Source organism: Vulpes lagopus, chromosome 2 (assembly GCF_018345385.1).
Source record: "Vulpes lagopus strain Blue_001 chromosome 2, ASM1834538v1, whole genome shotgun sequence".
In the NCBI taxonomy this organism is placed as follows: Eukaryota; Metazoa; Chordata; class Mammalia; order Carnivora; family Canidae; genus Vulpes; species Vulpes lagopus.
Genome location: NC_054825.1, coordinates 13,697,959 through 13,963,572, shown reverse-complemented (window position 1 = coordinate 13,963,572; position 265,614 = coordinate 13,697,959). Strand labels below are relative to the sequence as shown.

The 265,614-nt window shown below is 42.5% G+C and overlaps 2 protein-coding genes and 1 long non-coding RNA gene across 9 annotated transcripts; 1 reads left to right on the top strand and 2 right to left on the bottom strand.

Moving 5' to 3' along the window:
- Positions 1-62,757: 62,757 nt before the first annotated feature.
- On the bottom strand, positions 62,758-94,044 carry LOC121484000. The gene is made up of 3 exons (XR_005985908.1): positions 93,851-94,044; positions 79,658-79,745; positions 62,758-63,621 (listed from the first exon to the last, which is right to left on the bottom strand). It is a non-coding gene; the product is annotated as an uncharacterized LOC121484000 (long non-coding RNA).
- On the top strand, positions 93,742-120,040 carry ENO4 (enolase 4). Of its 5 annotated transcripts, none has more exons than XM_041742557.1 (14): positions 93,742-94,016; positions 99,249-99,377; positions 100,118-100,308; positions 103,265-103,413; positions 105,263-105,429; positions 105,524-105,655; positions 107,214-107,267; positions 108,525-108,581; positions 110,664-110,831; positions 113,111-113,236; positions 114,507-114,702; positions 116,343-116,410; positions 116,943-117,060; positions 119,711-120,040. In XM_041742557.1, the coding sequence occupies exons 1-14, from the start codon at positions 93,852-93,854 to the stop codon at positions 119,872-119,874; spliced, it is 1,884 nt and encodes a 627-aa protein (XP_041598491.1). In that variant the 5' UTR covers positions 93,742-93,851; the 3' UTR covers positions 119,875-120,040. The 5 variants fall into 5 exon arrangements, with proteins under 5 accessions (XP_041598491.1, XP_041598494.1, XP_041598493.1 ...); XM_041742558.1 differs by having other exon boundaries at positions 94,013-94,267; XM_041742560.1 differs by lacking the exon at positions 99,249-99,377.
- Positions 120,041-123,613: 3,573 nt separating this feature from the next.
- On the bottom strand, positions 123,614-220,656 carry SHTN1 (shootin 1). 3 transcript variants are annotated; one of them, XM_041743464.1, is made up of 17 exons: positions 220,457-220,656; positions 206,432-206,484; positions 196,174-196,234; positions 189,654-189,748; positions 184,192-184,360; positions 182,098-182,195; positions 179,943-180,024; positions 176,257-176,351; positions 171,116-171,262; positions 167,998-168,151; positions 165,779-165,878; positions 160,185-160,267; positions 153,715-153,824; positions 150,457-150,510; positions 145,132-145,252; positions 140,801-140,993; positions 123,614-125,398 (listed from the first exon to the last, which is right to left on the bottom strand). In XM_041743464.1, exons 1-17 carry the CDS (start codon positions 220,512-220,514, stop codon positions 125,176-125,178), a joined length of 1,896 nt encoding a protein of 631 aa, XP_041599398.1. In that variant the 5' UTR covers positions 220,515-220,656; the 3' UTR covers positions 123,614-125,175. The 3 variants fall into 3 exon arrangements, with proteins under 3 accessions (XP_041599398.1, XP_041599399.1, XP_041599400.1); XM_041743465.1 differs by lacking the exon at positions 189,654-189,748 and having other exon boundaries at positions 220,457-220,601; XM_041743466.1 differs by lacking the exons at positions 140,801-140,993; positions 145,132-145,252 and having other exon boundaries at positions 125,244-125,398.
- Positions 220,657-265,614: the final 44,958 nt, after the last annotated feature.

Genomic DNA, 265,614 nt, shown 5'->3' with positions numbered 1-265,614 from the left:
TGCAGAGCTTCGGCGGCCAGTGATTCATCCTCCCTGTCCTCTGGCTCCGCGCCACGGGCACCTGTTCGCCACTGGCCGGGTGGCTTCTGGGCCCGCTGTGCAAGGAGGCGATGAGGGTGGTGATGAGACCCTAAGGACCCCCGTTACTGGGCCTTCCGTTATGCCTGGCCCTCTGCTAGGTGCTTAAGAGCCTTATCTCATTTGCTCCGCATAACTCTCAGAGCTGGGGACTGGTGGTCCCCATTTTGCAGAGAAGGAAACTGAGGTTTAAGGGATTTCAGGGATGATCCTTAGAACAGACATATTAAGTAAGCGACCAAGCTGGGATAACGACCAGCTACCCCTCACACCCTGAGATGGGCCACAGCTCTCAAAGGGTGCAGAATAGAGGCTTCATCCTACAACCAGCTTATGGAGGAGGGGGAACAGGGTGCTGCCGGGAGAGCCCAGAGACCAGCCTCCGCCCAGAGAGCGATGGTAGGGTGATGAGTTAAAAGGATAAACTGGCTCTCTGTCTGCCTGAATTAAAAATCCACAACACGCAGTCTCTGGCTGTGCATGAGACCATGAGCTAATATTTAATCTCTCTGAGCCTCAATATCCTCATCTGTAAAATTGGGTAGGTGAGAACCCACTTCCTAAGAATGAAGAAGGCTAGATGAGCTGATGCACGTAGCATGCACTGCTTGGGGGTCTGGCACGTGGTAAGCAGTCCAAAAAGTATTAGATATTATTAAGTCACAGGCACCTTTTTACAGTGGACAATGGCCAGTTGTTCAGGACAGTGGGCAATGACAGACACTCCCAGGGTACAGAACACTGTTTTTCTGAGTGCCCCCCTACCAGGACTACTTGCCTGCTGAGACAATACCCCACTATCTCAGAGGCAGACTCAAGACACGGCCCAGAGGCCAAGAGCACACGGCACCCAAATGCAGGCCAGAGAAAGGGTCTAGGCAGTCGCCCAAGTGACGAGACTAATCCTGCATCAACGCTCCTAGCTTGCCTTCCCAGGTCTGCTCCTGTATCCCTGCTGACGGAGGCTGGCCAGGCTGAGGCCACATGGAATGAGGCAAAGAGGACAAGGACAGCCACCAGCATGTGTCCACTGAGCACCAGGGTCACACAGACTTGTACCTAACCAGTGAGGCCGGAAAGAGTTTTTTTATCTACCACAGTTCTGATTAAGTCTTCATTCAAAACCATGCTGGGCACCTACAAGAAAATCCCTAACTCTTCAGCTTAACGTTCAACACCTTTGACAACATGTCTCATCTGGCATCTCTCTCCCGAGAAGTCTTTCTTCCACCAGCCTTCCTTGGGCATGGTTACAGTCTCTGTCTCCACGTTGGATGCCCTCTTTGCCTCCCTGGTCTACCTGCCCACCTCCAGGCATCCTTCAGGGCCCCAGTCGGAGGCCCCCACGCTACCTCCCAGTCTCCCATAGTAATCTACACACTCACACGTCTTTATTTTTCTCCTCCTTCTAACCCTGCTGCGTGGGCAGCTCAGCACTCAGAAGCCTCTTCTGTCTATCTGCAGACATGCCCACCTTCACATCCAGGGCCTGACCTTCCTCTGGGGCTGCAGACCTCCTGAGAGTCTCCCAGGGCAGCTCCCGGGCCCTTCCCATCCTGCCAAAGCCAGCTCATCCTCTGCCGCCCTCCCTCCTGACTGCAGGATCCCTGTAAAGGCAGCATTGCCCACAAGCCACCGAGCCACACACCAGGGCATCGGCTCTCACTCCTATTTGTGTCTGTCTGAATTTGGTCAATCTCCAAGGCAAGCGCTGTCCATCTGCCTGTGGACGATTCCTCCTCCACCTTCACTTGTCCACATTCCATCATGTCTCACTGCCTGTGTGTCTACAGGGCCACCTAGCTGGTCTCTCGTCCCTGTCCCAGCTGTCTGTCCATTTACTGTGAATCTGGTCTGCCCTGCCCACCCACCTCGCTGCTCCATCTCCCCTCACCCCTCATGACTTCTTTCAATCCCTCACACCCACCTCTGTCTCTTGTATGCCAGGATTCCAAATGCCTTAAAATGTGTTTGATGTTTGGACCACTTCGCCCTCATTCTGACACCAGCAGCCACCTGGAGAACTCGGAATGAACCTCTCCACTCCAGGAAGCTTTTCCTCCCCCGTCACCCCCATCCTGGCTTGTGTGCCCATCCTTAGTGTCCTCAAGGCACCCTGTCCCTCTCCATCAGGCTCCTGGCCCCCAGCATTAAGACATTGGCCTTGGCAGCCTGTCAGAACCAGCAGGAACTCCGCAGTCCCCACCTTCCTGCCACCTACGGTGGGAAGGCCTGAGGGCCATCTGCCCTCTCGCTGACACCCAGCTGCAGTGACATGAGGGCACGTGAGGACGATGGGGAATAACATGTGGGCCCTATGCTGCGGGCAGAGAGCAGAAGACAGTTTTGATTTTCAGGGAGCAGGAAGGGCAGTGCACACTCCGCCTGGGGTTTATCCTCAGGGCTTTACCAATTATCACACTAATTAGAAATCGCCCTGGTGAGCACACATTCAGCCAACCGGGGGCCTAGGTGGGCGACTGCATGCCTGGCCTCACCTACTTCTCATGGCAGTCCTCGCTGTTTTATGGCAGAGCAGATGGAAGCACACAAAGGTCGAGACACCTGTGCAGGCTTCCTCTGACCACAAACAGCATGGCCTGTCCCTGTCACTATAGAGGGAAGGGCTCCCACTATCCCTCCTTGATGCCCATAGTTTCCTCACCAATAGCAGCATAAGATCTCATCACTCCTCTGCTACCAGGTCCTATGTGAATTGGCCTCCTGATGCCTCTTGATTCTAGCTCCTTCCACTCTCCCATCCCTCACGCCCAAACACACATGCCATCCATGAGAACGTGCCAAATCTCACCCCACCTCAGGGCCTGTGCTATAGGTAGCCTGCCTGGGACACAGTCCCCAAGACATGCACAAGGCTCGCTCCCTCACTCACTTTGGGAAATGCCATCCCCCCCCCCCCCCCCCAGCTGGTTCTAAGACTGCTATCTCATCCCCACCGGAAAGTGAGCTCCATGAGAGTAGGATCTTGGACTATGCTGCTCACCTCTGTATCCCCAGGTCTAGAACTGTGCCCAGTGCATGGCAGGTGCCCAATAAATGCTTGACGGTGGTCGGACTGGTTCCATCAGTGAAACAGGAGCACAACAGGCTTCATCCAGCTGGGAGGACCAAGTCCACCGCGAGGACATCACACTGATTCCTGGCGGCTTGCATGGTCATTTCAGAGCACATCCATCCTCATGGGGAGGGGGTCACTCTGCAGCAAGTCCCCTGCAGCCCCCCTCCAATCTCCCCCTTCACAGTACTCCATGTGGACCCCCTTCAGCACAGTCCGTAGGATCTCTTCTCTACCTTCAGGACGAGAGAGACCCAGGCTGTGGTCTGTGGTGGTGGGCAGCGAGAACATCCCCACTTCCACTCATACCAACCTCAGTCCATCTCAGCTGGTCATTTGAGTCCCCAAAAGGGGCCCAGCCCAGAGCCAAGTCACCAACTTCCAGTACCCTCGTGCTGGTCACTCCAGCCACGTGGGGCTATCCTCACATCTCCAAAACACCAACACCTCCCTGGAAGCACATTCTCCACTCCTTTTCCCAGTAAATCTTTCTCCTCCTCTAGGTCACACCTTAGATGTCATTTCTTCCAGGAAACCACTTGGCCCTCCAAGACAGCATGAGGCCCCAACTCTGTCCTCTGAGCCTGACTCCCCATGCCCTGCTATCACACTGCTATCACAGCTCTAGGTCACTATTAGTATTAACCCATTGTATAGATGACAAATGGAGCCCCAGAAAGGTGCAGCTGAGAAGCTGCAGAGCTGAGACTGGGACTCAGGTCTTTGCAGTGTCAGGTGGTCCATCTCCCCCTCCAGCTGCCAGCTTCCCACAGTTGGCCATGTCCACAACTGTAGCCCCCAGACCATGGCACAGTGCCTGGAGCAGAGTTAAATCTAAAAAGGAAGAGCCCCTCAGCCTCAGGCCCTCACCTGACTCATTTTCTCTGAGCTCCTCTTCCCCCACCCACAGATACTCCCTACAACAGTCCCCTCCTTATCCTGCAGGCCCCACACAAAGATGGACCCTCTTCCCCTCCTGATGCATCTGCCACTGAGGCTGCTGATCCTGAGGATGCAGCAAGAGAGGACAGGGCAAGTGCAACACAAGCAAGTAGAGTGGAGAAGAGTGTGGGGTCACATGGAGTCAGACCAATGTCCAAATCTGGCTGAGTCATTCCCTGCCCTCGTCAAGTGACCCGAGGACACACCCGTCTGGGTCTATTTCTTCATTGTAGAAGAGGTTGATAATCATAGGCAGGATAAATATGCGAGATAATATATGTAAAACACTCAGCATAGGGTTGGGCTACATATGCCACAGTAAATAGGACTTATTATTTAATTTGCAAAATGGGACCACAAAAATGCCTATTCCTTGTGTATCATAAATTACAGAATGGATCTAGGCAAACAATTGGGGGGTAGGTAAAAGACACATGGAAGATATGGGGGTGAGTGGCTTTTTAAAAAAATGTTTATCCAAAGAAAGGTTTATTTTTTTTAAGATTTTATTTATTCATGAAAACCCAGAGAGAGAGGCAGAGACATAGGCAGAGGGAGAAGTAGGGAGCCCTCCCTCACAGGGAGTCCGATGTGGGACTTGATTCCTGAACCCAGGATAACACCCTGAGCCTAAGGCAGACACTCAACCACTGAGCCACCCAGGTGTCCCACAAAAAAAAGTTTTCTTTAATTTTGAGAAACACTGATACTAATCCAAATCTGAGCTTCTATGCAGGAAGCCTCCAATAAAAGCTGCTTTGGATCTTTATGACACGCCACCAGAATTTTATCTATAAAGTGAATATCATAAAAGTGCCTCCTTTATAACAGGATCAAGATTCAGATGAGCTAAGGCAACACGAAAGCTTAAGGGAGGGCCACCAGGGTGGTTCAGTCGGTTGATTTCGAGTCAGGTCAAGATCCTGGGATCAAGCCCTGCTTTGGCTCCATGCTGAGCAGGGAGTCTGCTTGAGGATTTCCCTCCCTCTCTGTCTCTGCTCCCCCCCCCCCCCCCACGCATGAGCACACGCATGCTCTCTCTCACTCTCTCTCTCTCAGATAATTAAATAAGTCTTAAAAAAAAAAAACTTAAGGGAAATCCCAGGCAATAGGTCAAATACATCTTAAAAATCCAAACTCAGAGCTCAATCGTGGTATCCAGTTTATACATCCTTTTCCCTTAGATTTCCACCCCATCTGGTGTGAATCAGCCTCTCCGTTAGCATTCCAAAACACACTTCACGTACACAACATGGGTTGCCACATGATTCTTCCCGGAGAAACATTCGACTTCCACAGGAAATTATTTCTCAAAATAGCACAATCACTCAGGCCTGCAATGTAAACTTGAGGAATGCCTGCTCAGGTAATGAAGGGTCATCCAAATATTTTTTTCCAAGTATTTCAAACAGCAGAGCAAACGTCTGTGGCCACTCTCACAGCAGTAGTCTCAGCTCTGGCTCTGCAAGCTCCTGGGGCTCCTAATGAGATGGGATGTTCTGGAAGCCACATATGAAGGAGGACAATGCAGAGTGAGATGAGAGATGGGGTCAGAGAAGGAAAACTGGAATGATCGGTGGCCAGGAGAGCTATCTATATTGCAAGAGCTGCAACTAACTGTAGATTGTTAGAGCCAGAAGGTTTCGTGTTACAGAGAAAAATTACTTCTTGCATCTTCTCGAGCTTGTAGCCCAGTGCCTGGCTCATAATAGGTGCTTGATACATGTTTCTTGAAGAAATGAATGAGTGGCCAAGCAAATAAATAATGGAGTGGCAACAGGGGCTCAAAGGAAGAGGCTAAATCTCTTGTTCAAAGCCATACAATTATGGTCAACCCCCTGCTTCTCAGCTCCGTTGGGCTCTCAGTGTCCCCCCTGCCAAAGGCCCAGCAGGAGGCTAACTGCATTTGATTGCTGATGACTGCCTGCCAGGGACACCGAGAAAGTACTCAGGGGCCCTTTCTAGCTCTGCGGAAATGAATACAGCGATGACTAGTGATGTCTGGCCTCTGCAGAGTGCAGGCTGAGGCATCCCTGTGATGCTGACCCCCAGGATCCCTTCCCTCCACCTTTCTAGAATTATATCCCAGGCAAAGAGAGCATTCTGCCCCAGGCAAAGATAAATCTGAGCAGATCCAGCCACCTGTAGTCTCAAATGCCTGGAAAAGTCCTTGAAAAAAAATCAAATCTCTCCTACCTTGGTGCTGCCTGGTTACCTGCCATCCTAGAGTGGCCTGTCTGGATGGTTCTACTCCACCACAGAACATCGGCACACCCCACATAGATGTGCGAGGCTATGCTGCACCCCCTGGTCTGCACCGTTGTGTGTCTTCCTCCTGGTGAAAGGTCCCTGGTCACAGCATTTGCATGGAGAATAGAGGAAGGCAGCACCGGGCTGAGGGAACGGTGATCTGTTGTTAGGTCACCAGGTTCCTGAGCTCAGGCTTGTGAGAGCTTGTCTCTGGGTCTCACCCATAAAGTGGAGAGGGACCATTAAGTCTTCGCTAAGAGCCCATGAAAAGATGTCCTTCACTTCTGAAAGCCATAGACTAAGGAAGAATGATTTGATAAGGACTTTAATCATGAGATCCATTCACTCCTTCCATAGATATGTACAAGGTTTTACTATGTACCAGGCACTATGTTCTAAGCTTGGAGGAAGCCAAACAGCCAAAACTTATATTCTTGGCCAGAAAGACTCTGCTTTTATTCTGGGGAAAGGGTAGCCACCGACCACCCCCACCATACAATTCCAAGCTTTCAGCACCCTAAAGCCCAGCTGAAGGCCCTTAGAACCCAGACTGAGAATCAAACTCCCAAGTCTCCATTGGTTAGCAACTAAACAAAATGGTGGCTTTCCTGTGGGTGCCCTTGGCAGAGGCGGCCAGGCCATGTCAGGAAGTGGGTTGTGAATGGTGGGGCAAGGGAAGGCTCTGGCGTCAGGCAGGGTGCCCCGGGCAAGTTAACCAGCGTCCTCAGAAAGCCTGCCTCTCTCTGGAGAGAGAACAATGAATGGACACAGTGCCCTAGAGTGCTCAGACAGTCCACTCAGAGCAGAGCTACCCACACGGCAGGTGGGCCTGGCACGAGCAGAGCCACTGCACCCAGGCTGCCAGCCCACCTGCACCTCCCCTAGGCCTGGCCCCAGAGGCCTGCCCATCCTCACTCCCTTTAGTGCAACATCCCACCTCCATTTGCTTGTGATGGATTTCCATCCTGGATGGTGCTCCAGGCCATCCGGGAACAAAGTAGAGGCATCTTGACCAAAGCGAGATGATGGGGGAGTGGGGGTTCTTCAAGGACTTTGGGATTCAGGAAAAAGAATAGAAATATCTTCAAAATTCTGTCTCCTCCCCTGTGACTTTGGCCTTTTTCCTCGCTAACAAATGCATGATGAGCGTCACTTCTCTCAAGGGCCACCACCATCACACTGGCACAGACCAGCCCCTTCATCTCTCCTCAGCTTTCCGGGCCCTCCAGCTACCATCTTGGGCCTCCTTCAGCTCATCCCAAGGGACACCTGGGAAGGTGGTCAAGATCGACTTCTCTGCTCATAATCTTCCAAAGATTCCCCACTAGAATTCGGATCAGCCCAAACTCGTTTCTAGGCCTACCAGGGCCTGCAGGATGGGGCCCTATCCACCTGCTGGCTATATCCCACTCACACACCCAGTCTCATCCCACCACTCCTGGGCCTCCAGTAACCCACATGACACATTTACAATTAGAACAAGGAACGCCTTCCTCAAGACACTTCTAACCACCGGAAACCAACATAATATCCTGACTTAGTCAAAATAACTCACCCATTTTATCTTCTAGAAAATGGAGGTGTAAAAAAAAAAAGGCAAAAAACCACATAGGTCCACGATGTCTAAGATATCCCCCCAGGATTGAACAGTTCACAACCTGAACAAGTGTACCCAGTAACTTGACACTACTCTGTCTCCTGTGATTCTTTAGCAGGTCCAGTTCTTCCTGCCTCATCGTTTGCTGACCTCCATCCTCACCTCTGCCCCTGCTTAATATCATCCAACTGAATCACCTTAAAAGTCAGCGCCCTGGGGAGGCCTTCTCTGGCCCCCTCTGAGCCTTTCCCCACTAGGCTGTGGCCTTTTTGTGGGCACTCGTAATAATGAACATATATTAAGTACTTGCTGTGTGCCAGACATTGCTCTGTTACTTCTATTGCCCTATTTGATCTTCACAGCAATGTAGAGGAAGGATCATTGTCCCCATTCTACAGACAAGGAGACTGAGGCCTTCCATAATTCCCCAAGGAGTAAGTGGCAGGGTCAGAATTTGTACCTGGGCAGTGTGATCCGAGGACAATGTCCCAGTCTATCTATCCTGCACGCCATGGAGAGCAGTGCAGGACTGTGTCCTGGCACCTAGCCTGGCACCTACCACGTAGCAAGGCCTCAAGAAATGTGTTGACTGAATGAAAAGTCACCCAATTAGAATGCAGAATTACAGTTTACAAAGCACCCTGACATCTCTTCTCTTGATTGACTCATAAAGTACTTGGAGAAGTGTCACTATTCCTGACTTTTTTAAGATAAGAACATTGGAGGCCCAGTGAGATTATAAGCAGCCTTGGCCTGAGGGCCCAACTCTAAGCAGCTGCTTTAAGCCATTTGTTTCTTTCAGATCTACTGTTTGGTTTAAAATTTTCATGTACATTCTGCATTCTATCCCATGATACATCTGCATCTGTATTTTGTTCTTGTTTTTGTTTTTTCACTCTCTCCCCTACGTTGTACCTCTCACCCTATGACTTATTCACTGCATCACTGGAAGCCCGGACCTCCCACAGGCCTTCCTCCCATTTTGCCCAAACCCTCATCGCCATTTGTATTTGTTTTCTAAGCAGAACTAACATCTTAGATATCTATTACTTGTCTTTGAAAAACCTATGTTGCTGTGGCAAGTTTCAAGCATCCACGAAAGTAGAAAGAATGATATAATGAATCCTTAGGTACCCAACATCCAAGCTAACCCAATTTTTAAAATCCAACTCATTAAGTGACGTGGGCCATCCCAGGAAGCCATCAGAGTAGCTGTCATTCACGCATTATGTGTAAATATGCACATCTAATTTCCATGGCCCTCCCTCTGAAGCACAAACGAATACTGGCCCATATTTCAGATGTGGACATTGAGGGTAGTAAGGTCGGGTCACTTGCCTGAAGCCTTAGAGCTAGAAGGAGCGGAGCCAGGAGTCACCTAGACTGGCCAACTTCACCATCTGGAGGTGAAATACTGCTCCGTAGACAGGCATAACCAAAGTTCAAGGCAGAACTTGACCAGCACCGGGCATGTAAAATTTATAAGGAAAATGCTCTGGGCCTCACCTGCACTCTGTCCCCTCCATCAGAAACCAAAGTCCTAAAGGACAGAGGGCCAGGAGCAAAAAGGTTAAGGTGCATGAGTTTGGGAGTCAGGTTAGCCTTGGGTTTGAATTCTAGCCCCATCCCTTCCTAGCTCTACAGTCTTGGGTGAGTTACGACCTTCTTGGCTTCACCTGTAAAAGAGGGTTGATAAAACCCCATATCCTAGAGCCTCTGGTGCATTCCATCAGATAAATGCCTCACCCACCTTCCTCAACAAAGGAAGCTTCCCATCAACGCTGGTCACTACAAGTGGTTATTACTCATAACCAGCTCTCAGTACTGAGCCCGGCCTTTAGGAAAGAGGGTGCGCTTTTCCTAGGAGACTACTTTTCTTAATCAGCCTCTCCTTGGAATGTCTGTAGATTTGGAGGAAGACAAACAAATTAAAAGTAAAACGCATCAGCCTTCCCTACTCAGTCAGTGGAGGGATGGGGGCCACGTGTGAGAAGGCCGATCTGGTGGTCCCGGCGGCAGGGACAAAGGCGCCCTGTTGTCCCCGGGCCCTGCGCTGGCACACTGGCACACATGTGATGTTGCAGGGCACACCCACGTGCCGCAGCGCTGGGGTGGCCAGCACAAGAGCTTCAGGCCAGGCTCATCCAGCCTCTCTCCAGGACCTCCTCCTAGGTTGATAAGAACCAGGAAGGCCCCAGGACACCTGGCACACGGTGTGCACTTTGCTAACGGTGGTGATCGCCGTGTCAGCAGTGGGACAAGCACCAGATCTGGCATCAGGAACCCCATCCCCAAGACCAGGCTCTGCTGTGCCCATGCTGTGTGGCCTCAGGCAGGTGACCAAACCTCTCAGATGCCCAGTCTCCTACAATGCAGGTACAAATCACACTTATTCCTCCTGCCTCACTCCACCTGTCACAGACCCGGATTGGAATCCTAGCTTTGCCACTTCTGAGTTTGTGGCATTAATTACCCTAAACCTTATTTGCCTCCTTTGCCAAATGGGACTCATCGCCACGGCCTCCTCCCAGCTCGGAGGTGTGACAATGGGTGTGTGTAGGATGCCTGGCTGAGGCACTGGCATGGAAGTGCTCAGTGGCAGAGGATGGGTGCCCCCTGGCTAAAAACGACAGTGACACTGACTTTAGCCACCAGCAACAGCAGCCCCCTTCTGCATTTGCTTATTTTATGCCAGACAATAAGCCAAGCACCTGGTCGGGGTAGGTCATTTCACCTTCCCAAGAGAGCAACCCAGGTGGGAGGCGGGAGGGAAGAGAAGGAGAGGCCTCCTCCCATAACTAGCCTGCACCTGCAGTCTGCGAGGGGAAAACGGAGAAAGACGTTGTCCTGAAAGCTCTGGTTTGCTCTGAGGGTGGAAGGTACTAAGGTCTGGGTCAGGGTGAGAGGGTCTCATTCATTTTACGTCTCCCAAAAAGTTGTGATTGTCTTAATTTTCTATTTTTTTCTGGTGTCCCGGTAAAGTTCTAAGGTTGGAGCAAGAGGAGAATTATTTTTAAATCAAAATATTGAACTTGGAAAAGTTAAATTTCTGGGTTTTTTTCCAGAAACAGTGCAAATTGAGAATAAGAAGGAAAATAGACGAGGGGCGCCTGGGTGACTCAGTTGGTTAAGCATCTGCCTTCGGCTCAGGTCATGTTCTCAGGGTCCTGGGATCGAGCCCTGTGTCCGGCTCCCCACTCTGCAGGAAGTCTGTCTCTCTGTCTGCCTCTCCCCACTGCTGTGCGCTCTCAGGCTCTCTATTTAATAAATAAATAAAATCCTTTTTGAAAAAAGAAGGAAAATAAATGAAGTAATAGGCTGCATAATAGGCGTGAGTGTGCACAAGTGTGTGTTTCTCAAAGTCCAGAGCTAAATACACAACGGTCACAAAAAATAGCTCCACAAAGAAAACAATTAAACAAGGACATGAAAAATTATCATTCTCGCCAATAATTTATATGTGTGTATATAATTAAACACTGAGAAAACATGGCATAAATTATAAAACAATGAAACGATAGTATCTAATAATGATGAGATTGTGTTAAAGCTTATCCATTCTTTTTTTTATAAAAAGATTTTATTTATTTATTCATGAGAGACACAGAGGGAGAAGCAGGCTCCCTGTAGGGAGCCCAATGTGGAACTCGATCCCAGGACCCCAGGATCACACCCTGCGCCAAAGGCAGGCACTGAACCACTAGACACCCAGGTGCCCCTAAAGCTTATCCTTTCATGCAGAAATACATAATACTGTCATAAACTAAGCTTCACACTTTGAGAAAAGCATATGTAACATTAAAAGCACTTTGATCAATTAATCCTTCTCTTAGAAATCGATTCTAGGTCACAAGAAAACAACTATTTTTATGCACATATGTTTCAGTGTTATTTCATGCAAAGAGTACAATTGAATAGAATTACAAATATAAATGAGAAGGCAGTACAGCAACATGAGAAGATGTCATAATATAATATTAAATTTTTGAAAAGCAGAAAAAGTCAATATACTAATGATTAACTGCTAAAATTACCCCTGCATGTGGATAGATCCTGACATGCAGAAAAATCAACAGTTGTGCTAAGACAGAGGGATAATGAGGGGCATTTGGTCCTTTCCAGATGCCTTTAATGACCTGTCATATTTTTCTATCCCCCTCTTTCTCCAAGCCCTGCCAGAGACTGCCCCCCACTTCCCTGGAAGGGCGGGGAGCTGCATCCTGCCTCTCAGTCGCTACTCCCACTCTGGCCATTTGATTTGGTTCCTAAATTGTGTTGCTGTTTCTTGACTCTGCAGCTCTCAAAACAAACCAGTGGTGTGCGTGTGAGATCAGAAGGCAAACAAGCTCCAGAAAACACAATCAACTCTGTGCGGGGGCCAAGGAATTTCACATTTGGACACGAAATGTCAGATCCCACAAAAGTCCTTCTCAGGTCCCACGAGTGAGCTCAGAACGTCTGCCCTTCCCCAAGCTTGCTTGGCAGGGCACCCGGGCACCCCCTGGGAACCTGCCAATGCAGGGTGGGGCTTACCCTACCCTGTCCCAAGGCCTGGGCCATCCTTCACCATGTCTTGGGTCACATGTTCCTTTAGGAATCTGATAAGCACTCACACTTTGCACACCATTTTGAGGGGTTCATAGGTTTACATGGTGGGAATTTGTTCATTCATTTACTTACTCATGCATTAAAACAAGCAAGTATGAAGGGCCTATTATGTATCAGGCCAGGAGGGTAAATACGAGGGTAGAAAAACATGGTTCCTACCCTAGATGAGAGAAAGCATAGTTTCTAGAGGTAGACAGAAAACAAGAAAATACACTTTAAAAAAACGATTTTATTTATTTATTTGAGAGAGAGCATAAGCAGGGGGAGTGGCAGAGGAAGAAGGAGAAGCAGGCTCCCCACTGAGTAGGGAGCTCAACTTGGGGCTCGATCCCAGGACCCCAGGATCATGACCTGAGCCAAAGGCAGATGCTTAACCGACTAAGCCACCCAGGCGCCCCATAAATACACTTTCTAATAAACTGTGGTTGGTCTGGTCTAGGTTTATGTTGTGCCAATATCAAAAGCTACTTTGAGGGATGCCTGGATGGCTCAGTGGTTGAGCATCTGCCTTGGACTCTGGCCGTGATCCCAGGGTTCTGGGATCGAGTTCCGCATCAGGCTTCCCACAGGGAGCCTGCTTCTCCCTCTGCCTGTGTCTCTGCCCCTCTCTCTCTCTCTCTCACTCTCTCTCTCTGTCTTTCATGAATTAATAAAATTTTTTTAAACATCTTTTTAAACAAAAGCTACTTTGTACTGAGCACGTATTAGATGCCAGGCATAGCTCTAGGCCCTCTCCATACAGTATACAGTTCATTATGGATTATTGTGGGTTATGTTTAATTCACTTACATTCCTAACAACCCTAGAAGGTATAGCATTATCCTGCTTACCGATTAGGAAACTGAGGCATGGGAAAATTTCAATAACTTTTTCAAGGCTGGTCAGCAATGAAGTTGGAGACCTGTGACCCCCATCAGAGTCAGGCTGGTAACCAGGCAGCCTCTGTCAAGATGTGGCTTGCTTATCCTGGGGCAGAGGGGCTTAACAGCAAAAGGAAGCGGGCCCACAGGATTCCTCAGGCTCTCCCCACGAACAGGCACCCATGGTGTTCTGAATTATGCCTGCACTCTCTGAGCTGGGCTAACTGCAGGAGTCTCCCTGGGAAAAGCAGAGCTCACGTGAGGTGACGCTCCAGGTTCTGACAGGATGGAGGATCAGGCCCCAGATGGAGAACTGCTCACCTGGGGCTTGCTGAGTGCACTTGTGTGGGCCTCCAGGCTACTTTCCCCAGGACACCTGACCTCCCTCTAAATACCCCTTCCCTTAAGGACGGACGACGGGCCATCCAGAGTTGGGCTCACCAAGTCCACACATACCAGATAGGATTGGACAAATACAAAGTCCCATTAAGAGACAGAATGTCTTTTTGGCTGAAGCCAGGGAGAAAGAAAGGCAGTATCTAGAGCTCACAGTTGAAAGCACAGGCCTGGGTTTGATTTCCTGCAGCATGGCCGTGGGCCCTTCTGGTTACCACAGTGTTTTCATCAGTAAAATGGGGATAAGAACTGTACCTACTGTATAGGAGCATTATAAACATTAAATGAGACAATACTTGTACATAGAACAAGTGGCTGGCACACAGTTGAGTGCCAATAAATGTCATGTACTATTGATTACAGACAGATCTATATTAACATATAAGATAAATGCAAATCATATCAATCTACTTCTCTATTTTTCTATTATAGCTACACATGCATTTAAAAGACTAGAAGGAGGGACACCTGGATGGCTCAGTGGTTGAGCGTCTACCTTCGGCTCAGGTTGTGATCCCCTGGTCCTGGGATCGAGTCCCGCATCGGGCTCCCCGCAGGGAGCCTGCGTCTCCCTCTACCTATGTCTCTGCCTCTCTATGTCTCTCATGAATAAATAAATAAAATCTTTTAAAAATGAAAGACTAGAAGGAAAGACATTAACATAGTGGTAATCCCTGTATAATAAGCTTATGAGTGATTTTTATTTTTTTTATTATATCACCTCCCCAAAATTTTCAACAGATAATGTTTTTCTTTCATAATCAGAATAAAATCAATATATGAATCTTTAAAACTGAATCAACAGAAGGGAGATAGGTGGGTTAAATAGAGGGGAGAGGTCAGAAAGGCATGTCTTAATGTCAGGTGCCTGACACCATTAGAGGAAGGGGGCACCTTGATTTCTAAACTTTGGTCTCCTTGGAAAGTTCTGAGTCATCCAAGTCAGCACCCAGGTTCCAACTTCTGAGAACATTGCTAACTCTGTCCACCTGCACCCCACATTTGGTCCCCTTCTCTACACGTGTCCAGGCCTCCTCACGGCAACGCCTCATGACTTCATCTGCCAGTTATGGCTCACTGACGTGCCAGCCCCAGGATAGCTGCTTTACTGGGTGGTCTTTTAGTTCAGACCTAGAGACAGCAGGTGACTTGCCCAGGACCACCCAGCCAGGAGGTGGCCTGGCTGGAATTCAAACGCACATCTTCTCACTTCATCTTCTCACTTCAAATCCATGGCTTATCTGTAGACTCGTGACTAGCTCATGACCCAGAGAAAACAAGGGTTACAAGGTATATGGAGAGGGGCCAGGGGATGGAGTTTCTGTTTTCTGATTAGAATTCTTGCATATGGATAATCTGGGTGTTAACTGTGTGTAATTATGCGTGTGTGTGCACACGTAATTATGTGTGCGTTAGAGACAAAGAGAGAGAGAATATATCTATAAAATGTTTTTCAAAGACTAAGAATAGGTAGCAACACATGGAGCTTGCTCAGGTTCTTCAAAGTATCAGAAAAACAGAATTGAAAGCGAAAAAAAGTATTAAGAGAATGGATTCAGATGTGTAGAAAATAGGGAAACTGGGCCCCATGGAATGCTTTAGGATCGAGGCTCGGCTGATTCTAAGTCCTTGTTCCTGACCACAGAATCCTGGAAGTTCAAGATCGGAGGAAATTTAGAGGTGACCCTGTTGAATCTTCTCTCCATGCAGAAAACCCATCTGCTGCTCCCACACCACCATCTTGTTTAAATGCCTCCCCTGGTGGGAACTCACCATTTGAAGATCCCACATCCCACCACCTCAGAGTGGTGTCAGCAAGCTCTTCCTCTCATAGGTGAAATGTCTTCCTCATTGCATCAACTTTTGGTCTTAGTTCTAACCTCTGGAGTAATAGGGAATCAACCTGCCCTTCTATCCCAGAGTTTCTGTATCAGAACAGGTGGGGAAAAAAACAAAACAAAACAAAACTACCCTTCCTTGACTCAATGACAAGCAATTTGGAGATGGCTCTGTCTCCACCTCTGCTCAGTTACACTGTGGCTTCATGACCTCAGAAGGGCAGCAAGATGGCCGGTGCACTTCCAAACATCCAATTTAGCCACTGGGTGTCCAGAGGGAAAAAATAGGTCTTCTTGTGGGTCTTTCTTCTTTCCCATCCAGCCTCTCCTCACTTCCCATTGGACAAAACTAGACCGCATGACCACTCTGCAGTCTGAACCAGTCCTGGGCCAGGACAGTGGGATTATCTTCACTGGCTTAAATGGAGTTGGGTTTACTCCCAAACTGGAGACAGTCTCCTTCCGTGCAAATGAGCAAAATTGTGCTCTTCCCAAAAGAGATAAGGTGGAAATAGATTTTGAGTCAACAATAGTGACTTTAACAGTATCCAGCACTCAGTTTGCAGAGTGGTGGACATTGCCTGAGGTGGACACCAGGATCTGTGCCTGCCCGAGATCCACTCCCCTTCTGCTGTGGCAGCACTTGATTTTGCTCCAAGGAGTTCCCTCTCTCTGAGAAGTCCTGGTTGATCAGCTACTTTAATTCTATGACCTGCCCTATATCCTTCTAGTACATTTTTTTATAGCTTCAATAGCCAGACCCAGTCTCTGTTGCTTGCAGCCAAAGAATTCTAACAAACCCATAAGATCTCAGCCCCAAAGGCACTGAGATCTCCAGGGTCCATTCTTCTGGGTTGGCAGCAGCCCAGGATCTGACTCTGGAATTTAGAACCTGGAATCTGGAGCGTCTGGATTAGAATCTGAGAATCTAAGCAATCCTCTGACTAGCTGTGTGATTTTGTGCAAGTCACTCAACATCTCTGGTCAGTCAGACCCTGACATCTCTTTGATCCTAGCAAGAATTGTCAAACAAAGAACAACAAAAACCAGAACAGCAAACACACACAATACACACATGCACAGAAACCCCATACATGAATGTGCCCATCCAAATCAAGAAATACTGCAGTCAGAAGTCCCAGTAATAATCTACAAATCACCATCTCTTTGCCCAGTTAATTACCAAATTTCAAATCACACCACCTCTCTTTTTCTCATTTGTAAAATGAGGATATTAATAGCATTGCATAAGGGCTTTTGGATGATAATGTAGAATAATATTTGTAAAAATACTTTCAGGATACCTGGGTGACTCAGTCAGTTAAGCATCTGCCTTTGGCTCATGTCACGTTCCCAGGGGCCTGGAATCAAGCCTCACCACCTCCTCCTCCTCCTCCTCCTCCTCCTCCTCCTCCTCCTCCTCCTCATGCTCCCTGCTCAGCGGGGAGTCTGCTTCTCCCTCTCCCTCTGCGCCTCTCCTTGCTCATGTTCCCTCTCTCCTCCCTCAAATAAATAAACAAAACCTTAAAAAATACTTTCTACTTTGTTTATTGCCACCACATGCAAGGAATCAATATTCCCAATATCTGCTGAAAACATTTGCTTATTTATAAGTAATAACTAAAAAAAATAGTAAAGTATAAGTATATATAGTCATCCTCTCCTCTCTCTGCCTCTAAAAAGAAACTTCTTGGGGTGCCTGTGTATCTTAGTTGGTTAAGTGGCTGCCTCTGGCTCAGATCATGATCCCAGGGTCCTGGGATTGAGCCTCTCATCAGGCTTCCCACTCAGAGGAGAGTCTGCTTCTCCTTCTACCCCTACCCTCAGTTTTGCTCACTCTCCCACCCTCTCAAATAAATAAAATCTTAAATAAATAAATTAAGTAAGTAAAATAAAACAAAAGGATACACCTTGGGGCATCTGGGTGGCACAGCCAGTTAAAAGACCAACTATTGATTTCAGCTCAGGTCATGATCTTGCAGTGGTGGGATCAGGTCCCGAGTCCAGCTCCACACTCAGCACAGAGTCTGCTTGAGATTCTCTCCCCCTCTCCTTCCCCGCTCACTCTCTCTCTCTCTCTTAAATAAATAAATAAATTAATTAATTAATTAATTAATTAATACATAAATAAATAAAATATTTTTTAAAAAATAAAAGCATGCTTCTCTGTGCATTTGAGTTTCTATGATATTAATGGAGAGAAAAGATGTAACAATGTGCACACACAACTGGAGAAGCCAGAGGCTAGCTGATACATGTGGAAAAGAGAATTCTAATTCTCACCAGAGTTGGCTTTTTTTCACCAGAGTTTTAAGACGAAGAAGAAAAGAGAAAAAGAAGACAGCTTTGATCTAAAAGTTGAAGGTGGAAGGGAAAAAAAGAACAGGCGCGAAGAAAGTTTGCAAATCTGAAAAGAGAGGAGAGATGTTGGGGGCGGCTGCCATGAATATGGAAAAATGAGAATGTGGGGAGGCAGGCAATAGCAAGAAAAAAGGGATTTTTTAAAGTTGTGCTGGATGCCATGAATGTCTCCCTTTGCACTTTCCGAGCAGACAGCAGGAAACTTTTAATTTGGTTTCAGTTATTTGGGGATGTTGCACTGATGTTTCTCTGACCACTGTGGCAGTCCGGTTTTTTACGGTACCTCAAATATCCGCTGAGCTCCTCATATACACCAGGCACTGCTCTAGGCTCTGAGTACACACGGCCCTTGCCCTTGCAGATCGTGTAGAAAGCACTTGGTTTGCCTCATTCTCCCATCCCAGTGGTGGCTGGACCCCACAGACATCCACAATCATTCCTCCCCAGCCCCTGGGCACTGTCTCCGATGGGGCCTTGGCCATGTCACTCTAGATTATTCTATCAGGTGATGTTCTTGCCTCTAGTCCCACCCTAACACCCAGTCCAGTTCTACACTCCTGTCAAAATGATTTTTTTCAAAATGTACATCATGATCATGGCTTGCTCCCATTTGAAACCTTCAACCTTGAATTCCTCCTCACCCTTTAAGATTTTTTATTTATTTGAAAGAGTGAGAGCAAGAGAGATCACAGAGGGAGAGGAAGAGGGAGAAGCAGACTCACCATTGAGCAGAGAGCCCAATGTAAGACTCGATCCCAGGACCCCAGGATCATGACCTGAGCAGAAGGCAGCCATTTAACCAACTGAGCCACCCAGACGCCCCCTCCCCTTCCTTACCCTTTATAGGATGAAGTCCTAATGCCCCAGCTCTCAGGAAAGAGCCTTGGGATCTGGGTCTGGCCTAACTCCTGACCCTCCTCCTCCCCCTAGCTGTATCTCACATGCCCACATTTTCACACTGCATGGAAAACTCACCGTGACCCTCTCTTCCACTTTTCCTCTTTCACACTCAGATGGACCTTCCTCTTCTTCCCTGGGACTCATTCACTTCACCCCCATATCACGCAAAGCTAACCCTTCACTCTCGAGGACATTTCTCTCTTTACACCCAGCAGTGATTTATGTTCACCTGCTCCTGTTATCCAGCTTCCACCACGTTGGGGAGAGCACTGCAACATGACCAGCTCTAGCGCAGCTCCAGGCACAGGGTAGATGCACCAAGAGGGTTTGTTGCTGATTGTGACAGAGATGATAAGGGATGGAAAAATACATCCTGCTGTTGGGAGAAGGTGGCACTACCAACTTGGTAATTCAACCTGAATTTATGCATGGTAGAAACTTGCTGCTTTTGAATGAATCTGTGTTTTCTATCTCATGGCACTTGTGGGCCAGAAGTCAGTGACTTTTTAGCTAATATCTTAAAATAAATTTTTTTCAAATGATACCCATGAAATAGGATTGTCTTCGAACAACAACAATAAAATAACAATCAAGATAAAGAAGAATATTAAAACTTGGGGGGCACACATTGCCCAGAGAGAACTACTGCTAACATTCTGACAGTAGTCTCTGTAGGCCTCCTTCTGATGATTCGTTACATCTATCTGTATAATGTCATATGATCAAGTCTTTCCATGCCCACAGGGTCCCAGCTTCCAAGAATCTGTGTGGGATTGGCCCCAGAAGGGTGGGGCCAGGGGACCTTCTATTTGAGGCTTTGGTCTGGTCAAAGACATAACTGGCCCCAATCCCAATGTGGGGCCATCTCCGGGCAGATACAAAAGGGTCATTTATCTTTTCCCTCATGTACAAAGTGTGCTCCAGACCGTGAGTTTTTCTGGGTTATGAGATTCAATTCAATTGAAAAAGATCATCTGAGGTTTCCTAAGAAAGTCATATTTAAAGATGGCATAGACTGAAGCTTTATTTTTGTCCCAAATAGTCATGAATTATGAAAGCCATTGGCTGGAGGAACAGCAGGCTTTTGTGGACAAAGAAAAAGCGTGGGTAAGATCTAGATGCTGATAGGACCACTGAAACATCTGAAAGGACCATTGAGTTATGGGAGGGGCCCAGCAATTAGCCTCTCCTGCTTCCTTGTATCCTCCAGCGGGATGTTCACACAGTGAAATCTGTGACTGGTGGTTATGAGTGAGTTAATGTTTGGATTTGCCCGATGCCAAGATTGAGTCTCAGAGGTCCTCTGTGATGGCTGTCCAAAAGTGGTGAGTTCCTCATAACCCACTTTGGGGAAAGTCCATCCATTGGTACCACCCTATGGTGGTCATAACTATATATGACTTTACAATTTGAGCCAGTAATTTTATATCTAGCAGTCTACCTACAAATGTGAAACAACAGTGCAAAAGTTGGGATTATCTGTAACTGCAAAATATTGGAAACGACACAAATGATTGATTATTCATGAACTAGATGAAATTCTATGGAGCCATAGGAATGAATGAAGAAATTCCCTAGGGATTAACACGGAGCAATTTCCAGGCTGTTTATTATTAAGTAAAACAAGTAAAATACAAAAGGCCATAAAATGTATCCCACATTTTGTGTAAGACAAAGTGAAATATATATACACACACACGTATAGCTTTGCAAAATGAAGCAAAAAATCAAACGCTAATAAAAATGCACAGGCATGGGGAAGGGGCCGGAAATAGTCATTTTGTACAAGTTTCAGTTTGGAGTTCTTCATATATCCCAAAATCAAATTAAGTGCAAAGGATTTTTTGAAAGCAAACCCTAAATTTGACATAAAGAGAAGCAAATAAACCTTACTCTGCATCCTATGAGTGGTAGGTATGATATAACTTAACAGAGAAAATCACTAATTCAAGTAATTTGGGGCATAGTACTAGGACCATATATCTTTAATATGACATCTCCTCACGGTAAAAAGAACCACAAAGGCATCTTGAACTTAATTTAGCAGGTTTGTTGCTGGTAGAGGTATTGATAGGCATAATTCTGAAACTATGTTTTTTTGTGTATTGAAGGGCAGAGCAAATGAGCAAATACTTGATGTTGTAGACCAGGGTTTGCCGTGGAGAGGAAGACACAAAACACAGAATAGGGGATAAAGAAGAAGAAATCTTATGTCACTGGATTTGAATGAGATAGATCAGTGTGTGCTCATGGTTTTGAAAATATAGAGTTCCTGGTTTCATTTGCAGAAAAAGGCCGAGAAGCAATGGTACTCTGGTAGCAATGAGCCACCTAGAGCTCAGATCTTGGTTTCTAAATACCCTTCCCCACTGAAAGGAATCTGGGCTTCTATTTTGCCTGGGACTTTCTTGGTTTAAAACCTGAAAGTCTGGCCTTCCCGGAGCTCCTGTGTCCTGGGGAGGCCAGCATGGTTGGTCATTCACCTGGGAGCAAAGGGGCTGCTGCTCTGGAGAGGAGCCAGAATGTGCTCCCAGGTAGACATCACCCCCTTCCAGAAAGCTCCACCAGGCACCTCTGCCCAGGCCCCAGCATCTGGACAGCCTGTGAGAAAAATGCCTTGTGCCCACAGACACCTTCAGACGAGGGCGCCCCCACCCCAAGGGCCCCTCACCGTGACTGTCTGGTCCTCTCTCAGAGGGATTCACAAAGAAGTATAAACTTCCCCTGGTGATCTTAAATGCCTAAAAATGGCATAACAAATTAACCCAGATTGTCATTTCCTCCCCTTGATTCAATCAGCCTGGCCGGGCCCAGGGGAATCCCCTTGTTTTAATCATGTTTCTCTTCAAATTCACTCTTGCTAGGAGCAAGGGATGCCATTCACGAATATTTGGTTCCAATTATCTCTCACCTCCTCCACCCTCATAATTTAATGAACAATTTTGTGGAGAGACTTCCTTTAAAGAACATGCCAGAGACTGAAGAAAAAGCTCACACTGGCACATGTGGGGCCCCCAGGGAAATGCTGGCTTTGCACCACAAGTCATCCCCAGAAAGTTCCAGCAGGCCGACAGACAGCCAACCCTGTCCCAGTGGGGAGTGGGGAGTGGGGAGCTGCAGTGCCCTCACTCTAGGGGGGCAGCTGATGGAGAGGACAGCTGCCCTGAGGTCTGCTCCCAACTCAAGTGTCTGAGGTGGGCTAGAGTCTAGGAGAGGAGAGCTGAGGTCCTGATTTGTCTGCCCCATACTGTCTCCTTCTCCCCTTTTTTTTTTTTTTAAGATTTTATTTATTTATTCATGAGAGACACAGAGAGAGAGGCAGAGACACAGGCAGAGGGAGAAGCAGGCTCCATGCAGGGAGCCCAATGCAGGACTCGATCCCAGGATTCCAGGATCATGCCCTGGACCAAAGATCAACCACTGAGCCACCCAGGCGCCCCTGTCTCCTTCTCTCCTGATCAACCTGGAGGGATAACTGCCCCAGGAGACCGGGCCCCAGAAGGAGGCAGGAGAGAGACCAGCAGAGGATGGGGCCTGGCACCGAGTGGCCACACTTCCAGGCTGGACGGGGCTGCGTGGAGAAGGGAGATGCACTGGCTTTGGTCCAGACCTCATATGTGAGACCTACCCTGCTTTGTTCCCTACCTCCATCAGTGATGGCACAGCGATGGCAGGTCCCCAAGACAGGACAGACCGGAGCAGGTACTGCCCCCCATACCACCCCAGACATCCCCCACCCCCGAGAGTTCTATCTGAGCCTTAGGCTCAGATCTGTCAATGAAGAGGCCCCTGTCCCTCTGGGTGCTCTTCCCTGCGGCTCGTCTCTCTTACCCTCTGTTGGTTCTGTTTCCTAATTGTACCTCCGTTCAATAGGGAGTGATGACGACCTCTTCGAATCCCTTGTACCCCCAATATTTCATGTGCGGGGCTACAGAAGCAGCCCGTGCAAACAGTTGGGAAATTCCTCTAAAAGTTACACCTAGAATTATCGACTGAACCAGCAATCCTGCTCCTCCGTATAGATCCAAAGGAACTAAAAACCCATCTTCATACAATAAGCGGCACACAAATGTTCACAGCAGCATCACTCACGGTAGGCCAAAGGCAGAAGCACCCCAAACTTCCTCAATGATGAATGGATGAATAAGATCTAGTTGATCCAGACAATGGAAAGAAATTCGGCAATAAAAGGGAAAAAGTTCTGACACATGCTACAGCATGGATGAACCCTGAAAACATTATGTACTAAGTGAAAGAAGCCAGGGGCGCCTGGGTGGGGGGCTCAGTTGGCTAAGTGTCTACGCCTTCAGCTCAGGTCATGATCTCAGGGTCCTGGGATCGAGTCCTGCACTGGGCTCCCTGCTCAGTGGGGAGTCTGCTTCTCCCACTCCTCCCCACTTATGCTCTCTGTTGCTATCTCTGTCTCTCTCTCTCAAATAATTAAATAAAATCAGAAAGAAAGAAGAAAGAAAGAAAGAAAGAAAGAAAGAAAGAAAGAAAGAAAGAAAGAAAGAAGAAAGAAAGAAAAGAAAGAAAGAAGAAAAGAAAGAAAGACAAAAGAAAGAAAGAAAGAAAGAAAGAAAGAAAGAAAGAAAGAAAGAAAGAAAGAAGCCAGACACCAAAGGACAATATTCTATGATTCCATTGATATGAAACATGAAATGTCCAGAGTAGGAAATTCTCCAGAGACAGGAGGCAGATTCACAGATGCCTGGGGGGCCGAGGAGGGGACAGGTGTTGACTGCTCATTGGTATGGGGTTTCTCTTTGGGGTGATGGAAATCTGAAATCAGTGGTGATGGTTGCACAGATAATGAATATACTAAAACCCACTGAATTGTACATTTTACCTAGGTGAATTTTATATTATGTTAATTATATCTTGACTATAAAAAAAAAAGCAGTCTGTTAAAGCCACCCTAACTTTGACCCCTACACAGCTCCCTATTCCTGGCAAGCTTGTTCTTTGACCCACCCCAAATACCTCTGCTGTTGGGGGAGATATTCAGGACAGATTTGGGGACGATGAGGGGGTGACATTCAGCACATCACACCAAGATGTATATTTTTTTATTTTTTTATTTTTTTAAAATTATTTATTTATTTATGATAGTCACAGAGAGAGAGAGAGAGAGAGGCAGAGACACAGGCAGAGGGAGAAGCAGGCTCCATGCGCCGGGAGCCCGATGTGGGATTCGATCCCGGGTCTCCAGGATTGCGCCCTGGGCCAAAGGCAGGCGCCAAACCGCTGCGCCACCCAGGGATCCCACACCAAGATGTATAAATCAGACATTCAACATCTCCATCCTTGGAAGTCCCTGACCTGGCCACCACCAGGTTTTCCTCTCATCACATCGGCTTCCTCTTCCTCCAGCCACCAGCCCTGCTGCTGGACCTGAAGGGCCTCATCTTCACAATCACAGAAGTTCAAGGTGTGGGGACACCTGGGTGGCTCAGCAGTTGAGCATCTGCCTTCAGCTCAGGGCCTGATCCAGCGGTCTGGGGTCAAGTCCTACACTGGGCTCCCCACTGGGAGCCTGTTTCTCCCTCTACCTGTGTGTCTGCCTCTCTCTCTGTTTCTCATGAATAAATAAATAAAATCTTCAAAATAAAGAAGGAAAAGAAGCCTAAGGTGTGGCCTCGGTGGTGGTCACTTCTTCAAGAAGGCCTTTCCTTCCTCCCTGCTACTGTGCTACCAGAAAGGAAGAGGCTTAGAGAAAGTCCGATTACCCAGCTACCAAGGGAGCAGCAGATGGAGGCTCCTACATGGACTTGTGTGGTCTCCCAGGGTGGAGGCCGGGCCTGGGGCAGCCAAAGCAGCAGCAGCTGGCCCTCGGGAACCATGTGCCCCCGGCTGTTCCTTTTCCCTGGAAGGAGCTGTCGGTAAGATCTGTCTCCCTCCCCACCGAATATGCTTGGCTCAGGGCAGTGGCATGATCAGTCTCCCCATCCAAGTCCAGGACTGAGAAGCTCTTCGTGGCTTCTAAACATGCTAATTAGGTTTAGACAATCGAGGTCAATAAATTAGAGCAAAACAGCTATTGATTCTATTATCAACCCTCCTGGAGATGCACAAAGCACCGGAGACAATAGCGAGAGAAACGAGCAAAATAGCTCAGAAGAGCATTGATTCTTGAGAGGTTCGGTTTTCTTAGTAAATGTTTAATTTTTTTTTTTTTTTTTTTAAGGAGCATGCATGACTCTGGGAGAAGACATCTAAAGGAGTGCAGCCCTTAGCTCCTGGGCTCAGGGTTCATTCTATCCCAAGTACCCTCCTGACAGCACCAGCTCTCCTGGGAGAAAGCTCCAGGGGCTACAGAGCCCTGAGGTCATTCAGGCCATGGGCCCAGAGAAGTGAGGAGCTCAGACCTCTGCTCAGACCTCCTCCGGATCGCGTTCAGAGAGAGAGAGCTGACCAAGCAGGGAGGGGCTGCTGCCCTATCAAGCGTGGCCTCAGTGCTAGGCACTCAGTATACTGGATCTCAGTCTGTCCTCAAAAGAGCCCAAGGAAAGACATGTGTTGTGAACCCATTGTGCGGATGAGGACACCAAGACCCAGAGAGGTTGGTGACTTGTCGCGGTTACACAGCTGCCAAAAAAAACAGAGCAAAGAACCCTGGCTCTGACATAATTATCCAGAGTTTGGCTTATGGGGACCGCTGTGCATCCAAAGCCAGTCTACAGATGAAAGGCTCCCTGCAGAACTGTCGACAGAGGCAGAAGGGGCAGCCATGGGAAGTCCCTGTCCTGTCCCGAAGCCACCCTCCTGTGCCTGGGACAGCCAGGTCTCCTGCGGACAGCACTTGGCCAGACCAATCAGATGCCTCCCTTGGGTCTGTGACTTTGTAAAGGATTCAGAATGACTTCACGGTAAATGTGATGGCTCAAAGCCAATGAGGCATAGGGGTAAGGAGCGGGGAGGCTGAGAAGGTGACTGAAGCCACCTAGGAGAAAGCAGGTGGCAGAGAGACGCCAGACCCCAACAGAGCCCACCCCAGAGGCCATGGCTAAAATGTCAGTGGGTCCCATTTTCCTAAAGGCTCCCCCAGCTGCCTGGTTGCCAAGAGGCTCTCCGCTCGGTGCTGCTCCTCGGTGCTCCCTAGGCATCTCACCACTCCCACCCAGCGGCCCTCCGTCCTTGAGAATAAGGAGCACTTCTCAGAGCACCAAACTTCTCTGAATTTGCTTAAAACATAAAAGCCTCAACCACCTAAAATAAGGATGTCTTCAGGTTGCTCACAAATCTCTCTGGAGGGGGAGATTTTTATTTTTATGTTTTATTTAAATTCAATTAGCCAACATATAGTACCTCATTAGTTTCAGATGTAGTGTTCAACAATTTATCAGTCGAGATTTTTATTTTTAAAGGAGAGAACTAGGGATGCCTGGGTGGCTCAGTGGTTGAGCATCTGCCTTGGGCTAAGGTCGTGATCCCAGGGTCCTGGGATCGAGTCCCACATGGGGCTCCCTGCATGAGGCCTGCTTCTCCCTCTGCCTATGTCTCTGTCTCTCTCTCTCTCTCTTTGTCTCTCATGAATGAATAAAATCTTTTTAAAAATTTAAAAATAAAAATGCTAAAGGTGAGAACTACCTCTTGTTGCCTTGGACTCTGTGTGTGCTGGGACGGGGGCAGCAGAGAGCAGGCTCTGGCTTTCTCAAGTGTGTTCAAGGGGCCTCAGTTTGCAGGCAGACGCTCCAGCTCCCAGCAATGGGGCTGCAGGCAGATTAAGCGCTGGCCCTGTGTGTGGAGATGCAGATAGCGTCTGTCCGGGTTGCGGACAACTTAAGCCCTGCCCCATTTCTATGATTTAAGGCCACTGATTTCCCCCCCTCCCCAGAGTGCCTGGTTGCCCCACTGACATTCTCTCAACAGAATCACATTCATAGAATAAAATGAGGAAGCTCACCCAGAGCTCCTGGTCTCAGCTCCCATCTGCAGGAGGGGAGGCCAAACAGCGGGAAGGGAAGGACGGAAGCCTTGACAGCCGTTTGGGACACAGGCCAAAACGGAAACCTAGGGGTGAGCCCAACAGTGACATCAGTGTCAAGCGTGGTGGGAGCAAAGCCTCCTCCAGGAGCTGAAATGAGAACTGAGATAGGAAAAGGGTTTTAAGCTGCCCAGAGTTCAGGGCAGAGGCCAGGTCTGAATCATTTCCTGGGCCTGGACAGAGGGGCTCCCCCCGAGGATGTTTCTGGAAAGAATGAATCTAAAGGGATGTAGGGAGAATGATGGTGGTTCTACTTTGGGCCGGCTGGCTGAGCATGTTTATGAGATGTCCAAAGGGAAGTGTCCAGACAAGTGCTCTGGGGACCATCAGCATGGGCGGGGGGACAGGGGAGGGACTCTGAGAAACCATTGAGGGGATGAGCCGGTGTACAGGAGGAGAGGGGAGGGTCTGGGACAGCCCAGAGCCCCAACATGTGAGTGGTGGTGGAAGAAGAGGCCCTCAGAGTGCACCCCACCCACTCGAGGGCCAGGTAACAGGACCATGCAACACAGGGGCAGCTCTGCTGGCCGAGACTCGGTGCTAGGCCTACAAGCAGGCATGTTGGGGGAGGGGTGGCATTTGTCTCAGCTCTTTTGCAGATGCTGGAACTGAGAAGCACAGAAGTTAAATGACAACCAGAAGGCAGATGAGCGGCTGGGGGCCCGCCAAGGACGGAATGCTCTTGTCTCCCCAGAATCCGGAAGCCCTAATCCCAGTTGGGATGGTGTGAGCCAGTGGGGCCCTTGGGAGGTGAGTAGGTCATGAGGGTGGAGTCCTCCTATGGGGTCAGGGCCCTTACACAAAGAGACAGGAGAGAGCTTGTTCCTCTCCTTGCTCCTATGCGAGGACATGATAAGAAGGAGGCCATGTGGGGTCATCTCCCCCAAACCTGACTATGCTAGAGCCCTGATCTCAGACTTCCAGCCTCCAGAACAGTGAGAAACAGATGTCTGTTGCTGAAGCCCCCAGACTGGGGTATCTCTGTGGTATCCCAGCTGACTGAGATGGGGCCAGAGGCCATCGAGAGCCCTGGCTAGATTAGGACAGTGACCAGGCCAATCCTCCCTCAGATACTTACAACCCCAGAAGCTTCTGTAAACTCCGTGAAGAATGAGCCAGCCTTCCTTGTGCCCTCCTTCCTTCTGCTCTCTTTCCTCTGCGGAGGAGCCAGATGTCCCAGCGAGGCAGCAGCAGGCCCACGTGAGCCCAGGCATTTCCCTCTCTCCCCGAGAGAGGCCCTGACTGAGCTCATTCAGGTGGGCAGCTGCAGGGCCACAAAAGCAGGCCCTGCATGCCAACAGCAAGCAGTGGTTTACCCCCAGAAATGTCAGCTCTGGTTGGGACTTCCAGGCAGCCCCAGCCCAGCAGGCAGGGAAAGTATGGGAGGCCCCGGAGTCCTGCCTGGGTCAGAGCCACCCCCGTCAGCTCCCAGAGGCTGGGACTGTGCCTTTGCTCCTGGCACCCAGGTCCCTATCCGAAGTCTACTTCACCCCCTGGTCTTTGCTTGTCCGCATCCACATTGTCTCTCAGCACCTCTGTGCCCCTTAGGAGGCACCATGAACTCTTGTGGCTTCTCCAGCAGCATCGCAGCTCTGGTGCATGTACACCTGGGAGCACCACCCTGGCTTCTTCTGCTTGGGCTCCTCCCTGCCCGGGCCTCTCCCTTGGCCCCAGGCTCTGGGTCCCTCTCAGAGTTTCCCCAGCTCTTGGCCACCTCGTCCTGCTGCTCTCTCATCACCTTCAAATCTCTCCCAGGCAGGGCGGAGCGCCTTCTCCTTCGCCTTCCTGTCTGCTGGCAACTTGGCTTCCCCAATGCTGAATTCTATTTATGGCTTATATAGTAAAGCTCTGTGATCAAAGTCGGTGGTGCTGACGCTTCCTACTTTAGGGGGAAGCTTTGGAATTTAAAAAACCTTTTTTATCTTTTAACAAAGCCTGGCTTTTGAGACCATTGTTTTGCCAAGGAGGCTAAACCAAATAAAAAGTCAAATTCGATTGTTGTAGCTGAGCAATGATTTTATTATTCTAGCAGAAGCCCATCCATTCTCTGAAGCACTCAAACCCACTGATTCAATGGGTGCCACGGAGCAGCAGGATTTAAAGGCAATTAAAAATACATCGGTTTTTTTTTTGTTTTTTTTTTTTTGTTTGTTTGTTTTTAGAATGTTATCTCTATTGGATGCTTAAAGCTAAAACTGGTACAACATGGACTTAATGTAATCTTATTAGTTAGAATTATAGACACTACTTAGGAATATATATATATATGTATTTTTTGTTTTTACAGAGACCTTTAAAAGTATGATGTGAGTATGACAGACTGGGCGCCGCAATGCGTCACATAAATTGCTTAATGACTACAGTAGGGACCTGGACCGGGTTCAAGAACGGGAGATATGGACAACTTGGACTCAATTCAAGTTTGCTTTTAATTTGATTTACTCCCAAAGCACCAAAGAAGCAATGCACAGTGTAGATCGAGCCAAGAAAGCCTCTGCGTGGACCGTGGCTCGGTGCGTCCCTCTGGGCTGCACCCAGACACCAGCCAGTCTGGAGTGCCAGGGACAGGGCCTCGACCTCAGACACACTCCCTGCACGTCAGCCTCATTGTCACCTGCTTGCTAAATATTTGCCGTGCAGCACTGGGCGCTGTCCCCACATTGGGGCCTGCACGCGGTCTCTTCCACTTACGCATCCCCTTCCCCCGGGAGCGCTCCACGGGCAGTGCAGGAATGGCCTGCCACGCTGGCAAGTGGCCAAAAGAATCCAAGTAGTAATAAAGGAAATCATTTAAAATAATGTATTTTAGGATAATGCTTGTCTTTCTTTTCCAAACCCCGCATTTCACGAACGTGAGGGGGTTAGAGTCACAGGGCGGCCACCCGCCCCTTCCACCTCCCTCCTTCCCCACCGAATCCCTCCATCCTCACACCGATTCCATGTGCAGCAGGAGGGCTGTGCACTCAGGAAGGTGCTGGTAAAGGTGCAACATGGTCCCTCCGTCCCTCGTGGCTGCTGCGCACAGCACCCATAGATCCCCGCCTGAGGTGTAAAACGCTCCTACCGGGACCCAGTGTAGGCTACCCACGTGGTGTCACTGAATGTGGGCAGAGCTGGGAAGGGACTTCCACGGCTATGGCCCATTTCCATCATATAAACATAGTAAACGTAAATAACCTCCAGCCCTGTGATGATAGTAAAGCCATTAGAAAGGGCTGCCTTGTCACCACCTTCGTTTTTTACAAAATTTATTCCATTGTAATATTCTTTGAATTTTCAATAACAGCTGTGTCTAACAACTGGCTCACAGAATTCCTGCAAATTTAACCTCCCAGGAGGTGCGACAGACCAGCTCCAAGATGTCACTGGGCACGTCCTGATGGTGGCCACGGCAGGTAGGAAACGGGAAAGGCATGTCCTGACACTAGACACAAGATGGTTCTTGATATATCCAAACAATACAGCCTTTAAATCAGCACCTGACTTAAAGATGGTTTTTATTTCCACAAACCTTGATTTCACGCAGGTCGGTTAATTCACCGAAGGACAAGTGGGCATTGACTCATCATGGTAAAACCTCAAGGTGGCGCTCTAACAGCAGGCCTAAAATGGTGCAGAGAAGCCAGCTCTTCAAAGGAGGCCCAATGCCCTCAAGAAACCAGTCAAAAGGAGCTGCCTCTGACTGAAGCTCTTTATTGTCCTGTCCATCTATGGACAAGAGGATTCTCCTTTCTTGCCCATGATGCCCGTAACCCAAGCCCGGCTTCATCCATGGGGGGTGAATGGCTTCATCCATGCAGGGTGTAACCCATCCTTGGGTCACAAAGGTGGTGAATGCTGATATAGGTCAATTCACCCTTTCCAAGTTAAGCAACAAAATATCCTTCCTAAAATTCTCAAACCAACAACCATCACTCCTGGTACATGGTTTCGAAGCCATCCCAAGGCCTTAAGCAGCTGTGGCTTCTCTTTGCAACATCGCGGATCATCAAGTCACGGATGATCGTCAGGGGAGCTTACGCACAGCTGCGGTAGTAACCTGCCAACACTGAAGGTCCAGCGCAACTTAGAGCTGAAGCCCATCTGGGCGCCCAAGAAGCAAACACAAGACTATGAGGCGGAAGAGATTAACTCCCACAGAAGAGCCCAGGCAAGCCAGGGCTTCAGGTGAGTCTGGAGGAAGGGACAAAATTCCCTGACATGGGAGGGATGGGGAGGGTGGGTGCCTCAGGCCCATGGCCCCCGCCCTCAGAGAGGATTACATTCTTGCTCCACCGAACTCAGGTGTGGGCATGTGACTCTCTGCACAGTGACTTGTGAGAGGAAGTGACCCTCAGGGCCAAGATGCCATGTTCTTGCTTCCCTTGCTGGGAGACTGGGAAGGTTCTAGCTGGAGGCTGCTCTGTCAGCCTCTGGCCCCAAGTGAAGACCGTCTGCACCCAGCCCATGACAGAATCAGGAAGTTGTCTGTTCCCAAAGCTTTGCTTAATCTGTCCTGATCGACACGTGGGCAGATGGGAGCGTAAGCAAAGCTCCAGAAGCTGGACGGTGCAGGGTATGTGTGGGGAAGAGCACAGAGCCCAGTGTGGCTGGGGAATATGGTGGTGTGTGCACGACCAGGGAAGAGGGGACAGCAAGGAGAGACGGGGCCGGGAAGGTGGGGTAGGGACAGACTCAGAAGGGCTCTGAGCCTTGTGTTCTCATAGCCCCCTACTTCCGTCTACATGCACCCACATGGGTGACTACAATGGCCAGAGGATGTGGATGATGCCAGCCCTCCCCGGAGGAGCTTAGAGTCTATTGACAGGAGGCGTGCCGTTAATTAGAGAAGGCCAGCAGCCGGCACAAGCTGTTTTAGCACGAACACATTCTCACCCAAGGGGTAGGGATCCATGTCATCTGAGTCATCTCCAGGGCCTGCCCAGCATGGGGCAGCTGGGAAGAGCAGGACTTCCTTGCACATCTGCAAACCACCATCACTTACTTGTGTCCTCCAGCCTCCACACACGGCGCTTGTCTGAGAACACAAGGCTTAGTGGCTTCCCTTGGGAAGGAGGGTCCTCGCTCCAGGGGCCCTTCCTTGATCTCCTGTGTCTCAGGGACCCTTTGGTCATCTGGGGAAACCTGTGGATCTCTCTTCGGAATCATGTCTTTAAATTCGTAAAATAAATCACACAGGAGACGCCTGAGTGGCTCAGGGGTTGAGCATGTGCCTTCGGCTCAGGGCATGATCCCGCTTCTCCCTCTGTGTCTCTGCCTCTCTCTCTCTCTGTGTCTCTCATGAATAAATAAAATCTTTAATAAATAAATAAACAAACAAATCACACAGGATTACCAAGTAACTGAATTATTTGCCAAGATTATCAAAATCCCTGTGACAGAGTAATATATGTGCTTCTTTGTTAACACATTAAATGTCAGAGATCTAGTAGAGATTTATTACAACTGTAATCATGAAGTAGATATTTCAAAATACCAAAAAAAAAAAAAATGATGTGAGGGAAGAGGATCTGTGATGTCTCTGAGGGACAGGCCGCAGGCCCTGCTAACACTGTTTGGTTTGTTGCCTACGTTTATAATCCAAGGAAATGCTAAATTTCACCTAGAGGTCAGGGAAAATAAGGAATATACAATTTTTTTTTCTGTCCCAAATTTACTGATCCCTTGACTCTGGCCCCATTAAGGGCTCCTGCTCTGGGCTCCCCCGTGTGGCTCACCCTCTCGCTACCCCATCAGTGCCTCAGTGTCCCTATCTAGTATTATTATCACAAATGCTGCTGAGTCGGCCCTGAGCGATTGCACACACACATGTGCAGGTGCTCTCCTGGCTCTTGACAGTTTACCCTTCCCGAGGAGAAGATGCTCGTCCTATGAAATGTCTCAATAAAGGCTGACAGAGGTGGTGGCAGCAGGAGCCAGGTGGCTGTGGGTCCAATGTGAGGCCAAGCAGACAGGCTTTCCTGCAGTCTGTGCCTTGTTCTCGTAAAGTCCCTTCCTCTGCCCATCCGTGGTGATTGAGTAATTGTTGCTAAAAGGATCGAATTCAATGCACTCAGCCTCTCTCCCATCTTTCTCTATCATGTCCTCCAGTTTTAAATCCACCTCTCAGCTGTCAGCCACCTGGAGAGCCCCAGGGGCTGCACTAGGCTCTGCCTCCCCAAGAGCCCCTTGGCCACCAGAGCTGGGCCTGCTCATGGGTCCTGAGGTCCTTGGGTCCAGCCATCAAATCCAACTCAAAACAGTAAGGATTCTGGGGCACTTGGGTGTCTCAGTCGGTTGAGCAACTGATTTAGCTCAGGTCATGATCTCAGGGTTGGGGGGATCGAGCCCAGCAAGGGGCTCTGTGCTTAGCGTGGAGTCAGCTTAAGATTTTCTTTCCCTCTCCCTCTTCCTCCCCCTCTGCCTCTCTCCTCACTTGCATTTGCACTCTCATTCTCTCTCTCTCTCATTAAAATAAATAAATAAAATATTTTAAAAAAACAGTAAGGATATCTTAAAACAAGGCTCAAAACATGCAAACCATAAAAGAATATTGATACACTACTATGTTAAAATTAGAACATAACAGTCATCAAAACACATCATAAAGATGAAAACCTCGGATCAGGAAATGATGTTTAATTATACCTGTAACTGACAAAGGACTGGTATCCAGGATGACAAAAAAAATGCCCACAAATCAATTTTAAAGAGACAATTCATAAAAAAAAAAAAAAAAATAGAGAAAACCAGTAACCAGGCATTTCACCGAAGAGGTCACACTAAGGGCAAAGAGACGTTTGCAGAGATGCTCAGGCTCAGCTGTTACAAGCAAAATGTGAAGTGAGGCCCTGGAAAGATGCAAACATTTAGAAATGTGATGACCCCCAGGGCAGGTGAAGATGAGGGTGAGCACTAGGCGCCCTTATGCACAACCCGCAAAGAAGGCAGGGATTGGCTCAACCACTGTGGGGCGAAATATGGCAATCTCTAAAAAGTTGGAGCTGTGGGAAGGCAGATACCAGCACTGTTCAGAACAGCCCAAATCCAGAAAAAAACAAGACGTCCTTTGGCTGGAGAATGAGTATGTGAATTGTGGTAGAGTCACTCAGTGAAATCATCTAGCTACGAACCAAGCAGAGAAAAATCAAGCAAAACTCAACATATTCAGGTAAGGCTCACATATATGCAGTCAACTATTGAAAAACAAAAACAAAAGCCAAAAAGGGGGCTAAGTCACGTAGCCTTCAGGCTGGTGGCTGCGTGGTGGCGGGAGGGGTGGGGTCGTGGAGGCCTACAAGGGGAGCATCGCGGCCATCAATAAGCTGCACTGTCAAATGTGCCAGCTGCTCCCACCCCAATCCATTCTGGCCCCCCCGCCAGGGTGCACCTTGAATAGGACAAATTAGAGCTTGTCATTCCCCAGATTAAAAGCTCCAGTGGTGTCCACAATATAATCTTAAAGGGGAAAAGAAAAAAGCAAGATATGGAATAATGGCATGCCAGCATTTGTGGTTTTTAAAGTTATATTATATGTAGATATATTTTTGCTTCTGTGACCATAAGCTCTCTCTGGAAAGACACCTAAGGACCTGTGTACAGTGGTGGCCTCTTGGGGAACCAGGCAGCTGAGGGGGGCAAAGACCGACCACATCTCCCCAATCCCATTTTCTCTTCCTGGGCACCCAGGAAGCACCCATTTCCCAGCTTCCTTGTGGTAACTCGGGGGCCATGGGAACTAGCTCCGGCTTGAAGTGATGCCCATCTCTTCCAAGCCAGGCCCCTCTGCAAGATCCTCTGCTCCCTCTTGCCCTCCCATAAAGCTGGAAGGGAAGCACTCTGGGATGGTGGAGCCACACAAGGAAAGGAGACGCATCCCAGATCACTGCTCGGAGTGGGGCCAGTCGGGGGAGCCCCTGACTATGTTGTGAACAAGACATGCCTGTAATACGTCACGTCATTGAGACTTGGGAGTGCTTATTGTGGTAGCTAACAGGAGCCACCCTGACTGGTATAGCCGTGAGGACTCAGCTCTTCACTGTCTACCCTTCACGTGTTTTGTAAGTTTAATAAGTGTTATAAAAGTGTTATAAAACTTAAAAGGGGTTAAGTTTTATAACACTTGCATGCATCACATATTCAGAAAATACAGTTGAAAAGAAAATAACCCTCCATGGGTGGCTCCCTACAAGGCCCCAGGTGACCTTCTTGCTGGCCACTCCTGGCTTATCCCCCAATGCATTCAGGTCCCTGTGCCCTGTTCCCATGGCCTCTGGTGCTTGTCAGCCGGTCTTCACCTGGCTGGCTCCTTGTCATTCAGAGGCAGTGTAGAGTCTCTGACGGGCTTCTGTGGTACATCACCTTATGTCCTTGTTCTGCACGTCACGCATGCCCTGATAGCTTTCTTGCTTCTTTTTTTTTTTAAGATTTTATTTATTTATTCACAAGAGACACAGAGAGAGGCAGAGACATAAGCAGAGGGAGAAGCAGGCCCCTGTGGGGAGCCTGATATGGGACTCGATCCCAGGACCCCAGGATCATGCCCTGAGCTGAAGGTAGATAGATGCTCAACCACTAAGCCACCCAGGTGTCCTATGATTCTTATTTCTTGACTGGTTTCTTGCCTTCTTCTTCCTCCTAGAGTATAGGCTTCATTACAGCAATAACGCCTTCTGTCTTGTTCACTTCTGTATGGACAAAACCTAGAGGGGTACCTAGACTCTGTAGGTGCTCAAGAAAGGTTTGTAAAATAGATGAGTGAGTGAGTGAATGAATGAATGAATGAATGAACATCTAACGGGTATGTCTGGGAAGTCAGGTTTGGCTTGTGGTTGATACGTAGGAGACTGCCCAGCACCCTGTTGGCGAGAATTGCCCCACTGCTCCCTCCACCCGGTCACCCTTGGAGTTATCAGGTCCTGGCAATAAGGCTGGTGCCTCATGTCCCAGCTGACTGGCTGAGGGGGGAGCCCCTGAGCGAGCTGGGCCAAGGCGCTCCTTCCTGGAGGCCTCTGAGTGGAGATGAGAAAAGCAACATCAACACGGGCGAACTCTCTCTGGGTGGACATGGGAGCACAAGCCTGCGAAGGGTGAGGGGGAAGGAGCAGCTCTCAGGGAGGCCAGAGAGGGGCCCGGGCAGGCTCCAGTCCTGCTGGCCCTGGGGCCTGCCTCAGTGCCCCCCGTGGATGCTGTGGGCCCTAATTACACGGCCTCCTTTGCTTACACTGACTGGCGATGACTTTCTGCTACTCATAACCAGGAGCACTGGCGAGTACAAGGCCCTGGATGCTGAGACATTTCCTGGCCTTAGGGAGAAGAGTCCTGAAAACCCTGACCGTGTGGCCTCTGCACTGGCTCTGGGGCTTGGTTTCCCTGGGTGAGCTGGCAGACTCTTTCCCCCTCCCACCTGACCCTCCCATCAATGCAAGACTCAAAGCCTGGGTAGGGGTCTGAGTGCCTTCTGGAACAAGGATAGGGTCCCTGCTGTGGCGTAACCAGGATGCAGGTGGCCCAGACCTGCCTGCAGAGGTGGCAGGTGCACGGAGCAGCTGTGAGTACTGGGCCGTCCAGGTGGCTGGAGACATGGCTCTGCCCCCCTCTGCCCTCTGCTCCAGGACTACTGCCCTTTACCTGATGCCTGCCGGCCTCCCTGCGTCTCCCTCTGAGGCTGCCCTTCAATGCAGGTGTCAGCAGGTGCTCACCCCCAACACTGCTCACTCCCCAGCCTAGGGGATGCATGGTCTGCCTATACCCTGCTCTCTCTCCCTCTCCTCCCCGCGATACACACACACACACACACACACACACACACACACACACACACGCAATGCCTGCCTGCCCACCAAGCACTGTCATCCCCTCCCTCCCTAGCCATGGTCCTAACCACCCTTCAGTGGAAGCCAGGTACAGGTGACCCAACCTTCCCCTGTCCTGCTGAGCCCTGCTGCCCTAACACCCCAGAATCAGCCCTTTCCTTCCCACGACCCTGCCTGGAGACCCTGCCCAGAGAGCGAATGCTCTAACAGCACATCCCTGCCCTGAAATCCATCGGCTCGGTCATGCAGCCTCTCCTATCTCTCCTGCCTCACCTCTTCCCTAAAACCCAGGCCCCAAGCTACTGGCAACTCCCTGAGGTGTCCACACCTTCCTGGCTGTTACGTCCTCGGCAGATGATGAGTTCCCTCACACCCTTTGGCCCCTGCCCATGGAGGCATCGCCAGCTCAGGTGCAGGAGCCACCCCCAGGGAGGCCCTGGCCACACTCCTCCTCAGTCTGTGCTCCACCTGAATTCACTGTCCCTCCACAGCACCATGGCACCCCCATCCCCACAGCCCCTGCCACACGGCATCAGGGTCGCCTGCCAACTGTGAGCTCTCTGAGGGAGGGGACTTCATGCTATGAATCCCTGACGCTCACCTCAGAGGTGGGCATCAGGGAAGCCCCCCCCCCCCAGGAAGACCTGGGTTATTCTATAGGTACAGCCAGGATTCTGGGGCAGAGGCTCCTAGCAGATCTCAGCAGGTGGGACACAAGGGCTAGGTCCAGGTGGGGCTCCAGGGAGAGTGCCCAAGGCCTGGGGTGCAGTGGGGGAGGCTGGCAGGGGCAGTTTTCTGAGTCTACCCTCAACCTGGGGCTCGCAGTCCCAGGAGGCCTGAGGATGAGCTCCAGAGGGTCTGTGATCACTTCAGTTGAGGCCAACGTGTGTGTACATTTTTCTGAACAGAAGATCCAGTGATTTTTTTTTTGGAACCTTAAAAGGTCTGTGATTCAAGAAAAGTCTAAATCACCATTCTCAAAGCAAAATGTTCATCTTCCTTTACATTTAAAGAAATGTACATTTAAAGCCATGAGATCTTTTCCATGTATCATAGTGGCTTTCATCCCTGCCTGCCCATTAGAATCTCCTGGGGAAATTTTTTTAAGTGCCGAGGCTGGTCCCTTTCCCCCTCCCACCCTCCCACCCCACCTGCCGACGCGCGTGCGCAAACACACACACACACACACACACACAGTCACATTCTGACTTAATCAGTCTGGGATATGGGGTATGGCCCAGGCACTGGCATTTGTAGAAAGCTCCCCAGGTGATTCTGACCTCGGTCAAGATTGAGAACCAGGGACCTGCCAAACTGACAAAGAGCCCTCATGCTGGAATTGTGTCATCTGGGGGGGGGTTCAAAACGTCTTTGGAGACCAATATGACAAGGAATACAAAAACTGCACCTACCTGCACCCTTGGACCAACCATCCCACTTCTGGGAACGTAGTCGAGGTGGAGTTCACACCTGCATTTACAGCTGGGCCTACAAATTAGTCACTGCCCTCTGTCCCCCAAGACACTGGAAGAGCTCAAAGATCCCTCGGTGCAGGTGGTTAAACCAACCTCGGTGCGTCCACACAACAGAATACTCGGAGGCCGGCTAAGGAAGTACCTGGGCAGGTGCTCTATGCACTGCTGTGGAGGGGTGTCCCCTGGCTAGGGAATGCAAACCAGGAGCCAAGTGGAGGGTGCGGCTTTTGAACACAACTGTGCACATCTGTATTCGCATATGCACCCAGAACCTCTGGGAGGAGACACTGCTAAAACCTCTTAGCTTTTATTGCCTTAGGGGAGAAAACTGTGAAGCTAGAACAGGAGGAGGGGAGACCTGCTTTTCATCAGCCTCTCCTTTTGTATTATTTGAATTTTTGTCATGAATATGCATTGCTTTTTTCAAAAAAAAAAAAAATTAAGGAGGTGAAAGAGAGGAGGAGGGAAGGGAAGACCAGGCAGCTACTTGGCACAGGGACTAAGACTTGAGGGACCGGGTCAGGATGTGGCTGGGTGGGTGGGGTGCTATCACAGCACCATGAGGTGGGGGGGGGTAGGGAGAGGATGGAGGGGGGGCACACCCTGTATCCCATCCCTTCCTCCATCTGGGGTCAGTCCTGGAGGCCGAAGCTGGCTGGGCCCAGAATGGATGGGTGGGTGCAGTGACCTGTCCTGAGAGGGGCAGGAGGCCTGGGGGGTGGGGGTGGGAGGCTTGGAGAGGGCAGGGCTGCAGAGCGATCCCTTCCTCGTGCCACCTCCACTCAAACCGGGTGAAGGAAAAAAAAAAATACGGGTCACAGCTCAAACTGGAAGCCACGGGACATACATCTCATCTCTGCTCTGGCCTCGCAGAGATGACATCCTGCAAAATTCCAGACCCTGGCGAGCCGCGGGGGGCGGCCCTGCGCACAGTGTCCTGCAAACACTGCCCTCTCGTGGTGCGCCCCGCGAACTGCGCTCAGGTCCACAATCGCGCGGCTTGGCTGCTGCTCGCCACTGGAGAAGGAAAAAAGTACAATTTAATGCTCGACTGGAAAGAAGGACTCAGTAAGAAAAGTACAGCTCCAAGCGCAAAATGTTTGCTGAGACCAACCAGCTCCCAATGAACTCGTCTCCAAGTATAAAATAGCTTGCTTTTTCCCAAAAAACCTTTTTTCAAATTCTAAATAATAATAATCATGAAGAGCACTAAAGAGAAGAAACACCTGTTACAACCACTAGGGTGTGACCAATAACTCCTGTTAGCTTGGTAGCGAGCATCCCTCCAGATCCTATAAATATATGCACACGGAGACAGACACAAATTTGCATCAATGGGACCGGCCAACACGTACTATTTTGCAGCCCGGTGTTTTTCTCTCCATAATGCATTGAGGAAAACTGCACAAGGAATACATGCTACATCGTCATATTTAATGTTTTTAAGTTGTAAAAAAAAAACTCGACTTGTGAAGATATACCCTCGAGTAACACAAATGGAACATATATTTAGGAAAATATCCATTAATAGCAGACTGATTGAGTCAATTATGGCATGTCCATACTATGCAGCTATTAACCTAATGTACTGATGTGGCTAAATGCCAAAATAAAATTACCCTGCAAGATATTTATAGAATTATCCTATTTTTGCTTAAGAAGAATCTGTACACGTTTATATATGTAAAGAATAAATATACATATGGATATGCCTATATCTGAGAAGAAAATGTTTCCTGAAGGGCATCCAAGAAGCCCTCTTGGGAAATGTGATTGGGAAGACCAAAGATAAGTGAAATTTTTGCCCTTCACTTTTCCCCTCGTGGATTGTATGATTTATTAAAATACTATCAGCTTGCAGATATTATTTTAAAGCCCAAATGGACCATGGCTTAACTGAATGCTCCTCTACTGATGAACATTCGGGTTGTCCACAGTTGTCCTACTGGGAACCACCTTGCACGTGGATCACCCCTTGTGCATTTGTCTGGCTATCTCTCTGGGTCAAGTCCCGGGTGTGGAATTGCCAGGTTAGTTTTTAAATGTGTGCTCTCCATGACGTTGACTCTTAAAACTTCACAGAGTGGATCTCACGTGACTGCTCTCCACCCCGTTGGGTTCTTGAAGTGCCTAATACCTGTTTCTAGGTGGGCAGGGCATGGCCCCTGTCACGCTTCAGATTTCGGGAGGCTCTACTTCACCAAACTATGGGTCGGGTTCACTGGATCATCCCTCTTGCTGTCTTGATTCCATTTGTCACTACACTCCCACGTCTGTTGCCTTTGCTCCTCTCAGCCTATTCTCCCCACAGCAGCCAGGGGGAGCCTTTCCCCTCCGACTCTGCTCATACCCTGCCAGTGGCTTCACTGCGCTCTGGAAATCAACCCAAGGTCCTTACCATGATCACCTTACCCTGCACCATATGGCCCTCATGACCTTCCCCACCTCACATCTTCCTCCTCTTCCTGGCCTCACTCTGCTCAAGCCATACTGGCAAGCTTGCCTGACATCCCAACCACATGCCAGCCCCAGGGCCTTTGCACTTGCCTTTGCACTTGCTGTCCCCTCTGCCTGGAATACTGGCCCTCAAATAGCTACAAGCCTCTTTAGCTCCCTTCATTCATGTCTCAGCTCAAATACTGCCTCCACGGAGAAGCCCTCCCAACCACCCTGCCTTCAAAGGCACCTCTCTCTCTCCTGACACGGTCTCTTTAGCCAGGTTTTTGTGGGGCTTTTGTTGTTGTTGTTGTTGTTTTGATTTTTGTTTTTGTTTTTGTTTTTGTTTTACCTCCTAGGCCTGAGGTTGTTATTAGATCTCTACATGGTCATTTGCCTTTGGTGTTCCTCCCTTACTAAGTTAGAAGCTCCATGAGAGCAGGAGGCTGTCCTGCTGGTGCCGTGCACCCAGCACCCAGGACAGCGCTTCACATGTGTAGCGCTCAATGAGGACGTGTTGCTTGAAAGAATGAGAAACTGGTAACACGGTGATGGCCAAAGCTTGACTAGCCTCAACACGCCATTTCTCTCAACTGCTCCAAATGAAGTCGGGTGTGTTTGAATCATCTTTTCCCATCTCAGGAGTGTTATCAGGAAAATCTGACAGAGCCTTTTAAATGCAACAATTTGGGAGAAAAATTGCAAATGGGTTATTATTCAGGGGGAAAAAAAATACCTTTCCTCCAAACCAGAGCAGCACATCTACCCCACGTACTTGCTCCTTTAGAGAAAAACAGAAAGGTTAATATCGCCCCGTCAGAGGAAAGGAGCCAATTAGCACAACCGCGATTCAGGAGAAGAATAGAGGTTAATTGCTTGGAGTCCACATGTCTCACATGCCTAATGCTATATCATTATTTTTTAGCTACATATTATTCATTTCATACACTTAAGTATTCCACCTTATTACTAATTAGTAATTCCTTATCCTTAAATTTTACCCAATTCAGGCTGTCATCATAGGGCCCTCCTCAGCCCCCGTTTCCCCCAAGATGTAACGAAATTGTGGAGAAAATGTTGGCACCTCCTATTCATCACCTCCCACCCAACCCCCACCAGCATTCCCTTGGCTCACCTTCCCTTCCCTGGGGACACACCTCTCCTCATCCCTGCCTGCCCATCTCCTGTCTCAGCGTACAGGCTTCACCCCTACCCGGTGCTCCTCCACAACCCCCACATCCCAGGCACTGCTCTAAGCCTATTAGTTGGGCAAAAGGTGCAAATTCTATCTGCTCCAGTGACCCCGTTCTTTTGAAAAGACCCACAACTTGGCACCTTGGACATGTTGACTCAACAGACCAGTATTCCCTGGGAATGTCATAATAATAGCTACAACAAAAATGATGATGGTTGTAAATACTTTTTGAGCATTTTTGTGTCTCAGGCACCATGCTGATGAGTTATACAGGCATGACTTCCATCCACATGAAGCTATGTACATCCGCGTCTATCAGTCATTTAAGCAAATGCATGAAGCAACCCCGACCCAGCTCCAGTTCTGCGACTACTCAGTGTGGAAAGCCCACGGGGATGTCATTTTCTTTCTATTTTTTTTCTTCTGTCACATGGATTGTTTGAGTCTGCTGCTCTCCTGATCACGGTCCTATCTCAAGAGGCTCCCATGTGCCTAGAAAATCGTCAGAGCACCCCTCTCCCTTAGACTGGCCTATTTGGGATTGAAACCATGCTCTCTTCCTATCTCCGTGTCATAGAGACATGGAGGAGAATAGCGCCGATGCAAAACGAGTCAGAATCCCAGTCCTAATTTGGACTTCCCGGATGGCAGAAAGTTTGCTGTAGGAAATGACACTGTTCTCAGGGTTGTTCCTGGAAGCAGAGCAGTGTGATGAGGCGTGTGATATAGATGTCTGTGTTTCTCCTCCTCTTCAGAGGTAAAGATGTCTCTGATCTGAGCTGAGAACCCATACTTCATTTTCTGGAACTAACATAGATTGTAAGTCATTATGTTTACTGAAAGACAAGCTTGGGGGCACCTGGGTGGCTCAGTGGTTGAGAATCTGCCTTTGGCTCATGTCATGATCCCAGGGTCCTCCCTCAGGGAGCCTGCTTCTCCCTCTACCTATGTCTTTGCCACTCTCTGTGTGTCTCTCATGAATAAATAAGATCTTTTTTAAAAAAAAAAAAAAGAATAAAATAAAATACAAGTTTGGGGATTTGTGAAAGAAACGATTATAAAGAAAAGCCAAACAGATTTGAAAAAGAACCATTCAGAATTTCTGGAACCAAATATTATAATAATTAAAACTAATACCTCCTGGATAAGAGAATCAGTAATTAGATCAGAAGAAGTTATCCATCCGGAATACAGATCCTAGGAAATGATCCTTCAAGAGACAAGAATTGGATATAAAAGGAAGTTAATAGGCCCAGAGTATAGAGTAAGAAGCTCTATAATGAAAAGGGAGACAATATAAGAGACAAGGGCTGAGAACTTTCCAGAACTGATGAAAGCTACCAGCTCCTAGATTCAAAAAGCCCAATAAATCCAAAGCAAGAAAAATGAAAAGAAATCCATGCCCTGACACATCATGATGAAACTGCTGAATACCAAAGACAATGGGAAGATTTTAAATGAAGTCAGAAAGAAAAGACAAAGCTTCCAATACAACAATAGACTCACAACTGACTTTTTTTTTTTTTTTTTTATGATTGTCACAGAGAGAGAGAGAGAGAGAGAGAGGCAGAGACGCAGGCAGAGGGAGAAGCAGGCTCCATGCACCGGGAGCCCAACGTGGGATTCGATCCCCGGTCTCCAGGATCACGCCCTGGGCCAAAGGCAGGCGCTAAACCGCTGCGCCACCCAGGGATCCCCACAACCGACTTCTTATCAGCAAGAATGGAAATTAGAAGACTGGAAGGATACATTCAATGTGCTGAGGGAAAAACAACTATCCACCTAGAATTCTGTGCCCTCTGAAAATATGTTTCAAGAACAAGGTGATCATTTTATTTGTACAAATAAGCTTATTTATATATTCCATGAACAAAGGCTACGTTTCCTTCCTCTTAAGCCCATCTCAAAAGGTGGAGAAACACAACTTGGGAGTTTGATAATCTTCTTTGAGCCCTAATAAGCTCTCATTCTATTTTTTATTTATTTATTTTTTATGATAGTCACAGAGAGAGAGAGAGAGAGAGAGAGAGAGGCAGAGACACAGGCAGAGGGAGAAGCAGGCTCCATTCACCGGGAGCCTGATGTGGGATTCGATCCCGGGTCTCCAGGATCGCGTCCTGGCCAAAGGCAGGCGCCAAACCGCTGCGCCACCCAGGGATCCCCCAACAAGGTGATATTTCAATTGACATTTTCAAACTAGGAAAAAAAAAAAAACCCTAGGATTTTCCACCAGCAAAACTCAGTAAAGGAAACTCTAAAGGATGAATTTCAGACAGTAGGGAAGTACTTCCAGTTTGAAGATCTAAGATGCAAGGAGGAATGAATCGCACAGAAATGTAAACAAACATCGCCTATAGAAAATAACAATGATAATGTCTTATGGAGTTAAAAACAGAGAGAACTAAAAGATACCACAGGAATAGCGTCCAAATCAGGACAGGAAGAATGAAATCAGTATTCTGAGATCCTTGTAGTATTTAGAGGGGAGGTAAGGGTATCTGTTATCTTTAGATTTTGATAAAGTTGGGCCATATTGTTAACTTCTAGGGTAACCACTAAACTGATGGGAAAAAAGTAGGTGACTCGCAACCTAATAGAGGGCAAAAATTAAGTAAAATAAATAAACAAATAAATCCAAAAGGTGACAAGAAAAGGAAAAGAAAAAGCATGAGATGAGATAGTAGACACTCATTCTAATTTATCAATGATTATAATAAATGTAAAGGGATCAAATGGTCTTGGTAAAAAAATAAAGATTTTCAGGCAAGATTTTTAAAAATCCAAGTATCTGCTGTTTATAAAAATCGCAACAAAAACTTGAGATGATAGAAAGCTGAGAAGTAAAAGAGTAGGAAAAGATAAACAAGGTGAGCAAATAGAACATTTACAAAAGTGACCATATATTAGACCATAAAGTGTGTCTTAATAAATGTCAAAGGATTGGAAACATACAAGTCATGTTCTGTGATCATAATTTGTAAACTGGAAATCAATAGTAAAATGATAATTATTTTTTAAATCCAGGTGTTTCGAATGAAGAAGCATACTTTTAAATTACCTTTTGGTTAAAGAAGAAATGATAATCAGAACTTAGAAGATATTTAGAAGTGAACAAAAAATAAAATACTCCAATCAAAATGTACAGGATATCGCTAGTGCAGGGGAGAGAAATTTTGGCCCTCAACTGCTTATATATATTTTTAAAATAAAAAAGAAGAAAGGCTGAAGATTCATGAGCAAAGCATCTGTCTTCGAAGCTGGATAAAGAAAAGCAATTAAATCCAAGCATTCTTAAAGCAGGTCCCTACGGACCACAGTTCACTCTCAAATCCAAAAATGTAAAATGGCTTTCTTCCACCCTGGAAGGTTCCCTTCCACTCCCCCCGCTGGAGGGGTCTCTCCCATTTCTAAGGCAGTATTTCACCAAACCTACCTGGCTGTCTGCTTGTGGTACAGAAGAGGGTTTTTGAAGATACCTGGGCAAATCGTTATTTCAATAGATTTTAAAAATAGTTTCCTCCAACTTAAGATAGGTAATGCAGTTTTCCATTTATAGTAGGAAAATCAGGTTTCTTATTAAAACTTACTTATTTAGTAAGAGGATGGAATTCAAAGGAAACTATTTTTACAATAATAATACTATATTCTTTGCCCAAAAACTCCTCATTCCTAAAATGGGAATAATAATAGTTCCTACAATACAGCACTGTTATGAGGATTAAATAAGTTATACCCAATATAAAACAATACTTCATGAGTTAACAAAACACTTGTAAAGCATCTGAACAGTACTTGGCATTTAATAAGAACTCAATAAATGCTAGTTACCATGATAACAACTATTATTGTTACTTGAGTGATTAAAATTTGAGAACCAGGGGCACCTGGGTGGCTCAGTTGGTTGAGCATCCAACTCTTGATCTCAGCTCAGGTCTTGACCTCAGGGTCATGAGTTCAAGCCCCACATTGGAGCCTACTTAAAAACAAAAACAAAAACATTTTGAGAAACAGCAATCCAACTTAAAGTTCCAAAAATAAACTTTGGACCAATGGCAAACCCTACAGGGCAAAAAGTACAAGTAGAGAAAAGGCTGGTCTTTGCAGTGCTCTCTGTCCCCTTCTGTACCCTCTTCTTCCCCACAGGGCTTGCTGCTCTGGGACCTTGGGCCCCACGCGGGTCCTGCCCCAGGATTTGGGCCTGCTCCTGCCTCACCATCCCCACCAAAATCAAGTTGGCCCCAAATGATGGCCTTCATACTACAGAGCCCCAGGTAGGGCTGACGGGATTTAGAATATCACCGCTTCCACGAAATCTTTGCTTAGAAGGGTGAAGGCCTTTAACACAGAAAGAGAAACCTCCAGCTGTGGCCTTCGCAGCATCCTCAGGGACGCACAGGACAGAGATTTGGGGGTGAGTCACCCAGTCTTGAGGCATCTCCTCCAGGGGGCACCTTCAGCCCAGCTGAGACCCTCTGCTTGGGGTAGAGAGCACAGTCCCAGAGCTGAGGGTAATTAGCTTTTATGACAACAGAATCATTTTCAAACTCTGACTCTATCATCTCCCTCCCTCTTCAAAGGCGAAGATTAGCAGAGCTGCCTGAGGGGTTGGCTTCTCCACTGCAATGATTTTTACTTTCCTTGTTCTTGCTCCTTGGGGCCTAGTTCTGAGGTCCTGGAAGGAAACCCCACAGAAGTGAGGCCTGGCAGCGCTACCTTTCCGCAGCCGCTAGGGGGAGCTCCAGCCTTCTCTTAGGAGCCTCAGGCCTGGCTGCTCAGTTGTCCCTTGTCCTTTGCAAAGCTGTGGCCTATGAGACACTAAAAACACACGTGGGATAGGTCTGTGTAAATCCTGTCCGCTTCTACTTCTTGGTTGGGGTGCAGGGCTGACAGCGCCTCGCTGAGGACTGCTTCTTCAGTTGGGCTCCTTAGGTGGTGAGCCACAGGCCTTGACCCCTGGGGGCTGAGTCTGTGTGGGGTATGGAAGGATCCAGAGGCCAGGAGTCCGGCGCCTGGCTTCCACAGGATCATTGGTCAAATGTGTGCTATGAAAGAACCATCTGTGGTTTGTGTAAGTGGTACGTGTGGCAGGGACATACACACGGCACCACGCAGCGGAGGGGAAAATCTGTTGGCTCCCTCTAAGGACAGGATGCTGGGAGACCCTTCCCAGAGGCCCAGATGGGACAGTTGGCTTTAGCCAGGAGCCCAGAGAGGAGAGAAGGACACTCTCAGCAGAGGGCACAGTTTGGGCAAAGATACAGAGGGTGGCTGCTTTGAGTAGTTTCCATGTTTCTGGAGCAAAAGATGGCAAAGGTAGGGGCCGGCTCATGCAGGGCCTTCTCACCCAGGCTGAAGAGTTTGGCTCTCATACTGTGGTGGTGGATCTTCCTGGGCTTTGGGCAGGGTAATGACGTGAGAGGGCCACTCCTCTGCAGGATGGAGGGCAGAGGGCTGGGGCGGGGAGGCGAAGAAAGAGGCAGGAACCCCGGGCAGGAGGCTACTGCACTCCCCTGGAAGTTCAGCTAAGATCATAGGGCCATGAGCGTGACCATGCTTCCCAGGGGGTGGGGCTGGGACTGGGACTGAAAGGGGGTTCCCGGGACCCTAGACTTTCCATTTTAAAACCGGGAAAGTCCCAGGCACACCCAGATAGGTTGGCCACCTCCACAGCCACCAGCCACTAACCAGCTATGTCTCTCCCTTAAGCTCTCATAACCTTATTTTTCTCACCTGTGATCACAGTCCAAAGCAGTGACTTTTATTTTATTTTATGTTTATTTATTTATTCATGATAGACACACACAGAGAGAGAGGCAGAGACACAGGCAGAGGGAGAAGCAGGCTCCATGCAGGGAGCCCGATGTGGGACTCCATCCCAGGTCTCCAGGATCAGGCCCTGGGCTGAAGACAGGCACCAAACCTCTGAGCCACCCAGGGATCCCCCAAAGCAGCGACTTTTAAATGAGTTTTAGTAACACAGCACCATCTTCAAACAAAATCTTATGCAGAACCTCAGTGTAGAAAACACACAAAGGCAAAGCCACTGAGGCCCGAGTGGGGGATGGGCATAGCGAGGGGGGTGGGGGACCAGCCTGCCCATTCCCTCCAAGCCCCGGACTCACCTCTGCAGACCACAGCACTTGACCGCTACTGACCTCCATGGCAGAGGGTCCTGCTCGGCTTTATGACCACATTCATTTGTTGACCTGAGAACCCAGCAGAACTGAAATCCATGCTTTGATTCCATCGCAGGTTACACTAAAATTTAATTTAAACCCATTCCAAAATTGGTCAACCTCTTTGAACTGGGATGAAATCCACATCATTTCCCCATTTGCAACAAACTCCAGTCCACCTATGAATTGACCTTGACCCAAACAGTCACTTCCTTGTGCTTTTGAGTTCCCGACAATACACTGCTGGGCCAGACCCAACCATGACCATTCTCTCCAGCCTGGGCCACTGGCAGGGAATGTGGCAGACAGGGCCAGTGGGCGGGATGCCCACTCACTGCTGGCATTGGCTGAGCCTCAGGCCCCCTTTGGGGACCTGACTCCCTGACTCTCCCTCCCATAGCCCAGAAAGGATCCCCACTTCTCACCCTGCCTTCTAACCCACCTTTACCTGCTTCCCCGCTTCAGCGTGTCCAGGATGTTACACTGTCCCTGGCTCCAAGGCACCCGCCACTCCTGGCCGTGGGCCTGATCAGGTTTGCCTTGACCCCCAGCTCCAGGCCACTGGGCATCTCTGATCCTTGACTGGCTGTCATTCCTGCTCATGGAGTCACAAGCACAGATCTTAGCACAGACTTCCTCTGGTGGCCTTCCAACCTGCTCTGGGCTATGCCCTGAAAACAGGGGCATCTGTCCCTCCATCTACTAGACACCATCTCTGACACCTACTTTGCGAACTGGACACTGATTTGGAAGCAGGATATGTGAATTCAGATTCTAGCTTCCCACATAGTGCTTTGGAGGACACATCAAGCCCTGCAGCTTTCAGAGAGCTCAGAATGTGCTGCCCTGCCCTCCAAAGGTGGCTCTGCTGGGCCCATGCCTGCTCGGCGATGATCTCTTTGCTGGTCTGTCCTCTAGACTGCGAACCGCACAAGGACAAGGACTGATCTGTTCCCTCTGCCTCCAAGAGCTGGACATGGAATAAGCGCTCAGCATCTGTTTCATGAGTGACTCATTGCTTTCCATTCAAAACGATTCAGTGAGCACTTATTACGGGCCGGGTACTGTTCCAGGAGCCTGAATACAGCAGTGAACAGAACGACAAAAATCTTTCCCTACAATGTTTTCTTGGAGGTGCCTGGTTGGCTCAGTTGGTGGAGCGTGCAACTCTTGATCTCAGGGTTGTGAGTTCAAGCCCCACGTAGGATATAGAGATTATTTAAAAATTAAAATTAAAAAAAATCTTTCCCTGCATAGCACATATGTATCTTATGGGCAGATGGATAAGTGGGTGGGTGATGGTTTTTTGTTACTGTGGTTTTGTTTGGTTTGTTGTTGTCCCCCCCCACCCCGCCCCAGGGTATCCATTAGGAAACCTGCTTCCTCCTACGCTAATTCCATCTTGCCTTCCTAATACCCACAATGGAAGAGATGAAATAGAAACCCACTTCTCCTGGAAAATGAAAGCAGGGAAGCTGATACCCGTGGGCGACTGGATTTGTGCTAATAGAAGGTTCCAGGGTAAAGCTACGATGGCACTGGCTCAGTACTAGCCAAGTTGGTTTTGAAGGGAACTCAAGCTTTATGTGGAGGCTCCAGCTCCCCTCATTCTCTCACCCCCAGCTCTGAGAGCTGATGACCCCCCACCCCAGGCCTGCTCCATCAAGGGGCAGCTGGCAGAGACTTAGCAGGTGTCCAGCTACAGGCCACCATCAAAAAAGCAATAGACTGGATGAGTTCCACAGTCCTCTCCAGCTCCTAAGATCCTGCTAGGTCCCCAGAGCAGGGGACCTGGCTTGGCATAAAACCCTGGTGCTCAGTCATGGGAGCTGAGACCACCTTTTAGTGTGTGCGTGTGGCGGGGGGGGGTTTCCCAGTACTGCCCAGCTTTGCAACTACCCCTCCTGCACATCCCGGTGCCCCAGAGAACTTCTCGTTCTGTCTTTTTCCCATGTGAATGCCAGCCAATACCAAGAAACTGAGAAGTGGCTTGCACCTCACCTCCAGGATTGATTTCCCGGCTGCAAAGGACAGGGTAATTCACAGGGGTCATTTACACGGTGCACGTACCTCGCCTCATGTACCAGGCCATCCTGGGCTAAGGGATGCCCATCATCTAACAGGTCACACATCTGCACCATCGCTTTCTCCATTCAAATAATAGCCCTCAGGAAGACCCCATATGAATGCACAAAGCAAGGGTACCATCAAAACACGTAGCCTTTAAAAAATTCTTGTTTCAACTGCAAAGGTAGGGACAGCAGGGGGTGTGACAGGGCAGAGGCACTTCAAAATCACATTTCCTTGCCCCGGGCCCCTGCCCACCTGCAATTTGCTCTGACTCTCTTTTTGTCTGTTTCAGAGAAATATGAATCACAGTTAAATTCTACCAAATAAACAAGTCATGTTTTAAAGTTCCATAAAACCTACAATTTTAGAAAAGCTTGATGTGGTTGACACTAAATTGATTTCAACACATCCTATTTCCGGTCTAATGCTGGGTTCCTTTCATCAAGAACAAATGCACTCATAATGGCTTGATTCTAAGTGAAAGGACTCAGTATAAACACATAGGAAGCACCGGCACTCACATTAATTTTCTTCCTTTTTTAAGTAAAATGAGATGGCGTGTTTTACTTCTCGAAGATTAATTTCCCATAAAGTTTTCACACACACTCATCTGTGGTTTGCAAGTCTGAATAATCAAGCTGCCAAGTGAAAACCCACTCTGGGGTTTGCATTTTAACGAGCAACAGAAAACGGATGCTTTCCGAGGTCAGGAGGTTGTCCTGGGTGTTAGAGCCCCTGTCCCAAGGGTACTCGAGGGAAGGCTGGAAAAAAAGCAGATTTCTAGCATCTGCTCGCCTCATGCTGCAAACTGACAGCCTGCTCGCACTGGATCTAGACTCAAATATTCCCACCGTCATAATAACTCAGAAGGATGCAACAACCACAAAAATAAATTACACAGAGCACAAAAGGTTTATTTCTTATAAACAAAATTAGTATGTATTAAGTTTAAAAGGTCGGTGGCAAAACTATACATGTGATAATGTCTATGGGACTGCTTATCAAAAGAAGAAAGAAGTGTGCGCACAAACCCAGGTGAAATCCAAATAAGATTTAGTTTTGTATCAGTGTCGGTGTCCTGGCTCTGATAATTCTGATTACGTAAAAGGCTATCTTTGGGGAAAGCTGGGTGAAGAATACACTGGTTATACCAATTTTGTGTCCAGCCAATGTTTGTACTACATTTGCAATTTTTGTGTCAATTTAAAATTATTTCAAAGTGAAAAATTCAAAGAAATGTGAGGGCCAGGTAGAGTAGAAAAAGGCACACTAGCTACATTGGTGAGGGTATAAACTAGCACAGCCCTTCAGGACAATAACCTGGCAATATCCACCACCATGTAAAGGGCACTAACCCGGCAATTCCACTTCTAGGGATCCAGCTTACAAACAAAACTACTTGTGCGCATGCATCTAGAATGCTCTTTGCAGCATTTTTGTAACAGAAACAAAATGGAAACACAGTAAATCGCCATGAGTAGGGAAACACTTAAGTGTGAAATGCCCATGCCATGGAATACTGTGCAATCATAAAAAGAATAGGGCGGCTCAGCATAAAGATGTCTGAGATGTGAGGCTAACTACAAAGTATAGTCACAAAATAATGTGGATACATACCTAAAATTTTATTTGTGTGTCCACACTTTATGTGGTTGTACAAGCATGAGAACTATCTGTAATGATGCACCCCAAATGGTTCATGGTGATTGCTTCGGGGATGAAAAGTTCTTTAGTAGGCACGATAAAAGGTCACTATCACTCTGTTCGAACTCATTACAGTGAGGATGTGTTGCTCTTAGAATTAGGACAACAACAATAGAAACACAAAAGAAGGGGCATGTGGGTGGCTCCGTTAGTTGGGCGTCGGACTCTTGATTTTGGCTCAGATCAAGATCTCAGGGTCATGAATCAAGCCCCATGTGGGACTGCATGCTCAGTGTGGGGTCTGCTTGAGATTCTCTCCCTCTCCCTCTGCCCCTCTTCCTGTTGTGTGCTCTTGTGCAAGCTCTTTCTTTCACTCTAAAAGAAATAAAATCTAAAAGAAAGAAAGAAAGAAAGAAAGAAAGAAAGAAAGAAAGAAAGAAAGAAAGAAAGAAAGAAAGAGAAAAGACAAAAGAAACAAAACGGAGGCAAAAAAGAATAAGGAAGGCCACTGGCAGAGTGCAAAGACCCGATTTGGGAGCCCAGGATGGGCTGACTCATAAAGCCACAAGAAGGCAGCTTAGCCCACGAAGGCCTGGGAGACGGGAGGCAGGCTCCTTCCATCACCAATTGCCGGCCCCTCCCTGTGAGAGAATCAAACATCCCGTCTGCAGCCACAGGATGTGCAGAACCTTCCCCTAGAGGAGTATCCCTCCCTGCTCCACTGTTAGATTTGAACATGTGACTTGCTCTAGCAATCAAATGTGAGCAGATGAGACACGCAGAGTTTGAGCAGAAGTTTTAAGAGCCATTGTGTGGTTCCACCAGCTGTGTTGCTCTTTCCTCTTCGTGTGTTCTTGACAGCGGCAGCTCCCTTAGTCTGGGCCCCAGAATGAAGACACATGGCGCAGAGCCACAGCCAACTGGCAACCACCACGTAACAGAAGGGTGAAGCCCTAGTGCAGCAAGCCACTGAGCCATGGGGATGTTTGTTATGCAGCTTTACCTCATCCTCATGAAAGCTAATACATGAGTAAAAAGCCCCCCCCCCAAAAAAAAGTATTTATTGAGGGCATATTGTGTGAAGAACCTAGACTCAAGCTAAGAGCGAAAGGATAAGTATAGAGAATGTGAGAAGTGTGCACACTGTAAAGGATCAGAATATGCCACCTCCCAATATGCCACGTGGGCATAAGAACCATTTTGAGCTAGAGGTAAATGAGAATCAAAAGATGCAGAACAACATCTTCCCAGAGTTTCTCTTATCTAAGTGCAGAAAATTCTGGAAAATGGGACTGCCATAAGTCTCCACTTCCCCTTATATTTACCTTCCCACAGCTTGCTGCCCTTGGAAATCTAATAACCTTTTCCTTTGTCTTGTCACTTCTTTACTAATTTATTATTCTTTGCTAAGAGGCTATATAAGTAGCCAGGTCTCACCACCGTTTTTCTCTGTCTTTTGTTGGTCGAATTTAACAGAGTCCCAGTCTGAGAATCTAAAAGGGTAGAAGGAAGAAAAAGTTCTTTCCTCCCCTACAAAGGCCGTACCTGGGGAGATGACACACATACAAACACACACCTACACCTGCTCGGAGCTCACAGAGCAGTGCAGTGTCGTGTGAAAGGCCTGGCAGTGAGGACAGAGGTGATGGGGGGAAGGAGGAAGATGGCACAAGCCGAGCATCACGTACCCCCTTCCATGTAGGTATCTAAGGCCCATAAGCACCCATGGAGCTGAATCGGGGCATTCTAATAAAACACCAAAACAATCACCAACAGTTTAATCACCCTTCCCTTTGAACCAAAGGCTCCAAGAAAATGCCCACCACTTAGGGATTCTGAACTTTTTGTTACGAGGATACGTATTCTCCATGGTGTGGAAGAGCCGTACTTGGATGATACATCCTGTGTCTCTTGGAAATGATCAGAGCGTGAACCGTATTTCCAGAAACCAGCTTTCTCTTCTGAACAAGGCACATCTTTGTGCAAAATGCATTCTCTTAAAGGAGACAAAGGGATGTGAACAAGATGAAGGGTATAAATACCAAGTTCCCTTCGCCTCCTCGTTTGCTGTGTTACCATGGTTCACTCATAATCTACTTCGTACAAATAGGCCACTTGTAATGATCTCCTTCCTCTATATCTGGACATTTCTGTTTAAGATCTTCACGCCCCCACACAGCCCTTTTGGAAAATGACACAAAGTCCCTTGGTAAAATATTGAAACCCATAAGCACATTGAGCAAAATGTGAAAGTCGCCCTTCACCGAGGCCCTCCACCCTTTCCCCTGCAACTGTCACACTGCCCTGCGTGTGCCTCCCCAGACAGGGATATTTGCATTTATAATTTATATGCAGCCTTTGTTTCCCTCCCTCCCTCCTTCCTTCTTTTCTTCCCCCCTCCCTTCAGCAATGGGAAGCATGCATTTTTCTTTTGGACCACTCACTATTCTTATTTTCTCCTCCTAGTCGTTTCTAGGACTGACTTCCTGGAATTTGAATTTATTCACTTGTCTGTTTGTTGTTTTTGGCTAATCTCGTAAAACATCCCACGTGTTGACTTCCGCCAGCAATATCAAGGGGGAAGAGGACTGAGGTGGTCTGCCAGGAAGTTATTTAAGTTATTTAAGCCAGCCTGGGGTGAAGGTGGCACCAGACTTTGTGATTTGAGGAGCTGGGCCTTGGGAGAGCAGAGCTCGGGGTATCCTGCAGGGCCAGTGTTTCCAGAAGGGGCTCGAGGGCCTCATCCTGCACTGGACCTGCCGTCTCGGTGTCTGTGGGATTCCCAGCCAACTGCGCATGGTCTCACTACCCTCACACCCCCGACACCTCTGCTTCCCAGTCCCCTCCTTGCACCCCAAGGCCCACCCACCCCTGCATGGACCATAGCAAGATCGCTCAGCTGAGGGCATCAGGCAAGTTTGTGGGAAAAAATGTTCCCGTGTGTTTCTATGCAACAAAATCAAGTGTATGTGTAGGTGTTCTGTGTTTTTACAAACTCTCCTCCTTGGTTGTTATAAGATTAAAACAATTTTCTCCCTCAGTAAATGCTTCCCTTCAAAACCACTGGAAGCACATAATTCACCAGCCCATTTGCGGCTTCTATTTTCTTGGAGCTGGGAGGAAATCATGATTGTGGGGCCTGTTTCCTTCTAAGAGGCCAAGGTTGAGCAAGTGATGGACAAGAAGAAGTAATGTTTCGATGACATCTCTGATCAATGTTTCATTTATTTTGAAGTTCAAAAAAGATAGGTGAGCATCATAAGTCCTTTGGGAAAGGCAGGGATAGCAGGTTTTGAGGTAAATTACTCTTTTATCCTCAGTAAATTTAATGGACACTTTCATTAAAACTACAGGGAATTCTAAGGTAGTTCTATTCCTATTTTAAAACTATAGCTGAGGATTTTTTTTAATCCCTGGATCATTTTTGCCGCTGAGACATCTAAACATTTCAGAGATGTGGCACATTTTATTTTCCTTCCCCATTTATGGGGAATTCACATGCACCAGAGAACACAGAAACGTTACTTTAAATCACAACGGATTTCAAGGAAAAACATACACAAAAGGAGAAAATTAAAAAGCCTGCCTGGCTGATGGGGGAGGGGGGGCGGTGAGGGCGGGGATACCAACTTTCGTTTGTCCTTAAAAAAATAAATTCACCTGCCACTGATCAGCAATGTCAGTTTGCTACCACGCTATTGAAAAAGCATTCCCGCTGGCTGTAAACTGCTCTATATACGTGACTGTTTACATAATTACACAGTGAAACATTGCAATCTTTTGGATTTAATACATGTTTTAACAAGCCCTTCAACTACAGTGTAGGCTTCTATAATCAAATCAAGCCTTTTCAATTAAAACACAATTAGAAAAGGTGTCATGGTATCACTGTTACCCTTGGCTGCATGAAAAGATTCAAGAATCGCCTGGCTGGAAACCCGAGCTAACCCAACATGCCTGAGCCGAAATGCCATTTCAGACTCCCAGGGAGGGCACCTGCGGGCCTTGGGTCCCGAGTGAGACACGCAGACCATCCTCCTTGGGCCATTCCTCTGTGTGGGACAGAAGGCTACCAATGAAAAGCCCCAGGGGCCTGGAAATGTTGAAGATATCTGTGGCTCTGAGCTTGACCCCAAGTGCCAACAAGCATGCCACGGACCAGAAGTGGTGGGTGCAGGGTTACCAGGGAGGTATCCACCTCACCCTGACATTAGCTTGTAGCACATGGGATTCTAGAGGTAGAAACTCTTTCCGACATTGCCTAATCTCACTGCTTCATTTTAGTGATGTAGAATAGGGGCTCACAGGGGATACATGATTTGACAAAGGCCACAATGTGTAGTTTAATCGTGCTCTGAAATGAGGTAAAATGTGCACCCCCTCTCTTGGCCCTAACCTCTGGTTAGAGCAGACATGCAAAGGAGCTCTAGTTCACCGAGCTCAGGGTGGCCTTCAGGAGAAATGGCTCAGTTCCTTCTCACAGCTCAGTAACAAAAAGTCAGACGTGGAAGGTTGGTGGAGTGGGTTGAATGGTGGCCTCCCTAAAAGACATGTCCATATCAAATCCCTCAATCTCATGAATGTTATATTTGGGAAAGGGGTCTTTGTAGGTATAATTCGGGATCCTGAGATAAAATCATCCTGGATTATCTAGGTAGGCCGTAAATTTGATGACAAGGGTCCTTACGAGAGGCATATAAAGGACACATATAGAGAAGATGCGATGAAGGTAGATGACATGGATGTGAGCCAAGGAACACCTAGGGCCATGAGAGCCAGAACAGGCAAGGAAGGATTCTTCCCTGGAGGCCACAGTGGACACTGCAGCCGTGCCTTTGCCTTGATTTTGAACTTCTGGCCACAGAACCATGAGAGAACAAACTTCTGTGGCTTTAAGCCACCCAGTCCATGGTATTGGTTACAGAAACCTACTACAGCCAGCAAAATGCAATGGCCCACTCAAGCTCTCTGCCCAGGGAGGCTGTTACAAACCGAATGTGTGTGTGCCCTGAAAGTCCCTATACTGAAACCCTATGCCCCAAGGTCATGGTGTTTGGAGGTGGGGCTTTTGGGAGGTAAGTAGGCTTGGATGAGGTCCTGAGGGTGGAGCACTCATGGTGGAATCGGTGCCCTTCTAAGAGGATGAAGAGACCAGAGCTGTCTCTCCCCACCACGTGAGGGCACAGAGAGAAGTCAGCAGTCTACCACCCGAAAGAGGACTCTCACCAGAGCCTGGCCATACTGGCACCCTGATTTCTGACTTCCAGCCTCCAGTGCCGTGAGAAATAAGTTTCTGTTGTTGGTAAACCGCTCAGTTTATGGTAGTATTTGTTATAGCCCAAGCTAAGACAGAGGCTGACCAAATAGATGACATCAAGGGCTCCTTTGGCTTCAGGCTGGCTTAGCCACTGCACAGACTGGGGGAGGGAGGGAGGGAAGAAGGGACGGAGCGGGGCAAGAGAGGTGAGATACTAATCTCAGGCTCCCCCCCATGGAGTCACTGTGAGCTGCCTGTGCCTCTCATCCCCATGGTCACAGCTCCTCTCAGGGCGGCCCTCCCCATGGAACCATCTGCTTCTAGGTCCACAACTGGCTCCTTCCCCTCACCCCTAGAGATGTAGAGGCTACACCAGCCCTGCAGTCACTAGCCGCAGTCCTATGTACAACTCTGCAAACAGTCCCTTTATCAAAATACCTTCATATTAATCAAGCTGAGCACGCCATGCATATGCTGCCAAGACCCCAAGTAACACGGTCTGTTGAAGCAGTGATACTTCCATGTCCTCGGGTGGCACATTTTCCCCCAGGAGGTCAGTGCATTGTCACCATCTCTCTATGACAGAGGGGTGGTGCCTGTGACCGTGCCACTCTGCCCAAGAGAGAAGTGAGGCTCACAGAGGTGAGCTGAATTTTCAACGGTTACAAGTCTGGAGCAGAGCGAGGATCCCCATGCAGCCCGTAAGCCCCACTTCTAGCTCTTTCCTATATTAAGTTGTAGTCTTGGGGCAGCAGATCTGTGATCCTCAGGCTGTGCCTCCTCGGTCACCGCTGTGGCAGACATCACTGATCAATCACGACACTCTTTCAGATTCACACCAGCCTTTGTCATGGGATCTTTCCCCTGCACAGCATTCTGGAAGGCCATAAGACCCATCAGCATTGGTGGGCCAGTGTGCCCTTCCTGCTACCATCTCACGGGTGCACCTCTGGCCTTGGGGAGCTGGGAAGGAGGGGAGCAGCCAGGAAAGTAAGTTTAGATGCAAGTGAGACCATGTAACCTCCCCCTCTGTTGATCACCCTTAGACACCTTCAGCAAAAACTCACATGACCGAGATCCTTTTGAGGTCTGATGTATGTGTTTTGGGATGTAACATGGTAGCAGGCTCATTTCCGAGCTAAGCACTGTCATGATCATATGAGCACCTTAGAGGCACTACCAAGTCCTTCGGTCAAGAGACCTGTGGGGCTTTCAAGCATTGCCCTACAGCTGCTTATTCCCAGAAGCTCTTTTTGCACCGTTCAACTGACCCATATCCAGTGGACATCCTGTTTCACAGAATAGTTTCTGCTGTAATTATGACAAGATTCACAATGACCCTGCCATCTTCCTTTATTCTTTTTTTTTTATGATTTTATTTATTCTTTCATGAGAGACACACAGAGAAAGAGAGAGAGAGGCAGAGACACAGGCAGAGGGAGAAGCAGGCTTCCTGCAGGGAGCCTGATGTGGGGATCCCTGGATCACGACCTGAACCAAAGGCAGACACTCAACTGCTGAGCCACCCAGGTGTCTCTATTCTTATTTTTTAATTTTTTTAGTTTACTTATTCCTGAGACACACACACACACACAGAGGCAGAGGGAGAAGCAGGCTCCCTGCGGGGAACCCCATGTGGAATCCAATCCCAGGACCAGGGGATTATGACCTGACCCAAAGGCAGATGCCCAACCACTGAGCCACCCAGGTGCCCCATCTTCCTTTATTCTAATCATGGTTTCAGAGTGCCTCCCTTGGAGGACAGATGGCTTTTCAAGTCCCGGTGGTCCTTGGCTTTCATAAGTTTGAGCAGCTCACTCTCTTGTGCCACATTTATTTAAGGGCCCCCTCCCACACCTTCCCTGTCCTGCTCAGACTTCCCTGCAGCCACTAAGGTGGTGCCACCCACCAGGCAGCAGTTGAGTGGGGCTCCCCCAGCGGGGAGGTGAGGCAAGTGAAGAGGGACAGTTAATCTGGGGAGGAAGAAAGCAGCACAAACCACCACCACTGGGGCTATTCCTAATTGTAGCTCTCTGCTAAGGGGGTTCCATGTGGCCCCTTCGCACAGAGGGAGCTCTGCAGCGAGGCACACCTGGATTCAAAGCCAGGCCTGCGCCTTTCTAGCTTGAGTTTGGTCAACTTTCTACATTTCTCTAAGGCTCTCAGTGTGCTTGTTTATAAAAATCGAGACAAAAATGGGCACTTGTGCTCTTAGGGTTAAGAGGAGGATTAGATGGAAGAGTCCAGTGAAGGGAACAGCCCACTGCCCGGCTCACTTCTTGTGAACCGACCACCCTGAGGAGGATGTTTCTAGCAGCTATGCGGGGAACTGCCTGCCAAAGGAAGTCTCTCTTCTGGGACCCGGGAGTCCTGGGTCACTCCCTGGCTGCACCCAGGCTGGAATGCTCTTTGCTCTCTGGCGCCTCCCCAGGCTGCCCCTGCCACTGCGTCTGCTCCCGAGGGGTCCCCTGGGCTTAAAGGAGCTCAGTAAGGAGCCCTGTGGGGACACCTGGGTGGCTCAGCAGTTGGGCACCTGCCCTCGGCTCAGGGCGTGATCCCGGGGTCCTGGGATCGAGTCCCGCATCAGGCTCCCCACAGGGAGCCTGCTTCTCCCTCTGCCTATGTCTCTGCCCCTCTCTGTGTGTGTCTCTTGTGAATAAATAACTAAAATCTTTTTTTAAATATATATTTTTTTTAAAAAAAGAGCAGTGTTGACACTCTCCCAGACTGATGCTTCTCTTGGGTGCAAACAGATGGGAGAACACGGAAAGGGGAGACCTTCAGAGCAGACAGCGGGACCCTTACAGTCTCATGGCACAGGGTCCCTGGGTAGGGATGCAGGTGGTGGGTGGAAGGCTGTGTGGACGAGAGAAGCAAGCAGGCCAAGACCCCCGGAGTGTGAACTCTGAGCCGCCAAGCTTAACAAACAAACCCTCCAGCCAGGTGAAGGCAGATCTCCAGGCCAGGAGGTGTGTCCTGAGCGTCACAAGGGGTTCCTTCTTTTGTTTTGTTGCCTCCCTGCCTTGGCCTCTCACTCCCCTTATTAATTGTGATTCTCTAGCTTTACCCTCCGAGGTGGAGATTAAATGCTGAGCTGGCGGGAAGCGCTCTCGAAACCTGCAAGCACTGCATTTGCAGGCCTTGCTCCCAGGGACCTGCTCGGCCCTCCGCCCGCCCAGGCCCAGGCACTTCCATTCATCTGACCTTTTGCCATCATAGACATTATCAGCCCCATCGGTAGGTGCTAATCCCTCCTGATTGGAAAAGGATTTTTCCCTTTCCTTGCCTTCCACCACCTCCCTCCCCTTTTATGCTTGAAGGTAAAGTTATGTTTCAAAATAATCTCTTGCATCTAAATATACTGTTTTTAGGGGCTCCTGGGTGGCTTGGTTCAGTTGAGCGTCTGCCTTTGGCTCAGGTCATGATCTCAGGGTCCTGGGATCGAGCCCCCTGTGTTGGGCTCCCGGCTCAGAGGGAAGTCTCTCTGTCCCTCTGCCACCCCCACCCCGGTACCCCCTGCCCTGCTCCTGCACTCGTGCTCTCTCTCTCTCAAATAAATAAATAATTCTTATAAAAGTAAATAAGCATACTCTTTTTGTAAGCATAGAACTTTCATTTTCATTTACTCGATTTGGAAAATTTAAAAACAAGTGCCTCAGAGGACCTGCAGATTGTCAAATTCAATGGTTTCCAAAGTGTAGCTCTGTGGCCAGCAGCATCCACACTACCTGGGAACTCATTAAAAAGGCAAATTTTCGGGGCACCTGGGTGGCTCAGTGGTTGAGTGTCTGTCTTCAGCTCAGGGCATGATCCCGGGGTCCTGGGATCGAGTTCCACATGAGGCTCCCCACAGGGATGAGGTGGTCAGGGAAGGCTTCCCGGAGGTCACGTTTGAGTTGGATCTAAAGGATGAGCAGGAGTTGGTGACATGAACAAGAGAAGGCAGAGGCCACGACTTATGCAAAAATGTTTTGGAGCAGAAAGCACTTGGCCTTTTCCAGAAACCCTGGTATGGCTACAGCTTGGTGAGTGAGGAGAGCGGCTGAAGCAGAGAGAGAGAAGGAGAGCCAGGCACACAGAAGAGTGAAAGAGAAGATAGAGAGGGGAGCTGAGGCTGCGTGGGCCTCTGATGGCCCCACCCAGGTCCCCTAAGACAGGCTTGGGCTCCTGACCCTCCGGCCACCTCTGAAGGGCTCCTTCTACCACCTGCAGTCCTGCTCTGCCTGCTAGAGGGGCCTCATGCTGGAATCACACAGTCTCTGCTTGGATCCTCCAGGTGTAGGAAACTCTCACCCTCCCTCATCTCTGAAACAAGGTAGCCTGTCCACATCTGGAAAGTTCTATCTGGCCTTTCATTATATGGAGTCCAATTCTGATTCCTCTTTCTTCAGGTACTGAAAGAAGTGGTCAGCTTGCCCTCCCCACCCCTTATCTCCTCTTTGTCCAGAGTCCAGACATCTTCACACCCATGATGAGGCTGTGTGGCAGCTCTGGGATCAAATCGCCTGCATGCCAGCCTGGCTCTGTCACCGAAGCATGACCCTCTGGGCCTCAGTTTACTCCTATGCAAACTAGGCTTAGTAGGAAGAACCCCTAAGGTGTAGGTTTGTTGTGACATTTAAGAGGCATAAAGCACATGAAGGGATTCAGAAGCATTCTGTGAGGGATAGCCACTATTAGGGCTCCTCTGGGGCCTGCTTTCCATTTGTAGGGCCGCCCTGCTGTCCCTCCCTAGATGGCATGATCCATGAGTGGCCACCGAGAAGATGGCACAATACATGAGTGGCCACCCAAATTGGCCACAATGCAATGGGCTTATTCCCTCCCAATCCAGCATCTGCCTTCCAGAATAAAAGCAGAGTCTGAGTAGTAGAGAGAAGGCTTATCGCTATAGTGATGGGAAAACCCTTAGGCCCTGCACCTGTGACATGAGCACACTGTATATTTGCTCCCAGCCTTAGTAAGAGGACAGGACGTTCACACTGTCAGGAGAATGGACACATCTAGAAGGGAGCAGCTTCTGCTTCTGGGTACAAGGGGGTGGCTGGCGGCAGACCACCTACCTCTCCCATGGGTAGCAGGATGGAAGCAGAGGTCCCTGATGATCCAGCTGCATGAAGGCATGAGAGCTGCGGAACCAGCTAGGACCGGAGAGCAGTGGTTCACACAGTCTGCTTTTGAACCCAAGTGTGTGTGTCCCTCTCCTATTTTTTTTATTAGCAGTTTCATCTTCTCTCAGGCTTTGGGGATTGCTGTGAACCCCGCAGTTGGGGAATGCACCATCCTGTCCCCATCTGGGTCACCTGTAAATGGCCAGAGGGGTGCATTTCCTCTGTCTCAGATCCAAAATGCAAAAATAAAACAAAAAAGCAAGCAAACAGTAACCCAGGGAAGGGATTTGGGAGGTGCTAACAAATCAAGCAGACTGTCCAAGGTGAGGTGGACAGGGGGAGGACTCACTCTGCCGTTCCCCCTCGCACTGCACACCCCGTGCGTCTGCCCCCAGGTGCCAGCTGCTGCCTCGAACCTTTCAGTCTGTTCTCCCTGCTGCTTGTCATCTCCTGGGGACGATGCTCAAAACCAGAAAGCTTGTCACTGGAAGGGCCGCATCCCTAAGCAGCGCATCTATCGGACAAAATAGCTACCTCGAAGGATTCGTGTTTCTGCTCTGGCTCTCTCCTCCCACACCCCCAAGACGAAGGAGTTGTGGCACTGATGGTAACACACATTTATTGAGCATTTACTGTGTACCAGACACTGAGCCCTTTACATGTATTAATCTCCTAAAGATCCTCTCTCGTATACATCTAGTGTCTTCATTTTATGAAAGAAGAAACAGAGCTCAGAGAATAGGTCACCTGCAGAGTTCGTGAGCGGCATATCCAAAACCCAAGTGCCATCTGACCGCATGGCCCTCGTGCTTAACACCATTGGGTTTACCCCGTCTTTAGTCGCCTGTGGCTCCAAGCATCTACTCTCTGAAACATCTGTAGGGTCTGGCCCCTGACAGAGGAATGAGTGACTGAGCTTACAAATCCCCCACATCAGTGGAAGAACGTTGGCCACCTGCCAGGCCAAAAGAGCCTCCAAATGAGGGTCTGATCCATGCCACTCTTTGACCTTTCTCAGGACCAAGCCTGACTTCACAGCCCCCGAGTCATTTCACTGAAGGAGCCAGTGGATGATGGGCTTTATGTTTCAGGTTCCTGACTTAGCATCACATGGCTGATGTGACATGACGCAACTGGAGGCCTTAAGGGGCGCCATCTTGCCGGCATGCGACAGCTCTGAAGTCTCATTCAGGTGGCCTGTGTGGCCGTGGGCTCTAGGAAAATCTGCTATTCACTGTTTTTTTATTTTTTTATTTTTATTTTTTTTTCACTTTTTTTTCCACTTTTTTAAATGGAGGTTTTCCTTCTTTTCAGGGTGACTGAAGTCTTTCTAATGAGAAATGCCAAGTTTAAGGTCACCTCAAATCCTCAACGGTTTTTTGGAACACGCCTTACGAGATTCCTTCTGAAGCTGAATGTTATAAAAGGCTCCCAACTACCCATTTGTTCAGCTATTTTACTGTGACTGAGTTTATTTTCCTAATGGGAAAGCAAACAGCAAACAGCAAACAGCAAGGGCTGTTTTAAAATCATTCCCAAATTGGTCAACGAGGGAGAAAAATTCAGCCACCTGAAAAAAAAGAAAAACAAAACAGAACTGAAGTATTATTTCAGCCATTCAAGTGATGACACGGATGTTTCACCTCTTTCCTCCCTTTTATCAACTATACTGTGGATAGTTGATGAGATCTACAGTTTGCCAGAACCATCTGGATTGCTAACTCTAACCTGTATTCTGGAGTTTGGCAGGATTAAATAATTATTGGAGGCTATTCCTTCTCTCACCCCCATCCAGATTTTTTTTTTTTCGACACCAAACAAATGGAGAAACCCTATCTGCCACTTGTGCCCAGGGATCTGGAATTGGAACTTCCACCGTCGATGGCTTATGATTTTCCTCAGTGCTCTAGAAGCTTCTGAGATCTAGTTTTTTCCTAACAGAGGCTTTGTCTGTAGTGAATGAACCCTGACTACAAAGCTGGCTTGCTTAAAACAATGGAGTTATAAAGACAATAGGAAAGAAGGTGCTGGCTCAGTGTGCTCAGCACGAACGCCCTACAGAGCCATCTGTGGTGATCTTAGCTGAGCCACTCCTGATGCTGTCAGGTTCAGGGACAGGTGCTCTCCTATTTACCCCTTCCACGGCTCTGGCAGAGGAAGTTCAGTGCAGGCTATGGCACCCACTATCTATACGTAATGATTCTGTTTAAAGTTTCCCTGTGCTCCGCCACTCGAGATACGCCAGGCTGCCAACAGAATGAAGAGAAGCAGAGAACTGAGACCATTGTTTGAGTATTTTAGGCTTGCTTCCCCTGTGTCCCTCCCCCCTCCAATACTTCCAAATGTGGGTCACTCAAGATAATCCGCAGAATATGAAGAGGGTATGAGATCATCTAACTGCTTTCCAAGCGGCAGTTGACAGCAACAGCATGGGTTCGGTGGCCTGGGTCAGGCACTGGGCAGCCCTCTGGATTTCACACAGCAGCCAATGAGGCACCGATCCCTGCTGACCCGACCTCCACGAGGACATTCATCCCCAGCTCCCTTGTCCCCTGCAGGGCCAGGTCCTCATGGCCTCCCACCTGGGCTGCTACATCAGCCCCATCTGGTCTCCATGCCCACTGCCCTCACCCCACCCCATCTCGCCCTTGCCACACGCTGCCACTGGGTTGCTCCAAGTAGGAACCAATCTGATCATATCGGTCCTCTCTGTAAGGGCGCGGATAGCTCTCCCTAAGCCACGGAATAAAGTCTAAACTGGTCGCCCCATCATCAGAGCTCCAGGCCGTAGCCTCTGAGCCTTACTGCCCCTCAGTCCCGTGAGCCCCACCACTCAGGGAAGCCCACGTCACCCACTCATCCTCTCCGTTCTGCTCGGCCACTCGATGCTGAGCAGAACCACAGTGACATTGGGAGGGGGGACACAGATGCATCTCCACACACCGCCCCCACCAAAGCGAGCGCCACAGCATGTCCCCAACAACACACGGATAGAATGGCCTGATGTCCCCGAGGGAAAATGTACCTGTCCGAGATGAGAAATGTTAGAACAAGGGATGTGGCCGTACGTGATTCACAAATTAGTTCCATACGATCGGTGGGTGTGAAGAGCAACATTTGTCTTGATGAGACAGAAATTTCAAACAAAGGAAAATAATGGACACCAAAAGGCGGACAGACATCCCCCCATCACACCCCAGTGAGCCCCCTGGAGTGGCAGTCTTGCCTGCTGGCCACCCCTCCTGGGGCGCTCCTTGCCCTGGTCTGTGAACACCATGCCAGCCCTCACTGCCCACGGGCTCTTGCTTCCTGTCTCTGGGCCTCTCTGGTGCTCACAGCTGACTGGGCACTTTGGTTCCATCCTCTCTAGGAAAGACCTGCAGAAAGGTAGGTAGTCCCTGACCTGGGACCCCCTGATTTTCTTCTTCCTCATGGAGAGCCCCATCTTGGGCAGCCCAGGCCCTGTCTCCTGGGACTCTATATTTTACCCACAGTGGTTATTTACTGGTTCCCAACTCACATTTTCCCAGCTTCCAAATCCTGCTTTTGCCAGCCTTTCTGCCCGCAATGCTCATAAACCACCCTGCAGCCCCCACACCCTCTTGCTATACAGCTCCACTTCTTAGATTTCCTGGATCCACCCACCCCCAACCCCAACAAACAGGAAAGAAGTGTCCCCATTATGCGTTACCTAGGATGGGTAGGAACTGTCTACAGAACAGTGACAATATGGGGATGTCATTGTATTAAGTAATCTGCGTACTGGAAATGTGCCTTATGAGGAGATCTGTGCGTGGTCATATGTGTTTAGGAATAATTTATATGTTTCTAATGGTAGAGATAGGCTGTATGAATCAGCTGTATTAGAATTAGACAAATATGTCTTAATCAGTAAAATACAGAAAAACCAAGGAAAAATAATACATTTTCTGCATTTTGACAAACATCTTGGTCAACAGGATACTTTTTGACATAGGAATATCAAAGAGAAAGGGACTCTTTTTTGCCATTTTAGGGACCACAATAGAGGTGGGAGGTGGATTTGGGGATTTATGCAGAAGACAGTCCCTGTGATCACCTGGGGGGACACAGGTGGCACTCAACCCATGCAGGGACTCAGGAGAGGCACCTGCCGTTATTTCTGCCGCTGGTGCAGCCACCAAGATTGTAAATACACGTCAGCCCTCAGTCCTCATCAGACATGACCCATCTGCACCAGTCAACATAGCAGACCACCCCCTCCTCCTAGAAATAACTCCTCCATTTGACTTTTAGGACATCTGATTTTCCTCTTCCATCCACGGTGCAGCAACTCGGACTTCTTCACTGGTGGGTTTCTCATCTCTGTGAGCTTTCATTGTGGGAGAGTGGCCTTTGGCAGCCATCTGCACCTCAGCAACTGATGACTCCTCTTGCCATTTGCTCAGACCAAAAGTTCCAGCATTGTTTTTGCCTTCCCTCTGTCAAACCCCACATCCAGTCACCAGAAATCCTGGGGCTCCCCCTCCAGCATCTGTCTGCATCTCACCACTGCCACCCCTGTCACCCTAAGCTGAATCAGCACTGTCTCTGTACCTTGCAATAGTTCCCTAACAGGCCCCTCTGCCTCTCCTCTGCCCGCCCCACTCCCCACCAAAGTGTACTCACAGCATGACCTCTGGGATCCTTCAAACATCTAAGTCAGATCATGTCACTCCTTCACTCAAAACCTTGGCTTCCCAGCTTAGAGGAGAAGCTGGCCATCCTGCAAGGCTCCACCTGGCCTCATCTCCCAGATGTGCGGCCTCTTTGCTGGACCTCCAACACACAGGCAACCCCTACCTCAGGACTTTTGCAGCTGCTGTTCCTCAGCCCAGGTTGCTCCTCACTCAGATATTCACATGATTTGGTCACATACCCTCCTCAGGTTGCTGCTTAAATGTCACCTTCTCAGTGAGGCCCCGTCTGGACTTCTTATTCTAAATTCTAACCCCATGTCCACCCCATCCTTCCCTCTCCCCCATTCAGCTTTAGTCTTTTTCTATATCATCTGACAGAGTTGTTAAGATTTGTGTATATACATGCATACACACAAACACGCACTAGAATGTAAGCTCCATAAGGACAAGAAGTTTTATGTTTTATTCACAGGTGTATCTTAACACCTAGAACAGCACTTGGTACATAATAGATGATAAATAACACTTTTTGACTGCTTTGTGGTTCCATTTTGATTCACCGGAATCACTTGATATCTTGACTGTGTGGGAAGAATCCCTGGGCCCCAGGGGATAGGATGGCAAGTCAGTCTACCATAGTACCCACTGTGGGCATCGCAGGGCTGGACTCACCTGTAAAGTTTCTCTGTGCCTCTCACATCTCAAGATCTTCAGAGCCTACCATGGGGCCTAAAACAACATGAGTCGATAGATGCTTTTTGAACTAATAAAATCCAGATAATTCAGGTCAAAGAGGAACCTGAATTAAAGGAGATAATATGATACCACAGATGTGGTTCAAACGATTCTTTTTCTTGTTCTGCTCATCCTCTGGTGGTTGCTGAGGCAACCACATCACTTGTATGTAGCAGTATATCACTTTGGGCACAGTAAGTTGAACACCTGAGTTTACCTGAGGATGTGGAGTTTCTGAGTAGCTTCCCACATTCACACTTGCTCCTGTCATTGTCAAATAGGAACCTCCTCCATTGTGAATGGAGGGGGCACAGAATAAGTCATCATAAGCCTTGGATTCTAGACTTCCCTCCACACTTACCAGCCTTATGCATGATTTTAACCCATGTGATCCTGTTTCTTCATCTGAAGTTAATTCTCTTATCATAAGAAAGTAACTGGCTAGTGAATTTGGTGCATCCAATTCAAAAATGACTTGTTAAAGGAGACTTATGGTTTACGAACAGATAGAAAGCAAGAATCACCAGGACCCACTGCAGGTTCAGAGAGAAAAAGCTCTGTCAGATAAATTGTTTCTTTCTTTGATAGGATTACTAGACTGGTAGAGATGAAATAGATCAAGGATTTAGGAATTGAATGGGGCATTTGATAAGTTCAATGGGGTTGCCATATGGATTGTATGTAAGGACTAATGAATTGGGTATGAAGACCACTGGGTGGCTTGGGGACTGGTTGGATACTGTTATTCAGGGGCTGAAATTCAATGATCTCAGAGAGAGGTTCTGAACTCAGGACCTCAAGCATCTGTTCTTGGCAAAGTCCTGCTGAACATGTTTAGCATTGGCTTGAACGAAAACCCTAAAGAGGATATGTCTATTACATTTGTGGATAGGCTGAAGGACAAGGGTCAGAATCAATATACAAACCAATCTCATAGACTATTAACAGTGGGTTGAATCCAAACTTATTAAATGGAAAAGCCAATGTGCTACCTTTAGCTTCTCAGGGCAACCAGTCCAGGTATAGAGTGTGGGAAGCACAGCACAGAAGCAGAAGACCTGAAAAAGTGTGATGGGTTTCTCTTGACATGAGTCAAAACGTGATGTTGTTGTGTAGACCACCCCACTCTATTCTATGTCATCCCCTCCCACAAAAAGCTATCTTTGTCTTTGGTTATATTCGTGGAATTGTATCCACAGGTGTGAGGTCCATCCCACTGTGCACACTCCAGTGGTTTTACATCTACAATACCATTAAAAATATAATAAAATTTTAGGAATAAACTCAACAGAAGTGTGAAACTTATACTCTGAAAACCAGAACACTATTAAAAGAAATTAAAGAAGACCTAAGTAAATGGGAAGACATCCTATGTACATGGATCGGAAGACTTACTATCGTTGGCATGGAAATACTCCCCAAATGGACCTACAGTTTAAGCACAATCTATGAAAATCTCAGCTGGCTTCTATGTAGAAATTGACAAGCTGATTATAAATTCATATGGAAATGCAAGAGATCCAGAATAGCCAAAACAATCTTGAGAAATGAGAACAAGGTTGGAAGACTCATACTCTGTAATTTCAAAACTAACTACAGAGCTTCAATAATTAAGACAGTTTGGTACATGATAAGGACAGACAGATCAATGGAGCATACTTAAAAGTTCAGAAATATACCCTTGCATTTATAATCAGTTGATTTTTGACAGGGATGCTAAGACAATTTAGTAGGAGAAAGGAATAGTATTTTTAATAAATGGTTCTGGGACAACTGGGTATCATACGAAAACAGTGAGCTGACCTCTTCATCACACTATATTCAAAACTGGATTCAAAATAGATGAAAGACCTAAATGTGAGAGCTAAAATGATGAGACTCTTATTAAAAGAAACAAAAGAAGAAAAAAAGGACATAATCTCTGTGACCTTAGACTAGGCAATGGTTTATTAGAAACGACACCAAAAGAACAAGCAAAAGGAAGGAAAAAATTAGATAAATTTGTCTTAATCAAAATTTAAAACTTCTGTGCTTCAAAGGACACTATCAAAGGAATGAAAAGACAATCCACAGGATGGGAGAAAATATTTGAAAATCATGTATCTGATGAGGGAGTATCTATATCTAAAGTATGTATCTAGAATATATGAATAACTTTTATAAGCAAATAATAAAAAGATACAGCTCAATTTAAAAATGGGCAAAAAATCTGAATAGACACTTCTTCAAAAAAGATACAGAAATGGCCAACAGGCCGACATCTATAGATGTTAGTGAAAAGCAAATCAAAACACAATGATATATCACTTCACACCCACAAGGATGACTATAATCAAAAAGACAGATAGTACCTCATGATCCAGCAATTGCACTACTAGATAATGACCCAAAGAATATAAAAATACTAATTCAAAGGGGCACATGCACCCCAATGTTTACTGCAGCATTACCTATAATAGCCAAATTATGGAACAGCCCAAGTGTCCACCTACTGATGAATGGATAAAGCAGATGTGATATACATATACAATGGAATATTACTCAGCCATAAAGAATGAAATCTTGCCATTTGCAATGACATGGATGGGGCTAGAGAGTAGTACGCTAAGTGACATTAAGTGAATCAGAGAATGACATATACCATATGATTTCACTCATATGTGGAATTTAATAAACAAAACAAATGAGCAAAGGGGGAAAAAGAGAGAGAGGGAAACCAAGAAACACACTCTAAGCTATAGAGAACAAACTGGTGATTACCAGATGGGAGGTGGGTGGGAAGGTTGAGTTAAATAAGTGATGGGTCGGGGTGCCTGGGTGCTCAGTTAAGCATCTGACTCCTGATTTTGGCTCATGTCATGATCTCAGTGTCATGAGATCGAGCCCCATGTCAGGCTCCCCACTGGGCAGGGAACTTGCTTAAAAGTCTCTCTCTCTCTCCCTCTCCCTCTCCCCCTCCCTGCCCCACTTTGCTCCCTCTCACTCTCTTTCTCTCTCTCTCTCAAAGATAAATAAATAAATAAGCAATGGGGATTAGGAGTGTACTTGTCAGATGAGCACCAGGTATTGCATAGAAGTGTTGAATCACTATTTTGTACCATAAAACTAATACGACACTGTATGTTAACTAACTAGAATTTGAATACAACTTTAAAAAAAAAACCCACAGATATTTGAACCCTCACACACTGCTGGTTGGAGTGTGAAATGGTGTAGGTATTTTGGAAAACAGTTTGGAGTTCCACAGAAAGTGAAGCACAGACTCACCACACAACCCAGCAATTCTGCTCCTAGGTTTATACTCAGGAGAAGTGAAAACACACATCCGCACAACAGCGTGCAGTGCACAGCATTATTCTAAGAGCCAGTAAGTGGAAATAATTGCCATGTCCATCATCTGACTAATGAATAAACACAGTGTGATATATCCACACCCTGGAGTATTATTCAGCAACAAAAAGAAGTGAAGTAGTGACACAGGCTTCCACAGGGACCAACCTTAAAAACACTGTGCCAGAATGGAAGAGGCAGTCACAGAAGATCACATCCTGTACAACTGCATTTACATGAAATATCCATAACAGGCAACTCTAGGGAGATGAAAAGCAATTAGTAGTTTCCAAGGGCTGGGAGTTAGGGGAGAAATGGAAAGTGAGTGCTAATGGGTATGGGATCTTCTTTTGGGGTGATGAAAACATTTGTAAAATTGATTCGTGATGGCTGCACAACCCCAAGATACACTAAGAGCCATTGGATTATAAGCTTTAAATGAGTGAAATGCATGGCATGTGAGTTATAGCTCAAAAATATTATTAGGAAGAAGAGGAGGTCAGCAATAAACCAGGCCTCAAAACAACAAAAGGCTGTAAAATCACATCCTAGGAGGAAAAGCTGAAAATACTAGCAGTAAAACAGAAAAACTCCAGGGAAGAAGCCATCTTCCCATATTTGAAAGGCTTGTACATGGAGAGGGAAGTAGATGACCATGTGGCCTTGAAGCAGACTCCGCTCCTCCGTCTGGACAGCTCACTCTCTGCCCACACCCCATAACTCCTATAGACTTTTCACAGCTCAGCTCAACTGTTACCACAGGGATACTCTTTGGGAATCCTTCCCCCAACTTTGCTGTGCGTTCTCCTAGATTCAGAGCACTCCATTTGTAATAACACATTTTTTAATTTAATCATTGGGTTATAGTCTGAGGATCTCACTAAATTACAAGCTCCATGAAGGGACCTGTTGGCTTCCATGTGCTGTTGCCTCCCTGGATCTTGCCACGGTTCCTGACATAGAAGAGGCAGTTAATAAGTATTGGTTGAATGAAAAGGTGAATAAGCCCTAACTGTTAGGAATTACAAACAGAGAGTGTAGGGAAGAACCTTCTGGAATCAGAGCTGCCAACAGGTCCAAAGAGCTGTGTTGAGTGCCCTCACACCTCCCGTTCAAGCATTTGGGGAACAAATGTGTTATCATTCCATGACTCCTTTGTGTCATGATTAAAGCACCAAAGAGATGGTCAGATGGAATTTCTTTCCTTTCTGTTTTAAAATCTCATAAATAGTCCATGTACTCCGGAAAAATCCTAAAAGGCAGGTAAGAAAAGGAAGTAAATCAAATCACCCATAATCTCCCTACAAGGGATGGCCACAGTTAGCACAACTGACCCTTGAACAACATAAGAGTTAGGGGTGCTGACCCCCAAAACTTGACTACTAATAGCCTACTGCTGATCAGAAGCCTTGGCAATAATATAAAGCCAATTAACACGTATCTTGTATACGTATTATAGACTGCATTCTTGCCAAAAAATAAGCTAGAGAAAATGTCACTAAGAAAATCATAAGGGAAAATACATTTACAGCACTGTCCTACATGTGCCAAGAATAAATCTGCATATAAGTAGACCTGCACAGTTCAAACCCAGGTGGTTCAAGGGTCAACTGTATATCCTTCTGGACATTGGCTGCATAGCATTTCATTATGTGGACAAATACTGCTTTCATTAGTATGGGATTATGTCAATCTTTGTACATTCCATAATGTTTAATCATAGCTCCTAGCTCAAATTTATTGGATATTTAATTAGCACCAGGCACTATGCTAAACATTTCATATGCATTCCTAAAACCCAATGAGGTGAATACTTACTATTATTCACATTTCATAGCAGAGATGGAAAAACTGGGGTTTAGAGAAATCACCTAACTTTGTCATGGCTATAGACCAGTGAATGGCAGAGCCAGATTCAGACACCAGTAATCTGACTCCAGACTCCAGGGAAGGTCTCACTGATGTTTGTTGAATGAATCACCGACTGGATGCATGAGTGAATGAGTGTGTGCTCAACTGCCCACACTGGGAAAAATTAAGCTTCTCTTAATCAGCTGGTTGATTCTTATCTGACAAATGCTCCAAATCTTATATCACTCATCTCTTCTTGGGTTACTCTATCTTAAGGCGAAAAATGGGGTCCACCTCCCACCAGCTATTGGAGAGACTCTTCCTCCAGGGAAGCCCCAATACCTTCTTGTATGAAGTCACCATGGAGCCACTGCGGGCAGAATACAGCCTGGGCCACTTCCAGCCACCTGCACCCCCCCCCCCAATAGGCGCTGAAGCCGATGGGCCCCTGCGGCCGCTGGGATGCTGCTGCGTCCATTCGTCCACTTCGAAGATGCGGTGCCACGTCCCGCTGGTACAGACGCTGCCAGCGCGGGTGCCACCGCCACCGCCAGTGCTGGTGCCACCGCCACTGTGCAAGTGCCACCAACACTGCCAGCGCCGGGCTCACCGCCTCTGCTGCTGTTGCCGCTGCGTCACTGGAACTACCATCCCATCAGCGCTGCAGGGGGTTGGAGGGGGCAGGCACGGGGGCCAGGAGCTTTCTGGAACTGTTGGCTCCATCCCCAGTCAGTCTGAGGCAGATGAGGGACAGACTGAGAGACAGGTCATCAAGGAGCCTTGAGAATTCCCCTCTCCTCCAAAGGCAGCTTTGCTAGGAAACGTCTGGGCATCTCCTGGGGGAGGACTTCTTCCCTCATGCAAACAGAATCCTAGAAAGCCCAACCCACTTTCCCCAGATGCCTCTAAAGACCAGGAGGGAGCAGGGCAGCCCAAGCTGGGACCTGCTTCCCAACCCTTCCCCTCCCACCTGCTTGAGGCTGACCATGCACCTTTGTCCCACTAACACTGAGGCTGACGGCCACCTTTGTGTCTCTCTCTTAAAATGCTGCAAGACCTCATGGTGTGCATTTGTGAGCTCAGCTTATGACCTGGCCCTATTTACCCTTCAGCCCTGTTTCTCAAATATACCATTTTTATTATTTGATCATATGTATATCTCCAAACCCTCTCGGAATAAAGCAGGAAGTTAGAAAAATGAAAGGAGATACGAGGAAGAGCATTGATAAGAATTTTTATACGCACATGTTGCAAAGGGAAGCTCATTTCTGACTTTGGTGTGTTTCATTAGGGATTTTCTTTTTTCCTGAAGATTTCAAACAAGCAGAAATTCTTGGCCAAATGACTTGGGAATTCCAGGTGAAAAGCAGGACTCTCTCAGGAAGCTTTCTGAACCTGAATTACAGAATTACAAACTGTTCGCTCCCTGCTTTTTGTAGGCACACATTTAGAATGCTGCTGGGCATGGCTGATCCTGGGCAATGTTGGCATTTAGGGGCCTCCACCTTCCCTGACCCTCCACGGTCTTCAGCCCAGAACTCCCTCCTTAGAGAGCACCCAGATTCGCACCCTACCCTAGGTCGGCCATAACCAGCAAATACACGTCAAGGCTTTACTGCTGTCTCTCCATGCTTCCCAGTAAGAAGAATCACAGAACTGCAAAGGGCCACCTACATAACCGACGGGACCCAGTATACAATGAAAATGCAGGAGCCCTCTTTCAAGTTATAGAGAATTTCATAACGGTAACATCCGAGCATTAAAACAAGCCCAGGGCCTGTGCGACTACAGGGGCACGGGTCCAAGCTGGCCCTTCCTACCCAAAGGAATGTAATGATACACCAAGGACACTCAGATGCATAGCTTAGAAAACTAGTTTATATATATCTGCAAAGCCCTATTTTTAATGGAAAAACACTAAAAATTGGAGATTTTTTTTTTAATTTTAAACTTCAGATACACCATTCCTGCAGAAGTGCTAGTTGATTCAGCTCTGTAATTAGGGCTCTTTTGGTTAAAAGCATGAGAGACTGTCTTAACTTTCACCCTGCTTCCCTCCAAGGCTTTATACCCTGAAAGCATTTTGTATATTAAGGCAGAAGCTTGCAGCAATTAACAAGATGCTGGATGCCATAGCAAGACTGGAAAGGGTCAGATCCCCATGGATCCAAGTGGTTCTCAAAGGATAGACAGGATCTGGCCAGGCTAGTAGAACGATTCCAGAAAGGGAGCAAAGGAGCAGAGAGAGAAGCAAAGGGCATGACTGGTCAGAGGCAGGAAGAGGGTCAACAGGACAACGAGGAGGGCCCACCCAGGGCCACTGAATTACTTTAGAAAGGCAGTAAGAACCTAACAGCTTGTAAAGTTTTAGAGTCTGATTTTAAAACCAGGTTTTCATGCTTATGGTGGGTAAAAATAAACATGACAAAAGGGCACTTGTATATAAATAATACGTGAACTTTTTTCCCTCTATAAGCAGGCAATAGTGTGAGCATAGAATCCATAAAAGAATTTTTTGCCCTTGAGCTGGCTATTACTGAATCTTCACCCAACTTGCCAGATCTCACATGTGCCTCTTAGCTCTAACAGAGTTTTGGGGTTTTGTGCCAAGGCTACTCTCTGTGCTGAGTCTTAGTATTGCCCTTTGCATAACACACAGCACCTTCCAGGAGGCTCTGAGCTCACCTGCAGCAGAGAATGAGACCCATGCTCCCCATTGCTAAAAATGCTTAGCATTTTAAAAATGAGAAGTCTTAATGGTGAAGAAAGGCGTTTGGACAATGTAGGACTCATCTCTACACCTGGGACAATGCATAGCGAAAAAAAAATCACAAAACGTTCTTTTACCTAGACATCCGCCTCCTCTGATAACCATCTGGCTTAAATATAATGACACCCAGGGCAGAACCTGGAGCGCTTCAAGGTCTGTCTTTAGGAGTACCCAGGCCAAGGGACATGCTGCCTCACCCGTGCTACAAGGTAACGAGGTTAACACAGACCATAAACTCACCATCCAAAGCCAGAGAGATCGGAATGCATCTTATTCCTCCCAACTGAGACTGATTCTCCTTCTCCTTGCCTCTCACTGTCTTTATATACACACACATGTCTGCTTAGTGAAGTATAAATACCTACATATACATATATGTATCTTGTGTATATAACTATATACTTATGTATGTAAACTATGTATGGTGTGTGCATTTATATGTGTATATAAAAGACATATATAGCGAAAATAAGAGAGGCAGGGAGAGAGAATCACACATACATACATATAAATATGTAGTACAATTCAATTCCCTTTAATTTCATTAAATTCAACCAACATTTAGAGTTTCTGCCATGTGCCGCCCTATAGAAGAGTGTCACCAACCCCCGTGAGCTCACCATCTAGAGGAGAGACAAACTAAACCCAAACAAAAGCTTGGCGGCTGGCGGCCTCTTACAATGGGGGGGGGGCAGCATAATTTGGTGGTTCTAGATCAGGCGTGGTTATTACATGTGCTTGAATCATGCCGACTGGACTCAGGACCCGCTCCACCACTTTCAAGTTGTGTGACCTTCAACATGCAACTTGAGCCACGGTGTCCTCATCAGTAGAATGAGCATCAATAACAGTGTCTTCTTCACAGGGCAGTGAGGAATTAACGATATAACCAGTGAAACCACTTAAACTGGCACACAGAAGGTATTCAATAAAAGGGAGCTTTTATTATTACAGTTTTTATTCTTACTGAGAAGAATGTGAGGTTGTGCAGGTGGGGTGCAAAAGAAAACAAGGTCGATCTAACTTGGGGGTGTCAGGAGAAGCTTCAGGGAGGAGGTGGTGTGAGGAATAGGTTTTGGTCAGGGGGGACAATAGGGAGAGAAGGCATTCCAAGGTGAAATAGGAGTTTGTTCAAAGACCCTGAGGCATGAAATATCCTGGAATATCCTGAGTACTGCTGGCAGATCAGCACAGCAGAGTAAGGGTTCAAAGTCAAAGAGAAGCCAGAATCAGATCTGGAAGGACCACCAGAAAGCCCCAAGCAATGGAATAATGAAATCAGATTTGCTTTCAGAAAGGTTTAGGTAATATCCAACTGAACGTGATTTCGCCATTGTGAGGACCAGCTATCACAAACACCACCGGAGTACATATGCACCACAAAACAGAGGACTTAACTGTCATTTATATGTTCTTTCCTCTGTTCACAAGTCTTCAAGGGTATTTTTTTGTTGCTTTGTTTCAGTTGTAGTAAATGATCGGTTTACTTTTTCCATGCTGGTTTCATTGCTGCAGAATATTTTACCACTAATATCTTACAGAATGATTTTTAAATACTCATCTTCCTAACCACAAGGAGGGTCTTCATTGACCACTTCTTAGCATTCGTTAAGATCCAGACAGTAAATCATTTGCCCTCAAAGCAGGCAGACAGCCATCACAGGTGGCGGTTTGGGTCTGGGAGATGGAGGTGGATGTGGGAGGCAGAGCCACGATCCAGGGTCAATACTGGAACTAGAAGCAAAATCATACCCACGGATAAGAGCAGTATGAATGAACCAGGAAGGTCACTTCCAAAGAAAAAGAAAAGAACATGTGCCATGGCACCGAAGGGAGAGACGAGAATGCAAAGTGGATCTTTTAAGCACATCCAGTGACCAAGGAGGTCCCTGGAGGGAAAAATTGGAGACGGGCAATTGAACCATCTGAATGTGTCTAGATTCATTTGCTCACATATCATTCATGAGGTCAGCCTATGAGTCAATTGTATTAATTCTCTTTGTTCACATATGTCCTGGGTATGGAGAGAACACCGTGATGCCGCAGGACTGCACATACTTTCCAACCATGAAGGACTCAGGGCAGCAGAAAGGGAATTCACTGCGAGCGGGCACCTGATATGTACCAGGTATTGTCCTAGATGTGCCTCTATATGCTGGCTCATTTAATCTCCATTCTACGCTGCTGATAAAAATCAACAGATGTGAACAGTCTATTTTCTGGCCCCATTTTCATTGTCATCTCATAGCCGAGATAACAGAGGTGGTAGGTGGGACAGAGAGCTGAAAACTGCAAATTTCAGACACCTAACACTTTATCTCCCTCCTCCTCCCCAAAACTAACCTCTTTGGGTCTGGTCTTAAGTTTTTCATAAAATGAACATTGCCTTTTCTCAATTCATTTTTCCCCTTTGAATTAGCAAGTGTGGCACCCAAATGCTGACACATTAAATCCTGCCAGTCCCTGTCAGACAGACCACTAACATGCTCAGCATGTGTGTGTGTGTGTGTGTGTGTGTGTGTGCCCAAGCATGGATGTGTCCAATTCAGGACAAACGGGGAGTGGTGTCACCCCCACAGGACCTACCAGTGTGTCAAATCCAAATTCTACACTCAGATGTCCTTTCAGTGCTATGGGAGGTGCTGGCTGCTGCAGCTTAAGTTGTTAAAAAAATAAATTAAAAAAATAACAAAAAATAAAATAGTTGTATCAAGCTCTCACGTGGCATTCCAGCTTAGCATGTATTTAGTGGTCAACTGAGAAACTCAAAGAGCATTGTGGGAATAATCAAAGTAAGTGTGAAAAAGAGCAGGATCTCTATCAATTGCTCTCTGTTTTTCAAACATTTCTCTCTTGAAAGATCAAATAAGCAATAACCTGTTTGTTGAACACCTACTATGTGACAGGTACTCTGTATCCAGTTGCACATCAGAGGATTTCTTCTTCATCACTGGCTGCCCTTTAAAACATTCAAAGCATTGATCAGGATGCTTTAGCTGTTTTCTTGTCAAGCAACTGTATTATTATGAGCGTCTTCAGAGGCTTAACTCTCTGATGGCTATGCAGAGTTTTCTGGGGCCTTTTTGGTCTGTTCTGTTTTCTTCCTACTGTTGTTTTTGTATGTGGTTTTTTTTTGTTTTGTTTTTTTTTTACTTAAAACTTTCCTTTTCCTACTTTCCGATTTTAGGGAGGGGAAAAAAAAAAAAAAAACCTCGCATCTGGGGCCTGAGACCACTTGAAATGTCTGGGCCGGGGATTGCTAATGACCTCCCAGAGATAACCCAAATTGCTGATTTAGCAAAGCCCATTCTTGACCTTGACACAAGACAAGACAGGCAAAGGGAGAGGACTTGCCAGGCAGCCGTGAAAGAAGACGGATCATGGAAGCGCTCAGATCTCCCCAGGCCCCCTCCCCCATTCAGCAAACACCTGGCTGAGTTGGAAAACATGACCGGTCCAACCTTCCTATTGGCACCAATTGAAGCTGTCAGCTCTCGGCTTGTCACCAGTTGCACTGGGAGGCCCCGGACAGCCACAAGAGCCCTAATTAGGCAGAAATGACACTTCTACAACTGACCTGCCAGGACCTTTGGCAAACCATTTAACATCATTAGTTAACATTTTTAAAAAGTGTGAATGTAAATGAACAGCCAGTGGCTTTCAATGGAGTTTGTCGGTGGCATCCCCCCCCCTCCATCCCCCGCCCCCCCCAGCTCACTCTTTCTCTTTTTACATGAATAGTCCACTTGTTTCCTCCAGAATTGGAGGGAGGCGCTGGGGAAGAAGGAAGAGGACTGGTCCTCTGCGGGGAGAGACATGTTAAAGCATAAACAAGCTTGGAGGATCAAGAGACCATCTCTTCCAGCCTCAGCATAGGCCTGAACAGGCACAAGCCCCCAGCAAGGCAGGGCAGGGAGGGGACAGGAGTGAGCTCAGCCAGGTCCCTCTCCTGGAGCTGGGCCTGTGAGTGTAGATGTCAACCATCGCCCATTCCGGGCTTCGAGGAGCTGGGAAACAATCTCATTTCCCCGACTCAAGGGTGCTTCTGAAATATTCTTTCTCTGGTACCTCTTCCCACTCACTCGTTCGCACTCGGAATAAGCAGATGTTCCTGCAATGATTTAGCAAATATCTTGTGTGTGCTTCAGTCTCACTGTACCTCGTCCTTCTCCAAAGGAATGAAATCTCAGGGTTGGGGGTGGGGGGGTGAGGACTTCCCCGATGCCAAGGTTGGTACTTACGCAAATCAGTTTGTTTCCTACCTGAGGCTGGTATTTCCCACCTGGAATCACACTTCATTTTGCTCTTTGCTGTACACCCACAGAGTCCGTACATGCCGACACTGTCCATCTGTAGGAGGGGAAAAGAGTTTCACTGTGAAAATGTCACTGTGTCCATCTGTTAATGCACTGCTCCAAAGTGTGTGTGTGTGTGTGTGTGTGTGTGTGTGTGTGTGTGTGTGCTGGGTAACAGCTGGAGGAGGCCTCACAGAGTAGAAGGGAAGCAAAGGCACAGGTGGGCAGCACACGGGCTGGGTTCCTGGAGGGCCTCTGCACTTACCACCTACTGGTTGTGTGGCCCTGGACAAGGGGGGTGGCCCTGGTGCTCTCATCTGTAAGACAGAGATAATGCCTCAGTACCTCCTGTGAGGAAAACAGAGTAGATGGAAATACCATGTGAACCGGCGAGCCCCACGTAAAAGTAAGGATTTCCAGACATTTTAGAGCTGCCAAAATTGAGGCGCTATACCAGGTCCCCAGCTTAGTGAGAATCTGCCGTCTTGCTCCTCAAGGCGAGCTGGACAAAGCCACTCCACCACCACCGGCACATCCCAGGTCCCCCCCCCCCTTCACCTCCACTCTGGCTCATTCTCCCAGGGGCTGTAAGTACCACAAAGGAAAGTGCAGGGGTGCAAGACGAATTCGTAAAACCCACGGTCATGGGAGCCCCTTGGCCTCTCTGCTGGATCCTCAGCAGTAGGAGAGGGGAAGCACGTTTGTCTACCTCTGCATTTCCAGGAGCCCCGAGCACAGCCGTGGGGACGATGCCCCACAAAGGTTTGCTGCGTCCAGATGCAGTGCAGGGGGGTGGGGGTGGTGGGGGGATGTGTGCTTTACGAAGGCAGCCCAGACCCCAAATCCGGAGAGCTGGGCTTGCCCCTGAATTAGAGAAACGAGCAAGAGCGAGGGCAGCCCGGGGCGGCTCAGGGGCTTAGCGCCACCTTCAGCCCGGGGCGTGATCCTGGAGACCTGGGTTCGAGTCCTGCGGCGGGCTCCCTGCGAGGAGCCTGCTTCTCCCTCTGCCTGTGTCTCTGCCTCTCTCTCTCTCTCTCTCTCTGTGTCTCATGAATAAATAAATATAATCTTTAAAAAAAAAAAAAAAAAGAAAGAAAAGAAACGAGTGAAACCAGGCCGAAGGCTGCATGGGGGTGGCGGAGGCCTGCTAGGGAGCCACGAGGCACACACACACACAGAGGGAGAGAGAGGGAGAGAGAAGCAAAAGCAAACAATCTTCGTTTGGGGCAGAAAGAGAGAGAAAATACCGGGAAACGTCCTTAATAACAGTAAATGGGAAAGGGAGAGAAGAGCTCCTCCGTGATGGAGTATTTAGTGCTTTTAAGCTAAATACCTCCGCATATTAAGCAAATAGGGAAAAGCCAGCTAGAAGGTGTCAGCAAATTGAACCGAACGGCGCTCGGAGCGCTCAGAAAGCCGATAGGAGGTGTCTGGGTTTGACCCCTTTCCCCATCACATGCCTGGTCGGCGCCCGCTTGTTTGGCGTTGCCTCTCCTCTCCAGCTGCGGAGCTTATTGAAAAGCTCTTGCTCCCCGCCTGGTTTTGGCACATTTTCTGCAGGTGCCTCCTACTGCGGCCACAATGGGCTGCGAGGGAGGTTCAGACCTGTCAACAGCTCCGGGGGCGGGGGCGGGGGCGGCGGCGGCGGCGGCGGCGGCGGCCGGGCCTCGGTCTTAAAGGGCCAGTGACACCGCGCGCCGCCGCCCCCCCCCCCCCCCCCCCCCCCGGAGCCCGCGGCGCCCGCACCTGCTAATGAGATGAATCCCTTCTCCCGCTCGCTCTTTCTCCCTCTAATGATTTCACTTGATCGCTTTCGCTCCTTCCTGGACAGGGAATCGCTCCGTTGAAAATATAAAGTAATTGCCTGGAAAACACTGCTCCGCCACCACCGCTCCCTTGCCTGGCTGAAAATGTCACAGCAATTGAAAAGCTCTTAGCCCCGGTTCCGGAGCGAGGTGGCTCAAGGGGACGGTCTTTGCAGAGGTCTCCGGGCGCCCGCGGGTCCCCCGAGAGCCGCAAGTCCTCCCGGGCGCCTAATTGATTTTGAGGACTGAGCCTTTTCCCTCCAGCAGCACGGTATGATTTTGTGGGCGACTGTGGACAATGAACCAAACTAAACTAAAAACTCCCTTCGAACCCTAGAATCAGATAGAGCTCGTCCAGAGGATAGACTTTATTTTTCTTTAATTGCCCTGCCATTCTTTTCTCAGAAGCCCCGGAATTCGGAGGGATGGCTACATGGGTCAAGTGTGATTTAGGAGAGCAGAGCGGCCTGGTTCCCATCATAGAAAAAGAAGGTATCTTTGTCTAGAAGGGAGTGGGGGCCTTGGTCCTGCAAAGTCGAATCGATGCTCTAATTGTCTAAGATGTGCTGATTTCTTTCTCCTTTTCGGGGCTGTCACTTGGCGGCAGCAGTGACACACTGTGGGAATGGGGACCACACACTTGAGTTTTCATAAATACTTTATTAGTCATCGCCACGCCAACGTGGGGAGTAAATTCACCTGGAGGAGAAAAAAAAAAAAAACACTTTGTCGTAGGCATGAACCTGCCAGCAAAATAAACAGTGGTTGGTGACGGTTTCATTTTCCTCTGACAGGTGAAAGCCTAAGTCTGCATCTGAATAAGAGAGAGAGACTTTTTTTTTTTTTTCTTTTTCAGTTTAATTGGTGAGAAGCACCACTTGCTAAATGAGATGCTGGCGTGTTACTAGTTCCGGGAACAAAGCTGCAGGTGAATCACCTTCCAGCCAGATGAACCATGAATATTTTTCGTAGCTGATGAAGTAAGGGCAGTGGACATGCTTATTACTGCACTTTATAAGGAGGCGAAAACATCTGCCTCCTTACTCCACAAACTGGAGTATAGAGAACCACAGCTACAAAAAGGCCACTGAAAATTATAAATCTGAAGAAAGCCATAGAACTTTTTACAGCTAACCCTCTGAGAGGCCATGGTACAAGTTCCACAACTGTAAACAGGGGCAGCACTTTTTCCTTGGAATTTAGGAATTTGGGACTGTAGATTTTTAAATCTTGTAATATTGTCAGAATATGCCTGACATTCAGTTGGGGCAATTACACATATTATACCAAAATAACCATGTATCATAAAGGGTATTCTTCCTTTATCCATAATGAAGAGAATTTTTAAAAATCTTTAAGTCCATTAAATAAATTGATTCCTGAATAGAAGAATTACGTTGACAGCTTTTCACCAGCAACTAAAGGTTTTTCTATTTGATTATATGAAGATGTGTGTGTGTGTCTGTGTGTGTGTGTGTAAAAGGAGGGCATGGAACTAAATGACCCAAAAGTCATGGCTGGCTCTATGATTTTTTTTTTTATCTATAAAGATGATTCCTACAATGGAAACAAATAAGCAGTAAATATGACCACAGAGCTATTTCTAACAGCTTTGCCTATTAGACAGGCGGTCAAGACAGAGTAAGAATGGGTTAAGTCCCTGCAGCCACAGCGAGGAGCCTGGATCCTCTAGGGCTAGAATCCCAAACCCCATTGCAAAAGATGGCCCAGGAGGCAGGAATGTGGGGAAGGTGGTGGCTGGCCTGCTGCTGGTGCTCAGGCTGCTGTCCTCCGCATGAACTCCCAGAGTGAGACTGGGTGGACGGTGTGAACACCGTTTCACCATATTTCTGGAGGGGGGAGAAAGAACATATGAAGGGGACAAAAACAGGTCAACAAAGCAGGCGGTCAGTGGAACCAGCGTCAAAGCTGACAGCAGCCCCAGGACTGGTTTCGCTTCTACATCCTCCTTTTTCATGTATCCGTACGTGATGTAAAAGGTCTGGATAGAATTCCAAAGTTCAGAGACAACAAAATGGGGATTCACATCTCATTGCTCACGTGGGTCCTTGCTGCACATTTGAAACCACCTGACTCCACAAGGTAGAAATTAATTAGCTTTGGGTTACGTGCATTTGACCTTCACACTAAATAGGGTTTGTCAAGATGTTGGGCATGTGTTTAAAAATAAAAGACTATATTTTAAAACGCTGCATCATGTCTGTGTCTGCACACCTGACTGATGATATGTTCACACGGCAATGAGAGTTATATCCCAAGGCTAAAATATGTTTGTTCTCTAGGGTAAAAGCTAACATTCTTCATAATCAGGTCCTGTATATTTACCTATGTAGTGAGAGCCACAGGTATTTCAGCCTGAGCCCTTTATTTGTTTAGTGTTTACACCTGCTACTGACATGCATCCACTGAAATGTTAAGATCCTTTATACTCAAATAAAAAGTTCACATCAAGCTGATGGACAATAGTACCTGTTGCGATGTTTGTATTCCAGCTGTAAGGTGCACTTCCTTCCCAGTTAGAAAATGATGTCAGTTTAAAATCTGCTTTATAGCTCCTGAATTAACATAGAACCACTGGCTAAGGGAAGAAAAAGATTTTGCTATCTCATTCCTCGGCAGAATGCACGGGCTCATCCTAAATCAACACTGCACCTACAGTGTTTGTGACGCCGCCAGACAACACCGAAGCTATGTGAGCACAGACTTCGCCCCCCACCCCCACGAGGAGCTTGGTTCTATTTTGTTTCTTACAATTTTCTTAGAATTACATGCTGCCAAGTTGCCTTGTCTTTCAACAGTCAGAATGCACTAAGTAGCTAAAGAAGCGTTACCATACGGTTTCTCTCCAGTTTGTGTGATGCAGGATCACAGCCCCTTTCTTCCAATCCAAGCCTTCCAGAGTCCAGCTTATTTTAAAATATCCAACTGAGACAGATGCCCTTGAGCAATCAACGCACGTAAGACCGACCCAAAGGACTAGTTGTAGACACCAACCATTAAAAACCTTACGTTTTTACCTACGTATCTTGTGAAAAATAGACGAGATAGGCTGGTGTGAGGTGTATATCCTGCAGTCTAAATTTGGAGAGTGAGGGGGAGTTGCTCATAACCACAGTAATCACAGGGGCTGATCCTGATGTGGCAGCTGAGCCTTCACCCCAGAGAGCAGAGATGCATGTATGTGACATTTTCTGATCCACCAGCCAGAGCCAAATTTTGTGCCAAGTAGCATCGCGTTTGTTTCTTAGCACTAGGGCTTGGAAAGAGTGTGAAAAGTTCAAGGCACACCCCTAGTGGGTTAGAACCAAACCCAGACAACATACACAAGGGAAGGTAAAAATGATTATTTTTAGTTAAAAAAAAAAAACACGTGGTGATTTCTTCTATTCTCATATAACAAATAATACTTGGACATAAAGTCTATTGCAAAAACAAATGAAAAGATCTTTAAATTTTCAATGCCTCATTTTGATTGCATTTCTTGCTTTTACAGATTTATAACTGTCTCAAGAAACCTATTTTCTTTCCAACAATAGCTGCTTTATAAGAAATATACAAAAAAAAATATTAACTGACCGTACATTTTTCCTGCTATGGCCTTAGTTAAGAATTCAGAATGCCTGGATTTTCAGGAAAGTAATAAATAATGATACAAGGGAAAATATACATCTTAAAGCTTATAAACTGATAGCCACACATTTTTAATTGATCCAAACATCATACTTTAAGAGTTGTTTTTGTTCTTATTCTACAAAACGTAGTCTTTGATTCTTGCCTTCTAAAAGACAGTCTTTGATGTTGTATCCTCAAAATCAACACAGGAGCCTAACTTTCCCCCCTTGTATACCATCAGCTTTGCTATCAAGAAAGAAGAAAGCAACTTGTTTAATGATGAGACCACCAAAGTTTAGGTCAGACCCACAAGTTAATAAAAGTTCCAACAACTGTTGGCATGGAAGAATTTTTACATCCAAAAGAAATCTGTTACTAGTGCTCTCAAACAGGAAGTCTACCTTTAATACTGTAGAAGTAGAAGACTCCTCTAGAAGGCACAGAGACTTCATGTTAACTGAGAGGCTCTTGCTGTGAAATTCTCTACCTTGTGAGTTCGTTACACGGTCCTCTCTACTTTCAAATTCCCATAGTGGTTCTAATGCTAGAGTGCAAATATTTGGCCATGAACTATGGGATAGAAGGTTACCTACAATGGTGCAGGGATATTTTAAATTACCCGGTTGTTCATAAATCAACTCAGATTTTTACAACAGTCTAACAGCAGCTGTTGTGCAAGGGCTCCTCCTCCTGGGAGTCTGGCCAGTTCTCACAAGGGCAGTGGCAGAGACTGGATCCTTGGTGACCCATGTTGCTTTCTTTGGCCGTATCTCTACACACACAAAAAGAAAAGAAGGCCAGGGCAGGCACCCAGATACTTCTATTCCAACCTCACTTTGCTTCAATTTTTTATTTCACATGAAAGTGCCTTCACACAGAATCATTCTCATACCCAGCACTCTTAATTCCTGAGCATGACTGTGTTAGATTCTCTCGTGCTTTCCTTTTCCTATCCCCAAACTGTAGCATTTAAAGATGGTTATGCTGACTGTAGCCCAAGAAGAAGACAGGCATCATTAAAAATATGTTAAAATTATTTCCACATTAGAAATAACATTTTAGCCTTTCATCCTGACCACATCTCTCCTTAAGTGTTAATGAAAACATTTTTCTGAGAAACTAATTCTGATCATTACTTCTTTAACTTCTACAATATCCACTTCAGGTTTTGAATGTACAATCACAAAATATAATAATGGTATTTAACTAAAAACAGGATCCACTGTCCCTTGTTAACATACAATGCTGTGTATTTTTTTTAATTACACAGAAGTTTAACACATTAGACTGGCATTAGAGATGCATTCACAAATGTCACCTTAAATAATTAAATAATTTTGGGCCCCAATGATAGTAACTTACATATAATTGTCACATATAAAAGTGATGCAATTAAATCAAATCAATACTGAGAAATTTGCCTAAAATGCTTTTGCTAAAAATTCCTGGGAATTTCCTCCCCAAAATTACTCCCCCCAAAGAAATAAGCCTCATCTACATCTATGACTACAATTTTTTTTAAATTACTCCCCCAAAAGAAATCATTCCCATCTGCATCTATGACTACAATTTTTTTTTAATTTTAAAATATTTTATTTCAAGGAATAAAAATTCTCAGATGTCTGAAGCAGGACCCAAAAAAAGGCAAATCAAGGAAGAAAAAGAAAACAAATATGACTCTACATTTTGTCAACAACAAATATCAAAGGTCAAGTCCTAAATTTTTGACAACTGAATTTTTTAAATCCCTCAAATAATATTTGATGTTTAACATGACCATAAGATTCATGACCAGGCCCATAGAAATCATCAGTTAGAAAGGCATAGAGTGTTTTGATTTCACTAATAAGAAATAGATAATTCCCCTTAAGCAGATTAACTTAAAGTACATTTTCAGGGAAGCTAAAATCCCCTTCAATCAAGTTCTTAAGTTTAATTACAAAAGTCAAATAATTTATTGGCTCTCATTCAAGCGCAACAACAAAATAGTTGGGCACACCACTCTCAGGGCCAGGAAACAAACCAGATCAATGTTTGCAGCAGTTACAGAGAAAACATTTTCAGCTATAACTTGATAAAACATCTAACTGGTCCTCTTAACTGAGATTTCTCCTCTTTTTCTTCTTTGCTGCCCCCTCTGTGGGAAAGATGTTTAACATTTTCTTCATTCACAATAAATGCAATAACGATATTTATTTTGCTACTTTTATATTAAGAGAAGAAGTACAAATTAGAAAGCCTGGCCTTTGTAGGATATTTCATATGTGTTCATATTGCTTTATTAACCCCATAATTATGTCACAGAAATCCTCTTAGGTTGTATCTACTTCTACAAAGTTAGAAAAGTATCTATTTTAAAATGGCAAAATAGCTTGCTTTAAAGAATTTCTTTTGCCTGATTTTCCCCCTTTCTTCTTAATGTCTAAACTCACTGGATAACTGCCCTACTTCCAGTTTCATTCTGCCTATATAGAAACTGTGTGTCTATATCCTGAAAAATGCCAATTAAACTGCCAGCAATAGCATCTCCCACAGTATCTTTTGGTCTTCAGTGTCAAAGCCCTCTGAACAAATGACCGGAAGGCTAGATCTAAAACAGCCTTTGACAGGATGCCAGCTTTGAGCACTCACATTACAACCACGGCTCCGGCTTTCTGCTTTCTTTGGGAAACAAGAGAGAAATAATGCATCAACTATATAATTTTGCACAAATGGTAAAGGTTAAAACAAAAGTGATAGATTACCAGGAGGTCTGATTATCTCAAAAGGTCACTAATACTGTTTTAAAAGGGGGGAGGGGCTCCCTTATCATTTAATTCAATTCAATTCCACCTGAATTTCTGTACAAAGCTAAATAAAGTTTTTAAGATAAATATTGCAAAACTCTAAAAATGTTATTTTCCTTCTCCTTAATTTTCTTTGGTAATAATGACATCATTTATTCTTTGTTAGACATAGTGGGAAGAAGTTTCCATGGATTTTCAAGTTTAATCCAATAGCAATACTATGAAATTGAAAGTATCAGTTGATGAACAAATGGGCTCAGAGAGGTTAAGTAACATGCACAAGGTCACACAGCTAGGAACTGGAAGAACCAGGGCTTGAACACATATGGTCTGGTTCCAAGGCCCAACATTTCCAGGCCTTCTTGACTCTGTCCACTATTAAAGCATTCCTGTGTGAAGCCTTACCCATTCTCTTTCTGACATGATCCTCAAAGAAATCTCTTAGCAGAATATTTGGCTGCATATTAATATCATATATTTTAAAAACACCTGTGTGAGCCCCACCCCTGAAGATTCCGATTTAATAGATCTGGGATAGGGCCCCAGTATCAATATATTTTTGATACTACAGCAGTGAATAGATAACCCTCCTTTTCATGGTGCTTAAATTCTAACGGTGCTCATATTCAACCAGAATCTAGTAGAATCCCCAAGTGATTCTAATGTGCAGCTTAGATTGAGAACCAGTGATCAAGAGATTAATACCATCTACCCAGGCTTCCTTCTCCAAGATCTCAGTGTGAGCAACTCAACTGGCTTCTCCAGGAAGGATGGCCAAGAGCCTAGCAATTGCTGACATGAGACAGATGGATCTGACTACAAGATTTTTAGGTTCAATCTCTACAAGATTGAGGTAGTGGAGCATGGCAGGGCAGGATGGGGAGTGGAAATGGGGTGTAAATGCATGAGCACTGGAGTCGTCTGGATCTGGGTTCAAATTCCATCTCCAGCATTTGCTAACTATGTCACTTCCTTCAGGCCAATTGCTTACCTTTTGTGGTTGCTTTACAGATTCAATGCTTTGCAGATATAAGAAAAACCCCAGGCAGACAAAAGTTCTCCATCAATGTAGTTGCTGCCCTGGTTTTTGTTGTTATTTCTAGCACAGGGGTAATGACTACTGCTGGGAGACATCGGTAATGAAAAAAATCAAATTATAAAAAACATTTTATTATTAGTCAAATCATTCCTACTCTCTTACTTAGTATTTAATTTACAGCTCTTTATATTGCAATTAGCTTGGCAATCCTATTTCTCATTCATGACAACGGGGCGAGGAGGGGTAACATTATTAATCCCATTTTCTAGATGGGGAAAAGGCAACATTTCCATCTATTCTATCTCCGGTTTCTATGATTCTATGATTAAAGGCACCTGCAATCATGTTCATTAGTTCCCTATGAAAAATGATATTCAACACAGATGGCAAATGCAGGCAAGAATTAACAAGCACTTGATAGCAACCCCAAAATTACATCTAAACAATCACTTCTGAACATTAAAGTCATGGCAAACAAGTTCCAATTTATATAAAGGTGTTGGAAAGGATTAACAGAAAATGAACAAATATATTTTTCTTTATCCTCATTCATTTAGGAAACGTCTGACATGGCTTAGAAATCCTTTTTGAAATGCAGACTGAAGAATGATTTCCTCCATGAAGGGCCTTCATTTAGCAGATTGGACTAGGCTAATATGTCCCGATGTTTTCTCTTGGGTCAGAGCTACAAAACAACTGAGGTCTAGGATGGACAGGCCTGGTTCTATGGTTCTCAGTGGAGGTTCCTGAGAAGCCCGCACACTGTGGGCAAGGGGCTCACCATGCCAAATGTTCACCAGACACACACCTGACACTGGAGAGAGGCTCGCCTATACGTGTATTCTTTCTTGTATGGATGGAGTTTACATGAATGAAATACAATTGCTCCAGACATACTACTGAATTTATCTTCACTGCTTATAACCACTATTGCATGGAAGGGGCGGTTTCCTCAATTTTTTGTTGTTAAAAAGGAATCTTCATATTCAAAAAGCTTAGGAAACACTGATTGATGAGATCTAGATTTTGGGGAAAGCTGGGACTCCAATCTGTCTTCTAATCCTCAAACACCCCTTGTCCTTCACCATACATCTCTTCCACTGCTGGCGCCCCACCCATGGGAAGCCAATAGTCATGTCTGTGTCCTCACTCTAAAGGAGGAGAGTATAGTCCCATCCTCCCTCCCGGGATATGTTCCAAAACTTTCCTTATCCCCTGAGACTTTCCTCTGATTTTCCTTCCTTTCTTTTCCTTCCCCCCTACTCACACCTGTTTATAGGTATAAAACCCCTGTTTATACTTTTAGGGTTAGCAGCACTCAAAGCCTTTCAAGCTCTGATGCTCTGTGAGCGCCCCTGGACATTCAGTCTCAATATGAAATGGAAGTACAGTCACTAAGGTACTAAAACAAGGAATGTGAGAAGTATGTATACAGTAGTCATGCACATGAATATATTTTACAGCTAAAACCCAGTGCTTCTAATAGCTATAGAAAATAAGAAAATTGAAATAGTCATGAAAAGTCATTTTATTTCATCTGGGTCTGTCAACACTAATAGGATGTTAATAAACCCCTAGCATACCAACTTTTCAAAATGCTTTCACGTCTCTTAATGCAGTTTATTGTCCTGAAGGCTCACCAGGATATAAGTGCTAGGATCAAGGGCCACGAGAACTTAAGTGCCGTAAAGGGAAGAAATGTTACCTATTTTATTCACAGCTGTTCTCAGTGCCCAGAGCAGTATCTGGCACATGGCAGACATTCAATAAATATTTTTCAATGGGCTGAATGACAGAAGTAAACAACGATGGTAGTTTTAGCTACTTATTTGGCCCACATGTAGTTTTATTTTTAAGAGAATGGGATGATTCTATAAGGAAACAACTGTGTTCTTAATGATTTTTGTCAGTCTTTAATTCTTCTTTAATCTCAATCTTTAATGTGACTTGATATTCTTCCTTCAAATATTTTAATGTCATTGTTCAAAGTCATACAAGTAGTACATTCATTTTAGGAAAATCAGATACTACTAATATATAAAAAGAAAATTAAGCTCCCAATGATCTCATTACCCTAGGACAACACAATTAATGTGCTTAAAGTATGTTGTTTCAGATTTTATTCTATGCGTATATACACATGCACATCTAACACAAAACTCTCTGCCTCAGACCTCATGAGCTGGACTCTTTTCTCTTTTCCCTAAGCTCTTTTTGCTTATTGCCTGTTATAGCACCTTACCCTCCTCCTATGTCCTAAATATATTCCTTTCTCAGTATTTAGGTCCTTGCTTCAAGATGACTATTTTTTTTTTCGCTTTTCCCTCCAGAGGATTCATCTATTTTTATTTCAACTTTAAGTTCCATGGATGGATGAATGAGTGATCTCTGAGATACCAGTGTTCCCCAAGTTCCACACATCTAAAACCAAATGCATCATGTTCCTTCCATCAAGACCTCATCACTTGTTCATCTACCCCATTTCTATCAAGTGTAAAAGAACACTACAAGCCATCCTCAATAGCATCATCTTTGGTCCCCCAACCCCACAACCACTCACTCACAATGACTGCCATTCTTCTTCCTATTAACTCTGTCATCCATCTCTTGTCATTGCTACCAGTGTTGTTCAGGCCCTTACATCGACATGATTTTCTACCTGGGTCTCCTGCTCTCTGTACAACTAAACACTCACCAAGCTTACTCACTGCTGCCTGCTAACTCTCTAAAACACCACTTCCATCTTGCATACCCTACTCTTCCATCCTGATGTCTCATTATTACTGAAAACAAATCTTTTGCTCCAGCCAGCCTGCTGTATTCATTATTCACTCAATTTGAAAACATTTCAAGTTAAGTATTTATTAAGCATTTATTATATATAAAATCCATTCATTCATTCAACGTATATTTACTGAGCAATGATTCTGTAAGGTAATCTACTGGGGACACAATGGTGGACAAGACAGACTACTTCTCTGTCCTCAAAGAACCTAGAAGCCAGTGGGTTATAGATGCGAGATTCCAAAATGTGGTGATCCCAGCCCAGGATACTTTCAACCTTCCATTAAAGGGTCAAATGAGTCAAGATATCTCTGAGGGCTAAGCTTTGTGGGGAAGGAGTTCAGAAAAAGGAAGTGGGGAAGGAGTTCAGAAAAAAGGAAGGGCTGAGTGAGGAGAGCTGGTGTGGAGCACGGTTTCTCTGCAGATGTGGGACTCAGCCAGGCATTGAAGGATGGGCATCTAAGGAGAGGGGGTGCCTTCCATCCACGGGGCTAGGAGGAAAGGCACCCAGCGCAATGGGCACAACAACAGCAACTGTACTGGCTTCTTTTGTATAAAGGTTCATTCAACACCTATGCAGCAGAGCACATGCTCTGTCTCCTGCCCACCCACGCTCTGAGCGTTTGTGAGGGTGACTCAGACTGTGGTCCTACCATGGAGAGATTTCCATTTAGCAAGGAGAATAAGGCAGGCCTGTGATGATCTGTCGCACCCCAGAAAGTGAGACGTTCCATTAGAGATTCAGAGACAACTCTGAGGGAGTCCAGAAAGAGGTACATGTCTGGGTTCCTATAACAGTATTTATTGAATCACATATTTTATACAGCTACATGCACCTAGCGAAAATACCTATCTGGCTTTAAATTGTTTTCTCATTCATTTTCTCATTTTATCCTAAGTGACTTGTGAAGCAGGCAGACTAGATTGGATTGCTTTCCGGATGAGCAAAACACAGCATAGATGTTTTAGGTGATCTGCGCAAGTCAGGAACACAAACAGGCAAGAGCAGCACGAGCACACCCTGTCCATCTCGGCCCATTCCTGCACAAGTATCTAGAGCAGAAGGCACAAGAAGCTCTATCGTTGCGCATGACACCTGGCAGGTGCAATGAAGCCATGGAGGCCGCGGGATTTAAAAGGGCAGAGAGGGACGCCTGGGTGGCTCAGTGGTTGAGCATCTGCCTTGGACTCAGGTCATGATCCTGCGGTCCTGGGACGGAGTCTCATAACAGACTCCCCACAGGGAGCCTGCTTCTCCCTCTGCCTCTTTCTGTGTGTCTCTCATGAATAAATAGGTAAAATCTTTAAAAGGGGGGGGGGGGGCAGAGACTGAAGCAGCCTCCCAGGATACAAGAGAAGGGATAGGACCCAATGACGTCTTATATTCCCACTTTTCCTTCCCAAGTCTTGCCTGTGTCATTCTCCACCCCTAGGCCTGTCCGAGCCACAACCACTTGGGGGCCACACTGGTTTTCCCTCCCACTGATCTCCTGGGGTGGGGGGGTTTGCGCGCAGCCGGTTCTCTCCTGCCCTCTGCAGGGTGCCCAGCCAGCACACCGCTAGGCTCAGGGCAGGCGGCTGATGCCTGGTACCTCCAGGGCCCAGGGAGGGGACATCCGCCCCCAGGCGTGGGCCGGCACGGGACGCCCTCGCCACCCCGAGGAGCGCACGGACCCTAAGCCACGAGGGAGTGGGAGGGGCGCGGGGAGGGCACGATGGCCCGGGGCGGGGGGGACCACGACGCGCCGCCCGAGGCTCGGGTCTCCCCCTGCAGGCAGGGGCTAACGCTCCCACGCTTCCGCAGAATGCATTTCCTGAGAGCGGGACCCCCATGGGGGAAATTGTGGGGGAAAGTGGTGAAAGACGAAGCCAGCAGAACAAGAGCGTCGGCGGGGGGGGGGGGGGGGCAAGGGAACCCGAGCCCCGGGCCCAGCCCCTCGGGGCGGGGAGGCAGGAGGGCGGGGGGGAGCAGAGCGCAGCTCCCGCTGCAGCCGGAGACCCGGCTGGAAACCTCGCGAGAGCTGGGGTCGGGGATCTCGTTGCGTTGCCTAGCGACGGGCAGGACGCTCGCAGGCCCCCAGGCTAACCCCCGCTGTAGCCTTAAATCTCCTACCATGGGAGAAGAAGGCGGCGGCCGTAGCTTTGGGACCGCTAGGGAGCTGCAGAAGCTGAAGCAGCAGGCGATGGAGTACTACCGGGAGAACGACGTCCCGCGCAGGCTGGAAGAGCTGCTCAACTCCACCTTCTACCTCCAGCCTGCCGACGTCTACGGGCACCTGGTAGGGACCTGGGACAAACACGCTTCCCTCCAGCCCCTCTCCCCCTCCCCCCGCCTCGCGCTGCGGCAGCGCCACGCGCCTGCGCCGCAGAGATGCGCACGCGCGCCGCCCCCGCGGGCTTCGGAGCTGAGCGGTGCGCGGAGCCGGGGCGGAAGGGATCCCGAGCGAGAAAGTGCAAGCGGCGGGAGGACAGGGGCGGTCTGGCTCGGGGCCGGGCAGGCTTCCTCGCCACCTCTGCGTCGGCCCGCCCGGTGGGTTGCCAGGTGTCTTTTAAACGCAGATCTTAACACCGCGTAGCTCAGCTGCCCGCCTGCTGCGGCCCCCGCTCGCCCGCGGAGGAGCGCCCTGGCGTTTGCTGCAGCTTGGCTCAGCCTTCCCCGGGGCCTCGTGCCCAGCCTGCGCTCCTTGCTTCCAAGTCCCACTTCCAAGCCTGCGCTCTCCTTGCAGTGCGCGCCCTTCTGCTCCTGGATGCCCAGCCCCACCCGACCAGCTGCACCCAAACTCCAAATCCCCGTCGGTCTTGCCCGCTTCGCCTGGACTGACTGCCCTCGAGTGTTCCTAAGTCCTTTCCTGCACACGATGAGCCCCTGCCTAGGCTTGCGAGCAACGTAGACAGCAGGGGCTTTTCCCTAACACCTGCCTGGTCCCCGTGCCCAGCGCAAGATCAGGTACCTAAACAGCCCTAAGCCCCGATGCTTGAGCAAGCCTGTTATTCCCTGATCCGTGAAGCACTAAGCCAGCGCCTTCCTTCTGGGAGGCAGCGCGGTTGGGACTGGTAGGAGCTCGCAGTCAGGTGAGGCAATATGACAGCAGAGTGTGTAAACGCAGTAAAGACGCGCAATGTGTGTTCAAGATTCAAAACCACGTGCTGTTGAGGTGGTGGATACGGAGGATGCTCCCTGAAGGTTTATTTTACTCAGTCGTGGCCTAGAAGTGAAAGCTGAAAGTTGGGGCGAAGTGAGGAGGGATGAGCTCGCAGTGCTATGTGATTTATGTCATTTTACCTTTTTTTTTTTAAGATTTTATTAATTTATTCATGAGAGACACACAGAGAGAGGGGGATAGAGACACAGGCGGAGGGAGAAGCAGGCTCCATGCAGGGAGCCCAACATGGGACCCATCCCGGGATCTCCAGGGTCAGGCCCTGGGCTGAAGGCAGGCACTAAACTGCTGAGCCACCCAGGCTGCCCTATATCATTTCGCTTAATTATTAGGACCACTGAGAGGTAAAGATTATGATTTTCATTTTACAAATAAGGAAACTGTGGCCCAGCGAATTTAGATGGTTTTCCCAAGGGACACAGTGAATGACAGTGACGAGTCAAACCAGGTCTGTGTCCCTAGTACCTAGCACATTGCATGGTACCTGGTGGACACTCAAGCACTTATTTGTGGCACAGAGGAATGAACACGACTCAATTCCATTCTCTTTCCACTGTCTCTTGCAGGAGGAATTCTTGAAAGTCAACTAGTCTAACTTCCTCGTTTCACAAAGACCACAAGCCCTTGTCTCGCAGCTACTTAGTGCAAAAGTTAAGACTGGAAACTTTCCTGGAAAGTGTGATGTCCTTTCCAGTCTACTAGGCAACCAGGACTTTGGTTTGTACAGCTCTCTGGGAGCTTATACCTTGGTTAGGGACAAAAGCCACTGATTCAGAAACTAACTGGAGTACTTACTGTTGATAAGGTGATAAATGATTGTGTGCTAGACTGATAGGCCTGTCAAGGAATTCAGGAATGAGAAAAGATCCTTGTAGGCTGTAGTGTCTGAGAAAGTTTTGGCTTGGACTTTGAAGGATGTTCAGGAATTGGACTGGCAAGGAGACAATGTCCTTTTCATTTTGTCGCTGCCCTGGTTTTGGCCATCCATATTTTCATCTGGCCTCTCCCTCTGTTGAGTCTAGCCCAAATCGTGCTGCTAGAGCAGCATTCCTAATCCTAAATCTGACCATCACTCATTTGCTCAGAAACCTCAGTTCCTCACTTCCCTCCCCTTGTCTTATCCTATTCCTCCACCCAACGTAGTGGCTCTGGGCTTCTCCCCCTGGTCTGCCTGGTGAAATACATATTCTCCACCATTCAGCTCAAATGCCGCTTCTCTACTTCTGTTACATACTAGAGGAATTAAGTAATGAGGAAGACCCTTGGGGGCAATTGCAATACTATTTAGTCCCTCATCACAGAGCTTAGTTGAAAGAGTTTGGGATTGGGAGTCAGCAGATCTGATTTGATTGTCATCCCTGCCACTTAGTAGCTATAGCAGACTATTATATTGATGTTCCCCCACTGTGACTATCTTATGTAAATCCCTCCCTCACTGGCTTGGAACTGGGCCTCGGGACTTGCTTTGATCAAGAGCACCTTGCCAAGCATGATGCAGACAAAGGCATGGTAAGTGCTGCCATATTGAGGCTTGTACTATTGGGACACTCCCTCCTGGAAGCCAGTCACCATGCTGCCAGGAAGTCCAATTACCCTACTGGAGAAAGAGATCAAGTAGAGAGGCTCTGGCATATGGAGTACCTCCAGGAAATCCTGTGAGAAAGACATGCCCAGCCAGCCCCAAGGATGTTCTAACCATCCTGGTTGAGACACATGAGTTAAATCATCCTGGATACTCTGGATCTGGTCATGCCTCCAGATCACTGAGTCTGAATAGGAGACCGCAGGCAAGACAAGCCAAAAGAATAACCCAGATAAGCCCATACATTCTACATGATTGTAGAATCATGAGTGAGTAAATGTCTCCAGTCACTAAATTTTGGGGTAGTCTGTTACTAAGTAGTGAATAATGAAAACATTGGTTATTTTACTTTGTACAATTTTTCTGGAACTCAGTTTGCTTATCTGTGGGATGGAGATAATAGGATTTACCTTACAGAGTTGTTTTGAGAGTTTTACGACACGATGTATACAAAGATCCCTGGGATGTGTCTGACACCTATTAGTTTATACATGATTTAATTTATGGAATCCTAAAGGCAGGCACTGTAGTGTGTGATACAGTGACAAATAAGACAGACCCTCTGCAAGGCACATATTAAACACTTAAAAATGTTAGCTCCTTTCTCCGCCTAACATAATATTGTACATTGTGGATCCATATTGCTAGTTGCATCAAATTCACTATAATGCACAACATGTAAGCTAGATAATATTTTTCTCTCCTGACTCTATCTAAATTCATTGAGGCACTTACTCTGTAACATACAAACCATCATCCTTAAAATATATGGATGGTTTGGGGTGCCTGGGTGGCTCAGTGGTTGAGCTTCTGACTTTTGGTTTCAGGGTCATGATCTCAGGGTGCTGGCGTAGAGCCCTGTCTGGGGGGGGCTCCACGCTCAGCAGGGAGTCTGCTTCCCTTCTCCCTCTGCCTCTCCTGCTGCCCACACTCTAAAATAAATAAATGAAATCTTTAAATATATATACTTAATATATATGCATAGATGGATGGCTTGAAAATTGACTTTTGCTTTAGTTGTTCTGGGGCAACACCTGTGAGCTGACACGTTGCTGATGGGTAGTAGGTGACCTGTTATGTATGTTGAGGTCATTGGATTTTGAACTGATAGATCAGAGGCCTGGTCTGCAACGAATGCAAATAAAGAACCAAATACAGTCTGGTGATAAAGAGGTCGAGGAGGGTGTGCCTTCATCCCCCCCTCCCAGTTCCTGCTCCCCTGTGTGGAACACCATCTTGTATCTTTTTACTCAGGTTTTTTGAGTGGCTTTCTGCCTCCACTTCATTCTCTTCCGTCCCTTTCTTAGATCACTTCCAAATGGCTTCTGCTTTCCCACATCAATGAAACTGCTATTACTAAGGTTCTGACAACCCTCTTTGAAAATGTTCTGTATGTGAACCTCTGGCGAGTAAATACGGCCTCTGCAGAAGCCTTCACCATTTAAATATCAGATGCCTTGTGGGGAAGAAAAAAACTGGACCCCAGAAGGTTTCCGAAGTTTGCTTCACAGCGTTCTAGAGACCAGCTGACTTTTGTATCTTGAATAGTAGGATGGATTAAGGCCTCCTAAAAAGTGACAAGGGGTCTCTAAGAAATGTATGTGATAACCTTCCAAAATATGTCATGTTTGATGGACAGTTTCCTTCCAAGTAGGAGTCTCTTCAGAGAAACTAAGTAATAATTTGCAAACAACTATGCTCCTCCTTTGGGTAGCTGGAATCATCTAAATAAAACAAAGGTATTTGTTTCAGGGTAAGTTAATATGGCTAAGCCTCTAATCCTGAGTTTTTGTTGTTTTTTTTCTCCTCCCTTAAATTCACATGTACTACATTTTTCACTCTGAGGCACCATCACCAAAACAGAAATGGAAGACAGCATGGCAGATGGAAGATTATCTGCTTCTGGAATAGCCAGAGTTAGTGTGGGCCTCATATTCCTGATAAAAATAGGGAGTATAACCACATTCCTCATGCTAATTTTTCTTCCTAAAATGCTATGAATTTGAAGGTATGTCCTTCTCCCTTTCTCTCATCAACGGATAGCGATTAGCATGAATTCTGGAGTCAACCTGCCTAGATGCGAATCACAGCTCAGCCGGTTATTTTGCAATCTTGGGCAAAGGATTCAATTTCTCTATACTCAGTTTCCTCATTTGTAGAGTAGAGATTTTAAAAATAACACTGATTCCATAGGGTTGTTACAAGGTATAAATAATGTGGGTAAAGCACTTAAAACAGTGGCCAATACAATCATCTGTTCTTTAAAAAAAAAAAAACAAAAAACCTGTATGTGTTTTAGATGCTTTTAAGTTTTATATTTTGTTAGATACTGTTCTGTAAAATGGAGACATTGATTTGACTTCTCAAATTATATTGTGGGTTTTTGTCATTTAACACTGATTTTAAAGTAACTCTATGAGAATAAAAGAATTTTTTTAAAAAACAAAGTTTGTTCAAATACTGTTTCATTTTGCTTGTAAATAAAGTCATGTTTTATAATTATAATAAAAAAATGTATGTGAGCTTTTGCTGAGAGTTCAAGAGAAAACAAATTGCTCTGTGTACTAGAGACCCTGCCATCAGGTTAATCCAAATCTCAGCAGCGTGTGAAGGCAGGGCAGTTCCCACCAAGCTGCTGCTAGCCTAGCTGCACCACCCCCCACCCCCTGCAGGAGGACACTCAGGAGAAGTTTAGTAGAAGGTAGAGTAAATTTTAAAGATAAATTAGTCATGGTATTTTAATTTTTGTTTTTTTGTGTGTGTTGAAGGCAAACTGCTTTGCTAAACTTGCAAAGCCTCCCACCATATGCAAAGTAGTGGGGAAAAATGTATTGGATGGACTGGGGCTTCCAACCCTACAAGTGGAAATATTCTGCACCATTCAAAATTTTCCCAAGGTACGAAGCAGCTTAAATGTGTTCTTCACTGTGTCCTGACTCCATTGCATTTATTGTCTAAATTGTAGAAAATTAATGTTTTGAAATTCAGCATTTGTGAAATACACACGTACATAAAGCATGAACCACACAAGCATTATGGTTTTATTAGGTTTAAGTGTAACATTGGTACAGACATGGCATGCTAGCTTGAAGATGATCCAAGATGGAGAAATGGGACAAAAATAGTTTCAAAACTCTGACATCATTAATGTGATGAGGTCTATAAATCTATAGGTATGTTTATAGATTCACACACATTTATAGATAGATTGACATAGATTTATAGATATGTATGCTGATCTATGTAAAGAAAATTTGTTTTCATAATTATAACAAGTCATTTTAATTGCTGCATATTTGTTAGAAATAATTTTGCTACAGTCTCTGGGAAGCAAATAATTATGATTAAATCTGTATCCTTTTAGCTATTTATTGGAGAGGTAGTGATAAAAAAATGAAGTTCAGAGTAAGATTTTTATAAGTGTACTTTAATAAGGTATTAATTTTAAATGTTCCCCTGAAGTTGGGTTCCATACAGTTTCAACAGTTATAAAAATATCTCAAAGAAAATTATATATTCTCATTTTCCCTTTGAAACTGGTGATAAAATATCATGCACATTAAAAGCTGGATACGTTTAATTTCTTCTTTTCTGCAAGAGGGAGGGAAAATGTAGGACCCGTTTATGTCATTTTCAGAACATATGTTCGGTGGTGATCTCCACACACTTTGAAGTCCATGAGAACGTTTCACCCGAGCTGGCCGAGGCGGAGCAAGTGGAAAGGTTGGCGGCCGTCAGCACCGCTGTGCAGTGGGTCAACGGAACCATCACGGAGGAGCTTTGGGGCATGGTGCCCTCCCACCAGGCTGAGGTGGACCAGGTGCTCAGGTAAATCTTCCACTTGCAAACAGAAGTGTCCAGTACAAATACTATCTCTTTACTTTTTATTTCACCTGCTAACAAAACAGGTCTGTCCTACCTAGAGGGTACAGTCAGGAAGTTGGGTAAGAAGCACATGCTGAAGCAGTGGAATTTAGCACAGAATGCCATTTCTCATCTGAAGAGCTTATTTTTAAAATATGGTTATTTAAATTTTTTTAAAATTTCCTTATTTTTTTCTGTCCCACTTTCTTGGTTTTCACATATTAGAGTCAGTCTGTGGGCAAAGCATGGGAACCTGTTGTGGTTGGAGGATTGACTATAAGCATCATCCGCTGTGTCTACGTGAGAGTATAAAACCCTCAAAAGTGGTGTATGCGGTGGGGAGACAGGAAGGTCATCATCTGGATTCTTAATGCTTTTCCTGAGAAACTTTCTACGAAACTTTTACTGAATCTTAAGCATGGAAAGAGGCCAAAGGGCCTCACGTCACCTCACACAGGAAAATTTTTTAAATAATGGGACGCCTGGGTGGCTCAGTGGTTCAGAGTCTGCATTTGGCTTAGGTCGTGATCCTGGGGTTCCGGGATGGACTCCCGCATCGGGCTCCCTGCAGGGAGCCTGCTTCTCCCTCTGCCTATGTCTCTGCCTCTCTCTCTCTCTCTGTCTTTCAGGAATGAATGAATGAATGAATGAATGAATGAATGAATGAATAAAAATCTTTAAAAAAGTAAAAAAAGAAAAGCAAGGAAGTGTTTGCTAGGGCTGAGTAAATATTGTTCAGTGCCCAACCAAGTAAGAGTAGCACTACTGTTGCTCTTGTGCAGGTCCGATGCCACAAGCCCCTCGGCCAAACGAAGGTCAACTGGATTCTCTCTCAAAGCTTCATCACATTTCAGTTTGCTTCAGACTTGTATCATAACCTTTGTAAAAAAACATTTTTTCAATTATTTTTGGTTTCGTTTGAGTTTTTTCTTCTCATCTGCTGTGACCATATTGCCCATTTTATTTCCCAAGGTAGTTTTTCTCAGACCTTCTGTTCTATGGCATTCCTTTTCTCCTGGATTTTTTCTTCCCCAAACCTCCCATCTGGACTGGTTCCCCTCTAGCCTACTATAGAGATGCTTTATTGTCCTGCTTCTTCTATCTTATATCTTCCTCTTTCTGGACTTGCTGGATTACAAGCAATTACAATAATAGCAATTACAATAATTGCTTTATTTTTTAAATTTAATCAATTTAGTTAAAATATACTGTATTATTAGTTTCAGGGATAGAATTTAGTGATTCATCAGGTGCATATAACACCCAGTGGTCATTACATCAAGTGCCCTCCTTAACACCCATCACCCAATTACTCCATTCCCCACCTACCTCCCCTCCATCAACCTTCAGTTTGTTTTCTAGAGTTAAGACTCTCTTATGATTTGCCTTCCTATTTTCATCTTATTTTATTTTTTCCTTCCTTTCCCCCCATGTTCATCTGTTTTGTTTCTTAAATTCCACATGGGTGAAATCACATGGTACTTGTGTTTCTCTGACTGACTTATTTTGCTTAGCATAATATCTTCTGGTTCCATCCATGTCATTGCAAATGGCAAGATTTCATTCCTTTTGATGACTGAGTAATATTCATACATATATATGATACATGTATATAAACATATATGTATATATATGTCGCATCTTCTTTATCCATTCATCTGTCAATGGACAACGGGGCTCTCTCCATATTTTGGCTATTGTGAACATTGCTGCTATAAACACTGGGGTGTAGGTGCCTCTTAAAATCACTATGTTTGTATCATTTGGATAAACACTAAGTAGTGCAATTGCTGGGTCATAGGGTAGTTCTATTTTTGACTTTTTGAGAAACCCTCCATACTGTTTTCTAGAGTGGCTGCTCCAGTTTGCATTCTCACGAACAGTGTAAGAGGATTCCCTTTCTCCACATCCTCCCCAACATCTGATGTTTCCTGATGTATTCATTTTAGCCATTCTGCCCAGTGTGAAGTGGTATCTCGTTGTGGTTTTGATTTATATTTCTCTGATACGGAGTGATGTTGAGCATTTTTTCATGTGTCTGTTGGACATCTGTAGGTCTTCTTTGGAGAAATGTCTGTTCATGTCTTCTGCCCATCTCTTGATTGGGTTATTTGTTCTTTGGGTGTTGAGTTTAATAAGTTCTTTATAGATTTTGGATACTAGCCCTTTATCTGATAACTCATTTGCAAATATCTTCTCCCATTCCATAGGCTGCTTTCAGTCTTGTTGACTGTTTCATTTGCTGTGCAGAAGCTCTTTATCTTAGTGAAGTCCCAGTAGTTCATTTTTGCCTTTGTTTCCCTTGCCTTTGGAGACATGTCTAGCAAGAAGTTGCTGCAGCCAAGGTCACAGAGGTTGCTGCCTGTGTTCTCCTCTAGGATTTTGATAGATTCCTGTCTCACATTTAGGTCTTTCATCCATTTTGAGTTTATTTTTGTGTGTACCTTTTAGGACTTCCCAAAAGTTTGTTGTTGTTTTTTTAACTATTCATTTTAAGTTCTCCTCCCCACCAAAAAACGAAAATGAATTCCTGCCCATTATGCTATATATTTCACTGTTTTTCTATTCTTGACTCATTTTTCTTTTGATGGTCACTTATTCTAAAAGAAAATCCAATAGCACTTAATCAAATTAGGTCTTCAAATTTTACTTTAAATATATAAACAAATAGGCTCAAATAAAAAAAAAAGCACCTAAAATCTTTAAACATTTATTTCCAGGCCAAAATTAATTTCAGCTGTTGAACACAGTTTTGCAACAGCATCATTATTTTTGAGGCCTTGGAAAGTAAAGCTGATTTGTTTTTAAGTGGCCAAAAAGCAGAGTTAATTGTTGAAACATATTGAATGGAGGTCAGCACTCAAACTGGCCAAAATTACCAGTGATATTCATTGTAAAGCCATATTTTCTTGCCACAAAGGACATTCTTTGAAAATAAAGTACAGGAAGATAAAGAGAGGAGAGAATTGGAAAAGAGCCTGGAAGACCCAACAGCGCCCATCCCTTTACCTCTGCCACCACCACCTCCTCCTCCCCCACCTCCAGCAAAAAAAAAAGGACAAAAGCAAGGTCAGTGGCTCATCTTGCAGAACCTTTGATAACTAGCGTGCGACGAAGAAAGGCTGAAAGGCCGACTGCCTTTCCAGTTAGTGTCTTTTTGTTGCAGACCTAGGTCAGGCTCCCCCCAGGTACCATCCATCCTCCATGCTGCTTCCTTGCTTAACACTGCGATGTCGGGGAAGGCAGGGTTTTACCCTCTCCCACCCTTCCTTTTGTTTGTAAGAAAAAGATATCTCTTACCCAGAGGTGAACATTCACCAGGCAAAGTCATGGAACCATGGCAGTGCTGGGGACAGGGAAAAGAAAGTAGCCTGGGGGACCTTTAACTGCCCCCCCCCAAATATTCATTAGCTCATCCAAAGTTACTCCATATTTTAAAGATTAGCGATATCCTTTGATGTGCATAAACAACACTTTGTCAGTCCTATTAATAACATATTAATGAAAGTATTCTTGGGGTACGTAATTGGATCAGTCAGTTAAGTACCCGCCTTCTGCTCCAGTCACGATCTCAGCGTCCTGGGATCATGCCCCGCATCAGGCTCCCCGCTCAGCATAGAGTCTGCTTCTTCCTCTGTTCATGCTCTTTTTCTCATTCACTGTCTCTCTCTCAAATAAATAAGATCTTTTAAAAAAAGTTTTCTTTGGATCACTTTGCTATTTTAAAGCAAATCTTCAAAGTTATCATGGCCCTTTGTTCCATGCTTTCCAACATGTTGTGAACATCAGCCCCTTTGGTATGTTAATTCTGGAGCTGCTGCTAGTATTGTAAATAGTTTCACGTCCTTCCAACATACTCCTTGAGGACATGAATCATGTCTCATTCACTTTAGTACCACCAATACCTACCATGATGCCAAAGCATAAAGTAAACCCCCAATTCTTTTGAATAAGAAAGCACCAGAACCACAAGGGGATCAAAGAGACCATGGAGACATGGTCTCCATGGTCTGAGGCCAGAGAGGGAAGGGGAGTCTCTCCAGGCAAAAGAATCATATAAGACCAATCTCTATGGATGGGGGATGGCCACTGCTGAATTACAGGTCGAGACCAGCAATGGGCATTCATTTGGTGGTTGCTGTTGATTGATGGAACTTGGAACATAAGGGATGAAGTAGGAGGGGACATAATTTGCTAAACCTTTGCTATTTGTTACACACTTACATACTTTCTTCCACTTATCTTACATACCAGACCCAGGCCAGCAGCTGGGGGAGGGACCAGAAGGGCACTCGAGATTTACCATGGATGGCGTGGCACCTGAGCAGGCTGGGTGGTTGGCAGCAAATGAGAGTGGAAGACAGGTGAGGCCGAGGATTGATGGCTGCATCTGGAAGCCATTTCTAATACAACAAGGCATCTGTTCGGGGTTGGCCAGCAAGGTAGCTAGTTAGATATACACACACATGAAGAGACGTGTTCAACAGAAAGCTGGATATGCAGGAGCTATGGTGACTGTAGAAACAAAGGACTTGGAATTCAAAGACTGTCCAGGTCTTCTTTCACTTTCTGTTGGATATTGGGCAAGTCTTTGACCTAAGCCCGCAGTTACTTATATGCGGGTGTGGATAACAGTACCTGCCCTATATAATTGTCAAAGGAGTTAATATTCATTGTCTGAAAATTTCTTAAGAGTGGCAAAATCCATGGCTATGGATGATGAACATTAGGGAGTAGTAAGTGAAAGCACACAAGCTTCTTCTTAGGGGTTGAGGTGGAGAGCCTGATCTACCCAGCCTCAGTTTCCCCCCTTTCTTTATGCTGGGCCCTCACATCTGTAACCAAAGCATTATAACATAGAGTTTTATTATAGTCAAAAGTCCTCAGAAGGAATCCCTTATCACTTTTTGCCTCCTAGGGAAGAATGATACTGTCACAGAGAAACCTATTCTGCCTCCAGAACCTGCTGAACCCGTACTCAGTGGCAGCATGGCCATAGGGGCCGTGTCACTAGCTGTGGCCAAAGCCAGTGCCATCCTGGGCAATAACCCCTTCTACTTAAATATCGCATTACTGAAGCAGCAGGTCAGTGCCCGTTGAATTCTGTTCCAAGGCCCCATGAGTATCTCAATACCAATGAACCGTGTTTCTGGTTTCTCCCTGTTTTTCCGTCTTCCAGGAGCAGCCTGCAAAGCTCACTGTACCTTTGCTAATGGTGTCTCTGGTCAGCTGTGGGAAGGCATCGCCGGGCAAGCTGAATTTAATGAAAGAATTGATGTGTATACCGCATCCCGGGTTAACAGCTAAACAAGTACCTTCTATTATCTCACCTACTTTTTCTTAAAATAGAAAACAAAAACAAAACAAAACAAGCCACCACATTCCATCACCTATGAGTATTTGGTGTAGGGCCCCAAGGTTTATGATACCAAGGGAGAGAGAATTAAATATAAAATGAAAACAATATATATTTTAGTAAATCAGAGAAGTGGGGAGAAAGCAAGACATCAGGCATAAGGGGCCACATTTAAACCGCCTCCGATCTCTGGCTTTCAGCACCGAGGACACCAAGGAGCCCTGCCTGAGTAACTTGGCGGGCCTTGGTAGTGCTGGCAGATTGTTATGTGGGGGAGTTGAAGCATCTCTATTTACTGGCCAAGGCGCTGTGGCAGCAGCAAGAGGAAGCTGGCTCCTTCCTAGCAGCCAGTTCTGTTGGCTAAGAGCTCCGGGGTGGAACAGACTGCCTGGCACAAAAAGAGAGGTTCAGCGCATGCTTATAGGTAGAAGGAATCCTAAGCTGCATCGTTATACCTAGTGGTGTGCTAGCGTCTATACTGTTCCTCAGTGACCTGAACGAGTCATTGTGCCTCTTTAAACCTTCATGAAATGTTCTACCAGTTGGGCATCAGGAAGAACTAATGTTCATGTTCCACAGTGGATGTTTTCAGCAGGAAGTCCAGGAAGTTCCATCCCCTCTGGTAAAATACATAGAGTGATACTTTTTATCTAAGCTAGTGAGCATCATTATTAAAAAAAAAAAAATCTCAAGAGAATTTCTTCGTGATAAAGAATTATTTTTTAAAAAAGAATAACTATTACCTCATGATGGATCAACTGTAAAATAGTAGAAATTCATAGCTGGCTCACCATGTGTCAGATCACGTTCAGACTCTAGCACCAGGATCTTCCCTGCACATAGTATCTGTTGTGCTATTTGGGTACCAGAGCAGTTGGCATGCCATTCTTTGTCTTCGAGTGCAGATCCCACAATCATTGGAATATACTTTTCTATTTTTAAGTGACAGTGGCTTCATACTGGTTCAAACACACTGTCACACAGAATCCCTTGGTGACCTGTGACATACATTGCAAACAGGTTGGCCAAGACACTATGAGAGAGAATGAAGCTGACTTGATCCAACCAATTGACCCAGTCAGTTCTGAACAATGAAGAAAGGATAGTGAGAAGAGCCTCATTCATATTCAACAAACTACAACTTGAGGGCTGAAGATTAACATTTAATCTTTTGATTTTGTAGACCACATCTAATCTACTAACTAGGAGGCCTTATCAGAGACCCTACAAATATTCAGTTAGAAATAGCCAGTGTGTGCTGTCAAGTTTTTATATTTATGGGATTCCTGGGTGGCTCAGTAGTTGAGCATCTGCCTTTGACTCAAGGCGTGATCCTGGAGTCCCGGGATGGAGTCCCACATCGGGCTCCCTACATGGAGCCTGCTTCTCCCTCTGCCTGTGTCTCTGCCTCTGTGTGTGTGTCTCATGAATAAGTAAATCTTAAAAAAAAAAGTTTTTATATTTAAAGTTTCTGGACTACAGTTGTGGAAGATCATGGTTATTATACTTACAGGGTGTGGAGATGCTTCTGGAAATTCAGAAACATATTAACAAAACAATCGAAATGGTACGTAAAGAGAATCTCTGGGATCTGACTGCTGATACTGACACCTTCTAGCATACAAATTTTTATAGTTCATTATGAAATTAACTCAATATTGTTGTTATTGATATGTAAAATGTATTCATTTGCCTTGGGTTTCTCATACAAGCCAAGATTATACATTCCCTCATTGGCCATGGATCCAGTTTCTAATGGCACTTAATCTCATCAGTCTGGTTCTATACTAAGATCATCCCTTAGGATTTTCAGAGAAAGGATTTGCACATCCTTTAGGATGTGCAAGGCAGTTTAGTGTAATGATTAAGGCACAGACTCTGGTGTCTGTTTAGAATCCTGGTGTTGGGCAAATGGGGAGCCTTTGGCCAGGCAGCCCTTGCAGGGAAGCCCCAGAGGCAGGGTCATGACAGTCAGCTGTATGGATGAGTCACTGCTTGTGCCTGTGTTTATCTTGTTCACCACAGTTATGTCTCCTGCCTTGCACATTGATTGGCTTCCTGAGCGTGGTACTTTTACCAGGGGATAGACAGTTCAGCTGTCTCCCTAGTGAAAAGAAGCAGGATAATTGTATTTGCATATACGCCGGTGTGAGCCATGCTGACTCTTGCCAAACATGCCCCAATTTACAGAGCCAGTAATGCTGGGTATTAAAATGTATCCTTAAAGGGCTGCATGCTTGCTCCAGAATGCTGCCAACACCCCACACTATGGTATTGAAAATGCCCAATAATCTTTGGAAACTAGCTTTGCTTTTCATCTTAAATGACATGACACATACCAGGTTCATCAGATTTGATGACCTTCGGCTGTTTCCAAAAGTCAAATCCACCCTGCAGAGAGAGTGTGTGGACTTTAACAATGTTCAAAACAATCTCAAAGCAAATCCCACAGTGGTGTTGCTCCTTAAGGGCAAGGAGGGCACCTCATATGAGTGAATAATACTTTATTTATGCAAGTATAAATGCACTTCATATGTGTGATTGGAAGCAGAATGTAAGGATGAACTAAAGGGAACAGGTACCTGAAACTCAGATGTTTCAAAGTTTGGAGTTTTTCAAAACCAGAGGGGATGGTATGGTCCCTGCCTCTGTGTGTGTGTGTGTGTGTGTGTGTGTGTGTGTGTGTGTGTGTGTGTCTGTGATTCCCAGTGTCCCTGGTCCAGCCCCAGAGCAGTGGACGGGCCACATGCCCTGAAGCTCTACTTGCTACCAGAGACAGGTCTGAAAACTGCAAGTGATTTCTCTCTTATCTTCTGTCCCACAGACCCCTCCTCCAAAAATAGAGACCAGAAAAGGGCATAATGGAAGCAAAAGAGGTCAAGTAAGTTTATGCATTTCTTTACCACCCTTCAGTAGGACACAATTCAATTACATACTCCCTGCCCCGTTCCTCTCCCGGTCACTATGCGCCAGGACCCAGGCTAACACACATGGAAACTACCAAGTGATGCTCCTGCAAAAGCACTAAACAGGACAACCCCAGAGCTGGACTCTCATTCTGCTGCACCTCTCTGGCCACAGGCTGCCGGGCCAGCACTTGTCTCTCCCACTGACATCCCAGAGTATGTGGAGAAGCATTTGTGTATCCCATAGAAGAGATTATATTTGAAACTTGATAGGTGAAGCGTTGGGGAAGTTATCAGTTATCTCTGATAACTAACTGAAAGGCATATAGAATGTTTTCAATTTTAATCTGACTCCTGCCAAGTAAGGGAGAAAGAAAAGGCACAAAATGATAGCCATTTCTTTCATTGGGTCTGAAAAGGCACTGAAGCACCATTTCAGATGAACCATTACTGGAGCTCAAGATTTTGTCAGTAGCGTCAGACAAACAGTTCTCGTCAAAATTGGTCAGCGTGGTTGAAAGAGCCTGAGGAAGCCATCTCAGCCTGATTAGGCAATGGCTTTGGTGACTGTGGGTGTGCTGACAGATACACCTCTCATATGCCCGAACATTCAACAGTATGGTTGGAATAACCCGTAAGAACCCTGAGATAATGCAAGTGGTGATGGGGCTAGTAAAGGTGAAACATTAAATTCCTCCTCACAATTGGGAGAGAAAAAAGAAATGTGTGAAAAAAAAATACACCAGAAAGTTAAGTACTTGACAGTTTTATCTGTTGGGATGAGCACGACACCCTAACATTAGACCTCACAAGAGAGCCAGGGCATGATGAACAAGCAACCAAGTATCAGCACCTTTCCCTACTCCAGTAGGTTGTCCTGTGTGGTCTGAGAAACTCTGACCCAGATCCGCCCTCCCCATGATCAGCTTTACTACTTTTTTTTTTTTTTCTGTTAGAAACAGGTTAGATGGTAGATTCTAGAGAGGTGGCCATACGCAGCTAAGAAGCATGAACTCTAGAGCTAAGTTTCGTGGATTAAAATCTGTTCCAAGTTACTTACCTCTCTGTAAAATGGGATAATAATATCTGCTTCATGGGGTTGAAGGAGTAAAATGTATTTATGTTAAGTGCTTAGGATAGTAGCTGGCATTTGATAAGCTCTAAGTAAGTGATACTTTTTTAGTATTTAGAAGACTAACAAAACTCCTCAGTTGACACACAGCAATTGCCCCAGCTATTCCTTTGCCAAATAAAAGGTTCCTCTCCCTGACATTAAAATCGTTAGATGGTTCATATAATTAACTCGTGCTATCATCAGAGAAATGGGATATTGATATCTAGGTTCACGTTTGCCCTCGAGGTTGGCGTGCCTGCACACACGCAACAACCTTCAGAATCACTGATACCACTTCAACTGTGCTATAATTGCATAGCAGCAATTTAGGAGGAGGGCACATCGGGGCTGACCTTGCAACAGAAATACGTGGCTGCCTTTGCCTGGGCTGCTTTGAGTCCCAAACCTTCCACTGAAAGCCATCCACAGGGCTGCATCAGGTGGGCAGAGATCTTCTATCCTTTTTCAAATAAAACCTTTTCCTGAAGGAGGGTTCTATGTTAAGACTTATATTCAAAGGGAAAATGGGACACAGGTAAGAGCAGATCTGGAAGTGGGTGGAGGAGGACAGAGTTAGGGACAGGCCAGACAGACATTTACAAGGACAGCCTGGAGATTCACCAACCTGGTGGCTGTGGCTCAGGTCAGCTTGCGGTCAGAGTTGATAAACAGATTACATAGGCACACCAAAGAGAGAAAAGCGTGTTCCCAGGTCAAGCCTCAAATCTTGGGGGTAAGAAAATTGCTCCAGACCCTTTGGGCAATCATATGCCCAAATGTCATGCAGAGATGAGTGACACCTGGCCATAGGTTAATGGAGACTCAGAGGCCCACGTGTTTAGAGAGCTGTGTCTAGTTATCCTGGTGCCTAGTTTATAACTAGAAAGCTCCAGGAACCTTACTGCTCTACATTTATATGCATCATTTGCTTTTGGTCCTATAGCAGCCCATCACTGGCAAGATGTCCCATCTTGGCTGTTTAACCATTAATTATGACACCATAGAGCAGCCACTGCTCCTGATACAAGGCATCTGTGCGAACCTGGGGCTGGACATGGGGACAAACCTGCATCTAGCCATCAACTGTGCTGCACATGAGCTGATGGATTACGTAAGTTTCTGCTCCAGAACACTCACTTCTTGTTGGGTCCCATTATTTTTAAATTAGAACTCAAAAGAAGAGCCTATCTGAATATTTTCCAAACAGATCCTACTGCTTTTATTAATATTGTGTGCAGGTTCCAAGTATAAATGGAGTCGAGAAAGCCAAGTTAGCTAATGACCAGAGAAAAACATAACCATATAATTTTTTAAATTAGCAGAAAATGTCAAAATAATTACATATAGAAATTCAGTAACAAAAATTACTAAAGTGGGTTGCTTACATTGCAATTACGAGAGCTGTTGAAAAATAACAAACCGGTATGTTCTCCTGAGTTCACTCATTTAGTTGGTAGATGCTGAATTTGTCAAACGTGGAAAATGGACCCATTGTAAGTATAACTTGGTAAGCCCTTCTGGACAAGTGGTTCTCAGGGTTTCTGCTGTGACTCACTTTTTAAATATAAAAATATTTCCAGGGCACCTGGTGGCTCAGTGGTTGAATGTCTGCCTTTGGCTCAGGTCGTGATCCCAGGGTCCTGGGACCGAGTCCCTCATCAGGGAGCCTGCTTCTCCCTCTGCCTATGTCTCTGCTTCTCATTCTGTGTTTCTCATGAATAAATAAAATCTTTAAAAATATTTCCAAGTTATTGACATTTATGGAGAATATATTTTTATCCAATTAAGCCCATCCACAGTGTTATCCACAGCCTGGGTTAGGAGGACAGGGCTTTAGCAATGAATCTTCACCCAGAGACCACACCACGTGGGGGCAATTATTTTAAAAAGAATGGAAAACAGGTTCATTTTTAAAAAGCTGCAGTCTTCACTTCCTCATGGTAACACACCAGCAGTTCACCCTTCAACTTGGCAAACTGGCATGTGAGGGAAACGGATAAGACCTATCTGTCTTCTACACATACTTCCCTTTTTCAAATACACAAATGCTAGGTCTGTGTTGTATGAAATGCTCAGCATGTTGACATACATTTGTGGTGACTTGGTCATTAATGTCAAATTCAGGGGATGTGACCAAAGAGAATTCTGCTTTAATTTGCAATTCTTTTTAACTTCAAAGGAAAACTCGAACAGCATACAAGAACCCTAAGTTTCAGCTGACTTCTAAGTCCTTTTAACTTTTCTAAAGATACTAAGCGCATGAAGGCATGTTTAATGTAATTTCCTATTCTCCACATAATGATTGGTTCCTAGGCATACTATTACAAAAAATAATTGCATGTTTTCATCAGCAACGTATACCGAGAACTATGAATATACTGACTGCCAGTGCTAGCTAGAATGGGTATTTTTTTGCTTATATGCAGTAAAATGTATTAGGTTGATATCAAATAATTCTTACAATGTTAATTCAAGGTCATTAGCATTTCTTTACTGACAAGATAGGATTTTCAAGGTTTTGCAGTCAAGAAACGAAAAGTTCTGGCTGCTTTTTAATCTGAAAAAAGTATAAAATCCTTTCAAGCATGGACTTCTTTGGAAGCTACTTAATTCCAATGGAATCCATTCCATTAACAGCCATAGCAGGAAGGCGTTAGTAAACCATTCTGTTCCATCCTGCCTCCTTCCTGGTACCTGAAAAACCCAGGTACACAGACTTGGAAATCAAAAATATGTTTTGCAGAGACACTACACTAGATCCGTTAAGCCCTGTTTACTTCCATTCTTGAGGACTCAGGGAACTAGAACTCTATACTTTCAGGACCATATGGCTACTACTAGAGCTTGCCCGCTACCTGAGAAGGAGATGCCTTCACATGGGTCACTTGACATTTCATAGTGGCTGTTTGTATATGAAAAGTCTCACCCTGCTTTCAAATTTTAGGATATTCACAGTAGAGGAGACAAGCTATTTGTTTACTGTGAGTTGAAAGATGGTGGGTTCTGGTGAGTGGGAAGCCGTGCACTGCTCTCCTGTTTTATAAATTTATGTTATCACCCGTCGACCCAAGCATCCAGGTAGCTGGCACCACATCACAGACCGAAGAAATTATTCCCCTCCTACTGTGTACTTGGTCTTTTGTGCAGAAGTCTTCATCTGAAGTCAGTGGGTGGAGTTCCATGGAGCATAAAAAGGAATGATGACTTGATTTCCCCAGGCTAATATTTAACAGTTATTTAAACTAAAGCACACAGATTTCTCATGGGAATATGGCCTGAAAGGAATGTTTACAATCTTTTATGTGCAATGAATAAACACAAATGGGAATCCCACCTTTAGCATTTGAGGAATTCATCATTTATCTTTTTTATTATCTTTACACTTACCAGAATAAAGGAAAGTATGAAGTAATGACAGGAATACACAAAAACACAGCTGAGATGCTTGACCTGTACGTGGATCTGATCAACAAGTTCCCTTCAATTATCGCCTTAATTGATCCTTTCAGGAAGGAGGTAATGGGATTGAACTTGAATTTTTTAAGCACAGAGAGCAAAAATCTCATTCTTTTGGGTTCATCACTCGAAATACTGCAATTTGGGTTGGGGTGGAGGTGCCTTCCTTCTGCACACCTGAGAGAAGGCACACACCAAGCACACACGCAGCTGAAGCACAAGCGCATGGGAGTGTGCCCGTGTGCAGGTTGAGGGGAGCTATTCCCAAGCGCTGGAGGGGCACTCACCCTGCAGCTGCTGCTTCAGCTGGCCCATCACATACCAGCATTAAGTGCTCCCCGAAACAGGACATCAGCTGGGCTAAATGTTTATAACCCAGATCCACTTACCACACATGCATCAAAGTCACAAAGCCATATTTTTGCAAAGGTTTCAGATGGAGAGGTGTTTCGGTCCATTCCAGCTACTGCATCTGATGAGGGTTGCTCATGTGCAACAGAAGGCCATCCTTGTCCTTAATGCTCTGAAACTCCAAAACTTAAATTCTTGATGTCGTGAATTGGAGAACCATTAGATATACTTAACAGATCCCCTCTCTGAGATAATGCATGGATTTAAATTTGGGGCACAAGAAAAGAGCAGCATCCCGCTCAGGTCCCAGCCCCCCCGCCCCATGCCACATCCCAGCACTCACGGAGCCATCACTGAGCTCTTCATCCTGCCAGCCCCATCTTCCAGGGCTTGTCCTGGGCTGACCTCAGCTGGTGTGAATGTGGTAAGGTGCCTGTGTTTAGTGTGTTCTAGTGGGACAGCGGCTTGGGAGACTTTGTAGATCATCAGTTAAAAAATAGCATTTCATTTCATGTGATGGTCTCACCAAAAACAAACAAAAAAAACAAACAAAAAAACACAGCAGTGTTGAGAATGAGGGCCTAGAGCCCTTGCAGCCACATCTCCTCCTGTTCTCTGTTCACCAGAAATAAGTGACATGTTCTGGCCAGCCAGTCATTAGTAGTGCCATGGACAATACAGTGGGTAGGAACAGCTCGGTTTTGAAGGACTTGAGAATCAATGTGGAGCATTTAATGTGTGTTAAACATTTGATTCACCAGATCTTTAAGCTCAAATTTAAGCACTTGAAGTTTCTGCTCCATGAAGTTGGTTAATTTGTGGGGCTGTGGTTCAGGCATCATTCAGCCACAGATACAACAGAAACGGTTTTGTGGATCTCAGTAAGGTGCATAACTCTGATTAGGTGCTAGAAGATTCCTGTTGTTTTGTGATCATGCCCTAATATATTATAACGATCAATTCTTAACTATTTATCTAGGATTCTGAACAGTGGGAGAGCATCTATAATACTCTTGGTTCCAGGTGTTACATCATCGCAGGAGCTGCATCCAAAAGCATTTCTCAGCTTCTAGAGGGTGGCAACAACAGCACCCCCAAATCCAGTGGGGTGATCATAAAACACACCAATCAAACGACGGTGTCTGACTTGGTGGAAGTAACCAATCTTCTTGACAGTGAGTAAAAGTATAGGTCTGTAAGACTCATAACAAACTTAACTTGATTATACAAGGAGCCAAAAATATGCAGTTTATCAGTTAGTAAAAAGCATGGCATTAATCTTAAAAAAAAGATTTAAAAATTTTCCAACCATCTGAGAGAGCTTTGGTGCTGGAAGACAACCTGCAGCTAGCTTACCGACTGACTTCACAGCATTCCAACAACAGTGCCAGTTCAGGAGGCCGCCTCTTGAGTGAAGCTGCCACACAGGTGTGGCTAAGGACAGCGCCCCATCAGCTTCACAACACATGACAGTGATTCCCCCACACACACACACACAACCCACAATGTTGTTTTAAAAATTCCTCCCAAGTTTCAAACTCTTTACCACCTTGAGGTCTTTGAACATGCTTTGCCTGGTACCATTTACCAGGTTAACTACTCCAGATTCTTCAGGTCTTTCCTTAAAAGGAAATCTTTTCAGATATATATGACTTTTCTGGCTTTCCCAACCCCTCCCTGGTTGCTCTTGACCTTCCTCATGGCATCCTATACTTTCTCTTTATAGCATTGGCCATAATTACTTGTATGATTATTTAATGTCTAGCATCCCTCACTAGACTATAAACTTGCATGAGTTCACAGGAGTCTTGTTCATTTACACACAGCGCCTGAAACATGAATGGGTCTCAGGAACCAGGCAGAAGGCTTGTCTAAGACCTGGAGTAGGACTCAGAGCCAGGCTGGCAGCCCGGGGGGCCTGGGCTGGTGTCAGAGAATGGAATAGAATGCCCATAGTTCCTTGTCCTGTGGATGGCCAGTCTAGGAACCAGGCAGGACTGTCCTGTAGGTGGTAGATGGAGGCCCAGCCCTGGCCTTTCCCCCTGGGCCTACCCCTCAGCCAGCATTGTCATTCACTTTGGATTGCTACTATAGCTCTGCCTCTAAAACAGTCTCTAGAGGAAGAACCTTGGCTTGCATTCTTTGCAGACTGGCAAATTTCAAGGGCTTCTGAGATCTTTGAATTTGGATTAAGTACCATCAGCAGTGCTCTTCTAATAAGTTAACATTCAGAACAACAGATTCCTTTGAATAAAATTTTACACGATGAATTGTGAAATCCAACAGGGCATATTAAGTCCCCAGATGGTGCCCTTGCCCTTACTGTGTATTTTGTCTCAAAGATGCACACTTCTCTACACTGAACATGGACAAAATGGAATCCTATTTTAACAGTTGTGGTCTTAGAAGTATGTCAATCTAATTTGAGCACTTTCCCCCTTTCGTGGTCATAAAGGTCTATCTTACAATTTATAGTTATCTTAAATTTGATCAAATGGGGTATTCATGTAGTATTTAGCATCTGAGCTACTGGAAAGGGTAATAAAAATACAAATGGTTAGGTCAGAATTCTCAGGTGGTCAAATCACTGACTCTTCACAAGAAAGTTATAAATTTCTGGCAAATTTTAAATTTTGGTTCCAGAGGCTCATATATACATGTATATATATTACACACACGTATATACACATATAAATACATGTATGCACACACATACATGTAGACATATACATACATATACATGTATATATGTATATGAGCTTAAGCTCATTGTTTCTATGCCATCTAAACCTGAAAAGAATTGCTCTGCTCACAGGTAAGCAGCACATCACCGTCTTCGGAAGTACAGAAGGAGAGTCGTCTGATGACAGCCTGGTCGATTTGGTAAGTACTGAAAGCTGGTCAATTGCAGAATTGCCAAAACACTGCTTTTATCAAGAATGGGTATTTCAGAGAAAAGCAGTCCTTGGCGGAGAAAGTCATGTAACCTTTTATGAAATAGACTTGCTTCCTCCCAGACAGCTACCTTTTGCAAAGAGCTAATCTTTGAACTTTTAGAAGGAAGAAAAATTGAAGTCCTGGGAAAATGATGAGCACACTTAAATGGCTGGGGTGAGCACTTGCAATCTTACCACCTAAAATGAAGCGGGGAAAGGCCAGAATGTTCTTAGATAAAATCAGCATGCTCACATGACTAGTAAAGCATCTGATGTGTAGTCATGCTCTTTACCTTTTGCCACGCTCAGTAAGCAGGCCACCCTACCTATGCAAAGATAAAATACGAAGGAGTAAGAGAAAAACCCAAACAGCACACAGGGTCAGTGCCCTTTCTCCCTAAAGAATGATTAGTATTTTAGCAAAATATGTGACTTCTCATTTAAAATCAGTTTTGTCCTCCCCACCCCCGCCCCCTAAGGCCATTGGACTCGGTGTCCGGTTTATCAAGTTGGGAGGTCTTTCTCGAGGCGAACGGGTGACTAAGTACAACCGCCTTTTTACTATAGAGGAAGAGCTTGTCCAGAATGGAACACTGGGTACGTGCTGCTTTCTTGCTTTGTTTTCACTTAGCCATGAATAAGGGAACAAAGATTGGAAGAAGGGGAATGGGAGGCCCTCGGCAGGAGGGCAGGGGGATCCAAAGACTATAACTAAGTGCTGACAAAACTAGGGTGGCATTTGCTACAATGTGCATTGTTTTCTTAATGGATTATCTATTTACCTGAATGTTGAAAACTCTCTCGCCCTGCTTCTTGATGAATAAGCTGCGTGGTGCTTTTCAATAGAATTAATTGATTGGAATCTCCAAGCCTACCTTTTGTTATGGTCCAAATTATAGTTGAGGTCTCTCTGTACAACCCGTGAAGTTAAAGGCAGATGTTTTCCTGATGATTCTTACAAACTCCTTTTACTTAAGACAAGCAGAGACAGCATGTTAAGTTTAATGTCATACGCTGGAAAGGCTGTGGTCTCAAGAGAAACAAACCAGTCATTTATGAAGTTAAGCCTCTGCAAATTTGCACGCATAGAAGGCACCTTGTGTACTGGCTAAATGGAGAGAAACACCCCAAATAGGCATTTTTACGCTTCATGTTACTGTGATGGCCAAAAGCAGGTGCACAGTACAGAGTAATATTTAAAGACACCGAGTTATTGTCTTTGGAATTCTAAAAATATTTTGCATTTTAGGATAGAATAAATCCACTGATACGCTGGGAAAAAAGTATGTGTTATTTAGGGAGTATTGACAAAATATGAAATGTTCTTGGATGGTATAAATGAAATCTATTAAGTGATAAATGTATTACAGAATGTACTGTAGGGCACACCAGTTATCGCATATGACAGCAAGGACGTAGTCCTGTATTGGGCCTCAATATGCTACGCATTGAAGAAGCCAATAGAAATCGTAATTAGGAATTTGTCATGTTTAAAGTACATAATGACCCTGAAACACACCCTAAAAATTTAATTGAGAGGCTCTTTCTGTGTTATGTAAGAGCAATCAAAAGTTAGTTGTTTAGTGTGTGACACAGGACTTGTTTTTTCAAATAGGTAAAATCATATTGTTCCTATGTATTACCTGTTTTTTTTTTTTAAAGACTTTATTTATTCACGAGACACACACACACACACACACAGAGAGAGAGAGAGAGAGAGAGAGAGAGAGAGAGAGAGAGAGGCAGAGACACAGGCAGAGGGAGAAGCAGGCTCCATGCAGGGAGCCCGACGTGCGACTCGATCCCAGGACTCCAGGATCAGGCCCTGGGCTGAAGGCAGGTGCTAAACTGCTGAGCCACCCGGGCTGCCCTGTTCTTTTTTTATTTATTTATTTATTTATTTTTTCATTTATGATAGTCACACAGAGAGAGAGAGGCAGAGACACAGGCGGAGGGAGAAGCAGGCTCCATGCACCAGGAGCCTGATGTGGGATTCGATCCCGGGTCTCCAGGATCGCGCCCTGGGCCAAAGGCAGGCGCCAAACCGCTGCGCCACCCAGGGATCCCTGTTCTTTTTTTTTTTAAATGTGATCTTGACATGTGGAAGCCTTAAGTTCCTAAATGGCCCATCACATTTCCAGCCAGACTTCAGCACAGGAGAAACAGCTGCTCCTGGGCATCAGAAAGGACAGTGACTAGAGGCCCCCCCCGGCCTTGCTTCAGGGCCAGGCCCAAACTCTGGTCATCCTGGACTCGCCTCATGATTGTACTTTGCTTTACTGGACTTCTCAGATACTGCGTTTTTTACAGGATGGAGGTTTGTGGCAACCCTCTGTCAAGCACGTTTCTGGGTGCCATTTTTCCAAGAGCGTTTGCTCACTTCGTCTCTGTGTCGTGTTTTAGTCATTCTCACAAAATTTCAGACTTTTTCATTATCCTTCTATTTGTTATGATAATCTGTGATCAGTGATTGATTTGCTGAGAGCTCAGATAATGGTTAGCATTTTTTTTAGCAATAAAGTGTCTTTATTTAAGGTATGTACATTGGTTTTTTTTAGACCTAATGCTATTGCATACTTCACTGACTATAGCATAGTGTGAACTATTATATGCATTAAGAAACCAAAAAAAATTCATGTGACTCGCTTTATCACAGTGGTCTTGAACCAGTTGTCTCTGAGGTGTGCCTGTAATGTGAATTTCTCTGTCATTGGCCTGAAGTCAATACACCCTATTGACAGTGGTCAATACATGGTAAGGGGACCAAATACCAGAAAAACAAATCTCCTCACTGAGACAATAAGGAAACCCCATAAAAGCTCAGCTATTAGCTGAGAGCTGTCACGGTCACTGCCCACATGGACCCAACTGGAACTAATTCTGCAGTCGTCTACGCGGGAACAGTTAGTTGGCAATGGTTTGTACTTGTGTAGAGGACTGGCCTCTCCTCTAGCTCATCTTCTTCCTCTGCTCCTTCTCTGCTAAGCCTCTGCCCCAAGTCCACTGCATAAAAAACGTTCCAGAAGGGCACCATGTAGACTGAGCAAAACAAGTGTATCGTATAGGTAACGTGTGAGCAAAGTCAGGCCTGGTTCTAAACAGTCCCGGGACCTTTCCTAGTGGCCAGGGGACATACCTGGGCACTGGGCACTTATGAAGATGGTCTCTCATTTACCTTCCGGAACAAATAACATCAAACTCAGCACCACTGCATCCGACAGTAAACTTTATTGTTGTTGTTGAATAGGTTGCAATGAAGGACACACATTTTTTTCCTTGAATGACGAAGTGGAAACGGGGACCAAGGCATCCAAGGCCGTGGCCCCCGTGACTGGTGAGCTGCCGGAGCTGCCAGAGCTGCCGGAGCCTGTCTTCCCCATTGAAGTGATGGAGGCATCGGCCAACGCATGAGTGTCTTCTGGATGGGACCGTGGACGCCCGGCTTAGGGCCACACAGCCAGCAGGAGACCCGCAGAGCCCAAGGGTATCTTCACATTGGTTTTGCTATAAAACGCCCCTAACCAGTGCACTCTTTCTATTCTTATGATTTCACTGTTGAATAAACTGATATGTAGTATTTCTGCCTGAAATTATACCTGTGGGATGTGTCTTCCAGACATCTCATTTCCATGGGAATTTCATCTGTATACCAGCAATCCTGTCCACTTGGGGGGCTACGGCCTAGTAAGAGTCCAGGACCTCTGTGGCTGACATATCCATGCCAGAAAGCACAGACGCATTTTTGTAGCCAGCCTCATGCAGGAAGAAGTGTGAGAACTTCAGTTTTTGTAACCACCAAAGGCTTCTTTTGACTTCCTTACCCTTAATTCTTTTCCCTGATTCCCTCCTCTTTCTAAATTTTCATCTTTATTATTTTACTTACATGCTTGTGGGCGTCCTAAGATCCTTTTTGGAAAAAGAATCAGTATAAGTGAATAAAACCATCAGTAAGTGCATAAATAGTCTTAAGATAATTAACTGCTCAATTATTTATGCAACAGCATCTCAGAGGCGACTAAAAATGATACGTCGTATAGGCTGACTGAATGAAGTGCCTCTCTTGTAAGCCAGTATCAGGGTTATAGCATAAAAGTACTAGAAATGAAGTTATTCACACATCTACAGATATAATAATGTCCTACTGCTTTATAGAATTTAGATTCTCTGTTTAAAGTTATCATCATTTGTTTTCCTCCAAAATTATAAAAATTGTTAGGTACTGACCTGTGGGAGAGTTGGCTGGGTTTAGATTTCTGATATATTCCCTAAGTTTTCACTAAGCACATTGAGAACTTTTCCTTTTGAAGAGTACCCATAGAGAAACTTAATGGCCTCATGGTAAAGCCAGGGCCTTACACTCAAAGCAATGATTTAAAATTGGCTCATGGCACATTCTCTCAGAGCAAGGGGCAGGAGGACTGGCTGGTATCTAAGTTGGGAGAACCATGTCTCAGTTTGTGGTTGCTAGTGCTTGTCCTGGTGCTTAAGCAACACATAATGAAGTGTGAGAAAGTGGAAGGAAAATCCTTTTTTTTTTTTTTAAGGGGGGTGGGGGAGGAGCAGAGGGCAGACAGACAGAATGTCAAGCAGGCTCCACACACAGCATGGAGCTGAACGTGGGGCTCGATCTCATGACCTTGAGATCATGACCTGAGCCAAAATCAAGAGTTGAATGCCTAACTGACTAAACCAACCACCCAGGAGCCTCTGGGAAATTCACTTTAAAGGCAGGCAGAGGGCAGCCCGGGTGGCTCAGCGGTTTAGCGCTGCCTTCAGCCCAGGGCATGATTCTGGAGTCCCAGGATCGAGTCCCACATCAGGCTCCCTGCATGGAGCCTGCTTCTCCCTGTGCCTGTGTCTCTGGCTCTCTCTCCTCTCTGTGTATTCTCATGAATAAATAAATAAAATATTTTAAAAAAAAAAGGCAGGCAGAACATGACTGGGTGTTCACGTAGCCTTTGAACATGTATGTCCACATACAGATGAAATACGGGAGATCATCTGAGCGTCTGCTCTGGAACTAGAACACAAATGATAATTAAGCAAATGGAACCAGAGCAAAAATATACAAACTAAGTCAATAACTAAATTAACCAAAGAGGTAATTTATTACCTCCACCAAGATAGAGCTCTCATTTCAGCACGGGGCACACGCCCCAACCACCATTTCTCCCCTCAAGGACTGGGGTCACCCATGGAGAGGCATTGAATTTCTAATAAAGTGATGAATACTGCTTCTACTTATATTTTTTCTCTCTCTCCATACGTGTATATTAATATATCAGAGATAAAAAACCTGTCATATACACTACATAGAACTTACTATCTATAAAAGAGGTAAGAGAGACTAGTCATATCCCATGGGAATCAATGTCAGCGGAAGTAGGGAACGTCAGTGCCAGGAAGAAAATCCAAACCAATCCAATCTGTTAAATATAAAGGCAGCTTGATGATCCTTTTAAGGTCAGTGATGATGACACATGGTTGCCCGCCCCCCGACTTAATGCCAAAGAAGCTGGTGTTGTTCTGTGATGAAAGTAATTAAACACACAGAAAAATCATCCAGGAGTCTATAATGTGGACTACCACTGACCTCATGGACAACCTAAAGATGGTCTGGAAAGATAATGAACAATCATTTCTATCTGTACCATTCCATTTCCAAGCAAACACTGTTTGTTAACAAAGAAGGTAAGGAAAGAGGAATTACTGGTGAGTGGCCAGAGCCACAACACCTGTCCTTTCAACTCAGGCAACAAGGCTGGATGGGGACAGCCAGGCTGATGCTTGCCACCCAGCGTTTCCACAGGGCGGACCAGCTGCTGGAGTGCTGGGGGCTGAGGAGTGTGAGACCAGCCCAGGTACAAAAGGGTGTGGGAGTTTGCATTCAGTTCTTACTCTTTCGGAAAAGAAGGGAGACATCTTCTTTCACAGCAAGAGCCCTTTTTGCCCCACTCTGGCAATAAAAATGCATCAGTATAGGGACACCTGGGTGGCTCGGTGGTTGGGCATCTGCCTCTGGCTCACGACATGATCCGGGGATCCTGGGATCGAGTCCCACGTTGGGCTCCCTGCATGGAGCCTGCTTCTCCCTCTGCCTGTGTCTCTGCATCTCTCTCTCTCTCTGTGTTAATGCAGTCTCTCATGAATAAATTAATAAAAATAATAAAATCTTTAAAAAATGCATCAGTATTAGTTCCAACTCTGTAGCAGATGAGACATAATTCTTTCTCCAAAACATAAGAATAAGGTTTTTTTAAAGATTTTATTTATTTATTCATGATAGACACAGAGAGAGAAGAGGGTGGGCAGAGACACAGGCAGAGGGAGAAGCAGGCTCCATGCAGGGAGCCTGATGTGGGACTTGATCCCGGGACTCCAGGATCATGCCCTGGGCCGAAGGCGGGCTCTAAACCGCTGAGCCACCCAGGGATCCCCTAAATACAGTTTTTAGAGAAAACAAAAACATAAAGATGGCAGTCCCTTTTGACTTAAAAATAGTATATATGTAGGTCATTTACAGTTCTGGGGGGCAAATAACTAAGAACATACCCGGAAGCTAAGAGCACTAGTCTTCCTGTGTCTTTTCTTCCTGGACTGTGTGTTGACAACTGCACCCCAGCAGGGACAAAACCTCCTCCAGACTGATGTGAATACTGAAGGCAGAACAAGAGGAGGAAAAGCCTAGATCAAATACCTTCCTATCAAACTAACTGTCAAATGCTCTGTGATCACCTCGAGGTAAGGAAGCCTCCTGGAGAAGACAAGAACACTTTCAAAGTTGCCTGGCCCAGCGAACACATCTCCCCCAGTGGTTACCTTCTTACCCTGGCAACGACAGTGTTTTTGTGGGTGCATCATCCTGTTGACATGTGTGGAGAAATACGGAGTGACGCGTCTGTGTGTCTTTATATCTCTGCGTGTACGTGAAACCCGCGCCAGCAGGCTCAGACAGAGGAAGGAAGGAGGGCACAAAGAAACACGGGATAAAGTTCAAGAGAAACCACCGTGCGGATTACTAAAAAATATGAAAGTGATCAATGCCGATGGGATTTTCTTATTAAAGAGTGACAAAAAAAACAAAAAACAAAAAACAAAGAATGACAAGTTGAGAGAACTAAACCAAAAATGTCAATAACCACAGTTGACCTTTAGTGGGAAACTGTCAGTGCTTTTTAATAAGTGTGGTGAGGAGAGTTCAAATCACAGCATAACAGAACTGGCTTAAGGGTTAATGCAGTTTGCAGTTAGTATATCATCTAGCAGTATTATTCAATGAGGGAAGTTACAGTTGGAAAACATGACATTTTAATTCCCCGTGAGTAAACTGATCAGGAACTGTAAAATCATCACCGGAAGAACATGGACACAGTCAAGCATAACAAACCTACAGAAGGAGAATCATCTCCAAATTTAGGAAGTACATTGATTTACCTGCCTACCCGCCTCTTCAAGCCTATGCTTAGCACACGTGCAAAAATAAAACACAACTACCGCCATTATTACTATCGTTTTCTTTTGCCCTTAGGTGAGAAACACCGGACAGCTACATGCTGAGCCACGCTAACAAAACTAAACCTTTCACTTTCTTTAATAGTAAAATTACCATTACTGAATCATTGTCATAAAAAATGCATTCAAGTACATTACCACTTATTTTAAATAAACACCAATTTTGAAACAATCAACTTGGAAAAGCTGTATAAGTTTTTTTTTTTCCTTTTTTAAAAATCCCTGATTACATTTCTATTTGTTCACTGTGGTAGGCTGAAACATTGTATTTTTAGAGACTAGCTACCACTTAATTTCTTTAAACAAAACAAAACAAAACAAACACAACAAACCTGTGTAATGTAGAACAGCAGTGAAGCAAGAAAATTGTGTGCTTGTCACTTCTCTTCACTGTACAGAAGAATTGTGATAAACCATGGTACTGGTGCCACTTAGTACATGAGGAAACACAATTAACTCCTAGCACAGAGCACATGGTTTACTAAGATAATACTCTATGAATTCCAAAGTTGGGATGCTCCTCTGCATTCAGGCCACCGGAGCATTCCCACTGGAGTCCTTGGGAGGCTTTGGACGTAGTCAATAGTGCATATTTCCCATCCCGTAGCTGACAATGTGTGCAATTAGCAGGGACTATGGGAGTACTGGTCTGATGCCTGCAGCTCCCGAATTTGAAGCTTAGCTCAGTACATCCTAGAAAGTAATCTGCACACCACAGTGCCTAACAGTTTCTATGCTACCGCAGTTTCTCTCTCAAAAGAAGATCAGACCTAAAACGGAAGCTTCTCTGGGGGCTTTTTAAATCGCCTTACATCGGTCAGTTTTGTCTATCCATTCATCCACCGCGCTGCAGCCCTCCAGCGTTACATTTGATTAGTGGTATGCACGTTACCTAAAAAGATAGACACCTGAATTTTTTGTAACCTTCTAAAAGAAGCTGCACTTAGTACAGTAATTCGAGAAAACATCTTATCCCTAGAAAGAAAAAAAAAAAAAAACCCTACATGGGATGTGTATTTTGCTGAACAACTTACTTATGTTTATAGGTAAATTACTTACAAAAGTGACACCAGAAAAGGAACCTGTATCCGGCCCACGGTGACAAGAACAGAATGTCTTACGGCCCTTGCCAATGCACCAGAATTGATCGTGTACGCGTGGGAGAGAACTTGTACACACGTCAGCCTTCCGGGTTACGGATCAGCAGTGGGAGCTGTCTGTGTCTTTCATTTTGTCAGTGCTGTCTTCTTTGTCTCCTGGTTTAGTTTCGCCTCCGTCATCCTTGCGTTGAGTTGAATCTTTCTCAGTGACCTGGTCTTTGGTTTGGGGTTCGTGTGTGGAAACAGGATCTAACACTATAACGGGTCCAGCTTGCTGCTCACTGCCACAGTACTGGCTCTCGCATCCAGCGTTACTGAGAGGCCTGGAGGAAGGACAGTTACACAAAACAATAAAAAGCAGAGAGAGAAAAAATATTTGGCTTTCATATTCCTGGATTCAGACCAACAAAAAAAAAACAAAAAAACAAAAAAACCCAAATGCTCTAAGTCTAATTAACATGCACAAAGTGGTCTTTGAGGTGCCAGCCATTAAAAGAAAAAGGAGCTATTAGATGACATTAGGAGCATGAGGCCAGAAGAAAGAAGGCGGAAAAAGTCAGAGCAATTAACTAGGGAAGTGTTAAAAAGCCAAATGCACCTACCTGCTTAATTACACACTCTTCTCAAGAAGTGCAAAGCTCCTGGGTGCCGGGTGCGGGCCTCCCCACTGCCTGCCGCCCAGACTCCTGTCCCACCTTCACTTAGCCGGAAGGAACCATTACCACCACCCCCACCCCCACCCCAAGCCCCTCGTGTCCCTGGGGACATCTGGCTGCAGACTAGCTCTGAGGAGACTGGTGCTGAGGGAAGGAAGCCACCCCGTCACCAGGGACAGCTGGGAGCCGCGCCCGCCTCTGCCATTAGTGACAGGAAGAAATCTGGTCAGGCCCGGGGAGGGGTGAGCGAGGAACAACAGCAGATGGAAGAATCCAGAGAGTAAGCTAAAATGCTAAGTGACCATAAACTTTTTCTAAAAAGGAGAATCACGTCTCTTGAGAAAGTTCCTAAGGAATTTCAGAGAGCAAGTTTCTTTTTTCCACAGCCACTTCCTCTCTTCCCTTCTACTCTGATGCAAGAGGCTACTGCTTCTCAAGCTACGTGACAGTTTCCTTGTAAAAACAGAGATGTCCACGTCTTCCCTTGTCATGTGTCAGGAAGTTAGGCTGTTCAGGCACCTACTCCTCACAGAAGTCACGGTCAGAGGCCACCATCTGAAGGTTCGGGGCTGCTGACCTGGGGCCTGAAGGCTGAAGGGTGTGTGATAGGCAGGACAGGGGCTCTTCAGACGTATTTGGTCTTCCTGGCAAATGCTAAGATGTAAAGCATGAACCAGCACCACCCCCCATTCCACCTCTGGACATCAGGACATACACTGGCGAGCCCACTGCTCGACCCGCCCTTTGTAGGACTTGATGCTACTGTTCCCTGACCCCTGGAGCAGGCCGGAACCGCCAGCTAGACACTCCCTTACCACCTGCTACTTCTCCCTGGTTGGACTCCCCACAGTCATAATGAAATACCGTGTAATTAGCTGTTTAACGCCTGTCTCTTCAAATAGAACGTAAGCATCCACGAAACAGGGACTGTTTAGCTTTGTTCACACTTCTACCCCGTACCTAGCACGGATCCACTTGTGGCATAAATGAGTGAATACTAATAAAGTGAGAAAGGCTCAGAAACCCAGACTTTGGTGTGAATAGGTCTGGAGATCTCTCTTATACAACAAAAAAACAGCAGAACAAATGCTCAACTACTGAGAAAAAGCAGCCTGCACGATCCAGCGACAGGTACAAAGAGCTCAAACCCCACAACCAGGGTCTTACCACTTTCTGACCAGCACTATGAAATCTGTCAAATGCATGGAAACCTTACTCCCTCTGGCTATCCGGTTATACGGTCACTTGTCGATGATGACCAGGTCACACACACACAGCTGTCTTCTGTGGCAGTGGTGAAACCACTGGGATGACCAGGAACCTGAGAAGGAGGCCATGCTGCAGGGAGGACAGATTCTTTTGTTTTTTGCCTTGACTCACCAATGCCCCTGTCATTAGAAAACACCATGACACTTTCCTGTCAACCTTGGCCAAAGATCCACTTCTCAAGCTGGCTGTGGCTACGCTCTGGGAATCAACAGGGGATGTGCTTTCCCCAGCAGTACCTGGTTTGACGTTCTCTGACCCAGGCAATACCTGGGAGACTGTGTCCACTGGGGCACAGGTAGAGGAGCGGAACCCTGTGAGATATCCTTGGGCTCAATGATCCAAATTAGATGTCAGGCCAGGGAGAGAACTAGGCAGGAAGTCTAGAAAAGCCTGTCGCCTCCGTGTCTGATGCTGGGCCCGAAGCCTGCAGTTCTGGCAAGGAACTGGACGACGGGCGAAGAGTGACCAGAGACTGAAGACAAACCAGAGGTGCATCTGTCCTTTACAGTTTCCAATCCACACGATGCAGACAACCTCCAGGATACACCAGAGCCTTCTACAGGCAACTACACACATACTTGGTCTAAAATTTGGAAAAGCTGAAGGAGGAGCTGGGGAGGCGGGGTGTGGAGCTGGAAAAACTGTGGGCCAGCTGCTATCACATGCCAGCTGGTGACACCTCATATGAACTGTAGCAGCACCTGCCCTAGATGGACCTTTGGAGCCTTCAAGACAAAACAAAAGAGAAATAACTACTGTCACCTCTTCATCCAAAATCTCATGCAAAGTTTTCTTGTGGTCAAACCTAACCTGGAAACAAAGGGGCAAGGGAATTCCAGGAAATGAAGCGCCTGCCTAGCTAGGCCATTCCAGTCAAAGCCACAGTAGTCTGCAGGCCGGTCACCCGTCTGGCTCTGCCATCTTGGTTCAAAGCCCACCTCTGCTCTAAGCATGCAAAGGAAGCCTCACCTCATTCTAGGGGAGCAACTTCCATCAGCTCACACTGACCTTCATCACTTCTGCAGAACTACCCCGGTGGTATGTCTGCAAGTCAAGGAGTGATGAACACATCCTTAAAAAGCTTTCTGCATCAACTGGAGGTGAAAACTTCCAGGAAGTGCTCTCAGGGCACAGGTACAAAAAAAAAAAAAAAAAAAAAAAAAAAACAACTGGATGCCGACTGAACTGAAAACTCAGAAGTCTTGTCTGGTCAGGATGAAACTGGCCTGGAATTATCTCAGTCCAAAGAATTGCTCTTCTCGCCTGAAGTAAGTTTCTCAACTGCAGCTTAATCTATCATTAAGTCACCTGTAGGCTACAGTTTGAGAACTCCTTTATTGATTATTGCTGAACTTGGCACAGTGGGCAGTTTCTCTGAATCTCTGTGTTGAGAGTCAGAGTAACTGATTTCTCCAGGATAATGACCACTGACTTGGAATCCCAATGGGTTAAAGCTAAAAGGGGTTATGGCAATCATCGAGTCCAACTGGTCCCTTTGGAGGGAAGAATCTGGCCTAAATCATATGTAGCCCGTCAGCGGCAGAGCTAGGAGAATTAGGAGCCAACTCCCTTTTCCTGCCTTCTTTCATGGTGCCATGCTGCTTATTCAAGGGGTCTTCTAGAAATAGGATAATGATGCCACAGGTTATTTTTGGCATGTTTACTGGTTTCTTTCTTTCTAACTCCGTTTTCAGGTGCATCTTTTAGAGTCTGTCCCTTCAAGCTATCGCTTGCTGTTCTTCCCTTTGTGACTGGTAGCTCCTCTGGATTTGACACATTAGACCTATTCCTGGTTCCCACGGGGAGCTACCCAGAACTCCTTCTGGAACGAGGGCCCTTCCTCTGGTCATTCTCACTCCATCCCCATCTCATGGGAAGAGCCAGAGAGTGCCATCAGTGATGGTGCCAAGAACCCAGGCTCTTGGTCCAGGCAGCCACAGTGGCAGGTTCCAGGTTAGAGCTTCCCCCCGCCCAAGGTAAAGTCGCGGGTGCTGAAATGTTAACAGTCCAGTAGGAATTGCAGTATACTACCATTTTGTTCAATTTTTCTGCTTTAATTCTTCATCTAAGAGCAGTAACCACAAATAAGGAATTAATATTTAGTACTCAAGAAAAACATGGCAGTTCCTCTCCTGTATGCTACAAAATCTCCAAGTAAAACTTCAATTTTATAGGCGCTATAAAGGCTAAGATCATGTGGCATTCAGGTTGAAAGGCACTACCGACTTGAACTAGCCCAACCTTTCCATTTGTCAGACGAAGACACTGAAGAACAGGGAGTCAAATGATCTGCCCAAGGGCACACAACTTGTGAGTACCAGACACAGGACTAAAAATCTTAGAATCTGGATTTCCTGTCTGGTATATATATATTTTTTTTCCCTATCACAACATACTGGTAGTCATTTATGATCCATTCCAAATATTTTCATGGATCACTTTAGACGGTTTGCTCAAGAGCTTTTTCAAGACAAAAAAACCGAAAAGCAAAATAAAAGCTAAGAGACAATGTAGCAATCTGTGCCACTTTACGAAGCCAGATGTCCAAGTGCAACTCAGGCGCCCTTTTAGAAAGCAGCTTCCCCAATTGCCAGAGAGTCAGAGTGCGGGGCTTGGGCATGGGGGGCCACTTGCTGGTCGGAGGAAGGACCTGACTCCAAAGCACAGTGGTACCGGAGGAACCCGAACAACTGTAAACAGCACTGCCAAAGCTGAACTTTCATAAAGGGACTCCGTGATTTCTCAGACTGTGTTACAAGAGACGAAAGAGCAGCATTCTAATTTTTAAAAAGCACATCATTGTTTGCATTCAATGAAACTCCTTTCAAAATCAACTTTCCACATTCCAATTATATTCAACAACATTCTAGCTAACATTTCGGCTGCAATTCAAATTAACTAATGCCCAAAAGAGCCCTAATAGACGTGGTTCTGAGCTCAATTGAATACAATCAAAGCTCATGAAATGAAGGGGGAAATGCTTATTTCATGCAAATTCTGCATATCACTCAAGCTTAATTTTACTGATAATATAAAGGTGGGACATTTTGAACATTACAGTGAATGAAACTTTTAAGCGGTGAGAGTTATTTTATAAAATGCTACCTCTGAAAAGCTGATTGCCAAACAGTATAAAAATGGTTTGAGGCATAAATGCCAAGTTCATTTCTACTTCACTTCTGAGGTAACTATCTTTCAAATCGCAACAGCTGGACTATTTAACACAATCTGGTGAATCAAAGTATAGTTCTTCTCTGGTCTCCCAGTGGGACGTCTGCATTAGTCGGTGGCAGCCATCCAACAAATGACGCACAGCCGGACGGTCTGAACTCTGTTTCATTTACAATAAAAATGAATAAAGCTGCAATCATATTTACCACCCTCCAAGGACAGAAAACGGAAAGATTTAAATTTGTCTTTATAAAGTAGTTTCCTGGGAAAACTCCAAAGAGGAAGTCAGTTTTATATTTTCCCCTTGTGTAAAAATAAGAAGTCTTACTTTGTTTTCGAAGCCCTTTATACAGTTGCTCGGGCAGTGAACAGGAGCGGCTTTACAGCAGAGGTAGTGTTTATTGTTTTTCTCAGACACCCTCTTTTTCAGGAGATTTGAATACACTTGTCCCCAGCCGCCCGGAATAGTTTCAGATATAAGGTGAAGCTGTCTGTGTGATCACCAATTTTAATACTTTCAAATATAATGAAAGTAGGGCAAGGCTCAATTCTCTGGGCCTTGTGCACTTTTCAAAACTCCGTGTTAGCTCAAAGAACAGTTTCTCAATTTGGGTCAGCTTCTATCTGATGAAAAAAAAAAAAAAACCAGATACAATTTTAAAGTATGGGGCAAAAAAAAAAAAAAAAAAAATCATTCAACAACAGGATTGCACTGTGGTTTGAAAATCTGACATCAGCTATCAGATGCTGATCTGCCCTGAAGATTAACAAGAATTCCTTCTTAACAGAAGTAACAATGGCTGGGCACAGACGTCTGTGTCCACACGGAGCTGTACTTTCTTTAGTGGAATAAGGGGAGCACGGGGATGTCGGGGCACTGGTTCCATCCCAGACTGTGGGTGTGCCCCCCAAAACTCATCCCACTTCCTTGGATCCTAATGTGCGTTGGACTGGACCATGGACATTCATGGGTCCCGAAATACCCTGGGGCCCAGGGAGGCTCAGGAACCCGGGGCTGTGCTCACCAGCAAAATCAACACCCCTGAAAGACTGATTTCAGCTCAGGCAAAGATTCTGAAATGTGTGTGATACTTTTCTGGGGCTACTTTTTAAGCTTTTTGTAATTTTCCACAACTTTAAGTCACCTGTGAGAAATCCACTTCAGATCCCAGCTATTAAAGTGAATGTTATTTAAAGGAAGTATTTTAAGAGACATAGTCTTCTACAATATTTACTACGTCTGTACCACTGGCTCCTCAAAAAAGCCGCCAGGCATAAAATGTGTGCAATTTCAGGTTTTGAGAACAATATTTATATTTTTTAAGATACTTTTCCTTAAATTTATTTCATTATGTATTTTAAACTCTCTTTTCAGATGGGAAGTCACGAAGAATTCCGAGTTGTCACTTTTCATACGGTTATAGGACAAAGTATATTTCAAGTGAAATGTGTTCATTGGGTTCCAGAAGTTAAGTCAATTTATTCTTAGATCTGAAATTGCATTTAAGTTTTCACCGGCTACTTCTGTTTGAATAAATTAAAAACAGCCCCTCGGCACCACCAACCACAAATAAAAAGCAACACCAACACTGTAGAAACTATTGAAAGATGCTTTAAAAAAAAAAAAATTGTGAAGTACCGAAGGCAATTTGGTTCTCCCTGCAGAAATGATGCATTTTATGCTAAGTCTCTTAAAATCATAGGTGTTCGCAACTGGAGGCAAATGTTAGGAGGCAATTAAATCTTTGAGAGAACTGAGAGTGACTCAGTAGCATTTTAACAGTCTTTCTGAGGTCTACTCAACAGAATTTTAACACTAGATGTCATACAGCCTCAACAATTAACCTGGGAGAAGTTGTTGACTGTCCTGGTGACTCAGAACACTTGTAAGACAATACTGATGGGGGACCTCTGGCTGGTCCACGGAGGACTCCTGGGGCGGGGTGGGGGGAGGAAGAAAAGAAGAAGTGAGGGGATCTCAACTTCCAGAACATCCAGTTGTTCTGCTAATTTTGTTGTTAAGACTTAATTATCCATGTACAGGCACACAAGGAGGTCCTTTGTCGCGGTGCTTTGCCGAGCAGAGCCGCTTCCTGCAGTGTCACTACACAATCCGACAGAACTAAGATTACAGTTGAGGGCACAGCAAATCCTTTAATTGTGTAAGAGCATCAGATTAAGCAGTAACTTCCATGTGGTTCATTCTGCTGGCTAGTAGTCTCTTCTCAGAAGCAAATGTTGACTAAGTACAGGGAAGGGGCCCTCCACGCTCCCCTCCACGCCATGCATGCACACACGTACGCACATACACACACGTACACACACAGGGAGAGAGAAGAGAAGAGGAGAGGAGAGGAGGGGAGGAGGCAATGGTGTGGGACGAAAGAACGGGAAGAAAATCTACCCTTTCCACCACAGGGACTGAAAGAACTCTATTTTCCATTTGAACAAAATGTTGACCCAAACCTCTCTCAAGGAGTAAGTATGTGACCAACCAAATTGATGTCCAGCTGAGATCAACGTTTGAGAGAAGAATTTTATGCCAAGTTTCTCTAAAAGTAAGTTAAGAATTTCAATTTCTACTTGGTAATGTATTTCAAAAGCTCCAATTCTCCGGCTCCAATCCAAAAAAAAGGCAGTACTTTTCAATTTCATTTTTCTACATGAATTTTGTACTGGAAATAATGACATAAAACTGAGAGACCAGTTAGAGGTCAAATGATGATAAAAATCAATCTTACTTTTAATTCAGAACCTGAAAGGCAATTAGGTTTTTTCTTTCATAGAAATGGTTGACTGATCACACTAACCAAGAGACATCTAAAATTTATCTTTTATCAACTACCCTCTGCTATTCAGTTAATGGCTCAAACAAGATGAACTTTTATAAAAATAAATCTATGTGGGGACAAAAGACATGTGTATTTAGAGACACCACAGATCTAGAAATTAAATGCAAATTATAATCAAAATGGTTTCATTGGAAATGGACATTTTTTCTATTGAAATTGAATTCTGGTTATTGCTACATAGGCTTTTGTTGTTGTTTTTTTTTTTAATTCTTGTAGGGCACAGTGTGGCCTGTTTTGACCTCCCAAACAAAACAAAACAAAAAGGCAAGCTAGCTGTCTGTCTCATGGCTAAAAAGTAGAAGAGTCTGATAAAGCTTAGAGTTGTGGGGAGATCTGAGGTTGAAAAAAAGCATGAGTGAGAAGAGCATTAACTGGAAGAGTCTCTGGCAACTGTGGCTTTAACAGTACCTCTGAGAATGAGGGCCAAGGGATGAAGACCCAGCTATGAAATCACTGCGAAGTACACCAATGGCAATGGAACTGGAGTCTACTTTCACACGGGTGCCCCCCCTTGAAGCAAGGTGTTGTAGAAGTAACTAGATGAAACGAACAATCATCTTTGAGGCTGACAGCATTGTCTGATTGACTTAGGAGAGTCAACCTCCTGAAAGTGATTAATAGGAAAAGCACACATGGATGAATAAAAGCTCAATACGGATGAATAGGGCCACCTGTACATGATACTCTTCAGAGAAAGAGAAGCGAGACAGCATGAGCACAAGACCTCACCTTGGGCCTCTGCCTGACTGTGATGCCGGACTCTTCTAAAATCTGCTCACCTCTTTCTCCATACTGAAGCCCCGCTTGTCCTGCCTGTCTTTACAACAGAGAGGTCCTAAAAATATGACGACCGATGGACACATAAGCACAAACTCAAAGGAGCTAAGAGGAAACTGACCAAAGATGGAGAATTCTCAAAAAGGCTATAGAATGTATGTTCTGGATTCACTGGATTCATAGTGATTCACCTTTGTGTTACCACATTATGTTACTATTTAGTAAAGCACCTTTTACTCAATGATTAGTCAGATATTTTCAAGATTTTTGACTTCTGGGGAATTAATTATTCTTTTTTTAAAGAAAGATTTTGTTTATTTGAGAAGGAGAGTGAGAGAGCATGAGCAGGGGGAGAGTTAGAGAGAAATGCAGACTCCCTGCCGAGCAGGGAGCTCCATGCCGGGCTCCATCCCAAAACCCTGGGATCATGGCCTGAGCTGAAGGCAGACACTTAACTGACTGAGCCACCCAGGTGCCCTGAAATAAATTATTCTTCAAAATGTTTGAAAATGTCAAAAAATAAAAAGTGTGTAAATGAAATTTATGCCACAGACTCTAAAGTCACTTAGGCTGGTTTTGTGATAGGATAAATTTGCAAAATTTATGAAACCGGCCTTTTACTGGACATTTGACATAAAAAACATTAAAATGATTTCTTTTTTGACTACTCTTTAAGTCTTTGTGCTAATTCAGATTGGCTCCTCTTTTCAGAACTGTTTTACTGGCTAACACTTTCTTCCCTTGGCAAGAGATACTGCCTCAGGCAAATAGATGAACTACTGGTGAGTGCGCAGGGGCAGAGGAGCAGGCTGTGTGTGTGTGTGGGGGGGGGGAATGGAGGGATTTAACTGTAGCATCACTGCTTCAAATAGAAGACAATCTCTTGATCGCTTTCTTCCCTCCATTCCTCAAGCTCTTCATACGCTCAATTCATTATGCTACAGTTCAGAAGCATGGGCTCTGGAGGTAGAATGAAACAGGCGCAAATGAAATCTGACCCAATTCTCAATGAGGAACAGAATTTGGGGCCAAGGGTTTGCCTCACCGAGCCTCAGTTTTCACATCTGTAAAATGGAGATGTGCCCAATCTGTACACTTAGAAGAATTAAAATTACACATGAACATACAGGCCTTAATAAATGTTAGCAAAATACAGTAACAACAGCAAAACATCATGGAAGTGAATTCCAAAGTCCAGAACCTCCAAAGTGGAAACTGGTGCCATTACCTATCACCTCATCTATAATCAACATATAGGGATCCCTGGGTGGCACAGCGGTTTGGCGCCTGCCTTTGGCCCAGGGCGCGATCCTGGAGACCTGGGATAGAATCCCACATCGGGCTCCTGGTGCATGGAGCCTGCTTCTCCCTCTGCCTGTGTCTCTGCCTCTCTCTCTCTCTCTCTGTGTGTGTGTGTGACTATCATAAATAAATAAAAATTTAAAAAATATATATATAATCAACATATATATCCTGAAAAAAAAAAAACCATATATATCCTGCCTGGAGAAATTAAAGTACTTCTCTTGGACAGATTATTATAATATGAATACATACTAACACCTATGTTATGAAGAATAACAAAGAATATTAACTTAAAAAAAAAGAGAAAAAGCACATACAATGGAATGTTGTAGGCTTTTCCCCCACAAAATGTTTTCCCGGTTTCCTTCAACCTTTATCAATCAAGAACACCAGACTCCTACATTCTATTAATAACAGAGCTAACATGTTTCAGGGACTTCACACAGGTTTAGGACAGAAGACAACTTCACCCATGTCTAGGCATACTGTGTCACATTAAAAAAATTTGTATCTGCAATTGTGACAAACTGATGGTTATTTCTAAAAACTGAATTCCCTTTTAAAAGCCAAAGTCATTTGGAAATATATATTGAACGTACAGTGGAGATTAAAATGGGCCATATCATTCTTCACCAAAATAAATAGTGGGACACGGGGTGCTCCTGGGTAGCTCAGTAGGTTAAGCGTCTGACTTCAGCTCAGGTCATGATCTCAGGGTCCTGGGATGGAGCTCTGCATGGGGCTCACTACTCAGCAGGGAATCTGCTTCTCCCTCTCCCTCCTGTTCTGCCCCTCTCCCTGCTTGTGTGTGTGCAAGTGCATGCATGGGTTCACGCGCACTCTCTCTAACGTAAATAAATTCCTTAGAAACAAACAAACACTAGTACTAACTCCCCTCTAGGGCCAGCTGTCCAATTTGTCTCCAGTATGATCACATATCTCTAATCTAGGCAGGCCTGAAAGCATTTGGAACAACAGGGACAGGGCTAGAGTGAGTATCCTGACCCCCAGGAATACTTTTCTGAAGGATAACAATCATTTTGATTTATAAATTCAGGTAATGTAGTTTTAAAATTATTTTACATTCTTGGGTTAGTGTGTGTTGGTCAATCTGCAATGAGAGACATGTCGCAAGCAGAAAATATGTGCTTGCCTGTTGTTGCTTATCTTAACTGTGAACATCTTTACTAAGCAACCACATTTATGAGGAATTACTGAGGCAATTCCAGAGCTGGGGGGGGGGGGGCGCTTTGGAGAGTACTTAACCTACTTGCCTCAATTTCAGGTAAGAAAAATCACAACAAAAAGAAAACATAACAGAGAGGTTGCATGACCTTCCCAAGGAAACCTGGCCCCACCAGTAACACAGGTGTCTGGTGTCTAAGCTTTGAACTTAGCTCTGGTCCTGGATGACGCAGCAATGGCCTTGCATTCCATTTTAATGTAAGATGGCAAAGGAATTTACTGAAGTACTTTTTATATATTATATAACTCACATGAGAACTCTACGAGATAGGTGTTATCACCCTCATTTTACACATAAGGAAACAGAATCCTGGGCTCAATCACTTGCCTAACGTCATAATGCACAAATGGCAAATCCAAGATCAGGACTCTAGTTCATCTGGTGTAGAGAAAGGTCCAGTTCCAGCCACAACCTCATGCTGCTTGCTGCCGCCTCATGCACACACGGAAAGGCACGGGCTTTGAAAGCTCATTATACTGTTTCCCTGCTACACTGCTCCCCAGTCTACAGGCTTTTACAGATGAAAACACGAATCATCCTTGTCTTTCTGACCCCATGCAAGCAACACTCAGCCTGTTTCCAGGTATTATAGCTTTCTGAAAGTCATAAAATAGCTATCTTTAAAAAAAAAAATCTGTTATTTGGAAGTTTCTCTATTTGACATTGACCATCCCACCCATGGATTAGCTTGGATCAATGAGTCTTACTATATTTTAACATGGTCAGATTTTTACTCTCAATCAATAGGAAAGAGCATGAAAGCAAAATCAGGTTTGTTGAGTGGTTGGTTATATCATGTTATGTATGTATGTTTGCTTTATTTATTTATTTCCTTATCTATCTTGGCCAACACTTCACCCCTCATAGCATAAAGGAAGACTACTATTATCATTCCTGTTGGAATTATAACTGATCAGAATTAATGAAATTCAAATTCACCATCAGATTTAAGATATTATTACTAGATAATATATACTTATTAGAAATAATTAACAGGACACAAATATTTCTAAGGCTATTATTAAAATAGAAATAATTAGGCTTCCCAAAGTCTTGATTATCTTTTCCTTTCTTTTTCTCCTTTTTCCTTAAAAAATAAAACGCTTGGTTTACTTAGGCTGATGACAAGAATGTTAATTTTAATTAATCCTTACAATTAAGTATTAAAGAGATTCCTTGCTATCTCCTGAGTCCCTAGGAAATAAATCCATATATCTCTGGCTCTATAATTTACCAGACTGGAGTTACTCAATTACTTAGAATATATACATATGCTGATTTTAGGAATTTATTAAAAGGAAAAAACTTTCCAGGAATAGGTTGGTGTTAATAATTTTCTAACTAAGTGAAGATCTTACACATAAAACACCTTTGTTTCTACTCTTTTGAAACCTTTCTTAGTAGGTTTCCAATCTTTCTTGTCCACCTGAGGCCATACAAGTGAGCATAGCTGAATCTTTCCTTTAAAATTGGGTATGCTATTGTCTCTGATACTTTTATCTTGTGTAGGTACAAAGATGCAGAAGTTACATAAAACTGAACTGACTGGAAATGACCCCTAAGCATTTAAAAAAAAAAAAAAAGGATATTAAAACAAAGAAGCCAACCACAGGACACACAAAAACCTCCAATATTTAACTTGCGAACGTGTGAGACTTTTGAATAACAGGGGAAATGCTGGCTGAGTATTCTAGTTGACATTCTGCTGCTTAAGTGCTACTAAAAATGTACTCATCGTTCATTTATTCAAGTATTTACAAAATTTCCAGGATTTTCCTAGATGTTTGAAATACACCAGCGGGCAGACAAAAACAAAAACAAAAACAAAAACAAAACTCCTACTCCTCCTGGTGGAGCTTACATTCTAGCAGGGAAAGAATGGAGGAGGGTGAGGAGAATCAGTTTAGAGGAAGAAGAATTACACTTTTAAATTGGGTGGTCAGTGTAGGCCTTATGGAAAAGATGACATCTGAGAGCAAAGAAATGACAGAGAAAAGTCAGGTGACCACTGGGCAAGGACACATGTGGCAGAGGGGATAGCAAAAGTAAAAAGGTAGGGTGGAATGATACCTGGTCAGAGAGGCCAAAGTAGGAAGGGAGGCAGGGGGGCGGTGGGGCAGGGTGGTAGGGACGGGGGTGTGCATGTGTGTACGTATGCATTTGTGTGTGTGTGAGAGAGAGAGAAAGAGAGAGAACGAACATATGTACTAGAGGGTACTGTGACTATAATCTTCCCTTGACCTTGATTCCCCGTCAAGAGCCAAAAATGTCACTAGGCTGAAATATCGTGGTGGAGCAGCCACAGATCAAAACAAAGATGCAATTATTATCATAGAGACAGTTTTAAAAAACAAAGATAACATTTTGCTTTTCGACTGCTGATCTGATTTCCAAGTGCTCTGACAATCCAGGTCTATGAGATAACACAATGTAGTTGCCTCTACCTTCTGGCTAGTATAACAGAGCAAATTTCTCAGTCAGAGCCAGCCAGAAAACAGCCTCCAAAATAACCCTTCTCATTCCTGGCAGCTAGACCAGTTTTCAAGGAATCCTGATAAATCACATGAGGTTTTACTTTTAAAGCTTACATGTAACTACGTTAACTTCTTTTACTCAGTAAAAAACTAGGATTAAACATAAATGAACAAAATGTACGAGAATTCTGTGTGTGCCTGTCTGGGAAGTGAATAATTACCAGGTACGTACACAAAATACTGGGATTCATTTGGATAGTCTAATTATACTTAAGAAACAGATTTTCCAGAAAGGTACTCTGCTTTGCTAAATGACTGTCAATATGAAAATACATGGCATTAGTTATTTCAGCTAAAGAATGTCAAGAACTGAATAATCAAGCATTGGGTTACAAAGTTTAAAAGTTAATACAGCAGCACAGAGTATTTGTATTAGTGCTTTAAGTAGCTAAATTAAATTGAAATGTGTCTCTTAAGCAGTCATTGAACAAGCAAGATGAGAAATAAATTGAGCTTCACTTAGGCCTTTATGGCATCTAACAACTGTGTCTGTCAACACACGGATCCTTTTCACTGTCAATTCAACACACATTTTGCAGACCTTGGGCCTGCAATTATTTCATTTCCTTTCTTGGAAATGTAATTTCCACTTACTTTTGGAGAATAAAAGACAGACAAAAGGAGGAAGGAGTTGCAGTATTTTCTGATTAAGATTATCTGTATAAAATGGTAAAGGGAAAAAAATCTATATGCGCACACTGAAGCATTTCTCAGCAACTAACCTGTCTCAGCCAAATTGCTTTTGTGTCTGGATATTGGTTCAGATGTAGCCAGATTGTTGATGTCAAATTAGGTGTTAAACAAATTTAATAGGAAAGATGAAGAATGAATATAGATCATCTTTCTGTTAGAATTGTTCAAATGACTCCAGTCAAAAGAAAGGAAACGCATGACCGCAGGAGAAAGTGTGCTTTTAATTAAACACAATGAAATGAGATAAAACTGTAAATCAGCAAAGAAGGCCATTCATTCCAAAAGAGAGGGGGAAAAAAAGTTAATAGGGCCAGGGAGAGAAATGCAAGAGTGCAAGAAAATACCAGTTGGCAAAAATAGATCTAAATTGAATTTCAACTTCATTTGTCCAGGCTTCACCTTTTAAACTAAGACAGGTAGAGCTACAAAAAAGAAAAAAAAAAAAAAAGCGGCTTCTTTCTCTCCTGAGAGAACAGGAAGTCAGAGGTTTTAATTAACCATGATTACAATATTCGGCTGATCTGATTTGTCTCACCTCTTCCTTTTCTTCAAGTGGCAAACCGGTTGACATCCTGGCAAGAGAACTAGAGCAAAACCAGACCAATTTCAAAAAAGGGCCTGCCCTCTGTTATAAAACGAATTGACCCTCCACCAGATCTGTCTGAAACACATTCAACAGCAGGATTAACTCTTCGACAAAGTGCTACTTTCCCAAAGCAAGTCTGGGGAGGTAACTCTTGACACAGTATCTCTTCACTCTCAAGAGAGAGCAGTACTAAGGCACATGCACATCTTTAACTCAGGACCAGAAAATCAGGTTCTAAAAACATCCCCTTCAAAGTACATTTCAAAGATCTAGTATCTTCCTTGACTGCTCATAAATCATCAAGAGAGATGATCCAAACATTTAATCCCGAAAGAATGATTAAGGGCCTTGTGATGCTGAATCATTATCATCCAGGGGAATTCTCTGTGTGGAAGAAGAACCTGATTACCAAACCAGTTTAGGGAAGGAATTCTCTTTATGCATATCTGCTTTGGATCAGAAAAAGACCTCTAAGCTAGGAGCCTCGAATCTCAAGTGAGCTCATCAAACAAAGGAAGAAGAGTAGTTATTGGCTAACCCGATCGAAATCTGTCTAAAGAGGAATAAAGCAAAGTAACACACAGTTTAGTCATCACAGATTCTTCTACACACTTAGTAAAGAGCATCATTACTTACTGAAATGTAACCTTGGAACTTGTGCATCCTTCCAATTTACACGACCCTTCACCTGGCTCAGGTGTTGGGGGGGACGGGCTGTTGAATTCTGCCTCCAGAGTTTTCTTGTTCAAGGCTGTTTTTGTTACACTGGATACAGAACCCAACACTGGCATGGATTTGGACTCTGAGGTGGCTAATATCCCGGTTGGACCTTAAAACCAAACACATACCTCAAGTTTAATAATTCTGTGCAATGCTTATTAATATGGTACTGAAAAACAGATTAGCCGAAAATCCCTCAGGAAGTGAGAAGGCCAAGTTTTGTTAAAATTTAGAGAGCATGCTGGAAAATGTTCCTATTAGAAATATGCTCTGTTTGGATGGTACTACTGGCTTTTCAATGCACCAGGACCACGCTGAGAAATTACGTACAGACCTTTAAGAAAGCACAAAACCCCAGGCCACGGTTCCCTCTCTGACCGGAGTCCTTATTAATACCCAGAATTGGGAAAATTCTTTTCTTCTCGGAGTATGGCTTTCTGACAGCCCTACTTGAAAAATTTGGCCTCTCAAGAGTTAATTCTTCCCAAAACTCAGCTTTGCGTTTTAAACCACAAATGGAACAATGTCAAAAGGCTCTTTTTAAAAGGCTCATGAAGGCTTCTTAAGCATTAAACAGCTTTTATGGACATTTTCATTTTAATGTGATTGAGAAGTAAGTGGATTTATTTCCTGTTAAAATACAGACACAGGATTCTAAAAATTAAGTGGCAAAGAGTTTGGCTGTTTACCTTTTGGCCCTTTCTGCTCTTTGGGATAGGACTAAATGACTGTAATAGAGCTCGTTACTGAAATTATTGGCGTACCATCCCAACTCCCGGGCCCTGAAGCGAAGTTCTCTCATTCCTTGGGTTGTTCTACCTTTAGTTAGAAAGACACTACCCCTCGCCAGTAGCTTTTTTCAAAGCAAGATTCCAACATGTCTTTCCTGAAGCCACAGAAGAAATCTTCATAAAACAAAGAGACTTATGTAATAAGTCATAAATGTACAGATAAAATTAGAAACTTCTAAAAATTCAGCTAGAGGACAACCTTGAAAGGTGCCATTGAAAAAAAGGACAAAACTTGGGAGTCTCTTATTCCTTGAGAAATGTCCGATCATCTCCTAAAATGGAAAGTACTAGTGGGCACAATCCAATTAAATGCTAGCGGATCCCTGGTCATTAATGTTAAGTGCTGGAATGTTACTCTCACATCTGCAGATGCCTGCGTCTGAGGCATTCCAACAGTATAACCCAGCAGCTCCAAAACTGAAGTTCTGATGTCAGAAACCTCCTGAAAGAGGGGCTGGGGAAATGCTCTCCCATTCTGTGGCTGCACCTCCAATGGCCACCCTCCCTGTGGGAGACACAGCCAGACCCTCTATGGCTCCAGGGGAAAGCCTCAGCTCCCCAAAGCTTGCCTTCCTCCTTCAGGTCATCTCCACCAGCTGCACAGACAACCTTGTGACATCACTGAACATCCTGATTCAAAAGACCTCTCCCTCCCACCCAGGATAAGCCTCCTGGTGCCTGGGGATGCAGGAGTAAAGACACAGAGGTGCAGAAAGATCAAGGAAGATCCTGAAAATACAAATAGGAAGTTGAATTCAAGATTTGCTTCTGAGCTGCTCTGTTCTGCCCTTGGGTAGTTGCCGACTACAATGCTAGACAGCTTTAAGCAATCTGTCCTTGTAGGAAAGCAGATCTGCTTCTGAAAACACCAACACCTGCTGCTTGTTCTGTAAATGAAGCCAGCCACAAAGGACAGAGAGTGGGTGAGCTGAGCTGGAGCTCTAGTTTTTCTTACTACAAAAAGAAATAAAGAAAAATGCATGATGTTTTAGATTATTATTATTATTATTATTATTATTACTGTATCCTGCTTAAGATGTCCAATGTTTTCCAAGAGGCACTTGCTGCTCTTTGAAATGTCGGCCTGGGAGGCCGTAAGTCTTGAAAGTGTCAGTGAGGTTTGATAAGAGAAACCCTAGATAGAAAGTGCTTCGCTGGCCCCGGAGGGAGATACCAACTATCCTGGGATCTGAGGTCTGCAAACCTGGGGCTGCCCCCCACCTCGCCTCTCTTACCATGCTTCCTGTCTCCTCCGTGACCTCACATTAGCTTCCCCATAAAGCCTTTGTGTGCAAAAGGAAAAAAAAAAATCTCAAGAGATCCAAGCGCATCTGAAGCCATAAACTTACCAAAGTCATCTCTAATTTGCAGCATGCAGCCTGCTAACTTTAGCTTCTTATTCTGCGCCCCTCCCTGAACCCCTCCTGGATTTTCACTCTGTCATTCCACGACCCTTATAAAAAAGGTTTATTTGGTAAATACCTCTTCCAGTTCTACACTAGAAAAACATTGGTATCATCTAAAAAAAAAAAAAAGGTATGATTTCTTTTACTAGATGACAGAGTTTGTAAGTTTGTCTCCTACCCTCATTCCTGCCTTTTCTTTTTTTTGCTTTGGCTACTAGGAAGCTCCAAAGAAAGTTTCTACTCAGTTACAGGCCACTCTCCTCAGTACGGTTCTTCTCCACTCTGCCAATTACAGAGTTCTTGTTTCTCTACGCAAATACTGATGATTCTATTGAATATATACCTTATTATAACAACCCTCAAATGATACATTAAATATTTATAAATTGGTGAAATATAATAAATAAAATGAAAGATTCTCACCATGCCTATACAGTGTGCTCCTGCCTTCTTTCTCCGTCTTTGAAATATTCAAATTACCATATTGACCAAAATCAAAATGTTTCCTTGTTTCTCCCACTGAAAACTAACTCTGAAATAGTGCTGTACATCTGACCAAGTCCATGAGTGAAGTGACAAGGCTTCCACAGGAACAAAATACAAAATGTAAATGACAGAGAACAAGAACGGGACCCACAGAGTCCTAAACAATAACGATGGCTGTATGACTCCTTCAAGGATGCAATGCTGGAAGAAGTGACTGTCACAAAATGAATAATGATTCGTTGTGGAGGCTGGTAAATGCTTATAAAGCAATTCTAAGGAAAAAAAAAATCTCTTAGAACACCCCTTAATTTTCCTGAGAGGTGATTATTTTTGGGGGGAAGGAATTCTTCTAGGATATTAACAGCAGAATTTCCAGACCAAATTAAAAACTGAATGGCTGATTTTTTTTTTAAGGAAAAAACTAAAGTTTCATCTTTTTATAATAAAAGTTTGGTTGGTATTATGCTGCTCCTAATACAAGAAACCAATTCACTAAATTGTCTGAGTAAAATCCCTATGTGGAAGCTAGAGCCTGATTAACAAACATCTACATCCCTCCTATTCTAGCAACTTAAACTTGGTAAACATGACTCAGTGCAAATTTAAATGGTTACAATGGACCAAATGGAGTTGACTGAATTGAGTCTAGAAGATTCAGCCCATTAGCTACGGCCTGGTTAATTTTACTTTAGAGTAGTTTTTCAAAGCTAGCCTCCTGGCCACAGGGAAAAACCTCATACAGGTTTCCGCTAATTCCCGTGACCAAGCTGGTGGGGGAAAAAAAAACAAAAACAAAAAAACAAACAAACCAGAAGACATGCAAAGTTAGTTCTGAGGTCTAATCCATGCACATCATGACACAAATGCAGACTCTCAGCTCCAGACTTGCTCAGATGGTCATTTATAGCTGGTGACAGAGCTGAAATTTCTCATTCGCCTGGTTCACAGGCAGAGACGAGGAACAGAACGCACACACAAAGGATAAAGCCGGTGCCTCTGCATTTGTAACTGATGCGTAATTACTACTCTTATTACTAAATCACTGCATGCTGACTTTGTGCCATGCACACTACCAAGCACTTTCCATATGCTGATTTATTCCATCCTTAGGATAATCCTATGAGGTAGTGCTTTTGTTACCCTCATTTCACAGGCAAAGAAACTGAGGCACAGAGAGGTTGAGCCATTTAAGGGCAAGCTGCTTGGAGAAGGCAGGGCAAGGACTGAAAGTCACGTGGTCTGGCTCCAGAGCCTGTACTCAGTGCTACACCATTGCCAGGGCTCCTGAATGTCTGTACTTGGTGGCATCTTGCCTTAAGCAAGCCCAATCTCTAAGACCTTGATTACCTGCAAATAGAGAAATACATAAACAAACATACCAATGAACTAAGATACAGAAGTTCTTATGAGATATCCATGAGTGCCTTTGCCAACCCAATACTTCTCACTCACATTAAAAAAAAATTCAGTAATTTTAAGAGATCGTTTTCATGTTAGTACGGGACTTAAAGGCAGATGTCTCAGAGAGGAAGGGTAGAACTGTGGAGAATTCAAACCGGCTTACTACTGCTATCTGCTTCTGCTGTCACCTTTCTGCGACGTAAAATTCTCTCTAACTCAGTTTCACTGTTTTCTGTGTCAAGGGATTTTAAGCTTCTTGAACTAGTGGATTTGTTAAGTGTCCCCTAAAGTGAAAACAAAACAAAAACAAAAACAAAAAGGTTAATGTCTTAATACAATATGCAAAAGAATATTAAAAACCAAATCAGCAAAACATTACCAGAATTTGAATGGAATTAGGAAATAGAATGAATTTGCTGTATATATATATATCTGTATATATATATATACACACACACACACAATATATATATACACACACACATTATTTTTTAATGTGTGTGTCTTCGACAACACATAGTGTTGGATCATTTAAGAAGATGCTACTGAGGATGTAAGACGTTAGCTTTCACACCAAAAGGACAATACGAGAACATCTCTCGATGACTAACTATGAAATTCGGTGGTAGGAAGGTACTTGCGCATTGACGGTTAAGATGCTGATGTGTTGATCAATCTTGTGGAGAAGAGAAGCATATATTGAACTCACCTTAGAAGGTTTTCTTGATACAGCAGCCACGAGCTACTGAACCCAAATTCTTGTGGCACTGAAAAAGTGTGACTGAGTCTTCAGAATGACCCTGGTTCCACACTGGTGGCAATGGTGTCGTGGCGGCCAAAGGAGGTGCATAACACTCTCCTGTGGCCTAGCCAAAGAAGTGCTGCCCTGGGCACACCTTGACATCATTGTGAAAGGGTAAAGGTTATAATGACATAGGGAAGCAATAAAGGGCCTGGCATTGTAATTCCATATTCCTAACAGAGGAGGCGGTGAATACATTATTCAGGGCCCAGAAGATGCTGAAGGAAACAAGAGATGCCATACATCTGTGCACCTACTAAAATTGGTGCTGACTTTCAAGATAACAGAGAAAGACCCTGCCTCAGCTCCTCTGGGAAGCATGTTATGGAGGAGACCTATGGCTTTCCGTCTCCCATGACCAGTCAGGTGTTTGTACAGAACGCTGGGTAACACACTTCACATCCTGTATGTGAGGACTCAGCACTGCACCATTACCAGGGGTCTGTTTTCTTTCATAAGAAATGCCCACTATTTCTTTGAAATGGCCCTCCTGAGCTGTGCCACGTGCTTTGGGTAGGTGGGGGAGCCAGAAGATCCAGTCTTTGGATTACAGTAAATCAGAACCTCAAGTCTGGTATAACTTGCCAGACTTAATGCCAAAGTCAGAGGTAGCTTTTTGTCCACCGAGGCTAACAATCAGGCCAGCCTTTGTCACCTCAGCTCGCTATGGGTTTGCCTTAATCCTGCTCCTGCCCCCTGCCAACTTCCTGAAGGACTTTAAGAATTCGATTGGCAAAAAATCGTAACTCATGTTTCTTCTTTAGCCTATAAAAACAAGAAAAAGTGGCTTGTAATATTAGGTAGTTACAAATCTCATGTGATATAGGTTATTATGTTTTGTTTAGAAAGGTTTCTTCCCTAACTGGGTAAAGGCTTGGAGAAGCTGCCTGTGGGGATGGGAGGATTGACAAACAAAATTAAGAGATTTTATTCTTCTATCAGCTACCCTAAACTAAGACTAATGTGTAAAATATGTGGATGATCAAGCATATGATACTCTACCCCCCAAGTAGCTCTTTCTGCTTTTTTTCATTTGTTGCAAAAATTCATAAAATATATTGAAAGGAAAATCATGTTTCATGTAGCACTGTAACTGTTTATAACTTAAAAAGTTGGATGATGTGGTTTATTTATTTAGCAGTTAATGCAGATCTGTACCTGCTCATCAAGGAATTAAATAGTAAAATAAGATCAAGGCTGATAAGGTAAAAAAAAAATGGAACTGAAGCCAATTAAGATAAATTTGAAAAAAATATTTAAAAAACTACTCCCAAATCATGCATTTACAATTTTTAAAAACTTACCAGCTAAGTAATTTGTAAACATGTAAACTTACCATTACCATTAAAATAACTCATGAAACTATTATGTTGTTTGGATGTCAAGAACATTCTTTGATTTTCCCAATGGTTGGAGTTAATTCAAGAAAAAGATACGTGTCTATGTACACACGCATTCACATACACTTTGCAAGGATATCTTTTAAGGAAGAATTTCTCTCTCATAATAATCTCTACTTTTCATTTGAATAACAGCATTAATCATCCAAATTCTGATCGCGGTGAGCTACCCTCTCATCACACCTGATACTGAAAGGTTCTGTTTTCCAAGTTCTAATCTTTGGGTCTCAAACTTTTGTCTCCGTCCACTGACCAATGTGATTGATTCAGCAAATATAGGAGTATGCAGACACTATAGGACTCTCAATTCAAATGACCAAGGAGCTCAGCTAATAAAGTACCAAGACTGTCTTGTCTATCTTTTTGTATATTCGTCATATAGTCTGAGAATCAGAAATTAACTTAGAAGGGACATGATATGCAGAATTCCCTCACTTTACAGAGAAGAGAATTCAAACTCAGTGAGCCTTGGGGTTTGGGCTGGGCGCCACAGTACATCAGTGATGAGGCTAGATGGATTCCCAAACAAGTGTTTAATCTTAGTTCCCACATCGGTTAAATGTTCCTAACACTGGCTAATCTCACTGTCAGGTGACAAGATCAACTATTCTATAATTCCTTCTGAAAAAAAAAAAAAAAATGAAGATGTTCGGGAAAAACCTAAAAGAGAATTTCTTAGAGGTTGTTTATTTGATTTAGAGACAAGCGAACTTAAAAGAGATTTAAGATTAATTTGTACGGATTTAATCTTGAGAGATTGCTGTTTGCACTTAGAGAGACTTTTATATGACTGGGGTGATTAGAGAGGTTTCCAAAACTTCCCAAAAAACCTTGTGTGATTATGAGAAATAGGTTTTTAAAATCTACAAAACATTCAGCTTTTAAAAATTCAGTGTAAACAGGTGTGGAAAAATAAGTTCAGTTGACACTGAGGCTATAGCAATTGGCTTGGGAAGTGTCCACATCCAAATGGGGTGAGATTTTCCAAATCCCGAAATAGAGATATATTCCTACTTGTGTGCTAACTTTCAGCAAAAGGCTCAATCTCTAAGTTGCAGTGCCCCTACAACTCAGGTCACATTTGATTTCAGCAAAAACACCAGTTTTTCTGGTTTTCTTGGTTTTTGTTCTACAGTAGAGCTGACATGGGGTTTCTTGGTTTCCAGGCCTCTCTTGGCACAGGTGCTGGCTTTCCACCACAGTATATCCCTCGCAGGCTTTCCATGCTCATATGATTTGCTGAATACTAACTCTGAAAACCCTAACGTGCTGGCAAGAAGCACCAATATATCCCCACCTAATAGGGGCTTCTTTTCTTTCTCTTTCTCTTATAAGAAGTTGTATGGTTTCTTGGCCCCCAAGTGACAGGGGGTTACAAATGATCCACCCCCAAAGGAATTTCTATGGGGGTACTAGAGAGTTGCCATTTGACAAAGAAGACTAGGGGAAAACACTGTGAATTCCACTTTTTAAAAACACTTAATGCAAAGACATAACATTGCCAGAATAATAGCTATCAGTGATAACATTAATGCCGGATAAGGTACAGAAATTTAATGATAAATCCAGACCAAGGAAGATGGGGGCAATCTGCAGAAAATAAAGATGTTTTGACAACTTTTATAACTTGTAAATTATTTCCCAAAAAATCTATTCTGCAAATTTCTCTCCTTGAAGTGGCGCAAAATTATACTGAATATGACTGGATAGTGAACATGATCTTTAAGAGCAATGCTGTAATTCAGTAAACCTGTAACCATCCAGCATTATCAGGGAGTGGGATATCTTGGCTAATCAAGTATCATCTGTATCTTAGACAGATGTCTGATTGTTCAAATAAACCTGATTTTTAAATAGTCAACCTCAATGTACTCTTCCACAAATGATCAGAACTCTACTCTGGGGCATCTTCACGGAACAGGAATTAGCATCCTAATGTACAGACAACCAAAGAGACTGGCATAGGGAGTTCTCGCTGGATAACGAAGTTTCCTCTTCAAAGTATCCATTAGATAATAACCACCTACTTTTTCAACGGTTGGTCGTCATACTTTGATTCCGTAGGTGGGCCACCACTGTGAGCCAGGCTATGCCTGTCTTTAGTACTAATTCCACTCACCTAAGCCTAAAGCAAACTGATTAAGCCATCCTGAGTTAAGTCTGCTGTTGCATGCTTGATGAAAATAATTTTGTTTACCACAATTATGTGGATGTCTACATGCATCACATAATTAGCACCGTAACAACAGGGGAATATCAGTTTTGTGCCTCCGCCCCCACGTTTGTTGACTTACTGTGCATAATAACTGGTGTTGAGACTATAACAGGATCTGAGAATAGAGCTCTCAGTATCCGAAACATTTTCTAAGTGAGGAGTTTGTCTCTGCCGGCAACTGTCAGGGCAGTACTCACTTCTATTGGCAAAAGCTCATGGTTTGGAAGGAAAAAAAAATAGCTGGAGGCAGGAGATACTTTTAAATAGGGGTTACTTTTAGAGAATGAAATTCGTAATGGGGCGCCTAGATGGCACAGTCTCTTGAGCATCCAACTTAGTTTTGGCTCAGGTTGTGGGTTGTGATCTCAGGGTCATGAGATAGGGCCCCACATCAAGCTCCGTGCTCAGGGCAGAGCCTGCTTGAGATTCTCTCTCCTTCCTCTACCCTTTCCTCTCTCCATGCTTGCTCTCTCTCTCTAAAATAAATAAACCTTAAAAAAAAGAAAAGAAAAAGAAAAAATGAAATCAGGAATATAAAAACAGGAACTTCTATTTTCCAATTTATAATCAAATAATTTTTTAAACTGTGAGGAAAAGCAGACTGACCCTGAGCCCTGATACTAACATAACATATTTGGGTAGGAGCTCAGAATGACATTTTGGCACCAACGGCCCCACTCTCATGCCTTCAAATCAAGTACGATCCATCTAAGAGACTCTATTGTGTTTCCATTATGACCAAGCATGCCCTGATCCTTAGGTCTAGGTGCTTTGTCTTGAAGCTGTCAGGCAAGGATTGGAAGGCATGCCCAGAACATAATGATGTGGTGAAAGGGTAACCGTTCTTCTAGAACAGAAACAGCAGAGTATTGATGCATAATACATATATCAACATGCCCCGATGGAGGAGTCCACAGCACAATCAAGACAACTATCAGAGGAACTGAGGATTATTGTGAACGAAAACAAAACATACCAAAACCAATTACCCAGAAAAACAGATTTAAAAAAATATTCTCCTTTCATTTTCCCATAAATGAGGTAATAAAACCAGGCGGGATCCATTCTTACCAGTATTCCTTTTAGCTCATTCACGGCACTCTCAGAGCTCTTTGAAGATTCCGGCTACAATTTTAAAAAGAAAGCACAATTAATAATTCAGTTTTAAAATACTAAACAGACATTTCTGCCTGGCAAAGTGTTGGCACTATTATGGACTATATTTTTTTTTTTTAATTAGGTCTATGTCTTAGTTAGGAGAGAAGATTAGACAGGTTAGTGCTCCCAAGTGGCGGCTAGATAGAAAATTAGGAGAAGTAGTCAAAGCCAAAGGACTCAAGCTTCTTCTAAATGCCATTTTGTTACTTCTTGTTATCATCATATGGAGAAAAGATCTCATCAACTCCTGGTTTCAAAGATTCACTTTTGGATTGTTCGGAACGTTCTGCAGTAAGCTGGTCCCCACTCGCGTTGCTGGACCCCTGCCAGCGAGCGAGGACCAGGAAGGTGGCAGCGCAGGGCAGGCAGCAAGCAACGGGGCAGAAACCTCTCTCGGCTCCGGCTTGCAGGGGACTGGCATGTCTCAGTTCAGGAATTTCACAACTGAGTCAGGAGCGGGGGTCAGCAAAGAACCTGGCCTTACAGGAGAATGTTAGCATCACTGGCGACTGAAGCAGGAAGGGCGGCCCAGAGGGCGTAGAGTCTGCCCCCATCGTCCTCCTCGTGAGGAAAGGTCACCCCGAGAAAGGCTGCATTTGAGTCTTGATTACAAGCCCCGTTGCAACCGGGCTTCTGGCTACGCCGTGAACAAAATAATTTGAAATGCAGTTCTGGGCAATGTTCGCCTACCCCACAAGGCCTAAGAGTCTCTGGGGATCCCCCGACAACTAACTTCTTGGAGGGGAAATCTAGCACGAGGGTCTCAAAGACAGGCCTCTGGTCTCCCCCATACCACTTCCTTTCACAAAGGACGGGGAGGAAGAGAGATCCTTTAGGGAACCCCCTGGCCTCTCGTTCCTGGAAAAGAGGTAAAGCTCATTTCTCTCCAATCGAGAGATGGGAAGTGATTAGTAGCACCTCTAACCCTTTCTTCACAAGAGCTAATAAAAGAGTAAGATCCCATTTCAGTTTTTTTTTTTTTAAATGGACAGTGAGAGAAAGAGGGAGAGAGAAGGAGCAAGAGAGGGAGGGAGGTGGAGAGAGAGAGAGAGAAAGAGGGAGGGAGGGAGGGAGGCAGAGAGAGAGGGAGAGAGGTTTGCTGCTCATGTATGAATTGGACTAAGACATCCAACTTTCATAGCCTACGCTTTCGGGAAAATACACGTGCCATGAGCGCCAGTCCGAGGGGCCAAAGCTCTAAGACACTAATTATAACCACGACACTATCGACAACGACATCAAGGAATTTAGAAGGTATGTGGTTAAATTAGTATTCTCAAGGCAGGTGTGACCTGTGCAGGTACACTGTTGGGGGACAAGCTGTGACGTGTGAACAAGCGCCCTCGGCTACAGGCCCCTCAATGCTGCCATGCCACCCCAGCCACCTTCGGGCCCCGGGAGCCTCTGGCAGCGCGGCCCACGCGCTCCCGCAGCCCGTGACCTTGGCAGGAAAGCACTGAGTCCTGGGCGGGGAGTCTGTAGCGCATGCAGTGATCACTTGTTTCAAAGGTTACTGACCAGGTCATTCAGCACTATCTGTACACAGTTTAATGATTACCAGCGAAAGACCCAGTCGTCCACTGATGCTTGTTCAGCTGCTCTCCAGTTCTGAACTGACATTAAATAATGTGTAACTGTTGGAAGAATCATGGCAAGAAAGAAGAAGGACAAAGTGATACTCTGAAAGTGAAAGTACACACAGAACATCCTGATCCAATTGCTTAGGATGTAACAAGTTTTCGACATTTTTCTCTCTAAACTAATTTTGCTTCTTCACGACACTGCATTTTTCTCTAGTCTGTCAGGTTTGGTTTATTCCTTCCAAAACAGTTGGGACATGAACATCTTAAAAATGTATTTGTTTCAAAGATTCCACTTAGATCCCCCGTTTTCACACTACCTTCCATCTGAGCCTGGCAACGACCCTGTGAGTTGGAGAGGGTGGGCCCTCTGCCCATTCTGGGGAGAGAAGAGCCTGGAGGTGGGGGGTGGGGACAGCGCCTGGTCCCAACACCAGCTACCATGAGCTTCATGCGCCAGACACCAGTGCTCAACACTCGTGCCAAACTGTCTATGCTCTGTCCCTTACCTGCAAAACTGCTCTCAAAACACTAATGCAGACCAGTACTCCATGCAGCTGGCTAAAGCTTCCATTCCACTGTCAGCCTACTCCTGGAATTGGGTATTCTTTCCCTCTTTTCAACCCCCTTTCCATGGACAGCCCCCACCACAACTCCTGCCTCACCTGGCTACCTTGCCTGCCTGTAACCACATGACAACTTTTAAAGTCCAGCAGAGTTTGTACTGAATAGTCATGATACTTGGGGACACTGAAGCAGCTGAAGAGGAGCATCCGTGAAAGTAAGAAATAATCTTAAAGGTTGGTTTAAAAGAGGAAGGAAGAGGACCAATCTGTTGATGCTTTAAATTTCTGTTTATTAAACAAACAACTTCTCAAGACAAATATCAAAAACTCTATTGTTGGTCTATTTCAACGGGACACACCTACAAGAGAAGGGAGAGGCCCTGGACTAGAGCTAAGGTGCTTTGCTAGAGCTTGGCGCTCACTGTGGTCTAGTTCGGAAGGCAGCTGGTGATACACATACACAAAACTTTCTCCTTGAAGTGGCCTGGAACAGGTTTGTAAAATAAATGAAAACAGTCCTAGGAGCCTCACTAATTTTCGAAAACTGTTGTAAATCCATTCTGACACTATCATATGATGCCACCTGCCTACCCGGCCCCTTTCCCCCTCACCCTGAAACAGGAGTCTCAGGAAGGCAAGGATGGCTGTCTCTTTGGTTTACTGCTTTATCCCCAGAGCCTAAAACAGTACCTGGCACATGGCAGATGCTCATTCAATACTTGAGTTACACAAAAGGACTTAAAGAAAAGAAAGGGTACGGTAGTTCTTGGCTTGGTCTAACAGTCCGTATCAAGCAGAGAAGAGCACTCTGCAGCAACAGGACTTTCTTTTTGTAGGGATTGAGGTTAACTGCAGCTCAAACAGAGTCCTGAAACACGCTCGTCTAAAAGTAAAGGCTTTTATGACACATTAGCCTTATCCTAAGATTTCACAGTCAGTCCTCATACAGCTTTCATCAAATTTCAAACTTTGACACCTGAAAAAGGAAGCACCGCGGGAGGGGAGGAAATGCAGTCATTTCATACCTTTGCCTTCGGTCTAGCCGTCTGATTAACTGGTCTAAGATGAACTCCCTTTTTAATTCTGTCCATCATCTCTTCAACTGCTTGCCTCTTCAGATCCGTGACTTCTTCAGCTATCAAAGAACACACGCAGAAATCATCTTATGTTACAAGAAAACTGCTACTTTCTATTCCAATGTACTTTGTAATTAACCACGGCCGCTTTTCAGACAGAATCACAAAACATCACAAAACAATTTACCGAGGTTAACAGCTACCAGGCAGCCGTATTTTTTTCATTAAAAAAAAAAAATCTTTTAATAGAAGATTTGTTTTAAAAAAAAAAATAGAGTTAAAAAAAATTAGAGTTATGGGGGGCCTGGGTGGCTCAGTTAAGTGTCGGCCTCTTGATCTCAGTTCGGGTCTTGAGTTCAAACCCCACCTTGGGCTCCACTTAAAATAAAATAAAATAAAATAAAATAAAATAAAATAAAATAAAATAAAACTCAGAGTTATAAAATTTAAGGTCTAATTTGTAGCCTGGAAATCAATATTGGCTTATTAATCAATTAATTTAAACAATTAAAGTGGGTCTGGTTCCATTTGTTAGCATGATAGAACTTGAATTTCTCCAGCTTTCTACCTAAGCTCAAATGATCATTCACCTTTGCCTCAGAGATGTTTTCATAACTTGTAACATCCCGTGTCAAAGAAATCAGCCCCAAGAAGGAATAACTATCAAAAAGCCCATTTGGAAATAAAAGATAAAAGCGATCTGTTAACTTGTTGTAAGAAATCTACAATCAGAAGATGAACACCAGATAGGTGAAATCTACTTTTAAATTGCCATCTTTTGTTTAGGAATCAAAGAAGCATTTTAAACAAACCTTTTCAAGTCTTTTTAAATTGTCAATGTTAAAAGAAAACATACACCCAGAAAGGATTGCAATTAAGTAATTAAATTTGATTAAAAATTTTTTGAACTATCTATTGTTTAACCTCTGCACTGTTTTGCTGCAAAAAACAATAAAACTGTTGAAATATACATCAATTAGATGAATACAGCTAAGGTGGAGGCTTAAAGCTATTGGTCAGAATAATGAAATTTGTCTGTTGCACAATAGCCTGACCAAAAGCACTCAATTGTTTTTGCAACATTTATCACCATCAGTGCCATTCTAGATCTCTTCTTACATCCGTCTCATTCCCTGGAACTGATAATTTAAGTTTAAATACCTCATGAAGACCTTCCTCTTAGGCTCTTTGAGCACACTCTACAACGCGGGGCATATGGTAGGCACGCAGCAAGTAACCACCCACTGACGGACTTATTGGAAGTTTTGGCTTTATGTGGCTATTAATATTTTTGATATTTGAGCAGAAACAGCTAAAGCTCAAAAGGACAGCTTCTAAATGGAGGCCATCACGACGATGCCCCCAGGCCAATGGACAGGCGTGCTGGGCTCTGCACTAATGAAGCCTACACCGTGGCTTTTTTTTCTGCCATGTGGAATTCACGCTAACGCTGAGTAGCTATTCCTCTTACGTCATGCCTAGGGGAGCAAGTAGAAGAACCCAGAAGGTTCCACCATTCTCAGTGAGGCAGCACCACAGTGATGAGACCACCTCTACATTCCCTGTACAACCTACGTCTTCTGATAAAGTCCTAATTTCAAACAGGGTCATGTCATCTTCATAGGCCATTGAAATGCAGGGAATAAAAAGTTCTCAATATCCAAACTGTATGTTTCAGATCCAGATGGCAAGAAAGCATCTTTTGCCAGGCGACGTGGAAAACATGGCACCAGAGTCAGAACTCACCCACTAGTAAATGAAAGAACGCAAACTGTGGGTGGATCAACTCTGCCCTTAAGCAGCATTTTCTCGGGCAGCTTCTGCAGATGGCTCCCAAACATCAACAAGAGGACAGACAAGAAAATTACTGTGGATTGAAATTCATTCATTCATTCACTCACTCACTCATTCAATATCTGAATACCCGTTACGTACTACATGGTGCTTGTGCTGACCCCATTCAGAGTCCGGGGAGATAAAACACAGATCTGCCATTTGAGCACCTGGTAAGGGTATGCAATCTATTCCTGAGAATTTTTTTTTTTTTTAATCCTAAAAAAACATGTGATTTTTCAGAAAGCCTGCCATTTTGAGTGAGACTTGAGAAGAGCTGCATGGCAACAGAACACCGCCGACAAACAGATTAGCGCTCTGTAAGGAAGGACTGAAACCCAATTAAATGCACCATACAAAAACTAATTAAGGCAGACAGATGGAGAATTATGGTCGACACCATTCAAATCTGCTGCAGCATCTAACATAACAGGAATTTAAAGTAGTTTCTTATTTTTGCTTGCCAGAATCATAGTGATAATTCAGAGAAGTGCTACTATCTGTATTGTGTACAGATTATAAACCAGGCTTTAATTTCTTAGTCTTTTTCAAATGTAAAGGCTTAATTGGTCTTAAGGAAAAGAAATCACTCTTATCAGATTCCCTATGCGGGCACAATACAAGGGCAACGCTAGGTTAAGCTACACAAGCCTTCTCTCTCACCGACCCTGTTTTTGAACTAGCAAAAAGCAATCTATACGAACTTCCAAACTATTAAGCAGTTCTAATAAATCTGCAAGAATCACCTACAGAGAGCTCATGGCATGTTTTGTAATTCTTTCTGTGATCACACAGTTGGTAATTGTCTCACAAAAGCATGTAATCAGAAGGACAATGGAAATGTGCAGGATACTGGAGATTAAAAAAAGGGACAAATGGAGACAACAGGTCTAATGTCACTGAACTGCCACAGGAAAATCAAATCAAATGTTCTCTGAGGTAGTGCTTCAAGGTCAGTCTTGGATCAGAAAGCTACATGTAATTAATTGAGACTTAAATTTTAAGACCCACTTGAAAAATAAGTTCGTTCTTCAAAGAAAAAACCCACAGACAAAACCATCACCTTGTTGCTCAATAAAACCTTTTGTTATTACCTAGAAGAAATGACAATTATTTTATAAATTCCACAGGATTACTTTTCTCTTTCACTAACATTTTTAAAAAGGCACTTAAAAAGAATCTTATGGCACTGTGACGAACAAAATTTCTGAAGAACACATCGTGGTTGAGTAAGTTTGAATTTAACCTCAGGTCATAAAGTTAAGGATATTTCCTTAACTACAACGATCACAAGAACCTGCCAAATGAGGATTTCTACCCTTCAAAGAGTGGTTGGAACCCTTTTTCTTTTAATAGCTAACATTTTGGTATTTTCTATATGCTGGGTACTATTCTAAGTACTTTACGTGTTAGGAGACTCATTAATTCTCACCACCACCCTATGAAACAAGAACTATGATTATCCCCACTCAGCAGGTTAGCAAACTAAGGTAAGAAAATGTCAACATAATAATGACCTAGATATTTGATAAATACCAAGCATATCTCTGAAACCTCAGAACTTGTTCAATAAATTTATTCTTCTCAAAATTAGTTATTAATTCAAAGTCTGTTGATCATTTCTGACATTGACACCGTAAAACTACTTCTAAAATATTGTACAGAGGGCAGCCCGGTGGCTCGGCGGTTTGGTGCGGCCTTCGGCCCAGGGCCTGATCCTGGAGTCCCGGGATTGAGTCCCACTTTGGGCTCCCTGCGTGAAGCCTGCTTCTCCTCTGCCTGTGTCTCTGCCTCTCTCTCTCTCTCTCTCTCTCTCTCTCTGTGTGTCTCTCATGAATAAATAAATAAACTCTTAAAAAATAAATAAATAAATAAAATAAAATATTGCGCAGACCTTCCCCTACAATTAGACTTTTTAAGAGCCATACCCTAGCAATAAAAGTTTCTTCATTCATCAGGTCTGAGAAGCATACCAATCAGCTGATGAGAGCCATCATAAGATGCTAACAAAAGATAATACTGTGATAGCAAAACCGGTCCTGACTTACAAATATAAACTCCAAAGTGTCACAGATGACTACAATGCTTGATGTTCTTCATTCATTCATCATGCTTTTAATCATTGTTGATTTATTCATTCAACAACTATTTTTGGTGTGAACTGTTAATAAGACACTATAAAAAACTACCCTGCCAGACAGGGAAAAGCTCCAACCATGTACGTCTATGGTTCACATCATTTAAGGCAGTGGCTTCAGTTTAAAATCTCATGAGTGACTTCTAATTCTACTTAGACACACATCCCTGGTAACAATTCAGTAGCTCAAGAATGAGGGAGAGAATACTGCATCATTTCATGAATTGTAAATGAAACATCACTTTCATAAGGAAAACTGTATGGTTTCCAACACCGGGTTTAATAAGCTTAGAATGTTTTTTTTTTTTTTTAATTTAAGGGTGTTATCAAGGTTGACAAGCTAATAATGTCATTTACTTAGACATTAGTAAAAGGGAAATTTACTTAGACATTAGAAGGGGAAATCATTTTATTCTGACTGCCCTTCTCATCCTCTACGTCTTATCGATTGTTACAAAACAAGATTGAAACAAACAAAATTTTAATTTTAATTAGAGTGTCAAGAAGGCTTCTAGACAGTAACACAGAGCAGGACTGCCCTGAAATGACCAAAGACAGGACTTCAGAATCCCCAATGCCTTGTGGCAAGCAAAATGTCCTTTTCAGCAGTACAATGAGAGGAATAGTTTCCAAAGGGTTGTAGGAGGCAGGCACCAAAAGTAATTTATATAGACAAAATCAATTAGCTTTTATCTATAATGGTGCTGCGAGTTTCTGGCTAAGAAAGATGGAGCTAGGTCTCAACTTAGATTCACTGAAGGTGCCTCCAAGCTGTGGGAGACTTGCAGACAGGAGTAAGCCCTCAAAGCCTGCAACCGATTTAGGGAGAGAGATGTGGAAATAACCCCAAACAGGACAGAGAGGCTAGGAGATGGGGCATCATAAAATCTGAAAAACAATGCTACAGCAACACGCAGCAATGAGCCAATACTAAGGAGCTCATAAGAGGAAGTGGAGGAAGAGCCTGGAACCTACACAGGAGATGTGGAATTAGAGCACCCTGCCCCAGAAAGCTCTGACTATAGGGAAGGCGGCAGAGCAATTCTGGAATTAGGATAAGACAGAGCATGTGCACGGGGGACTTCTAGGGAATGGTCCAGCCATAAGGTAGGGCAGGTGTACAGAAATGAGGCTGAAATAACAGCAGAGAACCACCCAAAAGCAGCCTGCAGGGTTTGGATTCTGTTCTGATACAGCTAGAGTAAAGTGGCCGGACCAGATTGATGAACCCTGGGGGCAGGAAGAGGAGGCCAAGACGTCTGCCCCAGAACATCTGTCCCAGACTGGGCTTGAACCAGGCAAATGTGCCATGCTTTGTAAGTAACAGGTGCTGAGCAAACATGCTGAGTTCAATGTGGGTTCTTCTGGTCCCTGTTGCCCTGGCTGTGGCTGCACACCCAACTGCCCGCAGCTCCACGAGCCGCCCAGGCTCCTGCCTGCTGAGTGCCTCTGCTCAGTGGGAAAACCCTTCTCCCTTCACTCCCATCTCTTCAAGTTACCCTCTACTTCTCCCTCTCCAGCGAGTCAGACTCCCATGAACTGCACCTCCCAGAGTTGCTCCTTTATTTACCCACTTCTTTCTGTCTCCACTACCACCCTCGTCTGAGCCACGTGCATCTGAATGACAGACAGCCTCCCCTCATCCTCTCTCATTCTTCTGCAATCTATGCCCTGTCCTCTTGCTGCAAACAATGTGATTTCTTTAAAAAGACAAATCTCACCATGCCACACCCCTACTTAAAACTTCTACTGTCCTTAAGATACATTTCAAAATCTTGACCACAGCCTCCAGAACCTGGCTCAGACTTCCTCTCTTGCACCGCATGTTCCTGTAATACCAAGCTTTAGTTTCCCAGTATGCCAAGCTCCTACCCCATTCTGGACCTTTGATTCTGTTGCCCCTCTATGTGAACTCCTTTCGTTCTCAACACTCCCAATCCAACTTCCTAAATCCAAACTGCTTGGCTTTAGCATCGCTTCCTGACACCAGCATCCACCTCCATCCTCTCTTACAAACGTGTGCTCTTCCTCTAGGTAATATCCTTGTTTGTTTCCTGTCTCCCCCAACTCAACGTAACTTCTATGTCATCTGTCACCAGTTTACAGCATGAGTCCAGCACAAAGCAAGTGCTTCATCAAGTCTCAGTTTACTGGCTATCAACTCTAAAAACTCTTTCCCCAAACCCCTTACCTAGAATTGCTCCCTCCCTTTCTTTCATAGCTCCTCCTGTAAAGTGCCTCATCCTCTAAGAAGACACATCCCCGCAGACCACACATTACAGTTGACCTGCTGTAGACAAGAAGCAACAGGAAGGCTCACTCGTGTTCCTTCTTATCAGCTGTTAAGTTCACATTTCTCCCCAATTTGTTCACAAGGAACTCGAAAAAATGTATTGTTGAAAAACCGTGCTGAAACCACTGAAAGTAAACCAAAGGGGATGAGAATTACTTGTTTCTGGTTGAGCTGCCTTTTCTTTCTTAGCACCACTGCCGCTGGGATGGGATCGCTTCCGGATCATGGACATGAGGGATCTTTAGGAGAAAGAAAAAGAATGACAGGAAATTACTGGATGCCTGACAATCCAAGAAATAAAATGTATTGATTCAAAATAATCAGTAAATATCCAATTCTTCTCTAGGTGCATAAATGGATAGCTAGAATTTAGGAGTCTACTTTCTACTTTTAGTAAATTATTAAACTTTTCAACACTGTAAAGAAGAGAAAGAGGTCTCATCCTTTTCTACATAAAACCAAACTCATTACTCAAAGAAGGGGGCCACTATAATTACCAATACAGTGCTAAGTAAAACAGAAAAATAAGTCAATATTCATACCTAAAATTCAGACATAGCTATCTATGTAATATGTTTGAGGAAGAGGGAAGGATGAAAGAATTAGGGGATGTTTTTGGTAAATATCTATCTGTGAAATACAGGCATAAAAATATCTGAATCTGAATGACACAGACCAGATACTTAAGGGATAAAATACATTTAGACCACAGTCTCTCTGGTCCATGTTTTAAAAATCTGTAAAATCCAAATTGTGATAGATTTGACTACAGGAAAATTTTATGACCTGCATATATTAAAAGACACCATAAAGAATAAAAAGAGGGGTGCCTAGGGGGCTCATGTGAAAGAAGTTGGAAGAGCATGTGACTCTCGATCTTGGGGTCATGAGTTCAAGCCCCATGTTGTATGTAGAGATTACTTAAATAAATAAACTTTTTAAAAAAGAAGAAGAAGAAAAAGAAACTCTACAGATCAGTAAGAAAAAGCTTATAACCCAACAGGAAAATGGACAAAAGCCTTGAAACTCCATAAAAGAGGATGTCCAAATTTCCAAAACAAAGTGCTTGACTTCATTAGCTACTAGGAAAACACAAATGAAACCCACACTGAGATATTACTACACAGTCATCAAACAGAAAAGAAATTTTAAGTCTGATAATATCAAATATCGGTAGGTTTGTGGAATAACAGGAATTCTCAAACTGAAGATTGTGTATGAAATAAAACTGCCGCTTTGGAAAACCATTTGGCAGTATCCAGGGGAGCTGAAGACACACATATCCTAGGAGCCAGGGATTCCATTTCTGTATACCTTATAGAAATGCAAGAACTTGTGCACCAGGATTTATTTACAAGAATGCTCGTGCAGAATTTCCATAACTTCCCTGAACTGGTAATAACTTAAATGTAGATGTACCATAATGGATAAACACACTTTCAGACATTCATAAAATGGATTATGTACCCATGAATATGGATGAACTTTAGCTACACAACATAACATGGATGAATCTTACAAAATAATGTAGAGTAAAAAGAACAAGACCCAAATGAATACAGTAAAATTCCAATTATATAGTTAGAAAAAACCCACATATATATTTATAGGAGTTTAGGGATATATATGTCAGGCAAAAAATTTTTTCTTTAAAAAAAGGATAAAAGGACAAGATTCTAGGCTACCAGTATTTTTCTATTTCTTGATTTGGACAGTGAACACATCATGTTCACTTTATATTACTTTTAAACTGTATATAAGTTGGTGTATGCTCTTATATATATTATCAGTCCCCCTCAATAAAGCTTACAAAAAGAAAAAAAAAAAGAACCAAGAATTCCTGAATTCTTTCAACTACATTATAAATGTTCTCGGTGTGGTAAACTGGATTTGACCAAATACAGTCAGTCCTGAGGAAGCCAAGCAGGCAAGGCATAATGCTGACTCTAGAAAAAGGGGCATCTGGATTCAAACAGCAATATCTGGCTGAGTAGAGAACAACTCAGTGTTTCTTAATTTTTTACCTCTTACTTCTGCCTTTAGATTATTAATCCCCTCTTTACCTGCCTTTTCTTAAAATTCCCAAACACACCGAACAAGAAAGCACTACATTCTGCTCTACCCTGTGAGATTTCTAGAACTTACCGACAAGCACATTTTATTCCAGAAGCTGGGAGAAATGAAACAATGCAAACTTTATTTGCTCCTTCTCCCCATTCTGTCACTGAAGGCAGGACTAGTCAAGGTCTACAGGTTAACATCCCCCAGTAGGTGGGGTGGCGCTGCCCAGTCGAGGGCCTCATCTTACCCTCTCACAACACTTTGCAGGTGAACCCACCACAGATTCTAAAATGTGCAGTGCTGTACTATCATACGTAAAGATGACAAAGCAGGAATATTTGTACTGCTCGGAATATTTGTATATGTTTACATAAATAAAGTCAAAAATCTACATTCATCACCGGAAACCATCTAAATAGATGAGAGAAAGTGCTTTCACTGTTCAGAACTGAGGTGTAAGCTGGAAACCCATATGGTGCCCAGAGAAAAATCATCTGTAATATTTTTTAAAAAGAGTCCTCTGTGACTACAGATAGAGCAGGTCTCACAGGACAGATCAGAAGACCAGGATGAGATACCTGGGACCCATAATTCAACCTCTGGCTAAAATTGCCCCACTTCAGAGCCAGTTCAGCTGAATGGATAAAAGCTTCAAGCAAGAGTCCCCAGAAATGGAACCGTTTGGTGGAAAAATATTTACCTTGAAATTCTTTAATAAGTGTTCCTCACACCCACTGAAGTTATGAGTCAGCCTGACTGGATCATGGGATATTCAGGTATGTGGCCCAACACTATTCTGGGTGTTTCTGTGCGAGTTCTGGATAAGATCAACATTTAAATTGCTAGCCCAGGGCAGCCCAGGTGGATCAGTGGTTTAACACCGCCTTCAGCCCACAGGGTGTGATCCTGGAGACACGAGATCAAGTCCCGCATCGGGCTCCCTGCATGGAGCCTGCTTCTCCCTCTGCCTGTGTCTCTGCCTCTCTCTCTCTCTCTCTCTCTCTCTCTCTCTCTCTTTCTGTGTCTCTCATGAATAAATAAATAAAATATTTTTTATAAATAAATAAATAGCCCATGTAAAGCAGACTATTCTAATGTGGGTGGGCCTCATACAATCAGCTGAAGGCCTGAATAAAACAAAAGCATGACCCTTCCCCAAGTAAAACAGAATTTCCTCTGCCTGACTAGCTTAAAATCAGGACATCTGCTTTTCCCTGCTTCTGGATTTGAAACACTACCTTTTCCTGGGTCTGGACTGCTCAAATGCAGACTGAGACCATACCATAGGCTTTCCCTGGGCTCTAGCTTTTTGACTCACCCTGGGGCTTGCCATAGTCCATAACCCTGTGAACTAATTCCTTAGAATAAACCTTGTATGTGAATGCACACAATATATACATAAGTATGTATATACGTACATACACACACCCCTTCTACTTCCGTGTCTTTGGAGAACCCTAATATACTAATACACCCTAACACCGCCTCATGAGCCACACCTGCCCAGGATTTATCCCGTGTTCGCTATGGCTGGTACAACATGACTAAGGTCTACCTTCTTCCTCCAACTCCTCTCTCCCACCTGTCCCCTGGGGCAAAAGAGCAGGTACTAGTTTTTTTTTTTTTTCTTCCGGTTTTCATTTCTATCTATGATCTATGTTAGTGCAAAACAAATGTGGCTCAGGACCAAAGTTACAAAATCTTGATTAGTGGATTCAGAGTCCATTGAAACTCAATAGATATGCAAATGTATTTCTTTGACAAGAAAGTACTCCTAACTCCAAAAAGAAAAAAAAAAGGAAAAAAAGAAAAGAAAAAGAAATCTCTGAGAAATTACATCTTTTACTACTTAAATTCATCTTAAAATAAAAATTGTTCATGTTATTCAACGAAAATTTCTTCAAAGGGCCTTATAAAAGAGTTCATGCTTTTAGATATACACAGTCTGAATCCTACATTCATTTCTCAGTAAAACTATAAAGTGCTCTTTGGGAAAATATCCTATTTAGGTTATACTTTACTTTTAATTCCAAGGGTTTCCAGGCTTGTGAGACTAAAAATTAAAGGCCAACAGCAAGACTATAATCGCATTTTTAATAGCTCTCCCTCCTCATACACAGTAGTGACCTTTATTATCAGCACAAAATTCTACACCTTAGAAAAAGAGCTAAGTGATGAATTTCTTGTTTTAAATGTCACATTCAGAATATCTCCAACGGATTTAGCTACCCAGGACAGAAAGAATTTAAAATACCTGAAATTCTTTCAATGGACTCTTCCATCAATCACGTGTAAAAATTATTTTGCCTCAACTACTTCAATGGCTTAAAGTAGATTATGTCCTACCCTCCTCAGTAAGAAAAACTAATGAGAATCCTTTTTAAAAGGCAAAGTCCCATTTTCATAATCATGTGGGAGGAACATGCTACACATTCTATTCACATGCATCGGCAAAGGTGCAAAGTACGAATAAATGGCCCTGTGTGAAAGGATTAAACAAATTGCATGAGTTAATGAAAGGTAAAAAAAAAAAAAAAAAAAAAAAAAAAACCTAGCCAAATTTTAAAGTCCACTTGTTCAAGAATAAATTATACAGACACAGCTAACATCAGGACACAAGGAGGTAAGTTGTCACAGTGGCAAGCAGGTTGTGTCTTCTGTAATTCTGGACGGTGGAATGAAGAACCACAAAGGAGGCAAATCTTGCCTCTAGGCTTCCTGGGGTGTACTGTGCTCGATTCAGGCACTCAGAACCACCGAGTCACCCCAGGCTTCAGAAAAAGTGAATTCTTATCTGCATATGTGATTCCCTGTCACAAGAACGTAAACATAATTTCTTCTTCTTATGGAAGATTCTTCTCTCAGCATTATTAAAGGTTTAAATATGAGGTTAGGGATAAAACGTAATTAGCACTTTGAGTTTAATTATTAGTGTGTAACAATTAGTACTGGTAAGTTTTTGTTTCGTTTAGTACTTTTATTTTTAAAGTAAATGAACAAACCAAGGCTTTTCAAATTCAAATTAGGGCAAGGAAAGATAAAAACAATTAAAACATCCAGGAAAAGTTCAAAATTCCTTGGTCTTCCAGTTAAAGGAAATCCTAACATCATGGGCTGAAATCTTAATACTGAAGTATCTAACTTTTTAAACAAATCTCCAGCTCCTGGGTTTGGAACATCCACATGTAATCTGAACATCGGTAGCAGAAGGACATGGAAGGCTACAAGAATGTTTCTGCCAGGTGTTTCTTGGGCCTTTTCTATATGTATTACAAGAAGGAAGTGACACATTGGCCTTTAGGAAATTTTCTGAGAGGGATGCCTGGGTGGCTCAGGCGGTTGAGGGTCTGCCTTCCGCTTAGGGTCATGGGATCGAGTCTCGCACTAGGCTCCTTGCAGGGAGCCTGCTTCTCCCTCTGCCTGTGTCTCTGCCTGTGTCTCACAAATTAATAAAATCTAAGAGAGAGAGAGAGAGAGAGAGGAAGAGATAAAGAGAGAAAATATTTCTGGGAGAAATCCTGGCTGGTATGTTTCAGAGTTTTTCCGACCCCTCCTTCTAATGATGCAATCTAAGACTATAGTTTTGGTTCTGTTTTTTAAGAAGGGACACCTCTAGCATACACTTCCAGTTCTCTGACATGTCTCTGGGGAAAGACATGATGCAGAGCAGTCCCCCTGCATGTGCTTACCGGATAGGGTTGGGAGGAGGAGGGGGAAGCGGCGGTGGAGGAGGAGGTGGCGGAGGTACAGAGTTCTCAGACTGGTTCACCCGTTTCTGGAGTTCATCAACTGCACGGAGAGCAAGCATTCAGAAGAAGAGAGCTGAAACAAGCAACTTAGCACCTTTTACCCACACAAAGGAGAAAACATAACCTCTTTCAAAATCAAGTTCTTTGTATTAAGGCAAAGTTAGAAATCTCAGTATGAAACTGCAGACCGTCTTAACCTCTTCATCATCCGGCTGCTACCACTAATGCAAGGGAGGCCTTACACAGGTTACAAGAAAACGTCACTGTCTTGTTGCTGTATATACAACTGTGGAAAGGAAAAAAAAATCAGGACAATAGCTGGACGGGTGGGAAGCAGGGATCGAGTAGGCTGAAGAAATATTTGTTAACAATGGCATGTATTACCCAGAACACTAAGAAATTGTGAATACTTGACTTTTAAAATGTATAGACCAGGAATTAATTTTAAAGATGACATTTAGTAATGAATCTTAATAACATAATTTCCTCCTCCACCTAATTTCCTTCAAAAATTGCAAATCCCAGAGTTCTTGATTTTGACCAGACTCAGACACTGTCACTTCAGAACCTTTTTGCTCTTTTGAAGGAGGATTCTGGAAATATAATTTATCCCCTCAATTTATTCACATCCTTAATGGAGCAGGTATTTTAGCCCAACAGTGTGAAAGGGTCCATGCTCAAAGCTGTTCAAGATACAGTTTTGAGTTCAAGGAGCTCAACTTCAATCTATATCGCAGACACAAATACCTCTAAGACAGGTCCAATAGGCTCTAGGTACTGAATACTGTTTGCACTCAGGAACGGCTCCCGCTGACCCCAGCCTTTTCTCTCTGCATGAGTAACTGCACCCCCAATGAGCTTGCCTGTTTGTTTCTAGGCTCAACACTTTAAATAAGCAGTGTGGGCTATGCTCTCGGACAGCCAAGAGTCCTCTAGTTGTAAGTGTGTGTCTGTCTCTCCAAAGAGAGTGTGAGTTCCTCAAGGACAAAAGGCGTGGTTTCTTTCCTTCTAGATTTCTTATAGTACCCTAGGGTAAGGCTGGCTATACACACAGCAGATACTAAATAAAACATACTCGAAACTGAATCTCAGGTTATCTCTAGTGTCTGCCCCTTCTATCAATAAAAAACATGGCTCTGGCCATAGGCTGCCTGGATAGTCACTTAAAAAGAATGGAATCTTAATTTTAGATCAATTTTTTAAGAAGTAAATTGCAGTTCATGTGTTCATGGTTAGAGAGCATTGAGTATTTTTTAAAGGGGAGAAAAGGCCTACCTGGTTCTTCTATACGGATTTCAAAATTCTAGTATAAAATTAACCAAAAATATCTCCAGTGAATACTGAAGCTGTTATAAAAGGGAACAACCTGCTTCCTTAAATCACCTACCTTCCAACAGAAACTTATTACTTATCCCTGTGTAATAATCCAATTCACACATTCCTGTCAAGCCTTCTGGAACTGAATGAATAAATCCTTTGATTTAAATATCCCCTGGTGTTTTAAAAGTTTTTCCACTTAATATACATATTGTTGCCCATTTTATTGTTAGGTGTGACACTGAAAGTATTAGTTCATGGGTATAATTAGACCACAAATGAGGGCTGTATGAACCTTAAAAGTTTAATTCTTTTTAAAAATGCTCCCTAAGGGACGTCTGGGTGGTGCAGTCAAGTAAGCATCTGACTCCTGACTTTGGCTCAGGTCACGATCTCAGTGTGGTGAGACGGAGCCCCGAGGTGGGCTCTGTGCTGGGAATGGAGCTTGTTTGGGATTCTCTCTCTCCATCTCTCTCTCTCTCTCTCTCTCTCTAAAAAAGGAAAGGGGGACAAAAAAACCTCTCCCTAAAACGATCAAAATAAATACTCAATAAATACTTCTATCTGTCCCATCTGAAGCCCTGAGAAATGCCGAAATGTTGGTCAGATGAGCAGTATCTTTGTCTCTCCATTCTGCATGGGAGGCTTGCACATGCTCTCAGTCCACAGAGGTGTACGTGATTGTGAATCCCTGGAGTACAGTGGCCACTCTACTGAAGTGATCTTGATATTCCCCTATAGCATTCAGCCAAGCGTTCTGGACTAGCTATGGGCCGGGTTTTGTGCTGGGCACAGGGGATTCACACACTACTCAGACACAGTGGCCCAAGGGACACTTTTACCAGAATGCTTTAAATCTCTGGCTCTCTCCTCCGAATTCTGGTATTTCAGTTCCAGTTCTCTTTTATCCTCTTCCAGAAGCCCCAGCTGCTGTTTGAGGCTGCGTATCTCTCTGTGGAGTGCTGCGTTTTCTAGCTGCTCTTCTAAGTCTTTCACCTGTAATTCATAAACAGACATTGACAGCTTTGCCTTTGTCAAGGAAAATTAAAGGGGGAAAGATCAGTTTCCCTTTACTTTGCAAGTCACAGCAAAGAGATTACCAATCCATCTTAAAAACCATGCAAATTCTGGAGTACAGATGATAATTGAAAATGCCAGCTATTTAAACCAATATAAATTTATTGAAGACTAATGTCCCAGATAATTATGTGTTGAAACATGGGTCGAAAAGGTAAAATAATACCTAAGACATTCATTTAAAACAGATTACTACCTCATACTCATTTTCAAGAGAAAATTCAGGTAGCATGAAAAAGAACCTTTAGGGGGATAATTCAGTAACAAGTATCAAAAACCTTAAAAAAGGAAAGAAAGCGAGAAAGCAAATGGAAAGACGGTTTGATTCAGCAACACTACTTTTAGAACTTGCTTTAAAGAAATAGTAAGGGGGCACCTGGGTGGCTCAGTTGGTCAAGCGTCTGAGGATTCTTGATTTCAGCTCAGGTCATGACCTCAAGGTGGTGAGATCAAGCCCTGTATGGAATATGCTTAAGATTCTCTCCCTCTCCCTCTGTCCCACCCCCACCACCCCACTCACAGGCTTTCTCTCTCTCAAAAAAAGAAATAGTAAGACAAGTATTAACATTATTCACCACAGTGCTCCTTGTAACAGGAAAGTATTGAAAATAAGTTAAATATGCACCAATATTATGGATTTAATAAATCATGGTATATTCACTAATTAAAATACTATACAACCATTTAAAATCATATAGTTGGAGCACCTAGGTGGTGCAGCTGATTGATCATTCTACTCTTGGCTTCGGCTCAGGTCATGATCTCAGGTTGTGAGACTGAACCCTCATAGGGCTTCGTGTTGAGCATGGAGTCTGCTTGGGAGTCTCTCCCTCTGCCCCTCCACTCACACTCTCTTTCTCTAAAATAAATATGTAAGTTTTTAAAAAAATAAAAATAAAATCACAAAGCTCATTATATGCTAACATGGGATAATATGTTACCAACTAAAAACAAATCAGGTTGAAGAACAGTATGCATGGTACATACATTCATAAAATTAACCATTTGGGTAAAGTTTGGATAGGTACCAAAATATGGAATTCTTGGGCAATCTTAATTTCTTCTTTAACTTGTACTGTATTTTCAACATCCATTTATGAGAAGAAACATATATTGTTTTTATCATCATAGGAACAACACAGTGTTTAAAAGACAGCTGGAGAATCTGCAGGGGAACTTACAGGCAGGTAAGAACCATTTAAACCATCACCACCACCCCCCCCCCCGGGAAAGATTACACAGTTCAGTCTAACAGTCTTAGAAGTACTGATGGGAACATTTTACAACTTTCAGCCAATCTTCAGCATCAGGTACTTGCTCCTCCTACCCCAACAAGGCACACAGCCAACGATGGAGCCCCATACCTCAGTTCAAACTCAGGAGGCTCTAGACCTGTGTGGTTTACTAAACGGGTTAACTACTACTACCAAGGTTTTTCAGAACTGAAAAATTTTAGCATGAACTACATAAAAATAAGTATTCCTTTATTCTTTATTTGAAATGATAATCCCTGTTTGTGGGGACAAGAAGGAAGGGAGGGAGGGAGGAAGGGAAGAAGGAAGAAAGGAAAGGAAGGGAAAGGACGGAGGGAAAGAAGGAAGGGAGGAAAGGGAGGGAGGAAAGAAGGAGGGGGAGGGAAGGAGGAAGGAAAGAAGGAGGGAGGGAAAGAGGGAGATAAGAAGGAAAGAAGAGAAAGGAAGGGAAAGAAAGAAGGAAGGAGATAATAAGGGATGGGAGGAAGGAAGGGAGGGAGGAAGGGAGGGAGGAAGGAAGGAAGATAGAAGGAAAGAGGGAAATCTCTCCTCCCTAGTCCTCTTTCCAGGGGCAATCACTCATCTGGAGGTCCTGTGCATACATCAACATTTCTTACTGAGGGGAAAATAAAAATCCGCTCTGCCTCAGGACCAACTTTGTAAAAACTTCAGAAACTTCCGAGGGTTAAATGTCAATATTATTGCTTAAAGAGACTTTGACAGGTGATAAATAGCAGCCAACAGCCTTTTCTTCACAAACGAGGTTGTACTGTAAGTAGTATAAATATTGATGTAATTTTTCTTAAGTGGTTTCCTTCACTTCAAAGCCTCTGTTCCACCTCTCTGCCTCCTCCCCTCCCGCCTCCTCTCTCACCTACCACAACAACTACCTTTTCTGCCTGGCGCACAAAGGTGGGCTGTGTCAGCTGGAATAGTTCCACTCAAACAAAATAAAATAACCACTTAGGAAGTCTTTAAACATATATATTTGTGGAGGTTCACAAAATCAGAAATTTTTTCTAAGCAAGCAATTACCCCTAACGATGGACTTTTCCTCCCTCTTTTAATAACACTTGTGCTTTCTCGTAAATTCTCGGAGACGAATGCAGTCTCCCTGTGTATGCAGTCCCCAATACACATTCGACTCACAGATGTCCCAATTGTGCATTCCGTGCACTATGCATGGTCTTTTTAAATTCTCTCTCTTTCCTTTGCTTCTTCAGACCTTTGGACAGGTTAAAGACCACAATGAAGTCCACATAGTGCACTATAAATTGGGAACTAGGGGATCCCTGGGTGGCACAGCGGTTTAGCGCCTGCCTTTGGCCCAGGGCGCGATCCTGGAGACCCGGGATCGAATCCCACGTCGGGCTCCCGGTGCATGGAGCCTGCTTCTCCCTCTGCCTGTGTCTCTGCCTCTCTCTCTCTGTGTGTGTGTGACTATCATAAATGAATAAAAAATAAATAAATAAATTGGGCACTAAATTAAGTTCATTCGGTAGTTACTTTTTTCTAAAAAAGCAGAAAAACCAGAAAGATTTACTAAGACCAACAAGGGGGCTTTAAGTGACCAGACTTAGCCCTCTCCTGTCTGTGGCTGTTATTAAGACACCAGAAGAAAATCGGTTACCTTTTTCTGATGCTGAATTCTCTCTTCTTCAAGTTGCTGGATGAGTTTTGCATTTTCTTCTAACGCTTTCAAAAGCTGCTGGTCAGGAGCAGAGCTCTGCAGCAGAAGGTGGCTTTGCCTCTTTAGCTTGTTCTGTTCAATGAACATCTGCAAGAGTTAATTACAAAAATGTACATGTCAATCAATCTCACGTATCTCCTCAACTGAAAGCAAAGCAACAGGAAAGTACGTGGAATTTTTATTGAAAAGTTAAAGGCAATTTCTGAATTGTACAGTATTACATTTTTAGAAGTAATGGTCGTTATGATTTCATACATAACTTTCATGCAATCTTCAAGGACCTTCACCCTTGCCCCAATGAGGCATATATGTAATAATTGTGTCCTATGCTTCAGTTTTTAAGGTTTTATTATTGTCTTAAAATACATTAATACTGGGTCACCTGGGTGGCTCAGTGGTTGAGCGTCTGCCCTTGGCTAAGGTCATGATCCTGGAGTCCTGGGATCAAGTTCTGCATTGGGCTCCCCACATAAAGCCTCTTCTCCCTTTGCCTATGTCTCTGCCTCTCTCTGTGTCTCTCATGAGTAAGTAAGTTAAAAATCTAAAAAAAAAAAAATCTCTTCCTTTAAAAAAAAAATACATTAATATTATGTTACAGGTTGGTATTGACCAAGAACTTGTCTTACCTCAGGTACTCTGCTAAATATTTTATACTTATTATTTTAAACCTTACATCAGTCCTATGAATTAAACACTTGCGGTTTGAATAGCTAACACTGACTAGCGCTATGTGATAGACACGGTGATGATTTTACATATAACACATCGTCTAATCCTTAGAATAACACTGTCAAGTAGATACTATTATTATCCCATTCTTACTAATAAGGTAAGTGAGGTTCAAAGGGATAAAGTGACTTTTCCAAAAACACATGGAGATAGCAAAACCAGGATCTAAACTGAGATCTGTCTGATTTAAATGTCAAAGCTCTTAATCATCTGGCTAACCTCCTTCCTCTGGTATTTACAAACCTAATGTGTTTTGTTTTATATCAATTAGCTTTTCCCCAGTGATGAAAGTAGTTAACAGTCAGGAGGGTAAAAAAGATGAGATACACTTATATTATTATTCATTTAGCCTTTACAAGCTCACATTTTTTAATACATTATTTTCTATTAACCTGTTACTTCTTTTCCTTAATACCCTATACCAGTTAGCCAGTAGATGATTCTACACATATTTTATAAACCCTGAAATAAGGCCCATATTTCATATTCTTCTTCCACCTGAGGCTTTCTGTGTAAGAAGGCTTGGGGGGAATGTGTGTGTGTGTGCACACACAGGTGCTGAGCTCGAGGACAGTGAGACCGGGAGCATCCACACTCCAGGGAAGAGTCATCCATATTTCATCCATATCTCATCTAGTATCTGATATCTGAAACCAATGGTATAATTGAAACAAGCTATTTCGATTTACTATTACTATTGCAGTCATCTTAAATACATCTTTCCCCTCCTACAATTTAACTTGGCTGGGGTCCCTTACCAGGGTCTTAGCCTCAACGAGCTAACAAGGAGGCCTGCAAATAGCAGCTGGACTCAGTGAGTCCTCTGGCTTCCCAGCAAGCGAGGCCTTTCCCCAAGAGTGCCCAGAGGCCAAGAGCAAGCCGAGGGCAGCGTCGGTGTGGGCAACGAGGGCGGGGACGGTGAACTCAGCAGTCAAACAGTACTGGGCTCAGGCCATTGTCAGAGCACAACTGAGTCCCTCACTGCACTGCTTCTCTGAGCTCCGGTTTTCACTTGGAAAAAAGTGACAGTTCCTCTTCTCTATGCGTACTCAGGAAAACTTGTTCAACTTTACATGATTACAAACAATTTAACTTGGTTATTTTAGAAAGAAGAGAGTGATGACTATGTCTTGGGGATGTTAATAATATGAATTTCTTTCACAAAACCCTATAACCATTCCTAAATAGTAAAAGATGAAAAGAGCATATAGGAAAGAAATTCCTTAGATAGCCATGGTAACTTGAAAAAAATACTCATTAGACTACCTTTTCTAGACCTTAATACATTCACATGAAATATTCTATATAACACCTTCTAAAGATGTGCTTAAAGAAAATTTAGTTACCAAACAGTAATGAATTTGGCTTTGAACTATGGTAAGAATCTGATATCTAGGGTTAGGGAGGTGGTCTCTTATCACACAAATGACATCATGAGTGTCAGAATTTCAGAGAGATTTCATAAATCTTTTCAAAGAATGAAAGAGAGAAAAAAATCTTATGTCATTAATATAGAATTCATTCTTTCTGAAAGATTATTAAAATGTCATCTGCATTGTCTAGTGAAAATAGGACTTACTACAAAACAGTCTCACGGCATATCCACCCTACACATTTGAAGGAGGTATCCATGCTGTTGGAAGATCCATGAGGTATCCTCCAACCAAGAAAACTGCACATTTGGGAACTGTTTGTATTTTTTACAAGGTATACACACTCCTTTTATAATTAAAAATATAAAGTAAATTAATTTAAAATATTGAATTCTGGGATGCCTGGATGGCTCAGTGAGCATCTGCCTTCAGTTCAGGGCATGATCCTAGGTCATGGGATTGAGTCCCTCACTGGGCTCCCCATATGGAGCCTGCTTCTCCCTCTGCCTATGTCTCTGCCTCTCTCTCTCTATGTCTCTCATGAGTAAATGAATAACATCTTTAAAAAAAATTAATTTTAGGGCTCCAGACTATAAGCTCCAAAGGGGCAGGGATGATAGTTGCATTCGTCACCATCATATTCCCAACAGCACAGTGTCTGGTTTATGAAGATGTTCACTGATGCACTAAAAACCAAAATGCAAGACTGGCACTTCTCTCGTTAAACCAAGTCCTGCACCTTTTAGCAGTAGTCGTCTGTTTAAAAGTTGAGAATTGGGGCGCCTGGCTGGCTTAGTTGGTTAAGCATCTGACTCTTGATTTCCACTCAGGTCATATGATAAAGGTCCTGAGATGGAACCCTCCCCACCCACCCTCACCCCATCCTGGGCTTTACGCTCAGCATGGAGTCTCCCTCTGCCCTCCGCTCACTCATGTGCATGCTCTCTTTCTCAAATAAATAAATAAATCTTAAAAAAAAAAAAAAAAAGCAGCTATGAATCTGCAAAGCATACATAGAAGAAGGTATATGGGTTCTAATCCAACTTTATTTTAAAGAACAGTTTCTGGGGATCCCTGGGTGGCTCAGCGGTTTAGAGCCTGCCTTTGGCCCAGGTCGTGATCCTGGAGTCACGGGATCAAGTCCCACATCCGGCTCCTTGCGTGGAGCCTGCTTCTCCCTCTGCCGGTGTCTCTGCCTCTCTCTGTCTGGGTCTCTCATGAATAAATAAATAAAATCTTTAAAAAATAATAAAAATAATAAAATAAATAAAGAACAGTTTCTGGGGTGCCTGGCTGCCAGAGTCAGTAAAGCATGCAACTCTCAATCCTGGGGTTGTACTCAAACTCCACATTGAGTGCAGGGATTACTTTAAAAAATAAAATCTTAAAAAAAAAGAAAAAAAAGAAAATCTTAAAAAAATTTCTTCTCACTACTGTGTAGATAGAATCTAGATGCTGTAAAACCACTAAGCACCCTTGCAAATCCTGATGCTACCCAGAAGAGGAGTGCGACTGGCTGCCACACCTCCATCCCCTTGTGCCGAGGTCACACGTCAGCATCGCCGTTTCCACCAATCACTACCAGGTGAAGGACAGAGTCAAGCATTCATTTTCATATTCTTTGCAGAATCTTGCTTCTATCTATCTTCTCTGCTACTGCATGGCCTTCAAGTTCTCTTTGAGCCTCTTTGTTTTCTAACGTCACTCCACAAACAACCGATAGAAAACTGAAAATGTCTCTCAAAATAAGACCCCGGCATTTGGGTCAAAACAAGCCCACCCTTTCAGTTTTACGGTGGAGGCATCTTCACATTATCCCCAGTCTCCCTCCCCTCTACTGTTTATGTTGTTGCAGCTCTTCCAAGGGACTCTGACACACTTCAATTCTTTTCTTCTTTCTTCCAAGTAATAAGAGGACAATTTTTACTCACCTTTCATTAAACTCTCTGAATAAAATGAATCGGAATATTTCAAATCACATCTTCTTGGCCTAAAGCTTTTATACAGTTCATTGCTAGCACAGCTACATTCACATGCAGAAAGACTCCTGAACAAAACCATGATCTGATTTTTAAATGTCATTCCCATAACCCCATGCTTTGTCTTCCTTCTGCACCTTGGATACTTCTACCTACGTGTGTTTTACATTTCCTTAGCTACTTTCCTTCTCAACCTGCAGTGTGCATGCAGATTCAAGATACTTAGACATGATGGAAATCTCAGACCAGCAACATCCTTGAGCTGTTACAGTTCAGCCAACTGGTGCCTCATCATTTCCATGTAAACCAGCCCTAGGGGCAAGAATACCCAGCAACAACGTGTCAACAAAGGGAAGCTGAAACATGAGAAACTCAAAGCTTATCTCTAACAGGAGAGGAAGAGTGTTACTCTGGTGAAAGGCTACAATAATGGATGTATGTGGCAATGCTCCATAGCAAGTGGAAGAATCAACTAGAATAATAAGATCACCATCTAGTAGGTGAGGAGAAACACTAACACCATGATACTGTTATTTGAGATGGTATTTGGAGATGTCACCTAGATTCCTAAGGCTACTGAAATGTACAGAAATCCTATACTCCAGCTGGACTCCCCATCACAAGTTTGCAGGTAACCCTAAATGTCATTTCTTTCCCCCATGCAGCATTTTATTGTACAAAACCCTTTTGAAAGATCATGCCGTTTGATTTCAAAATCCACATGGCTGGACTGGTAGCATCATGCATTTTAGAGATGGTGAAAGTGAAGCCCCAGCGAGGCTAAGGGCTGCTCTCAAGTCACATGAGTGACTGTTTGACACAGTCAAATCTGAACCCAAATCTTCTAACACCAGGTTCAGTGAACATAACATTATTCCACAGCTGGCCTCCCTTAATTCTAGGTGGTAAGTTCTTACTCAACTTCAAAACATATTTTGGTATGTCATCTACAAAGTCCTCTCAGAAATAAAAATTTAAAACTAGGTCTCTGGACACTTACCTCTTGTGCAAATGACTCTGCTTTCTTTCGAAGATCCTTCTCCAGTTCCAAGTTTACTTGCATCTCCTCATACTCTTCTACTGCTAGCATGGACACTTAGGAAGACAAGGAAAAGAAATGGACAAAACACCACACAGACGGTCAGGAATCTGGATGAAAAACAGTGTTGAAAGGATTCTTTGTACCAGCATACAAGCGCCCTCATCCATTGCTGCTTGGAATATAAATGGATCAAACCATTTTGCAGGGCAGCTTGGCAATGTGAATCAAAAACCTAGAACCACTCGTACCCTCTGACTCGACAATCCCACTTTTGGGAATATACTGATTCCCCCGAGAGAATATAAATCATGAACATGTCCAGTGATGAAGCTGCAAGAATGCTCTTGGCATCACTGCTAATAACAGTGAATGATCCAGATGGTCTCAGAGGCAGAACCAGGAAAGTATGGTACGTATACGAAACACGATTCTGCCACTGAAATGACACTGTAGAAGCATATTTATGGGACCAAAAGACATTCATGATATATATTTTTTAAATGAGTTCATTTCTGCTTTTTACAAGCTGCATACACAAAACACATTGACATGGCACTTCACAGAAGAGGAAACCTGTGAAAGGCCAGTGAATGTGCAGAAAGATACGTACCTTCACTAGTAATCAGAGAAATGGAAAGTAAAAACACAGGCACCTTTTTATACTCACCAAAAAAAGAACTGCAAAAGTCAAGAAGTAGAGTTACACCAAGTTTGGAGAGGATACAGAACGATGGGAACAAACACACTGGTAACAGGAGTGGAAATCTACTTAAAAAGCAATCCGGCATCATGTGCTGGCACTGAAGATAAACTTTTACATTTGGCATGTTATCTTAGTGAAACTCTTGAACACGTGCACCAGGAGGCATGTAAAAGAATTTCTGTAGCCACATGACTCAGAATAGCAAAAAAGTGGAAAAAACCTCAAACATCCACCAACAGGACACTGGATCAGTGAATTCTGGTATAGACACTGAATGGCATCCTATACAGCAGGAAAGTCAACATACCACAGCAGAGCCCTTTAGCAGGAACAGATCTCAGAGACACAGAAAACTGCACAGAGACATATGCAAAGTGATACCATTAATATAAAGTTCAAAAACATGCAAAATCAATCAACATGCTGGTTAGAGATACAGGCATACTTGGTAGGACTGTAAATAAAAGCAATGATAAAAATCCGAGGGAGGAGGGGGTACAAGTAGAGATTGATGTTCAGGGACCTGTAAAGTGCCAAGAGCTAAAGGGGTATTTCTTGTGCTGATACTTCCCATCATCCATAAATGTTATGAACACACTATTTAACGTGTGTGTGGGGTGTGTGTGTGTGTGTGTGTATATATGGTTTTCTTAAGGTTGGAAGAATATATACGATGTCAATAGTGCTTATTTGGACTGTAAATATTGAGTTTTTTTTTCTTTTCCTATTTTAATTTATGCTTTCCACCAAAACGTATACTACCTGAAGAAAAAGAAAAATACATATACATATATATATGTTTGTGTGTTACTTTTAAGCATCTTCCATGTTTACAAAGAGAAACAGCCCTAGATCCATTCAGGCCGAGTCAGAGCTCTGAATTAAAGAATCAATGTAGGGCAGAAATTTTCAAAGGGGAGGTCTTGTCAAATAAGAGAACACGAAATCTTTACTACTTTCTGACGTTCCGTGGCCCGTTTAACGCTATAGACAGGCTCAAGGGGGTGATGATGCTGTTAGAAATTAGGCACAACACAGGTAGGTATCACACTGGCCTCTCCATCTGCCTCTGCAAGGCACTTTCAATCCTGAGCTGAGTCATATCAATAAAATCTTTAAAAAGGCACTCTTAATGGCTGCTTTCACACAATGTTCCGCCAGGACACTTCAGTCCTAACTGACTAAGGACCGGTTTGCTGGGTAATGACATAGAATTTCAAGCTCTGTGCCCTGTAAATCTACTGCTTTCTCAGAGGAAAGACGAATACTCTTACTCCAGCAAAGCAATGTAAGTGGTGGTTTGTGATGTGAATTACAGGTCCCCGAGAGCCCAATGATTTTCAAACCTATTTAAAAAAAAGAAATTTCATGAAGAAAACAAAGACGACTATGACTATCTGGAGGCCTGGGCAACACAACTGACTCTCTTTTCTCAGTCTTGAACGTCACAATAAAAAAAAAAAGAAGAAGAAGAAGAAGAAGAAGAAGAAGAAGAAGAAGAAGAAGAAGAAAAGAAAAGAAAAAAGTGAATTTTCACCTGTCCTGGCCCTTTCGACTTGGATTCTGAAAGAAATGTGGTTGGTCCTCATCACACATTTAGTTATATAATCTCTCTCTCTCTTCCTAGAGAGCGGGCTCTCTGAAGGCGAGATCCACGTGGTTGCCCTCTGCAGAACTGTCTGTTTCTAGCACCACGCATCAAGACCCGTTTCTATCTTCTTAAGTGTGGAACGAGCTGAGACATGTCACAATCTTTTTTTTTTTTTTAAGATTTTATTTATTAATGAGAAGCACAGAGAGAGAGGCAGAGACACAGGCAGAGGGAGAAGCAGGCTCCATGCAGGGAGCCCGACGTGGGACTCGATCCCGGGCCTCCAGGATCACACCCTGGGCTAAAGGTGGCGCTAAACCGCTGAGCTGCCCTGGCTGCTCTGACATGTCACAATCTACCGTATCTCCCACACTGAACTGCCAGGTCCTTTATTTATTCAAAAATCTCAATTCGGGAACCAAAGGTAGAGGACTAGCACCAGTAACAACAGGGAAGGCTGGAAGGTTTCCTTTCAGTGTTGCAGCTTCTGAACTAGAAAAGAGAGTAGATGAAGGGGGGGGGCGGGGGAGAACAGAAAGTACAGGAAGTAAAAAAAAAAAATCAATTAAAAAAACAGTACAGGAGATGCCCCCTTCTCAGGACTGTGTTTGCAGAAGTGCCCCCTGGTATCATTCGCTTGTCCTGAAGCAGGGGGTGTGGAAACCAGCCCCTGTGAGACTTGATGCCACGTTTTAGAACAAGGATTCCGTTTTCTCTGGTGGTAGCCCTTGGAGAAAATTCCTTCCCCCCATGAGACCAGGTGTGCTTCTCGTGATCAAGAGGTTCATTTTCATATGATTCACAGAAATGATCATGAATCTCTTACGGGACAGCTCAGAGCCAGACTTCACTGCACACGGGCAGGATTGTGCAGGGGCCTCACGGCTGGCAAGTGACGTTGTCTATCAATATTTAATCTTACTTTTGCTCTGCCTCTCTTTTCTATATTCTCTTTATTTAAAATTTTTTCATATCATGTTGCATGTATCCATGTAGATACCCTAATCTCTTCTGGATTAAAAACAACCTTCCAACTCCATATATATTGAGGGAAGAGCCAATAATGCTATGGTCCCAGAGTATATGTAGATAGAACACTGTTTTGGTTTGAAGTGGGCCGTAAGTTGCTCAAGTGAAAAGCACTTTAGAAATCCCAATACTCTGAGGTTGGGTGATAAAATAACCAGAAAGAGAGAGAGAGAGACTCGAGGCTAGAAATCAGGAAAACCAATACAAGGATATTCTTGTTACAAGACTCTTTAGGCAGAGGTATAAAACAACATAAAATGTATGTAAACCAAATAAATTATGTACATAGCTGAGAAAAAAAAAAAGACTGGAAACACCTACCTCTATTGCATTTTTCTAAGACTCTTCTCTGTTCAAGAACTTCTGAATTTAAAACATCTTTTTCTTGTTTAACTTTATTTACCTAAAAATGTGAGATTGTAAGGGAAGAAAACACCCAACATTGTAAAACACGACATAGGGTGATGTGTGGTACACAAACTGCTGTTCAACATTCAACGTAAAGTTTTATCATTTAAAGCAGTAATTGGCTTTACTGTGTTGGGCTTTTATTAATGTTCTTCTTAAGGTTTCAAAGGTAACTACTTAAGTTAGGATGTACCTTTGGTAGAAAACTTATTTACAAATTCCAAACGGCACTGGTCCCTAACCCTGTAAAGATATGTTTAATGCAAAAATCCAACTAGAAAGCACCCAGAAAAAATACACTAATCATGCAGAGATCCAATACTCAATCTTAATAGTAATTTCAAACTCTGATTAACTTTTAGCTTAAGTAAAACACATGTGAATTTTTTAAATGAAAAATACTTTAAACTTTGATGACTTCTGGCTTAAATAAAGCACACATGAAAATCTTCCCCCAAAAAAACTTATACTTCTGAGAAATTTTTGGTATCAATCAATAGGAAGAGAATATCACAGGATTGTTCAAAAAAATAATGTAAAGTTATATGTACCAAAGTGGATAAATCTCACATGCACAATACTGAATTTTAAAAAGCAGGTATGGGGTGCCAGGCTGGCTCAGTCAGTGGAGCATGTGACTCATGATCCCAAGGTCATGAGTTGAGTTCAAGCCCTACACTGGACGTGGAGCCAACTTAAAATAAAAATTTTTTAAAAGCAAAAATAAAAATCAAGTATCATTTAAAAACACAAAGTACCATGTATTATAGCAAGAAATATAAGTAGATACATGTACTGGATGACAAAAACCAAATTCAGAATGCTGGGAAACAGGGCAAGGAGTGAGAAGAACGCAGTTTGGGAGAATGATACCGGGGTTTTCAAGACTGTGTATTAAGCTAGATAGTAGACACACAGATCTTCATTATTTTGTTTTTTATACTTTTCTTATGTCTAAAATAGTAATAATAAAAGTACTTCAGAAAGGGCTTCCACTAACATCTCTATGTGGGAAGGCGACAGGATGATCAGTAAATAACCATAACTGAGGAAGAGAGCGCATCAAAATGTGTTTGTCTCTTTCTTAAGGTTACAGTCAAGAAACAAACTAAGATAATGGTCCTGGAGAAGGACTCTGAATCCACCAGCATGCCAGAGAGCCTGTGAACTGGTTGTTTCAGTATAAGCTCTATTTTTGGTTTTGGTTTGAATTAGTAACTGGTAACTCTCCAACAGGAGAGCCACTTCCGAAGTATCATCATCCTCCTGATCATCCATCCCATTCATTAGGATGCTCTGCCACAGGAAGTAAATACGACCAAGGCTGAAATTAGTGGACACTACCTCCCAACCTCTCTCTCATTATGGCTCTTATGAAAATAAGATAGGTACACAAACTGAGGTAGCCAGATAAGGCCGCTCACTTGAAGGGATCGACGCCTCGATCGATGCCTCAGCATTACTTGTAAGTCACCTGAGGGATGGGTCTGAAAGCTTGGGATGTGGAATCTGGGAACCACGGACACAAGTTAAATCATGATCTCAAACGCAGTTCCTGGAAGCATCGTGCCAAGAAAGGCAATTATGGGCTCCTGTTCTTAAAGACCATCCAAAAGGAAAAATTAAAAGTTTCTCTGAACACCCACTTGAACCCATTTTGCCATCTATCACATATGCTTATGTTGGAGGTACACAAGAGGACCCTTCCCAACTGAGCCAACTATCCGATGGAGAAGCAAAATATGTCTTCAGCAGCAGCAATAAAGTAGATGACTCAAACTGCAGGTATTATTCTTTCAAATGTGCCTCACATAGTGAAATATGGGGATAACAGGAACACTTCTTGTGAGTTTGATGCTTTATTTACTGAGCTAGGTAGTGAGTATATGAATGTTTATGATCTTATTTTCTACACCTTTTTGTATATTTGAAATAGAGATAGAAGATCAAAATTGGTACATGGTTCTCACGTCTGAAATTAACTGCCAACACCAAGTTTTTAACTTAGCCAGTCTCCAAACACCCTAAAAACACCAAAAGTCTTGCTTTTCAGGCCTAAGATACATACTTCTTCCATTACTTCTACAAGTTTGCTCTTGAGATTTTCCAATTCAATCGCTAATATCTTCTTCTCTTCCTGAACCGATACAATTTGATCTCGAAGCTCTGCATTTTGAAAGAAAAAAATAAAAGGAGGGAAACAATATAAATAAAACTTATTTTTAAAAGAATCAATCTTGTAAAAGAACTGGATATGCCAGTCCCTGTGTAGCTTATGGTCAAGGTTACTTACCAGTTAAAAGTAAAATGAAGAAGCAGAGAATGATGGAAATCTCACTTCTGTGCCTCTGCATGCAGCCAAAGTTATTAATAATCTTATATCACACTATCTCACTGTGTTATTAAACGTACCAGATCATGTTTTCTCTGCATTCTAGCAAGCTCGTATTTTAGAAAACTCTCTGGCATTTTACAAGTAAAATGTTTTAAGATTTCAGCAAAACAAATTAAGGCATTGTATTAATTTCCTATTTATTTTAAAATGGCCATGGGCTCTTGTCACAATAAAATGTAATAAACAATGGGGCAGTTGATAATTGGCAGAAAAAAATCCTGACCTGCTGCCAATTTATAGCACTCAAACATTATTTGAACAGACTCAAAATATAACCTATTTGAAAAAGGGTTAATTCTAGTAATTTTCTCTCCAAAGTTGTTGGTATTCTGTTTCTTAATTTATTTCATATTTTTTACTGTTGGAATTTAACAAAAACTCTTATTACCAAAATGAAAAAATTAGCAACCATTAAGTGCAAGAGCTTCTGGTGGTAGATGAAACTTACTTTCACCACTCACACAGTAAAAAACATACACAGAAGGGCAACTGGGCAGTCGATTGAGTGTCCGACTCTTGATTTTGGCTCAGATCATGATCTCAGGGTCCTGGAATTGCTGGAGTCAGGCTCCATACTCAGTGGGGAGTGTGCTTGAGGATCCTTTTCCTCTGCCCTTCCCCTTGCTCATTCTCGTTCTCTCAAATAAATAAATCTTTTAAAATATATATATATTATACAGATTAGCATAGTCTTAAATTGATGCCCAAGGACTCCAGTTTTGCTATTCAGGTTTTACCTGCTTTCAATTTCTTACCCTCTCCAAGGACAGTTAAAAAAAAAAATTCTCTGAGGTTATTTATAAATTGAATCAAACATTTACAGGAACCCGGCCTGGAGGTGTTCTCAGACACTTATATCAAAATCACTTTCTCCAACGGCTAGCCTAATCCTGAAGGAAGAAATGACGGACTATCGCATCCAAGACCTAAGAGAAGGGGAGGATTATGGACAAAGGAAAATCCTGTCAACTTCTCCCTCTCCACCAACACAAATGTTATTTTGTCTTAGGTTAAGGGGGTGGAGGGCCAGATAAAGAGGGTTTTCTTATACTTCTCTCTTATCTATGCCGACAAGCTGACAAGTATTGCTTCGGGCATATGCCTAATGCAAAAATGCCCTAAAAGTTATTGAGCTTCAGACTGCTTTCCTACATCTTTAATATAAACAGTATGTACATATAATCATGTGTGTGTGTGTGTGTGTGTGTATATATATATATAAATCATAAATAACATTAAAGTGTATTTACTAGTGGTACCATGTGATACTACACCTCACGCTTATCAACACATCAGTTGTCTAACAGTGTTTATGTTGGACACTGCATACTGCTCACAATTCAGTGTCTGAATCAGATGAGGAATCCTCTGAGGGCAGAGACTCCACAACGTGGGGAGGAATCTTCCCCAAAGATTCCAAAAAAGAACCAACAAATAGGAGGCACTGGCTAAATATGTTTTTATCTATTCTTTCTTTCACTTAACAAAAATAGCTCAACATATAGTCCATATTTTTAAGAATATTTACAGACTGGCTGTTTTCATCAAGATAATGCTTTCAAAAGTGCCTACTCCCGAACAAGAAAGTAATTCATAATGCACAAATGTGATGTCCTACAGTGATTCTCAACCAGGCAACTCCCTGGGAACATTTAACTCCAAAACTTTTTAAAGGAGGATCCAAGGCTAAAGTTCTCAGGTGATACCAATGGACAACCAGGGCCGAGAAATGTCAGAAATACCCCCAGTGATGAAACCAAGTCTCACCTTTGATCTGCTTCTGACACTGCACGGAAACACACGTTTCTGCAGTGCCTTCTGGGTCGGTGCTGGCATCTTCGTCATCAATGTTGATCTCCTCAGTGATTACATCTGGTCCCAGCTTGGCCATGTACAGCATGCTGATTCTTTTCAACGTTTTATTTTCTTTATTTAGCTAAGGCAAAATGCAAAAACAGTTATTTTACCAGCAGTCAAATGAGTGTCTTGGATTTTTAAACAATAGACAGATTAAGTGTATTTCTGTCCTTACATATTCATCAACACTCACAGCATGAACTAACAATTAGAAGATTCATGAAGTAAGGTTTTATTTACACTTTCAGCATTAAACTTATTAAAGACCTGCTGCCTGGATTACAGGTGGTGACATGGGAAAATGCTAGTTATCATTGATCATGTAAGAGGGCTGAAGATAAAGTATCAGTATAGACTTTGTCACTTCACGTGAGACCTGATGCCTGGATTACAGCCAATAGCATGGGATGATGCTAGTTATCACTGATAACAAGAGAAGACTTAAGATAAGACACAAGTAGAGATTCAATCACATTTCAATTTATTCCATCCTTAATAGTGTCAATTAAGGCATTTTATTTCAAGGAAATGTTTTATTTGCTGCTGTGCACACTCTTTACATGTTTGTTAGCCCAGCCCTCCCTCTTCTCTGAACTCCACTACTTCTCTTCAGTGTCCCACAGGATCTCATGGGAACAGCTGTGTTCCCCCAGGGAACCCCAGGGGCTCCCTGCCCCTCTGGAAGCAGCCCAACAAGTCAGGCACAAGAGCCCAGGCTCGGTCAGTCAGATCTCTTCTCTAGAAATTTGGAGGCTGGAACAGAGAGATGAGTTTCCTCCCACGCATCTGGGTGGACAGAAGCTGTTGGCAACCACAATCTACTACTGAACTGAGGAACAAAGGAAGGTAGCCCAGAGCAAAGCCAAAAACGGAGCTGATTGCAGAGATAGGCCGAGAAAAATAATGGAGACAGGTTTCCCACAGGACTCTGGTCCATACTCGAAATGCTCCTAGCTCATGGATTCCAGTGGGATTCTCCAATATCCCTCATTAACAAATTCCTTTTTTTTTTTTTTTCCTTTTAACAGTGGAAGAAAAGATATGTAGCTGTTATCTCTATAAAAAGAGTTCTAATTCATAGCAGGAAAAAGAAATCCTAATTCATTAATGTATTTGTTATGTGCATATAAATACTAGTGCAAAGCACACACAAAGACTAAACTAGGTCCAAAGTCCATAGAAGGAAAGTATGGTTGCCTTATGTTTTCTCTTCTCAAGACTAAAAAATAAAAGGTCTCCTCTGAACACATGAACATAGAGAAATACAACCTCTTTTCTTTTACTAAGAGCCAATGGCCAGCAAGACAAGTTCTGAATTAAATAACTGACACTGGAAATAAATGCAAACAGAAACTTAATTCACTGGAAAGCTAACTAGCCTTCTCCACTTATAAACCTATGTCAGGGTAGGACGTGCTACTACTTGTCCAGTTCTGGTCCTTCACTTGTGATCATAATTAGGACCCCTCACAGACTCCCTCAGGGAAAAGTCCAGACCATTTCAAACTGGGAGAGCTGATTCTCACCCACAACAACGCTGAATCTAAATATATTTCAAGTAGCCCGGTCTAGAGCACAAGAGGTTTCCCTGACCTCTCTAGGGAATCAGGAAGAAATCTATTAGAAATGGCTAGGAACTTTTCCACAGATTCCCCCTGGGAAGTCTAGTGAACTCTACTGGGGGAATCTGACACAGTCTTTTTTTTCCCTGACCCCACTGCATAACTCCAGCTTCTAGCTCCCCCAGCACATTAGGGGGATCAGGGATAAGATAGTAGCTCATGATTCCACGCCTCTCTCCCTAAAGATGAAATTCAAGGAAAGACTGTTGTGAGTTGCACCATGGATGCTACAGCATGGCACTAGAGGCTCAAGGATCCTGGCCAATACTCAGACATGCCATCTTGTCTGAATGGCAGGAGAAAATAACAATTTAAGGAAAAAGTGAAAATATTCAAGCCTTCATTTGTAATTCTGCCTCCTAATACTTTAATGGTTTCCAGCTTTGCACATTAGAGTCTCTAGAGAGCTTTTAAAAAAAAAAAAATCCCAGTGCACACTCTCCCAGACCCAAACCTCTGGCAGTGGAATCCAGCACAGTACTCGCCCCAAGTTCTCAGGTGATGCTAACCCACATCAATATGAAGAATCCTTGATATAGAGAAAGGCAATGCTGTAGTATCTGTTTCTATAAAATCAGAATTAAGAATTCTGCTCTATAATCTAATGTCTCTACCTCTAGAATAACCTCATCTTTCAGAGTAGTAGTCCCCTCATCAGCAAACTAAAGATAAAAATCACCTCTGCCTCATAACATGAAGATTGAATAAGATATGACACAGAAAGTGTTTAATACAGTGATGGACACACAGGAAAGTGTCAGCTGGTGTTAGCTCCTGACAGTAACAAAAGAGGTTTAGGTTGTGTGTCTGACTTTTCTTTGGGAATACTTTACCAGCTAGTTTTCCTCAACCAAGATATATATCTATGCAATTTTTTCTTCCTCCGGGATACTCACAAAAGCACAAAAATACTAATTGTTTCTACCTGGTCCTTAATATGCTCATTCCTAGGCCATTGTCAGAATCCTACTTAATAATCTGATTGTTAACAGTTCTACCATCAGAAGAGTTTTAATGCCTTTCTCCGCCAAGCCAGGTACCAAAATCCACCAGCACTAGCTGGCTATACTACAACTACTCTATTTAACAAAGTTACTAATTCAAGAAAAAAGCCATATATAGGGCACGTGGCTGGCTCAGTTATTAGAGCATGCTTTGATTCTTGATCTCAGGGTCATGAGTTCAAGCCCCACACTGGGTGTGGAACCTATGCTTAAAAAGGGGGGTGGGGAAGCCACACAGAAAATTTCAGAAGTCTTCTCTGAAACATCATTCTCACATTCTGAAGGAAGAAAATAAGATTTATATACATAAAGATCTCATGACCACATTAAATGCATATTTTTGAAAACTCTGAATTCACAAATTTTGGCTAAGCAATTTCACTGAAGTTATTATTCATCAAGTTATATATGTTAATGGCATGCTGATTGTTTTTTGGAATCATTCTAAGTCCAAAAGCAAAAATAAATCTTTTATAACCGTACAAGTAACAGAATCTTCTACTACATTCAAATTTAAATAGTTTTTATATTGGGTGCAGCTTAATGAATATTTAAAGATATGAAATAAGCAAGTTAAACAGACTTGGACCATATGGTTTAAAGAACTGGTCTATATTTATCAGTTTAACCTACACATTTTACCAAAGTATCCACCCTTGCTTTTAAGAAAATTATGCAAATTGCATCTTAAGAATTAAACATTCCATTTGTCATTAATTTGAGAGCAAAGATTTAGAAAAATAGTAATAAATTTACAGAAACTTTGTTGCTTTAAAAATGGAGTCTAATTTTAAAAATGACAATTGGGGGATAACTAAATCAGGATGTGCTACTTATTGATCACACATATAATGAAGCTTCCAAACTTTGCATTCAAAGCTGTAGTATTCTCCAGATCTAGTGAGCACATCTATAGGTTTTTTTACTTGTTTTTTTAAATTCCAAGTCCCAAGAGGGACTTGTATCCTCGAAAACAAACCATATGACCATTTTCGAAAGACTTTGTAAAGACTAGAGGACAAATCGAGTAAGTGAAGGATCCTACTGTCAAGGTGAAATTATAAAACTGACTTTTGAGATTAGTAACATAGTGGTTTATAATAACCAGGAACGAACACAACAGTCACCTAGCAGTTTTCTCAGCACACAGCTGGCCTGGGCTGCACACCCCGCATCAGTGAGTCTGGGGTATTCTTAAGAAATTAATGCTGGTCCACCCTGACACTTAGGACAAGGCAACTGTAGCTCAGAGAGGTGCATTCTCTTGCTCAAAATCACCTGGCAGTTTAAAAAAGGAAGGAGGGGATCAAATCTTTTTTTAAAGAGGCCTGTAAAAACCCATGAGTAGAGTGCTTCATGAAAAAAGGAAAATCCGCCCCATTCTCCCCGCAGTCCTAACTCTAGTCCATCCTGTCATTTAAGATGAGACTACAGCAATGCGGAGACCAGAACTTGTAACTTGCCCAAAGTCACGTATGCCCCAAATGACATCATTGGGAATAAAACCTGTATATGCTGCCTCCCAAACCCTTGCTCTCCATTAACTCATTCAGTCCTGCGAGGTAGTCAGGTTCGCACCTTGCATGTACCGCTGGCAACAGGGATACTTAGCAATGGCAAGAGAAAATACAAGGACTGTCCTTAGCCACTGCAAGATTCAGAGCAGCTGGTATGCTCCAAATACATTTTTTTCTCCTTGTTCCAAAAGGAGGAATAAAGGATATGAAAATTCACACAGTTTTATGGACCAGTGAACACTCAGTGAAGTGTAACACAAAAGAAGTGATGGGAGAGCACCCATACTATGATTGTTTTAAAAGCAATGGCCTGTATTGCTATGTATTCTTCAAAGGAGTAACAGAAGTTGCATGCACACGTTTATATTCTTAGGTTCCGACTGCATTATCTTATGAATTCTAATGTAGTGTCATTACACAAACAATTAAGCAAATACCTCTAGCAAGCACACTGCTAATGCACACAAATTAAATACAGAGATATATAGACAGACTGGCTGATTGATTTGCAGAATTTCAGTCACATCCAAAGACATACTTTGGAGGTAGGTGATGGGGAAGAGAGGAAGACACACAACTGGCATTACTAATGATATTTGGTTAAAAATTGCTGTAATCCATTTTCTGATGAAGTGGTTCAGATGCATTTTACCCAACCCCAAAAACGTAAGACAGAGATAAAAACATTCTTTAATAATAATGTACTTCTGATGAGACAGAATATAGAAAATTATACTCTTGGTAAATTCATCAGCTAGAAGCAATCAGTGGAGCACTGGAGGTCACCTTTAGCATGCCCTCGCTCTGCTTTCACAAATAATCACCTGAAACGTACGGCTGGAGGCCGACTTTAAATCAAACATGAAAACACTCATTGCTCCTTGATGTCACACCAGGTTAGTTTTAAACTTGGCGAACGTTTGCACCCAATGCACAGCCACGTACAAAGTCCAGCTGAACACACTAGTCTGGGGCCATTTTTCAGAGGCAAAAATCACAAATGCTGAAATGCACACTACAAAATGCCCCTTTTACAATCGATATGACCTAGGCACTAAGATCTGTACCTAATCCTATTCCAGGATTTTCAAAACTTACGACACTTTTCCTCCTCATCCGAAGAGAGACCGTTGATTAGGACAGCAAAAGCGAAGAGAGGTCACTCTGCAGAAAAGCAAGTTGAAATTAAAAAGCTCAAGTAGAGAATTCCCTTATTTGAAGAGTCTCACCTTTGTTGCCAGAGCTTCAGCACTTTCTCGACAAGTCTTCTCTATTTCAAGATGGTTCTGCATAAAATTGACTTCCTCTATAACCATGTGAGAAACTAGGAATGAGGGGAAAAAAGTCTCAGCATTCAGAGATTAGTCAGCAATTCCAGAAGCCCACACATTGCATCCCATGACTCAGAATACTTCAATTCTTTAGCTAGCCAGACCTTCAGCTATTGAGGGGGGGGACAGGACGGGAGGGGGGAGTCTTGAAGATGCTGCCCTGATTAAATCTTAGCTAATATGTGAATGTGGAGCAGGAAAATAACACAATGAAGAGCCTTTACTGCTAGCGCACACATTTTTAAGAAAGCTAGTTAGGATGTTTTAAGTTTTTTTTTTCCCCTATGTAGCTGTACACATAGCCACAGACACGTCCACTTAGACAAAAGAATCTCTTCTAAATAAAAAGTGGCAAACACGATTTTTCCTTTTCTTAGCAGGACAGAACACGTGGGTCTAATACAGAAAATCTGCTAATGAAAAATTTTAAAAAAATAAATCTTAACTTGATGTTCTTAACTGGAATAACCATGTGGCAGTTGAGCTGAGGTCAGTATGCAACAGCCTTCTTTATGAGTGAGTGACAAAGTAGTTACTATTATTTAATAAATTCCGGGGCAGAAAAGTATAGCAACAAGAGTTATGTATTCTATGATGATGACAGCAGATGTTTCTTGCATCACAGACTATCAGGAAGATTGGAAGAAAAAATACAATTTTACAGTACACTTTACCAATGCTTGAAAAATAGTAATTTTCAGGTTCTTTTAGTAGCTGGTTTATAGAAATTGAGATTCAAAGGTACAAAGTGATTTAGAACTTGCATTATACTTTGAAGATCAAGTAAAAGAAAAGTGCCAATTCCTTTCACCCATACTTCTAGTTAAAAGAAAATGTTCAGAATCTGAAACTTAACTGTAAACGTGTATACTTATTGACATTTGTTTGGCTTAAAAAAGAAAAATTAAGTATACCCAAATGTGAAACCCAACAAAGTTAGGCAAAAAGCACACTGGGCTCACATAACACAAAGAGAGATTACTTTTGCTTCATTTAAGCTTAATTAACCTGCAATTATGATTAAACTCAGGGGAAAAAAATTTCTCTCCAAATTAAATACAAAAATGTATTACTTCCTAAGTCTGTCCAAAGTTCTTATTATGTTAATATTCAAATTCATAAAGCAGCACTAAATGGCCAGAAACATCTCTAACCTTGACATTTTTTCAGGGGTAATAATAATCTGCAGCAAATGCAGGCCAACCAAAAACCACTTAACTAATTAGTAGTTGCAGTCACCGAGAAAAACATGAATCAACACTGTTATTACAAGTGGCACATTTGAGTGGCATCTAATTATGACTTGATGAGCACGATACTTGCATTATCAACATTACTACTGCATCCCATCAGGTCCTAAAAGCTGCTGATGGCACTGACTTCGAGAAACTCCCACTCAATGGTACAGCAGCACCCAACAATCGGCTTGGCAGGGGCCCCCCTCACTAAATGACACGTTAAGCGTAATTACTGGTAGACATTGTAAATAAACAGGATTGGAAGTGAAAATTGTACCAAGTGCATAAGACACAATCTGACACATTGGAAGTGGCAGCCTTAATTGAGAGTTTCTTTGACTGCTCAAGATCATTTCAACTGCATTTCTCAGAGGACAGTGATTATAACTGTGGAGACAGACGGCATAATGGTATCAGCACTGCTGACAGAGCAGTGAATTAAATTGTATCTGCTGTTGTGTGAAAGCCTTGATGAGAGGTACAGATGCCTTAGTGGTCTTATCATTATAACACAATGGTCATGTTGTCATCAACCTTTCTGGCTCCAATTGAAAAGAAATGATTGTGTGTTGAGGCTCTGCCCCCCTTTCCACGCCACCCCCCTCTCCTCTTCTATCTCTTGTTCTGAATAGAACCAATTTTCAGAGAGCTATGAAATCACGCAATAGGTCCTAAAATGCAGCTGCTTGGCATACAAACGGGTCCCCATTAAACTGGAATCACACACAATATGTGTTTATGCCAGAAGAACAAATAGAAGCTGAACACAGGCCAAGTTTATTCACACACACAAAGCCCATGTAGCTCTTCATCAATATAATTGCCTTTTATATTGTAGTTTAAATAATAGGCTCTATTATTTCCTTAAAATCCTAATATTCTTGGCATTTTATCACTATGTTTACAAGGTAGGTTCTTCAAAAATGTGAAGGAAAGAGAAAAGAAACCTATACAATTTTTACAACATCAAATATTACTTTGAATTTTTAGCCTTAACTACTTGACTTCTTCTGCCACAATCTGGTATTTCCACTATCATAACAAAAACATAAACACTCTGCATGTTTCATAGGAATTTGACTTTTTATTCAATAACATTCTTGCTCATGGAAGAGTAAGAAAAATCATTCCACCATAGCAAGGTTTAGGCCCAGCAAAAAGAAAAAAGACACACACACACTTATTTTCTGAACATTGTGTAAAAGGCTGCCCTGTAATTTAACTTGATAACCTTACATAGGCAGCACTAACCCACATTTTCTCTAATCCTCATACAGCAGACCCCATCAGACAGGTTGTTGTTGTTGTTTTTTTAATCTCTGCCTCTTAAAAGGAAACAGTAAAAAATCAAAAGTTGGGCTTTGATTTCTAGTTTAAAAAATTATCTCAATGCTAAATAGGGAGCAAAGAAATCTATCGACTTTCTAGATTCAAAAGAAAAGAATATATTTCAGAGGGCATTTATGTCCTTAAAAAGCACGGTCCCATTTCTAAAACTAAAAGTCAGGTTACGTGACACAAAACAGAAATTTTTGTAGTATATAATTTTATTTGCACCTTTCAAACAATGGAAGTTTAAAAAAACCTTTAATTGTTCACTTAGTGATTTGCTGTATGGTGCTGAATTCAGGCTTGTCTCATAATATCCACAGACCATGACCACTATGCCTAAACTATCTGTAATTTGGATGGCATGAAAGTTTAAAAAAGAATGAAGATCAATCCTAGTCTTTTAGAAATACTAACTGAAATATTTATGATGAAATTATCGTCATTAAATGATATGATGAATGGAATTCATTTCAAAATACTCCGAGGCGGGATGTATGTACACAGAGATGAAAGTAGCCTGGCCAAGAGTTGGTTAACTGTTGAAGTTCTATGATGGATACATAGGGGTCCGTTGTAATATTTTTTCACTTTTGTATAAGCTTGATATTTGTCATAATAAAAGTTGTTTTTAAGGACTCTGACAACTCAGAAGCATAACCTAAAAGTACATCCATTATTGCTTTCATCAGTCTAGTTGAATTAGTAAAGTTTGTTTTTCCTCTTCACGACACGCTTACATACTTGCCATCATGGAATGCATCACCCTGTAGGGCAACTGGGCTTTCCTCTCTTTCACTTGTGTCTGTCTCTAATTATCGGCGAGCATGACAGCAGAGATTTTGCTTTACTCACGTCTGACTCTTCTACCTAGCAAAATGCTACGTATAAACTAGGTAGTCACGTGTGTTTGTTTGAATGACTGGAAAAATCTACCAGGCCTACGTTCATCACACCTCTTTACAAGCATGTTCTCTTTAGAACATAACTGCTTAGGACACAATACCATCACCAACTATTGGGCTTATTGTGTGCCCAACCTGTGCTACATCCTTTCCATGTGCTCTGTCCTGAATCCTCACGATGGTCTTACGAGGTAGGTATCATGACAGCAACTTTATATTGGAGAACACTGAAGCCCAATAAATAACATGTATCTCAAATTACAGAGTTCTGACTCTAAAGCCCAGCCAAACCAATTTCTAGGTGACTAATTTTCTCGGTTTCTCTCTAACTTGTATTTCAAAGTGACACCACCAACGGTACTGCCCTCAGTAGCACTCCTCTCCATCCAGCCAACTCTTAGCAATATTTAGATGCAGGACGTCTCTGAAGTGTATGTGGTGAACACACTGTAAGTTCTCCTGCAACGTCAGATTTTTTGAAAGGTATCCACATAGTGTGAAAACAGTGATGAGAGCTGGCAGGTGTGCAGGAAAACGGGTGTGTCCCAACACACAGCAAAGGCTCTCATATTCTGTCTGAAGGACCAGAAAAGCCTTTAGTTACTTCTTCTGTCACACGAATCTGTCTTCCTAGGGAACATGGCTTTGCTATGAGAAAGGCTGAGGCCCTGGGAGAGGGCAGAGAATGGAGTAATATGGATGAACCAGCTAAGAGGAGCATGCCAAGCTAGGTGAGTTGAGCCCCACAGCCTAGGAGAGCTCATTCAGCTGCTCTTCCCTCACTTTGAGATGTGCACCTGGCAGGTAAATGTAATAGGAAGGCAGATTTCAACTTGGCACCCACACATACTCTCCCCCTCCCCAGAGCTGCCCCACGTGTCAAGGCCAGTGTCTGAAGGGCACTCAAGCTCTGGATGGGGATAGTGAATGAGATGGTGGTAGCAGCAGCTAACATTTATTGAGCACTCAAACTATAATGCCAGGCACTGTGTTCAGCACTTTTTACATGAATTATCTCATCTAATATTGAACAGCCCTTGAGGCAGGGTCATTTATTCCAATTTCACTAAGGCAGAAACTGCTCAGGACTACATGGATTTACATCAAATGGTGCTCTTTACTGGTGGGAACTGATCCATTACCTTCCAAATTTGAAACTCTACCCTCTGTTCCAAAGTCATCAACTATTTACCCCAGACACAATGTTTTAACAAATATTTATAGTTTTCGTCATCCCCATTTCCTGTTCTTTTGAGACAGAGTCAAGAGTCAGCATTCTGTTCTACCATCCGAACTTTAAAATAATTAATCAGACTTACAGTAAGTCAAAACTTCAATGAATACAACAATAAAGATCATTGTACTACCTTTTCAATGGATTCTCTCATGCTTTGAGTTGCTCATAAGGAAAAATGTGAATTTTTAAAACTATCAAAGATATGTAGAGTTAGAGACAAAGGAAGTGGGAGAGGAAAGGAGTTTACGGGTTACTCTTATAGGTAGGCTGATTTGGGGGGAAGCGCCTTCCATTTCTGCATAATGCAAGAAGCCAAATGCCCACTAGCTGCCCAACAAAAGCATTTTATGTTAAGCCCAACCATAAGAACTTGAACTATCCCCACTACGCAGAGCATGCCAACCCCCCATCAATAATTAATTTGAGAACATGAATTGGTAACAATATCAGTGGCACAACTCTCTCAGTGTGACCTGGTGTCAGCCAAAGTGTAAGCACATCCCATTGATCCTGCATTAGGGAAGAAGAAAGTCCTACACAGTTTCAATTCATACATTCACAAATAAGAGATATTTCTGTCACAGCATATTGGCCTCCAAAGAAAAGTAACATCAACAGTATTTCCCTGGGATTTTGTTACAGCCAGACACTTGAAATAAACTGGCTATTGAAATCAACTATAATGTTTCATTCTCATGGCTGTTTAACCTTCAACAAGAAGAAAATGTTTTGTTGTGTAGTTACCAAGTCAACATTTCATGATTTAATGGAACAACCTAATACAGCATCTGCAAAAAGATGGAGAAAGACCCTGTTTCCAAGAGGGAGGATCATCTTTTCCTGCTAAGGTCTGGTCCTTTTCCAATGACCCTATTTCCTTCTGATCATTCTGAGCGCCATCAGATACATTCTATCTTAGGGGCAAGGTAATGACAGATTTGCAGGAAATGCTACAAAAATAGCATAGCAAAAATTTAGAAGATTATTACAACTTTTGTGGGAATACCACATTCCTTAGAGAGAGGGCCATTTCAAACATTCAAAAATGTGTAAGTTCTGTGAGCCAGAATTCATTTTCTATGAATTAATGTAAGAAACAAATCAGACCACTGTACAGACATATAAGAATACTTGACGTGGTATCACTTAAAATATCCAAAATTCAGAAATAATCCATCTATCGCTGAAAGAATGTTGAAATAAATTGGGGTACTATCGTGTAATAGAATACTAACACTAATATACAGCTCTATCAACATGCAGAGATGACCATGATATACTGCTTCCTGAAAAACGCAGGCTGCAAACTGAATGTAAAGCATGCCTTTATTTTTGTAGACATATGTACTGAGCACAGATAAGAAACCAAGAAAAACAGACTATAAAACATTAACATTAACATTGTCTTTTCTCCAAGAGTCAAGATAACAAGTAATCTTTGTTCTCCTTTAACTGTTCTGCATAGTGAAAATTTTAGAAGTGCAAACTGTTTTTTATAATAACATGAAACAATAATGCTCATTCCACTTGTTTGAAAATCACAGTAATGCCAGAACTTTCGGGGAGGGGGGGAGGACTAATGGGAAGACAATTCTCGCTTTCTTGGATGCCTAAGACAGCAGCAACCGAACACAGGGGACATGCCTACCCACATAATTCCCAAACAGAGTTATGTGTGTTATAATAATTCCAATGAAATGCTTACATACTTTTCTGAAATTCCTCCAGTTTTTTAACAGCTTCATCTCGTTCTTGCCTAATTTTGTCACACTGAAATGAGAAAACACAGAAATGTTAAATTTGTATCACAATTTTTGGAAAGCAAGAAAGAGCAAACATAAACAGTAACAATTTTATGAAAAGAAAACAAAAATTAAAAACCCTTTAAAAGCATTAATGTTCACATGGTACTTATTGGTACTTATTCTCCTCAACCAGCATGGTCTTTGTACCATTTGCATCTGTCCACTTGCCTTGGACCTTCTAAGATAATGAGTCATCATCTTACTGCTCATTATCTCCTCAGGAACAAAACAGTTTAACATCGTTGAGTTCAAATTACTTATTCTTAAAGAAAATATTATTCTTAAAGAAAATGTATGTGCCTCTTATTAAGTAGGTATTTTGCTAACACAGTGAACACCCCATGCATCTACAGGTCAGATTCTCTGAAACTGGGCAGGGAGGAACTCTCCAGAACTCTTCAGAACACTGATCCACAACCAGAAGTGACCCCTACAGAAGACAAACTGCTGTTGGGCACCCCTTGAAATCTTCAGTTGAGGAAAAAAATGTCTTCGTATCCTTAGAATTCCAAATAGAAGGTAGCAAACTAAAATGAGAGAAGATAAAATATTCCACAATAAGCATATATCATTCACATAAACTAATTTTTACTTTAAAAAGGTGGAAGGACAATAAAAAATATATAAATAAATAAATAAATAAATAAATAAATAAATAAATAAATGGTGAAAGGAACATTAGGAGGAGGTAAGATCATAAAAAGTAAAAGTAACTATTAAAGTATGAAGATATCTTACTGGTATAGAAATGAGTATCCATTAGTTTATTTTAACAGGCCCTCAAGGTATTAATGATTTTTATAAAAACCTCATGTTCATTATGAGGACTGATTCAACTTACTGGGAATTTCACAAAACAGGTTAAGTATAACACATTGTAGAAAGATTTTCATCAAGTCTAAAACTTTAAAAAGTGATTTTTAACTATTAATAGTAATAATTAAAAGTTGAATGGTCTAGGGCAGCCCGGGGGTCTCAGCGGTTTAGCGCCGCCTTCAGCCCAGGGCGTGATCCTGGAGACCCAGCAGGATCGAGTCCCACGTTGGGCTCCCTGCATGGAGCCTGCTTCTCCCTCTGCCTGTGTCTCTGCCTCTCTCTCTCTCTCTCTCTCTCTGTCCCTCATGAGTAAATAAATAAAATATTTTTAAAAAAACTTTTTGAATGGTCTATACTATACACTATAAACTATAATGAGGGTCGTGTGAGTAAAGTACAACTTTAAATTATATTTTAATCCTACCCTGCCAGATAAATACATTAGGATTTCATGCTTTTGGATATTTTTTATTTTAAATTTCAATGGGTAGGGACGCCTGGGTGGCTCAGCAGTTGAGTGTCTGCCTTCGGCTCAGGGCAGGATCCCAGGGTTCCGAGATTGGATCCTACTTTGGGCCCCCTACAGGGAGCCTGCTTCTCCCTCTGCCTATGTCTCTGCCTCTCTGTCTCTCCCATGAATAAATAAATAAATCTTTAAGAAAAAAGTTTCAGTGGCTAAAAAATTATGATGCCACTGATACCTTGGTAAACCTAAATTAAGACAGTGAGACAGTCTCATCCAATAGACTGGAAGAAACTGAAAAGGTTTGCTTTCAGGAGCTGAAAACTCTCACATACTGCTGGCAAGAGTGTCAACTACATAACTAGCTTGGAAACAAACCTAACTAGTTTGGGAACAAACTATCAAAATTGAAAATAAACATACACTATGACTCAGCAATTCCACTTCTATTTTTTTTCTTAAGGTTTTATTTTTAAGTCATCTCTATACCCAGAGTGTGGCTCAAACCCACCACCCCTGTGATCAAGGGTCACATGCTCTTCCAAATGAGCCAGCCGGGCCCCCTGCAATTCCATTTCTGGATTCTAATACTAGAATCTCTAGTAATGTGTATGAGATGATCTTTACGCACACAATTGGCATCTATAACAACAATAAATCATGGTATATTCATATAATGCACTAGAGAACAGTGAATGAATGAACGTAAGCTGCATGTATCGACATATACCTCAAAAGCCATAATGGTGAATAAAAGGCTTTGGAGAATCCATGTCAATATATACCGTAAGCAAATAAAATCACTTTATATACTTATATTGTAAATGTACATTTCATGATCCATATACAAAAACACAAAATAGAAGGATATGTACAAAACTTATCATGGTAGTTATCCCATAAAATACAGGGAAGGGGAAGGGATCCAGAGCGGGATGACAGAAGATCTTCAATTTTATCTGTAGTATATTTTTAAGTTTTGTTTTTAAATAACAGTTAATTAGTTAATTCGTTCATTCATTCATATATTTATTTATTTATTATTTTCAGAGGGATAGAGCACACAAGAGCAGGGGGAGGGCAGAGAGAGAAAGAGCATCTCAAGCAGACTCTGCACTGGGTGCAGAGCCCAAAGTGGGGCTCAATCCCCAGACCCTGAGATCACAACCCGAGCAGAAACCGGAGTCAGATGCTCAACCAACTGAGCCACCCAAGTGCCCCAGAATAACAGTTATTTTTGTGGGTTACATATTTGTTTTGTTATTCTCTGCCCTTTTCTGTGCTTTTAAACTGTTTTTTTTTTTTAATTAAAAAAATTAAGTCAAACAGTTTGGTTTTCCCCGTTAATGTCTCAAGAACTGAAACTTGCAAAAGCCTATCTCCATTCATTTGGGTATATCCATTCTGGCAAGACTACATGAAACAAGTGCTAGTGCTAAATTAGCAAGGCTGTTTACTAAATCCTGACCTAGTCCCTCCATAAGGAGGACCATTTCCTTCCAGAAGAAGCGTACTCTTTCATGAAGGCTTGAGGAATCTCTCCTCTATAAAAAAAGTAATGCTGTCTGATATAGTTTCTCCAACCTAACAGATAAACTGTATTCATTGTTTTGGGGGGTTTAAAATTCTAAACAGTAGAGTTCTGGATTCTCAAATAAGCTTTATGAGATCCTTCTACCCACCAGACAGAATTAACACATAATTTTAGGAGACTTAAGCTAACCAGTTGTTTCAGGAATATTCTCTTGTTTTCTAGAATGTGGCTTATTTATGTTGTACTTCCTCAAACACCTCCAGCAATGCATAGTTTAATCTAAAGCACAAAAAGAAACATAATTTCTGACCAGACTCACACTCCTGAGTTATGATTGCCAAATGAAATATATCTGGAGTTTTACTTTCAAATTAATTTCATATTTCTTCATCTGGCATTTCTGAAGCTGTAAGATGCCCTGTGAAAAAACTGTCTTTACTTAAGAATTGGTGCTTGGGAGCCTTGCCCCTGACCTAATACCACTTGGATTCTTCTATATACTTCTCAAAGCTCCACCTAAAGGAACCAGAGGTTAATTTACTTAAACCAAAAGCTGGAGTTTTCACTGGCACTTGCATGACAAGAGCATTAAACAGGACGGCACACTACCTAATTAGATCTGAAAAAGCCCACCAACTGACATCACACACCAACCACCAATGCAGCCACCACTTACTGGTCATGAACAACACATGGCAATTTTAGGTAGACTTAGACCAGCTTCCTAGAAGGAAAGCTTTATACCCATGCTCTCTGCTCATAAGGCCCAGGTTAATAACAGATCTCAACATCACAATCCTATTCCATCATGCCAGTAACCAGTTTCCATCATCCAGCCGTATGTTTTTACAGGAACCCTACAGACATCACCAGAGAATTCAGAAGCTGTCACCCAACCCCAGCTGTATTCTATCAGGGGTCTTCATGTTGCTTTGCTTTCTATTTTCTGCAACCACATTATGATAGAACTGGCAGCCACAGAATTTACCATCTGCTATGGATACTGAAAGGGGTGTGTGTTGGGGGGAGGGGGGGGCATATGCATAACGGCAAATGCAGCTGACTTATTCCCAACCAGAGCTGAACAAAATACGAAGGACGTACCCGTTTACTAAGCAGAAATCCAAACATCCGCTTATTTCAACATTTTAGGTCAACTCAAAAAAATGTCTTGCAACCTTTGTCTCATTCTACCCACAGAGGGAAACCAACAAGGATTCTGGGCCTCTACAGGAGAATGTTAGATCTCTGTGTCCAGCAGAAGCCCCGCACCCATCCTGCCCCTTCCTCTACCCTGCCCACGCAGCTGCGGCATTTGTAGAAACTGCTTCTTTTTGTGTGAGAATTGCTCATGAAGACTTTGCAATGGCAACAGATGTGAGGGCCCACATCACTTAATCATGATGCCCAGCAACTCTCTGGATAGCCTGTGGCTGGGGTAGAACCCGGCAACAGGAGCCCTGGCTGCTTTCAAGAAGCTGGATGACACGAGGTCTCTTCTAGAGTCTATTTTGGCTCTTTATGAAGTGGTGAATGGATCAGAGGTTGCCCTTGCTGGTTCTGAATATTGGAAGCCCTGTTCTTAAAAGGAGAGGCCCTGGCTATGTTCAGTATCTGTTCCTTGAGTCTCACCCAGCCAGATACCTGCATTTCAAAGCACTGGCAGAGTGATCTGCAGAGGTGAGTGTCTCCAGTGTGAACTGGCAACGAACGCCCCCCTCCCCCAGCAACATGGGCAGCTCCCTACCTCCTCCTTCACACATCGACTACGGTTTATACCAAAATGTCTTGCTTCACAGGCTCAGCAGAAATACAGAGAAGTTGTGGATACGAAGACTTCTTTACATGTTGCTGTGTGTATATTTCATGCAAGAGAAACCCCAATATTCTCAACTGGGTCTAGCCTCCACGAACGTGAACATCCATTTCAATCTCCGTGGTGCACAAACCCAGTGGAGGGTTGCCAGCCCACAAAAAGGCCAGTTTGAGGTCCAAGAAGTGCGCACATGTGCCGTGGACACACAACATCAACCAAGTTAGGCAATGTACACACGGCACGTACCTTAGTTGGGTGGACCTACCGTAACTGTGGAATGCCTCGGTGTCCTTCCTCGGAGCCCTGATCAACCTGTTTACGCAGCACCCACACGTGCCGGGCGCTGCCTTAAGCCCTGGGGCACCCCGGGGGGAACCTAACGGACAGCATGATCTCACCAGGCTGGACCAGCCAGCAGAAGGGAGAGCCACAATGAAGAAGCGATGGATAAGGACACTTGCTCTCACGGGACAAATGCTGTACTCCAGGGACACCGCAGAGGCTCTCACACCAGATCCAAAAAGGTCTCTGCAGCCCTCCGCCATTCCTACTTATTTTTCTTGAAGTTTCCTCCTTTATGACCAGTTATGACATTTAACAATTTAAACGTGCATAGCATCAGAACGGCACATAGTTACCTATTTTAGGATCTCTGGTGATGCCTTTCGAGGACCATCAAAGTCATTTTTAATAATACTGGACAACCCTATTGTCCCACCTATGGAAGTTTGGCTAGAACTTACTGTGCTTGTCCTTAAAGAACACAATAAAAGAAATCATTCCCACTTAGATGGAATGCCTTTCACTCTCTTTCTCTTTTGGTGGTGTTCTTTCTCTCAATGCAAGGTTCTTTCCCTCCAATTTTCAGTAGCTGCCCCCTGAAGCTGTCTTACAGCATTCTCCAAATTCTAGGTATTGTGTGTTAGATGGAAACACATGTCATCAGAACAGAGATCCTTGCTCTTTGTTTCTGGATAGATTGCTGTTAATAAGAGACTCATTTTCACTTTCAAACTGCTAAGTAATTACTTTTTCTCTGGCACAACCACTTGCCACTCTGTTCTAAAGAAACTGCATGTATGTGGATGTATTATGCATGAACAGTTAGCATAATGGATGCATATCTTGCTCTTTAAAGTGGCTTCTTTACTGATTTTTTTTTTAAATAAAATACTTGGGGACCTTCACCTCTGAAATTGACACAAGAGAAAGAAATTCTAACAATAGACAACTGAGCCAAGATGCAAACAGTATCATATAGCTTGCTTCTTGAAACATAAGTCTTGGAAAGTGTCTGCCTCATTCCCTTTCATTCATTGTTCCTGGCAAGCTGACAGAGCCGCCTGATGCACTGTTACAGTAGCTCATCCAAACGACTTCTAATCAGCCACTTAAACATTTATTCATTTCAAAACTCAATCTCAAGACATAATATTAAATATAAATACTTGCTGTTTAAAGGCAGATATGCTTCTATTGTACACATTTTCTTCTTTTTGTTCACACTCCACACACCCCACCACCATCCTGAGAAATGTGAAAGCTATTCCATTAAAAGCTCAGCGAGGTTTTGCCCCCATATAGGAAAAAGCCCCAATTATGACAAAGATCCTGAATGAGTCATAAGGAGAATGCCCTTCAATTGTGGAAGCATGACTAACATCTGAATATGGAGACTGCTTCATGAGCACAATCACGTTTTATTTCGTTGATTCCAAAATATAGAGTCTTCTATTTTTCATCCTCAAAAAATAGATCTGGAAGGCTTGTTGACTTCAATGTGATAGGCTTTCTTACTTTTTAACATACTGCTGATAATGTCATTGAGAAACTAGGCAAAAAATAATAGAAAGTAGCATCCTTTCCATAATCTCCACTTACTCTGACATTTTAAAAAAAACTGAACTTTTTTACATTATCATTCAACCCTGTATGACTTCTTATACCCTATATGATATTTAGATAATAATTTTGGTCAATAAAATGTGATAAGTACATAAGAAATACACAGATGTTTCATTACAAAGAAATAAACAATTCTGCTTGAAAAAAGTTGGAGAAGACTTTAAAAAAAAAATAAGGGACATTTACGCCAAGCATTAAGAGCTTATCTGTAACGTGGTCTAGGGTAGGATCCTTATCTTTTTGTCCTTTTCCCACCCTACCCCCCACACTTCAGGCATTCACTTATAACAGCACAAATTTATCATTTGTCCACTTCCCTGTGTCCCTCATTAGAGTGGCTTTACTCAAGAGTAGGACTTTCATATATTTTTCTTTATACTCCAGTACTCAGGAGTCATCCAACAAAAAGTCTTCTCTTCCAAAAAGCTTTCCTTATAAACTCAAATAGATTAGGATTCCATCCTCAAAGACAAGAAAAACCACAAAATGATCAACATCACATTTTTCTTAAACAAGGATAACTGCAAAGGCAAAGATCACTGACACACTGGCCCACTCTTCTAAGCCTACTCTTCCCCTCCGCACACCTATGTCAAAATCTACATGCACATGTACTCACACACGATCCTTCTGAGTAAGACTGATTTGATATCTAACTTTCAGTTTTCAAGTACAAACCTACAGCTGGTCAAAACAAGTGATCCAGGAAAGTACTGGGTCCGATAATTTGCTATGAAAAATCCATGAGCTAACGACACAGAACTAAGAATAAAACCAAGACCTTGGTGGGAAGAGTCAATCCGCTCCTGTGAGTTTACTGCTTCAAAAAGAGCATCTGCAGTCAGAAGCCCCACGTATGAACCTAGACACTGTTAAGGTTCTGCTCTCTGTGCACTGGAGCTGACGCAGGGCTGCTTGGAGCATCAGATGAGGAACATAAGGGAGTGTGTAAGATCCACAGTAGCTTCTTAATAAACACAGCCCCTGAAGCATAATCTCATATCTTATCAGTAGTCTCCACAGAGGAGATTCCAAACAGAGCAGAAAAAGTTCTTACCCAAAGGAATCAAACCCATTATCTCTTCTCATTGATAAGGTTCATCCTCTAGCAACAAAGGCAGACTTAATGTGGACACGTGGAAGGGAGAAATAATTTGCAGTGGACGTACTTCGGTCCCTTCCACCTGTGAAAAACTCCCCCCAGATCAAATTGACTATGGAAAAAGGAGTCTCATTTTAGATTCCTGTCCTTGACTAGTTTTAAACTCTGATTTGGGGCTACAAGGGAAGCATGACCATGTGTATTTACGGATATGGACTGGATAAAGCTCACTCAGCCAGGCACATGAAAGTGCTTTGCCAGAGAAAATGGTGTTCTCCATTTACCAGCTCCAGAACTAAAGCTGCTTTTTACTCATTCTATACTGTATAAAAGGCTTTTATTATATGCTTCCATCCTTTGTAATACAGCCCCCCCCTTTTTGGGAAAAAGTCTGCAATAATAAGCCTGTTAGTCTTTTAATAGAAGATAAACAGAATGCAGTGAACTTAAAATCACTCTATTTTGTTTTAGCCAACTGCAGCATTCCATACTGCATCCTTTTCTTCCATTTCTGTTAATAGTTATTTTTAAAGAATTAGCACAGGAGGTCAGTAATGTGTACAGATGTTACAAAAGTATTAGGCCATACCCCACATAGAAAAATATGCAAATAGTTAATAGGCAAAAGTAATTCACAGTCCTCCTTTTACCAAATGCATTTTACCTATAATTCCACTTGTGTAGTAACAGATGGTTCACTTAAAACCTCACTGCAGAAAGTGGCTCTCGGTTAAATAACCAACACCACCAACAACAATGGATGTTTATAGCAGATCAGTATTTTTAGGGCAATCCTAGGTCTATAGGTAAGCAAGGACTAGAGGAGGAAAAGTAAAAACAAAAAACAAAAAATTTTCTCTTCTGCCTCTCATGTTATTCATTTTCTTCTATATCCTTCCTTCTCTATCACATAAAGTCACCTGTTTGCTTTCTTCCCTCATATCTTCTAGGTTAAGTCAAAGAGTTCTCCTGAGTTAACCCTTTCATCATATCTTACTCTTCCCCTCCTAAGCCAGGAACACCACAGAAGAAACTCAACTGATGAGCTTCTTGGCTCTTTCTCCTACAGCTGGAAGATGGTTGCCTATCTGGGCAAACAGGCTCAAGCTACGTGGCCTCAGCATCCCCCTACTCTGGTTCCACTCTGAAATTGAGGGGCATCAGGGAACCAGGATCTAAGCACAAACTCCCCACCTGTTGGTATCCTCAAGACATCTATATGATTTTTGGTGGTTATTAGAAATAAGAATCTTGTCAAACTATTTTTCTGGGACTTTCTTGCCACATTAGAGATGCATGCACCAATCACTTTCTATCAGAGATTTTCATCACCCCTACCTATTTACCATTCCCTAAATCACCTGATGGAAAAAGGAGACGAAACTTAAGATTTCACAGGACATTTGCAAATGAGCAAAGGAGCCTTAAAACTGGGTGAAAAATAATGATCTCAAAATCCATTTTTATGTGAACTGGAGTTCATTAATATCACCAACCATGTTACAGTCAATATAGGTAACCAATTAATATGAGTGAAAAACTTAAATATGATTCTTAAGAACCCAATAAATATGCCAAAGGCTTTACAAATATGCAGCTCACTGCCTATTTTCATTACAGACCTTACTTTCAAATTTTAAAGACAAGGTCTCTTAACTTAGAGCTATGATGACCATTTGCTTCAGTAACTACGAAGGATCTATTTTATTAATTTTCCACTATGAACACAATGTTTTGAAATATTTGGTCTATCAAACAAAGTAATTTCTAAACACATATTTTGTTTCTATCTAAAAACAATAATGTACAGTTCTGCTCTCTCTCCTCCTTTCTAGTTCAATTTAGCACTCTTTTTTTAACTTAGACCTCCTTGGTGTCCCCTCCCTGAATTTACAGAGGGAGGGGGAAGATACATAAACAAATATTCACAAATCTTAATAGACATGTGCAGAGCCAAAAAAGTTAGTCGTTTATAGGTAAGTAAAGGTAAGTAAAATTCAATGATTTCAGTTTAACTGAAAATATTCGCTGGGCATTACTATCTTCATAGCAGGTGATTTTCAACTTCCAGTATATTATTCATATACTCAGCAGACATGGGCATGAAAAAGGTTTATGAAAGAAGACAGGCTAAACACTGGCGACTAATGCCAAAGAGTTCTCTCCAGAATCTACTATGTCTAAGCTCCAAAGATACCATGTCTTCCCTCCAATTCCATCACTGGAATCCCAAATCGGGTTGTTAGGAAAAAGTACAATTCTCAGGGGCTTGAGTTGCTTGGCCTGGTGCCTTGCTGCACATTTAGCTGTGCGGTTAATCTCCCAGAGCAGCGCCCACTGTGGCATGCCTGCTATTCTTTACCATCTGGAGCCTGGAGTTGATATTAGCTTGAACCACACATGCAGGAGAAAAGAAAAAAGAAAAAACTCTCATTCGCATTTAACTGAAATTGGTGGCAGAACAATGCACCATGCCGTCTAGGCTTTCACACGTGGAAGAAAGGAAAGAAAGGCTAAAGTACAAACCTTCTCTTTTGTTTTCTGGTTCTCTGCTCTGAGGTCTTCATATTCGCCTATGGCTAAAAGAAAAAAAGGAAAGCAACATTATAACACTATCAAAAGTTTGAAGTTTTTAGGAAAACCCAGGATCCAACTAACCTCTATTGTCTATTTACTAGGTTGGTGGTAGGGTAGAGAAGTGGCCATAGAAGGGCTTCTGCTTTTAAGAGTAAGAAAGAAAAAGAGACCACAGCAGGTGTGAGCCCACTAAGCCAAATTTCGGATCTCCCTAGGTCACAGAAAGACCTCAGAGCCATAAGTGACCTATGACAAATCACTTCTCGGCACTCAGCACTTGGTCCTGTGAAAGGGGACAGGTGGCTGCTCCCTGAAGTTCCTTCTAGCACTGTTAAGTCTGTGGTGCTGTAATCAGAGGTTCATTTTTAAAATCAGCCTCCAGAAAATAATGTAGGCTTACACATTCAGTTCAGTGTCACACATTTGCTTTGTCCACAGAGTGAAAGGGTTACGCCATGAGCATTCAGCTAAGAACTATTTTTAGGCCCTGCAAGATCATCGATCACCAAGCTATGACCAGATACCAGCCAGATTCATTTCACTAAGTTGGAAAAATATGTGAACTGTTGGGAAATATTTCTTATTATGTGGGAGGAAAAAAAAAAAAAAAAACCTCAGCAGCTTATTATTTAAAACCCTCTACCGCCAGAAAAATAAAGTAGCCTGAACACCCACATTCATCTCTTATCCAAAGCACCATTCTTGGATATCCTCACGGTTGAGAATATGATGTTATTAGCATATGATGGTTAGAAAAGGCATGATCCAGGTTTAAGGATGGATCAGAATGTGTAAGGTGGGGGTACTCCCAGACCAGCATTTTGACTGGCACCACAGAGCCAGGCATTGTCAGATTGGATCTTTACACCTGGACTTTCAAAAAATATAATTGGGATTTATCTACAAAAAGCTCAGTTTTTCTTAAAAAAAAAAAAAAAAAAAGACAAAGAGGGCTTCCTATTTCCATGAATACCCAAAAAATAGAAAAAAGAATCTGAAACCAGTGACTTCAGGAACATCCCAAATAATCTAGTTATTAATTCTAGAGGTGTAGGATTCTAACCATGGAACAGAGAAAACCCCCTAAAGAAACAATTCACATGGTGAAGTATATCCTTTGTATCCTCCAACAGTGAACCGAAGGATTTAGAATACCTATGGTGATTGTGGGGCCACCACCTTAAAATCCAACCAAATGAACAAATATTTATGAGATTACACCCACTCCATGACCATCTACATAAGAGTTAATGGACAATTTTATTGAAGCCACACCCAGAAAGAATCCTTGAAAATTAGCCCATAAAATAGCCAAATGTGTACATGTAAAGATATAGCCCTTTTAAAAATAATTACATTTTCAACAGAAAATATTTGGAAAAAAAAAAAAGAAAGAAAACATTTGAGTAACCACAGAATGAAGTCCTGTGCACACCAGCTCATCAGCCTCCACCACACACAAAGCCCAACCAATGGGTATAAACTAAATTGTCCTAGTTTACGAAAAATCAATAAAATGACCCCTTCTTTTTTTTAACAGAGAGAAATAAAAATAAGAGATTCTAAAATATACACTCATGCACCAGGTAGTCTATGGTTATGGCCCCAAATCTTATTACCATATCTGATATTCTTTCAAAAAATAAATATATATATTTTATTGAGATACTTTACTTGACATTTAACAGTTTAGCACCGCCTTCGGCCCAGGGTGGGATTCTGGGGACATCGGGCTCCCTCCGTGGAGCCTGTTTCTCCCTCTGCCTCTGTCTCTGCCTCTCTATGTCTCTCATGCATGAATAAATAAAATCTTTAAAAAAAAAAAAGTAGGTATCTATAGATAAAGCTGAAAATCAAGATTGATTTACTACTCTATTCTTGATGACCTACTTTATAGACGTGCAAACAAACAATAAAGACTTATAAAACCATGATCTTATATTGACATTAAGAAAATGTTTTTCTATTTAAAACATTAGTTAACAGCTTTGAAGCTTATTAAAAATACCAATACGATTCTTCCATTATATTGCCAATAGAATCCAGATGAAAGTAGACTCCCAACTACAGGGTCTTCACGAAAAGCATTAATTAAGAACCCTTCACCTATCATGCCTTAATGGAAACCACAAAGTGCTTTCTTGTGACTATGTGCAACTTAAAAAAATAATAATAGTAATAAAGCCAGGTAAAGGGAATAAAGAGGAAGAGTATGGGAAACGTATGAAGAATTCCCAGTGGGAAGGGAGCACCTGGGGAGTGGAGCATAAAGGGAAGAAAAACATTAATTTATATTTTTATTTCACTGAAGTCAGAAAACCAAGCTCACTGCCATAAACAAGATTTACACAGACACCATAGTGAATACACATGTAACTCCATCCTCACCGAAACTGGCAAAATCTGAAGTGACCTATAGTATTCTGCTACGTTTCTGGTAATGCTAAAGGGTAACAGAGAAAGCCACCTCTTTGTTTCAGAACTGTCACAGCTTGGAAATTTTTAAGTGAGTCGCACAACTCAAGTGATTTGATGATACAGATCCTCCAAATCTTGAAGTAACCAATGCAAAAGTAAAGGTGAATTGGACCAACGCTCTGCTATGAATGGTAGGCACAGCTTGGGAAGACGTCATCTCCTGGGTGGGCTTACAGGTACAGTTTATTTCAATGTGCTGTAAGGTCACATAGCACAGTAATTAAAAGGTACAGCCAAGAGACTTTGGTCTAGTTGGTAATCTCTCTAAATCTCAGATTCCCCATCTGGAAAATAAGAATGAAAATTATACATCTTTCTCATAGTGTTGTGATTAAGAATGAGTTAACATGTAAGATGTAAGTTTTAAGAGTGCTTAGGTATATTATGTGTTCAATACACGCTAGCCATACTTATTGTTACTGATACAGCCAAGTACATCAGATCCCTGTGTATGATAAGAGATCAATCAGGCTGTTTCCTAATGCCCTCCAACTCAGGCTGACTTTTGTCGCACATGTCCCAAAAGATGGCAGAGCAGAAAAATCTCTGAAACCCTACTACTACTACCCTCTGCCATAAAGAAGAAGGAGGAGGAGGAGGAGGAGGAGGAGGAGGAGGAGGAGGAGGAGAAAGGAGGCTAACAATCAACTGTAGTGTGTTGTAGTTAAAAAAAAAAAAAAAAAAAGATGGCAAAGAAGTGGAAGCATGTCTGGGAGCTGTACTTTTCAATCCTGGCTGCACATTAGAATCACCTGGGGAGCTTTTAAATCATACAGCTGTCTAGCCCCCTCTCCACCCACCCCACCCCAAGATTCTAATTTAACTACTCTAGGGTGGACCTTGGGCACCATATTTGTTTGAGAAGTGAACACCCCAGGTGATTCTAATGTGCAGCCAGGAAAGGGAATCTCTACCTAAGAGGACAGAATGGAAGAAAAAGGGAGATGGGCAGAAAACAAGGAGAATATTAGGCAGAGCACGTGTTTCAAGAATCATGCTGGTTTTCTATTTTCTAACTCCCTAATGCCAAGAAAGGGAGCTTTCTTTCCAGGCTGCAAATCATGACATAGCCAGCCCAGAGATCAGATGAATAGACTTAGTCGTTTTAGAACCATGACACTTAAAGTTCATAAACACAGGCAATAACACCTCTAGCTGGGGTGAGTAACAATCATAGTTTTCCCAGGACTTTCCCAGTTTTAGACTGAAAAGCCCATTGTCCCTGGAAGACCTCTTTGTCCCAGGCAGGTTAACCACCCTATCTCAAGTACAAGCACCACCAGATCAGTACTTCCCAACCAATACCCTCTAGGTCTGCACTGGCAAATACAGAGCCACTAGCTACAAGTGGCTACTTCCATGTAAATTAATTAAAATTAATGAAAACTTAAAATTCTCTTCTTTGGGAGCACTAGCCATATTTCAAGTGCTCAGTGGCTACATGTGGCTAGTGGCTACCACAGCAGACACAGAACATTTCCATCTCAGCAGGAAGTGCTGCTAGACAGTACTATTCTGGACATCTCTATGCAGAGAGTCTAGAAGCACCTCAAACTCAACATGTTAGAAAGTGAACTCATCAAACCCTCTTTAACTCAAACCTCCTCCTTCCTCTATATATGATGTCTTTCTGGAGTCATCGCCTACCTGGTCATCAAGCTAGTACCTCAAGATCTACCTTGATTCCCCTCTTTCTCCCACCTTCCAACGAATTATCAAACTGCTCCCATCTCTTAAAACATCTCCCCAATCTGCTCTTCCTCTAGTGTGTCTGCCTTAATTCTAATCCTCAATGATGGTAAAATCCTCTCATGTAGCCTCTAGCCTCCCTCTATCCCAAGTTTGTTCTTCCCAAAGTAGATGGTTAGCATAGTAACAAAGCAATCTGGTTACATCATCCTTGGTTTTAAAAGCCCACAAAGATGTGAACTTTACAACCTGCACCCCACTCCTGCCATTCAGCCTTAGGGACCACCACTCAATCCATCACACCTCTAAGATCTTTCAGACCAGGCACCTTATAAACATTTTTCCCTTCGCCTGCAAGGTCTCCCCCACCACCCATTTTCCATGGCTCTTCCTTGACAATGCAATTCAACTGTCCTTTCCTGTAAGAAACCTTCCCCACATACCTAGGGCAAAAATCAACATTTATATTTCTAATATACTACCAGAGTATATTACTGTTCTTATAGTTCTACTAGAGCAACTATATATAAGATTATAAATTATCTGAGCATTAGTCTGTTTTCTTGTCTTCTCTCCCATTCCATTCATTGCTATAAATCTCACACCCAGCAGAATATGAAGCAGAGTTGGTACCTATGTTGACCGAACAGCTGGTTCATATAAATCTGTGATGTAAAGCAATTAAGCCAAATATTAACATCCCCATTTTAAAAATAAAGATACGTAGAAAAGTCAAATCCAGGCAGCCCAAGTGGCTCAGCAGTTTAGTGCCACCTTCAGCCCAGGGCGTGATCCTGGAGACTCGGGATCGAGTCCCAACGTCGGGCTCCCTGCATGGAGCCTGTTTCTCTCTCTACCTGTGTCTCTGTCTCTGTGTGTGTGTGTCTCATGAATAAACAAAATCTTGAAAGAAAAAAGAAAAAAGAAAAGAAAAGAAAAGAAAAGAAAAGAAAAGAAAAGAAAAGAAAAGTCAAATCCCACATTAAGAAACACTGGAGGCAGGACCAGTCTACTGATTTCCAAAGCCATTAAAAAAAAAAAAAAAAAACTACTGAGCATTACTATGTGCAATGCGCTAACACACTCGACGTGAAATAATCCTCTAGGGTAAGGACTATGCCTTTATGCATACAGATACCAACATCTAACACAATGCCTGAGATATAGCAGACTGTATAAATGTGTGTTAAATTAAGAAGAAAGAATGGATCTAGGTCTTCATATGAACAAATCGTGAAAGAGCACATCCTTTCCTCCTCATATTAAAAGGGTCTCTCACGTCACGTGTTACAAGATACTCAATAAAAGTGAAGCTTTAAAGAGCCATCAAATATAACCAGAAAAACACTGCCTCATAAGATCTTCTAATGTAGATTCTCATCCATTAAGTCTGCATCTTTGAGACTCATGTAGCCTTGAAACACCTCTTACTAATGGGGAACGAGGACATGAGTCATAAGAGATAATGTTCAATTAGGACATTATTCCCTTCTGCACATATGCCAATGGGTCCTCTCTCAGAGCCAGAGTAGAAAGAGAAGTCATTTATACCTCCCTTGTTAATTAAAGCATCAGAAAAGCCTGAAAAAAACACTGCTGGAAAATCTGATCAAAAAACAAAGATGACAGATTTCACATCTCAAAAGAAATTATGGCAAACCTGAAATTTACGCATTATTTGGTAGGACACACAGTTCGGTGCTAATGAATTAATGATGCTTACGAAGTACTCCCAACGAACTACAGTAATGACTTCAAATTAACCAACAGAAAGGAAGGAAACTGAGTATGTTTAAAATACACACGTAAGTCTGGTTTCCAGTCTGGCATGGAGCTTTTCTGTCAACACTCCTGTCCTCACAACAGAAAAGCTGAACAAACTGAAAATCAATGACTCTTCTTGGATCTACCCGAGAACTGAGGTCACAGGGCAAACTGCTATTCCAAAAATTGGGAGGGACAAGCAAGAGACAAACCATCAGAACTTCCTGGAGCAGCAGCCAAGGTGCAGAACTTGCTCAACAACCAGTATCAAGACAGGAAAACTTCAACTGTTATTGACGAATTGCTGAAGGCTCAGTCCTAACACATTTGAGAGTTAAAAATGCCAGTGGGTAGGCCAGTCTTAGGAACATCCGAACAAGGACGCCTGGGTGGCTCAGTGGTTGAGCATCTGCCTTGAACTCAGGTTATAATTCCAGTGTCCTGGGATCAAGTCCCACATCGGGCTCCCCATGGGGAGATTGCTTCTCCCTCTGCCTATGTCTCAACCTCTCTCTCTCTCTGTGTGTGTCTCTCATGAGTAAATAAATGAAATCTTAAAAAAAAAAAAAAGAAGAAGAAGAAGAAGCATCCCTATCTTTTGCGAGTTTTATCTCCAGGAGTGCCACCACAGCCCTGTAGTGAATTGAATATCAGAGGCCTGCCCTAGGGAGAAATGATTTCGCTAGAGTCTAACAGACTTGGGGGAAGGTGAGAGCTCACTCCAGGCCCCTCTCTAGCCTTCCCTTCTCACTTAAAGAAGAAAGATCAACACTGAGAAGCATATGAAAGTCATAGCCCAGGAGCACAGGCTCACCAGGAGGCTGAGACCCTATCACACAGGACCACAGGAGGCCTCCCCTCCCCTATACCTACCCTCATGAATGTTTACAGCAGCGTTATTCACAATTGCCAAAACTTGGAAGCAACCATCATGTTCATCAACAGGTGAATGGATAAACAAAATGTGGTACATCCATACAATTGAGTATTATTCAGTGATAAAAAGAAATAAATGCAGTATCAAGCCAAAAAAGACAAGGGGGAACCATATATGCACATTGCTAAGTGAAAGTCAACATAAAAAGGCTACATACAGAACGATTCCAACTCTATGACATTCTGAAAAGAGCAAAATGACAGAACCAATAAGAAGATCAGTGATGCTGCCAGGAGTTCAGAGGTAAAGAGGGAGCGATGAACAAGTAGAGCAGAGGGAGTTTTTGAAGCAGTGAAATTATCCTGTATGATAATATAATGATGGGTACATGTCATGCATCTGTCAAACCCCAAAATATGTGTAACACAAAGAATAAACCCCAATTTAAACTATGGACTTAAGTTAATAATAATGTACCAAAAATGGCTCATCAATTCTCAGAAATGCACCACACTAACACAGAATGGTAATAATAGAGAAAATGGGGAGTGGGGGAAGGTGAGGGGTTATGTGGAGATTCCTGCTCAGTTTTTCTGTAAACCTACCCCCCAAAAGTCTTATTTAAAACAAACATATAGGGGCTCCTGGGTGGCTCAGTAGTTGAGCATCTGCCTTCGCCTCAGGTCACGATCCCAGGGTCAAGTCAGGCTCCCTGTCTCTGTCTCTCTCTCTCTCATGAATACATAAAATTGTTTCTTAAATAAATAAGTAAAACATACATACATATATATATATGTGTGTGTGTATATATATATAAAAAACAATCATACTCAGATTTGTGCCACAGATTATTTGAGATAGGATCAAGTAACTAAAAGGATCCTAATACATTACTGTTCATTGTACCATACAAAAAATTTCAGAGCTCATGTCTTAATATTTAAAATACTTACCAACATGGTAAACAGACAACAACGAAAGCCATGTTCCTTCTACATTTTAAAGCAAAGCCTGGTTGTGTAAGAGAATAAAATCTAATATCCCTACGTTTTGGATCCAGTTTTGAGAATTTTTCCCACAGCTGCACTTACAAATCAATGTGTACAAGGATATAAGTTTTAAAAAAAAGGATATAAGCAACATTTTTATTTTAATAAACTTAAATCTTATAAACTTTAGTTTTACAGCAAAATTGCAAAGACAATTCCCATAAGCCCTACCCAGTTTTTCCTATCATTAACATCTTACGTTAGTATGGTACATTTATTAAAATCAATGGACCAATGTTAACATTTTATTATGAACTAAGGTCCATACTTTATTCATATTTCCTTAGGTTTTACCTAACATTCCAGTTTTCTTCTAGGATTCTATTCAGTACCCCATTATATTTAGTGGTCAGGTCTCCTTACACACCTCCTGGCTGTGACAGTTTCGCACTATACAGACATACACATATCTATAAATATTTCTATATGTAATCAATCATATGTAAGCAAAACATGAATTCATACCGATGTCTCCAACCATTATCTATTGCCCAAAGCATTATTTCTAATAGCAAAGACATAGAAACACAGAGGTGTCCGTCCAGAGGACATTAACTACATTGTCAGAAATCTGTAGAGTGGAACATCATCCAGTCAAAATTTTTAAAAGATTTTATTTATCTATTTGGGGGGGGGGGGATGAGCATGAGCAGTGGGGAGGGGCAGAGGGAGAGGGACAAGCAGACTCCCTGCTCAGCAGGGAGCCTAATGCGGGGCTCCATCCCAAGACCCTGAGATCATGACTTGAGCCGAAGACAGAAACCTAACCGACTGAGCCACCCAGGCACCCCTATCCAGTCAATTTTTAAAGATTTAATTCTATAGGTACTGATGCAAATTCTATAATATATATTCAGTGATAACTACAGAGGTACATACAAGCTCACAATTTCCAAAAGGAACTACAACAAAAAGTTAGAACTGTGAGCAATGGAAAGGGGGGGTAGAGCATTCATTATCAGTGGGGTATACTGCCCTCAAAGAGGAATGTGATCCTGGGGAGTACAATGATTTGCAGCCTCCAAAGGATCACAGTACATAAAAAGATACACAGTACCTCTATGGTATTAATATTTCATGGGAGGCAGGAACAATTAGGCGGAAAAAATGTTTATAAAGACTCCCCAAGAGAGTATAATGAAATAAAGATGAAGAAACAATGAACAAGAGGCCACAGTTCATTGTACTTTTCACTTTCTATGCTTGTTTTCCTATGAGCATACATTTATTTTTAAATTTAACTTTTAAAAAATCAAAGTAAGATTTATCTACGCAACAAAAGCATTACATGAATAAGGAAATTCTGACTGTGAGATGTCATTCGTCAGCCCATGGTGAGGGTCCATCTCATGGAGGGTTGTCCATTTGGTGTCTCTTAGGAGCTCACAACTTCAGGAGGAAATTGCATTTTTAATCAGTATGTTGGTTTGCAACAAACACCAAGTGTCCCACAAAGCCTAACATGCTTTCTATCTGGCCAGTTACAGAAAAAGTCAGCTGACCTCTGGTCTACAGTATATTCACTTAAAAATTTTTTTTTGGTGTGTACATATAGTGGAACACTATTCACCAAATAAATGAACTACAACTACACACAACACTGTTGATAAATCTCACACAGAACGTGTGAAACAAGACAGAAGCAAACACTGCATCCTGTAGGATTCAATTTGTCTAACTCTCAGAAACTGGCCAAACTTACCTTTGGTGACACAAATATCTTTGGGGAAAGGCAAGTAGTAATGATTGGAGGGGTTATGAAGGGGTTTCTGGAGATGTTCTGATTTAAGTGTTGTTAGACACATTTTTTTTTCAATAATTTCTTGAGATGTTCATTTAGAGTTCATGCACCTTTCTCAACTTACGTTATACTTTGTTGTAAAAGCAAAACATTTCAAATACCGATTTTACAAAAATATACCCAGATGAAGAAAATTAAATTTACCAGGCTTTTTTTCATAAATAAGTAGGTAAGAAAGTGCATGTGTATCCCAATTACTCAGAGACGGGTGGCCCCTAAACCACACTTGGAAAAATAACAATGTAAAGCCAAGTTTGCACTTGACACCATGGCAACCATTTAAACCCCAAACTGTTTTCTACTGACTTTGTATATATCCAAGATTGACAATGCTTCCACTTTCCTGACTTGATATGGTCCCAGTGGTAGGCAATCATTTGGCCCCTTTTGTCAAAATAATGCTCAAGCTACTTTTTGGCCTAGCAGTCAAGGGAACACTGGGAGCCTCTTTTAATTACTAACTCAGCTCTAAGAATGAGCCTGGCTAAATTTCCAGCTGAAGCTGAAGCACAATCTCTATAGTCTTGGGGAAAATGATAACTCTAAAGAGAAGAGGAGGTTACCTAGCTTCAAAACCCATGATCTTATCATAGGATAGTGTGTTCAGGGTGGTGGTTGTAATTTTGGTCTTACTTTCTAACATCCTCACTGTTGGGTGACGATCGCTACCTTCAACACTTCCTCACCAACTTCCAAATGACACAGCATTACTATGCTGACCAGTTGAAGGGACTCTGTTGTTTGTGTCTGTTCAGCCTGCATCCTCCACTTTTGGTAGTGGCACACCATTCTTTTTTGGACAACTACTCTAATCCATTGGTCTTTGTGGGGGCTGCCAATCAAGGTGCCCTGCTGTTCCCTGACCAAAGAACTTAAACCCATGATCCAAACTGGGCCAACTGGACACTCTTCCTGGAATTCACATGCCCACCATCATCTCTAGACTAGGAACTCTTCACCAGTCGGGACAAAGTTTTATTCATCTATCTCTGATGCCTAGCACAGTGCCTGGCTATGAATATTCAATGTCTGTGGGATGAATACACTACAAAGAAAATCATGTACCTTAAACAAACGCTGAGCTAAGTCGATCATTTCCCAGCCGCATTCTGGAGGGGGAGCAAATTGTATGATGTTTTGTAAGGGAAATGTCCACTTTAGTAGCTAGGAAATATGCATCGGAAATAGTACCCTAAGTTGCCATTTGTCAGTGCATTAAAGACGTCAATCAGTCCAATAAAATAAAGCTCCAAAAAGGACAAAAAGAGAATTACCTCATTACCTCAACATCTGCTTGAACATAAGCAATCACACACTGGCTAATTTTTTTAAAGGGACATAATATAACTTTCCAGAAAGACATAATATAGGTAATTATACCATTCACGAGAAGGGAACATACAATGTTTTGAAGTAATTCAGAAGTGGGTGTGATTTATAAGACATAGAGCTTAGGGAATGGTAAGTATAAATTAGAGATTGTTCATATTATGACAGACTCCGTCATTACATTTCACAACTTTTGTCAAAAGCAACCTTAGTCACCACACCAATGAAGACTTCACATTAGGGAAGGCTGCTGTCAGTGCTGCCATTCAGAGTAGATAGGAATCCTCTTTCTCAACACCCTCTCGGGAATGGGTTCAAATTTTTGACTTAAAAATCTGAGGAAAAAATGAAATAAGGAAACCTCCATGGCCAATAAACACGTATAAAGATGTCAAACCCCGCTAAGAACCAGGTAATACAATTTTTCTAAAGGTACTATTTCTGACCATCAGATTGGTAAAAATTGCAAAACTTGTCAGACTGCCAAAATTAGTAAAGACTGATGTTGGTCAACATTGACAACTGTGGGGGGAAACGGGCACTGCTGGGGGGAATGTGAACTGGTACCATCATATGGGGGGGGGGAGGCACTTTGGCGATGCCTGGCACAACTTTATGTCTACTGGCCCTCTGATGCAATGATTCCCTTTCGAAGACTCTATCCTAAAAAAAAACGATGTGTGATTATACACATTTGTGTGACTATTTGATTCATGACTCTCTACTAGACAATAAACTTGGGTAGAGCAGACTATCTATCTGGTTCACTACCTCTACCCCCAGTACCCACCACGTGGCGCTCAGATATGGTAGGTATCTGCTAAGTATTTGTTAAAGGAAGAAATGAGTGTGTTGAAGCGGTATCAAAAAAGGAAAGTAAAGTGTTCATCATAATTGGTTCTTCTTGTCTACATTAAACAAGAGTGGTAGAGTCCGTCACAATGTTAACAGGTACTTTTTTTTAATGTCTATTTTCAAAAATAAATCAGGCACACTGTCAGCTTACAAAATTAATTATCATACTGGTAACAGCCCAAACACCTAGCAGCCTGTCTTTCCACCTCAAATCCCTAGCTTTCCAGTTAGTTCCATGGGTCAAACAGCTATTAAATGCTCTTGAAATGAGCCAGTTGTTATCACGGTCTATGATCCAATGACAAAGAAATGCCTGGTTTTGAGATGGGCTGAAAATAATCCCAAAACCTGTGTAACTAGACTCAGCACCCCCCAAAAAAGTGCACCTTTTAAGAAACACAAATTTCCAAGTCTACCCGTTCTATTGCCTTTAACATGCCCATAATCAAGGAAGTATATCCTCTAAAAATACCAATACCATGGATTTGTTTTCCCGTATGAGAAAGAACCAAAAACTTTAGAATCTTCCTTTTTCCTCAGCTCTCAAATCCAACATAGAGACAGAGGATGTGTTTCAAAATCAAGTATAAACAACTTGTGGATTATGTGCTTTGATAAACCTACCCTTGGAATGATTATATTCAGAAAAAAAAAAAGATGTGAAATTTTTAACTGTATCACTACTTGAAAACGGACCATCCATCAAAAGTTCTGGTATCCACCGGCAGCTATCACCAATGATGAAAGCTCCAACCATCTAGAATATGAAGTAAGAATCTTTATGTTACTGGGGGAAGAGTGCTATTGGAACTAAGATATGGACCGAATCCAGCCCCTCACTAAACCGCTTGAGGAATGCCCGCTAAGGGCATTTTGCAAACCCACTAGATTCACTGATGCTTGGGACTTTATGACCCTAAGGCTTAGTCCAGGACGGGTGTTGAAGGTACTGAGAAGGCAAAACCCATGAACATTTATCCAACACTTTCTAAACACTAGATATTACAAAGAATCCCGTTCTGTCCATTTCAGGGAGGTAACAATTTCCCCAAGATAACAGGGTTGGCAAACAATCGTGCTGAGATTTGTTTCCAAGAGTGTCAACTCCAGAGAGGTCTACATACCTCGTGCAAATGGTATGATTGTGGTTTCAAGGAGCAACAGGTCATACACTGGACAGGACCTGATAAAATCGTATGGCTTAGCCCATGTCCTTAGTCGGGTAAGGAAGGCATGATAACCGCAAGGCCCCTGGAGGGGCAGAGTTTCTTCCAGGTTCACAAGAGTCGATAAGTTGAGCCAACAGAAGCAAAAGAGCCAGAAAACAGCAGGATTGGCCACAGAGCAGGACCTCCTCCACGATGTGGCCGCGTCAGCAAGTAGTGATTCGGCAAAAGTGCACGTTCCTACGCATTTTTATTTCCTAAATCTACGCAGTTCCTCTCCCTCTCCCTTAACCCATATTCTCGGGCCACCGTGGGCCTGGGTAAGGACGGGCATTTTGAAAAGTGAAGAGTGTCGAAGTCACATGTGCTCGCCAACGGGGCTTTGTTGAGAAGCGCAGGAGGAGATGTAGGCGAGGGATGCGGGAGCAGGTGCCCCGCGGTGACCTGGCGGGGGTAGAGACGCGAGGGCACGCGGGCGGCTCCCCCGCAGGCCAGGGCCGGACCCGAATCCAGGAAGCCCGGCACAGGCAGGGTGTTGGCTACTGACTAAGAAACTGCTAAAAATGGTAGGTGGTAAAGCACATCACGGCCTGGCAGCGTGGCTGGGGAAGGAAAGAGGAACCAGACCGACGCCGAGCGAAAGCCGGGAAGGCTGGTGCGAGGCAGCGCGCAGGCCTCCCCGCGCCCGTGTGCAGGGGTGGGGCCCGGCGGGGGCGGCCGAGGGGGGCCCGGGCCCGGCCGCCCCCAGTCCGGGCCCCTTGCCCCACCCCCGCTCAAGCAGCCCGCGCCAGCTGCCCCCACAGCCCCCGCCCCCTGCCTGACCCCGGCCCCGGCTCCGCCAGGCGCGCGGGCGCGGAGGGCGCTGCAGCGCCGGGCCCCGGACACCTCCCAGCGCGCCCGCCGCAGCCCCGGCCCCGCGCCCGGGAGCCGTCCCCGCCCGCACCTGGCGGCCGCGCGCCCGCCTACCTTGCTCCTTCAGGCTGGTGATGAGCTGCAGCTGCTTCTCCTCGTCCGAGCTGTTCATGTTGGCAGGTGGGGCCGGGAATAAAGGCAAGGAGGGAGAGGCGAGGGGTGCAGCGGGGGGAGGGGGAGGGGGAGGAAAAGCAAAAGCCGCCGGTGGCGTGCGGCGGCGGCACTACCCGGAAGTCGGGTCCGCTCCCGCTCCTCCTCCTCCTCCTGGCGCCGAGCGCGCGAGTGAGATCATCCCCACGCACCTACTCGGCGGCCGCGGCGGCTGCACCTGCGGGCGCGGGGGGCGGGGCGGGCGGGGCCCGCAGCCCCGGGCGGGAGGTGGGGCGGCTGCGGCGCCAAGCCCTCCCCGCGAGGATGCCCGGGGCGGCGGGGGGGGGAGCTGGGAGCCGCGCGGGTGCGCCCCACCCCTGGACACGCGCGATCGGGGGGAGGGGGAGCAGCCGGCCTGGGGGCTGCGGCGTCCCTGGCGACCGCGCTTGGGGCGCTGCCGTGGGCCGACCTCGCGGGCCGCCAAGGGAGGGCGGGACGTGGTGGGCAGTAAACACCAGTTTAACCCAGTTCTCACCCCGTGGGAAATCAGCTGCCCGCAGGGGGCCAGCTCAGGGGACGCGGTTTGCGCCTTGGAAAGCTGGCGGGGACCGAACGGGCCAGCCCGGGGCGCTAACGCCTGCGGAGCAGAGGAGGGCGCGGCCGTCAGCGGCGGCGCCCGGGCCCGGCGGCCTCCTGCAGCGGCGCGGCTCGGGAGGTGGTGGGAAGGGGGGCGCACCCTGCGGCACGTGGACCGCTCTGCGGGGGCAGGACCTTGACCTTGGAGAGGCAGCCGCCGGCAGCAGAGCTGGCCCAGTGAAGCCCAGCATCTGTCCCACTTCACTGCGCTCTGCACGGTTTAAACCCGGCTCCGGGTTAGACCCTGACCACGAGAGGTGTGGCAGGCCCGGCACACATCAGAACGGCTCTCCCCAGGCCCCAGTTGCTGGTTAGTCTTTGGTCAAGTCTCCTGACCTCTTCCAACTCCCATCTAAAGAACGGGAAATAATACCATACTTACTCTCCAGGAAGATACAAAGCACCAAATCTACAATTTGACACACAATGGGTGTTCTTTTTTTCAAGATTCAGATCACAGGTCAGGAAAAAAGGGGTTGTGAATGCTAAATTTAAACTAAAACGGGCATAGTTCTTTTACACTGATCAGTAAGCATCCAAAATAAATCCAAACTGAATTAGACCCACTGCATAGCTTGGTTTTTCTCACTAACAAGCCCCTACTGTGGTTACTACACCAGCACAGCGCTTCTGCTCAATACTCACTTGCAAATGTCCAACTCCATTTACTGAAGGGGGGTCTCTCTGACAGTGGGGGAGGGGACTGGAATAAAGGTAGTTGCTGCAACCAGTATCTGTCTGGTGCACCTACTAAATTCTAACTAAAACTTTGGGGAAAAAAATCATAGCTCTGATTTCTCCAAAAAAAAAAAAAAAAAAGGTGACATAATATTTTTAGGATGGGTGATTTAGTGGCAGAATGACCCAAAAAGGCAGCACAGTATTTTTAAATTAGAGTGATTTGGAATTTTGAAAATTCAAAAATAATTTTGGTATGGTGTCTTATTATCCAATCCTTTCCCTAGTTTTTCATGAAATAGTTTAGGACTTGCAGATCAACTGTCAGGAAAATCAGCAAGAGATTAACCGAAAGGCCTTTGCCCTGAGATTACCTGAGGTTATATCTTAATCTTCAAAGATAAAGTGCCAGGAAACATGAGACAATTCAGATTCAGCTATGACAAAGTATGAATGATATGTGCTGTTGCCAGGTATTTTGTATATAGAGAAATCATTTCTTTTTTTTAAGGATGTTATTTGTTTGAGAGAGAGAGAACAAGCAGGGGAGAGGGGCAAAGGGAGAAGCAGTGGACGGCAAGGAAGGAGCCAGATGACAACAGACAACAATGTGGGGCTCCATCCCAGGACCCTGGGATCATGACCTGAGCTGAAGGCAGATGCTTAGCCAACTGAACCCCCCAGGCGCCCCAAAAGAAATCATTTCTTTCCAGAAAAAAATCAAGACATTGGGCAAGAAATGGCCACCTGGTTTTTGTAAGGCAGCCAGGAAACCTGTTAAACCTGATCAGTCACCCTGATTGCTGGGCAGTGTCCAAAGACCTCTTCCAAAACTACCTGATCAGAAATATTTTCTCATACTCAACCAAATATCAGGACAGTGCCTATTAAATATTTGAGTTAGTTCACAAAGTTCCATTATTTTAATGGCTGATTTAATCATCTACTCCAATTATACAGTAATTAGGTATCCCTTTTGGAGGTTAAGAATGAGTTAATTAATTATCAAATCTATAATCAAATTGAGTGCTTTGGTCCCTGGCTTAATCTGAAGCCCCTTGAAATCAATCCTGTTTACCTTCCCTGAAATTAAAATAGCCTTCTGAAATACAATATGGTATTATCTTCAGGGCATGGAATGAATTATTAGGATGGCTATTAGAGTCAATTATTGGGATTCAGATCTCCCATTACGCTATGGTTTATTTATATGATATGAATATTGATGGAAAGGATAGAAGTGATATAATTAGTTTTTGTTCTGCTTAATAATGCACATAGGGATTTTTGTTGCAAGCATCACAATGGAATTATTAACCTCTATATAACATATAATTAAAAGTCTTTAAAAAATGTGTATATATATATATATATATAGAGAGAGAGAGAGAGAGAGATATGGAGAGGACAGACTTTTAAAAGATGAATTGGAAGAATATTTACCAAACTCAGGATAATGGCCACCACTAGGAGTAGAAACAGGCCCAAGCAGTGAGGAGTAGAATGAGAGCAGTGGTCAAAAGGATTTTCTCTTTAATGCTTATTTGCATTTTCAGGAAATAATAAATTTACATGATTTATGTAATCTTTTGAAGTATACAGATAAATAAGATCAAAATAGAACATGAAAAAAAGGTTGATTTTCTTTGATCTAACTCCATTTTAGGGAATTATCTTCAAAGTCTTTATATGTAAAGCTATTTATTATTATGATATAAAATTGATAGCACTATTATTTAACAATAAAAAGAAATAAAGTGTACATGCTACAACATGGGTAAACTTTGAAAACACTATGCTAAGTGAAAAAAGCCAGTAAGAAAATACCAGATATTATATGATTCCATTTATATAGAATGTCCAGAAGAGGCAAAAGCCATAGAGAAAGTTGAACAGTGATTGTTGAGGACTGGACAGCAGTGGGGGAAATGGGAAGTGGTTGCTTAAGAGGTATGGAGTTTTTGTTGGAGTGATATTTTTCCAAAATTAATTGTGATATTTGCACAATTCCATGAATAAATTAAAAACCACTAGGACTATACACTTTATATACTTTGGGAGAATTTTATATGTGAATTACATCTCAAAAGCTGTTATAAAAACAGATTTTCAGAGGAAAAAATGTTTTACATCAATACACACATAACTCTACTAAAGTTTCTTATACAAGTATTTTTCATCTTTCAAATCTCACTATATATAATAGTTTGTTCCAAGTTTTACTAAACATTATTTCATATACACTTTATCTTGTACCAACATAATCTACATATTTATTCAATCCCATTCCATTACGTCAAATGAACAATTAACCATTCTCAGATTCATAGATATTTGAGGTGTTACTAATTTTGTCTCTTTATAAATAGTACAGCAGGAATATAAGGGCTATGCCAAGGCATGTCATAGTCAAACTGTTAAAAAGTAAACATGACACTCAGGTCTTAAAGCAGCCAAAGATAAGTACCTACTACATTCAAGAAAACAACGAGAGTAATGACAGACTCCTTATTATTTAATGTTGTAATCATTAAAGAATTACAACAATATTCAACACTCAACAATGTAAAATTCACAATATCCAGCATCTAAAAATTAGAGTAAGCAAAGAAGCAGAAAAATATGATCCATGATGAGAATCCAGTGAACAGAAACAGTATCATGACAGAGATGATGAAATTAGCAGACAAGGACCTAATAGGCAAAATTATAAGTCTTATAAATATGTTTAAGATATATCAAAGATAGGGGATCCCTGGGTGGCGCAGCGGTTTGGCGCCTGCCTTTGGCCCAGGGCGCGATCCTGGAGACCCGGGATCGAGTCCCACATCGGGCTCCCGGTGCATGGAGCCCGCTTCTCCCTCTGCCTGTGTCTCTGCCTCTCTCTCTCTCTCTGTGTGACTATCATAAATAAATAAAAATTTAAAAAAAAAGATATATCAAAGATATAAAAGGAAACATAAACAAGATGAAGAGGAATCCAGGAGTTATAAAAATACTCTAACAGAACTATAAAAGATAAATATAAGAAATAAAAAATCGGGCAGCCTGGGTGGCTCAGCCATTTAGCACTGCTTTCAGCCCAGGGTGTGATCTTGGAGACCCCAGATGGAGTCCCATGTGGGTTTCCCAGCATGGAGCCTCCTTCTCCCTCTGCCTGTGTCTCTGCCTCTCTCTCTCTCTCTCTCTGTCTCTCATGAATAAATAAATAAAATCTTTAAAATAAAAAAAATAAAAAATCCTACACATATCATCAGGGAGGATTTACTGCAAATTAGATAATACAGATCAATGATCTTGAGATAGAACAATAGTAACAATCCAAAGTAAAACACATAGAACAGGGGCACTTGGGTGTCTCAGTGGTTGAGTGTATGCCTTTGGCTCAGGGCGTGATCAAGTCCCACATCAGGCTCCCCATAGAGAGTTTACTTCTCCCTCTGCCTGTGTCTCTGCCTCTCTCTGTGTGTCTCTCATGAATAAATAAATAAAATCTTTAAAAAAACAGAATAAATTAAACAAGCAACACAGATCTGGAATACAACATCAGGCAGGTGAGCACACATGAAATTCATGGCCCACAGGGAGATGAAAGAATGCTATATGAAAAAATGTGATCTTGGGGTTTTTGTAAAAAGATGTTATATATTTATTTGAGAGGGAGATATCATAGTGGTGGGGAGGGGCAAAGGGAGAGGGAGAAGCAGACACCACCACCACCATCACCACCCCACCCCTGCTGAGGAAGCCCAACGTGAGGGCTGGATCCCTGGATCCCAAGATCACAACCTAGGCCAAAGGCAGATGCTTAAGCAACTTAGCCACCCAGGCACCCCTGAAAAAATGTTTTTAAGTGACAAAATGCGGCTACAAAGATCCCAAATTTGCTGAAAGATGAATTTATAGGTTCAAGTTCAATGATTAATTCTCTACAGGAATCCTCAATATGATTAACAACAAAGTTCTTATCAGAAATTGTAGAAACCCAGAGCACCTAGGTGGTACAGTCAGTTGAACATTCAATTCTTGGTTTGGGCTCAGGTCATAATCTTAAGGTGATGAGATAGAGCCTCACATCAGGCTCCATGCTTAGCAGGGAGTCTGCTTGAGATTCTCTCTCCTTCTCCCTTTGCTCCTCCTACTCATGTGCTTGCTCTATCTCTCTCAAATAAATAAAATCTAAAAAGAAGAAAAAAGGAAATAAACAGTGAAACACAAGGTAGTGGGATGGCATATTTAAAATGCCAATTTTAATAAAACTGTCAATCAAGAATTCTATATCCAGCAAAAAATGAGGAAGAAATTAACAAAATTAACAAAAGTTAAAATAAGTCATTACCAGTAGACCTGATCTAAAAGAATGCTAAAGGGAGTCCTTCAGTTTTGAATGAAAAGGCATTAGACAGTAACTCATAAATGAAGAAATAAACATCTCTGGTAAAGGTAGATACATGAGCAAATATAAAAGTCAGTATTATTGTATTCTTGGTTGTAACTTCACTTTTTATTTCCTCCATTATTTAAAAGACTTGCATTAACAGTACTTATAAATCTGTGTTATCAGACACACATTGTATAAAGATGCAATTTCTGACAACAATAACAGGGGCAACCTATATTGGAGCAGAGTTTTTGAAAGTTGTTGAAGTTAAAATTGCATTAATTCACAGTAGAATGTTATAAATTTAGGATGTGAAATGTAATCCCCATAGTAACTACAAAGAAAATATCAATAGGATATACATGAAATCAAAATGGTCAACTACACACACACACACACACACACACACACACACACAAACCCTTAACACAAAATAAGGTAGTAATATAGGAAAGGGGGCCAAAAGTTTTAAGGCATATAAATAACAAGCAGCAAAATGACAGAAGTAAGTCATTTCTTATCTGTTAATTACTTTAAATGTAAATGTATTAAACTTTCTAATCAAAAGACAGAGATTGGTAGAATGCAACAAACAAACAAACAAAAACACAACTCTATGCTGTCTACAAGAGACTCACTTTTGATCCAAAGACAATACTTAGGTTGAAAGTAAAATGGTAGGGCAGCCTGGGTGGCTCAGGGGTTTGGCGCCTGCCTTCGGCCCAGGGCATGATCCTGGAGACCTGGGGTCAGGTCCTGTGTCAGGCTCCCTGCATGGGGCCTGCTTCTCCCTCTGCCTGTGTCTCTGCCTCTCTGTGTATGTCTATCATGAATAAATAAATAAATAAATAATCTTAATAAAAAAAAGAAAAGAAAAGAAAGTAAAATGGTGGAAAAAATATATTCCATGCAAATAGTAATCAAAAGAGAGCTGAGGTGGTTATACTAATATCAGATAAAACAGACTTTAAGTGAAAAACTGTTACAGGAGACAAAAAGCACATTTTATACTCACAAGGGGTCAGTTCATCAAAAATATGTAATAATTGTAAGCATATATACAGCAAACAACAGATTCTCAAAATATATGAAGCAAACATTTACAGAATTAAGAGAAATTACAGAACTACTTAGAGAAATAGTTCAACTATAATAGTTGGAGACTACAATATCATTTTCAATAGTGAATGTAAAATCAAGATAGAATATTGATAAGGATAGAGAGGGCTTAAACAACACTACAAACCAGTGGTATATAACATATATAGAACACTCCAGCCAACAAAAGCACAATTCACATTCTTCTCAAGTACACATGGAACATTTTCCAGGATAGATATTATGCTAACCCAATAATTTAGTCTCAATAAATTTAAAAAGATTGAAATCAGGGGATCCCTGGGTGGCTCAGCGGTTTGGCGCCTGCCAAACCCAGGGCACGATCCTGGAGTCTCAGGATCGAGTCCCGTATCGGGCTCCCGGCATGGAGCCTGCTTCTCCCTCTGCCTGTGTCTCTGCCTCTCTCTCTCTATCTGTGTCTATCATAAATAAATAAATCTTTAAAAAAAAAAAGATTGAAATCATAAAAACCATACAAAATATCTTCTTCGACCACAATGAAATGATAGTAAAATCAATAACTGAAGGAAATCAGGAAAATTCACATAGGTATTAAACAACACCCTCTTTAATAATCAAAATTTCAAAGAAAAAATCATAAGGCAAATCAGAAAATACCTAGAGAAAATTAAAAACAAATATACAGCATACCAAAACTTATGAGATCCAGTGAAAACAGTGTTCATAGGCAGTTTATAGCTATAAATGGTTAACACTGCACCATGAGAAAATAGAAAAAGCAAAATAAACGCAAAGTTAGCAGAAGGAAGGAAATAATGAAGACTAGAGATAAAATAATAGACAAGAGAAAAACAATAGGAGAAGCAATAAAATAAGGTTATTTCTTTGAAAATATCAACAAAATTGACAAACCTTTAGCTAGAGTAAGAAAAAAAGAGAGCCAATGCAAATAAATCAAAAATGAAAATGGAGACATTGCTACCAATCATACAAAAATAAAAAGGATTACAAGAAAATAATATGAATAATTGTACACAACAAATTAAATAAAATAGATGAAATGGACAAATTCCTAGAAACACACAAATTACCTAAACTGACTCAAGAAGAAATGGAAAATTCAACAGACTCATAGCAAGTAAAGAGATTGAATCAGTAATTAAAAACCTTACAACAAAGAAAATTTTAGGACCAGATGCTTTCACTGGTGAATTCTACCATTTAAAGAACAGTTAACACCAATCCTTCTCAAACTCTTTCAAGAAATAGAAAAGGAAAAAAAAAAAAAGAAAGAAAAAATAGAAAAAGAGAGAATTCTGCCTAACTCATTCTGTGGGATGAGTATTACTTGCTATCAAAGCTAGATAAAGACATCACAAGAAAAGAAAATTATATACGAATAACCCTTATGAATACAGATACAAAAGCCCACAACAAAATTCTAACAAACCTAAGCCAACAGTACACTGCAGGGATTATACAACATTACCAAGTGGCTCAATATAAGAAAAAATCAATGCAATACATCATATTAATAGAACGATAATAACAACAACAACAAAAAAAAACACCCATAGTAAAGCTAATAGAATTCATAAGTGAATTCAACAAACTTACAAAGTACAATATTAATGTGCAAGAGTCTGTTATGGTTCTGTATGCCAGAATTGAACAACCTGAAAGAAAAATTAAGAAAACAATTCCACTTATAATAGCTTCTTCAAAAATTAAATACTTAGTAATAACTAACCAAACAGTTAAAAATTTATATCCCTAAAACTACAAACATTGCTAAAAGAAAATAAAGAAGACCTAAGTAATAGAAAGATATCTCATCTTCATGGATGGGAAGACTTAACATTGTTAAGTTATCAATAATTCCCAAAGCAAACTACAGATTCAATGCAATTCCAGCATCTTTTGTTGTAGCAATAGATGAGCTGATCCTCAAATTCATACATACGTGAATACCAAGGAGCCGCAGATAGCTAAAACAATCTTGAAAAATAAAAATAAAATTGGAACCTTCCCACTTAAGATTTACTACAAAGCTACAGTAAATAAAACAGTATAGAACTGGAATAATGACAAACATATCAACCAATGGGATAGAAAAGAGAGCCCCAAATAAATTCTCATACATATGGTCAATTGATTTCAACAACTTAATGAGAAAAGGACAGTCTTTTCAACAAGTGGTGTTTGGGAAACTGGATATCCACATGCAAAGGAATGATATTAGACCCGTATTTTACAACATATAAAAATGAACTCAAAATGGATCAAATCCAAAGTATAAGAGCTAAATAATCTAACTATATTACTAATGTGTGACATTATCTCACTAAAGGGGATAGAGGGAAAAGGAGCTGACCTTAGTACTTTGGACTGCATGGCTAAAAACAAAATGAACTGTACACAAACACTACCCTAGTTGACAAATAGGTTAGCAATTCTGAAACTACTCAACATATATACTCAGATTGAGTAAATAAGTAAATAAATTGTAGATAACAGGAGGAAGGTTTCTCACTGTCAGAGAAAGAATTTATAGTCAATCCTGCTACAACATAACATATGTGTTCTAAAAAATAATCACCCTGCACAAAATTGCACAATAAAAACTGTACATCTTATGGGGAAAATGAGATTGGTCACAGCATTCAAAAACTTTCAGTGGAATATTGTAAAAAAAAAAAAAAAAAAAAAAAAGGTAGGAACCCCAACAAAAATGGAAGCATAGTTTTACACATGTTAAATGATTAGGAACTACAGGATACTAAAATTGATAGGACATCATAAGGGCTGCAGTTTATGAGTTATTGTGAATGAGAAAAGAATGGTTATCTGACATCCCCTTTAAACAGACAAGTTTAGTGGAACCTGGGTGGCTCAGTTGGTTGAACGTCCAACTCTTGATTTCAGCTTAGGTCATAGTCTCAGGCTCATGAGAGCAAACCTCATTTCAGTCTCCATGCTGAGTGGGGAGTCTGCTTGGGATTGTCTCACCCTTTCCCTCTGTCCCTCCCTTTCATTCTCTTCCTCTAAAATAGATGAATAAATCTTTTTAAAAAAAATCTGTTTAAACAGACAAGTTTAAAACCATATATGGTTGGGTATGGCTCACTGTCCTTAATTAGGTTGGTGGCCCTGAACATCACAGTACTTTCCCAATCGTAAATCCTAGGCATGTTTTTTTTCTTTTTTTTTCCAAGTTTTTATTTAAATTCCAATTTGTTAGTGTACAGTGTAATACTAGTTTCAGGTATAGAATTTAGTGACTTATCACTCACATACAACACCCAGTGCTTTTCACAAAAAGTGCCCTCCTTAATGCCCACTGGGCATATTTTCTGACACTGAGAAGTAGGTCTTTCAAGGAAAGCATTTATAATAGATACATGTTTTGTCATAATTAGAATTTTTGATCCAATACATAGCATTCTTCTTCAATTAACTTCTATCACTGTTAGAAATTTTTTTGCTACTTTCTCACTGGTACTTGTCTCTCTCAGCTGGATTCTTTGTAGACACCTGTTGGCTTTGAAAATTGTAGTGATGTTTAAAAGCATGAAAGCAGCCACTACCAGCACTAAAAGGAACCACTTTTGCAGGATTTGGTAATTTACACAAGATCTTTGTAAATAGTGCTTTCTAACTCTGATTATGAGAATAGATGATCCGGAATTTTTCTGTTTGGTCTTCAATTCACACACCCAACTATCTTTCCATTTATTTTAACTTTTTAGGCTTAGTGCTTACTGACTTCACAACACTTAGAGTTGTTCCATCAGAGAAGTTTCTTTTAACAGCACTGTCTCAGATAATCCTCAATGTGGATTCTTTTATGCCCACTGCTTAAGAGACATCACATGTTCTCTTGTTTCTTTCAAAATACTTCATTATTTCTGGCTTCTCCTCGATACTTAAAGCTTTCCTTTTCCCTTCATTGAATGGAACACTTAGATATGTTTTTGAAATGAATGAATGAGTGAATGAATGAATCACAAATGCGAAAGAATAGCAAAACATAACCTTGTGGGATGAAACATGCAATGAGTTTAAAAAGCTGTGGATATTTGAGGTTTATGTATGTGTGTGTTTTATGTACTCCAACATGGCTTGATTCAGCTGGGTACAGTTTTCTCTGTTCATCTAGTGTTACCCAGGGATAAAGTCATGCAAAAGAAAACGTGAAATGTACGTCATGTTCAAATTATTCCTAAATATATCTATTGCACTCAAATTCATGTTAGAAAAACAAGCATTATATTAGAATTTACTATACCAATAGGCAAGGAAGGAAGGATAGAGTGAACCTGTTGATGCTGGAATAGAGAGATAGCATTATAAATTCATGTCTATTTTAACATATGCACAGATAATTAGGCATATACATATAGATATGTTTATATCTATAGGTGGGTTAATCTACATAATTTATTTCCTAGCTTTGTCCACTGAGAAGGCCTAGAAATTATAACATCCCAGCCATCAATGAGAGCCAACATTCAGATTTTCGTTTCTAAATACCATTCTCTAAGGAAAGGAATTGGAGTGCCTTGGGGAAATTGCTGATTCTAAGGCTGAAGCAGAAAGAATGCAAGAGGAGCCTCAGGCATCTTGTAGAATGTCAGGAGAGGGAAAGAAGAGAGGGAGTGTGTCAAAAGGACTCAGGAGTCAACCGGAAAGTGGATACAGCTGAAACAATTTGAGCAACAAGACAAATAATAATAGCATGGGATTCTAACTCAAGGATTAAATAAATACCCATGAGTGTATACTGCAATAATTAAATGATTAACTACATTAATGGGGAATGAGGAAAAAAGACTTCCTTTTGGAATTTGGTGTAATATATGTAAATATCCCCTCTCCCCCAGGAGGTGGAATTTAATTCCCCTTGAGTGTGTGCTGTATTTAGTGAGTTTCATCTAAAGGAAAGAGAATGGAAAAGAAAAAAATAGTAACTACAGAGGAAAAATCGAGTAGACAGCACTTTAACCAAGAAATCAAGAGTGATCAAAGTTAACATAAACAGTGATAAATCATGCTGATATCTTATGTCCAGTGATAGGATGCAATGAGAAAGGTACTTCACATCTGTGGTATTTTTCATGAAACCCATAATTCCAGTATTGAGAGAACATGAGACAAACACAAATTAAGGGACACTTTATTGATTCCTTCCTTCATTCATTCACTCATACATACATATATACAAAATACCTGCCCAGCACTCTACAGCTATTGAGATCATGGAAACCATGGAAAGACAAACTGTCACAGATTAGAGAAGATTAAGCCATAAAGTAATGCAGTATCCTGGATTGGATCCTGGTACAGAAAAAAAAAAAAGCATCAGTGGAAAAGCTGGCAAGGGACCATAAGGGAAGGAGGGGAAACTGAATGGGGAAAAATCAGAGAGGAAGACAAACCATGAGAAACTCTTCACTCAGGAAAACAAACTGAGGGTGGCTGAAGGGGAGGTGGGTGGGGGTATGGGGTAACTGGGTGATGGGCATTAAGAAGGGCACGTGAAGTCATGAGCACTGGGTGTTATACTATATGTTGGCAAACTGAATTTAAGTTAAAAAAGAAAAGAAAAGCTGGTAAAAATCCAAATAAAGTCTGCAGTTCTGCTAAGGGTATTGTGTCAGTGTTGCTCTGTTAGTTTTGACAAATATACTGTGGCTGTGTACCCAGCAGGCTATGACTACATAGGAAAGATATGTAGGAACTCTCAGGATACTCCATACTATCTTTACAGCTTTTCTGTAAATCTACAATTATTTCAAAATAAGAAGTTAAAAATCAGTCTGCACTCACCATATTAACATACTAAAAATAAAATCCTGCTTGATCATCTCAAATAGATTCAGAAAAAATCTCATTCAAAACTATTCAGTACTAATTCATGATGAAATCTCAGCAAGCCAGAAATAGAAGAGAACTTCCTCAATCTGAGAATGGGTCTAGAAATCTGAATCTAACACATAATGATGAAAGGCAAAATACTTTCACCCCTTAAGATCACATGTCTGTTCTCACCACTTTTATCAAACAACATACTGGACATCCTAGCCGGTGCAGTAAGGAAAAAATAAATAAGTAAAATGCATACAATCTAGGGAAAAAAAATAAGTTAAACTGTCTTTATTTACAAATGACATACTCTCATGAATGAATAAATAAAATCTTTTAAAAATGACATAATTATATACACGGAAAAACTGAAGGAATTGTCATAAAAGCTATTAAAGTGAATAAATGAACTTACCAGAGCCGTAAGATATGGAGCAATATATAAAATCAATCATATGTCTATGTAATAGCAACTAATAACTAGGACTTGAAAGTTTAAAGTGATTTCATTTATAATAACAGTCAAAATACAAATAATTGAGTAATACTTTTAACCACCCCTGCAAAAAATGTTCAAGACCTATACACTGAAGGAATATTTTTAAATCCTGAAAAATTGAAGACATAAATAAATAAAGGGGTATACCATGCGTAGGAATCAGAAAATTTAATATGACTAAAATGTCAAATCTATAGATTTATAGTAATTTGAATAAAAATTCCAGCAAGTTTTTTTGTTAGAAAATAAAAATCAATACTAAAATATATGGCAAAGCAAAGGACCTAGAAAGGACCAAAGAAATCTTGAAACAAAACAGAAAATCGATAAGGAAACACTGGACTTGAACTACACTTTAGACCAAATGGGCTAAGAGAAAATGTATGGAATATTCCATCCAACAGAAGCAGAATACACATTCTTCTCAAGTGCACGTGGAACATTCCCCAGGATAGATCATAGGTTAACCACAAAACAAGTCTTAACAAATTTAAGATTGAAATTATACAAGTATCTTTTCCAACCAAAATGGTGGCCATTTTGAAATATGCCCAGAGAATTCTATTATCCTTACTTAGGCCTGTCTTCAAGAGAAACTATTTTACTAGAGCCTAACCTAATGAGATTTTTACCAGAACCTAACTAACCAGGAGAATGGGAATACCCAACTGTAGCCTTCTCCAATTTCCCACATACAGGAGGAAAACTACCCAACACCAGTACTTTCTAACCTTCAATGTGGAATAAAGGAAATACCCGACCCCAGTTCCTTACAGCTTTCCCATTTCTCTAGAGAGGCTAAATGAGAAGTAATTTTTAAGATCACAGCCCAGAGGTACAGGCTCCCTACAAGACTAAGATCAAATCATAGGACTAGGGAATGCTTCCTTTCCCTTTAGCCTTTTCCACCACATCTATAGGTTTCTATAAAAACAGGTAATTATAATGGAAAGAATTTCACATCTCAGGCTTTAAGAAGAAGTCTTTCAGGAAAACCAAAGACACCAGAGGAATATTTAGCCTCTGACAGGACACCTACACCTACAGCTAAACAGTAAACACAGCCTAACTCCTAACCAGATAAACATTATACTTAACAGTAAAGGCCTATTTACCTCACTTCTTTTTACCCTATGGATCTTGTCTAGTTTTAAACAAAAACAACAAAGCATACTAAAGGACAAAAAGCACAGTTTAAAGAGAGTAAGCATCAGAACCAGACTCAAATAACAGAATGTTAGATATTTCAGACTGAAAATTTTAACTATTATTAGTATGCTAAATGATTTAATGAAAAGAGTAGACAATATGTAAAAACAGATGGACAATGTAGCAGAGAGATAGAAACTAAAAAGAATCAAAAAGAAATGCTGGAAATCAAAAATACTGTAACATAAATAAAAAGAGACTTTGATAGGCTAATGAACAAACTAGATATGAGAGAGGAAAAAAAATCAATGAGCTTGAAGATCCATCAGTAGAAATTTCCCAAACTAGAAAGCAAAGGGGAAACAATGAGAGAGAGAAAAAAAAAGGGACACTATATCCAAAAATTATAAGACAATTACAAAAGGTGTAATATACATGTAGTTGAAATTAAGAAAAGAAATAAAAAAATATTTAAAGTAATCATGACTGAGAATTTTCTAAAATTAATGACAGACATCAAATTATAGATAAGACAAATTGCCTGACAAATTACCAAGCAGAATAGATACCAAAAAGTCATAATTAGGAATATCGTATTTAAAAAGTCAAGAGAAAAATGGCCAATAAGCACAGGAAAAGGGGCACAAAAGCATTAGTCACTAAGTAAGTGCCAATCAAAATCAGAATGAGATGCCATTTCACACCCAATAAAATGACTATATTCAATAAGACAGATAATAACAAGTGTTGGGGAAAATGTGGAGAAATGGGAACCCTCTTACATTGCCAGTGGGAATTTAAAATAGTGTAGTCATTTTGGAAAACAATTTGGCAGCTCCTCAAAAAAGTGATGTGGGATCCCTGGGTGGCTCAGTGGTTTAGGGCCTGCTTTCCGCCCAGGGCTTGATCCTGGAGTCCCGGGATCGAGTCCCACGTCAGGCTCCCTGCAAGGCTTCTCCCTCTGCCTATGTCTCTGCCTCTCTCTCTTTCTCTCTCTCTCTCTCTCTCTCGCTGTGCCTTTCATGAATAAATAAGTAAAATCTTAAAAAAAAAAAAAAGCAAAATAGAGAGTTACCATGTAACCAAGAATTTCACATATATACCTAAGATAATTGAAAATATTTTTCTAGATATGTTTCCTAAGGCAAGAGAAACAAAAGCAAAGTCAAATTGTTGAGACTAAACCCAAAGAAAAAGCTTTTGTACAGTGAAGGAAATCATCAATGAAACAAAAAGGCAACCTATTGAGTGGGAGAAGATATTTGCAAATTATATATCCAATAAGGGGCTAATACCCAAAATATATAAAGAACTTATACAACTCAACACCCAAAGAGTAATCCCATTAAAAATAGGCAGAGAGGGGATCCCTGAGTGGCTTAGCGGTTTAGCGCCTGCCTTTGGCCCAGGGCGTGATTCTTGAGTCCCGAGATCGAGTCCCACCTCGGGCTCCCTGTATGGAGATGCTTCTCCCTCTGCCTGTGTCTCTGCCTCCTCTCTCTCTCTGCCTCTCTCTCTTTGTCTCTCTCTCTCTATCTCTCATGAATAAATAAATAAAATCTTTTAAAAAAAATAGGCAGAGAACCTGAATAGATATTTTTCCAAAGAAGATATATGGATGGTTGACACATGAAAAGATGCCCCACATCATTAATTATCAGGGAAATCCAAATTAAAACCATAATGAGATATACATTACAGATATCAAAATGGCTTAAGTCAAAAACAAAAGAAATAAGTGTTGGTAAGGATATGCAAAAAGGAATCCTTCTGCACTGTTGATAGAAATGCAACTGGTGCAGCCATTGTAGAAGACAGTATGGAGGGTCCTCAAAAAATTAAAAATAAAATTACCATATGATCCAGTAATTTCACTACTATTTACCCAAAGAAAATGAAAACACTAATTCTTCAAAAAGATAAATGCACCCCTGTGTCTACTGCATTATATACAATAGCTAAGATATGGAAGCATTCCAAGTATCCATACATAGAGGAATGAATACAGAAGATGTGTTATATATATTTACACACACACAGTGAAATATTACTCAGCCATAAAAAATGAATCAAATCTTTTTATGCAATAACATGGATAAAACTGAAGGGTATAATACTAAGTAAAATTAGTCAATCAGAGGAAGACAAATACCATATGATTTCACTCATGTGGAATTAAAAAAAAAAAAACAAAACAAAAAGAGACAAAAAAACCCACCTTCAAATACAGAGAACAAACTGATGGTTGCCCGAGGGGAAGCAGGTGAGGGGATGGGCAAAAGAGATAAAGGGGATGAAGAGTACACTTATCTTAATGAGCACAGAAATGTAGGGAATTATTGAGTGGTTATATTGTATCCCTGGAACTAGTATAATACTGTTTGTTAATTATACTTCAATAAAAAATAAATAATAACAAAAATAAAAAATTATAATATTCTGTAACTATAGTAATAAATGTTATCTAGACTTATGGTAATCATTTTGTAACCTATACAAATATCAAATCATTATGTTGTATACCTGAAACTAATATAGTGTTATATGTGTGTGTGTGTATGTCAATTATATCTCAATTAAAAAAACCCTAGGGTGGGGCACCTGGGCAGCTCAGTCAGCTGAGCTTCCAACTTGATTTTGGCTCAAGTCATGACCTCAGGGTTGTGGGATGGAGCCCTGCATCAGGCTCTGTGCTCAGCGTGGAATCTGCTTGTTCCTCTCCCTCTACTCCTCCCCCTGTTCACTTGCTTTCTCAAATAAATAAATAAATAAATAAATAAATAAATAAATCTTTTTTAAAAACCTAGGGCAGTGAATGATATTTTATGATAGAATAATGATGAATACATGCCATTTTACACTTGTTCAACCAAACACATATAATGTACAACACAAAGAGTGAACCATAATATGAGCTATGGACTTTGGGTGATTATGATGTGATGTGACTTATGTGTGATTATGATGTATATTTATCAGGTGTAACAAATATACCACTCTGATGAAAGATGTTGACAATGAAGTGGGGAAGGGCTATGCATGTGTTGGGGCAGAGGATACATGGGAAATCTTTGTAACTTCCTCTCAGTTTTGCTGTGAACTTAAACCATTCTAAAAAATTGTCTTTAAATACAAAAAAGATTTTTTAAGTATAATCTACATCATTCAACACTGAGAAGTTGTTAGGCACCTACTATGGACCAGACACTATTAGACTAGAGATGAATACAATTTGGCCTTCACTCTCAAACAAACCCATCTGTTAAGGAAAGAAAGCATACATATCAAACGGCAGTTGCTGTATAGTGTGGTGGAACTGTGATGGTTCTGATATTCTGATACAGCAGTGAATGAGTTAAAGGAGGCAACGATGGACCCCCTTTGGTAGAATTAGGGTATGATTCCTTGAGGATTAGAATTTCAAGACAGATCTTAAAGAATGAATAGCACCTTGCAGGAGATGTGCAGAGAAAGAAAAACCCCAGACACTGGGAAAAAAAAAAAAAAACATATGCAAACATGAAGGCTTATTTGCCTACTGAAAAAACTACTAAAAGTCAGCTCAATGGTATAGCCTCAACCAACTCTCTGAAACAGAACTGAGTTGCCTTCCTTGAGTTAGATGCTATTAGTGTGAACTAGCTAAGCTACTGAAGATCAGGTTTCTGTAATGGACCGGTAAAAGGGGCATAGTCCAGTGAGAGAGAGGGGAGCCATACAATCACCACACGTACAAACAAACTCTAATAGTAAACACCGCAAATAAGGGTATGGCAGTAATTCTTGCAGTATATAATTAACACTATGAATAAGACTAAGTGGATCTATGTGCCAAGGTAATGTAAATATCCCCATCAACTCAATCAGACCCAAATAATGACTGTAGAATAACTTATCTGAGTAAATAAAAGCTCTTATTGTTTTCATATTCTGATAACTAACTAATCAACACTCTTTCATAAAGAGTACATAACTATGATTAAATATAAATTCCATACAGGAAAGATTCATTTTACAAGTTTCCCAGTTGATTAGCCACATCAGCACAATCTTGCTACCTACCCCCTTCTCTGAGGCAGACTTCATCAATCTGGGAAATGAAGGCAGACCACTGATTGGAGGGCAAACCTGAAAAGGATTAAACACTTAGCATGGCATTCTAAAACACTGTAATTACAGTGCAATTAACCATACTGCATATTAAACGTGCAACTCTGAAATGTGTTCAGACTCCCCAATTATAACTAGTTATTCTTCAAAGAATTTTGCCGCCCACATTGAATTTTCTCTAGTGCTTCTTTGTTATAATTCAGGTGTGACAGTCGCTAATATATCTAAAAGGACAGTTAATAAAAAGTAGGTATTCTTTACTGTAAACCCAGTGCATGCATGCCAGGTAATACCCAACCATTACCACTAATAATCATGTTTCAGACAGGCAGATCTATTATACAATTGGACTCTGCCCTCTTTAAAACATATTTAGTGGTCAGCTATGAAGAGGAAGTGAAATTGAGGCAAGAGTTAAAAGCCTAGGTGGGAGTCTAGAAGCCTGCATATGTTTTTGATTTTCCCAACTGAGCAAGTCACTTAACCTATCTAAATCTCAATTTCCTCATGTGTAATTTACGGTTTATATCTTCCCAGGATTTTGGTGAAGATCAGGAGGCTCAACTGACAGGAGAACACTTATAAAGTTGATCATTTCACCCAAATTTACTCTACTCTATTTACGCTACTTTATTATGGATTCAGATTGTATTCTAAAAGAATGGTCAGTGGAAAGGGACAGGTAGAGATTATAACTGTTATAATCCAGCCAGGCATAATATACAAAATATTTAACTACAGCCCAAATTAATTGGAAAGAAGTCAGCTTTAAGCAATTGGTATAACCTGTAGAGCACAGACCAGTTTTAGATTATCCTAGATTAAAGACAAGCAGAGAATTCTGAAAATAGAGTAGAAAAAGTACAAAAATACCAATTCAAAGGGATACATATACCCCAGTGTTATAGGAGCATTATCCACATTAACCAAAATTTGGAAAGACTCCAAATATCCATCAACTGATGAATGGATAAAGATGTCGTGTGTATATATACGACGGGATATTACTCAGCTATTAAAAAAAATGGAATCTTGCCATTTGCAACCACACGGATGTAGCTAAAGAATATTAAATTAAGTGAAATAAGTCAGAGAAAGACAAACACCGTATCATTTCACTCATATGTGAGTGAAATTTAAGAAATAAAACAAGCGAACACAGGGGATAATAAAGAGATGAAAATAGGGTAAGAAAATGACAGAATTTGTTGCCTTTTAACCTAGCTTTGTGTTAATGGCAGTAGAATTTCTGCAATAATAGGAGATAGTGGGCACTCTTGAAATTAGGTGTTGTATTATTTGTCTTCTCTGACAAAGAATAATGAGAAGAGGGAATATGTCTTAATCATCTCTATATTCCTGCTGAGCACAAAATCTGCTATAGGAATTCAGTAACTTTGTTGAATGAATAAATGATCAAATGAATGAAAAAAAAAGAAAGGAATGAATAGACATTTCTGCTCTATTCTTCAGTGGCCACCCAGGTCCAGAATACTGTGTTCTAAGTGATTTAAGAGATTTAAGAGAGCTAGAGATAAAGGAGAGAGTCTATAGTTAATGAAATGAGAGGCCATTAGTGTAGGTACTAAAGATTTCATAATATTCTACATCTTAAAATATTTTTAGTATAAAAATATATCAAAATATATGGGACACAGCTAAAGTAGTACTTAGAGGGATATTTGTACTGAAAATACTTACATTAGGAAAAAGGTCACAAATCAATAATCTAAGTAACTACCTCAAGCAAGCTGAGGGAATGAAATCATTACATTAGGAGCAAAAATAAATGAAATTGAAAACAGGAAAACAATAGAGAGTATCAACAAAACAAAAATTTACTTCATTAAAAAAAATTGGTAAGATTGATAAACTTCTAACATGATTGAGAAAGATAGAAGACATAAACACCATTACTAAGAATGAGGCAGGGATCCCTGGGTGGCGCAGCGGTTTGGCGCCTGCCTTTGGCCCAGGGCACGATGCTGGAGACCCGGGATCGAATCCCACGTCAGGCTCCCGGTGCATGGAGCCTGCTTCTCCTTCTGCCTGTGTCTCTGCCTCTCTCTCTCTCTCTCTCTCTCTCTCTGTGACTATCATAAATAAATAAAAATTAAAAAAAAAATAAGAATGAGGCAGAGGATATCACTATGCCCATTAAAAATATAATACGGGGTTAAACAACCAATAGGTTAAAGAAGAAATCACAAAAGTAATTAGAAATACTTTGAGATGAATAGAAGTGAAAATCAGTATAACAAAATGTAAGAGATGTCACAAAAGCAATGATCAAAGTGAAATTTAGAGTTATCAATGCCTACATTGGAAAAAAGATCTCAAATCAGAATCTTACTGTATGTCTTTTTTTTAAGATTTTATTTATTTATTCATGAGAATATACAGAGAAGAGAGAGGAGTGGGGAGAGACACAGGCAGAGGGAGAAGCAGACTCCATGCGGGGAGCTGGACTGGGACTTGATCCTGGGACTCCAGGATCACTCCCTGGGCTGAAGGCGGCGCTAAACCGCTGAGCCACCCAGGCTGCCCTCTTACTGTATATCTTAATGAACTAGAAAAAGAAGAGCAGATGGAACCCCAGATCTAGCAAACAGAAGGAAACTAAAGATTAGAGCAGACATAAAACAGATGATTAGAAAAACAATAGAAACAATAAAACCAAAACTTAATTCTTTGAAAAGATCAACAAAATGGACAAATTTTAGCTAGAACAACTAAGGAATAAAGAAGACCCCATTACTAAAATCAGAAATTAAAATGGAGACATGATTACTAAACTTACAAGAAATTGAAAAGATTATGCCATGAACTATCTTGTGCCAAAAAAATAGAGAACCAGGATAAAATGGACAAATTCCTAGAAAAACAAACTACCAAAACTAAATGAAGAAGAAATAGAGGGGGATCCCTGGGTGGCTCAGCGGTTTGGCGCCTGCCTATTGGCGCCTGCCTTTGGCCCAAGGCATGAGCCTGGAGTCCCGGGATCGAGTCCCACGTCGGGCTCCCTGCGTGGAGCTTGCTTCTCCCTCTGCCTGTGTCTCTGCCTCTCTCTCTCTATCTGTGTCTCTCACTAATAAATAAATAAAATCTTAAAAAAAGAAGAAGAAGAAATAGAAAAGCTTAATAAACCTATAGAAAGTAAAGAGATTAAGTCAGCAATAAAAAATTATCCAGGAAATAAATGCCGAAAAGTAGATAACTTTCCTGGTATATTCCACCAAACTTTTAAAGATGAATTAACACCAATTTTTCTCAAACTCTTAAATAGGAGAATAATGACCACCTGACTCATTCCATGAGGCCAGCATTATCTTGATACCAAGTCCTACAAAGATATCACAAGAAAATTATAGAGAAATATTCTTTATGAATATAGAAGCAAAAAATACAAAAATACTAGGATACCAAATTTAGCAGTGCATTAAAGGGATGATGCGTCATTTTGTAATGAGATTTATCAAAGCAAAGCAAGAGTGGTTCATCATGAAAATTCATCAATGTAAGACACCATAGTAATACAATGAAGGGAGAAAAACAACCCAATCATCTTAATAGGCACAGAAAAAGCATCTGACAAAAGCCAACATTCTTTCATGATAAAAATATGCAATACACTAGGGATAGAAGAAAAATCTCCTGCAACAGGTTAGAGGGCATTTATGGAAAAAAAAAAAAAAACCACAAGTAACATCATACTCAATAGCAAAACACCTGAAGCTTTCCCTTAGAAACATAACAAAAATGACAACTCTCACTACTTCCATTCAACTTTGCACTGGAAGTCCTAGCCAAAGCAATTAGGCAAGAAAAATAAATAAAAGACATCCAAGTTAGGAGGGAAGAAATAAAGTTATCTACTCTCTGATGGCATTATCATAAATATAGAAAACCCTAGAGATCCACAAAAACCTACTAGAGCTAATAAACAAACTCAGCAAAATTGTACGATAAAAAAATCAGTTCTACTGTATCTATATATACTAGCAATAAACAATTGAAAAAATACAGAAAAAATTCATTTTATAATAGCATCAAAAAGAATGAAATATTTAGGTATAAATTTAACCAAGGAGACATAAGACTTGTATACTAAAAATGACAAAACATTGCTGAAAGAATTTAAAGAAGACCTAAATAAATAGAAAAATTCCCATGTTCATGAGTTAGAAGATTTAATCCTAGAATGGTAATGTTACCCAAATATACCTACATATTCCATGCAACCCCTATATTCTAAAATTCATATGAAATTGCAAGGGATTTGAATAGCCAAAACAATCTTGAAAAAGAAAAATTAGAAAACTCATACTTCCAGGGCAGCCCGGGTGGCTCAGTGGTTTAGTGCTGCCTTCAGCTCAGGATGTGGTCCTGGAGACCCAGGATCGAGTCCCACATCAGGCTCCCTGCATGGAATGGAGCCTGTTTCTCCATCTGCCTCTCTCTCTCTCTCTCTCTCACATAAATAAATTAAATCTTAAAAAAAAAAAAAAAACCTCACACTTCCAATTTCCTAATTTTCTATAAACCTAAAGTAATACAGTAATCAGTAATCCGTATGATACTGGCATAAAGATAAACATACAGGTCAATAAAATAGAAATAAGAGCCAAGAAACAAAATCATTTATTTGTTAATAGTCAATTAACTATTGAAAAATCTCTTCAACAAATGGTGCTGGGAAAACTGGATATACACATGCAAAAGAATGAATTTGGACCCTTACCTAACACTATATATGAAAATTAACTCAAAATGGATCAAATACCTAAATGTAAGAGTGAAAACTCTTAGAAGAAAACATTGGAAATGATTTCTCAGATATGATGTCAAAAGTATACACAACAAAAGAAAAATAGATAAATTGAACTTCATCAACATCAAAATCTTTTGTGCTCAAAGGACACTATCAAGAGAGTAAAAAGACAACTCATAAAATAGAGAAAAAATTATAAATCATATATCTGATAAGGGTCTAGTACCTAGACTATATAAAACTTTTACAACTAAACAACAAAAAGACAACCCAATTTTAAAATGGACAAAAACCTTGAACAGATCTTTCTCCAAAGAAGATATACAAATGGCTCATAAGCGTATTAAAGGATGCTCAACATCATTAGTCATCAGGAAAATTCAAATTCAGGGATACCTGGGTGGCTCAATGTTTGAGCATCTGCCTCTGGCTCAGGGCATGATACCAAGGTCCCAAGATTGAGTTCCCCATTGTGCTCCCCATGGGGAGCCCGCTTCTCCGTTTGCTGATGCCTCTGCCTCTCTCTGTGTGTCTCTCATGAATAAATAAATAAAATCTTAAAAAAAAAAAAAGAAAATTCAAATTCAAAGTACAATGAGATACCACTTCATACCCACCAGAATTTTTTTTAATGGAAAATAACATTTGTTGGCAAAGATACGGAAAAAATAGAATCCTCTTATATTGCTGGTTCGAATACAAAATGATGCAGATGTTAAGGAATATGGTTTGGCAGTCCCTCAAAAACTTAATAGTATTACCAAAAGAACTAGCAATTCCAGTTCCAAGTATATGCAAAAGAAAAATGAAAACAGCAGTTTAAGCAAAAACGTGAATACAAGTACAAGAATATTCATAGCAGCAATATTCACAATAGTCAAAAGGTGCAAATAACCCAAATTTCTACCAACAGTTGAATGGATAATTAAAATGTTGTGTATACATGGTACAGAATATTATTCAGCCATAAAAAGGAATGGATTATGATATGTGCTACAACATGGATGAAATTTCCAAAACATTATACTGAGTGAATGACGCCTGACACAGTCTATTTACATGACACATACAGAATAGAGAATATTCTAGAGATAGAAAGCAGATTAGTGGTTTCCAGGGTCTAAGGGGAAGGAGAATATGAGAAGTACCTGCATAATGGATGTGGGTTTCATTTTGATGTGTTGAAAATTTTCTGGAACTAGATACCAGTGATGAATGTACAATATTGTGGATGTACTAATGCCACTAAATTGTACATTTAAAATGGTTAAAATGGGGGTGCCTGGGTGGTTCACTCAATTAAAACGGCTGCCTTTGGCTCAGGTCATAATCTCCAGGCCCTGGGATCCAGTCCTTTGTCAGTCAGGCTCCCTGCTCAGCAGGGACTCTGCTTCTCCCTATGCCCCTCCTCTCACTCATGCCTTCTCTTTTTCTCTCTCGAATAAAAATCTTAAAAAAGATAAATTAAATAAAAAAGTTAAAATAGTAAATTTTGTATTATGTGTACTTTACCATAATAATAACAATAATACTAAGGCAATAAAAGAATACTGTAAACAACTTTACATTAATAAATTTGACAAATTAGAGGAATCCTTAGGTGGCTCAGTGATTTAGCACCTGCCTTCGGCCCAGGGCGTGATCCTGGAGTCCCGGGATCGAGTCCCTCATTGGGCTCCCTGCATGGAGCCTGCTTCTCCCTCTGCCTCTCTCTCTTTCTCTCTCTCATGAATAAATAAACAAAATCTTTAAAAATAATTTGACAAATTAGAAGAAATAGATCAAATCCTCAAATACCACAAGCTACCAAAATTCAGTTATGATGAAATACACAACCTGGGTAAGTCCTATAACCATCAAAGAAATCAAACTTGTAGTTGAAAAGTTTCTAAAAAAAAGTTATCATCAGAGCCAGATAGTTTCATAGGATAATCCTACCAAACACATAAAGAAAAATTAAGAAAAGAAACACTTCCAACTCATTTTATGAGGCTGGTAGATATCAAAACCAAAGACAACACAAAAAAATTAATTAATTAGTTAAAAAATTAAAAAGAAAGGAGAAAGAAAAAGAAAATTACAGAATAATTACCTCTCATAAACACAGATGTAAAAACCTTTGACAAAATATTGGCAAATTGAATCAAGCAATGTATTTATACACCATGACCAAGTAGAATTTATTCCAAGTATGTTGGACTGTTTCAACATTCAAAAATCAGTCAATGTAGGGGAGATGTTGGGGGGGATAGGGTATTTGGGTGATGAGCATTAAGGAGGGAACTTGAGGTAATCAGCACTGGGTGTTATATGCAGCTGATGAATCACTAAATTCTATCCCGAAATTAATAATACATTATATGTTAACTGATTGCAATGTAAATAAAACCAAAAAAGGACTAAATAAATAAATACACCCCCAGCAAATCAATCAATGTAATGGCTCACTCTATCAATGAATTAAAGAGGAAAAACTTCATGGTCATGTCAATTAATGCAGAAAAATTACTTGACAAAATCCAATACCCAAATCAAATCCGACACTTTTGGCAAACTAGGAACAGAGAAGGAAATGTCTCTCCTTGATAAAGAGTACCTACAAAAATCCTAAATCATATAAATCATATGTCACCAGGGAAATGCAAATCAAAATAAGATATCACTATACACTTACTAGAATGGTCAAAATCCAGAACACTGACAACGCCAAATGCTGAGAAGGGTGCAGAGCAACAGAAACTTTCATTCAAAGCTGGTGGGAATGCAAAGCTGTACAGCCACTTTGGAAGACAGTTTGGTGCCTTCTTACAAAACTGAACATACTCTTGCCATAAGATCCAGCAATCACACTCCTTGGTATTTACCCAAAGGAACTGAAAACTTAACATCCACACAAAACCTTCATGTAGATGTTTATAGCAAATTCATTCATAATTGCCAAAACCTGAAAGCAACCAAGATGTCATTTAGTAGGTAAATGGATAAATCCTGAGGTATACTCAGACAATGGAATATTATTAAGCACTCAAAACAACTGAGTTATCAAGCCATGAGAGGACATAGAATGAACAAATGCATACTAAGTGAAAGAAGCTGATCTGAAAAGACTAAATACTGCATGATTCCAACTCTATAATATTCTGGAATGGGCAAAAATATGGAGACAGTAAAAAGAGCAGTGGTTGTCAGAGGTGGGGAGCAGAGAATTGATTAGGAGCACAGAGGATTTTTAGGGCAGTGCCTGCATCTGTAGGATACTGTAATGATGGAGACATGACATTATATATTTGTCCAAACCCATAAAATATACAAGACCAAGAGTGAAACATCATATAAACTATGGACTTTGGATAATTATGATATGTAATAAATGTCTCACTCTGGTGTAAGATGTTGATAATCGGGAGGCTATGTATGGGTGGGGACAAGGGGTATATGGGATCTCTCTGTATCCTCCCCTCAGTTTTAAGTTGCTGTGAACTTAAAACTTCCCTAAAGAAGTAAAGTCTTTAAAAAAAAAAGATACAAAGAAGGAATATACAGCCAGAAAGAGATTCAAGAGACATATCAATTAATCATACCATTCTATTTATTCATATAAATGAACTATAAAAAAATAAACTAAAACAAAAAAAGCTTATGAGATAATTAGGGAAATTTGTACACTGAATGTTTGATACATTTTTAGGCGTGATAATGGCATTATGGTTATGTATTTTAAGACTTCTTATCTCTTAGAGATACACACTGAAATTTTTATGGGTGAAGGAGCACAGTGTCTGGGATTTGTTTCATAAGTGAAGAAGGGAAGAGTATGGGCATGTGTTGACATATGTTGAAGCTGGGTGTAGGCATATGGAATTTATTCAACTATCCTGTTTGTTTGAATAAATGTTTGAAATATTCCATGATAAAAACATTTTAGAAATCCAGTTAAAATAAATAAAATTTAAAGTAAAAAATAAAATCAGACCCTGCACAAAATCATATTCCACCTGGCTTCACTATGCATACCCTTGCAGAGTTGATTGGCAAGGGTAGCCAAGCACTTTTCATTAAAAAAATGTATTGCATCTAATACTATTCTGGATTGTGAAAGACTGAATGCTTTTCTTCAAAATTTGGAAACAAAGTAAAGATCCTTAGTCTCACAAATGCAGTTAAACACAGAAATGGAAGTTGTAGCCACTGCAGTGAGGCAAGAAAAAGAAAGAAAGGCAGACCAGTTGGAAAGGAAGAAATAAAACTGTCCCTTTCTCAGGTAACAATCATGTTATCTGAAATAGGGAATCTACCAAAAAAAAAAATCTAGAACAAATAAGTAGATTCAATAACGTAGCAGGAAAGAAGATGAATACACAAAGATCAATTCCATAAAACAACAAATGTATAAAGCCAAAATTAAAAGCACAACACAATTTGCAATCAACCCAGATGAAGTAGCTAGGTGTAAATTTAATGAAACATGTACATTATCTGAATCCTGAAAATTACTAAATGCTGACAAAAGAAATCAAAGACCTAAATAAATGGAGGCATTCATGTTTATGAATTGGAAGAGTCAACAGAACAAACGTATCAGTTCTCCCCACATTGATGTATAAGTTTAATGCAATTCCTATCAAAATCTCAGCAAGGTTTTTGGTAGACACAGGAAAGCTTACTGTAAAATTTATATTTTATATTTTAAATGGAAAGGCACTAGCCCTACATGAGCTAAAATAATCTTAAATGAAGAATAAAGCAGAAGGAATCACTCTATCTTATATGAAAACCTATGATATGGATATAGTAATCAACACAGGAGATACTGACAGAGGGATATACACATATATCAGTGGAAAAGAATAGATAACCCAGAAATCAACCCAAACAAATATCCAACTAATTTTTGACAAAGATTCAAAAACAATTCAGTGGTAGAAAGATCACCTTTCAACAAATGATGCTGGAGCAACTGGCATCCATAAGCAAAAAACAACAAAAACAAGAAAAAATCTTAATCTAAACCTCACCCTTTGGGGCACCTGGGTGGCTCAGTGGTTGAGCATTTACCTTTGGCTCAGGTCGTGATCCCGGGGTCCTAGGTTCGAGTCCCACATCAGGCTCCCTGCAGGGAGCCTACTTCTCCCTCTGCCTATGTCTAAATAAAATATTTTTAAAAACACACAAAAAACCTCACCCCTTATGCAAAATTACCTCAAAATGGATCATGGACTTACATGTAAAACATAAAAATATAAAACATTTGGAAAAACATGGGTGAAAATCTTTGTGATTCTTCAACTTAACACCAAAAGCAAGATTCATAAAAGGAAAAGTCGATAAATTCAATCTCATCAAAATTTTCAAATTTCACTCTGCAAAAGTCCCTGTTAAGAGGATGAAAAGACAAGCTCCAAACTTAGAGGAATATTTGTGAACCACAAATATAGTATCTAGACTATAGAAAGAACTCTCAAAACAGAACAGTAAAATTAAAAAGTCCAATTTAAAAATGGGCAAAAGAAATGAACAGACATCACTACAAAGAGCAAATAGCCACCTGAAATGTTCAACAGCATTAGCCACTAGAGAAAAATGCAAATCTAAGCACTAGGTATCACAATACACCTATCAGAATGACTAAAATAAAAAAAAAATTATGGCGAGGCAGAGCACACAAAATTTTTAGGGCAGTGAAACTCTTCTTGGTGGATAATGGTGGATACATATCATTTGTCAAAGCCCAAGAATGAACTCTAATTTAAACTATGAATTTTGGGTAATAATGATGTGTCAATGTAGGTTCATAGATGGTAACAAGTGTATTACTCTGGTATAGCATGTTGATAATAGGGGAAGCAATACATATGCGAGGTCAAAGAGTACATGGAAATTCTACTTTTTGGTTGCTCAAGTTTGCTGTGAACCTAAAACTGACTTTTTAAAAAAGTCTATTGAAGAAAATATTCCCCAGAAGGAGGATTCTGGGAGAATGGTGGAATAGGAAATGCCAAAAATCCATCTTCCCACCTAGACAATAGTGACACTGGCAAAATCCAATGTAATTATTTTGGAACTCTGGTCTACTGAGGACTTGCAACTTCCAAGGGAAGTCTTGAATGGTACATTGTGGTTAAATGTCCTCAATTTCAGCCCTTAGCTTAGCAGCAGCTTACCATCTTCTAGTCCTAAGCTCACATCAGGTAGCCATACACCTGTACTGGGAGCATCTTGCACACAGCTTGCGAGGGCCAGGGTGCATAATAAGTACCCTGTCCCCAAACACTGGGGAACTGTGTTCTGACCACACTGGTTGTTGCTTCTGATTATGGAGGTGCAGACACAGAGATGGACAGCCATTGTTGCAAGTCCCTTTCCCCTCTGGCTAACCAGGGGATTTAAAGGATTGGCATCTCCCCCCTGCCATTTTTCTCTCTTTCCTTTTTGGGAGCCAAATGTTTAACGACTAAGACATTCAAAAGCAACTACATGTACAGAGGAATTTAGAAAGTGACTGCACATGCCCAGCAAACAGCACAGGCACAGGCTTAGAAAAGACCTGAAAAAACTTGAATTTTATACTCAGGCTGATCTCCAGCAGAGCCTACAACAATCAGAAAACAAAACAAACAAACAAACGACAGCAGCAAACCCTGAGGTAGAGGAAGAATTTGATATCCAAATTATTCACTTAATTATCATTAGCCTCAAATGTCTAATAATCATCAAAAAACCACAAGGCATAACCACAAGAAACAGGATATTATGATCTATTCAAATGAAAAAAAATCAATAGAAATCATCCCTAAGAAATACCAAATGGTAGACTTATTAGACAAAGACTTTTAAACAACTATCTTGGGGCACCTAGGTGGCTCCATTGGTTAAGCATCTGACTCTCAATTTCAACCCAGGTTATAATTTCAGGGTCCTGAGATCAAGCCCCTCATCAGGCTTCGCACTGAGCACAGAGTCTTCTTGAGGTTCTCTCTCTTGCTCTCCCTCTGCCCCTCCTCCTCACACTAAGTAAATAAATAAATAAATAAATAAATCTTTTTAAAAAATAAAAAACAACTATCTTAAACAACTATCTTAAAGATGCTCAAAGAACTAAAGGAGGACATGGATAAAGTCAAGAAAATGGTATATATACAAATATCAATAAAGACATAGAAAACATACAAAAAAATCAAAAAGAAACCATGGAATCATTCTGTGTTTTCTACATGACTTTAAAAACTAACACATTTAAAAAAAATAAAAATAAAAAAATAAAAAATAAAAACTAACACATTAAAAAATGTGTATTAATCTAAAAGATAGTACTATTGTAACTTTGGTTTGTAACTCCACATTCTGTTTTCTTCATGATTTAAGAGACTAACACATTTAAAAACCAATTTTTATTTTATTTTATTTATTTATAGAGACACAGAGACCCAGGCAGAGGGAGAAGCAGGCTCCATGCAGGGAGCCTGACGTGGGGCTTGATCTCGGGTCTCCAGGATCACTCCCCGGGCTGCAGGCAGCACTAAACCGCTGAGCCACCGGGGCTGCCCTAAAAGCCAACTTTTTTAATGTTTTCAGACACACAATGCATAATGTAATATTGTGATATCAAAAACTGAAAGGAGATGGGGATGAGCTATACAAGAGCAGAATTTTTGTATGTTATTGAACTTAAGCTGGTATCAATTCAAATTGATAATTTTAGGATGTTAAGTATAATTCCCATAGTAACTACACAAAGAATATAGGCAGAAAATGTATATAAAATAAAATGAAAAATCAAAAATACTTTACTATTTAAAAACCAACAAAAGAAGACACTAACATAGGAAATAAGAGACAAACTATAAAGCTTATGAAGAATAAACAGTAAAGTGAGAGAAGTCCTTCCTTAATAGTAATTACCTTAAATGTAAATGGTTTAAACTGTCCAATCAAAATTCTATGCACTAACAATGAACAATCCAAAAAGAAAATTAAGAAAACAAGTCCATTTACAATAGCATCAAAAAGAATAAAATATTTAGGAATGAATTTAACCAATGAGGTGAAAGACTTGTACAACAAAAATTACAAAACATTGCTGAAAGAAATTAAATAAGATATATATAAATGGAAAGACATTCCACGTTCATGGATTGGAAGACTTAATATTGTTACGATTTCATTACTACTCAAAGCAGTAGAGATCTAATTCAATTTCTATTGAAATCCCTCTTTTTTTTTTTACAGATATAAATCCACCATAAAATTTATATAGTATCTCAAGGGACCATGAATAGCCAATACAACTGTGGAAAAAAAGAATAAAACTGGAAGACTCACAGCTCCCAATTTCAAAACTGACCACAAAGCTACAGTAATCAGAACAATATAGTACTGGAGTAAAGACAGACATATAGACCAATGGAATGTACTACAGAACCCCAAAATAAACATTTGCATATGTGGAAAAATTATTTTTGAGCCAAGACCATTCAATGAAAAAAGGACAGACTTTTCAACAAATGGTGCTAGAAAAACAGGATATCCACTTGCAAAAGAATAAAGTTGGACTCTTATCTAACATAATATACAAAAATCAACTCAAAAATGGATGAAAGATCTAAATGTACGATGTGCTAAATCACAGGGCATAAGCTTCATGTCACTGGATTTGGCAATGATTTCTTGTATAGGACACCAAAGGAATAGGCAACAAAAGTAAAAATAGACAAATTAGAATTATGAAAGCTAGACCCCTTTGTGCATCAAAAGACATTATCAATAAAGTGAAAAGTTACCCACAGAATGGGAGAAAATATGTGTAAATCATATATCTAATAAGGGATTAATATCTAGAATATATAGAGAACTTTTAAAATTCAAAGACAACAACACAACAAAAACAATTTTAAAAATGGGCAAAGCTGTTGAGTAGACATTTCTCCAAAGAGTATATGCAAATGGCTGATAAGCACCTGAAAAGATGCCCAACATCACTAACTATTAGGGAAATAATAGATCACCTTTCACCCACTAGGATGCCTGTTTAAAAAAAAGTGTTGGTGAAATGGTGGATAAATTGCAAACCTTGTGTACTGTTTACTGATAATGTAAAATGGTGTAGCTGCCATGGAAAAGAAAATGGGGGCCCCCTCAAAGAAAATTAAAAAGAGAATCACCATATTATCCAGCAATTCCACTTCTGAGTATGCCCAAAAGAATTGAAAGCAACATCTTTCTGAGATCTTTGTACGCTTATGTTCTTAGCAACATTATTCACAACAGCTAAAATGTGGACATAAACCAAGTATCCACCAACTGATGAATGGATTACCAAAATGTGGCCTACATATACAATGGAATATTATTCAACCTTAAAAAGGAAGAAAATTCTGAAAATGCTACTATATAGAAGAACCTTGGAGACATTATGCTAACTGAAATAAGCCAGTCACAAAACAACAAATACCATATGATTCCACTTATATGAGGAGCCTGGGTAATCAAATTCATAGAGACAAAAAGTAGAATGGTGCTTGTCAGGTGTGTGCAAAGAAGGAAGGAATGAAGAGTTGCTGTTTAGTGGGTATAGAGTTTCAACTTTATAAGATAAAAAGAGTTCTGAGGATTGGTAGTGTTAATGGTTGCACAACAATATGAATGTATTTAATACCACTGAATTACACATATAAAAATTGTTAAGATGGTAAATTTTATGTGTATTTATATTTTTATAGAATTAAAAAATATCCACCCCCTCCCCAAATAAAAATAATAATGACAACACTAAAAATTGGCAAAGATGCAGAGAAACCAGATCACTCAGAAAACCAAAACTCAAAGAAACCAGATCACTGGTGAAAATGTAAAATGGAACAGTAATTCTGGAAAAGAGTTGGCCGTTTCTTATAACACTTAACATGCAACTATCATACAAGTAGCATTTATACTCCTGGGTATTTTTATCCCAGAGACATGAAAACTTACAAACACTTGCACACAAATGTTCATGGCAGCCACATTCATAATAGCTACAAACTGGAAACAATCCACATGTCCTTCAACAAGTGAATGATTAAATACACTGTGGTACAGTCATACTGTGGAATACTGCTCAGCAGTGAACCCAAACCCTTGCTACACACAACTTGGATGAATCTGCAGGAAGTTATGCTAAGTGAACAAAGCTAATCCTAAAAGGCTGCATATATTCCATTTATGTAGCATCCTTAAAATGACAAAGTTATAGAAATGGAGACTAGATTAATGGTTGCAAGGGGTTGGTGGCTGGGGGAAGAGGGATGTGGCTATCAAAGGGTAGCAGAAGAGGTCCTTGTGGTGTTGGAACTGTCCTACATCTTGACTGTATGGATGACTGTATGGATATTATACTATAGTTTTGCACGATAGTACCATTGAGGAAAACTGGGTAAAGGATACAGGGGATCTCTCAATATTATTTTTTGCAACTGCATGTCAATCTACATATGTCACAAAATAAAAAGTATAATTAAAAATATATAATTAAATATAAATTATTATATTTATATATAAATGTATATTTATATATACATTTATATATAAATATAAATATATAAAAATATATATAAATTTATATAAATTATATTATATAAATATATATAAATATATTTACATATAAATATAATATATTATATATAAATTATTATATTTATAATTATAAAATATATAATTATATAAAATATATAATTAAAAATATATAGTTATTTTTATTTTAGTATGTTATTCATGTTAACATGTAGTGGTTTTGTATTGTTTTTAGTGAAGTGAAATAAATATATTTTTTAAAGATTTTATTTATTTATTTGAGCAAGAGAGAACAGAAGCAGGGGGAGGGAAGGGAGAGGCAGACTCCCCTCTGAGTAAGGAACCCAATGCAGAGCTGGATCCCAAGACCCTAAGAGCACAACCTGAGTCAAAGTCAGACGCTTAACTGACTGAACCACCCAGGCTCCCCAGTGAAATAAATATGTTATTTTATGGATTTTTTTAAGTAGGCCCCACACTCAGCATGGAGCCCAACATGGGGCTTGCACTCATGACCCTAAGATCAAGACCTGAGCTGAGAACATGAGTCTGAGCCATCCAGGCACCTCTGAAATAAATATTTTAAATTTCAGTTTTAATTTCTAGTAGAGTTAATGTTAATAGATAGAACACACTTGGAGAAAAGCCTGGGGTCCTCAATAATTTTTAAAATGGGGTCTTTGGACTAAACAGTGTGAGAACTGCTCCTCTGCCCCACAGCCAATAGATTCAGAATTATTGCTCAGTTTACAGCGAAGCATGAAGAGCTGTATTTAACTTGGACCCTAGGTGATTTTGAAGAGTCAAGAAACAGAGCAAGCAATGTGTAGTCTTTCTGACTTTGTTTATCAAGGGAGCAGCTGCCTACAGTAAGTCAACCAAGGCACCATGCCCAAAGTGTGTATGATACACAAGAACCTCACCTTGAGGAGATAACAAGGAATATAAAAGGTCATAAATTTCAACCAGATGATATGATTTTCATAATGGCAATACTGCCTTGAAGTTTACCTCTTAGCCTAACAGCTGTGTCAGAAGTAATTCAGGTTAGGAAAGCTCATGGTATTGTAAATGGTCTCTGGTATGAGAAGTAAGAAGAAAGGAGCCCTAGAAATGGCAGCTACTCTGACAAAAACCCAGGGTGGTGCATGCAGGGATTAGAACAGAACATCTCTGTTTGCAGTTGATTCTGTTAGAAAGACTTGGCTTCTAATTAAGAAGAAGAAAGAGGAAAGAAGAAGAAGAAGGAGAAGGAGGAGAAGGAGAAGAAAAGAAGAAGAACTAATGCTTACCTAGAATAGGAATCCAATTTGGAAGAAATGACAACACATTTTTATTCAAAATGGTCAAGGCCTACTGCCATTGTTAATATTATGTTAATAGACTATTACTATGCATATTCAGAATGAAATATACTGTTCCTATATCCCCAGAAACTTAGGTATGTATTCTAGGTAACTCTTAACTTCCCAATATCCCTGGCAACTTTGGTATATATCTGGATAACTCTTACCTTTTCGTACAAAAAGGGCAGGTCGTCTACGGCCATACCACCCTGAACACGCCCGATCTCGTCAGAAAGGGCAGGTCACTCTACTTAAGTTTCGGAGAAACCTAACAATATTTATAACCAATTGGCCTACTTCTACAAAATGTTCCATACTCTATTTTAAAGTCACACTCTTGGGGGGCATGGGGAGCTCAGTCAGAAGAGTGTGTGATCTTGATCTTGTGGTCGTGAGTTCAAGCCCCACACTGGGCATAAAGATTACTTAAATAAACTTTTTCAAAAATAAAAATTAAGTTTAAAAAACAATAAGATAGCATTCTTACTAATGTCAGCATGGTGTTTCTCTCAATTGAACTGTAGGTAAAGTATAATGGTATTTTATCAGTTTGGTTTATCAGGTTTTTTTTTTTAAGTTTTTTTACTTTGAGAGAGAGAGAAAGAAGGAAAATTGTCAAGCAAACTCCCTGCTGAGCATGAACCCCATCTGGAGGGGGGCTCCATCCCAGGACCCTGAAATCATAACCTGGGCTGAAATCTAGAGTTGGATGCTTAACCAACTGAGGCACCCAGGTGCCCCCTTTATTTTCCAGGTTTAAATGATCTCCAAACACTATTAGCTTTTGCATAGCTCCCAACCCCTAAAAAAGGTCGGATAAGTACTAATGACAAATTTCAGCTCTCCCTCCAGAAGAATTATTTTTCCTCTTGGATACTGTGGCCTCATCAAATTATCTGCATAAGGTTTTTCACTGGCCTATCTCGTAACTAAACTTTGTGTTCTCAACAAAATCAGCTGATGAGAAATGAGTCACCTTCTTGACTCTCTCTTCTTAAATACCTGCTAAGTTATAGGACATCACAGCATCTCATTTAATGCTCAGAACAAACCCATAGAGTGAGAGGGGGAATAAATCTTACAACCTTTCTGCTATGAATAAAACTATATGATTTAGGTAAAAGTGAGAACATTTATGCTGTAGTATATCCTGAGTACAGTGTCTCCTGCTCAACTAACACAGGATTCCCACTGAGGATCTTCTCATAAGTCAGAAGAAATTGAACATGAGAGAAATAGGAGGTTCCTATTGAAGAGCTCATCTCAAATTGCAGACTGGATACTGTGTTATAATGGACAGAGCCTGGCTTTGGGTCAGAAAACCCTACTTCAACTGTCAGCACTGTTACTTACTAGCTTACCTCCCTTGGTCACAATCACCTTCCCATAAAATGGAGATCATAATGTTTGTTGTAAGGATTCAATAGAATTGTAGAATATATAACCAAGTAGGTATTCAACAAATGACACCTATCCTTATCATATCCTCCTGTATAACTCATAGGTATCTTCGGGAAAGAGAATATGAAATCAACAGGCTTTAAGGTAAGTAACCCATAGAAGAAAATGACTTTGTGAACACCAGGAGAGAAGGTGTCACTTCAATTGACATCAATTGACAATTGACATCAATTCTTCTGCAATTCATGGATTCTCACCCCACTTCTCACTTAAAACTTTTGCTGACTCACACTCTATTGTCTCCAACCCACCACTGTCTAGTTTGTTCAACACCCACCCTTTCTACTCTGTTCTGTAATGTTGTGGCTAAAAGTCTATAAACTATATTTTTCTATTAGCTTCTACTACTAAGAGGTATTGGCAGGAGAGTAGAAGGCAGAGGAGGGAGAAACATGTTCTCTCTCTGTCTCTCTCATTCTTTCATTCTTTTTCTTGCTGTCAATGTCTCCCTGCTTCTTTTTTTTATACTAAATTTATTTTTTATTGGTGTTCACTTTGCCAACATACAGCATAACACCCAGCGCTAATCCCCTCAAGTGCCCCCCTCAGTGCCCGTCACCCATTCACCCCCACCCCCACCCTCCTCCCCTTCCACCACCCCTAGTTTGTTTCCCAGAGTTAGGAGTCTTTATGTTCTGTCTCCCTTTCTGATATTTCCCACACATTTCTTCTCCCTTCCCTTATATTCCCTTTCACTATTATTTATATTCCCCAAATGAATGAGAACATATAATGTTTGTCCTTCTCCGATTGACTTACTTCACTCAGCATAATACCCTCCAGTTCCATCCACGTTGAAGCAAATGGTGGGTATTTGTCATTTCTAATGGCTAATATTCCATTGTATACATAGACCACAGCTTCTTTATCCATCATCTTTCGATGGACAACGAGGCTCCTTCCACAGTTTGGCTATTGTGGACATTGCTGCTAGAAACATCGGGGTGCAGGTGTCCCGGCGTTTCATTGCATCTGAATCTTTGGGGTAAATCCCCAACAGTGCAATTGCTGGGTCGTAGGGCAGGTCTATTTTTAACTCTTTGAGGAACCTCCACACAGTTTTCCAGAGTGGCTGCACCAGTTCCCATTCCCACCAACAATGCAAGAGGGTTCCCCTCTCTCCGCATCCTCTCCAACATTTGTGGTTTCCTGCCTTGTTAATGTTCCCCATTCTGACTGGTGTGAGGTGGTATCTCATTGTGGTTTTGATTTGTATTTCCCTGATGGCAAGTGATACAGAGCATTTTCTCATGTGCGTGTTGGCCATGTCTATGTCTTCCTCTGTGAGATTTCTCTTCATGTCTTTTGCCCATTTCATGATTGGATTGTTTGTTTCTTTGGTGTTGAGTTTAATAAGTTCTTTATAGACCTTGGAAACTAGCCCTTTATCTGATATGTCATTTGCAAATATCTTCTCCCATTCTGTAGGTTGTCTTTTAGTTATGTTGACTGTATCCTTTGCTGTGCAAAAGCTTCTTATCTTGATGAAGTCCCAATAGTTCATTTTTGCTTTTGTTTCTTTTACCTTCGTGGATGTATCTTGTAAGAAGTTACTGTGGCTGAGTTCAAAAAGGGTGTTGCCTGTGTTCTCCTCTAGGATTTTGATGGAATCTTGTCTCACATTTAGATCTTTCATCCATTTTGAGTTTATCTTTGTGTATAGTGAAAGGGAGTGGTCCAGTTTGTTTCTTCTGCATGTGGATGTCCAATTTTCCCAGCACCATTTATTGAAGAGACTGTCTTTCTTCCAGTGGATAGTCTCTCCTTCTTTATCGAATATTAGTTGACCATAAAGTTCAGGGTCTACTTCTGGGTTCTCTATTCTGTTCCATTGATCTATGTGTCTGTTTTTGTGCCAGTACCACACTGTCTTGATGACCACAGCTTTGTAGTCCAACCTGAAATCTGGCATTGTGATGCCCCCAGCTATGGTTTCCTTTTTTAAAATTCCCCTGGCTATTCGGGGTCTTTTCTGATTCCACACAAATCTTAAAATAATTTGTTCTAACTCTCTGAAGAAAGTCCATGGTATTTTGATAGGGATTGCATTAAACGTGTAAATTACCCTGGGTAACATTGACATTTTCACAATATTAATTCTGCCAATCCATGAGCATGGAATATTTTTCCATCTCTTTGTGTCTTCCTCAACTTCTTTCAAAAGTGTCCTGTAGTTTTTAGGATATAGATCCTTCACCTCTTTGGTTAGGTTTATTACTAGGTATCTTATGCTTTTGGGTGCAATTGTAAATGGGATTGACTCCTTAATTTCTCTTTCTTCAGTCTCATTGTTAGTGTATAGAAATGCCATTGATTTCTGGGCATTGATTTTGTATCCTGCCACGTTACCAAACTGCTGTATGAGTTCTAGCAATCTTGGGGTGGAGGCTTTTGGGTTTTCTATGTAGAGTATCATGTCATCGGTGAAGAGGGAGAGTTTGACTTCTTCTTTGCCAATTTGAATGCCTTTAATGTCTTTTTGTTGTCTGATTGCTGAGGCTAGGACTTCCAGTACTATGTTGAATAGCAGTGGTGAGAGTGGACATCCCTGTCTTGTTCCTGATCTTAGGGGAAAGGCTCCCAGTGCTTCCCCATTGAGAATGATATTTGCTGTGGGCTTTTTGTAGATGGCTTTTAAGATGTCGAGGAAAGTTCCCTCTATCCCAACACTCTGAAGGGTTTTGATGAGGAATGGATGCTGTATTTTGTCAAATGCTTTCTCTGCATCTAATGAGAGGATCATATGGTTCTTGGTTTTTCTCCTGCTGATATGATGAAACACATTGATTGTTTTACTAGTGTTGAACCAGCCTTGTGTCCCGGGGATAAATCCTACTTGGTCATGGTGAATAATTTTCTTAATGTGTTGTTGGATCCTATTGGCTAGTATCTTGTTGAGAATTTTTGCATCCATGTTCATCAGGGATATTGGTCTGTAATTCTCCTTTTTGGTGGGGTCTTTGTCTGGTTTCAGAATTAAGGTGATGCTGGCCTCATAGAACGAATTTGGAAGTACTCCATCTCTTTCTATCTTTCCAAACAGCTTTAGTAGAATAGGTATTGTTTATTCTTTAAACGTTTGATAGAATTCCCCTGGGAAGCCATCTGGCCCCGGACTTTTGTGTCTTGGGAGGTTTTTGATGACTGCTTCAATTTCCTCCCTGGTTATTGGCCTGTTCAGGTTTTCTATTTCTTCCTGTTCCAGTTTTGGTAGTTTGTGGCTTTCCAGGAATGCGTCCCTTTCTTCTAGATTGCCTAATTTATTGGCGTAGAGCTGTTCGTAATATGATTTTAAAATCGTTTGTATTTCCTTGGTGTTGGTAGTGATCTCTCCTTTCTCATTCATGATTTTATTAATTTGAGTCTTCTCTCTCTTCTTTTTAATAAGGTTGGCTAATGGTTTATCTATCTTATTAATTCTTTCAAAGAACCAACTCCTGGTTTTGTTGATCTGTTCCACAGTTCTTCTGGTCTCAATTTCGTTGAGTTCTGCTCAAATCTTAATTAACTCTCTTCTTCTGCTGGGTGTAGGATCTGTCTGCTGTTTTTTCTCTAGCTCCTTTATGTGCAAGGTGAGCTTTTGTATTTGAGTTCTTTCCAGTTTTTGAATGGATGCTTGTATTGCGATGTATTTCCCCCTCAGGACTGCTTTTGCTGCATCCCAAAGATTTTGAACGGTTGTATCTTCATTCTCATTAGTTTCCATGAATCTTTTTAATTCTTCCTTAATTTCCTGGTTGACCCTTTCATCTTTTAGCAGGATGGTCCTTAACCTCCACGTGTTTGAGGTCCTTCCAAACTTCTTGTTGTGGTTTAGTTCTAATTTCAAGGCATTATGGTCTGAGAATATATAGGGGACGATCCCGATCTTTTGGTATCGGTTCAGACCCGATTTGTGACCCAGTATGTGGTCTATTCTGGAAAATGTTCCATGTGCACTTGAGAAGAATGTGTATTCAGTTGAGTTTGGATGTAAAGTTCTGTAGATATCTGTGAAATCCATCTGGTCCAGTGTATCATTTAAAGCTCTCGTTTCTTTGGAGATGTTGTGCTTAGAAGACCTATCGAGTATAGAAAGAGCTAGATTGAAGTCACCAAGTATAAGTGTGTTATTATCTAAGTATTTCTTCATTTTGGTTATTAATTGATTTAAATATTTGGGAGCTCCCCCATTCGGGGAATATATATTGAGGATTGTTAAGTCCTCTTGTTGGATAGATCCTTTAAGTATGATATAGTATTCCTCTTCATCTCTCACTACAGTCTTCAGGGTAAATTTTAGTTTATCTGATATAAGGATGGCTACCCCTGCTTTCTTTTGAGGACCATTCGAATGGTAAATGGTTCTCCAACCTTTTATTTTCAGGCTGTAGGTGTCCTTCTGTCTAAAATGAGTCTCTTGTAGACAGCAAATAGATGGGTCCTACTTTTTTATCCAGTCTGAAACCCTGCGCCTTTTGATGGGGTCATTAGGCCCATTCACGTTCAGAGTTACTATTGAAAGATATGAGTTTAGTGTCATCATGATATCTATTCAGTCCTTGTTTTTGCGGATTGTTCCACTGAACTTCTTCTTAAAGGGGAATTTTAAGAGTCCCCCTTTAAATTTCTTGCAGACATCAAAAGATGAATGGATAAAGAAGATGTGGTTTATGTATACAATGGAATATTACTCAGCCATTAGAAACGACAAATACCCACCATTTGCTTCAACGTGGATGGATCTGGAGGGTATTAGGCTGAGTGCAGTAAGTCAATCGGAGAAGAACAAACAGTGTATGTTCTCATTCATTTGGGGAATATAAATAATAGTGAAAGGGAATATAAGGGAAGGGAGAAGAAATGTGTGGGAAATATCAGGAAGGGAGACAAAACATAAAGACTCCTAACTCTGGGAAATGAACTAGGGGTGGTGGAAGGGGAGGAGGGCGGGGGGTGGGGGTGAATGGGTGACGGGCACTGAGGGGGACACTTGACTGGATGAGCACTGGGTGTTATTCTGTATGTTGGTAAACTGAACACCAATAAAAATTAATTTATTAAAAAAAGAAAGTGTTAGGAAGTCTAAAATATGCATTAGATATTTTAAATTTTGAATAAAAAGGCAAATCCAGAAAAAAAAATTTCTTGCAGAGCTGGTTTGGAGGTCACGTATTCTTTCAGTTCCTGCCTGTCTTGAAAGCTCTTTATCTCTCCTTCCATTTTGAATGAGAGCCTTGCTGGATAAAGTATTCTTGGTTGCATGTTCTTCTCATTTAGGACGCTGAATATATCCTGCCAGCCCTTTCTGGCCTGCCAGGTCTCTGTGGAGAGGTCCGCTGTTACCCTAATACTCCTCCCCATAAAAGTCGGGGATTTCTTGTCTCTTGCTGCTTTAAGGATCTTCTCTTTATCTTTGGAATTTGCAAGCTTAAGTATTAGATGTCAAGGTGTTGAACGGTTTTTATTGATTTTAGGGGGGGATCTCTCTATTTCCTGGATCTGAATGCCTGTTTCCCTTCCCAGATTAGGAAAATTTTCAGCTATGATTTGTTCAAATACATATTCTGGCCCTCTGTCCCTTTCGGCGCCCTCGGGAACCCCAATTAAACGTAGGTTTTTCTTCCTCAGGCTGTCGTTTATTTCCCTTAATCTAACCTCATGGTCTTTTAATTGTTTGTCTCTTTTTTCCTCGGTTTCCCTCTTTGCCATCAACTCGTCTTCTATGTCACTCACTGGTTCTTCCACCTCGTTAACCCTTGTCGTTAGGACTTCTAGTTTGGATTGCATCTTATTCAATTGATTTTTAATTTCTGCCTGATTGGATCTAAATTCTGCAGTCATGAAGTCTCTTGAGTCCTTTATGCTTTTTTCCAGAGCCACCAGTAGCTGTATAATAGTGCTTCTGAATTGGCTTTCTGACATTGAAGTGTAATCCAGATTTTGTAACTCTGTGGGAGAGAGGACTGTTTCTGATTCTTTCTTTTGAGGTGAGGTTTTCCTTCTAGTCATTTTGCTCAGTGCAGAGTGGCCAAAAACAAGTTGTATTGGGGAAAAGGAGAAAAAGAGAGAGAAAGAAGGAAAGAAAAGAGAAAAAGAAAAAAGAAAAAAGAAAAAAAGAGAAGAAAAAGAGAAAGAAAAAGAAAGAAAGGTGAAAAAAAAAGGTGGGGGAAGCAATCAGAAATCAAAAAGAAAAAAAAACACACGGGGGAGTGTCTTCTGATTCTGTATACTTTAAGTCCCTTGACTTCCCTTGGAACTGGTCCGTCTAGCTGGTCTTCTGGGGGAGGGGCCTGCTGTGCTGATTTTCAGGTGTTAGCACTTGGGGGAGCTGCTCTGCCCCTGCCTGGTGCAGGGCTCAGTGGGGGCTGTTCACCCCGTGAGGCCCAAGGAGGAACAACCGCAGTGGCGGGACCAGCTCTGCAGCCCTGGAGTCAGCCCCCGCAGGAACTCCGGGGCTCTCCGTCTGCAGGGCCTGGAGGCTCCGGGGCGGGGCCGCTGATCTGCTCAGCTCGGGGCAGGAGCGTCCTCGCTGTCCTGGGCCCTCCCGGCCTCTGCCTGTCCCGGGGGGAGGCCGGATCCTGGGCTGTGTCCCGGCGCCCTGTGCTCCAGGGCCTGCGCTGTTGGATTCGCGCTCCCGCCCCGCAGCCCCCTCGCGGAGCCGCCGCCCGAGCCCCTCCGAGCTGCTCCGGGTCCCGCCGAGCGCTGCAGCCCTCCAGGGAGCTCGGCGCACTCTCCCCAGGGCGCAGGTGCCTGTTAGTGTCCCAGGGAGCCCGAGGGCCATCCCCGCCCTCCTGGGTCCTGCTCTAACTCCCTGCGGGCGCCCTTCTGCCGGGGAAGGTTGGTGCAGCTCCTGCTTCTCCGGGACGAAGCTCTCCTGTCCTGGGGACACTCGCCCCGGCCTCAGGCCCGGCTCCTCGGGGGGCCCCTTCCCCTTGGAGGCCTTTTGTTTCTTTATTTCTTTTTTCCCATCTTCCTATCTTGATAGAAGCGCGAACTCTTCTCACTGTAGCGTTCCAGCTGTTCTCTCTTTAAATCTCAGGCCGAATTCGTAGATTTTCAGGATGAGTTGAAGGTTATCTAGGTAATTTGGTGGGGACAGGTGATTTGGGGACCCTACTCTTCAGCCACCTTGCCCCTCCTCCCCGTCTCCCTGCTTCTGACACCAACTATAGAAGCAGTTCTTTCCTTTGGTGATCCCAGCTCCTACATCGAGGCCTCTACCCTCTTATTCTGTGGTCTCATCACCTGCCACAGGGTCCTTCTGGGCTGGGTTCAACTAGTACCACCAGTCCTCTGGGATAGAAACTGCTAACCACGGTGCTAGTATCAGGTTATCTCACTGGATACCCATAGCTTTCTCAGCCCTCCAGTACATGTGTAACCAAAGTCCTGTATTAAACTCCTTCTGCTGAAATACACAGAGAGCGACGTGTAAAGTCCAAAACTTTCATTGTGGCCTAATGATCCTGCGTGATCTAATTCCCACCTGCCTCCCAAGCCTCATCCAGTGACCCTAGTTCCCTGGCTCTCCCAGGGGTTTTTACTTCCTCAAATACTCCAATCTCCATCTTGCCTCCTTAGCTCCGTACCTGGTTCCTTCTATATGATATTTCCTTCCGTACACCAGTCACCTGGGCAATTTTTATTCACCCTTTAGGTGTCAGCTTCAATGTCACTTTCTCAGAGAGGTCTTTCTTGCGATCCCCTAAATCAGGTATAGTGTACAGTCTCACAGCCCCTCCTGTTTTTCCTTCAGAGATTGTATTATCACAATTGTATGCATATGATCTTTTGTGGACTTATTTTCTCAACATGTGTCTTCCCTTAACCCCACTTTGCAGGACACAAGAACAGAGACCAGATCTGTTGTCTGCTCTATCCTTAGTGTGCATAGAAAAAAAATAAATGTTCAATAAATATTTGTCAAATAATAATAAGCGTCCTTTACTTATTCTTAGAAAGTGGTAAACAAAACACATTCATAGCATTACTCTGTTACAACAGCTTTGTGGAGTACATCAGGCGGGTGTGAGAAAGGGATAAGCTCCATCCCCAGAACACAGAGGCCAAATGGAAGCTCATTCGGCCTGCAATGACACAAACTTGACCATACTGGGGCAAAAGGGGTAGATTCCCAGATGAAGTAAATGCAGAGGCCACTGGCCCAAGTTTGAACAAAAGGAAGGGAAAGGAAGGAAGGGATTTAAAAAGAGGGCTATGAATACTGAGAATCTAAAATGAAGTGATAGCAACTGTCTGTTGCCTACTCCTCTGTTCATCGACCTCAGGTCCCTGAGGAAAGACTCCTGAAGCTAGGAGGCTTGCAGTGGGCTGTGGACGCTGCACCGTTATTGACTACAACCCTTCCTAGCCCATGGCCTCGCTGCTGAGCACCTCCTAAGGCCTCTTCTGGGAAGAGCCAGAAAGGGGACCCAGGCCCAGGGACACTGCTAGGCCAGGATGCCCATAATAGCAACCACAGCAGCCCTGGGGTTAGTCCCCAAGCCAGGCCTTTCATATACCAGAAAGGGTCTTTACAACAGAGGTCTTCTTCCTCTCTGCCAGAGTCCTTATATCAAAATCACAGGCTTATCTTTTATTGTCCTGTTTCCTGCTAAG

What these genes read in the sequence shown, in the direction of transcription:
- ENO4 (XM_041742557.1), top strand. Translation starts at nt 93,852, where the DNA reads ATGGGAGAAGAAGGCGGCGGCCGTAGCTTTGGGACCGCTAGGGAGCTG. An exon ending in GAGGTGGACCAGGTGCTCAG is followed by an intron (nt 100,309 to 103,264) that starts GTAAATCTTCCA and finishes CTTGCCACAAAG; the next exon opens with GACATTCTTTGAAAATAAAG. An exon ending in AGTAACCAATCTTCTTGACA is followed by an intron (nt 114,703 to 116,342) that starts GTGAGTAAAAGT and finishes CTCTGCTCACAG; the next exon opens with GTAAGCAGCACATCACCGTC.
- SHTN1 (XM_041743464.1), bottom strand. Translation starts at nt 220,514, where the DNA reads ATGAACAGCTCGGACGAGGAGAAGCAGCTGCAGCTCATCACCAGCCTG. An exon ending in GTGTCAGAAGCAGATCAAAG is followed by an intron (nt 182,196 to 184,191) that starts GTGAGACTTGGT and finishes TTCAAAATGCAG; the next exon opens with AGCTTCGAGATCAAATTGTA. An exon ending in AGTTCCAAGGTTACATTTCA is followed by an intron (nt 125,399 to 140,800) that starts GTAAGTAATGAT and finishes TCCTTCCTCCAG; the next exon opens with GCCTCTCAGTAACGCTGGAT.